The 288,358-nt window shown below is 37.2% G+C and overlaps 3 protein-coding genes and 2 pseudogenes across 10 annotated transcripts; 2 read left to right on the top strand and 3 right to left on the bottom strand.

Moving 5' to 3' along the window:
• The first annotated feature begins 10,707 nt into the window (after positions 1-10,707).
• On the top strand, positions 10,708-70,055 carry DYNC1I2 (dynein cytoplasmic 1 intermediate chain 2). Of its 6 annotated transcripts, none has more exons than XM_047871284.1 (17): positions 10,708-10,867; positions 12,216-12,332; positions 14,436-14,553; positions 26,601-26,691; positions 32,882-32,941; positions 34,734-34,849; positions 46,324-46,419; positions 46,634-46,796; positions 46,921-47,020; positions 47,540-47,665; positions 48,552-48,698; positions 49,073-49,186; positions 49,465-49,598; positions 50,473-50,617; positions 65,320-65,460; positions 67,304-67,429; positions 69,402-70,055. In XM_047871284.1, exons 2-17 carry the CDS (start codon positions 12,225-12,227, stop codon positions 69,513-69,515), a joined length of 1,899 nt encoding a protein of 632 aa, XP_047727240.1. In that variant the 5' UTR covers positions 10,708-10,867; positions 12,216-12,224; the 3' UTR covers positions 69,516-70,055. The 6 variants fall into 6 exon arrangements, with proteins under 6 accessions (XP_047727240.1, XP_047727242.1, XP_047727239.1 ...); XM_047871286.1 differs by lacking the exon at positions 10,708-10,867 and adding an exon at positions 10,978-11,115 and having other exon boundaries at positions 69,405-70,055; XM_047871283.1 differs by lacking the exon at positions 10,708-10,867 and adding an exon at positions 10,978-11,115.
• Positions 70,056-98,050: 27,995 nt separating this feature from the next.
• Positions 98,051-226,120, bottom strand: SLC25A12 (solute carrier family 25 member 12). 2 transcript variants are annotated; one of them, XM_047869897.1, is made up of 19 exons: positions 226,026-226,120; positions 221,191-221,292; positions 200,576-200,629; positions 180,709-180,851; positions 170,295-170,410; positions 162,026-162,165; positions 147,878-148,024; positions 145,568-145,706; positions 144,821-144,914; positions 141,514-141,598; positions 135,370-135,451; positions 133,974-134,132; positions 130,330-130,382; positions 129,790-129,870; positions 105,621-105,761; positions 103,288-103,426; positions 100,558-100,716; positions 100,354-100,444; positions 98,051-98,693 (listed from the first exon to the last, which is right to left on the bottom strand). In XM_047869897.1, exons 4-19 carry the CDS (start codon positions 180,816-180,818, stop codon positions 98,492-98,494), a joined length of 1,938 nt encoding a protein of 645 aa, XP_047725853.1. In that variant the 5' UTR covers positions 180,819-180,851; positions 200,576-200,629; positions 221,191-221,292; positions 226,026-226,120; the 3' UTR covers positions 98,051-98,491. The 2 variants fall into 2 exon arrangements, with proteins under 2 accessions (XP_047725853.1, XP_047725852.1); XM_047869896.1 differs by lacking the exons at positions 221,191-221,292; positions 226,026-226,120 and adding an exon at positions 201,591-201,650.
• On the bottom strand, positions 178,057-180,434 carry LOC125172736 (ubiquitin-like; annotated as a pseudogene).
• Positions 226,121-226,222: 102 nt separating the features above from the next.
• HAT1 (histone acetyltransferase 1) lies at positions 226,223-286,596 on the top strand. Of its 2 annotated transcripts, none has more exons than XM_047869898.1 (11): positions 226,223-226,352; positions 228,559-228,663; positions 244,241-244,316; positions 248,614-248,734; positions 258,085-258,264; positions 258,539-258,660; positions 259,161-259,265; positions 259,588-259,694; positions 271,866-272,017; positions 274,543-274,659; positions 286,153-286,596. In XM_047869898.1, exons 1-11 carry the CDS (start codon positions 226,238-226,240, stop codon positions 286,318-286,320), a joined length of 1,368 nt encoding a protein of 455 aa, XP_047725854.1. In that variant the 5' UTR covers positions 226,223-226,237; the 3' UTR covers positions 286,321-286,596. The 2 variants fall into 2 exon arrangements, with proteins under 2 accessions (XP_047725854.1, XP_047725855.1); XM_047869899.1 differs by lacking the exon at positions 226,223-226,352 and adding an exon at positions 226,614-226,635.
• On the bottom strand, positions 265,884-267,386 carry LOC125172729 (28 kDa heat- and acid-stable phosphoprotein-like; annotated as a pseudogene).
• Positions 286,597-288,358: the final 1,762 nt, after the last annotated feature.

Genomic DNA, 288,358 nt, shown 5'->3' with positions numbered 1-288,358 from the left:
TGAGATCATCTAATTCCACCTATTGCTTCATTTCTATTCCAGTCTCTAAGATTAATTAGGTCCAGGGTCAGGGATATAAGGACTATGGGACTCATACCTCTTTGTCTGCCTAGAACCACCCTTAATGTTAATCAACTTCTCACCATGTCTTCTAGCTACTTATTTAAGGCCATGTGTGACCAAATCCCTGCCTGCCATCCCAATTCTAGGAACATATCCCTCCCTTGCTGGCTTCCTTCATCACTACCTAATTTTCTCCTTACTCTATTAGTTCTTTGGGCCCAGGGCTCTCTTGGTTGGACTTTATCACTGTGGCTGGATTCTTGTTTCCTGCTGCTGCATTTCTCTCATGAAGACCATCTGCCTGGATCTGATGCTCACTAGTCATGCTTGCTGCAGCCTGCTCACTTAGCATCACAGATGTCTTTCTGTTGCCTCCAGAAAGCATTTAGGAAATGGAATCAACAGTGGTAGATGAGGGAGTTATGAAACCCGAAGAGGATGATTTTGCAGGATTGTGCTTGGATGACTGAAGGAATGATAGTTTCATTCTGTGAGACTGGAAACGGAAGGAGCAGGTTTGCTGGGGAAAATGACAGGTCAGTTTTGGACATGTTGAATTTGAGGCTTGCCTGTAGGATCTCCAGAAGATATCCAGTGGAGAGTTGGATGTACGTTCCAAGAGCTCAGGGGATAGTGTTACATTGTATGAATATCTCTCAGTATATAAGTGTAAGTATATTTATATATCACATATATATTATAGTCATACATACACACAGACAACATTTTAAAAGCTAAGCGTCTGTCAGTGATCAAGATTTCTGGAAAGATCGCTGAGCAAAGTTCTTTTCCCATTATGCAAATCTGTACATTTTGTTAATCAACAGTTCTGTATAATTAGAAGCTCGTTTCCATGTTAACGTAGAAAGTCTTAACCACACTGAAATTTGCCTAAAGTCAGTAAGGTCAGATGTTGAATAAATAGTGATTCAAAGAGGAATATTACAGATCAAGGCTTCTAACCTGAAACTTAATCAATCCGGGTCTGATTTGGGCTTTAGGCAGGGTTTGTGTTCGTTTAACAATGTTTCGCCTGCCAATCAGTAATTGTTTTCCACCCCTCCATTCAAAAGACAACATACTGAATACCTAAGAGAAACTTTAAAACAACAATACAAGATCTGATTCTACCACAAGAAACTAAATCAATACAAGAAATTCTGGGGGCAAAAGAGTATCTGCCTACCACACTTGCGGGGGGAGGGTCATATACTCCTTTAATGGGGCACTCATAATTCCCATCACAGTTAATGGGAGTTGCAGGTGTGTACTAGGGGGTGCGCAAACCTTGCAGTCTCCATCAGAAAATGATTCCTTTTGTGTTGATCTTCTAGCTGTGTTTTCATTCTACCTTTTAAAACCATTACACCTAACAGAGTTTTGAGTGCATTATAGGTAACTTTAAGAAGCCATCATTATCTTCTCTCTCTTAACCACATAATAGGGGGTAGAAAAGTGAGAGCACAGTATATACACCACGCTGAGGAGAAGGAACTTGCCTTGAATTTTTGAACCCTCAGCCTATTTTCTGTAATGCTCAGTGGTGAATCACTCTTAAGTGCTCCATCATTCACTAGGATATGTGCTTCCTGCCAAAGGTTACCAGATTACAAAAGTATCCTCAGCTCAGAAGGGACTCATAATTCACCATCACCTTATTTTGACACTAAGAGAGAAAATATGTGCATCAAGACAAGTAGAGGAAATAATGAAAAAAAAAAAAAACTGTATTAAGTTAACAATGCAGCAAACACTCCAAAGGGAAAAATACAGACTAGAACAATAATAAGGATAATAGAAAAGTAATGCTATTAAATTATGAGGAGAGATTTGCTGGCCAGCTCATGAACACTCCCCTGAGTGAAGATAGTTTCTTAAAGAACTTCATTTAGGCATGAGAGGAAATGGGGAAGTTAAGATAGTTCCCAAAGTTGGAAGAAAATAGGTAGTTGTGCCAATATCTGAAAGACAAAGTCAAATACATTTCCTGAAGGTGAAGGAAGTATCTGGAAGACATTAACAACACAATGACTTGGAAGGAGATGTTAACATGCAAAAGATGAACAATGTAAGGTCACAGAGGCAGGGTGGTAGAAAACTCAGGAACTTAGACAATCAAAGTGAAATGTTAGAGGATTCACATGTAGAAAAAAAAATGAGAGACACAATATTTATGAAAAGGTCCTGAGAAATGCTGTATGCTCTTTGTCTGGTAAAAAGGTCATAGGAATGTATGTCTTAAATTTTAGTTCATCTCATTTTAGCAAAGTTATAACCAAACGAGTGACATTTACAGAAGAACACTAAAAGTGTAATTACCGGAAAGCTTCATGCATTGCTAATGCAGCTACAATTTTCTTTTTTGCAACATAATTTCATCATAAACTTTGATGAAAATGCATATCACAAAGGTTGTCAACAAACTTTTTTTTTTTTAATTTTTTTTCAACGTTTATTTATTTTTGGGACAGAGAGAGACAGAGCATGAACGGGGGAGGGGCAGAGAGAGAGGGAGACACAGAATCAGAAACAGGCTCCAGGCTCTGAGCCATCAGCCCAGAGCCCAACGCGGGGCTCGAACTCACGGACCGCGAGATCGCGACCTGGCTGAAGTCGGATGCTTAACCGACTGCGCCACCCAGGCGCCCCTCAACAAACATTTTTAAATGCTATGGCTGGCTACCTGGGAAAGACTTACTGAAGGCCCTACAATATATTGAAATGCCTGGATCACTAAGTAAATGTAACACATTTCTATTCCTTGCAAATTCCTTCCTCTTCTGATCTGGGTGTTGTATCTTTCTGATATTTTATATGTTTGTTGGTTTAAGGGGCACAGTTCAATATGCTCCTTTTTTCTTTACTTTTTTTAATTGAATATAACATATATATATATATATATATATATATATAGTAAAGAGGATCCTTTATAAGGGTAGAATTTTTTTTTACAAATTATATAAATCCATAAAATTATACACTTTTACAATGTTCAATTATACAATATTTTATAGGTCATATAAATTTGTGTAAACTACACCCAAATCAAGATGTGTAACATTACCAGCACCCCACAAACCTCCCTATGTCCCTTTCCAGTCAATACCCCCATACCTTAATAGCTACTAATCTGACTTATAGCATTAGTTTTGCCTACTTTAGAATTTCATATAAATTAAACCCTGCAGTATGTTCAATGTTACATTTATAAAACTTTCTATAAGTGGATATATTGAGTTCAAGTGTAACTCTGGATATGAATGTGTTCAATAAATGCACTTTCCCCTCTATTTCTTTATTTTATTTTATTTTTTTAATTTTTTTTTTCAACGTTTATTTATTTTTGGGATAGAGAGAGACAGAGCATGAACGGGGGAGGGGCAGAGAGAGAGGGAGACGCAGAATCGGAAACAGGCTCCAGGCTCTGAGCCATCAGCCCAGAGCCTGATGCGGGGCTCGAACTCCCGGACCGCGAGATCGTGACCTGGCTGAAGTCGGACGCTTAACCGACTGCGCCACCCAGGCGCTCCTTTATTTCTAACCTTTCTTACAAACTATTCTGAGAAATTTTAAAGTGCATCCTCTCCAACCATTCCCTTAAAACAAAAAATCCCTTCAGTACTAATGCTTACTATGCTCCTCCTCAGCCCTGCCAACTTAAGTAGCAATGACATAGTGGTTTGAGTTAAGTAATGTAGAGTAGTAACTTTTCTTAGCCATTACAGTCTTTCTAATCAATGTTGATAATAAGGTTTTTTTTGTTTTGTTTTTTTTTTTTAGTGTTAAAAATGATGGGGCGCCTGGGTGGCGCAGTCGGTTAAGCGTCCGACTTCAGCCAGGTCACTATCTCGCGGTCTGTGAGTTCGAGCCCCGCGTCGGGCTCTGGGCTGGTGGCTCAGAGCCTGGAGCCTGTTTCCGATTCTGTGTCTCCCTCTCTCTCTGCCCCTCCCCCGTTCATGCTCTGTCTCTCTCTGTCCCAAAAATAAATAAATGTTGAAAAAAAAATTTTTTTTTAAATTAAAAAAAATGAAATAAAACAAAAACATGTGTGGGTTTTGGTTTTGGTTGTTGTTGTTGTTGTTTACCCATTGACACATTTTTAAAAAATTCAAACGGGCCATTGAAGAAAGTCTTTGTTTTGCTCTAGATCCAGACATCTAGCCCTCTTCTCTAGAAGCAACCATTATAACTCATTTCTTGTGTATCTTTGTAAAAACAGTACATACATGGTTATGTTTCTTCCTTTTTGCACACATCAGATAATTCTAGGCAAACTATCCTTAACTTCACTATTTTCAACTATAAATTATAATTATACTGGAGGTCATTTGTCATCAGCACATAGAGAACCACCAAGCTAATTTTAATGGCTTCATGGTACCACATTCTATGGTTATACTTTTATTTACTTATCAAAATTCAGGATTTGAGAAACAGGTAAGCATCCTTGTTTGGCCAGTGATGATTTAATCACAAGGAGACAGAAATTTCAGGACACTAAGAGACAGAAATTAGCTAAAGAATTTTAGATATCCTTTACTTCCAACTAAGTGGATGGAAATTCCAAACAATATCTGGCTATTTCCCACACCACTTTCAGCTCCCTGCCGAAAAACAGGAGCCTTCAGCTGATGTAGTTCCCCAGGTTAGTAGGATCAAATAATAGCCCATGGTGTTAGAGAAACCAGACTCCACAGAATAATCTTGGCTTTTCTAAGAAGTGGTATTCTAGCCTTTTAAAAAAGTTGTAGTTTCAAGACTGAAAGTTTTCCTCCTGAGATCAGGAACAAGGCAAGGCTGTTCTTTTTCACCACTTTTATTCAACATAATACTGGAAGTTCTAGCCAGAGAATTAGGCAAGGAAAAGAAATAAAGTCATCCTAATTGGAAAGGAATAAGTAAAAATATTTCTGTTCATAGGTGACATAATCTTATATGTAGAAAATCCTAAAGAATCTATAAAGAATCTGTTTAGAGCAAATAAATCCAGCAAAGTTGCAGGATACAAGATTAACACACAAATCTCAGCTGTATTTTTATGCACCCACAGTGAACAATCCCAAAAGGAAATTAAGAAACCAATTACATTTACAATAGCATAAAAAAATTAAATGCTTAGGTAAAATTTAACCAAGGAGGGCAAGACTTGTATACTGAAGACAAAATAAAGCCATGTATTGCTGCAAGAAATTAAAGGGCTAAATAAATGGAAAGATATTCTGTGATTATAGATGGGAAGACTTGAGAGTAAGATGGCAATCCTCCCCCAACAGATCTATAGATAGTCACCAAAATCCTAATGGCCTTTTTAGCAGAAATAGAAATATTCATCCTAAAATTCATATGGAATTTTAAGGTACTCCAATAGCCAAAGCAATCCTGAAAAAGAACAAAGTTGGAGGTCACACACTTCCTGACTGCAAAACTTGCTACAAAGCCACAGTAATCAAAACACTTCCGTCACTCTACAAAGTTCCCTAATGCCTCCTTGGCAGTCAGTCATTCTCTATTCCATCCCTGGGCAACCACTGATTTGGTTTTTGCCATAGTTCTGCCTTGTCTAGGATTTGATAGAAATACAATCATACAGTATGTAGTCATTTCTGTGAGGCTTCTTTGACTTAGAATGGTGTTTTCAAGATTCACTCATGCTGTTACATGTACGAGTAGCTCATTCCTCTCTGAGTTGAGCAGTTTTCCATTGTATGGATATATTACAATTTTATCCATTCACCAGTTGATGGACATTTGGGTTATTTTCAGGGTTGGTTTTTTGTTTTGTTTTGTTTTGTTTTCCTTTCTTTTTTATGGTTTTTTTAAAGGAAGTTATTTATTTATTTAAGTTTATTTATTTATTTTGAGAGAGAGAGAGAGCAGGGGAAAGGCAGAGAGAGAGAATTCCAACCAGGCTCTGCACTGTCAGCACGGAGCACAACACGGGACTTGAACTCATGAACTGGGAGATCATGACCTGAGCCAAAACCAAGAGCTGGAAGCTTAACCAACTAGCCACCCAGGTGCCCCTCTTTTTTTTACAGTTTCATTCTGTGGTGTCAAGTTCTACATTTACCCCATTTGCAACTAATAGGAATTCTTGAATCTGTGGATTCGTGATTTTTGCCAGTTGTAAAAAAATGGTCTTTTCAGAGGTTGACTCTGTTCTCTTCTCTCTCCCCTTCTCTTCTAGAACTTCATTAGATGTTTGTTAGACCTTCTCCTACTATCCACCACGTTTCTACTCTTTCTTCCATATTATCTTTTTTGTCTCTTCCTGCTGCATTCTGGATCATTTCTTTAGTACTACCTTCTAATATAAACATTTTCTCTTCTTGATCTACCCTCAATATTTCTAGGACCCTGGAAAAGAGTACAAATGAAAGGCCACATACTATATAAACATATTTAAAAGTCAGAAATCAAACTAACAAAGAATTAAATAGAATATATTCCCTCCTCCTATCTTGACAAAAGCCAGGTTTGAATTTAAAATTCTTGGATACCTAGAGCTCTGCCCTATACTATGGTGGCACAGGGATTGTTGACTCCCAGCTGCCAACCCAAACCCCTTTTTATCCTCAGCTCCATTCCACACTACAATGGACATTGAATGTACACATTTAGGCAGCCAACCTACAAATCCACATTCCATTACAGCCCATCTCATTCCATGAGAGCAATTTCTTGGCCACCCCCTGGGAGTACAGGCTACTCTCAGGAGGAGAGACCCAGGGAAGTGGTGTATATAAGGAACCAGAAGCTGGTTTGGGACTATTTGGGATGGTAATTGCAGAGTCTCTGCTGCCAGGAGTATGATCTATAAGGGGGCATATAGATTTCATGACTGGCCATATCCTTAGCCGTGCAGATTCCTTGTAGCTGGATGAAGGCCAGAGCAGACTCCAAATTACAAGGCCCAAGACTGGTCTAAGGGTAGTACTGCTCTCTTTAGCTATGTTCAACTCATCTCTTGAGGGTTTTTTCTTTTTTAATTTCAGTTAGTATATTGTTACTTTTAAGAAGATCTAGTTGGTTCATTTTAAAAAAAATTTTTTTAACATTTATTTATTTTTGAGACAGAGAGAGACAGAGCATGAACGGGGGGAGGGCCAGAGAGAGAGGGAGACACAGAATCTGAAGCAGGCTCCAGGCTCTGAGCTGTCAGCACAGAGCCTGATGCGGGGCTCGAACTCACGGACCGTGAGATCGTGACCTGAGCGAAGTCGGACGCTCAACCGACTGAGCCACCCAGGCGCCCCATTGGTTCATTTTTAAAATCTACTGTTTTAGTCATATTTTTAGCTACTTCTTTTATGTTTTACAATAGTGAACTATATTTACTTTATATTCTGTGTCTGATATTCTTATATCTGAAGTCTTTCTGGGTCTTATTCTGCTACCTGTTATTTTGGTTGGTTGGCTCTTGCTTTTGGTGCCTTCTTCGTGTGTTTTGTATGATTTTTGAGCTCCTATTTCTTGAAATTTATGTGGAATTCTTCAAAGCATAGAATTCTCAAGGATGGAATTCTTCAAAGCTTGGAATAAAAGGAGTTCCTACAAAAAGATTCACATTTGCTTCTCCCAGGCATCTGAGTACATGACAAGTCTGGAAAACTTGAAACCATGTTTTTCGGTCCATGTTTTTATGAGCCATCCAGATACTGACATTTCAGGCTGAAAAGCCATGTGAAGGCCCACCTGTGATTGCACATTCTCAGAAATTTGCCTCCTCATTCCCATCCCAGTGAGTACCAGAGTTGCTGGACAATTTTCCAAGAGTTGGGGTGGATTTTTTTTAATTAAAGAAATGTTTTTATGTTTATTTAGTTTTGAGAGAGAGACAGAGTGGGGGAGGGGCAGAGAGAGAGAATGTCAAGCAGGCTCCGCACTGTTTGCTCAGAGCCCAGTGTGGGGCTCAAACTCACAAACCATGAGAACCTGACCAGAGCTGAAACCAATAGTTGGACGCTTAACCAACTGAGCCACCCAGGCACCCCTGGGGTAGATTTCCTATATCAAGGATGTATTGAGAAGTTTCCTTTTGAAATCGCAGTCTAGAATAGGCTTTGGGCTTTGTCTCTTGTGATCTCTTGCCTACAAGCTATGAAAATTCATCAAGTTAGGCAAATGCCATCTAAGTTCCCCCCTTCTTTTGTCTGATGTATTCTTTACTTTCTTGGCAAGAAAGAAAAGGTGTTTTATCCTGCATTTTCAGTTATTTTCAGGGGGGAGTTCAGGTGGTTACCTAGCCTGCTTTATTGCTATAAATGTCTTATACACTCTTAACATTTCTCCAGTCTATTTTTCTTAATTCTCCTGAATTAAGAATTAATTCTTAATTCCCACTTAATTCCATTCCCAATGCATTGGCTCATACACATATAGTTTCTGGCTCCACCCAAAAGCCTTCAAACTATATTCTCTGCCTCTTCTCTCCATCTCCCGTCTCTCCAACCAAGCTGTATCAGTTAAGGTCTCAGCAGGAAACAGAGTTCACCCAAAGAGTTCAAATGAAGATACTCTGATGAAATAAGTTACAGAAAGACTCACAGAGGTAAGGGAGCAAATAAGAGTTGATGAGGCACTTGGAAACTAGCTACAGAGGAGATGCTAAAGAGACAAAAGGAGAAAATAAAGTTTCCAGAGCCCAGTGAAAGAGCCATGGAGGAGGGGCCACCTGGAAAGAGCTGTAGCCATGAAGGAATTAAGCTACTATTGGAGATATAACATAAAAGGAGGGAAGTGGGGAAGAGATGCCAAATTTCACCTTCCATCTGCCTTCTGATAACCTTGCTTAAGCCTCTCATTAGTCAAACTCAACCATAATGAAGTTTTCAAAGAGGCTGGGGTCACTCCCCAGAGGCACAGACATGGGCAAAGAAGGGAAAGAAATGAGTCTGAGGGCCAAAAATACCACCACATCAGGCTTTCTTCACACCACTTTGAAAGGTCAAATGTCTAATATGCTAACTTTACACCATCCTCCTTCTTAAAATCTGTCAGTGGATTCACATCATCTTCAGGACTAAATCTAAACTGGGATATGTGACTGTGCCCCTGCTTGTAGCTTCATTCCCTAGCTCTTATCCTAGCCTACAGCTATTCTGAATTATTTCCAGATTCTTCAGTAGTCCATGCTCTCATACCTCTGTACGTTGGCCACATTCCTTCCTCTTCCTAAGGCAACTTTCTGCATCTTCTTTGCTTGGTTAGCTTCTATTCAACCTTCCAGAATCAAAGATTTAACTCTGGAATCATTTTCTCCTGAAAATTTTCTTTCCCAGAGTGTTTCCATCACTTCCCTACAGAATCCCATCATAATATTTAGTTGACCTGGTGTCCTGACGGAGATATGCATTTTAGCTATTACATACAGCACCCAGCGCCATTCCAGGCACATGGTAGGCAATCAATAGCAAATTTCCAAATTAAACAAAAACTAAATACTAGGAAAGAAGGAAGAAAATGAAAAGATACAGTTTGAAATTTTAAGTTTGGGGAGATATCTTGAAATTCAAAGAATTTTCTTTCTCAAATTTATTTCTGAGATATTTATCTTGCATATAGGCAAAGTAAGATAAGGAAAAGACTAGGCACAGTCCCAAGGACTTAGAATTTGAATCCTAAAAATGAATCCTAGATTTGAGCAATGTCCCTCTAGAATTGAAGAAAGACATTTCTTTGGTGTTAGCTTTGTTTCTAGATAGTCTTTTAAATTATTTAAACATAAAAAATTTTAATGTGTATAGGCCCATACATTTCCGGAAAATTCATATTCCAATAACTTTCCCTTTTTTGTATATTAAAAAATCAAAAACTGTGGAAACCATTCTTGTCCGGTTTTAATAGATAACATGATTGATTTCAATAGTGTTATGTTTTCAAAAATTCTTTAAGAGAAAATAAAAATGCTACCTACCACACTACAACAAAGAACTGAAGAATTATTTGCAATGCTGATAAATATTTATTTATTTATTTATTTAGCTAGCTAGCTAGCTATTTATTCCAACAGTAATCATTTTATTTCTGGGCTCAAATAAATATTCCATGTGTACATGATGAAATTTAGGAGAAAATACAGGAATTAGAAGTTCTTATTGCTAATTTTCATAACTGTAACACTCCAGCTAAGCAAGTTTACAACCGTCCAAGGATGCTGAGTAAAAACTGAATAAAGACTTACACATTTTTTAAAGACAAATTGTCACATTTCTGACAGAATGTAAAACTTTAGTTTTATATTTTAGATATTGCCTAAGATGCCACATGAAACCTCAATAAGGCGTTTTCTCCCTAAAACTGGTGTATATAGCCTAAAAAATGTTGTTCATGTGCAGTGTAATACATAGATTCACAGCCGGAAAATAGCCCTTCTTAAAATCCGGCCAGTGTTGAGTCAAAGGTCTTAATATATAACTTATACAACACTGTGAGCGCTGACCAATGGACCAGCATACTGGTTTAAGGCCAGTGCTGGCAGCTTCTCTTTGGGATACTGAAGATAGAAGGTCTCGACTTGGGAAACCGTAAGCCTCGGAAAACACTACACGTCCCAGCATACTTTGCGACTATCATTGACCATAACTCCCAGAATGCCTTGCTCGGCGCCCGCAGGTTTCCCTTACAGCTGGGGCTTGTAGTTCTCCCTCTCTGGTCGTGTCAATCTGTAAGGCAAGGGCGGCGGTTGCTTATCCGGTCCGAGGATATCAGGCGTATTCTTCCAGATTTTAGCAAAGTGGAAACACTTCGGGTCCCTGGGCTGACTGAGGTCTTTGTCTTACCTCTTGGTTTCTACTTTACACAGGTAAGTCACGGAGGGGCTGCAATTCCACGCAGCGGGGCCCCACCCCTTCTTTCTGGAAGCGACTTCGTTCTGGTGAAGCCATTTGTCCCTAAGCTCTCGCCGTAGTGGCCGCCGCCCATCTCTCTTTGTGTGTGCCTCGGCAAGTCGCGGAGCTAGTGGCGGCGATTCTTGGAGTCGGGGGTGGAGGAGAGGGACGTTACCGGGTCGTTGCAGGCGGGCGGACTCTTTTCTTTCCCGCCAGCTTACAGGTGGGTTGACTGTGCTTCCCTCAAGGCCTTTCTGTCTGCTGTGTCTCACGTCGGGGCTCAAAGGGCGGTTTGGCAGTTCCTGCTGACTGCGCTGCCCGGCCCGACTCCTGAAGGAGAGGCGGGGAGAGCCAGGTGCGGTGAGTTGGGAAGGCGGGTGGAGACCAGACCACTTTCTTTCCTCCTTGACCCACCGGAGGTGGCCGGCGGAGCCTCGAGTCTTGCTCGGTCCCCAGCGCCCCCCTTTCCCAGACCCCCAGTCCTGGACTGCGCCCTCTTGGTGGTGACCTCAGGGGAAAAGCAACTCTTCGCCTTGCTCCATTTTATAAATAAATTACTACCCGGCGATGACAGCGTCTTCCCTCCCCGCGCGTGTTGGAAAGTACCCGAACATGGAGGTTGTAGCACAAAATTACCGAGACACTGTCTACCTTGTAGTTTTGAGAAAGTGAACTTGTCACTCGTGGAGCTCCCGGCCTCGGAGGAAGAGCCGGTCAGCTGTAGGTAGTGAAGCCAGTCAGACTTTGTTGTTGGGCTCTGTCTAAAAATATTCGTACTTTAAATATATGTGATAGTTAATGATGGCAGTTTTTGTGTTTTGCTTGCCCTGAATGTTAGTATTACACGTCGGTTTTAGAATTTACAGGAATTTTTGTCTGCATATTGTTTTCATCAAATTTCTAGGGATGAATACAAAACTCTGGTGATAGATTTGGTTTATGTCCTATAGTCGAAGAGCTCCTTAAAGCCAATCCATGCCTTCTGTTTTAAGAGTCAGAGATATTGTGTTAAATTTGGACATTTGAACGTTAAAGAGCTTACTGTGTGCTAGCTACTTTGCTCAACTCCAAATATTTACTTACATACATTTCTTCATAATGTTTCCCAAGCCTTAGTGATATATATATGCTTCCATATTTGAAAAGTAGAGTTTATATGTTGTCTTTTGATCGCAGTGCACTACAGGGCCTCTTGACATAATTCTCTTTTTGAAGACTGATTTTTTAAAAGAGCCCTGCTTTTACCAACGTAATGATGATTGTAAATGATTATATATTTTTTCCAACGTAATGATGATTATAAATGATCATATGTTTTTTAAGCTCGCAAACATGTCGGACAAAAGTGAATTAAAGGCAGAATTGGAACGTAAGAAGCAGCGGTTGGCCCAAATCAGAGAGGAAAAGAAGAGAAAAGAAGAAGAAAGGAAAAAAAAGGAAGTATGTTTTCTTTTTTTTAATAAACACTGTAAAATAATTGGATTTAATATCAAATACACTTTTATGTAATACCTGCAGAATAGTTAAAAATCTAGCAGTTGTGACTGCAAATAGAGCACTGTATGTGAATTTTAAGGAAATCAGATTTTAAAAATGTGAAAATGACAAAGTTGATAAGTTAAAATGATTTTTTTTACCGAATAAAAATATTTCATATGGATTGATGCATAAAAGTTCAATTTACAAAAAAATAAAAAAATAAATAAAAGTTCAATTCACATATTTCTAAGAATATGCTTATTATATAAAGTAAGGGACATCTGCCTTGTAATAGCTCTTAAAAAACATGGCATATATATCATAACTTAGTCTGGATTTTGAACTTACTTTTCTGAATGTTTTGCCAGTCTGTTCTGCTAATAATTTGCAAGACTGAATAACGGCAAAGGGAAATACATAATAGATTATTTAATTGGTAGGGAATGTGTTCTTTTTTCCTTCATCATGAAATACTGAAATATTTTTGGCAAGCAGTGAGTTTGATACTGCCTTAAAGATAGACCAGGTAGCTGTGTCTTCTGATTTTTCACATCACCATTTCATCATGTATGGCAATTACACGTTAATCCTGAGCTGGAGATATTTTACTCGCTCCTGTGTTGAAATGTACATTTTTTCCCAGTGGAAACTATTTGGACAGATTTGTATAATTTTACCACAGATATGTTTTAAATGGTCAGTGTACAATAATTTGTCCTAAGTGTGACATTAGTTCCAAGGTTTTCTATTTGATAGCTAATAGCCAAGACTTCTAGAAATCTCTTAAGGGAAAAGAAAATCAGAAAAATTAAAAGTATGATTTATGTGCAGCATTGCTATGATGCTATAAAGGCCTGTAATTGAAGAATTTTCTAATTTATTCTGAACCTTGGAAAGTTGGAGATTTAAGTGGGCTGTTTGATTAAAAGTTAACTGATAGAATGGTAGAGCCATTCCAAAGTAGTATCTATAGCCTTAAACCCTTCAGTGCTGAAAGCATATTTGATTTTTGTTTTCCAGAAATGGCCTTAAGTGGCATAAATTGCCTCTTAGGGATATCTACTACATGATTTATAGCTAATTTAAAATTTATAAAACATTATGAGGGATAAGTTAATAGCATTAAATAGTGAGTCTACTAATATATTGCTATGTACAGGTAAATTATCAACTTGGTAATTTAACCTCTTTGACTATTTTGATGAAGTTCATGGATGACTTCTTTAAGTTAAAATGGTATCATAGAATGTTATGATTGACAAAATTCACTGCAGATAATTGTATGAATAATAGTGGTTAGCCAAAATAGGCATCTGAGGTGTGAGTCTATAACACTTTTCCTTCAAAAAACTTAAATTTCACTTGAAATGTTTTGGATGATTTCAGATTATTGAGGCTTATCTAGTTTAACTGAAGGATTTTGCTAAAACTATAAAAGGCTAAAATCCGGCAATGATTTTGCTATGCAAAAGTGAATTTTAGCTTTACCAAATCCATCCGTGTTTTTATTATTATAAAAATACTACCTATAGTTTCAAAAACTAAAATGTTTCCTCCAGATGAATTTTTGACAAACATCCTCTACATAAAATTGCATAAATACAATGAAAAGTACATTGTACAAAAGTTTGAGATACTCATACTTGATTTTCAACAGAATACGTTGTCCATTTACTTAAAATGTGTTAACCTGTTAAATAATCTTTTTTTCTTTTTTCAATACTGTTGTGATATTTATATCTACGCTTTTGTGTCTCTAGGGAAGGTTTCCACAATTCCTAACCATGAATAGCAGTTTCATACTGTGGATAAATAGAAATAACTGTACTTTTTAAATTTACTAGGTAAAAACTTTTGTGGGAACTCCTTCATTACATATCATTTGGAGATTACTTACTAGAACTCTATTGAGAATGGTTTTAATTTAATGACTATAACGTGTATTCAAAATTAAGTCCACTCTCCCAGAGTATACAGTATTAGTACATTATTTAAAATACATTTTTTTGCAAACAAATATTTCATGTCCTATGTAAACTTAAGTTTTTAACTTTAAAAATTTAGACTGATCAGAAGAAGGAAACAGTTGCGCCTGTGCAAGAAGAATCCGATCTTGAAAAAAAAAGAAGAGAAGCTGAAGCATTGCTTCAAAGCATGGGGCTAACTCCAGAATCCCCCATTGGTAAGGATAAGAATATATCCATTTATAAGAGATAGATTTTATTTAGCTTAGACATATCTGAGATGAATGAATTGACTTTAATATGTTTTGCATATTTTTCTTATTTGTGTCTCTTAAAAATGACTAATCTTACAATTTATTCAGAATTATCTTTTTTCACATGTGCCAATACATGGTTATTTTGTTTGTTTAAAAGAGCTGCAAGATTAGGTATACTTATTAACATACAGTGAACAACCAATTGACTTTTATTATTCAATCAGTAATTTATTTCAACATGTGTTGAATAAGTTTTCTGTGGTATACTGTATTTAACTCAAAGATAACTGTGATTCCTGGTCTTAACTCTATATTTCTTTCTGTAGGTTAAAGAGAGGTATAATGAGTCAAAGTTCTAAAAGCTTATTAGTATTCAGAGGGAGAGGAAGGAAAGGATACACCTCTGCTGTCATTGCCAATAAGAGAAGTCATATTGGTAGCTTATTTTGGCAGTGATTTGACTTGTTCTGCTTTTGTGCTATTCATTTTGATAACAGTACTAAACCAAAAAGCTGAAGTAGTAGAGGTACTGAAGACAATCTAGTTACATATCAGAAAGCATTAAATATTTAAACGAGCTGGGTGCTGTTACGTAGTATTTTAGTTTGATACGGCCTTTATCATTTCTGGTTCGTTTGTGGGTTAATTCCATCTAGTTCAGGGTACATATATTTTAGAAATAGTAACTGCTGTTTGCCTCTTGTGAAACTACAATATAACTATTTCTAGAGCTGATATTTCTAGAAGGTTTCAAGATGAAAAACTAGTTACTCTCTTAGTCTGCTTCATTGTTACTTCTTTCAGCTCATTTGCCTTTCTTTATGGTGGAATTTGAAGATTGAAATATATTAACTTGAATTGTATTTATTTATTTATTTATTTATTTTGAATTGTCTTTATTTAATAAGCTAATGTTGCATAATGGCAGTTTTAAAAGTAAATGAATCGTAACACTATTGTTAAAAAAAATACTCTAGTAACTAAACCAAGTTGCTTGTTAGTTGCATAGACTATAATCAGTTTTTCTGAGTCTTTGGCTTCATTTTTCTCCTATAGGAATTTTTTCCCTTCTCTGTTTTTAGGATTTCATTTTCATGGAATTCACTTGCTCATAATTCTCAGTTCATATTCGTTATCAATTCTTGAAAGGACAGTCTTTTTTAAAATTTTTAAATTTTTTTTAATGTTTATTATTTTTGAGAGAGAGAGCGTGAGTCGGCGGCGGGGGGCAGGGGGGCAGAGAGAGAGAGAGAGACAGACAGACATAGTATCTGAAGCAGGCTCCAAGCTCTGAACTGTTAGCACAGAGCCCGCCTTGGGACTCGAACCCATAAGCCGAGATATGACCTGAATCGAAGTCTGACGCTTAACTGACTGAACCATCCTTGTGCCTTGAAAGAATGGTCTTTGTGTGTGTGGGTGTGGGTTTGTGGGTGTGCATTTCTCCCTCATTCCCCATCTCCAATTCCATTCTCCTTCCTAGTCTTGCATTAAGTTCCCATTCTTGCATTTTTAACATATATCCTCTTGATCTGTCCTACATGTGCTTACGTATTTCAAGGTTTCATATTTATGTATATTTTACACACATAAACGGCATTGTGCTGTGTGTGTCATCCTGTTTATACCTTTTTGTCAAGCAGCATTTGAGAGCTACCTATGTTGCCAAATACAGATCTAGGTATTTATTTTTGACTGACACCTAATATTCTATTCTGTACCGTATTTTACCTGTTTCCCAGCAATAGGCACTTGGCTTGCTTCTCTCTCTTTGCTTCGCTCTCACAAGCAACACTGCAAAGAATATATACTTTCTCTTTGAGAACTGTGGAAGAGTTTCTCTGGGATGTAAGCCCAAGAGTTGATTTGCTATGTTATTTGTATGGGCTTACTTACATTTATTAGATTCTACATACCACTTTCAAAAATGACCCTCCCAGTACCACTGAATAAGAAAGTAACAATATTACCGTATCCACATCATCACTTGACCTTCTCCAACTTTCCAATTTTTGCCACCTTGATGGGTATAAAATGGTATACCAAAAAAAATTTTTAAGTTTATTTATTTACTTAGAGGGGGAGAGAGAGAATGAATGGGGGAGAGTCAGAGAGAGAGAAGGGGACAGAGGATCTGAAGCGGGCTCTGTGCTGACAGCCAAGAGCCCAATGTGGGGCTTGAACTCACGAACCATGAGATCATGATCTGAGCCAAAGCCGGATGCTTAACCCACTGAGCCACCTAGACGCCCTTACCAAAATGTTTTAATATAAATTTATCTCTTTATAGTGAGGTTGACCATCTCTCAAATATCTGTTATTTTCTCTTCTGTGAATTGCATATTCATATCTTTTGCCCATTTACCATTGGAGTTGTAGGAGGTCCTTGTATATTTTAGGGGAGGACTTCTTTATTTTAGTTTTTTAACAAAAATACCTCTCCCAGTCTATTACCTGTTAACTCTGTTGATAGTATCTTTCATTGAACCAAATCCTTCATTTTGATAATAGATCTGCCAATTATAACCCTTTTTTTGTACCTTTTTAAAAAAATTTTTTTAATGTTTATTTCTTTCTGAGACAGAGAGAGACAAAGCATGAGTGGGTGTGGGGCAGAGAGAGAGGGAGACACAGAATCTGAAGCAGGCTCCAGGCTCTGAGCAGTCAGCACGGAGCCCGATGTGGGGCTCGAACTCACAAATGGTGAGATCATGACCTGAGCCAAAGTCAGTCGCTCAACCAACTGAGCCACCCAGGCGCCCCTGGTCTTTTTTTTTTTTTTTTTTTTTTTTTAAAGAAATACTATCTTTGAGGACACAATATATATTCTCCTACATTTTTTTTTCTGTTAGGCTTTATAGTTTTAGCTTTCACCTTTAGATAGTTGGGTTATATTTTTGAATATAGTATGAGGTAGGGATCCAATCTAGTTTTTCTCCATATAGTTAGCTAATTTTCTCAATACTATTTATTAAATAGTCCATCTTTTCCCTCACTGATATCTGATGCCAACTTTGTCGTACAATTAGTTCCTATGTATTCATGGCATTTCTATTTTCACTGTTGATCTAATTTGTTTGATTCTATACTATTAACCCCCAGTTTTAATTACTGTGGCTTTGTATTATATCCTAATTTCTAATAGAGAAAATCACCCCTCTTTTTTCCTCTTTTTCAAAATAGCTCTAGCTTAACAAATTTTTCTTCCCTATAAAAAACTAGTTTAAGTTTCCCCCCCAAAATCTTGCTGCGCCATATGTTGCATTTAGTGATATGTTTGTAGTCTTTCTAGATCTAGAAGATTCTTCACACACTACTTTTTGCCCTATGTCATCAAGTTGTTGAAGAGAGTGGGCCAGTTGGTCTCTAGAATGTCCCACCTCCTGCGTTTGTATGATGGTTTTTTCTCACATTTAGCTTTTGTTCCTGTATCTTTTGTATTTCCTCTACCCTGGAAATTTGGTTTAAAAAAACTTGTTTGGAACATCTTTGGTAAGAATATCTCATAGAGATTCTGTGTACCTCATATTACATCATATCAGTAGTACATATGCCTGGTTGTTGAGCTATTAGTGATGCCAAGATTGATTACTGGGTTACAATTATGACAGGCAAGTTTCTCCATCATAGTTTTTTGTTGTTATTGTTGTTCTCCTTATGACTATTCAGTAATATCTGGAGATGGTACTTTGGTAACCATGTGAATGTTCATTTCTCCATCAACTTTTCACCAAATAGTTTTAATACTTCTTGGTGATCCTTATCTAAATCAGTTGTTTAATTAGGAGTTGCAGAACTGTTTTAATAATTCCATCTTTTCTAGTGCACTTAGTGGCTGAAATTCTTCTGTAAAGGGGAGCTTTCTCTCATAATAGATTTATTTGGTTACCCTATATGAATTTCCTGTTAGAAAAGCAGAAGACATGCTTAGTTTTTTTTTCACTTTAATTACTAAGAGTCACCTCCGGGGATTACCAGAGATTTTGTGTGTATTTTTTTTTTTAATTTTTTTTTTCCAACGTTTATTTATTTTTGGGACAGAGAGAGACAGAGCATGAACGGGGGAGAGGCAGAGAGTGTGTGTATTTTTTAAAAAGATTAGCCAGTACTGTATTTAGAATCTTTGTATATATATTCATAAGTAAATTTGCGTGTAATTTTCTTACACTGTTCAAGTTCATTGGCCATCATGGTTATGATTTTATCCTTTTTTTTTTTTTAATTAATTAATTTATTTTGAGAGAGAGCAGGGGAGGCAGGAGGAGAGATTGAGAGAGAGAAAGAGAATGAATCCCAAGCAGGCTCTGCACTGTCAGCACAAAGCCCAGTGCGGGGCTGGAACTTGAAAACTACGAGATCTTGACCTGAGCCAAAATCAACAGTCAGATGCTTAACTGACTGAGCCACCCAGGCGCCCCTGGTTATGATTTTAAAATAAATTAGACAGCTTTCCCTTTTGATATTTTGTACAACAGCTTGTAAAAGGTAGATGTTACTTTTCCCTTTAAAACTTTGTAGAATTCAACTGTAAAACTGCCAGGGATTGCAACTTTTTTTTCCCAGGGAGTAGTTGAGAGCAGAGATTATTCACCATTTCTAGTCTTCTTTTAAAGTTACAGTCTATTTAGGTTTTCTATTCCTTTTTGTATCGGTTGATTTTTTTAAAATAATAATAAACATTTATTATCTCTCATAGTTTCTGACTGTCAGGAATTCGGTAGTGACTTAGCTGACTGGCATTGGTTCCTGGTCTCTCATGGCATTGAAGTCAAGATGTCAGTCAGAGCTGCAGTCATCTGAAGGCATGCTTGTTACTAGGATTTGCTTTCAAGGTGCCTCACCTACATGGCTGGCAGTTGATATTGGCTATTGGTAGTGGGAGTCCTGAGTTCCTCTCCACACAGAACTGCTTGAGTATCCTTGCAGAATGTCAGTTTCTCCCAGAATGAGCAATCCAAAGATAGAACCAGGAAAAAGCTATTCTTTTTGACTTATTCTTGGAAATCATAGAGCATCAATTCCACCACATTCTGTCAACTGGAATTCACAAAGAATTTGGACATTTTTTAAAACTGCCAAAACTGCAACAAATTCATCGTTCTCTTTATATTTTGAAATGATATGGTTTTTTTTTTTTTCCTTTTACTGTATTAATACGATGATTTATAATGATAGTTTTGCTAATGTAAATGCATGTTTACATTCTGGAACAAATCCCACTTAGTTATGAGATAATTTTTTTTCTTATACATTGCTGAATTCATTTGCTAATATTTTATTTAGGAGTTCTTTATGCTCATAAGAGAATCATGCCTCTAATTTTTTTCCTTTTATTATATCTTGTCTGGCTCTATTATAATAGTTATCATAGCCACCTTAAATGGGTTGTGTGGTTTTCCATCTTCTTCTGTTCTCTGACAGATGCCTAAAGATCTTTCTTGTATTTATTTAAAATTAGACTTGAAGAATACAGGATACAGATGAAGTCAGTGTCCGTAGAACTTTCTTTACAGTAACCCATAATAAAAAATATATTTTATATCATGACCCAGGATGGATACTTGTTTTCCTTTTCACTACGGAATGTACTTAGTAAACATTTTTGAATTGTAGAAGTATAAAATACTGCTAGAATATTCAAGAGGATTTATTAAAAACACCACTCTCTGATTTTCCTAAAACAGACTTTTTTCTTTTTTTTTTTTAATTCTGAAAGGAATTTGTTTTATAATTTTATTTATTTTTTTGAAAAGATTTGATTTTTTAAAAAGTTACAGCTAGGGACACCTCAGTGGCTCATTCGGTTAAGTGCCTGACTTTCAGCTCAGGTCATGATCTCATGGCTCATGAGTTCGAGCCCTGCATCAGGCTCTGTGCTGACAGCTCAGAGCCTGGAACCTGTTTCTGATTCAGTGTCTCCCTCTCTTTCTGCCCCTCTCCTGCTCACACTCTGTCTCTCTCTCAAAAATAAACTTTAAAGAAATTATTTAAAAATATATATATAGCTAATAAAATCTCTTTTAGCTTCTCTTTGTTGGTAGATTCTTACTTGGTGAGTTGACTACTTTTTGTCAGGAATCCTCGAGAGCAGGGACAGTAGCATTTTTATCCCTGGTGTCCAGCACTGGCTAGACATTTAAATGTTTGTTCAATTATTACTAGGTCATATGTCTTTCTCTACCTTGTAAGGCCAAATAAAAGCCATCTGCTTTAAAAGTAATAACAAAATGTAATTGTTTAAATTTCAGAAAAAAGCATAGTGGAAATTGAAATTTTAATATTTCATAAAAGAAGCATGGCTTGTTTTGTGTGTGTGTTTTGTTTTGTTTTTAACATTTATTTATTTTTGAGACAGAGAGAGACAGAGCATGAATGGGGGAGGGTCAGAGAGAGAGAGAGGGAGACACAGAATCTGAAACAGGCTCCAGGCTCTGAGCTGTCAGCACAGAGCCCGACACGGGGCTCGAACTCACAAACCGTGAGATCATGACCTGAGCCGAAGTCGGAGGCTTAACCGACTGAGCCACCCAGGCGCCCCTGTTTTGTTTTGTTTTTAACTAAATTTAAGTGGCCAGTCAAAGAAAGTTAATTTTATTTTATTTTTTTATTTTTTTTAATTTTTTTAACGTTTATTTATTTTTGAGACAGAGAGAGACAGAGCTTGAATGGGGGAGGGTCAGAGAGAGAGGGAGACACAGAATCTGAAACAGGCTCTGGGCTCCGAGCTGTCAGCACAGAGCCCAACGCAGGGCTTGAACCCACGGACTGCGAGATCATGACCCGAGCCGAAGTCGGACACTTAACCAACTGAGCCACCCAGGCGCCCCAAAGAAAGTTAATTTTAGATACAGCTTTCAAACATGTTGTATCCAGTGTGGAGCTCTTAAACATTGATGATTGAAAAAAAGTGAAGTGAATCTCTTTTGTATGTGTAATTACTGTTTTGACCATCTTATAGAGAGATGAAAACAGATACTGTCAATTAGTCTGTAGCCTGAGTCTGTATCAGTAGGACACAGTACATTGATTAGTATGGTAGTTTATTATCTGTATTCTCTTTTATTAGGAAGAAACAAAAGGACTTTGCTAGTCAAAAATAAGTACTACTTCATTTATTTCCCTCATACTTTGTAACTTTTCAATACCTTAAATCTCATTTTTTTGCCAGTTTTATTGAGAAGTAATTGACATATGTCACTATATAAGTTTACTTATTTGTAGTGGTATGATTTATATATATTGTAAAATGATTACCACAATAGGTTTAGTTAACATCCATCATCTCATACAGATATACTAAGAAGAAAAGAAAAAAAAATTTCTTCTTATGGTGAGAACTCTTAGAATCTACTCTTTTAACAACTTTCCTATGTACCATATAATAGTATTAACTGTAGGTCATGTTGTAGGTTATATCAATAATATTTATTTATCTTAAAAGTGGTAAATCTGATTTTTAGATAGAATGAATGCTTCCCATGTTCCAAGTCATTTCTTCAAGGTTAGACTGATTTTAACAAATGGTTCCTTAAAGTATATTAAGGCTACAGAATTTTATTTTTATATATTAATTTCTTTTAAAAAACTTATCTGATGCTCTGAACTACATTGAAAAGAATAAAGGAAATGAAACATTTAGAGGAAATTAGTGGCAGGTATTTAAACTTCATTATCAGGAGAAGGGGCCATAGAAAGAGAGAAAACATTTTTAGATGTTTGTTTATTTTTAGAGAGATGGGAGGGGCAGAGAGAGAGGAGAGAGAGAATCCCATGCTTACAGTGGGAAGCCCGACCTCAGGCTTGATCTCACGAACCATGAGATGATGCCCTGAGCTGAAATCAGGTGTGGGATGCTGAGCCATAGACACCCCATAGAAAGGGAGAAATTGATATTTAAGAGAATTCATGTTTAAAGCAACACCTTTCAGGACAAAAAGAGGAAGTTATGAAAAAGTTATTTAAATGTTATTTTTCCAGGCTAAGAGTATCCACAAGGGGGCATTATTGTAGTGTGTGCTGTGTTTGAATGTTAAGTATCATTGATTACCTAGACAAGGTCTTACAACTTTGGGTTATCTCAGAAGCTCACTTCTTCCATTTTACTGTCTATACTAGCTCTTACTCCATACATTCGCTTTCCTTGGTTGTTCACTTTTTCTAGGTTCTACTTCCTGGCAAAAGCCCCTTCTTGCCAGAGGCTTTCTTCTACATGAGAAATAATTGGGCTATGCATCATCCTTCATCTCTTGAGACTTGTGTGGTTCTGAGTTGTCAACTCAAACTTAAGTCTAATTGTAAATCTAGGTGCATTCCTAGTTCCCTTCTCATTTAAAAATAGTCTGGTTGTTTCTTTGTGTGCCAAAAGGCAGCAGGGTTAATTTTACATCCTTGGAAGGCCAAGATCTAAACTGGCAGGAAAGGCCTTCTTGATTGGGTTTTTGTTCTAGAGAATTAAAAAGTCACAGTCTTTCAATACTACTTAAGTGATCAGTGAAGGCCATGTTGCAGATTTGTTTACCAGTTTACTCCATGTATCTCCCCTGGTTTTCAAAAAAGGAAATAGGATCTTTGCTCTAGACTTCTAAGAAGCTTGAACTTGTTAAACATTGACATATGGTAATGTTAAATCTAGTAATGTGATTCAATCACTGTTCTTTCTAAACATTATATCTCTGATACTTGGCAAAAGCTAATTAGTAATGGCTTTTGTTATTTTCAAAGCTGATTGGACTGTTAAACCATCTTTGCAAATGAATCCTAGAGTTGAGTCTTGAGATTTGAGGGACTGAGTTCAGAGGCGTTTTTTGTTTTTTTGTTTTTTTAACCTCCTTGAATATGTGCTGTTTGTTCTTGGGAGTTTGTTGAATCTGGGAGTATGGAGGCGTTGCCTTGTTGTGCAATTGCTGTAGTCTTTGATTTTTTAGACTAATTAGGTTGAAATATGGTAGTGACCAAATAACATTATCATTCCCCTTTTTCTGTTAATATTACTCCTTTTTCTTTTTCTTTTTTTTTTTTTTTTCCCCAACGTTTATTTATTTTTGGGACAGAGAGAGACAGAGCATGAACGGGGGAGGGGCAGAGAGAGAGGGAGACACAGAATCGGAAACAGGCTCCAGGCTCTGAGCCATCAGCCCAGAGCCTGACGCGGGGCTCGAACTCACGGACCGCGAGATCGTGACCTGGCTGAAGTCGGACGCTTAACCGACTGCGCCACCCAGGCGCCCCTCCTTTTTCTTTCTTTTTTTTTTTTTTTTTAAATTTTTTTTTTCAACGTTTATTCATTTTTGGGACAGAGAGAGACAGAGCATGAACGGGGGAGGGGCAGAGAGAGAGGGAGACACAGAATCGGAAACAGGCCCCAGGCTCTGAGCCATCAGCCCAGAGCCCGACGCGGGGCTCGAACTCACGGACCGTGAGATCGTGACCTGGCTGAAGTCGGACGCTTAACCGACTGCGCTACCCAGGCGCCCCACGCCCCTCCTTTTTCAATAATGGTAATTTTCTTTTTCTAGGCTTGTCCCTTCTGTAGTATACATTATTTATTATTGCAAGATGAAGTTGGTGAGCCAGATAATAATTTTGAGTCTTTAATGAGTCCTCTCCATAGGTTGCTTAAAAAATACCTTTTGTGAGAAATAATATAGTTCTAGGATGGAGATTTTCATTGAATTACAAATTTGATGTCGTGGCAATTAATTTTGCTTCTGTCTAATAAACTATGGTAATTTGGTAGCATCACCCCTGTAATTTATTTTTTATTTGGGAAACTTACTTCTGACACTTTAAATGGCTAGGTTAGTGTATTTATTTTGTGTATAATTACTTTTTAACTTGTTTCCATAAAGAACTTGAGGTAACATTTTTTTATAGTGTAGTCTTAACCAGTATGATACTGTTGAATTTATTGAGTGGAGTCACTGATACTTAACAGTCATCAGAAAGGGTAACAAATATGGTAACCATATTAAACTGCAAAAGAATTTTATAGTTCACCACAAATAGATTGATAGAAATATTACTGTTTTCCTCCAGTCTTTGCAATATGTATACCTAGACAAATTATTTTCCTAAGCATGAAGTTAACTATGTAACTTAAAGAATACAAAATTTCTTCTTTAAAAATCTTTAATATGAAAAAATCATGGTGTCTCACTATAATAAACATATTTGTGCTTTACAGCATAGTTGGCAAGCCCCTGTTAGATACTATTTATTCCTGTATTTATTCCTGTTGGGATTTAGACTAGGGGAAGCCTCACATTGAGAGATATACAAAAAGATGAGGAAATGTGATCTAAGTGAAGTTAGGGGACATTAATATTCCTTTATTTCAGATACAGATCATGTTTAGCTACTTTGAGTTGTACACGCAGCACCTAGCACAGTGCCATCCACCTGTAAACTATATGAAGGTGACCTGGTTTTTCGTTGTTTCTGAGAGATTTAATCACAAAGTTAGAAACATTTGATTTTAAGCGAGAATTAACCACTATGTCTTGGGAAAACTTCTAGCTATGATTTTTTCCCCTTCTAATCTTACTATTGGTTACCAATAGAATTTACCATTGAAAACATAGGAATGGTTAGTTTTGTACCTGTGTTTAAGATGTAATTCATCGTAGGGGCAGCCGGCTAGCTCAGTTGGTAGAGCATGCAACTCTTGGTCTTGGGGTCATGAGTTCAAGCCCCACATTGGGTGTAGAGCTTACGTTACAAAAACAATGTAATTCATCATACTATACTTGTACATTTTGTTAGATTAGCAAACCCCCTTTTTTATTGCATCATGTATAAACAATTAAACATAATTTCAAGGATTCAGTGAATGCAACTATCCCCAAAACAGATTTTTAATTAAATATATACTTCTTTAGATTAGTTCCTTTATAACTAGGAACTCACCTTCTTTTCAATACACTATTAAAACAGCAGCTTGCAGCTCAACATAAAATGTGTTAGTCACTTAATATTGTATACTGAAAAATTATTTTAAAAAGATACTTGGGATGGGGGACATTTATGGTAAAATTTAACCAGAAGATGGCAGTGATGATCCTCCTATACTTCCTGCAATGGTAATCAAAATGTTTTACAAACGTAATAGCATGAAATGTGCACGTTTAATTGTTGGTATATAATGTTAAGAGTGATGATTTAAGGGAAAGCATTTGCTGTTTGTTTTATATACTATGAAAAATGTGTATTTTTCTATAAGAAGGGATTAAGAATATTTTGGGTGTCTGTATCTTTGTTTGTACACTTCAGTTTTTTCTGAATACTGGGGTAAGGAAGTTATCATAAGTCTTGCCTTGTTTAAGTTGCATGCATCACTTTATGTTATGCATCATGTCTAGAAGGCATGCTATTTTATGGCCTGTTTGCATTTTTCACCCAAATTGCTGGAAACTAATGGACATTTTAAAGGAGCCATTCCTTTAGCTGTAGTCATTTCTCTAAATTGGCCCCTTTTCTTGTTGGGGCGGGGGAGGGGGAAATGAAATCATTTAAGGCATTAATTCCTAAAATAAAAAGTTGTTAGACAAAAAATAACATTTTGAAATATCAGAAAATCAGAAAGCAAATGACTTCTGAAGAATATTTCAGAGTTTTGATTTTGACAGCAATTATAAATAATATTTATAATCTGGTGATCTTAAAAGTGAGAAGTTGGGGGAGAAGGAATGCTCTCCTTTGAAAATTAGTGCCCACATTTGGTGTTGGCTGGGATGAAGATGCATCCTTTCATAATCTTGCTTTTTTTTTTTTTTAATATAAAGCCCAAATGCATTTTGCCAGAGAAATTGCATGAATCGTCAGCATGCATTGTTAACTTTGTCTTTTTCCTCTTCTTTCTACTGTTCATTTTCATTCATGTATTTTTGTTTTTTGGTTTGCCATTTTTTCTTTTTTGTTAATTACTTCATGTTAAATTACTTTTGAAACGTCATAAGCTGAGCAACCTCTCCGTGTAGTAACAGCGGATACCTGTCTATTTCACTATTTAGTCCCTCCTCCTATGTCTCCATCCTCCAAATCTGTGAGCACACCAAGTGAAGCTGGAAGCCAAGACTCTGGAGATGGCGCAGTGGGATCTAGGTACGGTAAATTTTTAAAAATATTTTAATGATAGAATGCATTTAGTGCCCAGATACCATTGATGCTTTAGAGGGATTCTAAATAGTTGTGTTGAACCTAACATTTTGAAATCTAAATTGTCATAGAAGTTATTTGTTATAAATTGGGGGAAATTTTTTTAATAGTATTTTAATTGTCCCCATTGATTAAATCAGACCGATTTTATGGTGTTTTATATTGAAAATAGAGTTTTAATTCATATAATTTTTTTATGTCTAAGCCTACTGCATGAGTTATTGTGTAAAGGTTTTGTATATATAATATATATGAAAAATGTAAATAGTGTATAAATAGTGTAAATAGTGTATGATAATATAAAATAGTATAAATATAATCATATAAATATAGTGTGAAATAGTTTATAAATGGTGTAAAACCTCTTTGTTGTGCTTAATTCTCCATTCAGTAATTGAAAATCTAAAGAATTCACTTAAACATTTCAGTTGTGTTCTATTGAGTCACTAGTTCTAATTGGGATAGAAAATAATAGTGCATAAAATATCAAATAGAGATAACTGCTAAGGAAACATTAAGAGTGTTTACTGTCCTGGGGCACCTGGGTGGCTCAGTCAGTTAAGCATCAGACTTCAGCTCAGGTCATGATCTTGTAGTCCATGAGTTTGAGCCCCGCGTCGGGCTCTGTGCTGACAGCTCAGAGCCTGGAGCCTGCTTTGGATTCTGTATCTCCCTCTCTCTCTGCCCCTTCCCCCTCCCTCCCTCCCTCCCTGCCTCCCTCCCTCCCCCTCCCCCTCTCTCTCTCTCTCAAAAATAGACATTAAAAACAAATTTTAAAAAAGAGCGTTTACTGTCCCAAGGGCAAAATGAAATACAAAATGAAATTTCATGCAAAATGAAATAAGTGAGAGAAAGACAAATATTGAATTATGTCACTTATGTATGCAATCTAAGACCTCCCCGCCCCCCCCCCCCCCAAAAAAAAATCCAAGCCGTAGTTAAAGAGAACAGATTGGTGGTTGCCAGAGGTAGTGGATAGGGGACAGTCGAAATGGGTGAAGAGGCTCAAAGGGTACAAACTTGCAGTTATCAAATAAGTCATGGGAATGTAATGTACAGCATAATCACTACAGTTAATAATACTGTATTGCATATTTGAAGATTGCTGAGAGAGTAGATCTTAAAAGTTCTCATCACAAGAAAAATACTATGTATGATGATAGATGTTAACTAGAATTATGGCGATCATTTCACAATATATACAAATATCAAATCATTATTTTACATACCTGAAATTAATATAGTGTTATATGTCAGTTATACCTCACTTAATAAACGTTTACCCCCAAGTTTTTCTGTACTCACGTCTTCCTTGTAAACTGTATTTCATGTTTGTTTTAGGATCCTGCACACATGTTGAGATTTGCTTTTCCAAAGTTCAGTAAGATTTCACTTCTTTCCAAAGATTGTATCAAGGAAAGTATTATTATTCCTTTCTGTCACGCTAACAACATGTCTTTTAAAAACAGGATTGAGGCGCCTGGGTGGCTCAGTCAGTTAAGCGCCCGACTCTTGATTTTAGCTCAGGTCATGATCTCAGTTGTGAGACCAAGCCCTGTGTCAGGCTCTGTGCTGAGCATGGAGCCTGCTTGGGATTCTCTCTGTCTGTCTGTCTGTCTGTCTGTCTGTCTCTCTCTCTCTCTCTCTGCCCCTCAATAAATAAACATTAGAAAAAAAATAAGAGGAAAAACAGCATCGTGCTTTTTGACTCCTTGTGAGAGCTGGAATGAGATTAAACATAGTTAAAATCTTTATTCAGAATCCTTATTTTGGGCAGGAAGTTAAATGTCCTCCTCCGAGCAATTTCTTAACACACCGTTTAATAAGAAATAAACATGAGAAGTTCTATCTTCTTTGTGCCTGAGTTCCTCTGATTAAGGTTACAAATAAATAATGAGTATCAAAAAAGCAGGCAAGAAAAAAGAAGCAAGGAACTAGATAATAAACTCAGTATTTTAATTAATTCCTGAATAATCGAGTTATCCTTAACAATTAGAGAACACAAAAGTCTCACCAGTTTGTATTTGAGCTGTGTTTTCCAAAACTGTTTTATAAATAGAACTGAAATTACAAATCTAAGCTATACTGTCATTTGAGGTAAATGATATAATTATCATTTAAGAAAAGTCAGAACTTTTCTTTAGAAATAATCGTACCTTATAAGATAGTATATATTATAAAGACTAAATTTATTTAGTCTACATTCATTTTTAAGGCTAAATTTGTTTCATACTTCATACTTCTGTACTTTTATACAAATGTATTAATATTCTTTTTGTAATAAGCAAGTGGTATTTTCTTTCTTTCTCTCTTTCTCTCTTTCTCTCTTTCTCTCTTTCTCTTTCTTTCTTTCTTTCTTTCTTTCTTTCTTTCTTTCTTTCTTTCTTTCGGGAGCCTCTGCACGAGCAGGGGAGGGCTAGAGCAAGAGGGAGAGAGAGAATCCTAAGCAGGTTCCATGCCCAGCACAGAGCCCAATTTGGGGCTTGATCTCACAACTGTGAGATCATGACCTGAGCAAAATCAAGAGTCGGATGCTTAGCTGATTGAGCCATCCAGTCGCCCCAGCAAGTGGTATTTTCAAGAGAAGGCTTTTTTTTCCCCTTCTACAACATTCTTGTAATACAAATATTTACCCAAAGAATTATTATATTTATTAAATGTGTTTATTTCATTATACATTATTTTTATGTAGATATTATACTTTGTTCATTTTGCACTCCCTGTTCTTGATTTTGAATAGGAGTAGAAAGATAATTTTAAATGGAGTATTAGCAAGTTTGCTTTCAAAACTACTGTATGACATCTACTTGGTTTTTTAAATTTGAATTAGAGCATGTCCTCCTGATGGGACACCTGGGTAGCTCAGTTGGTTAAGCATCTGATACTGGATTTCGGCTCAGGTCATGATCTTACAGTTCGTGAGTTCAAGCCCCACATCGGGCTCTGTGCTGACATTGCAGAGTCTGCTTGAGATTCTCTCCTCCCGCCCCCTCTCTGCCCCTCCCCTTGTTTCTCTCTTTCTCAAAATAAATAAACAAACGTCAAAAAATATATTAAAAAAAAGAAGGGGGCGCCTGGGTGGCGCAGTCGGTTAAGCGTCCGACTTCAGCCAGGTCACGATCTCGCGGTCCGTGAGTTCGAGCCCCGCATCGGGCTCTGGGCTGATGGCTCGGAGCCTGGAGCCTGTTTCCGATTCTGTGTCTCCCTCTCTCTCTGCCCCTCCCCCGTTCATGCTCTGTCTCTCTCTGTCCCAAAAATAAATAAACGTTGAAAAAAAAAAAATTAAAAAAAAAAAAAAAAAAGAAGAACATATCCTTCTGAGTTTCACTGGGAAACTTAGAGTTTATTAGAGACCATTGAAATACTGTGAATTGGTATAGGAAGTAAACGCTGTTAAGAAAAATATTTATTTGTATATGGAACGCATTTATCAAATTGCCAATTTAATGTTAAATACTATATAGGTTACCACAGAAAATAAAATATTCATGGCCCTTGCCTTCATGGAACTTACATTCTAGTGATTACATCATTAATTTTAAGATATTCACTGTACTGAAAAGTTCTAAGCATAGTGTGCTAACTTGTGTTTAAGTTTAAAGTATAGGTTTTTAATGGTAAGTAATAAAACAAGAAAATAGGTACTTAAATATCTTCAGAGGCATTTGTTCTTATGAGATAATGAATATAAAATTTAGTTTCTTAGAAGTTTAACAGGAGGAAAAAAATTCCTCTTTTTGAGTGAGATGACCTTGTTATCTTTTTAATCTTACTACATACATTGTCCACTTTGAGAGCACAGACTCAGTTTTAATCATTAATTTTCAAGAGAGCTGTGTATGTTCTTTTTTATATATATGTATACATACAAGAGTAAAAACTATGAATTCTGCATCATCTCCAGATTCCATAGTAGAGAGATAGTTAATCTTGTTGATTAATTGGTGCTATTGGCAGTGAAATAATAGCATTTCTAAATACATGGCTTTTAAAAAGAATGCTAAGGGGCGCCTGGGTGGCTCAGCTGGTTGAGCATCTGACTTTGGCTCAGGTCATGATCCAAGCTTGTGAGTTTGAGCCCTGACAGGCTCTGTGTTGACAGCTCAGAGCCTGGAGCCTGCTTCAGATTCTGTGTCCCTCTTTCGCTCTGCCCCTCCCTCACTCATCCTCTGTCTGTCTGCCTCTCTCTCTCTCTTTCTCAAGAATAAATAAAACATTAAAAAAAAATCTGTTTGAAAAGAATGCTAAGATCTGAGAATGAAACAGAATGAACTTGAACAGAGCAGGCATGTTGGTAATGAAAAAATGAAGAGAATAAAAAGTATCAATGGAAAAATACATGAAGATGTGTGAAATGTATGAACGTCTGCACTTACTTGGCAAGACGTCCAAGATTAGTACACTCAAGAAGTAGGAAAAGATATATTAGACATTACCAAGTATGGTATTAAGACATATCTGAATCACTATTTCTAAATGCCAAAAATTTCTGTTGGGCCTGGTTATAATTTACGAATAAATATAAATATAAAAGGCCATGAAAAGTGTTCTCTCTCTAACTTTGTAGATTTGGAGTTGCATTTCATTAAGTTTCTAGTTCTCTTAGCACTTCTCTTATCTCTAAAATTTCGCTGACAGTTACTCTGTTGGGTAATCCATACTTTGTGTTCCTTTTTCCATTCTTGATGAGTTTTTCTTTCAGGCTTTTAGATTATGTTGGAATTTCACTTTATATGTCTATTGATGCCTTTAATATAATTCTGTATGTTATACAATATATTTTCAGTAATGGCTGTATTTTGAGGCAAAGTTTTTCTTACTTTTAGACTTAAATGGCATCTTCAATAAGGAGCTGTATGTCACTGATAACAGTTATCCCTCTCATATAATATAAAGGCTGTGGACAGAACATTGCTTGGAGAGCAGCTCATAGAACCCCCTCTGATTCAACAAAGCCTAAGTTTGTTGCTGTTCATTGCTTTTAGTACAAAGTAGATCTTCAGAGTGACCTTTACATACATTATACACAATCCTGTTTAAATCCCAGAATCTTTCTTTATATTTTTAATATGAAGAATTTCTCTAGCTCAATTCATCTGAAAGTTTTTATTGATAAATTATATAGGAAGTAAAGTATAGAAATGATTTGCTGTATTTAAATATTATAGCTATCTTAGTTATATGTTAGAACTTTATATAAATGAGAAACATTTGACAAAAATGGTAGTACTGAATATATTGTGCTTAACTTTTTTATAAAGGACTATGAGCATCATATAGTACTATACCTAATTACCTTATATACTGTTAACTTATAAGAATGCCAGTGTGATAAAGTACCTTTTGTTTTAGTCATATAAGATTTGGCTTAAGTGGAGAAGGTCCCATGTAAGTTATTTATCCAGTAGGCAAGGCTAAAACACAACCAAATATTTATTTAGAATTAATATTCTTTAGAAGTTTATTTAGGTAAGTCCTTTGAACATAAAACACTTTTCCTGGAAAAATTTATCTTTTCCTAGAGACAGAAATCTTTAGTTGCTTTCTAAAGCAGATGACATGTAAGCCCAAGGCAGTGCTTAACCCATAAATTACATAGGGGTCACATTTTGGAAACTTTAGCTTTTTTGTATCCCAGTGGAATAGTCTTTGGTTTTCTTACCAAAAGGCTTATGTGTTGATTCATTTCCTTTACCAATATGACAATTTCCTGCACACATTTAATGCTTTGGGCAAGATTATAATATGTTAACTAAGATGTTTTTACTAATGTTTTTTCAATTAAGAAAATTAAAAGTTTGGCTATTTTTATAGCCTAACTTGATATCCAAAAATAATATATTATTTGTGTTGTATGCTTTGGCTGTTCTTGTCCATTATTATGCAATACTAGTTTCCTATAGTCTCAAAATACTGCCTTTAACTATTCTGGGTTGTATGTTTGCATCTTTAACCACATTATGCTTATGGCATGCACTAAGCATTGAGTGATACCTGGTGTTTTTTTCATACTAACCAGAACATGTGGTTTTTAATTGTGAACAGTATTTTAGCTTACCTATTCATAGAATGTATTTGCTTGACTAACGTATGGCCTTTTTTGCTAACGCTTCATGGTTGTCCTACAACCATTTAGGACGCTGCATTGGGATACAGATCCATCAGTTCTTCAGCTTCACTCAGATTCCGATTTGGGGTATTGAATAGATTTTTTACCTTCCCTCTTTTATAGTTAATTTGATTCTTTGTGAAACTGTCCTAATTTTACTTAAATTTCTAATGTACATTATACAGTTAGGGAAAGAGTTACTATTTTACTGTGACACTTCATTTATCCTCTATCATTAGTGAAAGAAATATTTTATGTATATGATTTTTTAGGTACCCTAAGTTTACCTGTTTAAGTTCCAAAGTCCTTTTTTTTATTTCTGTGTTTTTGATATAAAATTTTCTAAGCTGTGTTACAAACTTCCCAGATTTTTTCTGATATATGTTCTACATACAGTTGAAACTTTTCTGGGTTACTAGATATGAATATTAATTTATTTTCCTATATTAATATTTCCTGATGATTCCTTCCTTAGAAGGTTTCAAGAGGAACAGAGCTGTTGGTCATCTACACCATGGCCCCAGATTGTATTGATTTATTCATTAATTAATTCATTCACTCATTTATTTATTCTAGTCAAATTATAAATGTTTATAGATGCCATTGTTCCTTACTCAGATAGTTGTTTTACACTGATAATTTGTACCTTCTAAAACACATGACCAACACCTTTTGGAATTATGTCTAAAGTCAGAGTAAGTTTTCCCACTTAATTCTTTGATTATGCACTTTTTTCCCTTTGAAGCTAAGATATTCCTAAAGTGGAAAACACATTAAAAATTTATTATGGCCCACATTTGGAACCTTAGAGAAAATTAATCCATTTAATGTACTAATTTTATTTTTTTGTACAAGATTTTGAAAATGATGTTTTATAAGAAAAGTTACTATATTACATATATATGTATATATATGTAGTCATGGGTGTGTATGTATGTATGTGTGTATACGTACCCTGTGTGTGTATGTATGTATGTGTGCATACATACCCTGCTTGATATTCTGGAAGTTACAGCAGTGCTTTTATTAGATGTTCTTTTAAGACTGTCTTCTAATTGAGAATTTCTTTGGGAGTTTTTAAGCATACCACATTATTTGATTTAGAATTTAGATATTCTAATAAACCAAAAAAAAAAGATATTTTTTATTTGATCCATTTTCCTCAGTTACAGTTCTCTTCTTTTGTTTATCAAAAAAGAATGTATTCCCTCTGTTTAAAACAGAAGGTGACTTTAGTAGTTTTATGGTGTTCAAAATACCTGTTACTTTAGTTCAAGTATAGACAGTCTGTACTATAGTTTGTCCATGTGCGAATCAAGGACAGTACTGACCATGCAGAGATTAGAGATTTAAAATTTTTAATTTAAATTGACTTTATGATTCTCAATTTCTGCAAAGTAGAAAAAAGGCTTTCAAGAGGAACTTATTTTCCATTCTTAAAGCTGAAGTCTCCTAATGGTGAAGGAAATGAAATGTGGACTGAGTGAGGTCTGTATACCTGACTCTTCAGAAAAGTCAAGATTCCTATCCTCCTGCTAAGAGCATTTCTTATAACCAACAATATTTAGCAGTCCACTCTGAAATTCCTATCCTCTTACTCTATTATGTACACATTTGCTCTAAGAAACTAAATTATTTTCCATTTTAAGGTGAAAAATAAATGAATGATTCAGAAATATCTTTGTTTTTGCTACCTTCTAAATTTCTTTTCTTAAAATGAAGCCAATTCATTGTTCATCTAAAATTTCTTGAATAAAACAGGGTTTTAAATTACAATGTTGGATACATAATGTTTAATTCTTAATTTTCCAAAATAACATGATTTGATGTAGTCAAAATGTTTCATTTGTTGTATTTAAAAACATTTGTCTTTATTTAGACGAGGACCTATTAAACTTGGAATGGCTAAAATTACACAAGTTGACTTTCCTCCTCGAGAAATCGTCACATATACAAAGGAAACTCAGACTCCAGTTATGGCTCAGCCCAAAGAAGGTGAATATCTATCCTTAATATGATGGGCATTAAGCTTCCATATTGAATAAATGGATTCTTTCTTTTTTTTCTCTTCCTTTTTTTTTTTTTTTTTGGGTATATTTTCTTAGGGAAATACGAAACTAATACATTAAGGTTTCTGTATTGATGTATTTGTTTCTTAGAGTTTTAAAACTTCTAGAAGTTCATAAAACTGTAAGCTGTGATTATGGTTTTTAATTTTATTGGCATAAACTTGAGTTTTTTAATCCTCATTTTGTCATTGATATGTGCTGTTTTAGAAGCAGAAAAGGTTAGCAATCTATTTCTCTGTCACTGAGCATAATCCTCTAAAATAGTATATCGCATAGTAAATGAAACCATGTAAATTATTTTCTGTAGAGCATGTATATTCAGATACGCTATCATTGTTACTCGTGTTAATGAACAAATCTAGACCTAATTCTTAAACTTTTTCTTTTGTGATCTAAGGGCTCAATTATATTGAGTTTATAAGCAATCTTTAATCTGTGCATAATGGAGAGAAGTATATACAGACATTGAATGTGGAGTCCTTTGATTCTTAAACCAGAAGGAGTTACCTTTTTTACATTAGGGACTAATTTTTAAAATCTCATCAGATAGTTAATGATTCAAGCATGAAGTTAATATGCTAGTTCTTATGTTTTCCAGTAAGGCTAATAAATTTATGTCACAAATAAAAGAGGTTTACATAAGATCCACAGTTTCTTATCTGAAACCTTTGAAGCCATATATGTATTCAAATTCAGAATTTGTCAGATTTTGGAAAAGTTACTAGTAAAGTAGATGTACCATAAGTAAATACTCCAGCAGCATCTTGGACATTAATATTTTGGCAGCAGAAGATATGACTGTTCAAACTAAGTAAGATAAATAATAATTGTAAATAGCTTTATCTGTGGTCAGGGTTTACCACCAAATGAGTTATGGATTTGAGAGTTGTTGATATTTTGGATTGTGGTCCCGTAATAAATTTTTTTCCTCTTTGGCCAGGAAGATTCCTATTTAACAATGGAATATCAAACATTAAAATGTTATTTATCAAATTTTTAAAATTTTAGTTGCATTGCTGTATTTCTCCCTGAAGGAGAAACAAAAGTAATATTCACTTCAGAAAGTCTAGAAAATACAAGTAAACAAAAAGGAGAAAAAAATCCTTGAAACCTCTGGCTATTACCAAAGAAAATCTTTAAATTTTCATGTTTATATATACCTCAAAAGGTATTAGGATATACCTGTTTAAGTCTTTTTTTTTATTTAATAGTAGATTATCACATGCACTTTTTAACAACTCTCCTTTCCCTGCCCACTAAGGATGGAAATGAAATAAATACCTTAAACTTCTTTGTTGACTTTCCTCTTGTTCCCCAAAAAACCATACTATTACGCTTGGAAAAATTTGAGGAAATCAGGGTAACATTTTTATCGTAAGTAGTTTTTTTTTTTACTTGATCATGCAAATGTTCATTTCTGTGGATACGTTTTTTCAGTTCTATTGCTCCATTGATTGGTAAGATTGCTTTCACAGGTGGAAAAATCCTCATCTTACTAGAAAAAAAAGCCACTGATGGTAAACTAAAGACATAAGCAACTTAAAAAAGGAAAGATAAAGTGTTGAACTATCAGTATGGAGAATACTAATACTGCAGGATTCCATAATTTCTGGAAAATAATGTTTAATTAATTAGTATACTCAAGTATTTTAATGTCTCTCTGAAGCTACATTATTAGATATGTTAACTCAAAATGTGAGCAAAATAACCAAAATTAGGGCACAATGACTCATTTAAAAAGTATATTAGGCTGTCTTTCTTCATCTAATAATTTGGAGATTTATTTTTAGTTATTCCATCATAATTATGAAATGCATCTTGGAATGTTTGAAATGTAAAGCATTCTGAAGCAATTTTGGTCAGTGCCATCATAGTAGACTTAAACTGAGTTTAAGTGAAGAGTTCCTTGTTTTTTTAAAATAATTTTTTTTCTCATTATTACAGTAGTATATCATAGAGAATTTAGAAAATACAGAGAATGAAACTAGGATACTATCTTTCATCATACACAAAAATAAATTCAAAATGGATTAAAGATTTCAGTATAAGACCTGAAACCATAAAACTCCTGGACTGGAAGAAAACATAGACAGTAAGTTCTTTGACATCAGTCTTAGCCATATTTTTTTAGACCAGTTTCCTCAGGCAAGGGCAGCAAAAAGTAAAATAAGCAAATGGGATTACGTTAAACTAAAAAGTTTTTGTGAAACCATCAACCAAAGAGGTGACCTATCGAATGGGAAAAGAAATTAACAAATCATACATCTGAATAGGGGTTAATATCCAAAATATGTAAAGAACTTAGACATTATAAAAATAAACTCAAAAAATGGGCAGAGGACTTGAATAGACCTCTTTCCAAAGAAGACATACAGATGGCCAATAGACACATGAAAAGATGTTCAACGTCACTAGTCATCAGGGAAGTGCAAATCAAAACTACAGTGAGATATCACCTCACACCTGTCATATTGGGTAGAATCAAAAAGACAAAAAATAACAGATGTTGGGTGAGCATGTGGAGAAAAGGGAACCTTTGTACACCATTGGTGGGAATGTAACTTGGTGCAGCCACTCTAGAAAACAGTGTGGAGGTTTGTCAAAAACTTAAAAATGGAGTCACCATTTGATCCAGCAGTTCCACTCTGGGTATTTATCAGAAGAAAATGAAAACACCAATTTGAACATTATATGCACCCTTATGTTCATTGCAGCATTGTTTACAATAGTCCAAAATATGGAAGCAACCTAAGTGTACATCTATAGATGAGTGGGTAAAGAAGATGTAGTGTGTATATATACAATGGAATATTACTCAGCCATAAAAATAATGAGCTCTTGTCTTTTGTGACAACGTGGATGGACCTAGAAGGTATTATGCTAAGTGAAATAAGAGAAAGTTACTGTATGTTTGTGCTTGTATGTGGAGTCTAAAACACAATAAAAAACCCGAAACAGAACCCAAAGAGACTCATAGATACAGGAAGCAAACTGTTGGTTACCAGAGGGGGCAGATGTTGGGGGTGGGTGAAATAAGTGAAGGGGATTAAGAGGTACAAACTACCAGTTATAAATGAGTCATGGGAATATAATATACTGCATAGAGAATATACTCAATATTGTAACTTCATATAGTGACAGATGGTAACTAGACTTATTGTTGGGGTCATTTTGTAGTGTATAAAAATATTAGATCACTATGATGTGTACCTGAAACTAATAGGATATTTGTGACAATTACACTTCAGTTAAAAATACATATATAGGGTGCCTGGTTGGCTCAGTCGGTCAAGTGTCCGACTTTGGCTCAGGTCATGACCTTATGGTTTGTGAGTTCAAGCCCTGTGTCCGCTCTTTGCTGACATTTCAGAGCCTGGAGTCTGCTTTGGATTCTGTGTCTCCCTCTCTTTCTGCCCCTCCTCTGCTCATGCTTGTCTCTCAAAAATGAATAAACGTTAAAAAAAATTTTTTAAAGTATGTGTAGGATGAGCACTGGGTGTTGTATGGAAACCAATTTTACAAATTATATATTAAAAAATATTATGTGTATAAAGGATATAAAGAGAAAATGTCACGATTCCATTGTGTAATAGCCGCTGTTAATATTTCCAGTTTTCTGTGATCTATTTTTTCAAAAATTCTGTGTATATGTATATACACATACAAATATATATACACATATGGTTTTATATCCTGTTTGAAATTTGCATTTTAATTGCTAATTTTTGAGATGTGTATAAATTTTTATTTTTTATTTATTTTTAAATTTTTCGTGGGGCTTGAACCCATGAACCATGAGATCATGACCTGAGCCGAAGTCAGATGCTTAACTGACTAAGCCACCCTGGTGCCCCTGTGTGTAAATTTTTAAGTGTGAACATGTAACTTACTGCCTTTGAACTAATTTGAATGTATAGCTGTATAAGACTGGCATTTTTACAAAATTCTTTTTCCTATTTTTATTTTGCAAGTAATTAAAAATTTGAAAGATCATGATTTGTTAGATAGGCTGATGATCCAGAAGCACAAAATAAACTGTTTTCTTTTCAGTTTTAAATTATTTGGAGCAAGGCTTTTAGCATCATCAAACTTTGTCAGATTTTCCATGAGCATAATAAGGACTGTTTCTTCTTAGCTGCTGTAATACCTGGTCTGGAATAGTGCCTGGCATGTAGTAAGAACATAATATTTAGTGAAGGAATTAATTGTTTATATCTACTGTGGAGAATAATTTTGCTTACTTGGGTTATTAATTTTCATGCATTTACTCTGGGAGTAACTACTGGAAAATGGGTTATTTTCAAGTGTTAATGCTACAGTATAATTATTGATGAAATTGGTGAAAAAGTATGATTACTCTCAGTTCTTGGTTTAATGTGACTATATAATTTTCTAATCTTTATTTGCTCTTAGATCTATAAATGAAACCATTATAGATTCTTCTTATAGCCTTTGTGGATTCCATTGTGACAAACTACGTAGATACTAATGTGGTGTTATTTTATGTTCCTGTGTATCCCTCAGAATGTTTTGAACAAAATTGAACATGTTAGCATCTTTCAAATATATTATTTTAGCTATTTATTTGTAAACAGTTCTTCAAACTTTATGTTTAATAGCTGAAAATTTTAACAGCAAAGAGTGCTACGTGTCAGGTATAGTGTAAGCACTTCACGTTATCGCTAATCCTCTCACCAAATATTGGTTCTTTTTACACATGAAGAAGGTAAAACTGAAGGAGATAGTTTATCAAGGGTCACGTAGCTGGTAGCTAAGATTCTAAACCAAGTCTGATTCTAAGATGTGCTTTCTCTCGCATGCTGCCACTAAAGCAGCATTTTCTACTTTTCATAATAGTAACCTATGATAAAAATTCAATTTATAGTATAATACAGTACAGACGTGGGTACAGATGTATCACTGAAACAAAAGTTTTATTAAATAGCACCTCCCCTTTTGTTACATTTCTTTTTTTTTTAATGAAAAATGACCATAATGTGCTAAATTTATATCTGCATCCGGATAATATTTTATAGTAATTGTCTAAGAGTAATGAATAAACAGCTTTGATCTTTCATAGTGCTGCGTGTAATTTTTCTTATCTTATTGAAGGTGAAGTGACAAGATACTTGAACTCAGCCTAGTTTCTATTGATTATGTCTGCATCAGCAGTACTACCTTTTAAATGTTCTTATGCAGACTAGACCTAGATACTACAATTAATAAAGGTCCTATTTGCAACCTAACAAGTATTCACTATTCTACAATTTTATGGAGTATGCACTGTATATGAAGGCACTAAGTCATTTTTGTTGTTGTTTCAAGTTGAGTTATGTAAGTGAAGGAGAATGAGAAACTTACCCTGCTACCATAGGGCCATCCTTACCCTTTGGAGCTGTTGATAAAAATGAAATCATTTCTGTATTATTACAATTATTTTCATGTCTAGGGCTCTTATATTAAGTTTCTTTTCCCAATTTGGGAAAGTTTTAGAAAGAAAGAAAAAAAGCTGAAATTAAGGTTTTTTAATGAAAACACTTTGTGCTGAACTGCACTTGTACTCATCCATTTTTTTAATGCAGTGGTTCTCAAACTTAGCCTGGTTGGTTTCCATTTAAGAATTATGTAACAAATTCCCAAACTCACCATGAGACAGAATTGCTGAAATTACAATTTGAGTGTAGCAGACAGTAAATTAAACTTGGGTAGGCAGTGTAATCAGTGCAGAAGTAATATGAGTTACTAAATTGAAGATAAAAATTGGTGTTAGGCTTAACTCTACCATTTTTTTTTTAAGGCTGAATCTATTATTTTAAAAAGCAGTGGGTGTTTTGTTTTGTTTTGTTTTTTTGCTTTGTTTTTCTTTTTCCCCATTCTAGCCATCTTCTTGGTTTCAAGTTTACTCTGTAAGTTGGTAGCACTGTTTCTGAACTGAGGTGCTTTGCTGTCTTAAAGCACCTACTGTGAATGAAATTGACTAGGAACATGTGACCTCAGTCAATTTCTCTCTCGGCAGGTAAAAAGCTTCTTATGGTGCCCACAGATAAACTGGAAAAGTTACTTTCTTCCCTTACCTTTTAGAAGTCTAACTCTTTTGAAAATAGAATTATTTTTTCTTACCTACCTTTTCAGGATGAATTTTTTTGTTGCTATTTTTAGACAGATTTTCAAAGAGGAAGAAATCTGTCACCTAATGTAATCCGTTTGTTTACATCAGAGGAAACTGAGGCCTGAGGAAGTTAATTGACAAGCCTGTCCTTACAGTGTGGGTGAATACTAGGGCCACAACCAGAACGTGGCTTTTGATTTCCCCTGAAGTGCAGTTCTTATGCTATTCCAATGTCTTATCTGTGTGGAGTTTTACAATTACTTTTGGTGTTGGTTTAGTAACCAGATATTTTTCCTCAGAAACGTCAATTAGTATTTATAATGTATAGAGAAGTATTATAAGTAAACAGCTCTAAGGTTTTTTTTTTTGCATCATCTCAATATCTATCAGTAATCCACGCTTACCAGGTAGACTAAATTTGTGGGCCTTCTTGTTGATACTACCCTTGTCCAAAATTGATTTTTCTTTTTTAAATTCTGGAATAAATAAGGTATTTAATAAATTCATTTAACCCTTAGAGAATCTGTGAGAATGTAAATATAATTGAAAATTAAAGCGTTTGTTCTAAATCTTAAAGACTTTTAATCAGCATATCTGAAATTATGGCTTGAGAAAAAATGTAATATATATGACATCATAGATCTCAGGATCTATGTAAATGATGCCACTACTGCCTAGATAAAATCTGAATTTTGTATAAGAAAGACCATGTAGAGAGACAAATTGTGTTAAATGGTATAATTGAAATTTTACTTCTTATTTATTTTCCCCCCAAGTTAGCATTAGATCTGTATTCAAAATATTTACTGATTAAAAAGTCTGCTGTAGGGGCGCCTGGGTGGCGCAGTCGGTTAAGCATCCGACTTCAGCCAGGTCACGATCTCGCGGTCCGTGAGTTCGAGCCCCGCGTTGGGCTCTGGGCTGATGGCTCGGAGCCTGGAGCCTGTTTCCGATTCTGTGTCTCCCTCTCTCTCTGCCCCTCCCCCGTTCATGCTCTGTCTCTCTCTGTCCCAAAAATAAATAAACGTTGGGAAAAAAAAAAAAAGTCTGCTATATATCTTCCTTTGTTGAAGCTCTAAATTATTAAGGAAATCCAAGTGACCTTGCATATCACTCTATGTTATTTAAAAAAATAATAAAAGGAGTGGATTCTGTTGATCCATTCATGAAGCTTTGTCCCAACATAAGGTTCTCTTAATATTGATTTTAAAGAATAAGGTGTAAGTAGATGAGATTAAGGACAAATGGGTTGAAATGAAGTGGGTCAAATGATTTTGATCTAGAAATTTTTAAAGGAAAGCTATTTATATCTAATTTATATTTTAAAACTAATGATGAAAGCATTTCCCTCTAATAGTTTATGAAAGATTTTGTGAAGTTATTAATAAGTTGAATTTTTGAAAATTATGTTTTTATATGTAACAAATTTTCTAATTTTTAGAACTTGGTAGCAACTTCCTTTGTACCATGAATAATCAACCTACTGTGTAACTTAGGAATACTCCATAGGACATTAAATTATCTTAAAATAGGGCACACCGATATAATGAAACTACAAAATAAATTTATAGACAACAAATGTATTTCCTAAATAACATTAATGCACTAATGATGGGATTTGTTTTTCACTTCATTATGAGAATTCGTCGTGATAAATGAAGATTAAAAGTATCAGTGTTTAGTGAGGATTCTCTAGAATGTTACACATTACCTGTTAAATGTGTTATAATATTTTAAAATAATTCAAAGTGTACTTTGTCGCTTATTCTTAACTCAGATGTCTCTTAAATGTAATGTGAGATATAGATGAGAAAACTTGCTCTGTAGACTCCTTCCCTCAGCTTAACAAAAGCCACCCATTTTACAGATGATTTAACTTTGATTAACCTACTCCATTGTAACAGATTATTCCGACAACTGGAATTTCATTCTTTGGTGTTATTTCTAGGTGCAGCTTAATTTACAGAACAGCTTTTCTTTCCATCTCACCAAAATACATCACAATTTTGATGTTAACTCAAAGTAAAAATTCAATGGTTCATTAAACCTAGTCTTAGCATTCATTGACAAGAGATTTGTCATTTTAAAAGTAACTGCTACTTTATGCATTCTTTACTGCTCAGTTTATAACCCTAGATTCCCTGTCAGAGAAAGCATGGAGTTAACCACTTAGCATATTGCAATGAATATTCATCAATAAATTGATGTGACATGGCAGTCCCATTTTTCAGTCTTCTTGCTCTGTTGCATTCTTTTTCTGTTTTAAATATAGTTTATCATGTAATAAGGACTAGCTTAGAAAATTTCCAGAATTATGATACTATATTTTTGATCATGTTAATAGTCATTTAGTAGCTATTGTATTAGTTTTTAATAAGAGAAGTGTATTTGTTCAGAGGAACATTCTCTAATCTGATGTTACTGATGGGCGTTTTCGTCAAATATTTGGTATATATAGATAATTGCCTAAGACCAACTTTATAATAGAAATATTTTTTGTAGTTTTTAAGAACAGATCATTTGTTTTATGTTCCTTGAAATTTTATTTAGCTTAGTCTTTTGACCTATCACAGTTTTTAAATCAGTTTTTAATCCACGTAGTAAGGGAGCTGTGTACATTCACTTTAAAACAAAATCCTGAAAACATGTATCTAAATGGTAAGTCATCATTCAGCTACAAGTAAACTATATGGGCAAATAGCATAGCAAATGCCATATAATAGGCAGATATAGATCACTGTCTAACATACTTCATCTACATTTTAAATTTTAAGAGGAAAAGAGTGTCTATAAACAAGATCTTTTCTGTTAAATATGTAGATTATGAGGTCACTTAGCACTAAAGTACTGACCATATGCATTATGACAGGAATTTGACACCTGTCATTGGAAATGGTACTTAGAAGCCGTATAATGCAACAAAGTTGAGGGAGGAAAATACAATGTGGGTAGGAGGCTGTAATTTATAATTCACAGTGCTCAAGAATGACCTGTCCAGGGTATCTCAAAATCCTTCTCTTTGATTTTAGGATTTACATACAGTAAACCCTGCTAGTAAACAAAATTGATTAGGATAGCTAACAGCAGAAAATAGAATATATATATATGTACATACATATATATATATATTCTCAGACTTCATTTTTAATTGAAGTAAATATATCATTCTAAAAGTCAGCTTCTGAGTTAAATGTAATTCACCTATTTTATTACATTACACCTGCAGGTGATTTTATGGTAGAATTTCATCCTAATGTTTGAGCAGTGCAGTATAGAATTGTTACCAGTTATACTGTTTTCAGATTAATAATCTGTTGTATATGAGAATTCATCTAAAAAGAAGTACTGTCTTTCTGTTTCTCTGTGTGATTATTTTGCCCAAAAAAAGCTTTCATTTTTTTAAGTAGCACAAAAGCTGTAATTGGCATGCTTTGTAAGGAAGTGTCAATGTGCAAGAGAGTGGCGATCACTAAGAATTCTTTTACGTGTTCTTTCCCCTTTGCACCACCGCCTCCTCAGCAGGGTCACTGAGATCACTAGCTTTTCTTGAAATGGCCATTTTCACTGGCAGGTGCATTATACCCTGTATTTTCAGATTGTTTTTCCATTCTGAATGTTTGGCAGGTTGATTGCTCTGGCTGCATTGACGGAGAAAGGGCTGACAAATGCGGTTGGGCTGGCTGAAAAGACAGTGATTACTGTTTTCCTTTGTGGCTGATTGAGGCCCTTGAAAGGAAAAATTTTAACCTTCACCATTTGGTTCAAAAGTATGAGCATATATTGAAATCATTCGTGCCATTTATCCTAGTTCTGTAAACTTGTCAGAACGTAAAAATCGCTCAATTTCAAGTAATGTCGGATTGGCATACGTCATTATCATTTTGATTAAGTTGGAGGTTGTATCATTGTGTGCATTATACAGTGTCATTTAAAGCTTTCTCTCCTACAGGTACAGTTATATTTTTATTGCTTATACTATAGACTTAGAAAGATTTTCATAGCTCTCCAAACCTAACACTATGTGTGTGGTTTGGCAGCTGGTGTGGCCTACAAGCTGCATTTTGTTTGCAGGGTAAAGGCTTATCTGTAGGCCTCCTGGAGTGTGGGTAATTGCACAGGCTCACCATTGGGGAGAGACAGGATTGGAAGCAGCCGAGCGGAAGAATGTTGTGCCATCCCTTTGCCACCTTGCAGCAGAAAGACACAATCCCGGCAGTGCCATCTGGTTGTTGCTATCTTGTCAGCTGGCCTGGCTGCTGGGACCATGACTTGGCAGCTGGTTCCCATCCTTGACCAGTTCTTTTGTGTATGTAGCATGTATGTGTGCTTTAGATAATTTTGATCATAGGTTGGGGAAATGACTATAACTAACAAGTCCCCTTATTGAATAGGCCCTCATTACTTCAGATGCACTGTGCTGTAGACGCCTGCTGCCATTCCCTTATAGACAAATGACACATCTGTTTAGGCAGTGAAAATAACCTTTTTCTCCATAGAAAATCTATCCCAGTATGTAGTGCAGAGTTGTATGTTCTAAAACATTCTAAAGTAAGTGATTTTAAGGTATCTCTTGGTTTGGAGAGGAGATTTAGTAATAAAGTCTTCTTATAAACATTGTATATTATCTCAATATATATTTTTGTTCAAGTTAATAAAACATTATTTTAAGTGCTTATTGCCACATCATGCAACGGTACATAATGAGACTTGCATTTAAAATGACAGAATAGAAAATGTGGTCTCATAGCTATTATCTTTAAAATCTGCCTCTCAAATAGCAACCTGAGAGTTAATGTAAGCTGTCTTTATGCCATATGAAGACCCATTAGACACTGATGGTTTCAGATCACAAGTAAGCAGCCAGCTCTGTAGGCTATTTTAGACATTTGATTTTCTTCATTCTGCAGCATTAATGTGTCAGCATGCTACATAAAACTATGCAGGAGTTACATGTTATTCTGTCTGGAATGATAAATGCTTGCAAGCTTTTAGAGATTTCCATGAGGAATTTATCCTAGTTGCATATATATCTTATTTCAGTTTATGTAGCTACAAAATTTGGAATGACTGTTGGAGGTGCCACGTAGGTATGTATAAACACCAAGAAGTTCCACTTATTTCTTTCTTTAAAATTGTGTTGATGAAGTTTGTATCATTTTTACTCATTCTGTCTTATCAGCGGTTTATCTTTAGCTTTTATCTGCAGTTAGTTAGATACCTTCTGAACTATTGCTCAGAAGTTCAGTTATTTTCATAGAAATAATTTTTGTGTTACTGCTCTGTGTTTTTAGATGAAGAGGAAGAAGATGACGTAGTGACTCCTAAACCACCTATTGAACCTGAAGAAGAGAAAACTTTAAAGAAAGATGAAGAAAATGATAGTAAAGGTATCTTAAAGAATTTAACTTTAAAAAATTTTGTTGATTCCAATTAAGATTTTTTAAATTATTTATGTGTTAAGGTAGAATAAAATGCTCTAAATCGATGAGGTGAACCTAGTTGGAAAAAAAATGTGTGGCATTCACTGATCCAAACTGTGATAGTGAGTTGACATGATTTGATGGACATAAATCAGACTTCAGGAAAACATTTGTTTTCCAGCTCCCCCTCATGAGCTGACTGAAGAAGAAAAGCAACAAATCTTACACTCGGAGGAGTTTTTAAGTTTCTTTGACCATTCTACACGAATTGTAGAAAGAGCTCTTTCTGAGCAGATTAACATCTTCTTTGACTACAGCGGAAGAGATTTAGAAGACAAAGAAGGGTAATATTTAATTGCTAAAATTACCGCTTCAGCAACATTACTTTAAGATTACTTAAATTACTTTAAGATCAAGAGTGAGAAGTTATAACACCATCTTTTTTTGGGTTTTATTCTTTTTCTGTAGAGAGATTCAAGCAGGTGCTAAACTGTCATTAAATCGACAATTTTTTGATGAACGTTGGTCAAAACATCGTGTTGTTAGTTGTTTGGATTGGTCATCTCAGGTAAATTGTAACAATTGGTTACTGTTAACTCATTTCTGAATTAAAATTAATAGACACTTTTAATTATTGAAATGTAATTAAATCAATATATATCATTTAAGGTAATAATGGATGATGGTTCTAATGTTATATTTATTTTATTTTATATACTTTGGAAGAAAGGATTGGAAACATTATTTAAAACTCAAGATTGAATTTATGCCACAACCCAGGTTTACTGATTTCAGTTGCTCACTGAATCCTTTGGATAAAATTGCAGCATGTTTTAATAAAATGTTTTAACATTAGCATTTAACATTTTATTAAATGTTTTAATGTTAAAACATTTTAAATAACTAATTGTAGTAACTTAAAGTTGTGTTAACATCCCATTGAGCATTAACTCTAGAGATATCTCTCTTGGGGAAATGTTAGGTATTTGTATTTGCAAAACAATTGATAAAAACAGTTGAGTAACTAAGAATGTGAGGCAATTCTTACGCATAGCATTTTTTTCCCCCACTTGATTCTTGTGAGCAGTATCCAGAGCTACTCGTGGCTTCCTATAATAACAATGAAGATGCTCCTCACGAGCCGGATGGTGTGGCCCTTGTCTGGAATATGAAATACAAAAAAACTACCCCCGAATATGTGTTTCATTGCCAGGTAAGATGGTCTCTTAACAGTCTTCCCTAAGTTTAAGAATTCATTAATGAATTTAGACAAGTGCCTTTTTTCTTTTCTTGTCAACATGATGATTTCATTGGATTGGCATTTACTAAACCACCCCATATTTGCAAACAGATGTTAACAGAAAACTGAGGACTTCTCAGTTCAACATGATATGCCTTTTGTAGCTTTTCTGACATCTCTTATGTTTAATCACACCTAAAGTCCTTTGCAGTTGTGATTTTCTGTTATTGTGATTGATTGTTTAAAAGGAATCTTTTATAAAATGTCTTTTCTGCAGGGAGTTTCTCAGGAACTTATTTGCTGAATATACAATTAGATGGTTGGCCCACTGAATTACTTATACATGGCCTGAGGAATTGGAACTAGATAGTTTTAACTAGAAACATATGTTTGAAGCAGGAAACAGATGCAGATTTTTAAAGTGGGTTTAGTGGAAGGTTAGAATTTGTAAGCCTTTTCTGGTTGCATAAGTTATAATCTTTTAATAATAATCATAATTCTGAAAAAAATGCTTAACTGAATCACAACTAACTTATACTCTGTTGTCAGATTACTGTTAGAGGCTAATGGAGAGCCAGTTGTCTTTTGATTTAATACTGTAAGCACATGAAATAATTTTTTTGCTTTTTTTATAAATTGAACACATTTATGCAAATAATCATTACTTTTGACTTTTAAGCAAAAGCTATTCTAAAGGTATATTTTTATATCCCAAAATAAAATGAAAATTTTAAATAAATTTCTTTTTATAATCTCTAATACCTTATAATAAAAGGGAAAATGTTTTGGATATAGAATTATTTTTATAACAAGCTTCTTCCATTTGAACCTTAAGTATAAAAATCTTACTTATTTATAGTCAGCTGTGATGTCTGCTACGTTTGCAAAATTTCATCCAAATCTGGTTGTTGGTGGTACATATTCAGGCCAAATTGTGCTGTGGGATAACCGTAGCAATAAAAGAACTCCAGTGCAGAGAACTCCGCTGTCAGCTGCTGCACACACAGTAAGTAAAGAGCTTATTTCCACTAGACTCCTGTGCTGTTTCGCCATTAAATACTTAGTAGTGTCCATCAGAGTAGTCTCGGAATGTGTTTCCTTTGATGTATGAGTTCCTTATCTAGCCACCAAGAATGAAGGCAGGTTTTTTTGTTGTTTTTTTTTTTGTATTTTTGGAAATCTGTTTTATTAGAAACTCTTCTATCTTCTGAGACAACATTTTGTTTATCAACAGAATAGCATCAAACTTCACATTAAAAATATCATCAAGATAGGAGACTGTTTTGATGTGAAACAGAATACTTGTGATTATAGTGTAAAAACGGTTTCATTTCTTTGGTAAAATAATCCCAGAAAACTTCTTTTAACATCTTTCTTTAGCATCCTGTATATTGTGTAAATGTTGTTGGAACACAAAATGCTCACAATCTGATTAGCATATCTACTGATGGAAAAATTTGTTCATGGAGTCTGGACATGCTTTCCCATCCACAGGTAGGTTAAACTTGGAAAACTGAAATTTTGAGACAAGTGTTATTTTTTAAGTCTGTACTGATCCCAGCTTATGTTTTTCATAAATGTTTTATAATAGTATTATAAGTTTATAAACTAAACATGTATTAAGTATAGTTGTATGTATACTTTATTTTCAAACGCGCGTCGTTTAAAGTACATTTCTGTAAGTATTATAGTAAAAGAATTGCTTTTAAGCCGATTAAACTAGAAAATTAAAAATTGCAGGTTTATCATTTCCTCAATTTTCTTCTACGTAGGATAGCATGGAATTGGTTCATAAACAGTCAAAAGCAGTAGCTGTGACATCTATGTCCTTCCCTGTTGGAGATGTCAACAACTTTGTTGTTGGGAGTGAAGAAGGTTCCGTGTACACAGCATGCCGCCATGGCAGGTAAATCTAAACTGGAATTTGTAGTTATTTAAATGTCTCCCTTTAATAATCTCATTAAAACAAGCTGCCCCCTGTTTAAGTAGAAATTTGTCAGAGAGCCACTCATTATTTTTGACAAATTATATTTGAGTTCAGATATATAATATTAAAACTTATATACTTTTTTAAATAAAAGGTTATTTGGGATTATGATGTGTTCTGGATCTTAAGGATTGTAATGTTTTTTGTATGTGTGCATGTGCTCACAGAAGTTAGCGGCAGGAAGTAGCTTTCAGCAATTGGAAATACAATATGCCCGTGCCACATACTGACCCTTAGAGTTGTAAATAAAATTTTCAGCCATTTTCCCATTTGATTTATTTGTACTTTGAGCTTTGGTTCATCTTCCTGATAATTGTATTATAATTGTATTATAATGTCATGTACATATTTTAAATTGACTGGTATGTCTTCTGCTGTGCAATTTGTTTTGAAAGTGTCTAGCTGTACCTTATCAGTTGCTTCCTTAAAAAAAATGGTGTCTAGGTTTCATCTCAAATACAGATGACCTTCACTTCAAAGCTTTTGATACAAAAGTACCCCGGATTTTCTCTTACGTATAGCATCCCTTTGTCTCTATTCCACCACCTTAGATATTGAAGTCATGAGTTCTGCTGTCAACAGCATATATTTATGGTTCAACATGTACCAACTGCTTTAGTAGTGTTTTCACATCTGAATAGTTACACTCAACATAAGTTACTCTGATGTGTTATGAACAGAATTAGGTTTGTTGAAATTATGTTAGAGTCTGATGTATAATCCTTAATAAGATGTATTTATAAGTGGTCTACTTACAAGAGATTTCCCTAACATTTTCACTCTTATGAAATAGCAAAGCTGGAATCAGTGAGATGTTTGAGGGACATCAAGGACCAATCACTGGTATCCATTGTCATGCAGCTGTTGGAGCAGTGGACTTCTCACATCTTTTTGTCACTTCATCATTTGACTGGACAGTAAAACTTTGGACAACTAAGGTATCTAAAAACTAAGGTATCAAGGCTCATTTGCTCAGGTTTCTGACACAAGGTGGTGCTCTAATTCTACATGGGAAAGATGAAAAGCTTTCTAGTAGCTTAGAATGATTCACTGATAGATGAAACCGGATAAGTTATACTGAACATGAGTGAGCTACTAGATGTTCTAGTTGTCATAAGTGTACTGGCAAATGCATTAACCCACACACAATCAAAGACCAATTTTCCCACTTAAGGCTTTTTAGGCACAGAACTGTTTATCCTGAACTGAGTTGGGGAAGAAGCACCTGAGTATCTCTCATAGCACCTTACATAGCTGTGTATAGCCTGGCACAAAAGCCATCTATTTACTCTTGGGAGAGCTTTCTGGAGGCTGCAGTAGCTCACAGAGCTGTTAGAAAAACGGAGAAAACACAGCTAACTGACATACAATAAATCCTATAAAATAAGACTATACAGGGGCGCCTGGGTGGCTCAGTCAGTTAAGCGTCCGACTTTGGCTCAGGTCATGATCTCACGTCCCATGAGTTCAAGCCCCGCGTCGGGCTCTGTGCTGACAGCTCAGAGCCTGGAGCCTGCTTCAGATTCTGTGTCTCCCTCTCTCTCTCTGACCCTCCACCGTTCGTGCTCTGTCTCTGTCTCAAAAATAAATAAACATTAAAAAAAATTAAAAAAAGACTATACGTAACAAACTTGAATCATTAAAGAAGTATTGTGTGAAGAAGGCATGGATGAATATATATTTTTGTTTTCCACAATAAACACTTTAAATTGTTTTGGTTTTAATAAGCTTCAGTTTTTTTAAAAAAAAAACCCACTGTGTTATTAAGTGCTTCCTAATCCTCTAGCAATTCCAGATAAATGTGACATCGCCCTGCTTCAGTGAAAGTCTCAAGGCAAATGCAAGTAAGGAATGTTACTTTTTGTGATAAGCCTTCTAGTTTCCTTTAACCCCATATTTTAAAAAATTTTTTTTTATTATTTAATGTTTATTTTTGAGAAAGAGATAGAGCGTGATTGGGGGAGGGGCAGAGAGAGGGAGACACAGAATCCAAAGCAGGCTCCAGGCTCTGAGCTGTCAGCACAGAGCCCGACATGGGGCTTGAACCCACAAACCGTGAGATCATGATCTGAGCTGAAGTTGGACACTCAACCTACTGAGCCACCCAGGCGTCCCTCATTTGCCCCATGTTAAAACTAAGAAGTCTTGACTTTGCTATCTTTCTTTTCTGCAGTATTACATTGTAGTTGGCAAAGCTGCACAATCAGAATATCAGATTCTATTTAAATCAAGTTAAATTTTAAGCTGTATTTTTCTCATGTTTCTATTTGCCTTATTCTAAATGTTGACACTTTGAATAGTTTATTATGAGACAGAGTTTAGAGATCTTACTTTGTTCTTCAGTTTCTTTGAGGAAACCTAGTGGTCTTAAGAAATGTTCTTTATTGTTAACAGTGAACTCATGTTTATATGTCAGATGCTGGCCTCAGAAAGCTGGGAAGGATTCACTGTTCACTCTTGTTCTTTCATGATGCTTTCTTTCAGTGTAAAATATGAAGTGAGTTAGAAAATTTTGCCTCTAAAAGCTTGCCTTTTAAATTTGAGCATTTTCTTGTTTGGCATTAACGAGTATAAAAATAGCACTTAAGGCTAATGAAGGAAACTTCTAGAAAGGTACATAACAGTGTCTAGCATGTAATAGGCACCTAGCACTGTTTAGTTTCTCTCCCCTTCATGAGGATCAGACAGAGCCTGAATGCTTTTAGTCAATCATTTGTTTGCTTTCTTGGGTTGTTCTTAAAAAAAAAAAAAAAAATTTTAATGAGATTTTTCAGTGGAAAAAGGTAGAGGAAGAAGAAGGTTCTTACAACCACAAGCAAAGAAATACATAGTTTAGCTAGTAAAACCAAAGCAAGATGCAGAATTGGAGAGATGAGGCCAATTATTTCAGTATAGGCTGCAGGCAGCTGTATAAGAAGCTAGATTTCTTAATGTGTTTTCACCTGAGTAGTCCTTTGTATAGACACAGGAGACATCACATCTTTGTTAGGTTGTTGCCCAGCTTCCTTTTTCAGTAATTGAAAAGAATCTTTTATAGATCTGTAGATTTAAATATTTCACAGGGCTTCAGTTGCCAGGTTTTTAGCTTTAAACTTAACAGCAGGACTGGGGGCGCCTGGGTGGATTAGTCAGTTAAGTGTCCGACTCAATTTCAGTTCATGAGTTCAAGCCCCACATCGGGTTCTGGGCTGGCAGCACAGAGCCTGCTTGGGATTTTCTGTCTCTCTTCCTCTCCCCCTCTCATGCTGTCTTTGTCTCTCAGAAAATAAATAAACTTAAAACAAATTTTTTAAACTTAACAGGACTGGAAAGTGAAGAATTCCTCTTCATTGCCTAAACAAGAACAGAATGTATGTCTGTGATAGCAGACTGATTGATGCTTGCTTTTGTGGTGTTACACAGCTGGTTGATTGGTGGTTGGTATTTTTTGTTCTAGTATTTTGCTGTATTTCAACATAGAACTGCCTTCTGAATAAGAATGACAGGCAGGCATATCGGTTTCTTTGCTAATTGAGCTAGGCATTGCTTCCTTCTGTGAGCTTCATTTATTCATTCATCTGTGATACATATGTCTCCCCCCACCCACATACATATATGTACATACCTCTCCAGTATTAGTGACCAAAAGACTAGCCCACATTGAACAGGGTGTTTTTATACATGCTCAGGGCCCTCTAAAACTTTACAGAAAAGTTATCTTTTATTCTAACTTTTCTACACACAACTAATTCTAGTCTATGAAGAATAGAACAGCAACAATCTGAATAAATATTTTTTTATTTGATCATATCATGGCTTCCAGTATTCTTGTTTTGATCTTGGATTTATACTTCATGATTAATTATATTATTGGTATTTACTGTCTGCCCTGTCAAAAAACCTGATAGAGCCTCTGTGCTCTCCAACACAATAGTTATAAATAGTAGACAAGGTTTCTAAATAATCTCCTTAAAAACATTGTTCCAGTTCCATTTTAAGCTTTTAAACCAGTATCTTCACATTCATGAATTTAACAAACTTTAAATGTTTTTCTTCTCTGCCTTGTAAGTCTGTTAAAAAAATCCCAGAAATCTCAGTTTGACACTGCCTGAAATTTAGCTTAAAGTAAGCTACTTCTGGGGCACCTGGGTGGCTTAGTCTGTTAAGCATCCAACTCTCAGGTCATGATCTCATGGTTCGTGGGTTCAAGCCCCGTGTTGGGCTACATGTGTTCAGCGCGAAGCCTGCTTGGGATTCTCTCTCTCTCTCTCTCTCTCTCTCTCTCTCTCTCTCTCTCTCTCCTCTCCCTGTCTGCCCTGCCCCTGTGCACGCACACTCTCTCTCTCTCTCAAAATAAATAATAAATTTTTTTAAAAGTTCAAAAAAAAAAAAAAAACTATTTCTGTAGTCAGCTTCTGATTTTTGCCTGGTCAGGAATTTATAAGGCAGCAATAGTTCTGGGTCATCAAATTGTTTTCATGACTTTTTTTTAAATTCAGTTATTTTTAGTAAAGAAGATAAACAGAGGGAGATGATTTTCCACGTTTTGGTGAGGTTTATACCAACCAAGACATTGCTTCTAATATATTTGGAAGACACTATTACCTTTTCAAAATGCCAAATTTGAAAGTTTACAACAGAAGTATTTGGCAGCCCTGAAAAATTGTGGGAAGAATGTGTGAGGAATGAAACTTCTTGAAGGTAACCAGAGGATTCTGTAAGAGCTCAATTTAGGGGTAGACCTGGTAAATTAGCTTAATATTCTACCATATCTAACCATACTTGTTACATAATCACTCTTAAAATATAAGAATTACTTATTTGGGGGCCAAAATGTTTTCATGTATGCACAGTATATTCTAACCTCAGAACAAATGCCTGTCAGAATTGTATTTACCAGTCATGGTTAAAATTATTAATGTGGGTAATTTCTTAGAACAGGTAGTTTTCAGACTTCGATAGTCCATCTACATCTTGAATTTTCATAATCTCTGATGTCTTAAATCCTCTTTTCTATCTTAACAGCTTAATTTTTTAACTCTCAGAGAATACCAGCCTTAAAATGGGGTTAAAGAGATTTTCCTAATGCTTGGAATAGCAACTGTGCACATGTTGAACAAGTTCAAATGAAAAAATGCTTTGAATTTGGATTGTTTCTTGGGGAAGGCTGTCCAACCATTAGGACCAGTCCTCCATGTTAGCATTACTATAGTAACTTGCTACTAGCCAGTGTCCAGCCTGCCCTTTGCATATTCAGAAACTTAGTCTTGTCAGTCTGCTAGAGTTGATTAGCCAGGGAGTGCTGACTGGAACTAACAAGCTTCTAAGACGCTGACATGGAGAGGATCAATTTATTAATTTGCCAATGAGAAACGATTGCCAGAAGGCCCAGAGATGCTCATGCTGGCCTGACCAGCTCATTGTTTCCCTGTAGACAACCCACGTGGGAAGCCAAATTATAATCAGAAGATTGCTTAGTGAGCAAGGAATTGGAACAAAAGAAGTTTTCTAATTTGAATGTTTAATGGCATCAAGCAAAGATAGTGTGATTCATTCATTTTCATAAAGAGATAGCCTTGCCATGGGTGGTAATTTTTAGAATCCATTGGCTGAGATGCTCTCCTGGACAATTGGGTACTGTCTTCATTTTTCTTTTAAGACTCTACTTTGTATTTCCATTGCTTTTAAATAGACATTCCTTCTCAAAAATTTGTATCTTCCATAAGGCTATATAGGAAGATGTTTCTGATCTTGGAATTACTTGTTTTTAAAGAGATTTTGTTCATTTCTCTTCTCATCCAAGTGAGAGCATACTTAGTTCTCTGGAGAGCACTTACCTGTTATGTTCATAGATTTATTATAGGGACACTTTTGGTTATTAAGCTAGAACTCTCTCTATAGAAAAATATAGAATTACTATATTAGTTTCCTAAGGCTGCTGAAACAAATCGCCACAAACTGGGTGGCTTAAAACAACAGAAATTTACTATTTCACAGTTCTGGAGACTAGAAGTCCAAGATCAAGATGTTGGCAAGGTTGGTGACTTTTGGAGGCTTCTGAGGGAGAATCTGTTCCTGTGCTCCTTGCCTCTTTCCTAGCTTCTGGTGGTTGCCAGCAATCCTGGTGCTTCTTGGCTTGCAGCTGCATCACTCCAGTCTCTGCCTCTGTCATTACATGGTATTCTCCCTGTTTGTCTTGGTGTCTCTGTCCAAATGTTTCTCTTTTAAGACAGCAGTTACGCTAGATTTGGGGCCCACTGTAATGCAGTATAGCCTCAGCTCAACCTGATTACATCTGCAAAGAACCTGTTTCCAAATATCATCACACTTACAGGTCCCAGGTGGATGTGAATTTGTAGGGGGAGAGAGAGAGAGAAACTATTCAACCCAATACATAATCGTAAAGAACTCAGAAAAAAAAAATATGGCTTCTCACTTGACCATACAGTGTTTATTCACACCACTGTACTATAATGAGCTACTTTTGCTTATTCGGATGCTACCTATCATTCAAAGAAGCTTGTTTTGATTCATTCTTTTGGCAGATGTGTTTGCAGACCTTTTATTTGTAATAATTTTACAGCTTCAGTGATCCTTTAGACGTTATTTAGTTAAGTGGGTCTCAGTTTGGGTCACATTAGAATAACCTGGGCAACTTTTAAAACTTTTAGTGCTAACCTTGGGATGCTTGGGTGGCTCAGTCAGTTGAGCATCTGACTCTTGATTTCGGCTCAGGTCATGATCCCACAGGGTCAAGGAACTGAGTCCCACATTGGGTTCTGCACTGATGGAGCCTGCTTAAGATTCTCTATCTCCCTCTACCCTGCTCACACTCCCTGTCTCTCTCTTAAAAAAAACAAAAAGAACACTTTTAGTGCTCACTTGGCATGCTGAACTAATTAAATCAAAATATCTAAGGGGAGGAGCACCTGGGTGGCTCAGTTGGTTAAGCATCTGACTACAGCTCAGGTTGTGATCTCTCGGTTAGTGAGTTCAAGCCCCACATCAGGCTCCGTGCTGACAGCTCAGAGCCTGGAACCTGCTTTGGATTCTGTGTCTCCCTCTCTTTCTCTCTGCCCCTCCCCTACTAGTGCTTTGTCTCTCTCTCAAAAATAATAAACATTTATTTTTTTTTTTTTTTAATTTTTTTCAACGTTTATTTATTTTTGGGACAGAGAGAGACAGAGCATGAACGGGGGAGGGGCAGAGAGAGAGGGAGACACTGAATCGGAAACAGGCTCCAGGCTCTGAGCCATCAGCCCAGAGCCTGACGCGGGGCTCGAACTCACGGACCGCGAGATCATGACCTGGCTGAAGTCGGACGCTTAACCGACTGCGCCACCCAGGCGCCCCAAAAATAATAAACATTTAAAAAATTAATAAAAAAATATCTAAGGGGGAGATCTGAACAACAGTGTAATTTTTAAAAATTCTCCAGGGTTAGGGGGATTACCATGTATAGTCAAGGGTCAGAACCACTGATACAAAACCTTTGTCTTGTAAATAAGGAATTAGGGGCCTAGAATGATGAAGTGACTTTTCTAAAGTCTTAAAACTAGTTATTAGTAGCCCTGAGACAGTGATCTAGGTCTTGTACCCCTCTTCAATTCCTCCCTGCTGCCTCTCTGCCATTTAGGCAGAAGTCTTAAAGTTAAGAAAAAATGTTACCGTTAAAATGTACTTTAAGTGATCCATTTGGGGTTTTAATTGACAGTTATATAAAATTATTATATTACAAAACAGTATTTGGTGTTAAGTACATGTTTTCTTTTTGAAAGGAAAAAATTGCTAGTCCTTGGATGACTGTTTTTAAAATTAAACTTGAAACAATTGTAAGAGGTCTATAATCACATTTGAAAAATTTGGGAACATGTTGCCATTTATTGTGTTTTTATTTTTAATACAATCTTTTACCCAGTTGTACTGCTTCCTGCTTTTTTTTCTGGCTGCAGCATAGTGCACTGAGTAGATGAAACATTTAATCTAAATCATTTCCTGAGATATTTACCAGTCTTTTTTTTCATTATAAACATGAATAGCTTTTAATCTAGTTTGCATACAACTTTTTTCATATTTTATAAAAATGGAATCATATAATATTTACTTATTTGTGTCTGGCTGCTTTTGCTTAACAGTATGTTTGTGAGATTAATTCATATTGTTTTTCTTCTCTTGGTTGTATACTATTCCATTGTGTAGATATACCACAATTGGTCCATTCTACTGCTGATGGTTTTTGGGTTGATTCCAGTTTGGGGCTGTTATGAATAGTGTTGCTGTGAGCATAGTTGTAGATGTCTTTTGATGGACATAAGCAACCATTTCTCTTGGGCATATATGTAGGAGTGAAATACTTGGCCATAGGATATGCCTGCATTCTGCCTTAGTAGATACTGCCAAGCAATTTTCCAAAATAGTTTTACCAGTTTGTAATCCACTAGTAGCACATGAAAGTTCCCCCAGTTCTGCATCCTTGTCAACACTTAATGTTTTCTGCCTTTTTCCATTTTAATCATTCTGATGGGTGTAGTTGCATTGCATTGTGGTTTTAATATACATTATCTTGAGACTAATGAGATTAAGCACCTTTCATGTGGTTTTTGACCATTACGTGAAGTGCCTGTTCAAGTCTTTTGCCCATTTTTCTATTGATATTCCCTTCTTTAGAACATTATGTAGACCAATATGTATTCTTACAGAGCTGAGCAAGTGAACATGTTTTGAACAATTTCTGTTTTAAATCTTTGGGACCACAAAATTGCTTGAAAATGGGATGTCCTTAGGGAAGTATACTATCACCTCAGGAGTAATATACCTTAGCATGGTGGTTCTTAATCGTGGTATGCATCAGAATCACTAGTGCAGCAACACCAGAAACACTGATGAAGTGTATGGAGCCGGGGGGGGGGGGGGGGAGCGGGGGAGGATGGGTTGCTGCATCTGGATTTTTAAAAAGCTCTGCAGATGATGGTGATGCCTATGGTGAAAACCACTACCTGAGAGAGAGACTTCATTTATCATTGTTGCCTAAGAGATGTATAGGAAAATAGTGATCTTAAGAGGATAAAAAACTTATTAGTTTCTGTTTATAGCTTATAAAACTTTTAAGTTTTGTGAAAAATTTCTTAATTACAAGCAAACATTTTTAGATACTAAGATAGTCATGCTGTTGACATTTACTATGATATCTGAAATTTTTTAATATTTTTAAACTATTATGGAAAATTCCAAATAGATACAAAAGCAGAGAGAAGAGTATAATGAAGCCATGCATTACCTAGCTTCCACAATTATCAACACATGACCAGTCTTGTTTGATTCATTCCCATGAACACTCCCTCCGTACACCTGGATTTTAAAGCAAGCCCAGACATATTATTTCATCTATAATTACTCAGTATGTATCTCTAAAAAAGAAAGTCTTTAAAAAAGAAAGCCATGATGCTCTATATCACACCCCCAAAAATAAACAGTGATTTCTTAGTTTCATTAAATAGCCAATCAATGTTCAGTTAAAAAAAATTTTTTTTACCATTTGTTTGCAGCAGGACCCAAATAAAGTCCATATATTTGCAGTTGATATGTCTTTTGAGCCCCTCTCTTAAGATAGGGCTTCCTTTCCCTCTCTTCTTGCTTTATTGCTGTTGTTGAAGAAGAAACCAAGTTGGTTGTCCTGTTAAGAGTTTCTCACAGTCTGGATTTTGCATTCTTAGTGTATTATAGTTGTAGATTTGTTCATGCTTCCTTAAAGTGAAGTTTACCCTCATGAATCACTTGGTATCTCCCTGTCCTTACTCTGATGTCTCCTCAGGGGTTTTTTTGTCATCTGAAGCTCATTCTGCAGTAGAGTGCTTGTGGATGTGCTTGTGGTTGCATTATTCCCAATTCATAATAGCTTGTCTTGTTAGAAAGGTCAGTTTGGCTATATATAAAATCCATGATTTAGTTTTTTGTTTGATTACCTTAAATGTTATTCAGTTGTCTTCTGGCAAAAAGCATTGTTGTCAAAAAGTCTGATGACAGTCTGATTTCCTTTTCCTTAATTGTGACCTGGTCTTACAAAACCTTTTTTTTTTTTTTTCTTCTTTTTCTTTAAAGGATTGATTTTCCTACATACAAAGGAGTACTCTTAAATATGTAGTTTCAAGCCGTCTTTTATTTTAGGAGAGTTCTCTTGAATTATTTTTCATACTTGTACTATATTATTGCTTTGGTTTTCTTCTTCAGTGGCTGCCTTTATAGGTATATTTTTGTTAATTTTTGTCTGTCACTTTTTAAAAAATTCACTTTATCTCTTTTTTTTCTTTTTTTAATTAACAGCATTATTGAGATACAATTCAAATACCATAAAATTCACCCTTTTAAAGTGTACAATTCTTAGTGTATTCAGAGATGTGCACTGTCATCACTGTCTAATTTTAGAACATTTTCAAATTTCAGAAAGAAACCTTATATAAATCCATTAGCATTCATTCCTCATTTCCCTTCTCCAGCTCCTGGAAGTGACCTAATCTACTTTCTATTTCTGTGGAACTTCCTGTTACAGACATTTCATGGAAACGCAGTATGTGACTGGCTTCTTTCACTTCACATAGTATTTTCAAGATTCATCCATGTGTGGCATGTATCAATACTTGATTCCTTTTGCAGCCAAAAAGTATCCCATTTTATGGATATACCACTTTTTGTTTTACCCATTCATTAGTTAATGGGCATTTAGGTTGTTTACACTTTTGGGCTGTTGTGAATAATGTTGCTGTGGACACTTGTGTACAAGTTTTTGTTGTGTACTATGTTTTCATTTCTCTTGGGTATATACTAGGAGTGAAATTGTTGGGTCATATGTTAACTCTAATTAGCATTTTGAGTAACAAGCTGTTTTTCAAAACAGCAGCACTAATTTATATTTCCACCAGCAATGTATGAGGGTTCTGATTTCTCACATCTTCACTAACACTTACTATTGTCTGTCCTTTTTATTAGAAGACATCCTAGTGTATGAAATGATATCTTATTGTGGTTTTGATTTGCATTTCCCTGATGGATAATGATGTTGTGCATCTTTTCAAGTGATTATTTGTTGTTTGTAGATCTTCCTTAGAGAAATGTTTGTTCAGATCCTTTACCCAGTTTTTGATTGGCTTATTTTCCTTTTTTATTAATGAGTTTAAAGAGTTCTAGATACAAGTCACCTATCAGATGTATGATATCCAGATATTTTCTCCATTGTATATGTTGTCTTTTCACTTTCTTGAGGGTATTGTTTGAAGCACAAGAGCATTTAATTTTGATATAGCCCAATTTATTGACTTTTTCTTTTGTTTTTTGTACTTTTGGTTTGGCGACTCCAAGGTCACAACAACTTAACTCCTATGCTTTTTCCTAAGAGTTATAGGCTTACCTCTTTATTTGGATATGTGATAATATTTTGAGTTACTTTCTTTTCTTCTTTTAAGTTTTAATTTTAATTCTAGTTAGATAACATGTAGTGTTAGATTAGTTAACATACAGCGTTATACTAGTTTCAGATGTATGATATAGTGATTCAGCAATTCTATACATCCCCTGGTGCTCATCACAACAAGTGTACTCCTTAATCCCCGTCACCTGTTTAACACATCTTCCTCCCCCCATACACCTCTCCTCTGGTGACCATCAGTTTGTCTTCTGTAGCTAAGAGTCTGTTTTTGGTATATCTCTTTCTCTCTCTCTCTCTTTTTATCTTCCCTTTGTTCCTTACATTCCACATTAGTGAAATCATATGATATTTGTCTTTCTCTGACTGATTTCGCTTAGCATTATACTCTCTAGCTCCATCCAAGTCATCGCAAATGGCAAGATTTCATTCTTTTTTATGACTGAATAATATTCCTGTGTGTGTGTGTGTGTGTGTGTGTGTGTGTGTGTGTGTATGTGTATACCTTCTTTATCCATTTATCAGTCAATGGACACTTGGGCTGTTTCCATATCTTGGCTATTATAAATAATGCTGCTATAAACATAGGGGTGCATGTATCCCTTTGAATTAGTGGGTTTTTTTTTTTCATTTTTTTTTTTTAATGTTTATTTTTGAGAGGGAGAGAGACAGAGTGCAAGCAGGGGAGGGGCAGACACACACACACACACACACACACACACACACACACACACACAGAATCCCAAGCAGGCTCCAGGCTCTGAGCTATCAGCACAAAGCCCGACGCGGGGCTCGAACTCACAAACTGCGAGACCGTGACCTAGGCTGAAGTTGGGCGCTTAACTGAGCCACCCGGGGGCCCCTGAATTAGTGTTTTTGTCTTTTCTGGATAAATAACCAGTAGAGTGATTGCTGGATCATAAGGTTGCCTCTATTTTTAACTTTTTTTAAGCTTTTTTTTTTTTTTTTTTTTTTTTTAACATTTATTTATTTTTGGGACAGAGAGAGACGGAGCATGAACGGGGGAAGGGCAGAGAGAGAGGGAGACACAGAATCGGAAACAGGCTCCAGGCTCCGAGCCATCAGCCCAGAGCCCGACGCGGGGCTCGAACTCACAGACCGCGAGATCGTGACCTGGCTGAAGTCGGACGCTTAACCGACTGCGCCACCCAGGCGCCCCTCTATTTTTAACTTTTTGAGAAATCTTCATACCATTTTCCATAGTGGCTGCACCAGTTGCTTTCCTACCAACAGTGCAAGAGGGTTCCTTTTTCTCCATATCCCCACCAACACCAGTTGTTTCTTACATTGTTGATTTTAGCCATTCTGATAGGTGTGAGGTGATATCTCACTGTAGTTTTGATTGCATTTCCCTGATGATAAGTGATGATGAGCATCTTTTCACGTGTCTGTTGGCCATTTGGACATCTTCTTCAGAGACTTGTCTGTTCATGTCGAAGACTCATCTATTTTTAAATTGGATTATTTGGGTTTTGGGTGTTGAGTTGTATCAGTTCTTTATATATTTTGGATACTAACCCTTTATTGGATATGTCATCCCATTCCGTAGGCTGCCTTTTAGTTTTGTTGGTTGTTTCCTCTGCTGTGCAGAAGCTTTTTATTTTGAGGTAGCCCCAATAGTTTATTTTAGTTTCCTTGGTTTCCCTTGCCTCAAGGGACCTATCTAGAAAAAAGTTGCTATAGCTGAGAAGTCAGAGAAGTTACTGCCTATACTCTTCTAGGATTTTTATGGTTTCAGGTCTCACATTTAGGTCTTTAATCCACTGTGACTTTATTTCTATGTATGGTGTAAGAAAGTGGTCCAGTTTCATTCTTTTGCCTGTAGCTGACCAGTTTTCCCAGCACCATTTGTTTAAGAGACTTTTTCTCATTGGGTGTTCTTTCCTGCTTTCTTGAAGATTAATTGACCATATAATTGTGGGTTTATTTCTGGGGTTTTTTTTTCTCTTCTGTTCCCTTGATCTTGTGTCTGTTGTGGTGCAGTACCATACTGTTTTGATGACTACAGCTATGTAATATAACTTGAAGTCTGGAATTGTGATTACCTCCAGGTTTGCTTTTCTTTTTCAAAGTATCTTTAGCTATTTGGTGTCTTTTGTGGTTCCATATAAATTCTAGAATTTTTTGTTCTAGTTCTGTGAAAAATGCTGTTGTATTTTGATAGGGATTGCATTGAGTGTATAGGTTGCTTTGGGTAGTAGAGACATTTTAACAATATTCTTCCAATTCTTGAGCATGGAATGTCTTTCCATTTCTTTGTGTCATCTTAAGTTTCTTTCATCAGTGTTCTGTAGTTTTCAGGGTCTTTCATGTCTTTGGTTAAGTTTATTCCTAGATATGTCAATTATTTTTGGTGTAATTGTAAATGGGCTGTGTTCTTAATTTCTCTTTGTGCTGCTTCATTATTGGTGTATAGAAATACAACAGATTTCTGTACACTGATTTTGTATCCTCTGACTACTGAATTCATTTATCAGTTCTAGCAATTTTTGGGTGGCATTTTCCCCATTTTCTATATATAGTATCATGCCTTCTGCAAATAAAGTTTTACTTCTTCCTTACTGATTTGGATGCCTTTTATTTCTCTTTGTTGTCTGATTGCTGTGGCTACTAGTATATTTTGAGTTACTTTTTGTGTAGGGTATGAGAAAGGAGGGGTCCAACTTCATTCTTGTGCATGTGCATATTCATCTTGTACCCCCCAAAAAACATTCTTTTCCCATTTAATTGTCATGACACCATTATTGATGATCTGCTGCAATAATTTTGGGATTTGGCTAAGAACCTACTATTGTATTTATTTATTTATTTGTTTAATATAGAGAGTGAGCGGGCATGAGAGAGAGACAGAGACGGGGGTGGTGGGGGAGGGGGCGTGGTGTGGAGAGAATCCTAAGCAGGCTCTGCACTGTCAGCGCGGAGCCTGATGCAGGGCTTGAACCAGGAACTGTGTGAGGTCATGACCTAGGCCAAAATCAAAAGAGTTGGGTGCTTCACTGACCAAGGCACCCAGCCACCCCAACTAAGATTCTTTTTTGTTGCTTATTGTCTACTAGTGAACTGATTTTTTCTCTACTCTTAGGAGGGAGGTAATGGGCAAGGATAGCTTTTCTAGTTTCATAGTCTAGGTTAAAACTCTGTTGGGATGAGCACTGGGTGTTGTATGGAAACCAATTTGACAATAAATTTCATATTAAAAAATAATAAAATAAATTTTAAAAATTAAAAAAAAAACCTCTCCTGTGTTTAAGTTTCATTTATTTAAGAAATCTTTACACCCACTGTGGGGTTTGATCTCACGACCCCGAGATCAAGAGTCTGTGCTCCTCCGATGCCCCTTTCTGCAAAGTGGATATTTACCTCTATGTGTCTGTCTATCTTGTACTTTCTGAGATGTGTGTTTTATGTTTTTCTCTACCACTTTTATCTGAGCCTTGTCTTTCCTTTGTCCTACTGTGCTATATATGCCACAACTTTGATTCTTCTCCCAGCAGTTTCTCTTTGGTGAGATTTTGTCTTGAAAGAGAACTTTGGTTTGTTAATTTTGAGAGTTTATAGAACTCAGACTGCACCATTAGACCTTACTTACATCACATTGGAGTCTGCTTGCATTATTTATAAATAGAATTGCATTAAACTCCCTCCTAGTTTCTGCTGAGGTTCTCAGACTCCACGTGCTCCCCAGCACTATGCAGTGAGCATCCGCTGTCAACTGTGAGTCTCCTCTCTTCTGCTCTCTGGTCGTCAAAAGCCCCATGCCTTTCCACACTTCTTCTTGCAAGGATGCTGGTACCCTGTAGGTCTTGCAGTTGGCAGAGGTTTGTTTCTACTCACATTTGGAGCTTTGTCTCCTGATTTTGGTGTACATATTGTCTGTGAATCTTTGGTTTTGCTATCCTCTTTGCTGTGCCATATGCTATGGGGAGATTTAGGGAGGTTCAAAAAGTATACAGCCATTACTATCCTCTTCCCAGAATCCTCTCATGGTCAAGTGTTTTTGAAGTACATTCTGTTCCTTTTTTTTTTTTAAAAACAGTATGGTGTCTACAAGTTAAAAAGAAACTGCAATCCCATAGTTGATTCTTAGTTTATAACTCCAGATAATTTTGTAGCGAAACAAATAAGAGGAACTTCTAGGCTGAGTTAAAGATCATAAAATGTTATTCATACCTATTAATGTATGTTGTATTTTGACTATGCTAAGAATCAACTTTTCCCTTTCAGAATAACAAGCCTTTGTATTCATTTGAAGATAATTCAGACTATGTTTATGATGTTATGTGGTCACCCACCCACCCAGCCCTGTTTGCTTGTGTGGATGGCATGGGGAGGCTGGATTTGTGGAATCTCAATAATGACACTGAGGTGAGCAGGATAATAACAAAAATTGCACTGAAAAATAGAAAATTGGAGATTTATTGAATAATTTGTGAAATTCTTTTTATCCCAAGGAATGTAAAAGGGCTCTGTGATTGTAGCTTCATCACAAAGCAACCAAATAAGCTTTGTACCCTAAATAATAAACAGCATGCTGTGCAGAATTGAAGGGAGAAATAATGTTGCCAAGAGCACTGGGGCATTTCCTTTTACTTCTGAAAAGCACTATCATGTCTGTAATGTCCTGGCAAAGTCTCATTCATAAGGCAACTGGGATATTTTTCATTCATAGACTACAAAGCAGATAGTTTCAGACTGTTGAAATATGTTAACCTTAATTCTGAATTTCTAAATTATCTCTTAGCCTTGACAGAATTGTATATCATCCGTAAACATTGGTCTTAGCCTGACTTACTTGAATGAAAGAATGTATTTTGATGACTTGTTCCATAAAGGACTGAAAACAGGTTGTTACGGTTACTATAAAACGAATACAGAAATCACCAAATTGCCTAATAACTATGCTAAAATCATTTACTGTCAATGAAATTTAACTGTAGCTATTATTTATATTAGCTATGTGTATTTTTACCAACTTAGAGATGTTCCTTGAGTTCTCTATTGCTACGTGGTGGTAAGAAGTAATATTTTACAGTTCTGTCAGAAGCACCTGACTTTGTCAGGGGAAAGTCTCCTGGTGCCTTCCCCCCGCATTCCACATTTCTTCATATGTCTAGTGGCAGCTGTCCAAATTCCTTGAAATAAAATAGTTGGTTATACAGGGCAATGAAGTTATGTATTGGAAATGTAGGAATACTTAACTATCCTAACTACTGGTCTAGTAGTTTGAGGAGGAACATTCAGATACTCCTAGGAAAAGTTGTTAAGCCCTGACTAGATGGTTGGGCTTACTATTACATTTGTAGTTACCTAGAATGGTATACTGAGTAATTGTATTTTTTTACTTTGGGTTTGGTGTTTGAGATTTGTGGTAATGCTTAAATTTGGATCTTTCCTATAATCATTACCTCAAAAAATGTATCTAAATTATAATTTTTCTCTGTAACAGTTTTGGCATTCTAGGAGTTAAATTAATCACGTGGGGATGACTAGTGTCAATTAAAAGGATTATTTTTAATCAGATTTCAGAAATTTTATTGTGTCTCCAGTCTGAGCCAAACATTAAATGTTTGTTCCGTGTGTGGCAAATAAATCTCTCTTTCCTCAGCATAGGAGAGGTACAGTCAGAGTCCAAGGGGCTGGTACCACTGTGTTGGTGCTATCTTCCTACTTGCTCCAGAGAGTTCATGGGAACAAGAGCTTTGGAAAGACCCATACTGCACCTTCAGTATAAGCTGTTTCTAGGAACTGTGGATCAAATCACGGGTTTCAGCTGACAGAGTTGCAACCTACAAAAGTAATTTCTGTCCTCTAAAATTGAACCGTAATCTGTTTATGAGGGCTTTTGAAATTTCTTTAAAATGGGGTTTTGGCCGTCTGTTTTCAAACAGCTTGATTTCTTAAAAAAGTTAAAATAACAACAAAGAACCCTTTAATAAACAAAAGATCTTTCAAAATAATGTATCCAGTCGCGTGAGAATTTCTTATATAAGAACTTCAGTTATTTTCCCAAACCATTTTCAAGGATTGACTATAATGTCATTCATAAAGTATTACCGCATAGGAAGAAAGTTGGGAAAATTCTTTATCTATTTTCATCTTTGTTTTAAAAAATGTAGCCAGATTGAAAGAAAGAAGAGTTACTGCTTTACATGTTTATAGAAATCTTGATGAAACTTTTAACACTGCACTATATTTTAAATGACTTTAGGTGCCAACTGCCAGCATTTCTGTGGAGGGTAATCCTGCTCTTAATCGTGTAAGATGGACTCATTCTGGAAGAGAGATTGCTGTGGGTGATTCTGAAGGACAGATTGTCATATATGACGTGGGAGAGGTATGGGGCTCACTGCCTGTAATTTTGATACATCTGTTTAGCTTTCAGGGCATTGTAGTTATGGTATCTTTGTGGCTAAAACTAGTGTTCAAGGTTCATGAATTGTATAAACTATATGGTTGTAAAGATGAAACTTTTTCCACCACAGAAGCAACTCTTGGAATTAATTTTCCTAAACTAGATGTTCTGTGTCCCCCATGCAACAGATTTTGAGGATAATATCATACATTGGAAGTACCTTGTTTCTTGAGGCATAAATCACTAGAAATTAGAAATTCTTCAGGAAGAAGCAGAAATTTGGAGTCAAAGTTGAGTTTATAGACGTTGGGGCTTTCCAGAATTAAGTTCTTATTTTTCTGTATTTGTAGATTTGTTTGGGCCAGGTAGTAAAATACCTTTTGAGGGGTCCCTGGGTGGCTCTGTCAGTTAAGCATCCAGCTCTTGAATTTGGCTCATGTCATGATCTCACAGTTGTAACACAGAGCCCCTGCACTGGGCTCTGCACTAACAGCACAGAGCCTGCGTGGGATTCTCTCTCTCCCCCTCTCTCTGACCTGCCCCTGCTTGTGCATGTGTACACTCTCTCTCAAGATAAATATTTTTGGGGCGCCTGGGTGGCGCAGTCGGTTAAGCGTCTGACTTCAGCCAGGTCACGATCTCGCGGTCCGTGAGTTCGAGCCCCGCGTCGGGCTCTGGGCTGGTGGCTCAGAGCCTGGAGCCTGTTTCCGATTCTGTGTCTCCCTCTCTCTCTGCCCCTCCCCCGTTCATGCTCTGTCTCTCTCTGTCCCAAAAATAAATAAACGTTGAAAAAAAAAAAAATTAAAAAAAAAAAAAAGATAAATATTTTTAAAAAGTAGTATTACTCTTTTGAGAGTTATTTGATGACTGTGTGTAACGTGAACCTTGTTGCAAAGCCATTATCATTGAATCCAGTAGGATGAGTTGCATCTCTCTCATCTTTAGTACTTGGGTTGGCCATCCGCAATGTCCAGGGTGATTTCCTTCTTGTTAGTCCTGACTAGTGCCTTAGTCACTCTTGCTTTTGCTCTGCCTTTATGATTCGCCACCCCTCTGGACACCCTATAGTTTCTAGCAATTGGATCTGGGGGGAGGTAGATTGAAGCATTTAGAATAACCAATTGAACTGTCCACACAGATGGAATTCCTGTCTTTCAGCACCAATGTAGTAGTTACTAGCCACATATGGCTATTGAACACTTAAAATGTGACTGGTACAACTAAAGAACTGAATTTTAAATGTTATTTCATTTTAAGTAATTTAACTTAATTGCCACATGTGTCTGGTAGCACCATATTGGATATCACTATCCAATCTAATATGGTAGGTTAAGAAACAGGCACATTCATTTGCCACCCTGAGTGGTTTGTGTATCTGAATTCCTCCAATATTATGATGGCAGTTATCAAAAAGTTTTGGTCCTTGGATGCTTCAGGGAAGCATTTTTTCCCCTTTTGCTGTTTGTACATCACTAAAGTGTTAAGAGATAACGTACCTTCTGATGAAGGGATTAAGATATCTAAAAAGGTTATCTTATGCTCCAAGCAAAAATAAATACTTATAAGAAACCCCTTTGAAGCATGCTTCAAAAACTATTTCCTATTAGGAATAGTGCAAGAAGTAAAAACTGTTAAGGAATTCCTCCCCACCAGCAAAATCCATGAGATAGTGCATGGGAGTTATATTTACAGAGCGTCATTGTTATTTTATCTTGCACTGATGGTGGTAACAGCAAAATCATTTCTGAGGCTGTCACAACACACTTCACAAACATCATCGTTTGTTTTGAAATGTATTGTAAAGCGTTGTTATAGTCCCTGTAATTATGGAAAGACCATTTAGGTCAATTATTACTTTTTAATGGAGAAATTATTTGAAAACAAACTGAAATACTGGGTAAGATGATCTTTTATTTCAGCGTACATTGAAAAAACATTGTTTTTCTTTTAACAGCAGATTGCTGTCCCCCGAAATGATGAATGGGCACGGTTTGGCCGAACGCTTGCAGAAATTAATGCAAACCGAGCTGATGCAGAGGAGGAAGCAGCTACCCGAATACCTGCTTAGCTCCTGACAGGGTGATATTGTAGCCTTAGTGGATTTGGGGAAGACTCTAAGTAGAACCTAAGCTATTTGCATGTTTCTATCTAAATGTTAATTAAAAGGAGATTTCGTGGATTAAACCATGGATTTAATGCAGTAAGCAAATCTTACAGTCTTAGAAAAATGTCCCTTTTATATAACATGCATCTTGTTTTGGATTTGTGTCATTTTTAATACAGCCGATTGACTTTACAGATTGTAGCCTTTTCTGAATTCTTATACACAGGTGTATATTTGGTATTAGTTATTCTTTTGAATTCTTTTCAACTTATAACACTATATGCAGGTTATTTCTAAAGTACAGATTAAATAAGTTCTGCATATTTTTAAATAATCACAATTCCCTGTTCTACTGATAATGTTCTCACTAACCATAATATGTAAGAACGTTGTTTATTCTTAGCCAAAGCATGCATACATCTGCCCAAGTTCCATTCTGATGTTCTTTTTCTTCTTTATAATTCATGTGATAGCTATCTATAAATAAAAACAAATATGCTTTAACTTTTCAGATTTTTATTTTCACTTAGCCTTGCAGTTTTAACTTTTCCATCTCTTTTATAAAGTGTCTTTTTTTCCCATATCTTTCTTTAAGCTCTTGTAAGCAGTCACCTCCAAATCTCGTAGTTTTATGTCTTAATTTTTTTTTTTTTTTTGAGAGAGAGACAGAGCATGGGCAGGGGGAGAGGCAGAGTGAGAAGGAGACCGAATCTGAAGCAGGCTCTAAGCTGTCAGCACAGAGCCCAACGTGGGGCTCGAACTCACAGACTGCGAGATCATGACCTGAGCTGAAGTCGGACACTTAACTGACTGAGCCACCCAGGCGCCCCACAGTTTGGTGTCTTAAATATTCCATACATTATACTGTAGATCTCTTAATGAATTGGACTGATGTTTAAATAACCTGTCAGTTAAAACATTTCTCCTAGGTTAACTTTTGCATTACTCCCCTACTTTCCATCTGAGATCTATTTAGTCTAAAGAATAAACAGAAAGCTGCCTCTTATTTTCACTGATTGAGATTGCTATGTATGTGAGCTTTCTGAGACTAAAACCTCCTTTGAGAGAAACTGATTTCATGGTTGCAGTAGTAGCCGTAAAGGAAAAGTGTTCAAATGACGTTGTCATTGTATCAACTCCACATCTTGAAATCTGTTACCACACAACCTTGTGTAATAAGTCTGAAAGATAAGTGACAAATATCTAAGAATTAGTGTTGAAATCAAACAATTTCAAGATTAGAGGAAAGCATTATGATCAGATCTTTATTTTATCCACTTTAAATTGTCCATTTCCTTAATCCTGACCTCTTGTCTTTCTAAAGTTTACCTGTTGTTTATTCATCAGGACATGAACTAGGAAGGGAGTGGAGATAGCAGAATTTGAACATTTTTGTTTTGGTTTTATAATTCTAACTAAAATCTGTTGGAAGATAGATTTCCAAATACAGTAATAAAATTTCTGAACTATGAGTATCATATAGTGTAAGAAATAATCAACTAGGAATACTAGACTTAACTCTAGTTCTAGCTCTGGCACTCATGAGAAGTGTGATTTTAGGCAAGTCTTTCCATCTGTTTGTATCTCATTCTTTTTATCTAGGAATAAAGCTTAGATTAGATGATTTTTAAATTTCCTTCCAGCTCTAAAATTATTAATTGTAATTACTTCAGGCAGTTCTCCATTTTAATATATCCAGTTTTCACAAATTAACACCCTAAAATTGCCTATAGCATACCAAAGATAAGTTGTTGTTTTTTTTTATATTAGTAGGCAAACATCTCATGTTAGCTCATGGTAGCAGTGTCTTTGAGTCAGAAGTTCAATTTCAACAGGATAACACTGTCTTTGTATAGAGAAATTCATGTAGTCACTGTAATAGTTATTATGTTTTTTGCCATCAGTCTGTAAAAAAGACTAGAAAAAGGGAAAACATCATTATGACTAGGGTTGGAAGTCACAAGGTGTGGCAAATCAGATGCTCTTTGGGCTCCAGTTGATGTGTTCAGTTGCGAAAGAATAAAGTTGGTAAGTAAAATACTTAGCACGAGAGATTGTGCTTTTGAGGAATACCTTCTCTCCCTCTCCCCGCAAAAATGCAATGGAGACCTTTGCTGATTTAACTTTAGTCTACGTTTTTAGGAATACAGCAATTTAATGGGAGGAACTGCCTTTTGAGGTTGATTGTATGACAGGAAAAAAGTACTAAGACTGTCAATATTGATGTAGAATCTTCTGACAGATCAAGCTGACTAGAAGAGTAGAGCACAGCTCTTTACTCTTTTACAAATTAAAACCTTAAAATTTTCAAAAATATCCAGTTATGGAAATTAGACCTTATTCGTGATCAGTTATACTTTTTTCTGAGTGGGAAACAAGCCATAGCTTTCTCACTAGTTTCTTATTTTGTTTATTGTATGGTTATTATCTTTTGAATGAGATGTTAAAGATCATGTTAAAGGGTTATCCCTGTTTGTGTTGGAAGAATAATCAGTTTTGCAGACAATAATTAACTTAGAATAAGTCTCAGAAGTAATTTTTGGTATAATTTAAGCAAAAAAAGAAACACAAAAATTCATTGGTAGAATCTATCTTCGTGTTTATAGATCCCATTCCCTACAAAGTTTAGAAAATCTCTAGATATAAAATATTGCTGCAGTAATGCTGACATACTGCATCTTGAAGGAGTGGATGACTTGAAATTTAAGGGGAAGAAACTGAAGGAAAGTAGTATTAGGAGTGATCCTACTCTTTCAGTATTGTAAGAATGTTGATTCATTCTGTTTTGTACTAGTACTGAATAGACTAATCTCTACCTCTTAAACCATATGGAAAAGAAGGGCTTGAATGAATGAAAGAAAATCTGGTGTAAAGCATGTGATTTTTCATCTTTCCATTCTCTTGGGCAGTGCAATTTTAGAAATTCTTTTTTGTTTTATGTTTGTTTATTTTTTAGAGAGAGTGAGAATGGGCAGAGGAAGGGCAGAGAGAGAGGGACAGAGGATCTGAAGCAGGCATTGTGCCGACAGCGGCAGGGAGCCTGATGTGGGGCTCAGACTCACGAACCGTGAAATCTTGACCTGAGCCAAAGTTGGACACTCAACCAACTGAGCCATCCAGGCGCCCTTGAGCAATGCATTTTTAAATCTTTTCCACAATCCTGGTATTTCAACATTGGTATTGTGTTATTTTCTAAATAGGAAAAGCTTGGGGCGCCTGGGTGGCGCAGTCGGTTAAGCGTCCGACTTCAGCCAGGTCACGATCTTGCGGTCCGTGAGTTCGAGCCCCGCGTCGGGCTCTGGGCTGATGGCTCAGAGCCGGGAGCCTGTTTCCGATTCTGTGTCTCCCTCTCTCTCTGCCCCTCCCCCGTTCATGCTCTGTCTCTCTCTGTCCCAAAAATAAATACACGTTGAAAAAAAAAATTAAAAAAAAAAAAAAGGAAAAGCTCTGCAATTAGGTGTATATCGGAGAGGATGGATCACTGGTTACAGCTCCAGCTGCTCAATGGTTGTGGGAACTGAGTTGTTCCAAACATGACGTAGCATCCAAGGTGGTAGTGTCAAGCCTGAATCTTGGGCATAAGTCTAGGATAAAAAGCTAGTGGCTTTGCCTCATTTGATGATTTAGTGATGAGATTTCCATTCAGATTTTTTCCCCCAAGCTACAAAGAAGCAAAAAAGGAATTCTTGCTTTCCTGCTATCATCTTGCCAATTGCTAAGCAACTAAAGAAAGATCTTACAGGTTTGGGAAAAATACCTGGGACTCTTCTAGTGCTGGTCAGTTATTTACTTAAAGATCTGGTTTACAGATTCTGGGGGCTTCTAGTGCTACCAAGGAATTTGAAAGTTGCCCCAGAGACAACCCATGTTTAATAAAAAAAACACCCATGTTCAATATTTTTTTTGAATTCAAAGATTACAGTAAAGAACATTAACCAGTCTCTTTAATCTTACTGCCCCCAAAAGGTAACTTAGTATGTTAAATTTTTTAAATCCTTTTCACATATAACAAACCTGTTTTAGAAAAAGATGCTACAATCCTAACTCAGAATGCCAACCAGAAGACTTTGAATAGTCATCACATTGCAGTACTTTTCTCAATAGGCTGACGCTCTTGGAGCTTTAGGTGGATTTTAGGTGTACAGATTCTTTCTGCCTGCCATGTTTACAACTTCTTAAAGTTCAAATGGATTTCAGGTATTTAAGTTTTCAGTATATAGTTCCTAACCACTGATAGTTTCAACATAGCCAATCAGCTATCTTTTACAGACTTTTCTAAAATTACAGTATTTTGTGTTGTTAGTTTCATAGCAGGAATCTCGGTTTTGGCTTCTTAATATTCCATTACCAGTTCCCATTCAGAGGATGGAACAGCTTGCACTCAGGTAAGCTTTCAGAAAGGTCTGTTTCACTTTGTGAGGACATTTATTCAGGTGTCTGGTAATGTATTATCATGCCTGTTTTTTAATGTGCTTGATTTGGCCAGAAAGCTGTGAGGCAGTGATTGTGTGGCCTGGTGCCGAACATGCAGAGACCTGCCTCTGGTGACTTCAGAAATCAGGTATAGCACCGGTAAGGCTTTGATGGCGAGGAATGTTATCTTTCGTGAATTTTTATGCTAGATTAAAAAACATTTTTTTCTGAACAAAGTAACGGAAATGGTTTGGAACAAAATCTCTTCTGCTTAAGTGTGGCTGGTGTATGAGGAAAAGAACACTGGGCTCAGAAGACCCAAGTTCTATTCCTGATACCACCAGTAATGTAACCCGGGACAAGGGTCAGTATTCGTCTGGGTTAAATGAGGAAAACGTTCACTTTCTGTGAAGATTACAGGAGATACTGTGATTGTGAAAACTTGTAAATTATAAAGCCCCACACAAATAAGGAACTTTTCTCTTTTTCTTAAGGATACAAAAATGTAAAGAGACCATTTGTGTAGCCATCTGTGCCGCGTAATAAGAATGCATCTTCTGAGGGTTAAGTGGTTTGGTGTCCAAGAAAAAATTTTTTTATTCTAAGACATCATAATTTAACTCTCAGATGTTTAGGAATGGCAGTGAACTGAGGGATATTAATTACCCTTAATCAGTGATACTTTTCCCAGGAATGTTTTATTAAATTCTGTGGTTTATAAATTATGAAAATAGGAAAACAATGACCCACTCTGAATTTCCAGCCTGTACTCAGCTGTTGCTCTTATGTTACTTACGTATAACATGGGTTGTGGTATCTGGAGACCGAAAAAGAGGAGGTGGAACCTCTTTTACAAATCATTGAGAAAAAAATTCATGACTACCCAACTACATGGTAGCAGAACTGGAATCAGTCACTTACACAAAATTCTGGGGAGAAGTTCTTCAACTTTTAAAACTTACAGTTCCGGGCGCCTGGTGGCTCAGTCGGTTAAGCGTCCGACTTCAGCTCAGGTCATGATCTCATGGTTCGTGGGTTCGAGCCCCGCATCAGGCTCTGTGCTGACAGCTCAGAGCCTGGAGCCTGCTTCAGATTCTGTGTCTCCCTCTCTCTCTGCCCTTCCCCTGCTCATGCTCTCTGTCTCAAAAATAAACATTAAAAGAATTTTTTTTTTAACTTACACAGTTCCATTCCTTCTTCCCTACAGTCAGTCCCTTTGAAAATAACTTGTGTTTGCTGTAGGAAGATAATTACTAGAAGGAGGAGCTTCAGTCCTTGATGACCTGTGTATGGCTGTCAGGCTTAGAGGAAGCCCTAAGATGAGTCCTGCACTAATAGCTTTTATCTAACTCACATCTGGATTGGCAGATCTCTGCTATCTCATTGTATCCAAAATGTGATTTTGAAATAAGTCAAAACTTGACATGTTAATGAGTACCAATTGAGCAAGAAACTTGGCAAAATGACTAGGTCCTTCCTAATGGGCTTCATTCCCAATAATGTTTGATACAGTCATGATCTGTCAGTACATGGAGGGTTGTTAGATGGCTGTGAAGGACTTGTCCTCTTCCATCAGCTCTCCTGAAACTTAGGAGTTACTTGAATAGAGGTGGTATCAATTGGGAAAAAGGACTTTTGTATTTTGTGTTGAAAATCAGACAAGGAAGGGTGCCTGGGTGGCTCAGTTGGTTAAAGGTCTGACTCTTGACTTCAGCATAGGTTGTGATCTCAGTTCATGAGATTGAGCCCCACATCAGGCTCTGTGCTGATAGCGTGGAGGCTGCTTGGGATTCTCTTTCTCCCTCTCTCTCTTTCTGCCCCTCACACTCTTGTGTACTCTCTCACACAAAATACACATTAAAAAAAATTAGATAAGAAGAACAGTGTGATTCATAGAAGACTGCCCCTGGGGTTTGTTGTTCCTCATCTCTCTAGACCATCCTAAATATTGTAAAATGAATGCCATAGTAATAATAGTGTAACAAGAGAATAACTGGAATAATCCACAGAGATTAAAAGCCCCCCAAAAGGCTATAACATTATCAGGATGTTGTACCTTAGTTGGAACTATATCCACTGAGAGGAAACAGTTGACCACAAAATTCTAATGTTTGGTTGGTAAACTCGTTCAAAACATGGTGGTTCTGAGATTTGTATTTCTAGTATAAAGAGTCTTGGACTTATAGTCAGCTTGTGTTGAAACTCGGTTAACCATAACTTTGAGCACATGGTTTCACCTCTCTAAGCTTATTTCTACATTTGCTTCACAGGGCTGTTATAGAATTAAACCAGAATCTGTGTGAAAATGAAGAATTATACAAAAAAAAAAAAGATACAAATATGAGGCATTGCTATTATGGTACATGATGAGTAAATAACCTTTAACAGGTTCAATAACTGCTCTTCAGTAGCACTTACAAGTTTATACGCTTTATCTCTTGGCTGTTAGAGCTTAAAAACAAGCTTGTACAAGTTCAGAGGTCTCTGCTTTACCACGCAAGGCTTTCTGGATTGACCCGTTAGGATTCCCTTCTAATCCTTCACCCCTCCCTTTGCTTCCTCTACTGAAAGAGACCGAAAAACCAGAATGCAGGAAGTTTCAAAGAAAAAGAATGGGGAAGAAACACTCAAAAGATCTTCCACTAACTCTTCATACTTAATGGAACTGTACATTTGTTTCCAAAGTTTCCTCTGCTTTACAAAGAACTGGCCTTTGTGCATTCTGACCATGTATTTATTAATAACTGGTAGCATTTATTGAGCATTTGCTAAATGATTATATATGACACATACTCTTATTTATCCTAGCTTCCTATAATGTGGGAACTATTATGATTACTAATATACAAAAACAAACTAATTTGAACCAATTTCTTTGGGCCTGATTTATAGCCAGTTTCCAATGGTACAAATGCCCCCACCACGGCCAATAAATAGCAAACTACCAATGTGATATCACTGAATATGGAATTGGGAACATGCGCATATAATGGGGTTCTCCTTCAGCTGGGACAAGCCAGGTCCAGAATATCACTGGGCTTCGGGACATTAAGTGATTCACAATCTACGAACTAAACCTAAACAGTCTGAGAGCTGTGTTCTTAAGCACCACACTACACTACACTGCCTTTATGATCTTAGCCAATCAACAAGTCAGTTTTTTATCCAGATAAGCATATGTACTAGCTACATGTTTAGAAGACTATATTAAAAAAACAACAACAACAACAACAACAAAAAAAAACCTTGTAAGAGAGAGGAATTAAGATTAGTTTTCTGGCTTCTAGGAACCTACAAAGTAAGTTTCCACTGGCTGAGGATGATGGTAGTAGCTGTGACTTTACAGCTGAGCCATCGTATGACATCCCTTATGGCACCTCTGTTAGCAAGGACTGTACCTAAAACCCATTTAGCAGTCACTACTTTTCTCCTCTGTAGGCCCTCCCCCTAACATTTACAGGCCTTGAAGCAGTAGGTCAGAAGATTTCACTGTTATAAAAACAAGCTATTAAATTATGTTCATAGCATGTACATATAGCTTGGATTTTAGAATTTTCAGAATTCCACCTCAAAATGCAGCAGCCAGAGGAGAACCAGCCCACAGCTCATTCCTCTCCTTCTCTTCCACCTGTTCTGTGAATGATGAGCCTCCAAGGAACTCTTGTGAATTCTTCAGCCCACATGCCTAAATTTTGAACCACTGGAAAACCACAGGCACTTCTTGATTACCCTTTAGATTTATAGGTGCATTTTATGGAAGATGGACCTGGTTGAAGAAGCTCATGCAGGCTCTGGAAGCTGAGCTGTTCAGGGAGAAAATTTGAGTCCCAGCTACCTTGAACATGATCTTACAAAGGAATAAGATGGGCTCGAGGTGGGGATATCCTATTGGCCCTGCAGGGGCACAGCTATAGGAGGGTGTAGGCATAGATTTTGAACATACCCTCTAAAATGAGGCACCTAAGGGCAGTGCTGGGCCTTTTCTCTTAAAGCCAATTGAGTAGTTTGTTTTTTTTTAATTTTTAGGCATAGTTAAGATATAAGATTGTGTAAGGTGCCCAACGTGTTTATTTTATATACTTATATAAACAGCTATTTAGCATGAAAAAGTGTTAGCTAATACCTCTTTCATGTCACGTAATTACATTTTTTTTTTTGTGGTGGAAACAATTAAGATCTAATCACTTAGCAACTTTGAAACTTATAATATGGTACTGCCTATAATCACTGTGCTGTGCATTACATCTCCCAAGTTTGTACCCTTAAGTAGTATATCCCCAAGTATCTCACCCCCCCACCTCTGATAACCACCAATCTACTCTCTGCTTTTGAGTTTGGCTTTTTAAAAAGATTCTGCCTATAAGGAATATCATACAGTATTCGTCTTTGTGTCTGACTCACCTCACTTAGTATTAATGCCTTTAAGTGTCCATCCATGTTGTTACAAATGGCAGGATTTTCTTCTTTCTCATGGCTGAATAATATTGCTGTGTGTGTGTGTACCATAACTTCTGCATCCATTCATCTGTTGAAGGACAATTAAGGTTGTTTCCATATCTTGGCTATTGGAACAGTGCTGCAGTAAACATAGAAGTGCATATATCTCTTCAAAATCCTTTTTTTCATTTCCTTTGGATATATATCCAGAAGTCGAATTGTTGGATCATAAACGGTAGTTCTATTTTTAATTTTTTTGAGGAGCCTCCCTTTTTTCCCATTGTAGCTACACCAGTTTACATTCCTACCAACAGTTATACAAGGGTTTCTTTATCCTCACGTCCTCACCAACACTTGTCTTCTCAATGATAGCCATTCTAATAGGTATGAAGTGGTATCTCATTGTGGTTTGATTTGATTTTCCCTAATGATTAGTGATGTTGAACACGTTTTCATGACCTGTTGGCCATATATATGTCTTCTTTGGAAAAATGTATTTCCTATGCCTATTTTTTAATTGGATCATTTGGGGTTTTGTCATTGAGTTGTAGGAGTTCTTTATATATTTTGGATATTAACTTCTTATTGGATAAATGATTTGCAAATGTTGTCTCCCATTCCATAGATTGCCTTTTCATTTTTTAAACTTTTGTTTACTGTGCAGAAGCCTTTTTGTTTGATGCAGTCCTACTTGTTGATTTTTGCTTCTGTTGCTTGTGCTTTTGGCGTCATATCCAAAATATCATTGCACAGACCAATATGAAGGAGCTTCTTCCCTTTGTTTTTTTCTAGGAGTTTTACAGTATCAGACCTTATGTTTAAGTCTTTAATCCATTTTGAGTTAATTTTTGTAAGTGCTATAAGGGTTCAATTTCATTTTTCTACATGTGATTACCCACCTTTCCCAACACCATTTGTTGAAGTTCTTTTCTGATTGAGTGTTCTTGGCTCCCTTGTCAAATAATAGTTAACTCTGCATGTAGGGATTTATGTCTGGGCTCTTCATTCTGTTCCATTGGCCTGTGTGTCCTTTCTTTTTTTTTAATGTCAGTATCCTACTATTTTAACTATAGCTTTGTAGTATAATTTGAAGTAAAGAAATGAGATTCCTCTGGTTTCTTTCTTTTCTGGATTGCTGTGGCTAGTCGGGATTTCAAATTTTAGGATTGGTTTTTCTAGGCCTTGAAAAAGGCCATTGGAGTTTTGATAGAGATTGTGTTGAAGCTGTAGATGGCTTTGGGGAGTATGGACATTTAAACAATGTTAATTCTTTTGATCTATGAGCATGGGATTTCTGTTTGTTTGAATCTTTCACTTTCTTTCATCAAGGTCTTGTAGTTTTCATTGTACAGATCTTTCACTTCCTTGGTTAAATTTATTTCTTAAGTATTTTATTGTTTTTGATGCTATTGTAAGTGGGTTTGTTTATTTATATGTTTCACCGTTAGTGTATAGAAATGCAGCTGATTCTGTATGCTGACTTTTATCCTGAAACTTTGAGCTTGTGTGTCCTTCAAACTGAAGTGAGTCTCTAGTAGGCAGCATATAGTTGGGTTTTTTTTTTTAATCCCTCCAGCTACTCTGTGCCTTTTGTTAGTGAATTCAACCCATTTATATTTACAGTTATTACTGATACGTAAGGACTTACTAATGCCATCTTATTAATTGGTTTCCAGTTTTGTATTTCCATTTTTTTTCCGTTTCTGCCTACCTTTGTTGGTGACTTTTCACAGTGATATGTTCTTTTTCCCCTTTCTGAATCTTTTGTGAATCTGTTCTAGGATTTTATTTGTGGTTACCATGAGGCTTACATAAAATGTCTCATAGATAGGAGCATCTGGTTGGCTCAGTCACTTAAGTGTTGGACTTCAGCTCAGATAGTTCCTGAGTTCAAGCCCTACATCCAGCTCAATGCTGCCAGTGCAAAGGCTGCTTCAGATCCTCTGCCCCCCTCTCTGTGCCCCTCCCCTGCTTGTGCTCTCTCTCAAAAATAAAATAAACATACTTAAAAAACAAAATCTCATAGATAAAACAGTCCATTTTAGGGATGCCTAGTGGCTCATTTGAAGTGCCTGACTCTTGATTTCAGCTCAAGTCATGATCTCACAGTTTGTGGGTTCAAGGCCCACATTGGGCTCCACACTAACAGCACAGAGCCTACTTGGGATTCTCTCTCTCCTCTCTTTCTGCCCCTCCCCTGCTCGCACTCTTGCTCTTTCAAAATAAAGTTAAAATAGTCCATTTTGAAGACCTACTTCAGTTGCACAAAAAGCTTCATCCTTTTGCATTTTCCTTTCATATTTTTGATGTCATTATTCTTTGTATTGTTTATTCATTAACAAAGTAGCTATAATTATTTTTAATACTCTTCCCCTTTAACCTTTCTACTACAGTTAAGTGGTTAACAAACTTATTACAGAATTAGAGTTTTCTGATTGTATATACATAAACTGCATATATAACACTTTTACCAGTGTGTCGTATATTTTCCTGTGTCATCATGTTGCTGATTAGCCTTTTTTGAGATTGAAAACTCCTTTCAGCATTTATTGCAAATCTAGTGGTAATGAACTCCCTCAGTTTTTGTCTGTGAAAATGGTTCTTCTTCATATCTTAGGTATAACTTTGCCAGACAGAGTATTCTTGGCTGGCAATTTTTTTCTTTCAACACTTTGATTCTACTCTCTCCTGACCTATAGTTTCTGCTGAGTATCTTCTCATTGCCTAACAGGGATTCCTCTGTAGGTTACAGGCTTTTCCCCCCCACTGGCTGCTTTTAGGATTCTGCCTTTATCTTTGATTTAAAACAGTTTTATTATAATGTGTCTTAGAGAAAGTCTTCTTGCATGGAGATAATAGGGTGACCTCTTAGCTTCATGAACTTGGATGTCCCTATCTCTCCCCAGGTTTGGTAGATTCTCAACCATTATTTATTTAAATAAATTTTCTGCCCCCTTTTCCTGTTCTCCGTCTTGAACCCCAGCTATTCTAATATTTGTTTTGATGGAATGCTATTGATTACATAGGCTTTCTTCTTTTTTATTCATTTTTCTTTTTCCTGATCTGTGTTATTTCAACATTTCTGTCCTCTAAATCACTTATTCTGTCTTCCATTTGCTTTTACTCTGCTTCAGATGCTCTCTGTTGGATTTTTCATTTCAGTCATTCAGTTTTTCAGCTTCAGAATTATTTTGGTTCTTTATGATCTCTGTCCCTTGGATAAATATTTCATTTTGTTGGGTTTTTTTCCCCCTCTGATTACATTGACTTGAGTTTTCTTGTAGTTCATTTCTTATTTTATCAGGTAGATCACAAAACTCCATACCTTTGAGAGCATGGTTATTGGATAATTATTTTATTTTGGTGATGTGTTTCCTTGATTTTTCATGTTCCTTGTAGTTTGGCTTGCTCCTTTTGCATGTGAAGTAGCTGACATCTCTTTAGATCTTTACTAGATGCTTTCAGATGGAGTATACTGTTTGTTAGTGCTGTTGTATTCGGAGTTTTCTCTGGCTTTGTATAAATACACCCAACTACATAGATTCTTCTTGCTCTCTGTTATGGCAGAATTCTTAAGCTTTTATAGCTTCCCTGGTCCTTACCACTCACCAGTGCCCACTGGAATCCTCTCATTTTTCAGAAGGTGGCACTATAGCTCAGGTTTCTGGTTTCTCTCTGATGGTGTTTACTTGACTTACTGTTGCGTTTGCACTCCAGTGTGCACAAGCAGCTGGCTGCAGGGTCAGGGGAGATGTTGGCTTAGCCCTTGGGGTGATTGGGTGCCTATATGGACCCAGTGGGATGATCCTTGGGTGAATCACTCCCAGAGGCTTGTGGGCTGAGTTCCTGAGCACTGCCAACAGGAAATGCATTCTTTGATGCCCTTTGATAGTCTTATCTGGCTCTTTCCCAGACCACCCTCGTCCCAGTCATAAAGGTCCCTCACCACTGGCCCCCTCACAGTGAGCCAGACACTCACTGCTTTCCTTGACCCCAGGGAAGGGATTGCCACTGCTGGATAGTTCAGCCCTATCCATCATGGCTATGTGAAAGTTCCTCTTACAGTCCACACTAAACCAAACTTTTTGTTTTGTTTTTTTGTTTTGGGGGTTTTTTTGTTCCTATGGTGTGCTGGAATCTCCTCTTGGGAAGTCTGGATTTGTGCAAATTCTTTCTCATCCATGCATATCCACCTTGGACCGTACTTTCCAAGTTCTTCTCTGACTGCAGCAAGAGGGTTTGAGGCAGTTTTGCTGGTTCTTCAGCCCATAACAAGGTCTGGTTGCAGGGGTGGGCAAAACTCCTCCTAGGTCCCTTGGCAGATGGTGCTCATTCCCACAGTGCTTTTGTTCAAGGATGGATGTCTAATTCATTGTTTAAAAGGGGGGACAAAAGTCACTACGATCCTGAATTTTTAAGATAGTTCTATTGTCTCTAATGCTTCAATGCAAATAAAATCGATTATCACTAAGTACTATTTCATGACCCCTAAGAGTATTCACTGCTGCGAATTGCTTTTTAGTATTGATAGGTGCATCACAAAATTGTGGGTGTTAGGAAGCAAAGAGCTAAAATTTCAATAGCTCCTTGTAAACAGTACTTTCTGTGAACAGATAGTAGTACATCACATTTTGTAACTAGAGGACCATCCTAGGAGACACTGCAACACTAGTTCTTTTCAAGGAAGTTAACTGGAATAAAAGGCTACAAGAATTTTTTTTTTTCCTGTTTTCTTAAAGTGGTAGTAGTAAGATTGGATCAAGATGGTAGACAGGACAGGATCTACTATCTCTCTCAACCCTAAATTCTATATAAGGTGATAAAGCAGAAGAGAAATAAAATCTGCTACAGCGCTGAAAAACTAAGGGCTAGCAAAAGAGTAGAAGTTTTGAAAAATGCCAGAAAGATAAAAAGCAGCTGGGATCAAAGCTATGGCAAATAAAATGAGGAAACTGCAACACAAAAGAGATAAAAACTACTACACACAAAAGAATGGGTTGAAATCCAGAATCAACCGACACAAAGAGCAGGAAGGTGCTCATGGCTGCTGGTAAGGGTGATTCATTAGGGAGTTGACGCACAATAGCTAAGCAAGTCCCATTCCCCAACCATGGGCCAAGTGGTGGGCAGAAGGGGTGTCCATACCCAACTATAACATAACAGGGAAACCACTGGAGCAGGAGAAATAGGGCAATGCCACCCCCCACCACCAGGTACTTCCTTATCAAGAGAAGAGAAGTCTATACCCAGAATCAAAATATTGGCATATATGCACCTGGCAGCATAGCCCACCCCTCCCATTATGGGCTTTGATAAACAGAACAACATCCACAAAAAGAAATCTCAAACACAAAAGTGAACAACTAAATAAATTACAACTATGAATCACCAAAATATTTCAAGAAAGCCAAGAATATGAAAGGCCCAAATTTTTTTAAAAGTCCACAGAATAAACTGTATTTAATATATCCCAAAGGCATAGAAGAGGATATCAGAGTCACTAAATAAAAAACAAGAAACAGGCCAGTCAAGGGATACAGCTGAAGAGCAAAGCTGTCAGCAGAATGATCACAAGGTAGCTCCCATTACTCAACCTAGAAGTATTGATGAAGAAACTCTCAAAGAAAGCTAAAAGATGCTGGGGTAGTTCCAAAAATTCCAAAATCTACCTAAACAGGAGATAAATAAGAAAATGTAGAGAGACCAAAAGAGTGGAACAGATTCCTTTGGTCTGAAAAGTTTTAGGAATAAAAGGGTTCATGCCCATTCAGCATAGAACCAGATGAAATTTTAAAAGGAAAATTTTAAAGTACCAACACTACAGGACCAATCCTAAAAACTGTCAGAAGCCAAAAAAAACCAAGTTATATACAAGTTAACACTACTGGCATCAAGCGTCTCTTTGACAAGAATATATGAAGACAAAATTACTTTGAACTAAGAATTCTAGACTTCCAGTTTCTAGTCCTGCACAAAAGAAGTTTAGAAGTTGCCACTCTGTACTAAAAGCAAGTAAAAAGCTGAACAAACAACTCTTCCTAGATCCATAAGGGAAGTAAGGTCAAAGTGCAAACCACTGTCCCCCCCCCAAATTAGACCAACAAGCAAATATAGAAAACCACAACATACTAGAGCAATTACATCCATGGGAACCAGTGCCAGGGTAGGGAAAACTGAACAGCAATTGACAAATTGCTGGAGGTTCAATGTGTGGAAAAATCAGTTAAAACTCCAGGGGAACCCAGTCATGTGAAGTGTAGACTAGGGGAAGGAACAGCTTTTGTTTTACCATGGGAGTCCCTACCAGTATCTCAGTGAATACCTAAAAATAATCCCCTTGTGTTTTCAGGAGGAGGAGAAAAGGAACTACTTTTGAAGTATGCTAGAGCATTCTGTTTTAAGGTCTGTCCTCAGAAGAAAGTAATTAACCAGAGCCTAACTACCTGAGGGAAGAGAAGCACCCAACTCTGGTGTACTCTAGCCATCCTGTCCCACCTATCAAGAAAAAAATTACAAGATTCACTAAGAGTCAGAAAACTTACTTTTTAAGAGGGTAAACATCAAAATTATGTGACATGGCAGGAATGTTGGAATTACGAGACCAGGAATTTAAAACTAGGATTTAATATGTTAAGGGCTCTAATGGAGACAACATGCAAGAACAATGGGCAACATAAAAAAAGAGATGGAAATTCTAAAAACGAACCCAAAAGGAATGCTAGAGATCAAAACACAATGAGGAATGCCTTTGATGAGTTTATGAGTGAACTGGATGTGGCTAAGAATCTCTGAGCTTAAAAATGTCTCATTAGACACTTCTAAAACAAAAAAGAAAGTATCTAAAAACTGGGATGACTACAGAAGTTGTAATGTGTATAATGGGAATACCAGAAGGAAAAAATAGGAACAAAACAAGTATTTGAAACAATGACTGAGACTTTTTCCCAAATTAAGGTCAGATACCAAACCACAGAACCAGTAAGCTTAGGGAACATCAAGCAGAAGAAATGCCAAAAACAAACAAAAAACAAAAACCCCAAAAACAACCTACACCTAGGATTTAGTTTTAAAAGTACAGAAAATCAAAGATAAAGAAAAAATCTTAAAAGCAGCCAGAGAGGGGCACCTGGATGGCGCAGTCGGTTAAGCGTCCGACTTCAGCCAGGTCACGATCTCGCGGTCCGTGAGTTCGAGCCCCGCGTCGGGCTCTGGGCTGATGGCTCAGAGCCTGGAGCCTGCTTCCGATTCTGTGTCTCCCTCTCTCTCTGCCCCTCCCCCATTCATGCTCTGTCTCTCTCTGTCCCAAAAATAAATAAACGTTGAAAAAAAAAAAAAATTTAAAAAGCAGCCAGAGAAACACCTACCTATAGATGAACAAAGATTTAAGAATGATACCCAACTTTTCAGAAACCATGAAAGGAAGAAGACAAATATTTAAAAGTGTTGAAAGGGGAAAAAACCACCAACCGAGAATTCTGTAGCATGTGAAATTATCCTTCAAAAGTGAAGACAAAGACTTTCTCAACAAAAACTGAGGGAATTTGTTGCCAGGAGACTTACCTTGCAAAAAATGTTAAAAGAAGTTCTTTAGAGAGAAAAAGAATGATACAGGTCAGAAACACTCTGTTCCACATAGAAAAAGGAAGAGCATCAGAGAAGGAATAGTGAAGGTAAAATTAAAACCATTTTTCTTATCCTTAATTGATGTAACAGGTAAATTTGTTTAAAATAATAGCAACAGGGGTGCCTGGGTGGCTCAGTCGTGAGCATCTGACTTTGGCTCAGGTCATGATCTCACAGTTCGTGAGTTCGAGCCCCGCATCATGCTCTGTGCTGACAGTTCAGAGCCTGGAGCCTGCTTCAGATTCTGTGTCTCCCTCTCTCTGCCTCTTCCCCTCTCATGCTTTATCTCTGTCTCTCAAAAATGATAAACATTAAAAAAAAATTTTTTTAAATAATAGCAACACCATATTCAACTATATATACTTGTGTGTGCGTGCACTAATGTACAAGTGAAGTGAATGACAACAATGAAGGGACAGAAGGGAGGAATGAGGATTATTTTATTATAAGGTATTCCCACTATGTATAAAGTAGAATATTACTTGAAAGTGGACTTGGATTGGTTATAAGTTTATATTGAAAACTCTAGGGGAACAACTAAAGTTTTTAAAAACTATGCTATGGGCACCTGGGTGGTTCAGGTGGTTAAGCATCTGACTTCAGCTCGGATCATTATCTGGTATGTGAGTTCAAGCCCCGCATCAGGCTCTGTGCAGACAGCTCAGAGTCTGGAGCCTGCTTCAGATTCTGTGTCACCCTCTGTCTTTGCCACTCCCCCGCTTGCTCTCTCAAAAAATAGATTAAAAAAAATTAAATTAAAAAAAATTTTTAAGTATGCTATAAAAAGATAAAATGGGATATGAAATGCCCAGTTAAAGCCAAAAAAGGCAGAAGAATGGAAGATAAAAATAAGAAAAAGGGCAAGGAATAGAAAACAGTAACAAATATGGTAGGTATTAATGTAAGTATATAAATAATCACTTTGAGCATCAGTGGTCCAAAATTCATCAATTAAAAGGTAGACTATCATAGCTGGTCAAAAAATAAGACCCAAATATGTGTTGTCTATAATAAACACACTTTAGCAAGGTGCCTTGGTGGCTCAGTCAATTAAGCATCCAACTGTTGATTTCAGCTTGGGTTATGATCTCATGGTTTGTGAGTTTGAGCTCTGTGATTCTCTCAAATCTTGGGATTCTCTCTCCCTGTCTTCCTCTGCTTATTGCTCGCTCTCTCAAAAATAATTAAACTTTATAATAAACACATTTTAAATATAAAGACACATACAGATTAAAAGCAAATGGGTGGAGAAAAATACACCATGCCAACACTAATCAAAAGAAAGCAGGAGTAACTATATTAATTTGAGACAAGAGCAGACTTAAAAACAAGACAAGTTATTGGGAATCAAGAAGGATTTTATGTAATGATAAAAGGGTCAATTCTCCAAAACAACCCCCAACAATCCTTGATGTGTATGCACCTAACACCCAACTGAGATTAAAACTAATAAAACTGAAAAAAGAAATACATAAAACCACTATAATAGTTGGAGACTTCAACACCCCTCTCTCAGAAATGGACAGATCCAACAGGGAGAAAATCAGTAAAGATGCTGTTGAACTCAACCACCATCAATCAACTGGATATAATCCATATCTGTAGACTACTTTATCCAAGCTCACATGGAACATTCACCAAGACAGACCACATTCTGGGTCATAAAACACACACAAAAATTTTTTAAAGAACAGAAATCACACAATCCCCTCAGACCACAATGTAACTAAACTAGAAGTCAATAACAGAAAAACTGGAAATCCCAAAATATGTGGAGATTAAGCAACATACTTCAAATAACATTGGTCCGAAAGAAATCTCAAATTTTACAATATTTTGAATTAAATGAAAACATATCAAAACTCATGGGAGTTAATAGAAGCAGGGCTTAGAAGAAAATATAAGCATTGAATACATATATTAGAAAGGAAAAAAGATCTAAAAGTAATCTAAGTTTCCACCTTAGGAAACTAGAAAAGGAGCATTAGAAGAGAAATAAACATTAGAGCAGAAAACAATGAACTGAAAATAGGTAATCAATAGAGAAAAATCAGTGAAACCAAAAAGCTGGTTCTTTAAAAAGCTCAATAATATTGATAAGGCTCAGCCAAACTAAAAAGAGAAATTATTGCTAATAACAAATGAAAGTGGGGACATCACTTCAGATCCCAAGAATATTAAAAGTATAATAAAGGAATACCACAAAAAACTTTATGCCCACATATTTGATAACCTAGATGAAATAGACTAATTCCTTGAAAGACACAATTTGCGAAAACTCCCAAAAGAAGAAATAATATGAATAGGTTTATATCAAAGAAATTTAATCAATAATTAACTCTCCAAAACAGAAAGCACCAGACCCAGAAGGGTTCACTGGTGAATCCTACCAAACATTTAAGGCAGAAATTCTACTACTTCTCTACAATCTCAGAAGATAGAAGAGGGAGTATTTTCTAACTCATTCTATGAGGCCAGCATTGTCCTAATACCAAAGCCAAAGACTTTATAAGAAAACAGAACTATAAACTATCTCTCATAGATGCAAAAATCCTCAATAAAATATTAGAAAATTGAATCCAACAATGTGTAATAATAATTACACACCACAACCAATTGGGATTTATCCCAGGCATGCAAGACTGGTCAACATTTGAAAATCATTGTAATCCATCACAATAGGCTAAAGAAAAAACACATGATCATATCAATACATGCAGAAAGAGCATTGACAAAATCTTGAACACTCATTCTTGATAAAACTCTGTAAACTGGGACTAGAAAGGAACTTATTCAACTTGATAAAAAATATAGATCTACAAAAACCCTACAGCTTAATGGTGAGAAAGATGAAGCTTTCCCACTAATATGGAAGAAGAGCTTTCACATTATGAGAAAGCAGACAAGGATGCCCCCTCTCACCATTCCTTTTCAACATATTGGAAGTATTAGCTAACACACTAAGACAAGGAAAGGAAATAAGAGATACACAAATTGGGAAGGAAGGAATAAAACTATTGGCTTGAAAATGAACATGATTGCCTATGTAGAAAATCTGAAGGAAGTGACAAAACAAACCAAAAAACAAAAAACCAAAAACCTTCCTGGATCTAGTAAGTGATTATAGCAAAGTTAAAGGATACAGGATTAATGTACAAAAAGTCCATTTCTTTCCCATATTCCAGCAATGTACAAGTAGAATTTGAAGTTAAAAACACAATACCATTTACTTAGCATGCCCAAAATTAAATATTTATATATAACAACATAAGAAAAAGATCTACATGAAGAAAACTATAAAAGTGATGAACAAAATCAAGGAACTAAACAGATATTCCACGTTTGATAGCAAAACTCAACATTGTCAAAATGCCAGCTTTTCCCACCTTGACTGATCAATTTCAATTAAATCCCAATTGAAATCCCAGTAAGTTATTTTGTAGGTAACAACAGATCCCAGAGTTAATAGAGGCAAAAGACAAATAGCCAACACAATATTGAAGAAAAACAAAGAGGACTGACACCACCTGACTTCAGACATAGAATACAGCCATGATAGTCAAGATGGTATGATATTGCCCCCCCCCCAAAAAAAAATCAATGGAACACAAGAGAGAGGCCAGATTTAAACCCACATAGTCAAGCAATCTTTGACAAAGGAGGAAAGGCAATACAATGGAGCAAAGATAGTCTTTTCAACAAATGGTGCTAAAACAACTGAACATTCACAAATTAAAAAAAAAAAAATCTTGGGGCACCTGGGTGGCTCAGTCAGTTAAGCGTCTAAATTCTACTCTTGAAATCATTATTACACTTATACATTAGCCAAGTTGGATATAATTTTTTTTTTAATAAATAAATATACTCTTGCCATTTGATCTAGTAGTTAAATAAATAAACACTTACCATATGATCCAGTAGTCATGCTCCCTGGTATTTACTCAAAAGAGCTGAAAACTTGTGTCCTGCACCTGGATGGTTACAGGAGCTTTATTATTCATTATTGCCCAAACTTGGAAGCAACCAAGATGTCCCTCCGTAGGTAAATGGATAAACACTTAGTATATCCAGACAGTGAAATATTTAGCACTAAGATGAGTACTCAAGCCATGAACAGAGATGGAGGAATCTTAATTATATAAGTTAATGAAGCAATCTGAAAAAGGCTATATACTCCATGATTCCAAATACATGACATTCGGGAAAAGGCAAAACTACGGAAATTAGAACATCAGTGATTGCCAGGTGTTGAGGGCAAGGGATGGAGGAGTAAGTGGGATACAGAGGATCTTCAGGGCAGTGAAAATACTCTGTATGCCACCATAATGATGGATAAATGTTGTTATGCATTTGTTCAAAGTCATAAAATATACAACACCAAGCGTGAACCCTAATGTAAACTATAGACTTTGCATGATTCTAATGTGTCAATGTAGGTTCACTGAGTGTAACAAATGTTCCACTCTGATGGGGGAAATGTTGATAATGAGGGAGGCTCTGCATGTGTGGAGATATAGGGGGTATATATGGAAAATCTCTATAATACCACTTAATTTTGCTGTGAATCTAAAACTCAAGAAAGAAAATATTTTTTAAGATAGTAAAAACAAATTAAATGATATACTACAGATATAAATATAAATATCTATTTAATAATCTAGTAAATATATCTTTTACACAAAAGAAAGCAGCAAAAGAAGACAGGAACAAAAAGAAAGAAATGAGATATATAGAAAAAATCCAGTTACCAAAACTAAGTGAATTCAGCAAGATCATAGGATACAAGATCAATATAGAAAAATCAGTTGTATTTCTATATAGTAACAGTGAGCAATCTGAAAATAAAACAATTCCATTCATACAAGCACCATAAACAATACTTAAGAATAAATTAATCAAGGAAGTACCAGACTTGTGCAATGAAAGCAAAACAACATAGCTGAAATTTTTAAGTATCTAAATAGGTAGAGATTCCAAGTTCATGGATTGGAAGAGTAAAGACTGTTAAGGTACAATTCACCCCAAATTTCTTTACAGATCCAACAAAATTCATATCAAAATACCAACTGTAGGCACCTGGGTGGCTCAGTGTGTTGAGTGTCCGACTTTAGCTCAGGTCATGATCTCACAGTTCATGAGTTCAAGCCCAACATGGGCTTATTGTGGTCAGCACACAGTCTGCTTTGAATCCTCTGTCTGCCTCTCTCTCTGACCCTCCCTTTGGCTCATGCTTTTTCTCTCAATAATAAAACACTAAAAAAAACCAAAAACAAAACCAGCTGGCTTTTTTGAAGAAACTCTCAAGCTAATCTTAAATTTATATGGAAGTACAAAAGATCCAGCCAAAATAATTTTGAAAAAGAACAAAGCTGGAGGGGTGCCTGGGTGGCTCAGTTGGTTAAGCATCTGACTCTTGGTATCGGCTGAGGTCATGATTTCCCACTTGGGATCAAGCATGTTGGGCTCTGAGCTGATCATGAAGCCTGCTTGGGATTCTCTCCCTCCCTTTCTGTCCCTCCCTCACTCTCACTCTCTCTCTCTCAAAAAAAAAAAAGCTAAGCTGGAGAATTTACACTTTCCTATTTCAAAACTTAACATTAAGGGGCACCTGGATGGCTCAATTAAGCATCTGACTTTGGCTCAGGTCATGATCTCCTGGTTCATGGGTTCAAGCCCTGCATCAGGCTCTGTGTTGACAGCTCAGAGCCTGGAGCCTGCCTCAGATTCTGTGTCTCCCTTTCTCCCTGCCCTTCCCCTGCTTGTGCGCATGCTTGCTCATTCTCTCCTTCAAAAAGAAACATTTAAAGAAATTTAAAAAAAAAAGCATAAAGCTATAGCATGTGGTACTGGAGTGCCTGGGTGGCTTAATCGGTTAAGCATCCAACTCTTGATTTCAGCTCAGGTCAGAATCTCACAGTTCTTGGGTTAAAGCCCTGCATCAGACTGCATGCTGACAATGTGGAACCTATTTAGAATTCTCTCTCTCCCTCTCTCTCTGCCCCTCCCCCCCACCTCTCTCTCAAAAATAAACTTAAAAAAAAAAAAAGTGCAGTACTGGTGTAAATTAACTCCAAATAGTTCAAAGATCTAAATGTGAAAGTTAAAATATATAATTTTTCAAAGAAAACACAGTAGAAAATCTTGACGACCTTGGTTTAGGCAGAAGTCTTAGATCATACCAAAGCATGATCCATAAAATTCAAAAATTGATAAACTGGACTTAGACTTTAAAACTCTTGCATTTCAGGGGTGCCTGGTGGCTCAATTGGTTAAGCATCTCACTTCAGCTCAGGTCATGATCACGGTTCATGGGCTTGAGGCCCACATCAGGCTCTGTGCTGACAACTCAGAGCTTGGAGCCTGCTTTGGATTCTGTGTCTCCTTCTCTCTTTGACCCTCCCCTGCTCACACTCTCTCAAAAATAAACATTAAAAAAAGAAACTCTTGCATTTCAAAGACACCATTAAGAAAATAAACTGGGAGGAAACAATTGCAAATCTGATATAGGACTCATATCCAGAATGTATAAAGAACTCTTACAACTCAATGATAAAAGGACAAACCCCAACTTACAAATAGGTAAAAGGCTTAAACACCAATATCTATAAGCACATGGGGATGCCCAACATCATTAGTCAATGAACAAATGGATGTTAAAATCACAATGTGTATCATTTCATGCCCACTGGGTAACTATAATAAAAGACAGTAAAGTGTTGGTGAGAATGTGAAAAAACTAACATTCATATGCTATTGATGGGAATATAAAATGATACATTTTACATTTGGGGAGGTAAAGAAAATGTATTAAAATTGGATTGTGGTGAAGGTTACATAACTTCGTAAGTACCTCAGCAGCAAAGCTGTTACAAAGAAAAATTAATCACTATACCACTAGACTTCTAGTTTATAGTATTGGGACAAGTTAGACAATACCACAAGGACACAATCAGATAATCAATGCAGGACGTTCTGTAAGACAAATGACTTACATACAATGTTAATGACCAACAGACAAATGAAAAAGCATGGGACTATTCCAGAATTAAAAACTAAAGATGCACAACCAACCATAATGCATCAATACTGATTAGATTCTGCCTCAGAAAAACAAAGACATTTCTGAAGTAGTTGGGAAAGTTTGAATTTAGACTGAATATCAGTTTATGAAGTTATTGTGAATTTTTAAAGAGCGTCCAACTTTAGCTCAGGTCATGATCTCGTGGTTCGTGAGTTTGAGCCCCACAATCAGGCTCTGCGCTGACAGCTCAGATTCTGTGGATCTGAGGGATTCGGTGTCTCCCTATCTCTCTGCCCCTCCCCCACTCACACTCTCTCAAAAAAAAAAAAAAATTAAAAATTTTTTTAAAATAAAATGTGTGATAATGGTGTTGTTTGGTTGCAGAATGTCCTCATTTTTAGGAAATGTTTGCTAAAATATTTAGGGATGAAGCACCATGTTGTCTGCAACATACTTTCAAATGGTTCAGCAAAAATAACTGTATTTGCAAAGATAAAGCATGGAAAAATGTAAATAAGTGAATCCAGTTAGAACATTCAAAGAGTTTTATATTACCTCTTCACAAACTTTTCAGGTTTGTAATTTTTGAAAATAAAAAGTGAGGAGAAAATTATATTCCTATATACCAGGCATCTAAATTATATGACATACCTAGGAATGAATATATATACACACAATGTATAAGACCTCTTTGGTGATAATAAAATTTTATTAAGACATTAAAAAGACTTAAATAAGAGATATCATATAAATGGGATTAGAAGGTCTGGTATAATGATGTAAATTCTCCCCATATGGCCTATAGAATCATTGGAACTCCAATTAAAATCTCAGTGTGTTTGGTTTGTTTAGTCTTTGGGAGGAAGTTCACAAGCTGTTTCTGAAATGGATATGAAAGAGCAAAGAAACAAGAAAAGCCACAAGCTCTTGAAGAACAACAAGGTGAAAGGACTTGCAGTACTACATATAAAAACTTTTTTTTAAAGATAAGGTAACGAAGAGAGTGTATATAAGCACAGGGAAAGACCAATAAAACAAACAGTCCAGAAGTAGATGTCTGCACATACCAATGCTCAATAGATAACAGAGAAGGCACTTCAAAGCAGTAGGGAAAGGAAGGTCTTTTCAATAAACAGGGCTGGGACAACAGACTAACCCGTATAAAGAAGCAAAAAAATCACCTCCTACCACACACCAAAGACATTTCCAAGTAGGATAAAACCTCAATGTGGGGGGCAAAACTATAAAGCCTTTATGAAAAAAATAGCAACCATATTTATGACCTAGAGAAAGAATAATTTTAAAGTGAAATATAAAACATGCTAACTGTAAGGTAAAAATATATTTGAACGTATTAAAATGTTAATATATCAAAAACACTGAAAAGACAAGCCACAAATTAGAGAAAGGTTTTGCAAGCACAACTCATGAAAGACTAGTATCCAGGATATAAATATAAGAATCCCCTGCAAATTATTGGGAAAAAAATTAACAAAATACTTTAGCACATACTGCACTCACCAAGCCAGTAAACATGTTGACATTCTCATATGCTGTCAGCAGGAAAGTACGTCTTTTTGAAGAACAATGTGGCAATATATATGAACACATCAAAGGCTCGTTCAGCCTCACTTGAAATAAGGAAAATGCTAATTAAAACCAAAATGAGATAACATCAAGCAGCTTAGTAAAAATTAAAAAGCCAACACACCCTTGGGATCTCTGGGAAATAGTCTGGCATGACTTGGCAAGAATCTAACGAACCTGTGCCTCTCTGGTTCTACTCTTAGGTATATATCCTTTTAAAAGTGCATACTCTAGGGGTGCCTGGCTGGCTTCATTAGGGGACCATGTGACTTGATCTCAGGGTATTGAGTTTGAGCCCCATGATAGGTGTAGAAATTAATAAACTTAAAAAAAAAAAAAGTGCATACTCTAGGGGTGCCTGGGTGGCTCAGTCAATTAAGTGTCCCACTTCAGCTCAGGTCATGATCTCACAGTTCTTGAGTTCAAGCCCCATGTGGGGGTCTGTGCTGATAGCTCTGAGCCTGGAGCCTGCTTTGGATTCTATATCTGCCTTTCTCTCTCTGCCCCTCCCCCGCTCACACACACTCTCTCCTTCTCTCTCATGAATAAACATTAAATTTTTTTAAAGTGCATACTCTAGGGGCGCCTGGGTGGCTCAGTCGGTTGAGCAGCCGACTTCGGCTCAGGTCATGATTTCGCGGTCCGTGAGTTCGAGCCCCGCATTGGGCTCTGTGCTGACAGCTCGGAGCCTGGAGCCTGTTTCAGATTCTGTGTCTCCCTCTCTCTGACCCTCCCCCGTTCATGCTCTGTCTCTCTCTGTCTCAAAAATAAATAAACGTTAAAAAAAAATTTTTTTTAAATAAAGTGCATACTCTAGAATACACATACAAAATATCCACTATTTGTAATATCCCCAAGTTAGAAACCACCCAGATGTCCAAACTAAAATGGAAAAATTATAATATATTCATATAATGGAATAAGCAAAGCATAGCTACATACAATTACATGGATGAATCTTATAAACATTTTTAGCAAAAGAAGTCTCAAAGTCTATAATATAATTTGACTCATAAATTTCAAAAATGAACTAAATATTGTATTTAGGGATGTATATATGGGTGTAAAACTATAAAGAAATGAAGAGTAGGACTGGTGTTAAAGAAGAGAGAAGGAGTGTGATGGGGAGAATCATGTGGGAACTTCAGAGGTGTTAGAAATACTGTATTTCTTGACAGGGTAGTTACACTAATGTTCACTTTATGATTTTAAAAGATGTGTGTATATATATACATACACGTATGTCTCATGTACTTTCTGTATATTCCACAATAAGAAAATATACAAATGGCCAGTAAATATGAAAAGACATTCAACCTCATTAGTAATTAGGAAAACAAAAATTAAAACCACAGTGATCACCCATCATGATTTACCTAAAAGGTAAGACTGATAATACCCATTTTTTCTGAGGTTACAAAGAAATAGGCATTCTTATATGCTGTCAGTAGGAAAGTAAATCAATAAAGCCTTTTTGAAGAACAATGTGGCAATACAGACATCAATGTAAAACCCATATTATCTTGTGAATTATCAGTCCGAATTTCAAATACGCTAATGAAATATTAGCACATGTACTCAAAATATATGTACAAAGATGTGTACCATTCACTGCAGCAGTACTTGCAGTAATTAAAAAAAAAATGAATGTCAATAAGGGAGTATTTACTAAAAGTGTCTATAACCATACTATGGAATACTACGCAGCTATTAAAAATTAAGATAAATCTCTATGAATTGGCATGGAAAGATCTCAAAGATATTAAGTGAACGACAGTCACAGAACAATACATACATAGCATAATCCTGTTTTTAAAATATAAATATGTACACATATCTTTATATAGATGTATGAAAAACAGACTACAAATTTAGACTCTAAGCTATTAGCAGTGATTACCTCTCAGGAAGCAAGTGGTAAAGGGAGAAGCGGGGTAAAGAGGGCACTTTCACATCTTTCTCTATATAGTTGACCTACAAACAACTTGGGTTTGAACTGTGTGGTCTACTTATATTTCGTCAATGCAGGACCGTGTTATGATTTTCTTAACATTTTCTTTGCTCTAGCTTATTTTATTACAAGAATACAGTATTTAATACATATAAAATATGTGCTAATTGATCCTGTTATCAGTAAGGCTTCTTTCTGGTCAATAGTAAGCTATTAGTAGTTAAGTTTTCAGGAGTCAAAAGTTATACGCCCATTTCCCACTGCACAGGGGGTTGGTACCACTAGCCCCCAAGTTGTTCAAAGGTCAATTATATGCACAGATATTCTATGAATCTTTTGTAAGAACATATCCATGGGCTACTCGCGTATTTTTAACAGGTGGCAATAGTGAACAACTGTATTGTTATTTATTCCATTCCAATGAGAACTGAATACATTTGGAAATAACTTGCTTTCAAAGCTAAGTCTTTTGTTGCTGGAGGGCCTGAGAGTGCCTATAGTTGTGTTACAGACCTGTCAGCCATCAAGTAATGAGTGTTGTGTAGGATACTAAGTGACTTGGTCTATCTCCAAGTTTGTCCCTTGAAAATATTTGCATACATTCTCCTATCCCGGCTTATCGGCAACAGCAATAATGTTTTCCCAAAGCACTTTGCTAAAGTAAATTCTGACGTACACATCAAATCACAAGCACAGCAAAGTGTAGATGTGGATGTCAAGATGCATGTTTAGATCTAAATTAGTAATCACATCCTGGGTGAGTGACTTTTGGAATAAGTAGTTTGTATTTGGATTCATAAGGAAGAACCTAGACCCCACTAAAAATCCCAAGATACAGCTTCTCTTTATCGTCCTCCCTCCCCTCACTCCCAGAGCCCTTTCCAAATCAAATGCTTTCTTATAGAAGTGGGAGAGAGGGATTCCTGATCATGAGTTCTTTGGAACTGGTAGTGAATCAAAATAAAAAGCACTATCAGAGTATTTATGAAGGAAAATCCAACTACATGCATACATTTTGGTGTGCATTTTATTTTTGATTGGAAACATGTCCATATGAAGGAAAATTGCCAAAGTATCTTTTAATCTTAAAAGCTAGGCCCTTGCCTTGCTGTGTCAGAGGAAAGCAAAACTAAGCCAGTAATGCTGGAGACATCCCTATTTCCGTATCCCCACTGACAGGAGAGGAGCTGTCTAGGAAATGCCTTTTGATTGATGAACAGAGGAGAATCTATACACATATTAAATACAAATGGAAACACATCAGCACACACAAGTCATTAGCCTGGTCCTCTGGCATCTACTAGCATGCATCTTCCAAGGATCTCTTATTCAATGGTGTAAGCACTTGGCCTCATTATGCCTCCTTATCAGCAAATACCTTTTTATTCCAGAATGGAAAACGAGCTGGGAATTAAATACATCCAATATTGATGCTTTATTTCTATAAGTCACCAATAAGAGAATGAATTTAATTTTAATACATTTATTTTTGTGTGACTCTTAATAAAACACTTTCAAAACATTCTGTACATTTCAAGCCACTTAGAACCGCATTACATTCTATAAACGTGATTTGTTGGGATGAGGTGCCAAGATGTCTCTGTACAAAGATGTACAATATGTACAGTCACTATAAGTGCAAGCTGTGCAAAGCAGTCTAGAACACTAATTCATGCCAAGGCTTAGAAAACATTTCAACACTTAAGACTAAAGCTTGAAACTGCGTTGTCGCTTTTTCCTGGGCAAATGATTACTTTATAAACAAATATATGTATATGTCATATAGAAAGAATAGTTTGACTCCTCAGCTCAGTCAGCACCATGCAGCTGACTGGATACATTACAGGGCTGCTCTTCGAGGCCCCTCTCTCCAGGGCAACCATTTTGCCACACTCAGTGGTTGTCTCATCACTGAGCAGCCACCGCCACTGCCTTTGACTGAACCACAGCAACACTAGGAGCTTTAAATTTGGGGAGATAAAGGCCAAACTTGTTTTCAATGCCAGCAAAAGTGGCTGTGGCCAGTCTGTATCCACCGATGTGATCAGGATTGGCAGGAGGAAGGTCTGCGATGCGTGACTTAGGTGTTGGTTCTGAGCCAGAGGGCTTGCTGTTGATAGGAAAAAGCTAATGGTTAGTGCGCTCAAGACTGATGAGGACGGCACATGAGGATGGGAGAACACTTTCAGCCTCACCCATGTGCCACAAAGAGGAGTGTTCGTCCGAATAGTTCCTGGTCATCTATGCTACGTCTGTTATGATTTATAGCTGCTTGGAAAGCAACACATTCACATTTTTTTTGGTGGTCTCAATTTATAAATAGGTCCACAGAAAAAAGATCAGAAACAAATACACTTAAATATTAAAACTCTCTGGGAAACAGGACCATGAGTGACTTTCTCTTTTACACTTTTCCATTTTCCAAATTTTCTGTACTAAGCATAAATTAGTCATAAAAAGTTTATATATTTTTTTTATTCTGACATAGTTTAAAAAGCTAACTTTTGGGGCGCCTGGGTGGCTCAACTGGTTGAGCATTCGACTTCGGCTCAGGTCATGATCTCACAGTCTGTGAGTTCGAGCCCCACGTCAGGCTCCATGCTGACAGCTAGGAGCCTGAAGCCTGCTTCAGATTCTGTGTCTCCCTCTCTCTCTATGCCCCTCCCCTGCCCTCACTCCGTCTGTGTCTCTCAAAATAATAATAATAAAAAAAAAAATTTTTAAGCTAACTTTTTAAATAGTAAACTCATGAAGTATTACTAAATTTAAAGAGAAATAGAGAGAAATCTTACTTTTACACAATCTGAAAGCATAGAAAAGCCTGGAATTGTGAGACTACTATTCTTACTTCCTTTGTTTAAGTCCCTCTACTTCTTGGTTCAACAGCTAATTTCCTATTTGGCCTGTGAGCAAGAAAGGGGGTCAAAGGTTTATGAGGTGAAGACCCAGATACAGGATTTGATCATCTGCTGAAAAGCTGATAAGTACTTGCTCGGGTACAACCTTCCCCCCTCAGCAGATTCAACAAGTAGTTCCTTTTCTTCTCAGAACAGACTTCAAGTGGCCCAATTTCTGACCTAGATCTCACCAGTGATTATGTCCATGGGCATAACCTCTCTTTTTTTCCTGTTTGTTAGCTCTAAGAACACCTATACCTATCTAGTCATAAATTATGGTGAATAATGAAGTCTTGGAGGTATGAAAGGGCTTGATGGAGCCTTTGAAACAAAGTTCATTAAAATGTTACTAACACAAATTTACATTACTTCTGGTTAAAAGACCATATAATAAATTCAAATAATAAGGACCTAGATCCATGAAGCTCAGTATTTGCTTATACTAAAAAATAATTTATTCACATAACATTTTAATTTGCTGCTTGCCTTCACTTTCCCCAAGTAACTGCTTAATACTGTGTATGATGTCCCCCTACCAAGGTCTCACTCCCCTGATACTGAAGCTTCTCAAGCCCACTGTTTGTTTTATTTATTTTTTTTTTTTTTTACATAGGCTTCGTGCCCAGTGTGCAGTCCCATGCAGGGGTTGGACTCACAACCCCAAGATCAAGACCTGAGCTGAGATCAAGAGTTGGATGCTTAGCCAACTGGGCCACCCAGGCACCCCAAGCCCACTGTTTGTTTTAAATGCACTGGTCCTGTAGGATTCTCTGTCCTCCTAGTTTCTAATAGTTTCAAAAATGCCTTTGTAGGCCAAAGGCCTACTTTGATTTTGGTGCTTTCTTTTACAAGGAGTTGAATAGCTGCACTTACAGGCCTCCAAAATCAATGTAAAACCACCGCTGGAGAAGTTCATAGGTGACCAAGGTAACACCAAACTGGGGAGAAGATCGAAACACTCGAGCTGAAAAAGATGGGAGTGGGGATACTTAACATGGCTGTGGCAAAGCCGACCAGTGAGTAATGGGAGCAGGTCCCTAACACCAGACAGCCATTCTGTACGGCCCTAGTCCCTACCTGCAGTCCCCTTCCAAAATGCTGAGGGCCCCTCTTCCCGGAGTATCTTCCTGAAACAGTCAATGACACCACTGTATGTCGTCTGGCCAGCACGGGCGGCCACTTGCAATCTTGTCTTGATGACATCAGCGGGGGTCACCAGAGAAGCAGCAGGCACACCTTTCAGGAGAAAGGCACATGTAAGTCATCCAAAGTACCTTATAAAGAACAGACATACTGCTAACATCTAACAATACAATTAGCAACTTTAACTGCTCTAACTCAAAGTTTCTTAAATAGATGCCTGGGCACTCATGGAAAAAAGGACACATAAGCCTACTAGCTGCTTCAGTGTGGAACAGAATTCTTTTTTCTTTATGAATTAGGAAAATCACTCTACACTGCATGATCCCAAAGAACTGTGACAGGAAAAAATGCAGCAATATTACCAGGATGATTCCCAAGTATTCCTCTTTAGGTTTCAATTATTTTACCTCCTTTTTTTGGTAAATAAGACACAAGTATTTATGTATATAGTAAGAAATGAGGACACTGTCCATTTAATGAGATGTTAAATGTACCTGACAACAAACCAGTGGTTTTTGCTGATTCTTGTCATCTTACTGTGCAAGGTGACTGTCAGTACCCATATCCACTCACCTGTTTGAGGGCTAACTCAAGAGTTGACTGGGACTCCTTTCAGACATGCTTACATGACAGAAGTCATTACAATTGGAGCAGAGGCAGCCAGGCAACAAGTTAAGGAACAATATGAGAACCGATCATCAAAAGGCCTTATTATCTATCCCCCGTGCGTGAGCTCCCTGGGGTCATGCTGAGATTGATCAGCAGCGGGACACCCAAAATGGATTTCACAACCACGTCTTTCACATAAAACAAAGCAGGGAATAAAGGAGCAAGATAACCTTCCTCAGGGGGAAGATATTCAAATGGCTTGAATATCACTGAATCATCACCAGGCAGGTGGAGCTAGTGGACTTTGTGGGAGCCTGTTACAGGATGATGCGAATACCCCCCCCCTTCCACATGGCCCTGCACCGTATTCAGATGAAACAAGGAAAATTGCCTGTCTTTGGAATGTTCTGAATTCTAAATGTTCTCAGGCCCTGCCAGCAAGGCTTTACTGGAAAAAAAATGAGAAAAAATCATCTTCCATTATGAAAACTTGACATCGAGTATCTGTGGGCAAAAAGTTGGTGCTGACAGTTCCATGGAAATGTTTCCTTGGTTCCATCAACTGTTGGCAAAATGCCTGTCCACGATTAGACTGTTCTTTGGCTGGTTTTTTGCTGCTGACTGGAAAGCACAGGCCAAAGTCTGGAGGGAAAATTTCCTGGCCCCATTTAAAACTGGGAGCCTTTGGTGAGTACCCAAAAGAGGCTGGATGAGCACTCAGTGCCAAGACAGAGCAGATAGTTTTTCTGGCTTTCAAATGTGCAGTTGACTGAAATAGCAAAGGCCAGAGGACACGGGATTTGGTAGACCCCAAATAAGGACTCAGAGCTCCCTGGAGAGTTTTTTAACCATCACAAGTCATTCCCTGTCATCGTGGGCGAGGACAAGAACACGGTCCATCCCAACACCCTTAGAACCCCACCATATGCACCCCACACTTCAGGAAGTGCTCAGGCTGTTCTGCTGTATAGCCAGGGCACCAGAGGAGAACGAACCCAGTGAGAGCTATACGGCACCATGAGTCCAGGCAGTTAGACCTACACCAGCATCTGGGGACTCCGTTTGGGTCTGTGTACACCCTTCATGTTTCTATCTCTGACCAGCAGTAATGGAGAGCAAACAAATGCCTTTTCCTTACTCTGTCATTTCTGAGTGCCGGTGCAGCCAAGGACACGTGGTCCTCCCCTACTATCCCCAGTCAGCTCCTTCAAGAGGAAGGCTAGGCCTGTGCGATCAAAAGAAAACATCTTAGTACCTTCCTGCATGTGTTAGGCTCCTCTTTCAGATGGAATTTCTTTTGTGTCTAATTTGGGATCTTAGACCAGATGAAGATTTTCATTTATCCCACTGACATTTTTTGAGCTCCTATCATTACCATGCTGGCCACGAAGGGATAGTAAGGATAAAGAGAATAAAACTCCTCCCTGCAAAAAGCTCCCGGCCTAGTACAGAAGATAAAACTTACGCAAACAAGTATTATTAAAGAAAGTGTTAAAGGACAGAGAAGAGATGCCCATTTGAGTATGGGGTAGTTTGCTGGGAAAGTACTGCTTACTTTGATCTAATTAGAATGACGGTAGAAGGAACATCGACAGTATCATGAGGAAAGCTCAAGTTCTAAGGCAAATCATGGGGACTCCAACATGCAGAAATAGCAAGTGAGGCAGGCTAGACCTGGGCATCACATAAAATACAATGAAGCAACTGATTTGATGAAGAATTTTTCCACCTTAATGCTTAGCTTGGCTACACCCAAGGTTTCAGGGGCATGGGAGGCGCACATTAATGATGAAAGCCCAATTTAGATGGGCAGATCTAATTTGGCTCTGAGTTGCTAAGCTGCATTATGCTGTTTATCCACAGTATGCAAATGTAATTAACTCTCATCAGAATTAGAGCACATCCCACAAAGGAAAAAAAGTGATCATATTTAAACTAAGTCAGATACAAACAATAACCTTCCAGAAATAAAGGCAGACGGTACACAGAGATTCTGTACTTCTTAAAGAGAATGGGGGAAGGGTTCTTTGGCTTAAAAAAGAAAATTCTAGTTACCTGCCATGGCTCCAGCTGCAAGGAGATTTATACCTCCCACGTGTCCATTTTCATCAGCCAGAAGTAGTTTACAATGAGCATAAACAGGAAAATAAATTGCAGAGAAGGGAATGTCTCGGAGGAAACATGCTTTGGCACCCTGTCACAAGTGAGGAAATAGTGCAAAACAGTTATGTAAACAGGGCCATGAATGCCCATAAGGGATCCAGGGTGACAAGTATTAGGTATTCCCTCAAACAGCATGGGGACTGATGTGGAATAGAAATGGGGGGCGGGGGGGGTGGGGGTGGCGAGAGGAGCATAGACAAATATACATGGCTCAAAGTTTGAGAAAGGCTTGTGGACTCGAGTCCTAGAGTTCATTAAGTGGGTAATGATGTTATCCTGATAACTAAGAATTTTCTGGCATTTCCAATACAGATTGAGATTTTTTAATGTTTATTTATTTTTGAGAGAGAGAGAGAGAGAGAGAGAGAGAGGGAGGGAGGGAGGGAGGGAGGGAGAGAGAGAGAGAGAGGGAGAGAGAGGGAGAGGGAGGGAGGGAGGGAGGGAGGGAGGGAGGGGGAGAGAGAGAGAGAGAGAGAGAGAGAGAGAGAGAGAGAGAAAGCGAGCACAAGCAGGGGAGGGGCAGAGACAGAGGGAGGCACAGAATCTGAAGCAGGCTCCAGGCTCCGAGCCATCAGCACAGAGCCCAACGCAGGGCTCAAACCCATGAGCCGTGAGATCATGACCTAAGCCAAAGTTGGACGCTCAACCAAGCCACCCAGGCACCCCCAGATTCAGATTATAAGGTTAAAAAAATTTAATTCTCAAACTTCCAGGCTGCTTGTTCTGTGTGGCTTTGGTGGATGCAATGGGGAAGGACATGAGTGGTAACAGACTTGGAAACCCAGGGTTAATAGCTTGATTCCAAAGTAAGCAGCAAAGGCAGCCCACAGTTCTAACAATTCACCAATTCGATCTACACAGCTTAGAACCCATGAAGTACCAGTTAAGAAGCTACAGACAATGGCAGTGGAAAAGAAAGGTGACTATTCTACAAAAGGGGAAAAAAGAAACCACCAATCTTCCCTCCTGGGCCCCCATGTCCTGAACAGCAGAGGAGGGGCAGGGGTGGGGAACTAGGACAAATTATTTTAGCGGAAGTTTCCACGGGAGTAGAAAGCTCACAATAAATGCCTCCCTCAGCTTGGTTAGTAGCCCATGCTATTCTACTGTCCAGGGCTTTATCTAGCCAGGCAAATACACTGTCTTTGGCACTTGTTTCCCTAATAGTTCTGTTTTCAAAAGACAAACTCCAACATTAAAAAAAAAAATTCCAAGAACTCTCCGAAGAATGATACAGACAGAAACAGTATCAATAAATTTAGCTCTCAAAGGTAATTCCAAAAAAAGGATGGAAATTGCGGGTGAAGGGGAGGGAATGTATACAGAACTCTCCCAAGATTCAAGCATCATTGGTTTACTGGTCTCCCAAGAGCCCTGTACCTGTGTGAATCTAATCTAGAGAAATTCTAATTTCTAATTTGCAGCTCCAGAAGCCAATTTACACATTTCTACAGCAACAGATCTATAAATAAATCAGATGCTGTGGAAACACAGTTGTCTAATAGCAGCTAAATTTACGTATTCCCCTCTTATACCAGGCAAAAGAATGGAAAGAAATACTCTTCCTTGTTTAAGAAAAATAATAGCTTCTGCTCCATTACATCTGATCTGTAATGATGGGAGTAAGTATACCTGCAGGGAAGGAATCTGTTGACTGGCATTCTGCTAAAGTACAGTACACTCTGGTTTTTTTTTTTTTTTTTTTTTTAATGGAATTCATTATTGACAAATCCTACCACTTAACTTCTTAAGACCTGAATTCTACCAAACTCTACTACTGTTTCACTGTGGTCAAATTATTAAGACAAACAGAAGCTCCTACTGGGAAGATAACAATAGAGATAACTCAGACTCAAAATAAACACAAGACTATTTTGAAGTCCTAAAACAGCCCAAAGAGAACACCAAAGAAAGTTTTCCCAAACCTGTGGTCAAATAAAAGGCTGTGAGCCTAAAGCCAGCAGGTCTGCAGTGCTGGCCTCCCTGCTGGCAGCCTCATAAAAGCCTGAAGATGACAACAGGAGAGTGTGTTTGTATATCCCACTGCCTCTAATAGAAGTGTCCTGATTTTTTCTTTTTGTCTGATTTTGTACTCAAGGGACTACCCTGCTGGACAAAATTACTTTTCCAGTTTGGAGGGAGAAGCCTGGTTTCCACATTCTTTCACGGTTCTATTGAGTACATTATAAGCTGTCTACTGAGATAACCCAAGGGAATCTACCCACCTTATACAGACCAAAAAGTCCCAGGTCCCGGAGTACATTCAGGGCACTGACCCTGGGTCCTGTGGTGATTTCTCCAGCTACCTGCAGGCGAATCTTTACTATCTCCAATGGATTAGTAAAGATGACTTGAGAGCCGCCAGCCTGTAGGCAAGGGAGGAGAGACAGAAGCAGATTTCCAAATCAGAGACCGACTGACAGTGTAACCAAGAAAAATCCAGAAAAGCCTCTACATGGTACCACTTTACTCTTCCCTCTTCACAGGAGACTGAGAGTCCCACGCTTCAGCCAATAATGGAGGGGCCCACAGGGATGGTCCCAAATTCAAGTCAATCTATGTCTGGGTTTGTTTCTATCTGAAATGTCAGGAGTATTTCTCAGACCAGTTTTTCCAGAGTCAACTCAGCACCCAAAATGGCAAAACTAATAAACTCATTTGGAAAACAAAAGTGAAGCCAGATGAGGCAGTGGGGAGTTCCCCAATGAAAGGGAAAGTGATGGCAGAAGACCGGTTGGTATCTTTTGTAAGCTGGAGGTAAAATTTGGATCTACAGTTGTTTTTTTTCTTTTCTTAGCAATCATTCTTTTTAGCTCAGCCACCCATTTCCACTGCCGTGGATTGTAAAGCAATTAACACAACTTCGCCCCCACAGACGTGCCTTAAGTCAGAGGGGAAAAGTCTCCCATGGTTCAAATTCTAAAATATATTATCCTGAGCAAAACTCTGGAGACAGATACAGAGCTAAAAGGAGAGAATGTAGAAAGACACTTTCAGTATTAAGACAAAACCAGAAAAACTCTGCTAGGAAGTGGAACCTCTAGTTACCACGAGTACAAAACTGGCAAATCAAAGCCACACTCCACAATGGTGGTGAGTGACAGGGATTTGAATTTGGATAATGAGGGTATATTTGCATCTGAAATCTGTTAACTAGTCGAGGAGAAAAAAAAGAAGAATGTTTAACAAAACTGCTACCAACTTTTTTTTTTTTTTTTTTTTTTGGTTTTTGTAAGAAAGTAAAAAACGTATATGGGTGTGTGTATGTGTATGGATACATAAAAATACATTTGTTAAAACATAAATAAATATATGCATCTCCATGAAGTGAAAAAATCTCATTTGCACATCTTCATCTGAACTGCAGTTGTTTATATTACACGATCATAACCATATTCATATAGTCATAATTATATTCTATAATCGTAACTTCACTGCAACAGCAAGTCACATGTGAATCAGGAAACAGGAAAGGCCTCACTGGGGCACTATAGTTCCACAGGTATAGAAATATTGCAAACAATACCCATAAAACCCAACACTCTACCTTCACCCCCATCCCTGTTCATTTATCTAAAACCCACAGTCCTTCCAGTCCTACTTTCACGGGGCAGCAAGTCTCAGCCATTCTGCTAACTGGCCGGAGCTGGAAACCCCTCAACTACGCCTGCTCCAATCCTGACCCCTCACTCCCATCCATGACATCCACGACTGCCAACACTGACGCGAGATTCCTTTCCACTTCGTGGGCAGCTTACTGTCCTGGATCCCCCAGGGCCCTAATCCCCTTTTTGTCCACCAAGCTCAGGGGGCGAGCAATTTGCTGTCTCTCTCTGGGTCTCCTGCAGCTCCCAAGTCAACAATCCAGACCACTGGCACACAAGTCCCCGAATGATACGTGACCCAATTTTACATGTTGATTTGCCTGTGTTTCCCTCTCTTTTAATCTGTTGCACTGCAGGCAGAAGGAAGCATTTCAATGTTTCAATCTAAGCAAACAATACTTTCAAAAGGATTGCTGGGTAAAAAATTATGTTAAAATGATAATCCAAGTAATTGCTCCTGCAGCTAGTATTAAAGACCAAACGAATTGAAAAAGTTTACTACTTCCCTGAAATCTCTTGTTTAAATAATGGTTGCAAAGACCATCTTTGGGAAAATGCACCTTACGTTCTCAACTAAAGCAGAATTAAACAAATAATAATAGAAACACAAATTTTGATTATAACCCCCAACTTTGTCACCACCAGATGATGTCAAACCTTGGGTGATCCTCACATTAAATATGGACATCATGTTTAAATAAATACAAAGTTCTTCCATGTTTTTAATCATTAGTAAATTAAAACATCCCACAGAGCAAGAGTATTCCAACCAGCAGTCTCCCAGCCCACACTTCCTCCTCCCCGGCTCGCCACACCCTTCTGGAAATAACTGCCAGTTTACTGAGATTTGCACTCCTTTAACAACTCTTACATTTCTTTCTCAGTGTACATGTAACGTGTAACACATTAACTGTTGTGTGCTTTGAAGATCTGTTACTCAGAATGCATACAAAGTCCTGACAATGCACTGGACATAATGACTAAACTGATTTGGATTTATACATACATCTGACAAGCGAGCATATAAACAACAAAGCAATGACACTATAGCAAGGCACATATCTATGAGTTTCATTCACACCTACATACTCTACTATATTTGAAGGAGGAAAACATCTAGCAATTGCACAAATCTGTGTATGCGGTAAAACTTATACTTTTGTATTTTATTATATTTATTTACATTCTATATTTATTAAAATCTACTTATATTTTATGATAGACCCAGGAATATGTAGGCAAATACTATCCAGAAACATTGAATAATTTAAAAAATAATAAAAATGACTATTTAAGTTGTCTAAAACTTTGGATATTTCGTAACAATTAAAGGGAAACACACATGGCAAATATGTGCTGTCCTTTTCCGAACTCTGAGATTGACCTAAACTGGGGACACGAGATGGAGGGATAAAATCTGCAGTTAATGCAATTGCTCTAGTAAGAAATCTAGTGACCCAGAACAAAGATTATGTTTTACCACATTTTTAAAAACATTTTTGAAGTTTATTTATTTATTTTGAGAGAGACAGAGACAGTGTGAGTCGGGGAGTGGCAGAGAGGGAGAAAGAATCCAAACCAGGCTCCATCCTGCCAGAGCAGAGCCCGATGTAGGGCTTGAACCTATGAAACTGTGAAATCATGATCTGAGCCAAAACCAAGAGCTGGACACTCATCGACTGAGCCACCCAGGTGCCCCAGGTTTTATCACATTCTTAATTGTTTCCACTCTGAAACACAAATATAGGAAAATATCATTTCTATTTTAAGGCTCTACTGATTTTAAGTAATATTATTACATTAAAAACAGCTTTTCACAGGGAAAAAAACGTGGTTATAATAAATATAATCATTGAATATGCTGAATTTCAGAAGTGTTAAATTGTGAAATAAAAATATAACTTTACAATAGAATAAAACGTATATTTTTACAAATATGTCCATGTTTTGCTTTTTACAAATATGCAAATATGTTTACTACTTTAAAGAGCAATAAATTAAACAAAAGAATGTAAATGCCCAAGTAAGGAAAGAGTTAAGTGGAAACAATTATATGCTCTTGATCAGGTAATAGGATCATAATAAAATCATGCCAACATAAACAAAACATAAAATATAGGTATCCACTGATGACCAATATGTCAAAATTAACCTAAGTTCATCAAAATTAGAATGGCTTAGAGATGAAAATATTGGTTGCCTCCTGGAAAGAGAAATGTGTACCTGAAAGCATATCCTATTGTACCTTTTAAATTCTGAATCATGAAATGTATTAACTGCTCAAAAACAAAAAATAGAAAAAATAATGAGAAACAGAACTGGTCTTAGAAACAATGACTTCTTTTATAGACTATGTCCTCTTTCACACATTCTTCCCCATAATAAATTTGGTGATTTATATACGTTGAATGCATTTTAAAAACTAGTTAGCACTAGTTATCTGTGGATCCCAAACTTTAAACAGGCTTATCCATCTATTTAGGTATGAACATCAAACAATCTAACCAAATATAGATAGTGATCTGAAATAACAGACACCAAGATATATAAAATTTCTAATTAAATTATGATGATACACAGCTATACAGTCTTAAATGGACACGGTCTCATCTGCCATCCTGCTGCTCCTTGTACTGATGCTTACATTAGATAACGCCACTCCATACAATACCTTTGAGGAACTTGTTTCACTCATCAAATCACCAAAATTAACTTCTAAACTTCTACTTGCTAAATTTCCCTCTTCAAATTTGCTGCCTATTTTTATAGAGAGAAGCAAGCATTGATATTAAAACTGTTTTAGAAGCTTTCACTTTTCAGTACTAAGTTGTCGTTTCTTTGTTCTAGAATTGAATTACAAATGACACAATAAAAGAGAACAACTCCCATTTTGAATGAAGGTTACCTATATATAACAGAAAGAGAAAGAATGTAAACACTTCCATTCAATCTTGTGTCACATAAATTTTTTCTTAATGAGAAAATAAACCAACTAAAGTGGACAGCAAAAGTCAGGAAAAAAGGATGGAAAACTGAGATGTCACCAAGCCTCTGATGTGCCCGAGGCCAAGGGGCTGCACACAGGATCAGGCCTGCTCAACCTCCTGCCCTCACAATCCTGCCCCAGGGGCAGAGTCCACAAAGAGGCAGGAGGACCTGGCCCTGCTCGTGCCAAGTCTCCTGTTTACTTTCTTCTTTGATCTGTTTCTCCTGTAGTTTGGAAATATTTCCCTCTAACCACAATCTGAACAATTCATTATAAAGTCTTCCTTACAGATATTGATGAAAATCTAAATTTCAGTTTAAGGCCACACCAGGAACTTGAGCAGATGTACAAACTATGTGCATTTAAAATAGCCAAACAAATAAAAGTCACAGAATTAACTGTCACCAGGACTGACTCCAGAAGTATAGGAACAGACAGTGACTCTGTCTCAGATACCATCAACCAAACATTCTTACATATTTTATAAAGCAATGGGAAATATTAATGGTTCTTTCTAAAACAGCCTAGGACCATGATAACTTAAAAGGACTAAAGTACAATTTGCTCACTGTTGAGTCACTAATATATGTGAGGGTGTTAAAATATGAATAGATAAAACTACACGTACCTCTAACGAGAGTAAAGGAAGAGTCAGAATCTGTGTATCTATCATGAGCCCCTCTGACATAAATACATATGGACTTTGAACTTGTACACATATGTATGTGTTCACATAAATATGCAAGTATCAAGTTGGGAACACACTGACTGGTGGGATGGGAGGTGAAGAGACTGCTCCCAAACAACTCTTTAGAGATGTGCAAACTCAGCTTGTTGAGGAAGACACAGTATAATGAGCTGGCTAGCTACAAATCTTGGCCCTAGGGTCACTAGATGCTCCAACTAACAAATGGACCTCTTGCTGCACCTACAGTTGTGTGCATGCATAGACTGAAGGGAGGAAGCATGGAAGAGTGGAAAGATTCCAGGTTGTTGACCTATAGTGTCATTGACTTTGTAACCCTGGATAGGTCATAACCTTCCCATTCCTTGGTTTCCTATATGACAATAGGGATCCCAACAACAGCCCAATATACCTCACAGAGCTCTTGTGCACTAATGTGAGAGCATCGCAGACTGAAAGCAAGATATCAAGGGAAGGGACATGTTGTTCAGGAGGTATGTTCACACAGGGCTAAGAATATCTGCAACACATTAAGATTACACTAGCCTTCTGCTGAACAATAAATACACCCTGAGTTGTATGACTTCTACCCATTCAGAAGTATACACTCCCTGAAAGAGTTAATGTGATCAGGCAGGTAAGTGCTCTGGTTAGAGTTTAAACATAAAAACAGGTACTTACCAGAGAGATGTTTAAAAACTACATATAGGTTAGTCTATTTAGACTGTTAAACCTTCTGCGTTTTTGACTTGGAAAGACATTAATTTTTTTCCCATTTAAGTTTACAGATATGTCTAAGAAACTCTACGTAAACTTTTCTTTGAAAAAACAACCACAGAGTGGGCAGGTCAACATGGTAGTATGAGAAAACCCAGAACACACCAAATCTACAACTACATATGGAACAACTCTCTCCAAAAAAGACCTAAAAACTAGCTCAACAGCTCCTCCACAACAGATAAAAAGGCCACATGGAGATAGGTATAATAGGCAGAAATGCAGTATTGCCAAAAACCCCACCCATTCTAGAGTGAAATCACAAATATAGAGTATATCCCTGACAAGCAACAAGTTCGAGCCCCATATCAGGTACCCCAACCCTTGGGACCTGTACTAGACAGATAAGTTCCCAAAATACCTGACTTTATTTTTTTTTTAATTTTTTTTCAATGTTTATTCATTTTTGAGAGAGAGAGAGAGAGAGAGAGCATGAGGAGGGGAGGAAGAGAGAGGGGGAGAGAGAGAGAAGACAGACAGACAGACAGACAGACAGACAGACAGACACAGAATCTGAAGCAGGCTCCAGGCTCTGAGCTGTCAGCACAGAGCCCGACATGGGGCTCGAACCCACGAACCGCGAGATCATGACCTGAGCCGAAGTCGGATGCCCAACTAACTGAGCCACCCAAGTGCCCCCCAAAATGTCTGACTTTAAAAACCAGTGAGGCTCACTTCCAGGAGACCCAAGGGCTGAAGGAAACGGAGACTCCCCTTTTGAAGGGCTTGTGCACATACTCACTCACCCTGGGACCCAGTGTAAAAGCAGCAGCTTAAAGGGCACCTAGACCATACATGAAAGAGATCCATAGGCTAGACATAAAGTATCTGCTGGAAGGACAAGGGTCTGTTGGAATCCTCTCTGGGGACAGGTTGTGCACTCTCCTGCCTTGCTAGTGCTGGCACTGGTAGGCATCAGTCTTGCATTCTTCCTCTCCTTGCTAGCATCACTTGCCCTGACCCTGCACTATTCTGCAGCTTTGCCCTGCCTAAACCCAGTGGGCAGCCTTACCCCAGGCCTGCCCTCTTCTGTAGCCCTGGTCCTGCTAAACCTGGCAAGTGAGCTTGCCCTGGCCCTGCCCTCTCCTGTGGCCCTGCCAAAGCAAGTGGGTATAAGCAGTCTGCACAGGGGATGCCCCTTGACAAGCATCTGGCTGTAGTGGTCAGGAGGCCTGCATTTCTGGGGTCCACAGGACTAAAACAATTGGAGAGACAGTTCCTGACAGACTACCACCCCCAGGGTACACAGACAGCAGATAGAAACACATCCCCAGTCTTCCTATGAGTACTTCTTCAAGACTGGGAGAGATGGCTGTTTTGCTTACGATAGAGAAACAAACAGAGTCAAACAAATAGAGGAAATACAGGAATATGTCCTAAATGAAATAATAAGATAAAATTCCAGGAAAAAAAAATCTAATGAAAGAAACAATGAAATGGAGAGAAGTCACTTACCTGATAAAATGTTCAAAGTAATGATCATAAATATGCTCACCAATCTTTTTTTTTTTTTTTTTTTTTAATTTTTTTTTTTCAACGTTTATTTATTTTTGGAACAGAGAGAGACAGAGCATGAACGGGGGAGGGGCAGAGAGAGAGGGAGACACAGAATCGGAAACAGGCTCCAGGCTCTGAGCCATCGGCCCAGAGCCTGACGCGGGGCTCGAACTCACGGACTGCGAGATCGTGACCTGGCTGAAGTCGGACGCTTAACTGACTGCGCCACCCAGGCGCCCCAGCACCAATCTTGATAGAATAGATGAAGAAACTTCAATAAAGAGACTGATAATGTAAAAAAGTACAAAAAAGAAGTTACAGAGCTGAAAAACACAACTGAACTGAAAAATAAACTAGATGGATTCAAGAGCAGACCAGATGAAGCAGAAAAAAAGGATAAGTGACCAGGAAGACAGGGCAGAACTCAACCAAACAGGGCAGCAAAAGGAAAAAAGTGAAGATAGCTTAAGGGACTCATAGCACAACATCAAGCAGAACAAAATTCTCCTAGAAGGAGAAAAGAGAGAGAAAGAGACATAACTTATTTGAAGAAATAATGGCTGACTACTTTCCTAACGAGGGGAAGGAAACAGACACCCAGATCTAGGAAGCCCAGAGAGTTCCAAATAAGATGAAGCCAAAGAGATTCAAAGCAAGAGACATTATAATTAAAATCTCAGAAGTTAAAGAGATAATCTTAAAAGCAGCAACAGAAAAAGAACCTGTTATATAGAAGGGAACTCCATGAGACTATTAGCAGATTTTTCAACAGAAACTTTGCAGGCCATAAGGGAATGGCAATGATATATTGAGTGCTGAAAGCAAAATCTCCCAACCAAGAATACTCTAGCTAGCAAGATTATCATTCAGAATTGAAGGAGAGGTAAAGTTTTCCAGACAAGCAAAAACTAAAGGAGCTCATCACTGCTAAACTGGCCTAAAAATAAATGTTAATGGGACTTCTTTAAGCTGAAAAGAAAGGGTACTGGTTGGGTAACAAAGTAACATATGAAAGTAAATACTGTACCAGTAAAGGTAAATGTACAGCAAAGGTAGTAGACTAATGACTTATAAAGCTAGCACGAAGGTTAAAAGATAAAAGCAGTAAAAATAACTACAATTCACAGAATAAGAAGATATAAAATGTGACATCAAAAACATAAAATTGGAGGTGAGCGTAGTAAAAAAGTAGAATTTTAGGGGCGCCTGGGTGGCGCAGTCGGTTAAGCGTCCGACTTCAGCCAGGTCACGATCTCGCGGTCTGTGAGTTCGAGCCCCACGTCAGGCTCTGGGCTGATGGCTCAGAGCCTGGAGCCTGTTTCCGATTCTGTGTCTCCCTCTCTCTCTCTGCCCCACCCCCGTTCATGCTCTGTCTCTCTCTGTCCCAAAAATAAATAAACGTTGAAAAAAAAAATTTTTTTTTTAAAAAAGTAGAATTTTAGAATGCATTCAAACATAACTTGTTATCAACATAAAATAGACTAGTATAGGGTGGTTCAGTCAGTTAAGTCCAACTTCGGCTCAGGTCATGATCTCATGGTTCACGAGTTCGAGCCCCACATTGGGCTCTGTGCTGACAGCTCAGAGCCTGGAGCCTGCTTCAGATTCTGTGTCTCCCTCTCTCTCTGCCCTTCACCCACTCACACTGTCTGTCTGTCTCTCTCTGTCTCTCTCTGTCTCTCTCTCTCTCTCTCTCTCTCTCTCTTAAAAATAAATAAACATTAAAAAATTATAGACTAGTATACATACAGGCTGATATAGGTGAGCCTCATGGTAATCACAAAGCAATAACCTATAGTAGATACACAAAAGATAATGAAAATGAAATCTAAACATAACACTAAAGGCACCAAACCACAAAAGAGAGAACAAGAAGAACAGAAGGTCACTACAAAACTGCCAGAAAACAATTAACAAAATGTCAATAAGCACACACCTACTTGTAATTACTTTAAACATAAATGGACTAAATTTTTCAACTGAAAGACATAAAGAAGCTGAATGGATAAAAAAACAAGACCCATCTATATGCTGCTTACCAGAGATTCATCTCAAATGTAAGGACATACACAGACTGAAAATGAAAGGACAGAAAAAGATGTTTCATGCAAATGGAAACCAAAAGAAAGCCAGAGTGGCTATACTTATCAGACAAAACAAACTTTAAAACACTGTTAATCAAGCAAAGATAGGCATTATATTATGATAAAAGAGTCAATACAGTAAGAATATATAACATTTGTAAATATTTATGCACTCAACATAGAAGCACCTAAATATATAAAGGAAATATTAACAGGCCCAAAGGGAAAAATCAACAGCAATACAATAATATTTGGAGACTCTAATACCCCACTTACATTAATGGATAGATCACCTCAATAGAAAATAAAAATGGAAAAATCAGCCTTGAAGGATACATTATACCAGATACATACATACATATATATATATATATATATATATATATATACACACATATATAAACATATATAGAACACTCCACAAAGAAGCAGCAGAACATACATTCTTCTCAAGTGCACACAGAACATTCCCTAGGTGAGATCACAAGTTAGGCCACAAAACAAGTCTCAGTAAATTTAAGAAGACTTATACCCTATCAAGCATTTTTTCAGACCACAACAAAACTGGAAATCAATCACAAAAAAATAAAAAAGGAAAAATCACAAAGATGTGAAGATGTAATAACTTGCTACTGAATAACCAAGGGTCAACAAAGAAATCTAAGTAAAAATTTTAAAAATCCCTTGATACAAATGAAAATGAAAATACAACACACCAAAATCTGTGGAATGTAGCAAAAGCAGATATAAAAAGTTCAGAGTGATACAGACCTGCCTCAAAAAACAAGAATAATCTCAAATAAACAATCTAACATTACACCTAAAGGAACTAGGAACAAATGAAGCCCAAAGTTAGAAGAAGAAAGGAAATAATAAATATTAAGGCAGAAATAAATAAGATTAAAAAGAAACTAGAAAAGATCAATGAAACTATGAGCTGGTTCTTTGAAAAGATAAACAAAACTGATAAACCTTTAGCTACATTAATTAAAAAAAAAAAAAGGCTTCCCAAATAAATAAAAATAGAAATAAAAGACAGGAAGTTACATGAAGGGGTACATGCACCCAATCTTTATAGCAGTACTATCAATAATAGCCAAGGTATGGAAAGAGCCCAAATGCCCATCGACCGATGAATGGATAAAAAAGATGTGGCATATATATGCAATGGAATATTACTTGGTGATCAAAAACAATGAAATCTTGCCATTTACGACAACGTGGATGGAACTAAAGTGCATTATACTAAACGAAATTAGTCAGACAAAGATAAATATCATATGATTTCACTCATTTGTGGAATTTAAGAATCAAAACAGATGAACATAAGGGAAGAGGAGCAAACATAAGATAAAACCAGAGAGGGAGAGGGGTGCCTGGGTGGCTCAGTCGGTTAAGCATCTGACTTTGGCTTAGGTCATGATCTTGCAGTCCCTGAGTCGAGCCCCACGTCGGGCTCTGTGCTGACAGCTCAGAGCCTGGAGCCTGCTTTGGATTCTGTGTCTCCCTCTCTCTGGCCTTCCCCTCTTGAGCTCTGTCTCTCTCTCTCAAAAATAAATAAACATTAAAAACAAATTTAATGGGGACTCTTAAATACAGAGAACTGAGGGTTGCTGGCAAGGTGTTGGGGGGAGTGGATGGGCTGAATGAGTGTTGGGCATTAAGAAGGGCACTTGTTGTGATGAGCACTAGATGTTATATGTAAGCAATGAATCACTAAATTCTATTCCTGAAATCATTACTACACTACACGTTAACTAACTTGGATTTAAATAAAAAAAAATTTTTTTTAAAGACAGGAAGTAACAAGTGATAACAAAGAAATACAAAGGATCATAAAAGACTACTATGAACAATTATATGCCAACATTGGACAACCGTGAAAAAAAATGGGTAAATTCCTAAAAACATACAACATTCAGTCTTCCAAGACTGAATAACAGAAAAACAGAACATGTGAATAGACTGATTACTAAGAAGAAAACTGACTTGGTAATCAAAAACCTACCAACAAACGGAAGTCCAGAAACAGATGGTTCCACTGGTGAATCTACAAAACATTTAAAGAAGAACTAATACCTATCCTTTCTCTAAGTTCCAAAAAACTGAAGAGGAGGGAATGCTTCAAAATTTCATTTTATGAGACCAGCATTATCCGGATACCAAACACCAAACAAGAACACCACAAAAAAAGAAAATGACAGGCCCAAATCCCTGATGAACATAGATGTAAAAATCCCCAACAAAATATTAGCAAACCAAATTCAAAAATACATTAAGAAAATCATATACCATGATCACACGGGATTTACTCCAGGATGTAAGGATGGTTTAACATCTGCAAATCAGTCATTGTGATACACCACATTAACAAAATGAAAGCTAAAGATCACACGATCATCTCAATAGATGCAGAAAAAGCATCTGGCAAAATTCAGCATCCATTTATGACAAACCCACAACTAACATCACACTCAATGGTGAAAAAAATGAAAGCATTTCCCATTTCCTCTAAGATCAGGAACAAGAGAAGGATGCTTGCTCTCACCACTTTTATTTAACATAGAATTGACAATCTTAGCCAGAGAAATCAGGCAAGGAAAAGGAACAAAAGGCATCCAGTTTAGAAAGGAAAAAGTAAAGATCATCATTTGCAAATGAGATGATTTCATATATTAAAAAACCCCATAGACCACCAACACACTGTTAAACAAATACAACAAAGTTGCAGAATACAAAATCAATATACAAAAACCTGTTGTGTTTTTACATACTAACAATGAACTATCAGAAAGAGGAATCAAGAAAACAATTCCATTTACAATTGCATCAAGATGAATAAAATACCTAGGAATTAATTTTTTTTTTTTTAATTTTTTTTCCAACGTTTATTTATTTTTGGGACAGAGAGAGACAGAGCATGAACAGGGGAGGGGCAGAGAGAGAGGGAGACACAGAATCAGAAACAGGCTCCAGGCTCTGAGCCATCAGCCCAGAGCCTGACGCAGGGCTCGAACTCACGGACCGCGAGATCGTGACCTGGCTGAAGTCGGACGCTTAACCAACTGCGCCACCCAGGCGCCCCCCTAGGAATAAATTTAACCAAGGAAGTGAAAGACCTGTATGAGAAAAACTACATTGATAAAAGAAATGGAAGAAGACACAAATAAATAGGAAGATATCCTGTGCTCATGGACTGGAAGAATTAATACAGCTAAAATGTCCAAAGTACCCAAAGCAATCAATTCAATCCCTATGAAAATCCCATGGCATTTTCACAGAAATGGAGCAAACAATCCTAAAATTTATATGGAACCACAAAAGATCTTGAGTAGCCAAAGCAATCTTGAGAACGAAGGGCAAAGCTGGAGATCTCAAGCTCCCTGATTTCAAACTATATTTAAAAATGACAGTAATCAAGGGGTGCCTGGGTGGCTCAGTCGGTTGAGCATCCGACTTTAGCTCAGGTCATGATCTTGCAGTTCGTGAGTTCAAGCCCTATGTCAGGCTCTGTACTGACAGCTCAGAACCTGGAGCCTGCTTCGGATTCTGTGTCTCCCTCTCTCTCTGCCCCTTCCCCACTCATGCTCTGTCTCTCTCTGTCTCTCAAAAATGAATAAACATTTAAAAAAATTTTTTTTCAATGACAGTAAGCAAAGCAGTATAGTATTGGCATAAAACATATAGATCGATGGAACAAAAAGAGAATCCAGAAATAAACCCATGCATATATGGTTAGTTACTTTACAGTAAAGGCAGCAAGAATATGCAATAGGGAAAGGACAGTCTCCTCAATAAATGGTGTTAGGAAAACTGCACAGCCGCATGCAAGAGAATGAAGCTGCCATCACTCTCTTACTCCAAATACCAAAACTAACTCAAAATGTAGTAACTTAAATATAAGAGCAGAAAGTATTTAAAAAAAAAAAAAAACTCCTAGAAGAAGACATAGGTGGTATACTCCTTGATACTGCTCTTGGCAATATTGTTTTGGATCTGACTCCAAAGGCAAAGGCAAGAAAAGTGAAAATAAACAAGTAGGACTACATCAAACTAAAAAGCTTTTGCACAGCAAAGGAAACCACCAGCAAAAGGAAAAGGCAGCCTACTTCAATGGGAGAAGATATCTGCAAACCATATATCCAATAAGGGGTTAACATCCAAAATATGTAAAGAACTCATATAAATTCAACAAAAAAATCCAATTAAAAAAAATGGATAGAGCATCTGAATAGCATTTTTCCAAAAAAAGACATACAGGTGGTAAAATAGGCATATTAAAAGATGCTCAACATTATTAATCATCAGAGAAATGCAAATCAAAACCACAATAAGATATTATCTTACACCTGTCAGATTGACTATTATCAAAAAGATAAGAAATAGTCAGTGTTGGTGAAGACAGAAAAGGGAACGCTTGTGCACTATTGGTAGGAATGTAAATGGCACAGCCTCTATGGCAAACAGTATGGAATTTCCTCATAAACTTAAAAATAGAACTACCATATATATAGCAATATTACTTTGGGGTATTTATCCAAAGGAAAACAAAACACTACTTTGAAAAGATATTTGCACCCCTATGTTAATCGCAGCATTATTCACAATAGCCAAGATATAGAAACAACCAAGGTGTCCATCAATGGATGAATGGATAACAAAGATGTGGTGTATGTTTACAACGGGATACTACTCAGGCATAAAAAAAGATGAAATTTTGCCGTGTAGAAACATGGATGGACCTTAAGGATATTATGTTGAGTGAAATAAAGCATAGAGAGAAAGGCAATTAGTGGATGATTTCACCTATGTGTGGAATCTAAAACATAAAATAAATGAATAAAACAAAATTCATAGGTGCCGAGAACAGACTGGTGGTTGTCAGAAGGTAGGGAGATTAGGAGGGTGGGTGAAATAGGTGATGGGGGTCAAGACACACAAACCTCCAGGCATAAAATAATTAAGTCATTGGGATGTAATGTACAGCATGGTGACTATACACAATAATACTATACTGCACATTATGTAACTTTATGGTGACAGGGAAACTATACTTTTGTGGTAATCATTTCACAGTATGTACAAACATCGAATCATGTTGTACACCTTAAACTAATATGTTATATGGCAATTATACCTCAATACAAAAACCCCACAGACACATTAAGATAATAGATGAGTCACAGACTGGGAAAAATATTCACAATACATACATCTGACAAAGGACTACATCCATGATGGATAAAAAACTCCTACAAGTCAATGATAAAAAATATAAAAACCTAATAAAAAATAAGCAGAAAATTTTGAACAGATACTACCAAAAAAGATATACAAATAGCTAAAAAACACATGAAAGGAAGATCAATGTCTTTATACACCAGGGAGATGAAAATTAAAACCACAAAAAGACATCCTTTCACTCCAACTTGAATGACTAAAATAAAAAAATTAGGGGTGCCCGACTGCCTGTCAGTAGAGCATACAACTCTTGATCTCAGGGACGTAAGTTGGAGCCCCACACTGGGTATAGAGATTACTTAAAAAATAAAATCTTTGGGGTGCCTGGGTGGCTCAGGAGGTTAAGCGGCCAACTCTTGATTTCAGCTCAGGTCATCATCTCATGGTTTGTGAGTTCAAACCCTGTGTCAGGCTCTCTGTCTATAGGCTCAGAGCCTATTTCAGATCCTCTGTCCCCCTCTCTCTCTGCCCCTCCCCTGCTCACATACTCTCTCACACTCTGTCTCTCAAAAATAAATATATATTAAAAAAATATTAAAGAAATTAAAATAAAACTAACAATATCAAATGTTGGTGAGGATGTGGAATTACAAATATCTGACACTGCTGCTGAGACTGTAAAATGGTCCATCCATTTCAAAGAAGCAATTAGCGGTTTCTCTTTTTTTTTTTTTAACTTTTTAAACATTTATTTATTTTTGAGACAGAGAAAAAGAGAGCAGAGGAGGGGCAGAGAGAGGGGGGAAAGAGAATCTCAAATATGCTCCATGCTGTCAGCACAGACCCCAAAGCAGGGCTCAAACTCACAAACCATGAGATCATGACCTGAGCCAAAATCAAGAGTCAGCCACTAAACTGACTGGGCGACCCAGTTTCTTTTAAATTGAATACAACCTGTACCCTATTCTACTCTTAAATACTCACCTGTGAAAAATGTTGACAAAAAGATTTATACAAGAATGTTTACAGCATCCTTATTTATAACAGATACAAACTGGAAAAAACTCAAATGTCCATCAACAGGGGGTGCCTGGATGGCTCCGTCAGTTAAGCAACTGACCAGCTCAGGTCCTGAAATCGCAGTTTGTGAGTTCGAGCCCCGCATTGGGTTCTGTGCTGACAGATCAGAGCCTGGAGCCTGCTTCAGATTCTGTGTCTCCCTGTCTCTCTGCCCCTCCACTGCTCTCACTCTGTCTCTCTCTCTCTCTCTCTCTCTCTCTCAAAAATGAACAAACATTAACAAAATTGTTTTAATGTCCATCAACAGAAGAACAAATAAGCAAATTGTGGTCAATTCATACAGTGGAATAATACTCAGTAAAATTAAAAACAAAACCTAACTACTGATACCCACACAATAATAAGGATGACTCTTGAAAACAAGTTTAGCAAAAGAGGCCAGCTATGAAAGGATGCATTTTGTATGATTTCATTTATATGAAATCTAAGAAGAAACAATAGTGGTTGCCTAGGGGAACAGAGGAATGATTGATTAGAAAGAGGAATGAATCAGCTTTCTGAGGTGAAATGTTCTATATCTTGTTGTTTTTTTTTTTTAATTTTTTTTTCAACGTTTATTTATTTTTGGGACAGAAAGAGACAGAGCATGAACAGGGGAGGGGCAGAGAGAGAGGGAGACACAGAATCTGAAACAGGCTCCAGGCTCTGAGCCATTAGCCCAGAGCCTGACGCGGGGCTCGAACTCCCGGACCGCGAGATCGTGACCTGGCTGGAGTCGGACGCTTAACCGACTGCGCCACCCAGGCGCCCCTATATCTTGTCTTGAGTGGTGATTTCATGGGTATATACAATTGTTAAAACTCACTGAGCTGACATCTAAGATCTGTTCATTTTTTGGTATGTTAATTACACCTAAATAGTCACATATGTGTTTATATACTCATATACTACATCTTTATCATATAGATAGCAATGTAATTAAAAAAAAAAAGTCATCACAAAGTTGAATAGGCTCACCTAGATTTATTTTGACACATGAAGAGGGCCTGGATTTGATTCTCCAAGAGAGCATTATCAAACAAAAGGAATTGTTCTTAAAATATTTGGTGCTCACATGAAACCTGCAGCATGTATTAGCTGTGTGATTTGGGGTGAGACTTAACCTTTCTAAGCTTCTTTTCCTCATTTACCTATTTCACAAGAAGTGACCATGTGCATATTAAAGTACTTTGAAAATTCTAAGTTGACATTAAAATATTATTCTTGCTCACAACAGATATAATTAAGCACTCAATTATATTATGTCTGATATGGACATGTAATATGCGTGTATACATGTATGTATGGATTTCTACATATACAGAGACCTTCTAAAAAAAAAAAAAAAGAAAAAGAAAAAGAAAAACATATGGCCTAATAAGAATGGCTTGCCTATAAGAGCAATGAGAAAAAAATATTTGAAACCAAAAATATTTGTTACATATGCTACACATACAGCATCTGTAACACATATTTATGGGTAACCGTACACACAAATACTGCCCCAACCCCACCTAAAGAAGGGTCAAGCAATTGTTAAACCTAAAGGTCAACGTATAGGTTATACAACAGCTGGCTTCCTTAGTGTAGTGGTTATCATGTTCACCTCACACACGAAAGGTCCCCAGTTTGATCCCAGGCAGAAACACGCTTGTTTTCCCTCTCTGTAGAGCTGTAAAACTTACTCAAGAGTAACTGTATTATCATCAGGGAAATACACATCAAAACCACAATGAGATACCACCTCACACATGTCAGAATGGCTAAAATTAACAACTGCAGGCAACAACAGATATTGGCAAGAATGCAGAGAAAGAGGAACCCTTTTGCACTGCTGGTGGGAATGCTAACTAGTGCAACCACTCTGGAAAACAGTATGGAGGTTCCTCAAAAAATTGAGGTGCCTGGGTGGCTCAGTCGGTTGAGCGGCCAACTTCGGCTCAGGTTACGATCTCGCGGTCCGTGAGTTCGAGCCCCGCATCAGGCTCTGTGCTGACAGCTCGGAGCCCGGAGCCTGTTTCAGATTCTGTGTCTCCCTCTCTCTCTGACCCTCCCCTGTTCATGCTGTGTCTCTCTCTGTCTCAAAAATAAATAAATGTTAAAAAAAATTTTTTTTAATAAATAAATAAAAATTAAAAAAAAATTAAAAATGTAACTACCCTATGACCCAGCAATTGTACTACTAGGTATTTATCCAAAGGATACAGGTATGCTGTTTCGAACGGGCACATGCACCCCAATGTGTATAGCAGCACCACTGACAATAGCCAAAGTATGGAAAGAGCCCAAATGTCCATCGACTGATGAACGGATAAAGAAGATGTGGTATGTATGTATGTGTGTGTGTGTGTGTATACATATACGTATACATACGTATATATACGTATATGTATATACATACACAATGGAATGTTACTTGGCAATCAAAAAAATAAAATAAAATCTTGCCATTTGCAACAGCGTGGATGGAACTAGAGTATATTATATGTTAAGGGAAATTAGAGAAAGACAAATATACGATTTCACTCATATGTAGAACTTAAGATACAAAACAGTTACGGGAAGAGAAGCAAAAATAATATAAAATAATATAAAAACAGGAAGGGGGACAAAACATAAGAAACTCAAATACAGAGAGCTGAAGGCTGGTGGTGGGGTTTTGGATGAGAGGATGGGCTAAATGGGTGAGGGCATTAAGGAGGACACTTATTGGGATGAGCACTGGGTGTTATATGTAGGGGATGAATCACTGGATTCTCCTCCTGAAATCACTGCACTATATGCTAACTTGGATGTAAATTTAAAAAAACAAAAATATTAAAACAAAGAAAAAAAAGGTAACTATGATATAGATACTACAACAACAAAAAACTTACGAGGGCACATCTATATTATTATAAATTCTGAATTAGAAGTCTTTTTTCGAGGTTTTGGTACATTTTAAAAAGTTGGTTAGGGGCGCCTGGGTGGCTCAGTCGGTTGAGCGCCCGACTTCGGCTCAGGTCACGATCTCGTGGTCCATGGGTTCGAGCCCCGCGTCGGGCTCTGGGCTGATGGCTCGGAGCCAGGAGCCTGCTTCCAATTCTGTGTCTCCCTCTCTCTCTGCCCCTCCCCCATTCATGCTCTGTCTCTCTCTGTCTCAAAAATAAATAAAGGTTGAAAAAAAAATTTTTTTTAATAAAAAATAAAAAAAAAAATAAAAAGTTGGCTAAAGTTTGCAATGAAGATTTAAAATTTAAAAATGCATACCCTGTTTTATTTCTTTTCCCAAAGGTTATATTCTGCTTCCAAAGTGAAATGTTCTGCTGTTGATTCTCTGCTGCCTTTAGAAAGTAAGAGCAGCCTTGGGGCACCTGGGCGGCTCAGTCACTTAAGCGTCTGACTTCGGCTCAGGTCATGATCTCGTGGTTCCTGAGTTCGAGCCCCACATCAGACTTTCTGCTGTTAGCCCAGAGCTCACTTTGGATCCTCTGCCCCCTCTCCCTCTGTCCCTCCCCACCACGCACACTTGAAAATAAAAGAAAGTAAGAGCAGCCTGTATCTTCGATCAAGAACTCAGAGTCAACAAAACTTCCATTTGGTTTTAAAAAGCGTGTGTGTTGGGGCGCCTGGGTGGCTTGGTCGGTTAAGCGTCCGACTTCGGCTCAGGTCATGATCTCATGCTCCGTGAGTTTGAGCCCCGTGTCGGGCTCTGTGCTGACAGCTCAGAGCCTGGAGCCTGTTTCAGATTCTGTGTCTTCCTCTCTCTCTGCCCCTCCCCTGTTCATGCTCTGTCTCTCTCTGTTTCAAAAATAAATAAACGTTAAAAAAAAAAAAAAAAAGTGTGTGTGTGTGTGTGTGTGTGTGTGTGTGTACACATGCAGATGAGCATGTGTATGAGAACACTAGAAGGAAATATATACCAAAATGTTAACAATGAAAAATAAAACTGTCATTTAATAATCTCTATGCTCAGGGCAAAAGACCCTAAAAAATTAAGGTTAACAATTTGTGTGAAAGATCGAAGACCTAAATGTAAGAGCTAAAACTATAAAATTCTTAGCAGAAAATGGGTATTAATCTATGTGATCTTGGATTAGGCAATAATTTCTTAGACATTACACCAAAAGCACAAGCAACAAAATATAATTAAATTGGACTTCATTAGAATCAAAGTCCAATTCTCCAAAGGACACAGTCAAGAAAGTGAAAAATACTAGAAATCACATGTCTGGTAAGGGATTCTAAATATACGAAGAACTCTTATCACTTAATAATAAAGTGATTATTTTTAATCACTTTAATCACCCAGGGGGGCGCCTGGGTGGCTCAGTCGGTTAAGCGGCCAACTTCGGCTCAGGTCATGATCTCACGGTACGCGAGTTCGAGCCCTGTGTCGGGCTCTGTGCTGACAGCTCAGAGCCTGGAGCCCGTTTCAGATTCTGTGTCTCCCTCTCTCTCTGCCCCTCCCCTGTTCATGCTCTCTCTCTGTCTCAAAAATAAATAAACATTAAAAAATTTAAAAAAAAAACAAAAAAAACAAAAAACAGGCAAAGGTTCTGAAGAGACATTTCTCCAAAGAAGATATATAAATGCCAATACATTCTTAAAAAGATGCTCAACACTGTCAGTCATTAGATCACAACAAGGTAACATTCATACCCGCTAGGATGGCTATAAATCAATGACAAGGATGTCAAGAAATCTCAAAGCTCCTACACTGCTGGTAGGAACATAAAACTTGCAGCCACTTTGGAAAACAGTCTGGCCGTTCCTCAAAATACAAATTAGAGTTACTATATGACCCACCAATTCCACTTCCTGGGTATATACCCAAGAGAAGTGATGACGCATGTCTGCAGAAAACTTTTTACATTAATGTTCAGAGCAGCATTATTCATAATAGCCACAAAGTGGAAACAACCCAAATGATCAACAACTGATGAATCAATAAACAAAATGTGACATATCTACATAATAGAACACTATTCAGCAATAAGACCTGAGGCATTGATCCATGCTACAACATGGATGAACCTTGAAAGCATTATGCTGAATTTTAAAAAGCCAGACACGAAAAGCCACACGTTTTTCATTCCATTTACATGAAATATCCAGAACTGGTGAATCTGTAGAGATGGAAAGCTTATTAACGGCTGCCCAAGACTTGGCAGAGGCAAAGAGGAAAGACTGATGGGCGACAGCTAGAGGGGACCAAGTTCCTTTTTGGGGTGATAAAAATGTTCTAAAATTGACTTTGGTGATAGCTACACAACTCCGTGGATATACTAAAAACTGCTGAGTAGTACACGTTAAAGTGGGGGAATTGTAGGGTATGAGAATTATATCTTAATAAAGCTGTTGCTTTAAAATATTCCTGAAACACGGCAGGCATTCAATGAATGAGAGAATAAATAAAAAATGAATAAACAGAAACAAACAGCAAATATTGCTACATTTCACTGAGTTTTTAGTTTCTTCAATTCAAGCTGAGAATAATGAGAAGATGCCTATAAAGTACAAGTCCAGTACAAGATGCTTAAGAAATGGCAGCTATTATGATGAATTATAATCATAAGCATGTATTTTCTTTGGTGATATGTAGGAATGAAGCAAATCACAATAAGAAATTCTACTTTCAAATTGCCACAGAATATGATTAGACTTAAGATTAAGTTTTATCTGGTGAGAATGATCAGCAACTACCCTTTTTCTATGAGACGTAAACATATCCTAAGTCTGGTTTCCTTCACAGGAAAAAAGAAGCTAAATCCTTCTCAGCCTTGATGGCTGGTTTTGAATCAGAATGAATAAATGGAAGAATGAATAAATGGAAATATACCAAATATGAATAAATATGGATTTGAAACAAAAGTGGTTTGAATCCTAATTTTACCATTTACTAAGTACTGGATCTCACTTAGGTTTCTTTTCTTCACCTCTAGGTGGGAATGATAATGAGATAGTTAACGCCTATAAAATGTTCAGATAGGAAAAGTCCCTACTGCTTGCTCATTAGCAATCTTAGCACATTAGAGCTACATTAGAAGCAAAAACCAGTAATTATATTAATATTTTAGTTGGGTGACAGGCTTATAGATGCTCATTTTATTATTACTCTTTAGATTTATATAGTATGTACTCTTTGGCATGTATCAAATACCATATTTTTAAAAAATCGGTCATAAAACAAAACAAACAACAAAAAATAAGGTCTAAGGACCAGGTACTTTTATTTCTTGGTCAATTCATTATCTAGTCAATGAACACCATTTTTCCTAGAGGGCAACAGTCATTTTCACAGCAGAATTTCTCTCCATTATATATAGGCAACTCAAAGCCCAAGTCCTAGATGATCCTTCTGCTGGGGAAAAAACGAATAATGACTGCTCAGTTTGAGCCATTTCCTCTGAAATAATCTGCATTAGGCTAACATGTTTTGCATTAGGTTAACACAAGGTAGGTCTTTAAAACTGAGTGATTTTTGGAAAAACATGAGCACTGTTCTTAGCTGGTTGCACTGACAGCATTCAGCCAAATACCCACAGGGACACTGCACTTTAGATCACCACCACTAGCCAGGATGGTGAGAGTTCTCACGATCAGGCGCACGGGTAACCACTCTTCCCAGTGTTTATCTGGTGGCTGTCTATCAGGTTTTGTTCGGTGAAGAGAGAATTCCTGTATTCCACAGTGGCTGATATTCTTTACACAGAGACTCACTCATTTCATTTAAGGCCTTATTCTCTGTTGAAATACATAGACCTTTGGGAGAACTGGCAGATTACGCCTTAACAATCATTTACACTGTAGTGTAATTGAATTCATCAATACAAACTCAGTAATTACACATTTTCTTTCCTCCTCGAATGAAGAAGAAATTTAGAAAAAAGAGGGCAGCAAAAAATGTTTGAGATGAAGAACTGTGGACAACCTCATCGTTCTGCCTACAACCCAACCTGTCTATTTTTCATGCTGTCAATTTCCAACTAGACAATCCATCAAAGCTCTCAGAAAGAAGTCACGATGAAAGAAGAAATTTAGAGTGTCAGCACAACCCTCAAGGCACCCCAGACTTCAATAGAAATTCCCAAAGTTCAAACCTAGAAACAGGGTCCATGGTAGGAAAAACAAAGGAACCAAATATCTGATTACAGTTTAACCACCTAGGTCACATGTCAGACATGGGAACAGGTCAGTTTCATGGGCAAAAACCTCTGGGTATTACAAATGGAAACAAATAATTAGCTACATGGGACAGAAAGAGCATGACTCAGGATATTTCTGGCAAGTGTACACATGAGCAGTTGCAAAACTAAGGAAATTTCTTAACCAAACTAAAACTAAAACTGAGAAAAAGAATATTTACAATTTGCAAACATTCTCTCATGACAAAAGAAATAATTACAGCATCTAGTTAGGGTAAAGGAAGAAGAGAAACTATATTTTTTGTGATCTGCTTAAACAAAGGTCTTATTCTATGTTTGTTATTTGTCCTTCATGAAAAAAGAAAGTCAGCCAAAGAGGTGAGTTTTCTTCCTGAGAATGTACTTGGGTGGGCATGTGTACAAGCATACACACAAATGGACATACATACATATGTACATATGTACACACACACACACACACACACACACACACAAAGAGCCCAAGTCACCTCTTCAATAGGAACTTCAATTGCCCAAAGGTGAGGACCCAGGTATGTACCAGGCTGACAAATCTCATCAAGAAGAATCCAGAGCAGCCCCTCTCTCTGACCCTCAGGGCATCTTCTCTGAATTAAAAGTTGCAAAGGTCACTGACCTTATCACCTCAAGTTCCACTAACAACTGAGGAGGGTTTAGCCAGGATTGTCAGCCAATTCAACTGGAAATTATTAAGGGCTTCAGGGACAAAACGGACTAAATAAGTCTTAAATTGTGTATTAACAAATTTGAAATGAACACCACAAATAAAATTAGTTGAGCTACAAACTTAGATTAGAGAATTGGTCTAAATCCAATGTTATACTCACATTTTAAAGATAGAAACCTTTGTGCTCTAATTAAATATAATCTGAAACTCTGCATTCAGAAATGTAATAGCCTTAACATAATTACAGTTGTTTGCTATAACCTCTGGTCCCTAAAGAAGGAAAATTATAATTATACCACAATGGTTTACTCAGTCCTACACCTGAAATATAAGAGCTCAATTAATCAGTCATCTCACACTTAAACTTCCAGACAATATAAATGTATGGAAACCCTATCCACTACTCTATTTTCTATAATATTTAAGAATCAGAATCAGAACTTTACAAAGTGTGGAACATAATGTCAGGAGCTTCTCAGAGTTAGAGCTGACAAAAATACTACCTCTTTTCTGCACTTAAAATCAGTTAGATCATGCAATGAAATTAAAAAGCATTCCTTATTATCACTGAGAAAATCTTAGAAACCCTTGAGTTCAGAAGGAATGTCACTCAGATATTATACCTAATGTGCAAAAAAGGTTAAAGGAACATACTTGTCATGAGAGATGCCCAGTATTAATACTTACACAACCTCCAGCAAGAATTTCTGCTAAAAGTGGAATGGAGCCATCTCTTCTGGTAAATTTGTCCCGGACAAAATCATTAACCTAATCAGAAAGACAACATCAGTTAACTAGAATTCTCAACCATTTCCTCTAATGGCATGTTATTCATTTTCCAAGTCATCAAAATATTTGTCTCATGATAAAATTAAAAATTATCACATCGGGCGCCTGGGTGGCTCAGCTGGTTAAGTGTTTGGCTTCAGCTCTGGTCATGATCTCGGTTTGAAAGTTCAAGCCCTGCATCAGGCTCTCTGCTGTCTACACATAGCCCACTTCGGATCCTCTGTCCCCCTCTCTCTCTGCCCCTCCCCTGCTGGTTCTCTCTCTCTCTCTCTCTCTCTCAATGTAAATAAACTTTTAAAAAATTATTAAATGTCTACATAAAAGTTTAAAGTTTTACAAATGTCTTGATAGTGTGCCAGTCTCAGCAGCAGCACCATTAATTTTTGGCTTAATGATAATCTAAACAAAAGACGTAAATTCAAAGAGAAAGATACTTACAGTCAGTTTAATGGCCTTTTCTGGAGCAACCCCTATAAGCTGTGGTATCAGACCTAGGTAAACAGAAAGAAGCATTAACAATATGAATGTACTAAACATGAACATACAAGCCCAACAAGCAACGGTTTCCCTCATATTATTAATGCATCAAACATTTTAGGGTTTTCATTAAAATATGGAAAAATGGACTATCCTAAAAACTCTGTACATGTATACAATACTGATGTGAAATATAATGTTATGCTTTCTTGAGGCTATAAATCCTTTTCTTTTTTTTTTTTTTTTAATATATATATTTTTTCAACGTTTATTTATTTTTGGGACTGGGAGAGACAGAGCATGAACGGGGGAGGGGCAGAGAGAGAGGGAGACACAGAATCGGAAGCAGGCTCCAGGCTCCAAGCCATCAGCCCAGAGCCTGACGCGGGGCTCGAACTCCCGGACCGCGAGATCGTGACCTGGCTGAAGTCGGACGCTTAACCGACTGCGCCACCCAGGGGCCCCTATAAATCCTTTTCTTAAGCATGCTTCCTTTAAAGCCTAATTATCTAACACCTCTCAAAAAGTATGTGAGCGAGGAATGGAGACCATGGATCTTCTCTACTCCTGAACATTGCCAATAACAATGTAACCAAATCCCCTCCCTTTACAACCAACAATATACAAACATAGACAGGCACTTTAAAGAAGCCAATGTTGTATGCTTGGAAAACCTCTGCAAAGCCTGCTGTTGAAAAGACCCAGATTTTGCCACAAATGCTGCTACCTATATAATAGCATATAGTGGTTTGGTTATTACAGAACACCAACTTGCATAATTTTCTCTTTATAGAGAAAACCAGAATTCAGTACCATTTATTTTAAAGGAAGCCAAAACTGCAAAGAAAAATGCAGTTTTAAGTATCATTTAATGGATATCTTTTACAAACAAAAACATATGCCTGCTACATTCTTATTTACTAATGTATGTCAAACTTAAGACATTTCTAAAGAATCTTCTTAAAACAAAGGAAATCATTATTCTTAGAAAGCTAAATTTCCCAGGCTGGCTGCAAACTGCAAAAGAAAAAAATATATAAACAATTCAACATCTGTAGATATTCATAAGGCTCAGCTTTGTAAAGCACACAGATTACTCAAATTGTTGGCATACATTTTTTGCATACATTTTTTAAAGATGCTAACAATAAACATTCTATATCCTTTAAATCACCCAGCCAAGGGGGAGTTATGTATGTGTTTGCACACTCACTGCTGATCTTAAGCCTACTTTGAGGATACTGCTGAGTGATTTTCTAAGAGTTGAGAGCCAGCAAGTAATCATACATACAGGCTACTGTCAGTCAAACTGAATTATCAATGACAAACACAAATCTGCACACACCTTTAATGGGTAGCAGACTGATTTAAAAGAATAAATCAGCAGATGGCAGTCTTAACTTTCTAACCTTCATGATTATGAGGCCCTATTACTTTTAATCTAACTTCCATACAACCATGTCAGCATGTGTATTTGTTTTACAACTTGCCTCAATAAGGCTCATGGAATTTTAATAAAGTACTGATTTATGTCATTTTATCACTGTTGCCTGCAAAGAAATTTAGGCTAATCTGTCAACAATTTTGTCAATCATCTGACAGAATAATGGACCAGTTCTAAGCCATATATGACAATCTCAATAATCATAGTGTTCACATACAGGACTCCTACAATCTTCTCCCTAACACAAGAGTCTCTCATTTAGGGGCGCCTGGGTGGCGCAGTCGGTTAGGCGTCCGACTTCAGCCAGGTCACGATCTCGCGGTCCGGGAGTTCGAGCCCCGCGTCGGGCTCTGGGCTGATGGCTCAGAGCCTGGAGCCTGTTTCCGATTCTGTGTTTCCCTCTCTCTCTGCCCCTCCCCCGTTCATGCTCTGTCTCTCTCTGTCCCAAAAATAAATAAATGTTGAAAAAAAAAATTAAAAAAAAAAAAAAAAAAAAAAAAGAGTCTCTCATTTAAAGAACTGATTTTATCAGCTCACATCCTGGATAACGCTAACAATCCCTCCACCTCTCCCCCACCCCTAAACTTGCTATATTGGACTCATTTCATTAACATGACATCTCTCCCAAATGAAATTTTGTATAAGCATCCATCCATTGAGAAGGTTAAATTGTGCAGTATATATCTAGGTTACTTCTGATAGAGAAAAAGTAAACCAAGGAGGAAGAAAGGTCATTTTTCAACAAAGAAAGATTGGAGATGACAAAGAAAAAAAAAACCCTTAGCACCACTCAGCCCTCATTAAATTCCTCATTAAATATAATCTAGATATGCAGGGTTTAGTACAGCTTAAAATAAGCATTCCCAGGCAGAGATCTGCATTCTGGACAACACACACCTTCCTCCCGTGGAGTACATGTGATACAGCTGGAATTCAGGGAGGTTAGAGTTCTGAATATTTGAGTAAAATTAACTACATTCATTCTTAGGAGCAGGGTATTTAAGCCTACTTTGATTTCAAAACCACTCTCTTTTCTTATTCTATATAAAATGCCAATAATGAACATCCTCATGACCCTCTCCTTTAACTGTATCAGAGATACATTTTTCACTTGAATATCTGCAAATAATGCTAACCAGAGGTGTTTTTTCCTCCTGTACATGAGCATAAGCTTTGTTCAGGTCCAGTCCTTCTTTCCAAGGAAGAAGTTCTAGACCAAACAGTTCAACAGAGCTCAGAGTGAGCTAGGGATTAATGAGACTGTGTGTGCAAACAAATAAGTAGAGTAAATTACAAAAATGCTCTGGACTTGAGCATGTAGAGAATATTTTCAAAGAATTCCAAGTGGCGCCCAAAGGGATTAAAAAATTAATCTCCCTCCCAAAGGAAACCCTAAATTCTAATGTGAAAACATGTACATGAAAGTCATTCCCTCTCCAAAGAGAACAAGTTCCTACAAAGCCGACGGGGGTGGGGAGAATTCTACAAGGGGGTTGTTGCCTCTGATGCTGACAGCACTGTGCTCAGCCTAGACTTGGTGGTAACATTCTCTGCAAAAGAAAATCTCTCTGCTTTTACTCACAGTGCCTCTGAGCTAAGGGGAGGAAAGGAGACAGAATGAGACATGAAGCCAAGCGTTTTCTTTTATTCATTTTTTTTTTTTTTTCTAACTTCAGATGACTCACTGGAAAAAAAGACTTGTGAATGGTCTCCTTGGAAGAGACAAACACATTTGATATCTCTTTCAATTGAAACAAGTGCAGAGAGGGTAAACTCACTTTCAGCTAACTGCCTGGCTTCTATTTCACAGAGCAGAGGCATATCTCTTTTCTCCAACTCTTTGAGAAAAGCAGCTCTCTGTTTCTTAGCTGTCATCCTTTACTCCACTTGCAGACATGTGCCTGAGTTTGTCAGAGCACAGTGGCAACAGAATTTGGATTCCATGAAATACACACATCAGGAAGAAATAAAGGCCTTGTCTACACACATATTGCTAGTTACCAGCAAGAATGTAAAAAGGGAAACAAGCAACAAGAAAATTAAAAGAGAGAAACATCTCTACTCTGACTGGACAACACACTTTTTTCATAATCAAGGTGTTAAAATCTGCTGCTGCTGAGATAAAACCACTAACTTCAGCAGCTAAGATACAGTTACTCACCCCGGTAGAGTCCAAAGAAGCCCTCATAACGCAAGACTTTCTTAAAACAGTCAAAGCTGTTTTTGTACATCAGCTCCCCAACAACAGAGCCAGTGCCACGCTGGTTTTGCATGCGGGTCTTCACCAGATCTATAGGATATACTGCAGTGGCTCCCACAGCTACAAAGAAAACAAGTTTTACCCTTAGAAGAGAGCGCAATTAAACGGAGGCTCTTTAAGGACAACAAATCTCATCTCAAAGGACTAGAAAACAAAACACGGTATCTATTCTCACAAAAGAGACTGTATGTTATTCTTCCTTCTTCCATACACTGCTGAAGGATGACAGGCTAGCATTTGGGACCCATAAATACAGCTGCTTCAGAGAACAACTGCGTGCATTTTCAAGTCATTACCAGCGTTAAGTCATCAAGACTTGATTTCCACAACATGAAACTATTATATATTTCTTTATACTTTCCATTCAATGCCTAAATATTATACCATTTACCCTTTAAAATAACCATATGTGTAGAAATAGGTAGCTATAATTTTAAAACTTAGTTTACTAAAGCATTTTGGTAAATTACTCTTAGTTATGACCATAATATTGGAACCACATCTCAACATGACCCTATCCCTTTGTACAGAATTTGTGTTTTTTGGCTTTTTTTAATGCCAGGATTTAGGATTTCTGACACTGGAAAAATTATAAAATGAAGTGGAGTGTTATTTTTCAACTGTTGAAAACCAAAACATGTTCTGCAACTTCTAAAACTGAAAAGGAAAAAACAATAGTTTCATCAGTTCAGGCTTGTTTTGAAAAATCATAAGCATTTTAATCACACCTCCTAGGATCTTCTCAACAAAGCTACTTCAGATTCTACACATTTTCTATGGAAAGATGTAAGAAAAAAAAAAGTCTCTCAAATGTTGCCTAGGAGCAGGGACTAGGGGTTCATTTTAGCAAATATTAACTACAAGTCTAGATAATTCTTTAGCCAGTAAAGAGGGAGAGGGAAAAAAAAAAATACAAGTAGCAAAGCTACAGTGAATCAATCACTTTAGGAGGCTGTTTTGTTTTGTAAGGTTCTGAGATTTGTATACCTGCCTCACCCCCAACACCATTATTCCATTTCTTGACACTGTCTTCACAGGATAATTAAGGCGAGTGCAGCACGCATGCAGACTTTCACTTTACTACAGGGGTTTGTCCTGAAGACACACTGGAGCCAGAGGGGCCACAGCTGTGCTGCGACAATCCTCTCATCACAGGTAGAAATAAAGGACACTGCAGAAAGCTCTGTAGTTATGACCCGCAGGAACTAGAAACTGCACCTTTGCTGACCTGTCTCGGTCTAGTGAGATAGTACTGAATTAACACAAGCTTGAGACAGCACACAGACATGTCACTCACCTCCAGCAACTGAGCCCAGAGTGAATCTGTAAGCAGACTCGGCAATCTGGAGCCAGATCGGCCTGCCTAAACCGTGCGATTGCTGCAGGGAGGAAAAAATAGGTAAAGACACTTGGAAAAGTATATGGCAAATAAAAAAGACTACAATTCAGCTACTTATGATTTTAAAATAGATACCTCGATTAACCTAAGAGACACAGTTGCCTTCTTCTCGCCCCGTTTTTTAATAAGCCTATTAATACCTGATTTCTCTAATATTGGAGAATACACTATCATTCCAGAGAAGTGAATCTTTCGGGTAAATAAATGTCTCGAGTAAAAATTCTTTCCCCCTTCTTCAGCTAACTTAAAATTTTAAAATATTTCAAAAATGGGGGCACCTGGGTGGCTCAGTCAGTTAAGCACCCAACTTCATCTAAGGTCATGATCTCACAGTTCGTGAGTTTGAGCACTGCATCGGGCTTGCTGCTGTCAGCATGGAGCCTGCTTTGTATCCTCTGTCTCCCTCTCTCTGCCGCTTCCCCGCTCTCACTCGCTCTCTCTCAAAAGTAAACATTAAAAAAATATATTTCTAAAAGGTACACAAACTATCTTGATTCCTAAATCAGAGAATACTGATGATAAAAAACACCTTCTCTAATGACTGAAAGTCATCAGATTCCTAGGTCCATCAATTACTGCATCAAGATCTAATGCACCTGTTGGTGCTATCTTCCCATGCCTCAAGGCCATTACTTCTTTCACCAACAGCCTCCTGGTTGGATTTGATTTGGCCACCTATCGCCTCTTTTCTTAAGGCTGGAGCAGTCACACAACTAGGATTGTTATGTATATGTAGGTGAAGCAAAGTCAAATGCTTCTCTTTGGGACTAAAGTGAAAAACTTTAATAACTACAGTTTTAAGAGTTCAGAGCCTTGGCCCCCTTACTTCTGGCTTTACAAGGTCACCACTGAGGTTATCACTAGTTAACCACATATTTCTGAACCATGTTACTGAGCATTTTCTTTCCTAGACCTATGTATTTTCCAGCTATACCTATCCAACGAAAGGCTTTAAAAAATAAGTCTCTGGGGCCTGGAGCTTACTATTTTTTAAAGGCTTTAAATCATTCTGCTATGTAGTTAGGCTGAAAACTATCCTAGCTACTCACATTTATAGTTACAACATAGGATTTATGATGATAACAATGCAAAGGAAAAAACCCTATTGTGACTCAGAATGTTATTTCATAGGTAACCCACAACATAAAGGATCTAAAATAATTTGTCTATACAGTCTGCCAGTCTTGTTCTTTAATATATTCTTTATGAAAACAGCAGTTATGCTGCATAAACAGTTTGAAATGAAAGAATAAAATATTTGGTTTATTATAAAGAAAACTTGAAAAATATTAACTTGGAATGAGCTTTTTTAAAAAACCTGCATAATAAAAAGCTTAGATACGCTCATTAGAATAATTTAATGGAGAGGGAATCCATGCCTAAAATCTAAAAGAAAGAAAAAAAGCTAGTCTACTCTGACTTGCTTTCATCTGTACAACCTCTTCAAAGCTCAATTAATCAAGATAAATATGACAAACCTGGATATTTACAAATAATTTGAGAAGCAGCCTATAGAAAGGTTTTATTTGGTTGTTTTGTAAATCTTGAATCACAATACACATCTTTTCAGTTTTTAACCAAAGCATGTGATACCTAAATGTTTAATGTTTGATTGTGATCTCTGTAGGCAGAGATCTTTTAAAAGCTCTTTATGCTTAAAAAAGAAAAAAAAAAAAAGCTCATTATGCTTGCCAGTGCTGTGGTTCAACAAATTCTATAGTAAAAAGGAAAATAAGTAATATATGATGAAAAGTCAAAATGAAACCCAGAGAAAACCCTTGGCAAAAAAAAAATTATTTCAAATATCAGTGCATATTTTATAAAGCTCAACTATCACAATATACTAACTTTATTATAATCCATTGCGTGAAAGTATATACCTATTATGTACAAAACTGAATTTAGCATGTGGAAGAAACCATCATGAAAACGGTGGAAAATTACAGAGTAGTACATTATCATGATCTTGTAGGAAATACATTTTTTCCTACCAAGTTAGCCCAGACAATTGCATTGCCATCCATTGTGTTTAATTTATGTACTGTAACAAAAGTGAGCAATAAATTGAAACTGATATTTATATTTGAAATCAAATAAGGGAAAGAGTAGGATATTTTAACAAAACCTTAATATAAGCATAATTTTGATTCATTCATAGAAGAGCAAATGGGCCATCCAAAAAGACAATTACTTTTTGTTCTCTTTATCACTACAATAACAACACTAATTTTAGACTGTTTAGAGATTTACTATCTCCCAAAGGGTGAAAGTACTTTACCAAGCAGCACTCAAGACTTGTGCTCTAATGCAGCCATTGGGGGGCCCAATGTTTCTCAATCTTCTGTAAATAAACTCCCTTTGAGACCATCAGGATGGTCTAACCCACAGTGAGACCACAAAGTACTAATTTCTCAGTCAGTCCACTGTGCATTTAAAGGTAAGATGGCCATACTAAGGACAGGACAAGTGACAATAAAGGTCTCATAGTGAGATGGGGAATAAGCAGACATGTGGCCCTAGTCACCCCACTGCATTCTCCACCATTATTTAAAGTAAATAGTTTCAACAACCATTTATGAATGAATACTCCTGCCAACCAAAGATTATGATTTCATTTATAAATTATATACATGATCCATCGTACTAATATCTATATAAATCTAAGTAATAGGTTTTATTAAATTACACATAATATGCATTGTACACTTGATCTTAGCCAAAAGGGCAAAAAGCGATTGCATTGTAAACATCTACAAAAGTAAAAGTTATAAAAGAATGAGATCAGAGGTGCCTGGGTAGCTCAGTCAGTTAAGTGTCCAACTCCAGCTCAGGTCATGATCTTGCAGTTTGTGAGTTCAAGCCCTGCGTGGGACTCTGTGCTGACAGCTTGGAGCCTGGAACCTGCTTCAGGTTCTGTGTCTCCCTCTCTCTCTGCCCCTCCCCCACTCATGCTCTGTCTCAAAAATAAATAAACATTAAAAAACAAAAAGAATGAGATGGTATAAAATAATTTTCAAAAAATTTTATTTTCATTTACTAAACCAAAAATCTTTTTGATATCACGTCAATGTATTATATTAACTATGTTCAGTTAGTTTTTTAAATGTTGATTGAACAAAGCAAGGCTAACCAGTTACTTCTAATACTGTTTCAAAGATAGCACAGTGGAAAACACAGTGTGTGTCTTCAAGGTAAAGATAAGTTAAGAGTCTGTTTCTTGGACAGCAAAAATATTTTTAACTTCTAAAAACATGCACATAAAACTTTATCCCAAAATGGAATTTCTCAATTACAAAACTGGGTGAAAACAGGCCTCATTCTCATAGATTTATTATTTTCAATCATGTCTCCTTTCAAAAAAATATGTTGAACTAAAACTCAAATAAGGGCTATGATCCCAAAAAAGAATGAAATTACCACTATTTTTTATTAATATAAAAAGCCTCTCCTGTGTTCATCACATATATTTTCTTTACCCTCTCTCTTCCTTTACAAAATGTTTATGGATCAGTCAGTGAAGCATCCAATTTCAGCTCAGGTCATGATCTCAGTTTGTGAGTTCGAGTCCCATGTCAGGCTCTGTGCTGACAGCTCAGAGCCTGGAGCCTACTTTGGATTCTGTCTCCCTCTCTCTTTGCCCCTCCCTCACTTCTGTTCTGTTGCTCTCTCTCTCAAAATTAAATAAGCACTTAAAAACTAATTTTTTAGGGGCGCCTGGGTGGCGCAGTCGGTTAAGCGTCCGACTTCAGCCAGGTCACGATCTCGCGGTCCGGGAGTTCGAGCCCCGCGTCGGGCTCTGGGCTGATGGCTCAGAGCCTGAAGCCTGTTTCCGATTCTGTGTCTCCCTCTCTCTCTCTGCCCCTCCCCCGTTCATGCTCTGTCTCTCTCTGTCCCAAAAATAAATAAACGTTGAAAAAAAAAATTAAAAAAAAAAAACAAAAAACTAATTTTTTAATGTTTATAAGCCCTACAAAATCCTATGAAAACTGAAGGATTACAGTGTGTTTTAATTCTTAGCTAAAAACATCTCTAACTATAAACACCCAAATACGCAAATGCCTTTTGGCCTCTGCCCTTATTAAATAGCATTTGTTTATTTTTTTAAATACAATATGGTCAGTAAGTTTTTCTCAAGCTTAGCTATCACTGTAACTTATGGTTCACTTGTATTCAGGTATGTAAATTAATGTAATTAATGCTATGGATTTCACTTCATGAATATTCATAAGTAGAACGCTACTGTAGCTGTCATGCCTGTTAATGACTGTGTACTGAATTTTTAGCATTTAGACTGAAAGAAAATACTCAACACTAAGAAGATCGCCTACCGTGAGCAAATGGGCCAAAGGAAAAGGCACTTTCCCTTAAGTTATGATTATGATCATGAAGGTGATATTTAACAAGATTAATTAAGTGTTTTTCAAAGCAAAATAAGAGTTGAGAATCTTAACTGATTTTTAACCTGTTCCCTAAGCACATGTGTATGATAGGAAATGACTTGAGACCTCATTTGGGTAGCAGAAAGTTCTTCTGCTTTTGTTGTTGAACATACCTCAATCTATAAATGAGAATGACCTAGAGCAAGATCATGCCACAAGTCAAGCTATGTGCCCAAACCACACTACTTCAGGTAGTATGTCAATCCAATGAAGAGAGCTACCTCTTCAAAACAGCATACTATTAATGGAGAGAAGAAATGGAAAAGCTGAAGATTTTTAAACTGACTATACGAGGTGGGGGAGAAAAGAGCTAGATTTTAATACCTACTGAGAAGTACGATTGGAAAAATAAGGCTAGGGAAAATAGATTAACAAAATTATTTTGCCAGTAAATCACACCTGAATTTTAATTCACTATTCTTGGCCTTACAAAACAAGATTTAAGAGTGGGTGGGTTTTGTGTTCGTTTTGGTTTTTTGATACCACATGTAAGTAAAATCAGATGATACTTGTCTTTCTTGGACCTATTTCACTTAGCATTAATACCCTCTAGGTCCATCCAAGGTGTCACAATTGGCAAGATCTCATTCCTTTTTATGGCTGAGTAATATTCGTGTGTGTGTGTGTGTACCACATCTTTCTCATCCATTCATCTACTGGTGGACACTTGGGTTACTTCCATATCTTGGCTGTTGTAAATAATGGTTGCCAAAGGGAATGTGTAGGGCGGGGGTGGGGGGGTGGGGGGTGGGAAATGCAAAATAAAGGGGATTAAGAGGTACAAACTTCCAGTTATAAACTAAATCCATCACAGAGATGAAAAGTACAGCATAGGAAATATAGTAATGTTATAAGCTATTTATAGACACATAATACTGAAAAATATCTTTTGAAATGCAACTTTTTCAAATTTCTAGAGAAAATTTTCATAAATGTATACCACAAAATGTAAAATTAAATTCACTAAGCTCTTTAAATATTTCAATATCTCAACCATTTAACAATTTTATTAAATTTTATTATAAATCAATGAATTGGAATAAATCCATCTATTTTTTAAGGACCTGAGAACATACAGTGGAAATAAACTTTGATGGCAGCAGGTAAGAATTCTTTGCTACTAAAGAAGCTAAATTGTAAGGAGTTACAGATATATCTGGCTCATTACTTATATAGTTTTCCTGTGTTATTATTGTAATCTATAAAGCATGATCTCAGTGAAAGATGTACTTCATTAGAAGAATGTTTTGTATTTTTAAAGCCCTATAAATATCAGTCTAATTTTTCAAAGTGAACTTAACACTAATCTTTAAGTGTCACCACACAAGTGAAAGGAAGACTGCTAGTTCTAGGGAGGAGTCAAGCCCGTGTATGTCTGCACTCTTATTTCCCTTATCTTAATAAAGAAAAAAACACAAACATAAATTTAGGTCCCCATAAAAATAGTCCATGAGGGTGGGAATAACAGTTGTAATCTTTGAGCTAAGTAGAGATTTTTTTCTGGACAGTTTTTAATTTTCATAGCATTCAGGAACTTTAGGCTGTCATGTACATACTTTTTCAGCATTTTTGAAGGTGATTCTATTTATGAGACTCCTCCTACCTGTCTCTGAAGTTCTGCCAGGTTGTAAGGTAAGGCTCCCTCAGCCAACGGAGCTATTCTCTCAATATCTGCCAAAGTCAAGCGCCTTCAGGCAAAAATATGGGAAAGAAAAAACTGTTAGACACCAACAAACTCCTCATACCAAGATCATATTTCTTCAGAAAAAAAGAAGACGGGAAAAGAACTAGGTTTTTTTGTTTTTTTAACCTTTTTATTCATTTTTGAGAGACAGAGAGAGAGAGCATGAGCAGGGGAGGGGCAGAGGGAGAGAGGGAGACACAGAATCCAAGGCAGGCTCCAGGCTCCGAGCTGACAGCACAGTGCCCAGTGCAGAGCTTGAACCCACGAACCAAAAGATCATGACCTGAGCCAAAATCAGAGGCTTAAATGACTGAGCCACCCAGGTGCCCCAAGAAGCATACTTTAAAAAAAATTTTTTTAATGTTTATTCATTTTTTGAGAGAAAGACAGAGTGTGAGTGGGGGGGTGGGGGGCAGAAAGAAAGGGAGACACAGAATCCAAAGCAGGCTCCAGGCTCTGAGCTGTCAGCACAGAGCCTGACTCACGGCTCAAACCCACGGACCTCAAGATCATGACCCGAACTTAAGTCGGATCCTTAGCTGACTGAGCCACCAGGCACCCCAAGAACGATGCTTTAAAAGTAGTATTTCTTGGGGCGCCTGGGTGGCGCAGTCGGTTAAGCATCCGACTTCAGCCAGGTCACGATCTCGCGGTCCGTGAGTTCGAGCCCCGCGTCGGGCTCTGGGCTGATGGCTCAGAGCCTGGAGCCTGTTTCTGATTCTGTGTCTCCCTCTCTCTGCCCCTCCCCCGTTCATGCTCTGTCTCTCTCTGTCCCAAAAATAAACGTTGAAAAAAAAAAATTTAAAGAAAAAAAAGTAGTATTTCTTGGGGTGCCTGGGTGGCTCGGTCAGTTGAGCATCTGACTCTTGATTTCAGCTCAGGTCATGATCCCAGGGTTGTGGGATGGAGCCCCTGTGTCGGGCTTGGTGCTGAGCATGGAACCTGCTTAAGATTCTCTTTCTCTCTCTTTCTCTCTCTTTCTCTCTCTCTCTCTCTCTCTCTCTCTCTCTCTCTCTCTCTCCCTCTCCCTCTCTCCCTCTCCCTCTCTCTCTCTCTTCCTCTGCCCCTCTCCCCTGCTCATGCTCTAAAATAAACATAATAGTAAAATAAAGTAGTATTTCTCTATTCACTCAGATCATCTTAGTGAGGAAAAAAATCTCCAAACCCAGGATCCCACAACAAAAAGCAAAAGATCTCAGAAAAATAATATGTACTACACAAATTTAATAATACTCCAATGGTAGATACTAAAAGTAAAGAACTAATCCTTGTTAGAAGTAAAGTATAGACATTGACAGTTCATACATACTAAGTGTATTCCTTTAGGGTACATATTTAATGCATAGGTACAAAGTATCTTGAGAAGGACAAATACAAAACTGATGAATACTGGTTGCCTTTAAGGAAAGGCACAAGGATAGAAGAGATACTTTTTACAGCATGCTCTTTTAAGCTCTGAGTTTTGAACCCTGCACTACTGTTTCCAAAAAATTTACTTAAAAATAAGTACATTCCATGAACCAGGTAGATCACTTCAGATCTAGTTTTGAAAAGCATTTTTTGAAACCATTTATTATCTTATAAAGGTGGCACAGAACCTCTGCTAAAAATGTGAATTCTAGATGAATGAGACATGGCCTGATATTTCATGTCAATCACCAAAGACTGGATGCCATTTTTAGTATCATCTCCAGACCAATAATTCATTAGGTAGCATAAAGGCAATAAATCACCCATATATACCCAGATTCTAATAGTCCTCAGCTCTAGGGTTAAAACCCATTTTTCGTTTATATACACAATGGAATACTACGTGGCAATGAGAAAGAATAAATATGGCCTTTTGTAGCAACGTGGATGGAACTGGAGAGTGTTATGCTAAGTGAAATTAAGTCGTACAGAGAAAGACAGATACCATATGTTTTCCCTCTTATGTGGATCCTGAGAAACTTAACAGAAGACCATGGGGGAGGGGAAGGAGGAAAAAAAAAAAGAGGTTAGAGAGGGAGGGAGCCAAAACATAAAAGACTCTTAAAAACTGAGAATAAACTGAGGGTTGATGGGGGGTGGGAGGGAGGGCCGGGTGGGTGATGGGTATTGAGGAGGGCACCTGTTGGGATGAGCACTGGGTGTTGTATGGAAACCAATGTGACAATAAATTTCATATTAAAAACAAAAACAAAGACAAAAACCATTTTTCGGATATTCCTACACTTAAAAAAATCTTGCAACTTAATATAAGAGCATAAGTCCCACATCCCACAAATCCTGCCCAGAGATGAAGGTTTTTCTTTTGGATTTACAGAAGAACTTCACAAATCAAAAACTCTCAATGTGCTTTGGTTATTTTAGTCTATAAAGTGGAGGCATTAGGGGTCCCTGGGTGGCTCAGTCACATAAGCATCCGACTACTGATTTCATCTCAGGTTATGATCTCACGGTTCATGAGATCGAGTCCTGAGTTGGGCTCTGCACTCATAGTGCACTACCAGTGCAGAGCCTGCTTAGGATTCTCTCTCTCTCCCTCTTTCTCTGCCCTTCCCCCACTCACATGCACGTGCTCTCTCTCTCTCTCTCTCTCAAAATAAACATTAAAAAATTAAAAAATAGAATGGAGGCATAAAATATCTGAGCTTGACTATGATGATAACCATAATGATAACGTCACGAACATATTTCAAGAAATGATACCTTCCAACACAAAATGATACATACTATTCTGTAAAAATGACCATTTGTGAATGAACCAAAAAGATTATAAGACACCTGGACATGTACTGCAGTTTACTTTATAAATGTAGGCAAATTTTCACAAATCTCTTACATTTAATCGAGTCCAGATGAAATCAACTTTTCCCCATTCCTCTTACTTCTCACTCCCCCTCACTCTCGTGTGTCTTCTGTCCCCTATCTCCCTCTCACAAGTCCCATGAGCTCTTACTCTCTTCTTTTACCTCCCTCTCTCCCTCTCTTCCCTCCTTTTCTCTTCTCCTCCTTGCTCTTTTCCCCTCTTGCTCTCTCTCCCTTTCCCTTCATTCATTCCCCCCAACCTTAAACATCTGTCTTCGTCTGTCTCTCCCTCCTCCCGTTTCTCATTTGGCCTCTCTCTCTTGGAATTTGTAGACTGAATTAACAACCGTAAAATGAACTGAAAGCATACCCCTGCTTCACATGTTACAGGAACTGTCCTATAATAAATATCATAAAGAATTATTGGAATAGTTACCCTGTAGCATTATATAAGTCTGCAAGTTGGTAGAGGATATCAATTTCTAGTGGAGTGACTTGTCCATAGCGTATGGCACTCTGGGCAAACTCCTCTAGAAGAAAAAGAAAGAATTGAAAATCTTAAAACATTCTTAACATGCTTCTAGTTTAACCAACTATCCTCTGAAAGCTAAAGGCATTTTAGAATTATTTTAAAAATCTAAAACTGAATTTAAATACCTAAGTTCCACTATGAAAGTTTGAAAGCCGGCAAAAGATAAAATGTTAACACAAGGAACCAGCAAAAACAAATTTATTTCAAAGATAAAACAATCTCTTTAGAACCCTCTCTCTTATCTTGTTTATTTGCTTTCATCTCCAGAGTCACAAGATAAAAGACGTGCTATTCTCCAATCAACGAAAACACCCTACTACAACACAGCAAAAAGAGGAGGCTTGCCCATCTTTCTGCCACAACTCCCTCCTAGTACAAACAAGTTTCGGCCACACTGCCACTAGCCGGTGTGACAGACTGGACCAAGGTTCTTTTCAAAACTGTCAGAGCTGCTTTTTTATTCCTGACCCCAGCACCCCATTAAATGCACCTGGATTTTTGAAGACCACTACCGCCCAAGTGACGCATACGCACACCGTAACACACTCTCTAGATCTGGCTTCAGAGTGGTAAACTTAGGTCAGCTTCATGCCCTAGATAAAGAAAAGTGAAAATGCACATTCCGATCAACACACAGTTTTGAAATCTTACCCTTTGTGACTTCGACATCTTTCCTTGTGCCAGCTAAAGTGCTATATATCTTACGAACAAGCTCCATGTTATTCAGTAAGGAGTTAAATGCATTGAAGTAGGAGAAGCTAACCTGGTGTGAGATGCTGCCTCCAGCTGCCTAGGAAATGACAACAGGAAAAGTTTAAACAGTAAGCAAAAACAAATAAAACACGTTTAAGGACACTACACTTTTCTCAAAGAAGATCCCAAGTAGTCTTCATTATTAAAGTGATTAACAACCAGTCCATAAATACAAAGAAAGTATCCTACTGAAACACTCAGTGCATTTCACGCCCTCAGGGAGGTCTATGTAATTTAGGTTTTAAGGAAGAAAGCAACATCTGGAAGTTGGACTTCACGGTTCATCTACCTATAAGGTCAGAAACAACAAATACAATTATCACAGATCAAAAATAATGGTTATTTAAACAGGATTTTCAAGATCCTCAACTATGAACTCTTGCTAGTCTAGGATAATTCAAACATCAATGTACAATACAGAGTATTTTTTAAACTTGCTTTTTTTCCATACACAAAAACCAGTGGTAACTTTATATTTTAAAACTATTTCACTATATCAACTTTCCTAATTGTTTTCTTTTTTTAAAGACCACTACTATAATTAAGATATTTAACAGTCTGAATCTGCATCACGAAAGGTACAACTACCAAAAACTCCAAAAAATGTAGAGAAAATCTAGGGAGGATTTATTCACTATAAATTACATCTTTAGTGGAACAGTGCAAAAGAGGCTCTCTTGTGCCTGGGGAGTGATGGGGCTGGGGGGCAATCTGGCCTTCATTACCTCTGCAGGGTGAAGAGGTAAGTTCTCCCTCTGCCCACCACTTGGATATAAACTCAAAAGAGAACATTTTTCATAGTTTGCAAAAGCCTAATTTCTACGCCAGGAGTCAGAGGAACCCATATGATTAAAAACATTCTCTAATAAAAACTCAAAGAAATACTTATGGAAATACCAGTGTGACCTTAATCACAAAGGTCTACTAAGAATAGTGTAGGTAATGATGGGCAAATGTACCCATCCCTCACATACATGCCTTAACCCAAATATAGATGATATTTGTATTAGCTTGAATTTGGATGCCAGTGACCCAAAAGGAGAACTCAAATTATTTAATACATTCCTTCAGGGACTGAAATGGCATTTGGTAAGTTGAAGCCATAATAGGTCTATGTAACCCAATTGGAAAAGATTAAATGGGTCCCCTCATTCCAAGGCAATGAGAGTCCCCCTCTGTAGGATTTTCTTTCCTTTCTCCCCCCTCCCCCACCCCCCGCCCTTTCCTCCTTCTCTCCCTTTCTTTCTGTCCTTCTCTCATTTTTTGGCTAGGGTATGAGGTAAGGGTTCAGGGAGTGGGAGATGGGTGTCAAGGAGGTGAAATGTGTAGGACAAAGTGACATGCTCCATGTTCAAATTCACTGAAGAAAAAGAACAGAAGTTGATCTTTCTACCCCGGTCTAAATCAGGGATAATGATCTTCAGCTGAAACAACAAAAGCACTCACTGGCTTCCCTCCATATAAAACAAGCAGCAATCAAAAACTTATACATAAGTACAATGCACGAACAAGAGAACTGGTAAGTGAGGAAAGTTTCAGCACTCTTTGTGAGGAAGTGAATGACATCAGTTTGCTATTGGTCCAGATGATTACTTTATAGAGATTAGCAGTTTGACAGAACAAAAAAACCGTCTGGTCCATGCAGACTGAATGCACAGGTGAAGGGGCAGAGAGAGGAGGGAGCCACATTGGCTGATGCCCACATATTTCCTCCATACCTTCTGCCACGGCCATGGTTATTAAAACAGTGTAGAGGCCAGTGATGATTCCTCTAGCAAACAGCACCCTGCAGGCAACAAAGGAAGGAGCCATCTTTATAGCAAGGCTTTGGGAGCCTGGTGGGATGGAAAAAGGCCAAGGTGAAGGCAGCAGTGTCTGGGCGAAGTACTGCCCTGCCCACTGGGAAAAGTAATTGCACACCCCTGTCTACAAACTCCCTTGTTTTCTTTCACTGGACTCTGTAAATGGAAATAAACAATTTAGAAATATAGGAGAGCACGATGGTGGCTCTGAAAAAAACTTGATCCGGGAAAGACTATTCACCATCACAGCACTCCCACCTCCCTTACACATACCTGTTTACCTTCTACCAACCAAACATTAAGTTAGAATAGCTGACAGTCAGGTGTGTCCAAGGAGGCGAGCCAGGACCCAATGGTTCAAAAACGTTAACGAAAGAGAAAATTGAAGTACTTGCTTTCTACTTACTGAAACTAAATTCTCCTCCACAAAGGGAGTGAGCATGTGAGACCGAATGGTAACCATGATGTCACTGAAATCCAGACCAGAAATCATGCCACTTTTGCTTTTGTCTTTCAGTGCAAAGGCTTGTCTTGCATGTTCCAGCTGCAGCTCCTAGAGGGAAGTTAGAAATAGAACAGTAGATTGGTTAAAGCACATCCCAACTGCATGTTTTGAAAAAGGAGGACATTCTTCCCTTGCATGCACTTACTACAGAAATGAACACTGCACAGCTCTGAATTTACAACAAAACTTTTAATTTCTTTTAAAAAGCACGTTTTCCTGAAAATGTACTACACAGTACTCCTCGGGAAGAATGAATCATAGCATGACAATAAAGAAAGAGGAGGAGGAAAAAAACCTTAATGCACTTGAAAAGTTTTCAACACTGAACCGTTCTTAGTGTTTTAATTCAGCTTTTAAAATGTATTCTTTCTTGCTTGAAGGCATTCTTATCCAAGGGTACCTTTTTTTTTTTAAGTTTATTTATTTGAGAGGGGGGGGGTGGGGGAATGGCAAGCAGGAGGCACAGAGAGAGAGAAAGGAAAAGAGAGAATCTCAGGCAGGCTCTGTGCTGCCAGTGTCTCCCAAGGGTACGTTTTGAAATAAAAGTTTAGATTTGGGGTACCTGGGTGGTTCAGTCAGTTAAACGTCAGACTCTTGCTTTCGGCTCAGGTCATGATCTCACGGTTTGTGGGACTGAGCCGTGTGTCAGTCTCCGCACTAACAGCGCAGAGCCTGCTTGGGATTCTCTCTCTCTCTCTCTCTCTCTCTCTCTCTCTGCCCCTTGCCCACTTGCACTCTCTCTCTCAAATGAGCAAACTTAAAAAAGTTTAGATTCATTTTCAGTATTTCAATGTAATACTGTAATTAAAGGGTCTCTTTTTCTCTCTCAATGAATTAGACACCGTTTTTCAAACAATTTTTAAAACATGAACTTAGAAAGTCTACTGACTGGTAAGAGCAATAATTAGTAATTCTAACATGAAAGTTATAAATAACAAACTGATAACTAGTGTTCAACTATCACTGTCTGGCTTAGGCAGCAGTTACTCATAAACTGTAAAATAATCCAGAAGATCACTGAACTTTTCAATTATTCAGCAGTCACATTTTGTCATAAATGATATCAATAAAAACAATAAAACGTGCCAGTAACATGCTGAATACTATACAAAAGTGAAAAGTGGAGCATTTCTGCACTGAGGACCTATGACATAATCCAAATAAATCTGTTACCACAACATAACAATGGTGCTATTGGGTACCATTTTCACACTATTTGCAACTCTAAAAATAATATTCATATCTAAATATATATTATTCACAGATACAATACTGCAATTTTCATTACCATATTTATACAAGCCTACAAGTCAATGTTGCTTTTTCTGATATTTAAAAGTTTTGGTAGCGGGGTGCCTATGTGGCTCAGTTGGTGGAGCATCTGACTTTGGTTCAGATCATGATCTCATGGTTCGTGAGTTTGAGTCCCATGTCGAGCTCTGGGCTGACGGCTGGCATACTGGAGCCTGCTTCAGACTCTATGTCTCCCTCTCTCTCTGCGCCTCCCCTGCTCATGCTCTAAGTAAATAAACATTTAAAAAAAATTTTTTGAACAGTTTTGGAAAAAGTCTCATTACTTTACTAATTTATTTTCCTATGGGCTTGTGATAGTTCATTGGTAATTCAAAGACATTTAAATTATCTTAGGTTTGTCTTATAATTCATTAAACTATGTATTTGTTTTATGTGGCTTTCTAGATTTTATTTGTATGCTATTTAATAAGTTTTAAAAATATTTTTTCTTAGCAGGTTGGCAGGCTAGAGACAAGTATATCAAACCTATTAAATGTTCCAATAGTCTTAAAAAAATTAAATGAGAATACTGAGGGAAACATCTAAGGTATTTTAACATCTATCACCCAACATCTAAATGTTTGGATTTTTTTGAAAAGACAACAGAAGTGGAGAAACTAAAACTCAATTGGTAAATATGAAAGAGTACAAAATAAACAACCAGCATGATATGACAAAGTTGTCTCTTCCCTACTCCTACTTTTTTATTTTTTATTTATTTTTTTTACCCTACTCCTACTTCTTTAAAATTTCAACTCTATTGAGATAAAAGTGACAAAATTGTGATATATAAAAAGTGTGCAACATGATTTGGTACATGTATACATTGGGAAAGGAGTCCCACCAAGTTAAGTAACATATCCATCACCTCAGTTACCTTTTTTTATAGGAACACTCAAGTTCTACTTCCTTAGCAAATTTTAATTATACAACACAGTATTATTACCCATAGTAAGCATGATATACATTACATTCCCAGACCTTATCCATGTTATAATGGAAGGTTTGTATCCTTTTTCCAGCCTCCGCCCCCCTACCCACCCACCCCCACCCTGCCCCTGTCAACCACTATTCTTTCTGTTTCTGTGTTCAACTTTTTTTTAAGGTTCTACAAAGAAGCAATCCCTTGTAGTAGGTCTTTCTTTGGCTTCTTTCACTTAGTATAATGCCCTCCAAGTTCATCTGAGTTATTGCAAATGGCAGGATTTCCTTTTTTTGAGTGAACAATATTCTATTGTGTGTGAATACACACACATTTTTCTTTACTCATTCACCTCTCAATGGACACTTAGGTTGTTTCTATGTACAACAAACATGGGAGTACAGCTATTTCTTTGAAATAGTGATTTTTGTTTCCTTTGCATACATACCCAGAAGTGGGGTTGCTGGATCACCTGGTGGTTCTATTTTTAATTTCTTGAGGAACCTCCAGACTGTTTTCCATAGTGGCTGCACCAATTTACTTTCCAACAATGTACAGAGTTCCCTTTTCTCCATATCCTTGCCAGCATTTGTTGTCTTTGGTCTTTTTGATAATAGAGATCCTAACAAATATGAAGTAACATCTCACTATGGTTTGGATTTGCATATCCCTGATTAGTGAGACTGAGCAACTTCTCATATACTTCCTGGCCATTTATATGTCTTCTTTGGGAAAATGTCTATTCAGGTCTCTTATCCATTTTTAGTTTTTATAATTAATTAACTTATGGAGTTGAAAGTGTTGTTCACATATATATGTGTGTGTGTGTGTGTGTGTGTGTGTGTGCGTGTGTATATATATGTATATATGTATGTATCTGGGATACATACATATGTATATATGTACATATGTGTCTGTGTATATATATACATGTACATATACGTGTGTATATGTCTCTGTATATATATATACACACGTGTATATATATATGTACGTGTGTATGTTACTGTGTTGTAAAGTTCCCTACATATTTTGGATATTAGTCCCTTATTAGATATGTGGTTTGCAAATATTTTCTGCCATTCCATTGGCTGCCTTTTCATTTTGTTGATGGAGTCCTTTACTGTGCAGCTTTTTGGTTTGATGTGGTCCCACTCGTTTGTTTGCTTATGCTGCCTTTGTTTTCAGTGTCTAATTCAAAAAATCATTGCCAAGACTGAAGTCAAGGAACTTACCCCACTATGTTTTCTTCTAGGAGTTTAAAGTTTCAGGTCTTATGTTCAAGTTTTTAATCTATTTTCAGTTGTTTTTTCTGTCTGGTATAAGATAGGAGTCAAGTTTCATTCGTTTGCATATGGATATCCAGTTTTCCCAACACCATTTATTGAAAAGACTACCCTTTCTGCATTGTGTATTCTTAACTCCTTTGTCAAAAATGAATGATCATATATGCATGGGTTTATTTCTGGATTCTCTTTCTGTTCCACTGATCTATGTGTCTGTTTTTGACAATACCATACTGTTTTGAATACTATAGCTTCATAATTTGAATTTTAAAAATGTGATGTCTCCAGCTTTGTTCTTCTCAAAATTGCCTTGGCTATTTGGGTTCTTTTGTGGTTCCATACAAATTTTAGGACTGTTTTTTCTCAGTGAAAAGGCCCACTGGAATTTTGATAGTGACTGTATTGAATCTATAGATCACTTTGGGTATTACATTTTAACATTAATTCTTCAAATCCATGAACATGGAATATCTTCCCATTTATTTGTGTCTTAACTTCTTTCATCAACATCTTACAGTTTTTAGTGACCAGATTTTTCACTTCCTTGGTAAAATATATTCTCAAGTATTTTATCCTTTTTGATATTCTATAAATGGGGTTTTCTTAATTTCTCTTTTCAGTAGTTCATTGCTAATGTATAGAAGTGCAACTGGGGGCGCCTGGGTGGCTCAGTCGGTTAAGCGGCCGACTTCGGCTCAGGTCATGATCTCGCGGTCCGTGAGTTTGAACCCCGCGTCGGGCCCTGTGCTGACAGCTCAGAGCCTGGAGCCTGTTTCACATTCTGTGTCTCCCTCTTTCTGACCCTCCCTCGTTCATGCTGTCTCTCTCTGTCTCAAAAATAAATGAACGTTAAAAAAAAAAAAAAAAACCTAATTAGAAGTGCAACTGTTTTTGATTGTGTACCCTGAAACTTTAAGTCATTTATTAGTTCTAACAGTTTTTGATGAGTTTGTGTGCATGTGCGTAGTCTTTAAGGGTTTTCTATATCTAATATCATGTCATCTGCAAAAAGGGACAATTGTATTTTTTCCCTTCTAATTTGGATGTCTTTTACTTCTTTTTCTTGACTAATTTCTCTGGCTAAAGCTTCTAGTACTTTTTTGAATAAAAGTGGTAAGAATATGCATCCTTGTTTTGCTCCTGGTCTTTGAGTAAAAGCTTTCAGCTGTTCACTGTTGAGCATGATGTGAGCTATGGGCTTGTCATACAGGGCCTTTATTTTGTTGAGGTATGTTCCATCTGTACCTAATTTGCTAGGCACTTTTTAAATATTTTTTTAATGCTTATTTATTTTGAGAGGGGGGAGTGTAGGGGCAGAGACAGAGAATCCCAAGCAGGTTCTGTGCTGCCAGTGCACAGTCCAACATGGGGCTCAGTCTCACAAACTGTATCATGACCTGAGCCGAGATCAAGAGTTGGATCCTTAACTGACTGAGCAACCCAGGCACACCTCGCTAAGCATTATTTTTAAATTTTTTTTTTAATGTTTACTTATCTTAGAGAAAGAGAGCAAGAGAGAGTGAGAGAGAGAGAGCACATTCAAGTGGGGAGAGGCAGAGAGACAGGGAGGGAGAATCCGAAGCAGGCTCCAGGCTCTGAGCTGTCAGAACAGAGCCCCACATGGGACTCAAACTCACAAACTGTGAGATCATGACCTGAGCTGAAGTTGGGACACTTAACCAACAGAGCCACCCAGGCACCCCACCCCTTGCTAAACATTTAAAAATTTGTTTAATGTTTATTTATTTTTGAGACAGCAAGACAGACAGAGAGACAGAATACGAGCAGGGGAGAGGCAGAGAGAGAGGGAGACACAGAATCCGAAGCAGGCTCCAGGCTCTGAGCTGTCAGCCCAGAGCTCGACACGGGGCTTGAACCCACAGACTGCGAGATCATGACCTAAGCCAAAGTCAGATGCTTAACCAACTGAGCCTCCCAGGTGCCCCGCTAAGCACTTTTTATCATGAAAGGATAATGAATTTTTCCAAATGCTTTTTCTGTATCTGTATCTACTGAGATGATATGATTTTTATTCTTCATTTTGTTAATGTGTCACATTTAATGATTTGCATATGCTAAACCATCCTTGCATTCCAGGAATAAATCCCATTTGATCATGGTACATGATCCTTTTAATGTACTATTAAATTCAGTTTACTAATATTTCGTTGAGGCTATTTGCATCTACCTTCATCAGGAATACTGACCTGTAATTTCCTTTTCTTGCAGTGTCCTTGTCTGGCTTTGGTATTAGGATTAATACTGGTCTTGTAAAATGAATCTGGAAGAAATGTACCCTCCTCTTGTACTTTTTGGATAAATTTGAGAAAGATTGGTATTAACTCTTCTTTAGTTGTTTGGTAGTATTCACCAGGGAAGCCATCTGGTCCTATACTTATCTCTGCTGGGAGATTTTTAATTACTGATTCAATCTCCTTACTAGTAATTGGTCTGTTTAGATTTTTTTATTTCTTCATGATTCAGAATTGGTAGACTGGATATGTTTCTAGGAATTTATCCATTTCTTCTAGGTTACCTCATTTGTTGGTATATAAATGGTCACAGAAGTTTCTTATGATCCTTAGTATTTCTCTTATTAATTGTAATGTGTCTTTCATTTCTATGTGTTTTTTGTCAATCTAGGTAAAGATCTGTCAATTTTGTATATCTTAAAAAAAACCAGCTCTTAGTTTTATTAATATTTTCTGTTGTCTCCCTAGACATTATATTTCATTTATTTCTGCTATAACTTTTGTTATTTTCTTCCTTCTGCTGACTTTATCCTTAGTTTATTCTTCTTCTAGTTCCTTGAGGTGTAAAGATAGTTTGAGATCTTTTTTTTTTTTTTTAATGTAGGTGTTTATCATCAGAAACTTCTCTCTCAGAACTGCTTTTGCTGTATCCCATACATTTTGGTATATTGTGTTTTCATTTTAATTTGTCTCAAGATATTTTTTTTTAACGTTCCTTTTATTCTATGATCCATGAATTATTCGGGAGCGTGTTATATAATCTCCACATATTTGCGAATTCTGTCTTCTTCTACTTTCATCATTCTCCCTACTCACTCCATCTTCCTATCACCTCAGCTCCAACCCTATCATCCTTCAAATGAAGCAGGAATTTTAGGTCTTTATTTCAACCTTAAAATATGATTGAAAGTATTCCCCCACAGAAAGGATGTTCCTAAGCAGCATCAGAAATAGACATAGGTCCTCTCCTTATATGTTTTCCCTTACTCACTACTTTTTCCCTCCTTCTCTATGTCTTTGTTACACCTTTGTCTTCTCCCACGTATGTCTTCATTTTTCAGAAATATCCAGTGGCAGCCATGGACATGATGAAGCCTCATTAATGACACTCAATACTGAAGAAAATGTGAACTTTTATATTAATAAGACAGAGCAGAATCCTCATTGCAAGAGTAATACTGGAAGAACAGATTTTCTATTTTCTATTAGGTCAGCAATCGGAGGGCTCCTATGTATCTTTTAAAGATACATAGTTAGGGGCGCCTGGGTGGCTTGGTCGGTTAAGCGTCTGACTTCGGCTCAGGTCATGATCTCACGGTCCGTGAGTTCGAGCCCCGCGTCGGGCTCTGTGCTGACAGCTCAGAGCCTGGAGCCTGTTTCAGATTCTGTGTCTCCCTCTCTCTCTGCCCCTCCCCTGTTCATGCTCTGTCTCTCTGTGTCTCAAAAATAAATAAACGTTTAAAAAAAAAAAGATACATAGTTAAAGTTACAGATAAAACTATATACAGTGTTTGGGATTGGCTTCCAAATGATCCAGGAGGGAGCACAGTGAAGAGTACAGACAAAACAAGATGGGCCAACAGTTAATAACTGTTGAAGCTGGTTGATGGGTACGTGGAAGTTCATTACACTATTCTATTTTTAAATACATTTGAAATCCTTAAAAATAAAAAGTTTACAAAATTAAAATTAATGACTTCAAAATGAGAAGCAAACAAAGGGGGAAAAAAACCCATATCTAAAGCTCTCAGTTTATGTAGTACAGTTAGTATATCAGGGTAGAATTAGATATTGTAAAATACATTCAGACAATGCAAGACAACCAATGAGAAGAACAAACCATCTTTGGAGAAATCTTAAAAAATACTAGTTGAAAGAACATTTCTTTTTTAAATAATCATCTCTCAAATATATAATACTTTCAACTTTTCAAGTGTGAGCATTTTCCAATGACAGTCAGGTGGGCACTAACAGTGCAAGTGTTAGAACAAGCACTGGGTTCTACAAATAACCACACGTAGCACTCGCTTCGGCAACATGTATACTAAAATAACCACACCTAAAGGATACAGTTTTCAAACTGTGATCACGCTCATGAAGTAAAACAATACCCCAGGGTTATAAAAGATAAAATACATAAAAATACTCTAAAAAGATGCTTTATCTAAAAAGATAAAGATATTCTAATAAATAAAAAATAAAGTAAGTCTGCTTCCAGATTTCAAGTGTGGATAGGGGAACTGAGGGAAAGGATGAAAAAAGGAAGCTACGCTAAAGCTAAAGATCTCAGACACCTGGAAATGCATTTCATCTAACTATGAGATGAAAACTGCTGTGCTTCAGAAACTGTGGCTTTGAATGAGAATGAACTAGTACATGTAATTCTGCAGTCTTCCAAAACTTCACTCTTCACTAAAAATCACAGTAAAGGAACTAAAAGCAAAACAGAAACTCAAGGACAAAGAGAACAGAAAAGAAGACAGCAACTACATTTTTTAAGATTGTAGAGCAGAAAGGCAAGCGACAACTGACTTAGCAGAGTCAAGAAAACTAAACACGGAGGGACATCTGGGTGGCTCAGTGAGTTGAGCATCTGACTCTGGATTTCAGCTCAGGTCATGATCTCACAGTTTGCGGGTTTGAGCCCCATATCCGGCTCTGCACTGACAGTGTGGAGGCCTGTGTGGGATTCTCTCTCTCCTGTCTCTCTGCCCCTCCCCTGCTTGTACATACTCTCTCTCAAAATCAAAAATAAAAACTAAAACATTAAAAAAAAAAAGAAAAGAAAACTAGACATTGGAAAAGCCAAAAAGCTATGCAATGTACATTACAGGACCCCTTAAAAACTCCGGAACTGGCTACACGAGTACTCTCACAAGTGACAGTGAAGGTGGAGCTACAAACAGGAAGCTCAGATGGAAGTCTGTTTAAAACTCACTTAGTCACCTGCACTACTTCACTGTAGCCAGGATTGTGGCCTTTCCCAACCCTGGTAGAGGACTAGAGACTCACTGCCTAGAGAATTTAATAGAGGATCTGGACTAGGGGAGACCAGGTACAGTGGAAAAGAGGTAATAAAATCAAAGTCCATCTCCACACTGAAAGTTGAGACCTCTAACCCTCTTGAATTATTCAGCAACCATAATGTCAATAGCCAGATCTAATATTCTAGATGATTATTCTCTGGGTCCCCAATGCAAAAGAAAGACCTGAACATACAGACATTAAAGGGTCCCCAATATGACAGCCGAGACAGCAAACTTTATAATAAGGTTTAGAGTTAATAAGTAATACCATGAACCCAAAGTTCCCAATAAGCCTCAATCTTAAATATGAGCAGAGGACCAATGACTGTAAGAAAAGCCACTAACATGAAAAACAAAAACCCAAACAGAGAAAAAGAAAGAAAATTGAAGAAAACAGACAATTCACAGGAAGAAAAAAATCACCTATCTTTAATATATTTGGAGAAGTGAGAGAAAATAGTACACCTATAGAAAAAGAACAATATGTTATTTTTTAAAAATGAATATTCAGAAAACGAAAAAGAACTGAAAATTTTAAATGTAACAAAAATTAAAAACTTACTAAAAGTTCAGGCGGAAAGTGGGAGAGAAAACTAAATTATACATTTAATATATTTACTAGTTCCATAAAGAAAGAAAATAGAAGTAAATTAAAAAAAAGCAATGAGAATATTTTCAAGAATTGAGGGACAAAAGTTTTCAAATTCAGAAAGCCCACTAAATGCCCAGCACCAAGGAATATCATCATGGAATTTCAAAACACTGAAGAAAAGGAAAAAAAATCTGACTCTCCAGAATGGGAAAAAAAAAAAAAAATGTCAAAACAGAATCAAGAATGAGAATGGGGGCGCCTGCATGGCTCATTCAGTTAAGTGTCTGACTCTTGATTTAGGCTCAGGTCATGATCTCACAATTTCCACGAATTCGAGCCTCGCATCAGGCCCTGCTTTGGCCCACTTCCAACTCCATGCTGACGACACCAAGCCTGCTTCAGATTCTCTCTCTGTCCCTCCCTAGCTCGCGTGGAGATGCAGGTGAGTTCTCTCCCTCTCGCCCTTTCTCTCAACTTAAAAAAAAAAAAAAAAAACAAGAATGAGAATGGCATTGGACTTCTCAGTGGCAATACTAGAAGAAAGAAAACAAAAAAGAAATGTTTTCAAAATTAGGAGGGAACTAATTTCTACTAGAATTCTAAACCTAGCCATACTAAGTATAAATAGAACAGAGGTTTTCAGGTATGAAAAGTCTCACAAAAAATTACTATACTTTCCTCAAGAAGCCACTACAGGAAATATTCCACCAAAAAGAGGAACTACACTATAATAAAGAGATGGAATCCAGTAAGCAGAAGATTCAACACAAAAGATAGACAAATGCATTCCCCAGTATGAAGCTGAGGGGGATTACAGTCCGACAGCTATGCAAAAAGTACAAAGTCCAGCCTTCAACCATGAAGCAGGTCAGAAAGTTCCAGGAAAATGGTGCAGGGGCTATGAGAAACAGTCTGGCAATTCCTCAAAAAATTAAACATAAAATTATATGACTCAGCAATTTTATATCTAGAGATGTACTCAAAAGATTTGAAAACAGCTATTCAAACAAATACTTGTACACCAACGTTCGTGATAACCAAAAGGTAAGAACACCCAATTGATAGGCTCCATTAACTAATGAATGGATAGACAAAAAACAGTACATCCGTACAATGGAATATTACCCAGCCATAAAAAGGAATAAGGTACTAATACATGCTACAACTTGGATAATCCTTGAAAACATTATGCTAAGTAAAAAAAAAAAAAAAAAAAGAAGAAAAAAAAAAGCCAGACACAAAAAGTCATGCTGTATAATTCCATTAATAGTAGTCCTCCCTTACCTGTGGGGTGTATGTTCTCGGAACCCCAAGTGAATGCCTGATACTGCACATAGAACCAAACCCTATATATGATGTTTTTTTCCTATACATGCATAAGATAAAGTTTAATTCCTAAATTGGGACACAGTAAGAGATTATCACTAAAATAATAGAAAAATTATAATAATATATTGCAATAAAAGTTATGTGAATGTGGTCTCTTTCTCTCTTGTCCTCTTAAAATATCCTACTGTGCTGTACTCACCTTCCTTCCTGTGATGATGTGAGATGATAAAATGTCTAAGTGATAAGATGAAGTGAGGTAAATGATGTAGGCATTGTGACATAGCAGTAGGCTACCATTGACCTTCTAATGGTACATCAGAAGGAGGATTATCTACTACTGGACCACGGTTGACCATGGATCCACTGAAACTGTAAAAAGCAAAACTGTAAATAATGGGGGGACTACTGTACATGAACTATCCAGAATAGGTAAATCCATAGAGTCAGAGCTGTTTGGTGGTCACCAGGGGCTGAGGAGACACAGGAATGGGGAGTGACTGCTTAATGAGTAAACAATTTTTTTTTTTTTGGAATAATAAAAATGTTTTGGAATTAGACAAAGATAGTGGTTGCCCAGCACTGAACTGTACTAAATGCCACTTAAATTATGCACTTTTATATGGTTAAGTTTATGTTAAGTGAATTTTATCTCCATTTCTTAAGAAAGAAAGCTCTTAGCTCCAAGAAGATGAAATTGATAGAATACATAATATTTTGTAAACACATTAAAATGAAATGTTAATAAGTGAGGCAAAATTTAAGAATGAATTAGCATTAATACATAGAAAACTAAACAAATAAGAAAAACTAGAAACGCTAAGAAAAGTAATCATTTTAGTCAAGCACAGTATTTTTTTTAAGTTTATTTATTTATTTATTTATTTATTTATTTATTTATTTATTTAGAGAGAGAGAGAGAGAGAGAGAGAGTGCTCAAGCAGGGGAGGGGCAGAGAGACGGGGAGACAGAGAAGCCCAAGCAGGCTCCCCACTGCCAGTGCAGAACCCAATGCAGGGCTTAATCTCATGAACCATGAGATCCTGAACTGAGCTGAAACCAAAAGTTGGACGTGTAACCAACTGAGCCACTCAGGTGCCTCTATTTTTATTTTTTATTTTTTGAAAGAGAGAGCAAATTAGCGAGTGGAGGAAAGAGGCAGAGGGGGAGAGACAATCTTAAGCAGGCTCCATGCTCAGTGCAGAGCCTGATCCCACAACCCTGGAATTGTGACCTGAGATGACATCAAAAGTCACACACTTAACCGACTGAGCCACACAGGCACCCCAGTCATCCATAGTATTTATAAAATTATAGTAATTCAGATATGAATTATATGGTGATGGAGACAGAAAATGTCTGTGGGAGAGAGGGAGAGATGAAAGAACCAGCTCCTGATCTTCCACAGTTCAAATTCAATGAAAAATACCAAAAAGTGAAAAATTTTAAAGTAGAGTACAGAACTACAAAAGACCCCATACTGTCAAGGCAATCTTGAGAAAGAAGAATAAAGCTGGAGGTCCAGATTTCAAGATAAATTACAAAGCTGTAGTAATCAAAACAGTATGGTACTGGAACAAAAACACACATAGATCAATGGACCGGAATAGACAGCCCAGAAATAAACCCACAATCATATGGTCAATTAATCTGTAACAAAGCAGGAAAGAGTACACAATGAGAAAAAGACAGTCTCTTCTACAAATGGTGCTGGGAAAACTGGACAAAACTATGCAAAAGAATAACACTGGACCACTGTCTTAACCATACACAAAAATAAACTCCAAATGGATTAAAGACTTAAATGTAAGATCTGAAACCATAAAACTCCTAGAAGAAAACACAGGCAATAATCTCTCTGATATTGGCCTTAGCAACATTTTTCTCAATAGGTCTCCTGAAGCAAAGGAAACAAAAACAAAAGTAAACTATAGGGACTACACCAAAATAAAAAGCTTTTGCACAGTAAAGGAGACCATCAACAAAATGAAAAAGACAATGTACTGAATGGGAGAAGATATTTGCAAATCACACATCCAATAAAGAGTTAATATCCAAAATACATGAAAAACTTCTACAACACCAAAAAACAATGATTACAAAACAGAGGAGCTGAACAGACATTTCTCCAAAGAACACATACAGATAGCCAACAGACACATGACAAGATGTTCACCATCACTAATCATCAAGGAAAGGCAAATCAAAACCACAATATCACCTCACATCTGTCAGAATGATTAGTATTAAAAACGTAAGAAATAACAAGTGTTGTTGAGGATGTGGAGAAAACGGAACCCTCATGCACTGTTGGTGGGAATGTAAACTGGTGCAACCTCTCAGGAAACAGTATGGAGTTTCCTCCAAATAATTAAACATAGAAACGCCATCCAATCCAATAATTCCACTACTGGGTATTTACCCAAAGAAAATGAACAATAATTTGAAAAGATATAAGCATCCTTATGTTTATTGCAGCATTTTTAAAAAAGTTTTTATTTATTTGAGAGACAGAACGCTCACACAAGCGGGGGAGGGGCAGAGAGACGGGGAGAGAGAATCCCAAGCAGGCTCCACGCAGTCAGCATGGAGCCCAGCTTGGGACTCTAACCCATGAACCGTGAGATCACGACCTGAGCAGAAATAAAGAGTCACACACTTAACCAACTGAGCTACTCAGGTGCCCCTATTGCAGCATTATTAACAATAGCCAAGACATCTGGAAGCAACCCAGGTATTCATCGATAGATGAACAGATAAAGAAGATGTGGTATATACATACAATGGAATATTACTCAGCCATAAAAAAAAAATTAAAAAAAAAGGGGAATGAGATCTTACCATTTGCAGCAACAGTGATAGACCTAGAGGGTATTATGCTAAATGAAGTAAATCAAAGACAAAGAAGACAAATACCATATGATTTCACTTACATGTGGAATCTAAAAAGTAAAACAAAGCTGAAACAGACCCATAAATACAGAGAACTGGTGGTTGCCAGAGGGGAAGTGTGTGGGGGGATGGGCAAAATGAATGGAGGAGAGTGGGGTGTACGGGCTTCCAGTTACAGCGTAAGTCAGAGATGAGACGTACAGTGTGGGTAATATAATGAATGGTACTGTAATAGCACTGGACGGTAACAGATAGCAGCTATACTTGTGGTGAGCTATGAAAGTGATTGCTGAAAAGAAACAAGTTTAAGAGTGCTTAAAAGTTGCCTCTGGAAGTGGGAAATAAGAAATGGGGGTGTAATGCCACAGGGAATTGCTATTTTTGGTAACAAACTTAAAACTCAAAGGGAAGTGGAGAAGAAATGGTATATATTTACATCAGTTATGAAAACTAGGCTCACCTGGAGAAACTGTGTGAATTCTGTGTAGTTAAGATGCTTCTTCCGATTATGCCCAAAATGCAGTCGGATAAATTCACAGTCCCAGTTAAAAGGGATATGGTGATGAATAATAGTCTGTCCAAAAATTTCTTTGACATTTTCTTAAAAGGGAAGACAAAAATAAACAAATTATATCTGGAATAAGTAGTTTAGTCCACTGCAATGTTCCTACAGAAAGAAATTAAGAGAAATTTCAAGTCAATATTATCTGCTTCTATTAAGATTAGCTGCAAAATTTTTCGTGCCCAGAAACCCATGCACAGGAACACAATTGATACAAAATATAATTTTACACTTAAGATTGTGTACCATTACATATAAGGCCATGAGATTCTTAATTTCTCTTGATTTAATTTTAATTAGGAAGTGATTTATATCTTGCACTATAAATGGCTGCTACTTTGCATTCCTGTATAAAATCAATAGTGTTTTCCCGGTTCCTCAAGGAGTCGAATTAAGCCCTTTATCAGAAGCATGAATACCTAAATTACAGTATAATGCAATATTTGTCATACTAAGTATGGTTTGATTGAGGCTTGATTATTACATTCACACTAGCCTGAATCTGTCTATTGAAGATAGGTATAAGAAATACTACCAAAAGCGTATCATTAGCTCAGCAGCAAGCACCTTATTAAAAGCTTCTGATATTGTCAAAAATATGGTCTTGACACAAAGCTACAAAATCCCCATAAAAAGCATGATTATTAGTCTCAACTATTAAAATATTTTAAGATAAGTGAAATTAGTGATTCACTTTTAAATAAAGAAGGACTAAACACAGTACACTAACTTTAAGATAGGAACCAGTCACACTGTGTAAATATACAACCAAAACCCTCTGACAGCTGGTCTTCATGCATTAACAATGTCAGTCACTTTCTTACACAGTTCTACACTTATTATAAAAGTCAATTCACAAATGACTGGTACATTAACAAGCATAGACTGGATAGCCTAATTTAGAAGCTCATGCCAAAAAAAAAAAAAAAAAAGTCATTAACAAAGTTAAGAAAGCAGGAAGCCTGTTTTATTGATGTCTTAAGAACAAAATTATTTTCAAATGTAAGCCAATTAGTGGAAGCGTTTTACCATCCATAGCTACAATTTTACTAATTAGCAAATACAAGTTTAATGTTTTATAATCTCCAACTATGCTACTTTCTCTAATTTCTGTAAATTCTTTGAATAAGATACTGATCTCATATTGTAAATGGTTTAATGGATTCCCTTTAGTTTTATATACCATTTTTTTCTTGATAAAAGCATTACTGGGGTGGGGAGGGGGAGGTGGAAGAGAGTGTAAGAATTCTGAACTGGAAATCCTACCAGTCTGGACTCAATATAACAGCTCTGAATAGGTCACTGCTATCAGTAAGTTGGAAGAAGGCATTGGATGTCACTGGGGAGATGGGATTCTCGTCTTTTCTTTCAAATGGAATATAGCATTTATTTCTTGCCTAGTTAGCAATACTATATCATAATTTTCAAACCACATTAAAATATTTTCACCTTCCATAAACACAAATTAAATATATGGGGTTTTGTTTCTAAAAGCAAAAAACAAACAAACAAACAAAAACAAAAAAACAAAAACTCAGTAGCAATTCATGGGATAGATCTTGGCTTTTAACCAATATAAAAGTTTACCCTCAAATCTATGTGGAATATCAACAGTTGTAAAATATGTCAAAGTTTATAAGATAATTAAAATAATAAGGGTTACCAAAAATAGAACTAAATATATTAAGAGAGATCAGCAAAGATTTTTTTAGGATTTTTTTTTAAATAATTAGCTGCTTTATTCCCAAATTAATTACTTTGATTTCTTATTTTTAAGATCCAACAAATAGTGTTAAACTAATAAGACACAAAGAAATTAAGGGAAAGCAGAATAGAATAACTTAAACTACTACATATATTTAATTTAAATATTAAGATTATGAAAGGGAATACATTTTTTATAACCTTTAAAGGTCACAAATCCTAAAACTCAACTATTTGACAAGAAATGTACATACTGCTACCTAGATTAAGTTTTAAACAATGGTGGAATAAAACTGAATTCCCTTTACATGATCAGAAAATATTAGAATATTACTGTGAAATTAATCAAATACAATCAAAGATTCAAAAGCTTTCAAACTATGAAAATTTACTTAATTATGAAAATTGTTTTCTACTATCACAAAAAGGATAAACCGAAGTTATAATGTCGAATTTACATTCAGAAAAAGTTCCATAATAAAAACTTTAACTAAAATCCTATTTTGTAAACTTCCTAGCAACCTCTAGCTAAGATCTTGGAATATCTTTGAAACAATTAAAATGATAGCTTAAATTACTCATAGTAATCTTCCCAAATATTGAAGTGTCATTTTCCATGACTATTTGTTTCAACATTTCCTACTTCTCCCAAAGTGGTCATTGATAGCTTTGGACATGATTTTATTATGAGCATTAATATATGCTGTTTTATTTACCACCCCCCAGACACTTAATTATTTTGACTATGTCACAGGCTACAACTATAGTTACTAGGACTAACAAAATTTCAAACCTACTTTGGCACCTCTTGATGTGTCCCACTTCCCTTCTGTTATTATTTTACTACCAACTGCCTAAGGCTAATTCAGGAAGCTTATAAAAATAATTAGTACAACTATTATTTTAAAATCCAATTCATAATTACCACTTTACCAGGATGTGCTTATCCAAAAAAAAAAAGTTATACAAAAGCTCCAGAACTGGAGAGCTTCTACTTGTGTGAGGCAACAGCTCAAACATGTGATGCTCTCCTTATCCAGTTTTATCCGGTTCTGCATGACATAAAAGGGAACCCCAATAATCTCAAATATTCCCAATACATCTAACTGAAAATGCATAGCAAGTCCCCACCCACCCCCACCGCCCCCACAGAGAATCCCGTCTTTCCAGTGGCAAACAAGGGTCTTTAGCTCTAAATAGCACTCCTTGGAGTATTATTTCAGTCGCCATAGTTCTGGCCTGGATGAACGGGCTATGACAGTCACATCTTATTGGCAGCAAGATCATGATCTACTGTTTTATACTAGGTTGGTATTGCTATGGGATATAGGAATCCATTCGTTTTCTGACATATAGAAAACAATAGACCACTTTTTCACTTCCTGCAGAGCATGGGCTTATGAAAGAGATGGTTTATAATTCCTCTTGAAAAGGGAGTTGGGGCCAGATACAAAAGTAGCCTGTCATTATGTTCTCTTTGCTCAAAGGAAAGGAGTAGGATTTGTCAGGAGGGCAGGTAATGGTGACAACTGTGATTAAGTAAAAATGTTCACAGACGTATAACATTAGTCAGTTCAGTTGTATCAGTCACTTATGATGATTGGACTAGATGAATTACACATTGAAGCATATATATTATGTAAATATGTCTTAACAGAGGTTTTAATTTCCCCAACAGCCCACAATGTGTCTCCCCATCTCATCCACCCTCATCCCTCCCCTGGTCCTTATGGGAGCTTCCTACTGGTCTTGTTCACCTTTCTTCAGTACAAAATTACCTCTGACCGGGGCTGGCACTCTTCTCCAAGACTGCCGCCATGCCTGTTCCATGAATGAGCCTGGAAGGAGCTGCTGTACCAACGGTGTGGCCAGAGAACTCCTCCTGTAGGTATACAAGCCATCAGCCCTGTGACACAGCCCACCTACCATCAGCCCAACGACATCCTGATTCCAAGGATTCCAGCCCAGCAGGAGCCACTGCTTCCAACTTAAGAGGCTTGAGACCAAACATTTTTATTGTCAGTGGGGGTGGGGGCGGGGGAGTCCTCAATAGCTCAGTTTCATCTGCATAGTTCTTAAAGTGAAGTCAGAGAGGCTTTTAGAAGGACTCCCACCAAAACAGTGAATTCCTTGTGTATAACTGAACAAAAACAATGGCGAGACTTGTGGAAGTAAAGAGTTTTTCAGTGAAGGAAAACTTGGGGAGAAAGAAGAGGAACAACTAAGAGACCAAAAAAGAAAACAAAGGAAAACAAACAACAACAACAGAATGTTCAACAACAGGAACTTGGTAGAGGAAGTCCCAACCAAAACAGCATGTAGACTCAGTCCCAGACTACTAGGTTCTACTTCCAGTTGGGTCATTAATTTCCTAGGTGACTTCCTCTGTTTCTCTAAGCAAAAGTATTTCTATTAATCCTTTACCTACCTCCAGAAGGGACTACCATACAATTAGTCAACAGAGTAGTCCTGCTGCCAAATATATGTGAAGGTCCGTTTCTCAGGAAGGATGAGTTTACATTTAAAGAGCATCTATTACTATAGAAACTAGATGCTTCACCAGTCTATCACCAAATGCATAAAAACTAATAACACTATGACCTTTTTTTTTTAACCTTAAACTCTAAGCTACTCTAGTAGCCTTCAGTATTAACAGGATTTTTTTCTGCAATATCTGAAAGGGGTCTCAAAATTCTTACTGATTTATTTTGAACACCCAGGTGAAGCTCTAATTCTTACTAGACCAAATTAGGTATTGGTTACCATTAGATTTTCATAGTATTCCATGTCTACAGCTTTGTTCCCACTGAGAGAGGGTAATTTTTCACATCTAGACTTCCATCTCCCGAACCTTTTAAAAACAGCGGTGGTTATGCCTAAGCCACCCCAATCTATTCTTCCCTTCAGGGAAAAAGAGTCTATTTTAAAGGCACAAATGGAACCCATTTCTATTTGCTGTATTTAATGACAATCAAAAACAGTACCAAATCAAAAGGAATCCCTGCTTTTTCAGGGTTCTACAGTGAGGGGATAAAGATGTGCCCTTGAAAAAAATCACTTTGGAGAGGTCCCATTCCTAGGCAAGCGCTTTGGAACACAATGCTGATGAGATTTTAATAAAAAACTTAGACTGTACAACATATCTTATATTCATTTATTAGTTAATAGACAGGAGTTGGGGTTTCATTTTTTTAGAAGGATTACATCTTTGTTAACGCAATGGGCTTTTATTTTTTAAATGTGGGACAAATGCAAGGCAGCTACTGACAACACAATGTAGTATAACTGGTTATCTAGGTTACCTCAACCTAATTCTATCAAGCAGAATACCCAGTACACTAGAGGCTAGTAGTGAGACCAAGGCAAGTTTAGACTGTATCTAGCACACACCAATCATGCAACGGCCTCCACAAGGCTCAACAGTGGCAGTAACAGATATATAAGCCATTAAGTAATTATCCACAGCATGCATTAGAAATTTTATTAAAAGAACATCAAAGAGGAAACAACTATGGTTTTATTCACTCTTTTAAAAACTCCAGAACCCTCTCCTGCGCTTGCTTGCACATTCTGAAATGGATTACCGAGGTCTCAATGTAAGTCTTCTCCCCCAAAGTAGAGGCATCTCTAACAATTAAAAAACAGAAACAAAAAACTTGTCCAGCACTCAAGTAAATGTTGTTCGATATTCCTATTTACATAAATACTTGCAAAAATGTACACAACTTAAGTATCTAATCTGATGTGTATTAAAAAGCGTATCTAAAAAAACAAAAGCATAGATGAGAACAATATATACAAATACACAGATAATAACATCATCATCATAGTCCACGAGATACCAATGGCATAACAGTTCCCCCCCCCCCCCCACTCCATTACACCTGGCATCCAATATTCTCTCCCACCTTTCTCTCCTGGTGTGCACAAGAGAAAATTGTACTTTAAATAAATTCTAAACTAGAAAATATAAGGCCATTCGGTGAAAAGGATTTACAGTTAGAATGGATCTATAATTTCCTTTTACCTAAACATATATCTATAAATACATAAGCACAATTCATTTTATTAAGTGGATACAAACATGAAAACTGACCTTTAACACAGATCCAAAATCCTATAAAAATAAACTCCAAGTTAATTAGTTCCTTATGCTGAAATTCTGTAGTCTTGAAAACAGCCTGTAATGAGTAGGCCTTAGAAATCTTGTTAAATGGCATTTGTAACAGTTTCAATGCTTTTCCTCTTTCCTTAATAATATAAAATTAAACTTTCTCTCCTTCATTATGATTTTTATTTAAGAAAATTTGTCTGAAATGAATCCTCAAAACCAGGGAGGCAAGACAGGAAGGGAAAATGGTCAAGGTCCCCAAGAAACAGATGACCATCATCAAGACAACCACCCAACTGGCCAGGGGCTCCAAGAACAATGTTGAAAGGGCATTCACCAGTACCTCATTCCATAGGAATCTTCCTATCTCTACATTATGAAGCAGAAAAATGAAAGCAGGATTTTGGAGGCTTCATATGTTTATTTTTCAGGTCATATCAGGAGCTATAACAACTAAAACTGGTTTGTTTTGTTTCTAATCCTAATTATATTTTCTTAAAATTCTAACTCATGAATCATAGTCTGGGAGAAAAACAAAAGATCTTTAAAATGCTAAAGTTGGGATCTAATAACTACAAGCTCTCATTTGCATGAAATAAATGTGTTCATAAACCACTCAACTGCTTCTTATACCCATTTTAATCTACTAATCAACACTGGCATGGGTCTCTATTGTTAGTCAAGTGGATGAACTGACTTGAGTGACTTGTTTTTTAAAATAGAAATTGCGAAAAGCATCAAATGGAGATGACACAAAGAACCATGATACCGAGGTAGGAAGGACAAAAGTCCCCACAATTTGGTTTTGGGAAATCTAATTCTTAAAACAATGGATACATGATAGAAGCACAGGTCTACCATCACTAATACAGATATTTGTATGGAAGTATTTCCCAAGTATTGCTGCACATTTGGAAGTGAGACATGTGAGAATGTGTGATACCTATTGAAAACAGAAAATGCAGCATTATTAGTGGTCTGGGGTTAATGCTGAGTGATGAGATAATAAGGTTTTATATTTTAAACTACAGAATTTGGGTGCTTCTGGGAAAAATCAACCTTCTTTACGAGGCAGAGTGGCCAGAGCTTGCTCCAAAGCAGGAGTATGCCAACATGGATACAGAAACCTAAGGAGTTCTGCATAGGTAATTATTTGGGGAAATCTTACACAGACAACAACTGGGTCAATAGACAAAAGGAAACAGTCAATGCCAAGCTAGAAAATGTGCCCACTAAAAGCATTAAAGAGCACCACTGGTCCTTCTAATACCTGTATTGTCTCACCATTCTTTTCATGGCAGTGATACTTCCTCCTTTGGGTGTAACTGAAGGATTTTTTTTTATAAGACAAATTCTGTGGTGAATAAATATTTAGCTCAGGGAAAGCCTGATTTTCAAGAGTCTCTCTACAACATATTGATGCAAATTCACCCTATAAAAGGGGCTCAAGTTCAGCTTTACAAGATAAAAAAGTTCTGGAAATCTGTTTCACGACTATGTGAATATACTCAATGCTACTGAACTGTACACTGAAAAATGGTTAAGATTTTATGTGTTCTTTTATCACAATAAAAGTATATAAATATTTTTTTAAAAAGAAGAGGATTCAAGGTCTTTGAAAACACTGCATTGTTTTTATTGAAAAACCTGTTGCAGGAAAAATTAGCAGATATGGTAAACATAAACTAATTTCTGCAAATAAGCGTCTTTAAAAACTAAAACATACATGGCTACAAACAGAAATTCTAGTTTATATGCTTGTCAAACACTGATCTCGTGCTAGATTATATGCCTAGCAAAGGATTTATATCAATTTCTATATTTAACACAAATGTTAGTTTCAATGTTCTAGGCTTGTTTCCTAAAATCAAAAATCTACAATGGTGATTCAGAGAATGCTAACTATTGTTAACTCCCTCCTTCAGTTCCATTCTTGGTGTTACATCGTAGCACTTTTCCAAACTGCTACTGAGGAGCTTTGCACTCTCTACCCAAAAATCCCTTCAAGAATGATATGATTATTCCATGTTGTTCCTCGTCTGTTTCATAAAGAATTTTGCTCAGGCTAGCCCAGAGCAAGAAAAGTTTACACCACATATTTTTGGAATGTAAAAGTGTCAATAAATGACTCAATGAGCAAAGATTCCTTAATTTTTTGCAATTGTCTAATGCTTTAAAGAAATACACCATTTTAATTTTATCTGTGTAAATTCTTTGAGGAAATCAATACTTCACTTATTAACTAGCTCCTAGATAATCAGCAATTTATATGCATTTACTAGATTTAGCAATTAAAGACTGGACCAGCTTCACTAACTTCACTTATCCCTTATAATCTTTTTTTTTCCTTACCAAATGTCACCTCTCCATTTCCACTCTTGTCAAACAACTGGAAAGCCACTATGAACATAGAATCTGGAGCACACAAAACAGATTCAAATGCCAAGAATTCTTGATAGGAGATCAATCTGCAACAAAATATAACATGTTATTGGCTGGTAAAGAAAGGGAAAATATCAGGCATTTAACCTGTCTTTACTGTATGAACTATAGCTCAGGGTAACCACACAATTGGTAAAGGGAAGTCATCTGGAATTTGCTTCAAAATAATCCAGGAGATGAAAAATATAAATAAAACAAATTTAATAATTATTTTAATAATTACCCAAACTTGGTGATGAGGATATTGAATTTGCTACACTAGTCTGTGTTTTATAGGCTTGAAATGTCAACAATACATTTATTTTTTATTTTTTTTTATTTAAAAAAAAGGTTTTTTTCAACGTTTTTTATTTATTTTTGGGACAGAGAGAGACAGAGCATGAATGGGGGAGGGGCAGAGAGAGAGGGAGACACAGAATCGGAAACAGGCTCCAGGCTCTGAGCCATCAGCCCAGAGCCCAACGCGGGGCTCGAACTCACAGACCGCGAGATCGTGACCTGGCTGAAGTCGGACGCTTAACGGACTGCGCCACCCAGGCGCCCCAATAATACATTTTTTAAAAGAAGATTCAAAACAAGAGGAGGGAAACTAAAGCACATGGAGTCCTAGAATACTCAGGGTTGTGAAATTAGCCAGTGGCCAAAATTACACTAAAATTGCCTTCAATGATCTTATACAGTTGGCATATGCTAGTATATAGTTTAGAGTCATCTTCCATAGCAAGCTTGCTGCAAACATCCCACACCATGTTGCTGCTATTGGTAAGTGACTAATATCCAAGTAACAGCATTATAAAAATCTGGTTTTTTATAAATATATAAATACATGTAGTTATTTATTTACTTATTCATATTAGTAATGGTGCTGCCTTTTATTCTCAAATGGCCTGGTTTGGACAATACATTTATAGTCACCCTATCAAAAGGAATAGACCTAATCTTAACGTGGCTTCTTGCCCCTCAGGATCTGATCTCTATATGCCTCCCCTTTGTTCTCTGCACTCCAACCCACTCTTTTTCAATCCCTGCTCCTTCCACCCAGGACCATCACACAACATTTCACTTTCCTTGGAATGATCCCACCATCTCCAAACTTCTGCCCATTTAATTTGTACCCATCCTTACATAGCCCAGATCAAATATCATTTCCTCAAGACAACCAACCATCTCACAGTCTCGAGATGATTTCACTTACCCTTTACAGCCTTACGGCAGCACACTGTACCTTTTTAGTGCCCCTTGCAAAATTTTTATTAAAATAGTTATGTGGGGCGCCTGGGTGGCTCAGTCGGTTGGGCGACCGACTTCAGCTCAGGTCATGATCTCACACTCCGTGAGTTCGAGCCCCGCATCGGGCTCTGTGCTGACAGCTCAGAGCCTGGAGCCTGTTTCAGATTCTGTGTCTCCCTCTCTCTCTGACCCTCCCCCGTTCGTGCTCTATGTCTCAAAAATAAATAAACGTCAAATAAAAAAAATTAAAAAATAATAATAATAAATAAATAAATAAATAAATAAATAAAATAGTTATGTAATTCATTGTTTAAAGTCTGATTTCCTGCGAGAAGATAGGCTTGTCACAGAGCACAAGTTTGATTCAGGTAAGAACTTGTAAATATTCTTGAATGAACTCAATTTATAATATACAGCTTTTATTTATTTATTTAAGTGTTTATTTTTGAGAGAGACTGAGTAAACGGGGAGGGACAGAGAGAGAGGATTCAAAGTAGGCTCTGCACTGTCAGCGAAGAGCCCAAAGTGGGGCTCAAACCCATGAACTGTGAGATCATGACCTGAGCCGAAGTTAGACGCTTAACTGACTGAACCACCCAGGTGCCCCAAGAATATATGGCTTTACAGAGAGCTATATTTCTTAACACAGATTTAGGAAAATGACTACATTTTACATTTCATTTTATGTCTCCATTCATCTAAGACATATTTTACATTTGTAGTTTCCTTTTCCATTACTTGTAACACTCTGAATTATGTTTAAGTTACACAAATTACATTATATCCAAAGCAATGGTGCATACTATGCCTTTTCCCTTTATTGAGGGAAAGGCTTTGTGGTGGTATTATTCAGGGCACTAAAGACTATGCCCTCACTGTGCCCCTGCTGAAGAATCTTTGGTGGAATTAGGAGCTTAAGTGCCTAATGAATCCTGGAAAGAACAACCCAATAAACTGTTTATCAGGTCACCTTTCATAATACATTTTATGCATTGGTATACTACTAAAAACACAAAAGCGTGGTTATCATTACACAAATTTTCAGGTAGTAAAAACAAATGAAGTTATAACATATCAGGTATCATCATCTACACACTCCTAAAAAGCACTGAGTCCTATGAGGTTTTAATAACAATGTATAACACAAGGGTTGCCTGGCTCTGGCTCAGTCAGTACAGCATGTGTCTCCTGATCTCAGGGTTGTGAGTTCAAGCTCCATGTTGGGTGTAGAGATTATAAATAAACTTAAAAAAAAAAAAAAGTATAACACAAATACAGTAATGATATAGGGATGACTTAGAGAAGGCCTTCATTTTCTACATTATGTAATTCTATGTTTGAAATTTTTATCATGAAGAATTAGTATTATTCTTTTGATTATAAGAGTAATTTAAAAACTACAAAGTAATTAGGCTGATTATGAATTAAAAATTAAAAAAAACCCTGTAACATCATGGTTTTTCCAAAATAGTCTCAGGAATCTGACATCAAAAATACATTTACCCTAAAATACAGAATATGTAGCTTTACTTAAAATTTTTTTTTCAACGTTTTTTATTTATTTTTGGGACAGAGAGAGACAGAGCATGAACGGAGGAGGGGCAGAGAGAGAGGGAGACACAGAATCGGAAACAGGCTCCAGGCTCCGAGCCATCAGCCCAGAGCCTGACGCGGGGCTCGAACTCACGGACCGCGAGATCGTGACCTGGCTGAAGTCGGACGCTTAACCGACTGCGCCACCCAGGCGCCCCCAGAATATGTAGCTTTAAAATACATTTCATACTCAGTAGTAAAACTTTTCTCTATGAGAAAAGGTAAGATTTTTTCCTTAACTAGCAAAGGTCATAAATGGTCGGCTGGCAGAGTAAATTTGGCCCACACATGTTTTCTTTGGCCATGCAAAGAATAATATTTTTAGTTACATTAGTTGCCAACATTAGGAAATTATAAATATTTCACACAAATATCCAGCTTTCTGGTTTCCCTTGTTAAATTGTGAGCAAGGGCAACCAGTTTCTGGTCCCAATACTTTTCATTCCACCAGTCTCCTGGAGCCAAAGTGGAAGCTACCTCTTCAGGGACAGCAGGGCCCATCAGTTATCTACACCTGCCCCTGGGGACCATCCCCGTGAGCTCAAGCCCCATGTCAGGCTCTCTACTGTCAGCACAGACCCTGCTTTGGATCCTCTGTCCCTCCCTCTCTCTCTGCCCTGCCCCTGCTCTTTCTCTCAAAAATAAATAAAACATTAAAAAAACAATTAAAAAAGAAGATATTGGGGGAATCCTCAACCAATCCTCAATACTCACTTACCTTTGTTACACAGAGTGATTTATTTGAAGAAAGATCAATTAAGAAACACAAAGGCATCAGCAACTTAAAAATAAAGTCACTTCATATTAATCGGCCTTAAAAAGGAACGAAATTCTGACACAAGCTGTAGCATGGGTGAATCTTGAAAACAACAGGCTAAGTGAAATCAAACACGAAAGGACAAATAATACATTATTCCACTTACATGAAGTATGTAACATAGTCAAACACATTAGAAACAGAAAGTACAATAGTGATTACTAGAGGCTGAGTATTGGGACAAAACAGGAACTCACTGTTTCATGGGTACAGAGTTTCAGTATGAGAAGATGAAAAAAAAAAAAGGTAGAATGGATAGTAGTGATGGTGGTACAACAATATGAATATACTTAATGCCACTGAAATATATACTTAAAAATGGTTAAAATGATAAATTGTATTACATATATTTTAATACGGTAAAAAGTCACCTGAGATTACCCAAGTATAGGCATTTATTAGAACTCAGCAAATGCACCTTTAAGTTTTGTATTTTTCACTGTGGGTAAATTTTACATATAAAGAAAACACTCAAAACAAATACTGAAATCCAGTTAATAATATGCATGCTGAAATGTGTAAGAAAAGTATCAGTGTTCGCAATTTACTTTGAAATGTGTGAAAAAACAAGATGGATTGATGGAAAGATAGATATATGAAAAACGAAGCATAGAAAAATGTTAATGGTAGAATATGATGGGTATGTTAAGTATACACTGTAAAATACCTTCAACCTTCCTGAATGTTTGAATTTTCATAATAAAATATTGGGAAGAAGTAGGAGGTGAGGGTAATGGACCATTTTGTCTCTCTGATATGCTCCCTATCTATCTTTAGCCCATAGGCCTTTTATACCACATGACAGTGGAACAATACTTTGCATAAAGCAAGAAATGGCCTGTTTATCTGCTAACATAAAGCAAACATGTTCTGGAATAATTTTTAAGGCTCTTTTTCCTTTATCCTGCTATGAATTCCTCTATTGTTAGAAGGCCTTGATCAAGACTTAAGCAGCGCCAATGCAAACCACAAGACACTAACTGGAGTGAAGAAACCACTGCTAAGTTCATAGTTTAATAAATTGTTTGTTTTCTTTCAATAAGGATGGGGTGGCACCTTCACTTTTTACCATACCTGCTGCTTGACTTTTTACAAAGAACATGTATTCATTTTATACTCTGAAATAATGGATTTTACGGGAGCCTGGGTGGCTCAGTCGGTTGGGCGTCCAACTTCGGCTCAGGTCAGGATCTCGCCATTTGTGGGGTCGAGCCCCGCGTCGGGCTCTGTGCTGATAGCTCGGAGCCCGGAGCCTGCTTCGGATTCTGTGTCTCCCTCTCTCTCTGCCCCTCCCCTGCTCACATTCTGTCTCTATCTCTCTCTCTCAAAAATAAATAAACATTAAAAAAATTTTTTTTGAAATAATGGATTTTATGAATTGGATGTTTTAAAATTTTTCTACAAAGTTCCTTTTAAATTTACTGAATGGAAACTAATAAAATTTCAAAATATTAATATGTTAATTTTGCAATTTTTAAAACCATCAAGATTTTTGCATAAAAGGTTTTTCTACATGCATCATAATGTTTTTTTATATACATGTAGAAGAGTAAAGGAAAGCAGTTATGAAAAACGAAAAGAGAAAAGTAATAGTTTCACACATTATAGACTAGAGCTTCCAGATGAAATTCTGGCCAGACCTAAATATAGAAACTATAATTCTAGAAGTTACAGCTTCAAACAAGCAACTGTCTAAACACTTTAGATTATATCACACAAGAATAGTTCCTGAAATCTTCATTTAATGCATAAAATCATTTTGCCTTTCATTATAAAAGCACAATTTCAAAGTTTAAGCCACAATTTCACAAATAACATTTGACTAATGACTTTTACTTTAGACAACCCATCATGCTATTTATACCATACGATGTTGCTTCTACATGGTTCTGCACAACAAACACCTATATCAAAACACTCCTGCTTATTTTACTATCTATTGGAGGAAAAGGAATGCGGAAGAGGAGAAAGGGGGTGGTTTACATGCTAAGAAAACATGCAGCAGAGGGTGAGGCGGTCCAGGGTACGAAAAGGTATGGTATTGACCTCTCTCAAACCTGCTTTTCCCACATACTTAATTAAATCACTTAGACCTCTGTATACTAGTGCTATTAAGATTTGGTTTTGATAATTATAAACAACCTATGTGATGCTACTTCAAATTATAAGACTCTCATCAAAAAAAAAACAAAAAAAAACAAAAAACAAAACAAAAACTACAACAGAACCAAGGAATACCTCTTGGGGCTATAAAAAAAATGTACCAACTACATACACTATTCTAATCTTTGATCACTGTCCTTGGTAAAGGAGTGGGAAACAGAAAGTGGGGAAGAAAGAGAACATCATTTTTTAAAAAAATGATTAAAGAAGGAAAATGGACTAAAAATTAAGAGAATTTTGTGTTATTGGGCAAATCAATCAATCTCTCTAGGCCTCATTTTCCTTAAATGTTAAATGAACAAGAGTGACTACTTGGTATAAGTTAAACATCATCAAAACCTTTCATTTTCTTGGGGCGCCTGGGTGGCTCAGTCGGTTGGGCATCCGACTTCGGCTCAGTTCATGATCTCACGGTCCATGGGTTCGAGCCCCGCGTCGGGCTCTGTGCTGACGGCTAGGAGTCTGGAGCCTGCTTCGGATTCTGTGTCTCCCTCTCTCTCTGACCCTACCCCATTCATGCTCTGTCTCTCTCTGTCTCAAAAATAAATAAACATTAAAAAAAAATAAAAATAAATTTAAAAAACCTTTCATTTTCTTGAATTACAAGTATTTTTTTAAAGGTTTTTTTTATTTTTTTTTTGAGAGAGAGAGAGAGACAGAGAGCAGGGGAGGGGCAGAGAGAGAATCCTAAGCAGGTTCCACGCTCAGCACAGAGCCCAGTGCAGGGCTCGATCTCACAATGGTGAGATCATGACCCGAGCCAATATCAAGAGTCAGACACTTAACCAAGCGAGCCACCCAGGCACTCCATCTTCAATTGCAAGTATTAAAGAAACTTCAGCAATGATACTTAACCTTTTTTGAAGTCACAGGTCCTTCTGAAAACCTGGGATTTATCCTGAGAAAAACGCAGATACAAATTCACTCATTTTGCATGATATTTCAGCAACTTCAGGAACCCCTGAAGACTATCCATGAATAAGAGGTTAAGAATTGCTGTGTTTCTAGAAAATTCCAGCTTTCTCTGCTTTTAGAAATTACCTATATGTTTCATAAACTCACTGATAATTTTTATGATCTGTTTTTTTTAATGTTTATTTTCAGAGACAGTGAGCGTGCAAGTGTGGGGAGGGGCAGAGAAAGAGGAGAGAGAGAAATCCAAGCAGGCCCCACGCTGTCAGCACAGAGCCCAATTCGGGGCTCCATCTCAGGAATCAAACTGTGAGGTCATGACCTGAAATGAAATAAAGAGTCCGATGGGTGGACAGATGTTTAACCAACTGAACCATGCAGGTACCCTATGTGATCTAGCTCTTTGAATCAGATTTCCTACAGAACCCAATCTAATTCCAAAGAGAGGAAAAAGGAAGCTTAAGAAGTTTTTAAAATCTGAAATAGGAAAGATTTACCTTTTACAAAGAGAAATAGATTTGTCTTTAAGTGAACACTATTAACATTATCAGATACTTTCCTAGCCAAAACCCATCTTTGATCTATTCTACTCTGGCAACTTAAACCCTTGATTCCATTCAACCACATCAACAATGCAACGGAGTCTGGGAAAACCACATGAAGCTTCAAAACAAACACACTTACTGAGATAGATGAGCAAAAATGATCACAAAAGCAGCATCTGAGAAGATATGGGTACTCTGAAAGCAGGTCTCAGGCCAAATTAATGACAACAAATACCATCCTAGTTTTTAAAAGAGCTAAATATATATGTTACCTTTAATAATTTTGAAGAACGAATTCTGATTAAAAATAATTTTCATATGCATTACTGTCTAATGACTGTTAAGAAATCCAATGACTAAGCGGTTTATCATAGCTTATCAGCTGATTTCACTTTTTTTTTTTCAATGAAAGGGACACTTTATTGAAGTCCCAGGGCCCTGGGTCTTGGGCAGAAGGCATCCCTGCGAGTAAAGGAAGAGCCGGTAGACAGGCCTTATTTGACCTTCTTAGGGCGTGGGTTGTTGGTGTGGCCACACTTCTTGCGGCAGTTAACTGCACAGGGGTGCAACACTTGTGGCAGATCATCCTGTCGCAGTTGTATTTCTGGGCCAGCTGGCAGAGGGAAGGCTCAATGACGCCACCCGCAGGCAAAGCACCAAGTATAGGGTGGACTCTTTCTGGGTATTGTAGTCTAATGAAGTGCAGCCATCTTCCAGTTGTTTGCCAGCAAAAATCAGACACTGCTGGTCAGGTGAGATGCCCTCCTTGGCTTGGACTTTGGCTTTGACATTCTCACTAGTGTCACTGGGCTCAACCTCGAGGGAGATGGTCTTGCCCATCAGGGTCTCCACAAAGATCTGCGTCTGCAACGCTGCCACCAAACCATTGGGAACCTAGTTGTGACTTTTTTTTTTTTAAGTTTATTTATTTTGAGAGAGTGTGCACGCGCACAATCGGGGAAGGGGCAGAAAGGGAAGGGGACAGGGGATCCAAAGCAGGCTCTGCGCTGACAGCAGAGAGCCTGACATGGGGCTCCAACTCACAAACCATGAGATGGTGACCTGAGCCAAAGTCAGATGCTTAACGGACTGAGCCATCTGGGCACCCCTGATTTGACTTTTTAAAAGACTAATCACGAAATGTATGCAAGTTCCCCAACATCTATCACTGACAAATTACATAAAATCTTTATCTAAGATATAAAATATTCAAATTTCATGCACTATACTAGATTTTGTGGGAAAATATGAATACTAACCCTAGGTTCAAAGAACTCAGATATCAACATTTCTAGTTTAACTATAGTCTCCTAGTTTACAATATAGTCTCTAGTTTATAATAGTCTCCTAAACGAATTTCATTGCATGCAAATCTTGCCCTATTTCAACCTACCATTTTTAAAAAATCTCATCATATCTGCAGTAGTATCTTTTTTTTTTTTTTTTAAATTTTAGAGAGAGGGAGCATGAGTCGGGGAGAGGCGCAGAGGGAGAGAGAATCCCAAGCAGGCTCCACACCCAGCATGGAGCCTGTTGCAGGGCTCGATCCCACAACCCTGGGATCACCAACTGAGCCACCCAGGCACCCTATGGAAAATAACTTTTAACAACTCCTCATTGCCTAGTTTTTCACACAACTACCTCTACAGGTAGGAGAAAGAACCTGGGCCTTTGAAGGCCTGAGGATGTAGCTTGGAACTCACAAAGCAAGAAAAAATTTTCTTTATAATTCATAAGAATACTCCATTTGTTCTATAATACAGTCATATTTGATCTTAACTTAAAAACGGTGTGCTTTTTCCCCTTGAGTAAAGTGACACTCTAGTAAGATGCACCTTGCTATTTCTGTGACTGCACACACCCATACACTGCCAGGCTAAAAATACCTCCAAGACTAAGTCACGAGCCTACAGGATACAGTCAAAGCTTAGCACAGACGGTCCCCAGTTCCACTTCAACCACAATTCCAAGAGTAACAAAGCAAAACCACAGCCACACCAAGGTACATGTAACACAACCTCTTCAATGTCACTCCCCAAGACACACACACACACCACTGCTATTCCCTTTCCTGGAATTCTCCCAGCTTATCCAGCCACCAGCAACTTCCCGTTCATCTTGCCAGATTTCACTCAAGTATCTCTTCTATGATGCTGTCCTGACCACCCAAAACAGAGTTAACTATGCCTTCTTGGGTGTCCTTTGTATCTTTCATATACTTCTATTACAGCATCTTATACCCAAAGTATTCTTTTCTTTGTTCACTCATCCTTCTTCTCACTAGGCCATGAGTTTCTTCTTAAGGCCAAGAACCCCATTTTTTTAATTTATTTTTTTAATTTGTATCCAAGTTAGTTAGCATATAGTATAACAATGATTTCAGGGATAGATTCCTTAATGCCCCTTACCCATTTAGCCCATACCCCCTCTCACAACCCCTCTAGTAACCCTCTGTTTGTTCTCCATATTTAAGAGTCTCTTATGTTTTGTCCCCCTCCCTGTTTTTATATTATTTTTGCTTCCCTTCCCTTATAGAACCCCATTTTATTTATGTTTGTATTACTAAGGCCCAACAGTGCCTGGCTAATGGTGGTTGTTCAATAAATGTTTGTCAAATAAATGAGTAGACAGATAAATTAATAAATACTACTAAGTTCTTCCCTGATTCATTCTTCTTCATAGCACTTCTAACCTAACATGCTATAATTTACTTTTAAATTTTTGTATTGCTTTTGCATTTATCACTTTACTCGCTGATGTAATTCCAGTCCTTAGAACATTAGAAAACATAGTAGGTACTCAATGTTTGTTGAATGAATGAAAAAAAACCATTCTGTTCAGATTATTCAATACAAAATATGGTTCTCCATATCAAGAAACAAATGCTAGTTTTGCCCAATCCTTGATAATGGCAGCAAGTAATACTTCTTATAAACTTCTAAGAAAAGATAATGGTTTATTAATATTAAAATTCCAGGTGGTCATAGGTAAACTTAGGGTGTTCCTATTTTTTAGTAAGATATTGCAGAAGATTCATTTTCAAAAAATGTATAAAGGTTCTTACCCATCCTTGGTTTGATCGGCTACTCCTGCCAAGAGCTGCACGACCTTCGGATTACTATTTGGATCATTATACAGTCCAAGATAGCGCTGGACAAAGTCTTCTGGGGTCATGTAATGCTCTCCATCAACCTCAGTACTGGCATACTAAAAAATAATGTATACTTAAAATTAAAATTATTCAACATCATATTGTAGCCAAAAACATTTTGTGAAAAGGTATATAAAGGACAGTATCAAAATCAAAATAAAGATAATAAATGCAGGATAGTGCATTTTCCTCTAGACAGTGAAAAACAAACACTCAGAGCCAGATTTAAGAACACTGGCAAAGTGCTGACACATGCCACAACATGGATAAACCTTGAAAACATTACAAGTTAAAGAAGCCAAAGGCAAGAGGCCACAGATCGTATGACCGCATTTACATGAAATGTCCACAAGAGGCAAACCCACAGTGACAAACAGCAGAGGCACAGGTGCCAGGAACTGGGAGGAGGGCAAATGAGAGTAACTGCTTTAACATATATGGGGTTTTTCTTGGGGGCAGCGACCATGTCCTGGAATTAGATGGTGGCAATGGCGGCACACTGCAAATATACTAAAAAAAAAAAAACACTGCAGTATACTCTTAAATGGTTAAAATGGAGTATTTTGTCTCATGTGACTTTTATTTCAACTAAACATATAATATGTAAGAGACGAAATACGAGAAAGATGAAGAAAGGTGAAAGGGCAGCTAAGGTGACTAAGACCTGAGAGTGAGAAGGTGACACGTGTAGACTCCCAGAGGCTTCCCACCTACAAGAGTGGGGAGCAGCAGGAGAACACAGGCTGCCAAACCTTAAAAATAAAACGAATGAGAAAAGCATGACAAACACACAAGATCTTCCATCACAGGTATTTGTTCTACGTTCCAGTAGCTGGAGAAAAGAAACAAAAATATTCTGCTTTTAGGTCATTAATTTTTAAAAATAAAATAGTAGAATCTGCCTGCCAAATAAAGACCTCACTATTTTAAGGGTTTTACGCACTATGGCATGATCAAACACAACCAAAGCTCTCCTCTTCGGGTTGCAGCTGATCAATTTAGCTACTTCAGTCAACTATCAAAGTAGTAACATCAGAAAATTTCCCAGAATTGAAGAATACAAGGGCTAAGTGCCAAGCACAACACAGTAAAACAAACAAAAACCTACACCAGGCCATGGCCCATCATCATAAAATTACAGAACACCAGTATAAAGAGAAAATCCTACAAGTTTTCAGAGAGAAAAAAGGTCACTTATAGAGAATTATGAATCACAGGCACCAATGCTTCCTCAACAGAAACACTGAAGCTTGAAGACAATGCAGTAAGGCCTTGAAAATTCTAAGATAAATGATTTGCAGCCTAGAATTCTAAACTGAGCCAAACTTTGAATCAATTATAAGGGTAGGTTAAAAGTACTTTGAGATATCCATGTTCTCAATACTTTTTTCTCTTGCCATGTGCCTCCTCAGGAAGCTATAGGAGAATCTGCTCCAACAAAATGAAGGCATGAACCAAGTGGGATACAAAAATCAGATGACCCAATCCAGAAAAGTGGCCAAGAGAAATCCCAAGACAACAATTGTGCTGCAGGCCTCTAGAGTACATAGTCCTGGCAGGGGAGCAAACGAAGGGCTCCAGGAAGGAAAGCCACTGGGAAAAACGGAATGCTTATCCAAGGCATTTGGCTAAGTGAAAAATAACATGGGGAGGAGTATGAACCTTTGTTCAAATGTCACCTTCTCAATGAGATCTATTCTTATCACCCTATTTAGTATTATAACCCATGCCTGCACCTATATTCCCAATCCCCCTTACATTGCCTTTTCCCCCCCTCGGCAGCTATCACTTTCTAACACACTGTGTATTTTACTTCTTTATTATGTTTACTGTCTATCTCCCAACAAAGGAAGGAATCTTTGTCTAGTTTGGTCACTGATGTATCCCAAACACCAAGAATAATGCTTGGCACACAGTAGGCACTTGGCAAACCTTTTTTTTTTCTTTTGAGAGAGAGAGAGAGAAAAAGAGAGACACAGAGAGAGGCAGAGAGAGGAAAGAGAGAATCCCAAGCAGGCTCCCCGCACAGCACGGAGCCCAAGCCATGGCTTGACCTCATGACCTGAGCCGAAATCAAGAGTAAGATGCTTAACGGACTGAGCCACCCAGGTGCCCCAGCACTCAGTAAATATTTGTTAAATTAATGAATTTGTATGAGGTACACAAGTTGCTAAGTAAATGAAAAGTTAGATAATTTTTAACTCTATCAGAAAGTAAATTACAAAAAAGCATTTTTGTCGTATAAAAACAGGAAATACATGACTTGGCTCAAAAAAAACAGTATTCACGGTCATAATAATATAGATACCAGATATTAATTTAACAACAATGATAAACATACTGAGAGGAATGGAGGAAGAAGAATGGAGGAGGAAGTAGTGTAAGGAAGTCCTCAACTACTCTCATAGAAAGTCAATAATATCTAAAAATAGCAGTATAGAAATATGAAGGGAAATACCAAATAAATAGTTAAGAGTTAGAAGTGGTTGCTTCTGTATCAGATAAAGGTCTAGTATCCAAAATCTATAAAGAACTTATCAAACTCAATACCCAAAAGACAAATAATCCAGTGAAGAAATGGGCAGAAGAGATGAACAGACACTTTTCCAAAGACGACATCCAGATGGCCAACAAACACATGAGAAGATGCTCAACGTCACTCATCATCAGAGAAATACAAATCAAAACCACACTGAGATACCACCTCACACCAGTCAGAGTGGCTAAAATGAAAAACTCAGGAAACTACTGATGCTGGCAAGGATGTGGAGAAATGGGAATCCTCTTGCACTGGTGGTGGGAATGCAAACTGGTACAGCCGCTCTGGAAAACAGTGTCGAGGTTCCTCAAAAAATTAAAAATAGAACTACCCTATGACCCAGCAATAGCACTACTAGGAATTTACCCAAGGGATACAGGAGTGCTAATGCATAGGGGCATGTGTACCCCAATGTTTATAGCAGCCCTTTCAACAATAGCCAAATTATGGAAAGAGCCTAATTATCCATCAACTGATGAATGGATAAAGAAGATGTGGTTTATATATACAATGGACGACTACTTGGCAATGAGAAAGAATGAAATCGTACTATTTGCAGCAATGTGGGTAGAACTGAAAGGTATTATGCTGAGTGAAATAAGTCAGTCAGAGAAAGACAGATATATGTTTTCACTCATATGTGGATCTTGAGAAACTTAATAGAAGACCATGGGGGAAGGGAATGGGAAAAAAATAGTTACAGAGAGGGAGGGAGGAGAACCACAAGAGACACAAATACAGAGAACAAACTGAGGGTGGATGGGAGGGTGGGGAGAGGTGAAAGTAGATGATGGGCATTGAGGAGGGCATTTGTTGGGATGAGCACTGGGTGTTGTATGTAAGCCAATTTGACAATAAATTATATTCATAAAAAAAAAAAAGAAGTGGTTGCTTCTAGGAAATAAGACAAGGATGGGAAGGATCACAGAAAAGGACTGTTGGTTTGCTTTTTGGTTAAGCATTTCAAATGTTCTCATTTGTGAATCTGACTAAACCAAGCAACCAGCTCTTTCAACAAGAGGAGAGTTAAATAAAAAATGTTTCCTCTGTCATATTCTAGAAAACCCCACAGAGGCTACCATAGCAAATGCTTGATCAGCCTGCACACAGGTAGACATATTTTTACTAACTTGTACTACCCAAAAGCACCTAACAAATATCACCCCAAGATAAAGTCATGTTCACTTTACATTCTATAAAAGTCATTGCTGAAATGGTCCTAAGTTTAAGTCCTGGCTCAACAACTCCATTCTCTTCCCAGGCTTCTACATATATCACACATCTATAAAATTAAGACTAAATGATCTTTGACATTTCAAAACAATAAGTATGCAAATATAGGATAAAGAAAAAATAAACTGTATGGTATTAATACTAATAGTGAATGGATTCTACCAATTATTGTCGACTACTTCTTCTATTCTGTGTTCCTCAATATCCTTCATAATCTTACATGTTTTACCAAGATCAGAAAACCACAGAGTTAAGAACAGGCAGGAGTGGGGAAAGGCACAATGTCAGGAAGACTACTGCAACTGGAAAGAGGAATCAACACAAGGAAGTCTAAAAATAGAATTTAAAGCCACTGACAAGTCAAAAACTCACTAGATTATGAGTGCCAAACAATGGTATGAGAAATGTACTATAGGATCCAAAAAGGAGTGGCTCGTTCTAAGGACAGGTGGAATGGGGCTGCAGTAGGAAAGAGAGAGTATGTTCAGAATAGGCCTTGAAAGTAAAATTTGATTTTAACTGCAACAGACAGAAAGGGTCTACAAGGTTTTTAAAAAATGTGAATACAGAGATGTTAAAATAAATTATTCTCTCTTTTTTGGAGGGAGAGAACTAGTTGGAGACACAAATGTTAATAAAGAGAGGGCATACAAAGATATGAAGCAGGGCACCTGGGTGGCTCAGTCAGTTACGCATCCCAATCTTGATTTCCGCTCTGGTCATAATCCCATGGTTCATGAGACTGAGCCCAGCATCGGGCTCCTTGCTGACAACACAGAGCCTGCTTGAGATTCTCTCTCTCCCTCTCTCTCTGACCCTCCTCTGCTCATGCTCTCTCTAAAAATAAATAAACTAAAAAACAAAAACAACAACAACAAAGCAAAGATGTAGAAGTTGAAATGGAAAAGACAAAGGTAGTTTGAGATCAAATGATGGAAGACTTTGAATGCTAAGTTGAACGGTCTGAACACCATTCTGTGGGTAATGGGATGCCACTAAAAGTTTTAGAGAATGAGAGAGACATGATCTGACCTGTGCTCTCTCTTGTGGCAATGTAAAAGATGATTTGGAGAAGACAGAAAATGACTGGGGGCAGGGAGACCAAGTGTCAGCTACTGGAGATCCAGGTGAAAGAGGATGAGACCTGAACCAAGGTGGTGGGAGTGCAAATGAAAAAACAATGGGTACTTTCACCCCTTGCTAATGACTTTTTAAAGATGATTTTAATAGTGTTACAGTCATACCATTCAAAATTCAAAAAGTACATTGGGGCACCTCGGTAGGTAGCTCAGTCAGTTAAGCATCTGACTCTTCGTTTCGGCTCAGGTCATCATCTTATGGTTTGTGAGTTCAGCCCCTGTGCTGGGCTCTGCACTGACAGTGTGGAGCCTGCTTAGGATTCTCTACCTCTCCCTCTCTGCCCCTTCCCCGCTGTCTCTCTCTTTCAAAATAGATAAACATTTTTTTAAAAATTCAGGGGCACTTGGGTGGTTCAGTCCGTGGAGTGCCTGACTCTTGGTTTTGGCCCAGGTCATGATCCCAGAGTCGTGGAAATTGAGCCCTAGTCAGGGTCCTGACTTAAGATTCTCTCTCTGTCTCCCTCCAAAGGCAATCAATTTCTGGATTTTTTTTTTTTTATGTTTATTTTTGAGAGAGAGCATAAGCGCACCCAAGTTGGGGAGGGGCAGAGTAAGGGGGACAGAGGATCTGAAGCGGGCTCTGTGCTGATAGCAGGGAGCTCGATGCAGGGCTTGAACCTACAAACCAAGAGATTATGACATGAGCCAAAGTCAGACTCTCAACCAACTGAGCCACCCAAGCGCCCAGAAGCAATCAATTTCTTGTCTGTCCTTCCCGAGATGTTTTATGCATAAATGATTATACATATATGAAATATATGCATATACATGCTAATGTATACACATGCAAATGTGCATAAATACTCTTACCCATTTCTCTTTTTTACACAAATGATAACATAATTATTAATTAACATTGTTCTGTAGATCTTACTTTTTTCAATTTCAGTCTTGTTGAAAAGCAATTCAGCTATACACACACACACACACACACACACACACACACACACACGCATATCATATATAAAGAACTATAAGAATGCTCACATCTTTTGTCAAAAAATCCTGGCCTGACTCTTATGAGAAATTTAAAAGAAGGAAGAGCAAAACACAAAATGCACAATTAAAAAAAAACACTAGAGATGGGTTATGGAGATCTTCTCTTCACAACTGTTTGCTGCTTGCTTTCTGTAATCAGATGTCAATTCTCAAAAGAGAGAATATGAAAACATTTCAGTTAGTATTAACAAAATGCAGCAACTAATTCTCCATTTATTTTTGCCACATAGGTGCCTAATATCTAATACTAATACCTGAATTTGACTGCCAGGACTACCACCACTATACACACAGAACACACATACACACACACACATACACACAGAGTAAACTGTACCTACAGAATCACCAGGATTTCACAACAATCTTGACTTTAAAACTATCAGGAAATAAAACTATCAGGAAATAGCCTTAGCACAAACCACTAGCACAGCAGCCAACAAGGAAAACAAATGCTTTTGTTGACAAGTACTGGAACAGGCTTTGCCAGTATCTGGGGTTATAAATGATGCCAAAGAATCAATTACCCTGAGGTATTTTGCTAATGTTTTCCCCAACTCTCCTACTCTATTTTAACTTGATTTTAACTGAAAGATAAAGCATATAGCTCAGAGGGGAAAAAAAGTCTTCTCATCCATAAGGAGTCAGTACTTGACTTCTCCAGGAGACAGTTAACTAATTAACTCATTAAATTACAGACAATTACTTGGCAATGTCAGTGAGTCTGTTGCCTGAAAAGACAGAAGAGGGAGTGTAGAACAGAAACTAGAATCTACCCACAGTCAGTCAAGATGCTAAAACATTGTAGGTATTATGTTAACAAAGCAAAGCAGATACCTCAAAAACAGGTGATTTATTTAAACAAAAAGTATATTTTAAAATAAGAATGACTCGTTTAAATAGTTTCATTACTTTCAATGCTTATTTTAATTGCTGGACAATAATGTTTTAAACGAAGTAAACATGGCCTACAGTAACACAGAAGGCTAGAAATCACAAAAGTTTAGGTGGCCATATTGAGACCTTCTCCTTCTGCTAACCAAAATGACTTGCATGTTTATACTGAAGAGAATAAAAAGAAAATTAAAACAAAGTTTTGGGTCTCCCATGCTAAATTATTCTAAAAACCTAATACGTCAACTTAATAGTTTCATAATATTTCCATTTTGTTCCTGTCATTTCAAAGGAGGAACAAAAATGACTTTAAATGAAATTAACCAAATATTATATCCATACTCCAAATAACTTTAGAGTTAATCATTTGCCATTTCAAAGATGTCTCTTAAGCAGTTGTAAATCTCTCTTGGGCAGGAAGTCAAGGACACATGAAAGACATTGACAAGAAGTAGCTGACAGTATCCAAACAAAAATAGGTGATTTATTTTCTTGATGAAACTTTCCAAATCCAACTCAAGTATTTGAATGTAAAAGTACACATAGCTTTGACATTTCCAGAAATATTTAAGTTTACATTGAGTATAGTTCACATGTGCTTGAAAAAGTCTTGACATTATGAAGCTTGAGAAATGAAATGGATCTCAACGAAAGATCAGAATCTTTATACATTGATTGCTGATAAAAGATGGCAGGGTTTCACATACAGATATATATAATTACACTATTGCACTTACACAGAACTACCTCTAGCTCCAAATGAGATCATGTTATCTCCAAATGTTCTGTCTATCCAGCCAACAGATCAACATATTAAGGTCTCACTTGACTGGAGTAAGTTGGAGAGTAGTAATTCCTTTACAATTTGCCAAACTTTAACCCATATAGCAGGTTACCTGTAAAGCAGACTTTACAAAGAGTTTTCACACAACCCTAGATTTCTATCGAGTACAAGGGGAAAAAAGAAGGTTAACTTAAAATTTAATGACACGAATGAGTAAAAAAACCAAATAGTCTAAATGATACAAATTACCTGTTTAAATGATTTAAGTTCAAAAACAGATCTTTTGATATTTTATATGTCCAGAAGATTTTCCAGAGGTTATAAAGAAAAATTCTGATCTCCTGTAACTAGAAGGCTGGTTACTTTTTAAAAAGTACACAGTGTATCAAGATCAAGGATTTTCTTTTTAAGTATGCACACCAAAACCAAGTAATATATTTAGAAGCATTACTTTTTAAGCCAAAAATCTGCTATTATCAAATCTTCCAGGTAATTTCGCTTTCACTTAAAAACATTTATTAAGTACCAATCGTGTGCTGGACATTATACCTGATACCAGGGATGCAAAGATCACAAAAACAGAGTTCCTACCCCAAATAACTCAGAGACGGTGGCATGCTGGACACTGAAACCAGGGTCTAAAAACAAATTCTAATCCCTGTGCCATTAACTAGTTGTGATTTCTTGAGTCTTCTCTGAGTCTCTTCTCTAATAAGAAGATATGGAAACATTAACGGTCTTGACATAAGGAAAAAATGAAATCCTGAACACCAAAGTTCTTGGAAATTGTAAAACTAATAACACGTAATGAAATACTGTAGTTACTCTAAAATGCTTAGAAACACAGAAAAGCAAAGGATCCAAATTTCCCTCCTTGCTTATTTAATTATTCTGCTTTTGCCCAAACATGAAGGAGTTAATGTTCTACCTCCTCATCTTTCTCCAAACCAAGGTTTCCTTGGGGTTGGCTCCCACTGTTGTTGGGTTTACCAAATCAGTCCTAACTGGTCTAGCCAGCTTCATCTCTGCTCATCCAACATGTGGCTGTAATAGGAGTCAAAACACACTGCTGCTCCAAGACTTTGTTCCAACTGAGATGATCTGACATTTTCAGATCTTAACATCCTTCCAATTTCAGTAACTCTCACATGACAATGCCACAAAGTTCAGTAACTACAGAGATCATGTAAAGCATTTCCCATACAGAAAAGTGAATTATAGGAACAATGGAAGAGCTGAGCTTCTGAAGCTAATCCTCTTGCTGTCCTTCACTTACATGGCTCTTACTCCTAACAGAAACCAAATTTAGTCAGGAACCAGGAACGTATGCCCTTTCACTACACTAGCACTCTGCATAATGAGCAGACCACAACAAACCCTGTTACAATAGTACAATGTGGAACTTATCTGTTATAAATTAATATTCTAATAAGAAAAAATAATTCTAACACATATGGCCACTTTTTTAAAGACTTTAATTAGTGATGCAAATTTTTTCCGATATTTACTAAAATCAACTACACACGCATTAGGAAAAGGCAATTTTATGCATCTAATTTTAACTAGCACTCTTAGCCACGTATTCAGATACACTAGAAACAACCTTCTATTGCAAACCTTCTATTGGATTTTGCAAAAAACGTTCTCAGAAATCTGCCTTTCTAACTCAGTTTGCCTCCATGAAATATTATGTGCTTATTTTTCTTTTTGCTTTAATATATGTATTTTTACCTTCCATTATATCAAATCCTATTGTCAGCAACTAAACAATGTAATTCCTAACAGAGCAGAGAGGTATAAGCTCTTTATTAACCACTGAAATCAACTGAAGCTACTATAATAAACTACGTATACCAAAACAATTTTCCCCTCAAAGTTTCCAAAAACCTTGGAAATAAAATAATGACCCCAGAGAACTCAATAACTGAAACTAGGATGATTCTCAGGGCAGATTAAGTTGAATAATTAATTCACATTGTTCTTAAAATAAATACTTCAATCTCTTGGTCTAAGTAACCATGGGAACATACAAGGAGCATATATATTTATAAGCCTGGGCAAATCATGTCTTTGACAATCAAGGTGCAGCTCCTAGGGGGACAGAATGCTTTAAGGTTGGTAAGCCTTAATTAAATACCAAGATTTTTGTCACAGAGAAAGAAGGACCTTTTTCCTGGTAAGGAGTGGAAAATATTAGAAGATTTAAGAGAAAGGGCAACCAAATGTAATGTATGAACACGTCTTGGATCATGATTTTAATAAAGCAACTCAAAAAAATGAAACCATCAGGGAAACTTCAACACTGAATGGAAATCCACATTATTAAGGAATATTTTTACATGAAATAATCAAATTATGATTTGATGGTTTTCAGAGTCATCAAGTATCAAGTCATCATTCAGTAGCTTTTCGAGATACTAAAGTATTCATATATGCAGTGATACAATGTCTGGGAATTGCTTCAAAATAATCCAGTGCAGCTGTTAATATCGAGGAAGCAAGATTAGCCAAAAGAGCTGATGAAGCTGAGTGACGGATATATGGTAATTCATTATACTATCTTCTCTAACTTTATATAGGCTTAAATTTTTCAATAATTAAAAAGGTTTTTTGGATACAGAAAAATAATGAGGTGATTCTATATATACTAACATACCTGTATCTCCCAAACAAAATTAACTTAGAAAGGCAAGTTGCATTGAAACATATAAAGCAAGTCTCTTCTATTTACTGTATAACCTTGAGCAAGTTACCTAAGCTTTCTAGGGCTCAGTTTCTTCACCTATAAAATGAGAATGTTAATCGCTTCTCGGCCTTTTTGGCTAAGATCAAGTGTAAAATGAGAATGTTAATGGTTCCTACCTTTTAGAGTTGTTTTGAGGACTGACTATAATGATTTATATAAAATACTTAAAATAGTGCCTGAGACATAATAGTGACTCAGTAAGTAAGCAAGAGCACAGTTCTAAAAGCCCAATAGTGGCCATAGAACTGATTTCAGTGAATGATGCTTTAGAAACTTCAGTATTATTAAGTAAAAGAGAGCTGGACATAAGGGGGAAATGATTTTTTTTTTTGAGTTATACACATAAAGAATGAATTATAAGTCTTTCTTTCAGATCTGTGTCTTGGTATTTCAGAGCTTACAGTTGGACTATTAGTCCTTCTCCGATCCAGATTGAGCAGTTGAAGGTTCCAAAGAAAACTGTTATCATCCACATATCATCCACAGTCTATCTTAGACCATGGCTATACCCCTTCTCAGAACCTACAAACTTGAGAGAAATTACTTCTTATTCTTATTTCTGAATGTGGAGATTTGTAAATATCTTCAGGTATATGTCTCAACAATATGAGTAATTAGCTGATTATATGTACATAATCATAAATACATATTAATATTTTAGTCACTTTATAGGTCCAGCACAGTTAGCTGGGAAAGATAAGGGACTCAGATCTTATTCAAGAAAGAAAAGTCCTCATCCCATCTTAGAAGGAAAAAAAGGGACCAAGGAACTAAGCTCCATTTGTCAGGCATCATTTACAAATTACCTCATTTAATTGTTATAACATCCCTATGTGCTAGGTGTAATAATCCCTTCTTAGGTAAGGAAACTTACTGGTATAAATACCTAAGGTCCTAGAGGAAAAAGGCATCCAGTAAGGACTCAAATCCAGATCAGACTACAAAGCTCTTGCAGGCTCAAGCTACACTCTGCTGCCTCCTGGATGAAAAAGAGTCAGCTGAGGCCCCACTCAAGATGTTCTAAGAACCCTACGGACAGAAAGAAATTAAATTGGAAGAATCACAGTCTAATTAAAGCAGTCATCCATAAGAAAGCATAGAAACATGTAAGGAAGTTTACATTTCTTTTTTTTTTTTTTTAAGTTTATTTATTTATTTTGAGAGAGAGAGTGCATGCGTGAGCAGGGGAGAAGGAGAGAGACAGAGAAAGGAGACCATCTCAAGCAGGTTCGGCACAGCACAGAGCCTGAGAATGGGGCTTGAACTCACGACTGTGAGATCATGACCTGAGCTGAAATCAAGAATCAGACGTTTAACCAGCTGAGCTACTCAGGTGCCCCGAAAGTTTACATTTCAATATGATCTATTTCAATATGATCTATTTAAAATGTAAATTGAGGGGCGCCTAGATGGCTCAGTCGGTTGGGTGTCCGACTTTGGCTCAGGTCATAATCTCACGGTTCATGGGTTCGAACCCTACATCGGGCTCTGTGCTGACAGCTCGAAGCCTGGAGCCTGCTTTGAATTCGGTGTCTCCCTCTCTCTCCTCCTCCTCCCCCGCTCACACGCTCTCTCTCAAAAATGAATAAACATTAAAAAAAATTTTTTTTAATGTAAATTGAGGGGCGGCTGGGTGGCTCAGGTCATGATCTCACGGTTGGGTTTGTGAGTTCAGGTCCCACATCAGGCTCTCTGCTTTTGGCATAGAGTCTGCTTGGGATCCTCTGTCTCTCACTCTCTCTGCCTCTTCCCAGCTCATTTTCTTTCTTTCTTCCTCCCTCTCCCTTTCTCTCTCCCCAAAATAAACAAACATTAAAAATTTTTTTAATGTCAATTATTCCACTTCCAAGGTGAAAGACCTTTGGTGGTCTCCACAACAATCTTTGAAAAAAATCCAAACTCTTCCCTGCAGCCTACAAACAAGGCCCTGCTTGATATGGCTCTCCTTCAGTCTCATCTCTCACTGGCCATTCACTCCCTCACTTACTGATGCTTCGGACACACTGGCCTCCTTTCTGTTTGTCAAACATACCAAGCCCTTATCCACATCTAGGCCTTTACACATGTGAGCCCTCTGGAATTCTCTACCCACTTTATAGTCTCATCTCTAGTCCCACCTTCTCAGGGGTTTTTACTGACCACTTTCTTGAAAAGTGATGGCCTTTTCCATCATTCTGTTTGTTTTCTTATTAGACTTGTCACCTTCTGAAGTTTGTTTTGTTTTTTTTAAATGTGTGGGCTTTGCTACTGTCTCAGCCCCACCCAGAATGAGTTACTTTCACTGAACTCCTCTATCTCAACTCTATAAAGGTAGAACCTAGCACAATGCCTGGCACATGGTAGGCAATTAAAAATATGATTGGTAGTAGAACATAACATGACATTTAATAACACTAATTTTCTCATCTTTTCAATTACTTTTCAATCCCTGTATCAGACTCAGGGATAAAGTCTCATTATGGTGCTAGTATGCCCTTAATGCCTAACACTTTTTTTTTTTATGTTTATTTATTTTTGAGACAGAGAGACAGAGTGTCTCTGTCTCAGAGACAGAGCAGGGGAGGGGCAGAGAGAGAGGGAGACATAGAATCTGAAGCAGGCTCCAGGCTCTGAGCTGTCAGCACACAGCCTGACGTGGGGCTTGAAGTCACCAACCATGAGATCATCACCTGAGCCAAAGTAAATGCTTAACCAACTGAGCCAGCCAGGTGCCCTGTCACTTTTTTTTTTTTAATGAAAACTTTATACAGTTTATTGCAAATACTAATATACCAAAGATAAAGGCTATCATCTTCAATTCCTAAATTCTAAAAAACTGGTGAAAACACTTAACAGTTTAGATAAGAAAACTTTAGATCCCCTTCTGTGTGTCTCATAGACTCTCATTGGCTTTATTCAACCCAATTTATTCTGGGAAGTCCTCTTTTAACTTCAGATTCTGAAATTTCTAAATTCTTACTTTAAAATTTTTTTAATGTTTATTTTTGAGAGAGAGAGAGAGAGAGAGAGCCCGCGCAAGAGAGAGCACACCAGTGGGGGAGGGGCAGAAAGAGAGAGAGAGAGAGAGAGAGAGAGACACAGAATCTGAAGCAGGCTCCAGGCTCTGAGCTGTCAGCACAGAGTCCTATGCAGGCCTCAAACCCATGAGCTGTGAGATCATGACCTGAGCCGAAGTCAGATGCTCAACCAACTGAGCCACCCAGGCGCCCCTATTCTTACTTTTTAAATTATTCACTTGATCAAAATCTAATACATACACATTAAGGCTTTATTTTTACTTTCCTCTAATTCTTCTATAAATGTATATGTGTAAATATACATACAACATATATGAAGCGGCTTATAGAAAACTCGAGTCATGCTATAGACACTTCTTTACATCTTATCCCACTTAATAGTACACTGGAAATCTCTAAATCAGCTGAAATAGGCCTCATTCTTTTTAGTTTTGCATAATTTTCCATGGAATGGTTTTTCCATAGTTTTTCTATCACTCCTCTCTGATAACATTTGTTTCTCTTTTTCCTACTTTTTCTTCCCTCAAGGAACAATTGAGTGTTACAACTAACAACCTTGTACATATATATTTTTATGAGTATTTTTATTTTTCTGGATTAAATATCCCCAAAGTAGGATTGTTTATTCAAACGGTATCTTTGTTTTAAACTATTGCCAGATTGCTTTCCAAAGAGTCTTTGTTTCCACAAATACCCCATGAAAGCACCTTTTTTCTCCACACCGGGCCTCAGTCGATGTTATCATTTGTGATACACATTCCATCCTTTTGAAAACATAGCCCTGGGGCACATGGGTAACTCAGTCAGTTAAGTGTATGACCCTTGATTTTGGCTCAGGTCATGATCTCCTAGTTCCTGAGTTCAAGCCCCGCATTGGGCTCCTCAGTGACAGTGTGAAGTCTGGTGGGGATTCTCTCTCCTCTCTCTGCCCCTCCCCTCTTTCTCTCTCAAAATAAATAAATAAACTTAGAAAGAAAGAAAGAAAGAAAGAAAGAAAGAAAGAAAGAAAGAAAGAGAGAAAGGCAGGCAGGCATCTGGGTGGCTCAGTTAAGTGTCCAACTTCAGCTCAGGTCATGATCTCAGTTCATGAATTCAAGCCCCACTCATGAGTTCAAATCCCACTTGGGATTCTCTCTCTCTCTCTGCCCCTTCCCTATGAACACACACACTCTCTCTCCCTCCGCAAAATAAACTTAAAAAGAAAAAAAAGGAAAAGATAGCCCTAATGCATATTCCAACAAGGTAGAAGGGTCTCCCACTTAATTAATTCCCTTCTGAGCCCCAGGTTATTGCCAAAAATACATACATATGTAATATGTAAACAAATATTTATTGAGTAAAAGAATATTTCTTTTGGGGTGCCTGGGTGGCTCAGTCGGTTAAGCATTTGACTTTCGGCTCAGGTCATGATCTCGGGTTCCTGGGTTCGAGTCCCGTGTCAGGCTCTGTGCTGACAGCTCAGAGCCTGGAGACTGCTTCGTATTTTGTGTCTCCCTCTCTCTCTCTTCCCTCCCCTACTCATGCTCTGTCTCTGTCTCTCAAAAATAAATAAACATTAAAAATTATTTTAATAAAAAAGGATATTTCTTTCAATTAAAAATGAATACATTATCATAAAAACACTAAGGAAGAATCACTCTTTGCTTTACGTTAGCAGCACCTTCTTCCATTTATTCTATAAAATAAACAACACAGGGGTGCCTGGGTGGCTCAGTCAGTTAAGCATCCAACTTAGGCTCAGGTCATGATCTCACGGTTTGTGGGTTCAAGCCCTACCTCTGCTGTTAGCACAGAACCCTCATCAGATCCTCTGTTCCCCTCCTCTCTGTCCTTCCCCCACTGTTTCTCTCTCAAAATAAATAAACTTTAAAAAATAAAATAACACAGAAAACGCATTTTCATAATTTTTACATGGGATATGATAATCATTGTTACATTGGGTGATAATGAGAAAAAGAACAGGTTCAAAATAATACTTGAGTTCTACACTGCAGTATATTTTTGGTCTAACATATATAATGATACAGTCTTAACATGTGTTGCTTTTACCATACAATACATTGATAAGCAAACAACAAAAAGTCTACCAACCAAAAAAAAAAAAAAGAGATCTTGACAAATCATTCACTTATAACAGTTTTTGATAAACCTACTTTGCCACATAGCATAGACTAACTTCTCGTTTTGAAGTTCCTCACGTTTATAACAATCAGCCTGTGATAGTCCTGTTATCCTCACCTTACCTCCCTCTTCATTGCTTCTCTTGTCTCCTTTTGCTACTGTATATTTCTGATGTAGCAAAATCGGGTCAATGATAGTGTGTGGGTGAGAGGTAAAAGAAGAGAGAAATCAAGAAATGACAGTTGTAAGGGTAGTAATAGTAAAAATCTTAGCTTGACAACTGGTTGTAAGTTACAGCACAGTCTAACACATAAGAATTCATTTGTTGTGCTCCAACTTTATGAACTGGTAGGAAGCTGGAAACAGCAGAATCCTAGTGAATATTATTGCTCCTTTTTTTAACTAATAGAAAATATAGGTCATCAAAATTTGAGAAGCAATGAACACAGAAAAAATAAACCTATGTCCCTATACTCAAAATAATAATGCTTCACTTTTCTAAAGCCCTTTTCACATACTTTTAAATATATATATATCAGCATTTTCAAAGAGAAGTATTTTCCTGTTTACAAAAACAAATGAGTATTTGTGAATTTAGACAGTTAATGCCACAGATCTAAATTTACAAAAAACAGCTTTCAGTTGTATTCCAAAATTCAAAATTAAATCTCTCTGTAGTCTTTAAATATCTCACTGATCCAGAACTCAAGTAACCCCCAAATCCTACCAAAATCAAATTATACTAATAACAGAATAATTTTAATCTTTGACCATATCCTTTTTTTTGAAACTACTTTAAACTCCCATAGGACAATTCTCCCTCGTTCTCCTCCTCCTCCTTTCCACTTTAATTATGGATATCACTTATAAATCAGTCCCTTATTCCTGGTCCTGTTTCTTTTATATTTAAACTCCTAACCACAAGGATTTATCTACCACCTGTACAAATTTGTATCTCTCCACTCCTGTCAGATTTAACATATTAGGACATACTTATTTAACAATGAAACTTAAACTTCTCTCCCCCACCAATAATTCCCAAAATAGATGCCTTATCAATTAACATCCATCCAGATTCACTACTTCTTCCTTTACTTCTACATTTAATACCAAATTCAATAGATTCATCCCTTACAAAGTCCCTGGTATTCTTATTCCTTCCCATTTCCCCAGCCATCAGACACTCCAGGTCATTATCTCCCACATGTATTATTTCAATGGCCTCTTAGCTGATCGCCCTACCTACTTCCAACCTCTCCACACTTTATCCAACATACACAAAGAGATGTCAGAATTTACCACTTCAATTTGCCCACTCAGAAACCCATAGTGCATCCCTACTGTTTCAAATCCAAACTCATTGGCCAAATGTTCTAGGTAGTTATGGTGCAAAGGCACTTTTTTTTTTCATCACCTAAGTAACCAGATTGTTTTTTCCTTTAACTTAACAAACACAGCTGCCATTAGCACCTCATGTACTTCTAGCTTTCAAAAAATTACCCACCCCCCATTTAGAGACCCCCCCACAAGTGATTTAGTGTAAGGGTTAAGAATACAGGTTCTGCAGTTTGATTGGACTCCAGCCTCCACCACTTAAGAACTAAATGACATTAACCAAGTGATTTAACTTCATCTATTTAACGGGGACTCTAACCCTACCTCCTAAGGTTGTTATGAAAATTAATGTAATACCCTTAAAGCACTAGGCCAATGCCCAGGACACCGGTGAATGATCAATAAATGTTAGCCACTGTCATTATTATTACAGCCACTTTTATTCAGGCAAGCCAATTGCTCTACCAGAGGCTATGTATTTGACTTCATTATTCTTGACTCCCTCAACTGCAATCTGTTAGAGGTGGAATGGGTTGAGAAAGGAGCTAGTCACATGTCAATTACCATCCAAATCTTGGCTTAGTCCTCTCCTTCGATTATTCAACTGATGCCTACTGCTAAACTAAATACAAGTGCACACATGGCACACAGCAAATAGTCCTTAGTAAATATTTCTTGGGCTGCTATGTTAAATGCTAACGAAATACTGTAGTTAGTATATATTTTTTGCCTATTTTCTCTAAAATATTAATAAACCGTATGCTTCTAAAATAAAACTGCTCCTAAACAGTGTCCTATAGCTTCAAGTAGCTACAGTTTGAAGCACTCAAAACAGGAATAAAAAAATCTAATATGTTACTTAATAACTGTCCTCAAATAGATTCAACTAACTATATTCTACCTTTCTAGCTGGTAAAGGTAAGTATCTGTGATGTCTTATCTATCAATTAATTCTTGGGTCAGTGCTTTATAACTAGTACTAAATGCACTGTTATTAATTCCACAATTTTTCAATATAAAAATAAAACAAGGGCATCATCAAAATAATGTGCAAAAAGATAATGATAGGGGGCACCTGGCTGGCCCGGTTGGTAGACCATGAAACTCCTGATTTTGGGGTGGTAGGTCGAGTGTAAACATTACTTAAAAATAAAATTTTTTTAATTTTTTTTTTCAACATTTATTTAGTTTTGGGACAGAGAGAGACAGAGCATGAACGGGGGAGGGGCAGAGAGAGAGGGAGACACAGAATCGGAAACAGGCTCCAGGCTCTGAGCCATCAGCCCAGAGCCCGACGTGGGGCTCGAACTCACGGACCTCGAGATCGTGACCTGGCTGAAGTCGGACGCTTAACCGACTGCGCCACCCAGGCGCCCCAAAAATAAAATATTTTTAAAAAATGATAAGATTTTTAAATTGTCAAAAAGCTAAGCATAGATACTCCCAGTTCTTTCCTTGTATTCTTATCCTCCCTCTCCCAAAAAACCAAACCCATGCAGAAGCACAGATTTTTTTTCCACAGGATTTTTAAAGCTGAAAGGACCTCAATTCCCATTTCCCAACATCCCACTGAGTTCCACATGAGAAGGTGAAGCCCAGAAAGGCCAGGCAGATAGCTACAGATCCAACAATCAAAATGAGGCAGGAGCAGGAACTGAACCCAGTGTTCCTGACACCTAGGTCAGTGCTCTTTGCACTACATCATGAACCATTTCAACTGATTTCTTCCATGCCTACTTAATATAGAAAATAAAATTAACTGTATCACATGAACATCTCACAAAACAACTAAGTATAATCATGGTGTGGTTAATACTGACATATTTTACACTATTTTTATGAACACTTGTGAGGAATAAAGGTTTCAAGCCAGAAACAGACTATTTCTATTATAATTACTTATGTTCTGGAAATGATCCTTCCCTTTATCAGATTTTATAAAATCTAAGATTCCAATTTTAGCTAATTTTTTTTCATGAGTTACACATGGTATGGTCATCTATGCAGCCTCCTCCCCAACAATAGCTTAAGCAATCCATGTCTCAGATAAAAATGTCATCTAGTCCAGGCTGATCAGCATATGTTAGAATCTGTTCCTAATATAGAATCATACACTTTTGGAGTTGGAAGGAACCTTGGAGATCACCTCTCATTTTACAGAGGAAACAAATACCCAGCAGGGACCTGCCCAAGGTCAAAGTTTCTATATAAGAACCCAGGTCCAGAACAGAAAGTTTTCAAAAGAAGATTTCACAGAAAAACACAATACTTAATCGAACACCTTAGCTTGTCTCCCTTTTCATCTATTTAAGTACAACTTCCTGCATGAGGAACTTCTGAAATTTAAGAAAAGAAAGCAAAACAAAAAACTAAGCCAACTTGTTTTAAGTCTACAGCCAAGTCACTGATCTTAAAAACTTAGAAGGTAGATCTTTGCAAGAATTGCAGACAGTAATATTTTATAATAAAACCCCAAAAGGCTATCTATGAATATAAATAAGCAGAGGGAGAAAAGACACACACATTATCAATATTCTTATCTCGCTAACAAATTACATAAATGCTTATAAACAGGAAAACTATAAACTTGCAACTTTCAAGAAAGAATATTAATCACCATACATAGTAATTACACAAGAGTGTCAATATGTTTTGAAGTTATATTTTGATCATAGTGCTTAAGGGAAGCTGGAAATTGTTTTTAGTCTCCTTTCACATACTTTAAGTCATGTTAAAAAACAAAATTTTGAGGAAAATATTTTATCAAACCTTAATAAAAAGGAAAATGTGTATTCACACCTTAACAAAATAAGAGAATTACAAACTACATTGTCTACCCATGTTTTTAAGAATAAACGGGGGAAAAAACAGAATAAATGAAAACAGAACATTCCTGAAAGTTAAGGCCTGAGAACCATTAAGCTTACACTTTTTTTTCCTCAATAAAAAAAGGTGCCACACAAGCCAATTTACCTGGAGGAATATGTTTCTTAACTCATGAGGATCACCTCGCTTGGTTGTTTGCACCTGTAAGGAAAAAAAGAAAAAAGAAAAAGCCAGTTAATGCTTTACTAGAGACCATATCATCTCTTCAGATTAGAGTTCACAAATGCTAACAAATCAATGCTCTTATCTTTTATAGGGGCATTTCGTTTAAAACAAACCAAAAGTATTAACACTGATAACACCTGTCAAATTGGAGATCTATGGCTACAGAGTGGAAGTACAGGTGTGAAGAGCTTAATATACAGCAAATCTACCAGATTTCCTCTGGACTGGAAATGGAAGGCAGTGAGGATCAATCTCTTATTTTATTCCACATCCACTAGCAACACAATAGCAACCACCCACCTCCAAATCAAAAGGCCAGGAAGAACAGGGCAACAGAAAAGTTAAAACACCCAAATCAATCGCCTGGCCTAGCAGCTTTTCTCCCCCATGGAAAGCAATCCAGAATATAATTATCTCTGCGCCCGTCTTTCGCCACCCAACCTAAAATACGAAAGCTGCTACATTTCCAAATACTTTCGACATCTTGCCACCAGCAGCACAAATGCCAACCACTGCCCCCAGCCCCACCGAAGCCCCAAATAACTCCAATTCCTCACCCCCTCCCCCACTGCAATACACAGATGCCTTAGGTTATCCCCGGCTTTACATGCCACTTCCTCCCACTCCCTTTCTGATGGCCTCCAACTCCGGGCTCACAATTTCACGCACCTAAGGCAGGGCACTACTCTTCCTTCACCGACCTGGTCCTCACAAGCCCCTCCAACTCATAATCCCTCCTACTTCCCCTCCCCCAGCCGGGCATCCTCTCCCTCCGGTCCAAGCCCCCACACAGCTTTCCCACCCGCAAGCTGGAGCCCCAGGATACGCTATCTAAGAACCAGGCAACGAAGGAAATGGTAAGAGGTGAGGGGCTGGGGGCAAGGTCCTCGGGATGTCTCTTATGCAATAAAGGCAGCAGCAGAGAGTCGGGAGTCACCTTGACCGCCATGCTGTGCTCGGAAGCCGGGGACGAGCGAGTGAGCGAGCAGGGCCGAGCTGTCAGGGCGCGCGCGCGCCGCCTCCCCGGCCGCGCCCGCCCACCCGCTCGCCGGCGCCGCGCGCGTCCCTATGCAAATGAGCCCGGGGCGGGGCGGGAAAAGGGCCCCGAATCCCCGCCAGAAAGGGAGCTGTTCCCGGCCGGCGACCTGTCTCGCTGGGGAGGGGAATAATCCTCCCATAGGCTAGACTGGAGTGCCAGCCCTGGGATTCCGATGCGCCGCGTGGTTGTCTACTGCTCAGTCGCCGCCCAGGTTTCTTAAGGCCTCTTAATGGGTGTGGCTTTGGGCACCGACTTCTGCCAAAGACGTTTAATCCTGAGACTTAAGGGAACGCTTGGGGCCCAGACTGAGTAAGATTTCGAAAGATCAGATGACATGTCCCATTAATGATACTAATAAATGAATTAATGACAACTAATGGCAAATATTGACAATGAAAAGGATTGGGGACCATGCACTCTGGGCAAAACCTAAGGAAATATAACTTGAGAAATCTGCCCCTAAATTGGCATCGGATGAATATGTTTAATATATTTGTAATTCTTGCACTACTATAAAGCTTTATTAGTAGACTCACTCCACATTCCTAATCATCCAAATCCTTTGTGCAATGAGGTGGGGCACAAATGCATACAGAAAAAAAATCCATCTGTCCATGGACAGGACTGGTACTGAATTCTGGCCCAAGTCGCCAGTACATAAAGATTGCCGGCCCTGCCTAAGTAGTAGCTCTACCTGGAACCAAAATAATGTCTCTAAAACTGAGTTCTGCCACTATGACTATATTGAGGTATTGAGCCACATAATGATTCACTCAACATTTACTGGGCATCTATTACATGCTAGACATAGTCCTGCTTGTAAAAAATACAAAAACAAATAGCATTGTGTCCCTAACTTCTAGGATCTTACAGATGGTTAATGCTTACCCAAACCCCAACCTTAAGTATATTTTATTTGTGACTACAAGCATACTTGCTGTTTTTTTTTTAAAGCTAACAACATAAGATTTATTTTAATATCACTTAGCTCTATGATCCCATCCCTCTCCACCCTCTTTCACATTTCCAATGTTGAATCTAACAGGAGGCTTCCCTTTTCTCCAGTCTCACTAATCATGCTTGTATTAAGTATCCAAGTTAATAGAAATGAGGAAAGAGGAATGGAGAATGTAAATTGTTGATAAGGAATGCTACATTACTAGTACTCCTATAATGAGCTTTTCTGCTGCAGTTGACTTAACTGTTTACCACCATTCTTTCTTCAACTTGTTCAAAGTTCTTTTAACAATGTTATCGGACATAAGGATTTATAAATTCATATTTTGTTCTTCTACACCCTTATGCCCCTGATACTTTGCTCTCTCTTATTTCATGACATTTCTCTAAGTAGGATTCTTAAGATTTTTTTTTTATATTACTTTACAAGGGAAGAATGTTTAGTAGGCCAAAGTTCCTTAGTTTGAATAAAAGTACTTAAGGAAAGGAAGACATTTATTTAAAATAAAAGTATTGGGGCACCTGGGTGGCTCAGTCAGCTAAGCAACCAACTCTTGATTTTGGCTCAGGTCATGATCTCATGGTTTGTGAGTTCAAGACCCTAGAGGACTCTGCACTGAGAGTGTGGAGCCTGCTTGGGATTCTCTCTCTCTCTCTCTCTCTCTCTCTCTCTCTCTCTCTCTTTATCCCTCCCCAGCTTGCAGTGACATGTGCACTCTCTCAAAATACATAAATACACATTTAAAATAAATAAACAAAAGAATTATTTCTTATTGGAATACATTGTTGGCCAAATCTATATAGTTGGAGTGAAAATTTAGGGTCAGACTGGCCACTCCTACAGAGGAAGACATCACATTTAAACAGAGCCCACCACAACAATTCATAGGTATAAGCACCAAGCCACAACGAAAATTTTCTCAAATAAAAATAGCCAACTTTTTAAAAAAATTATACATATCTATATAAACACATATATAGATATGTATATATACACACACATATATATATATGCCTTAAAAAATAGCTGATTTTTGAGTAAGTCCAAGAGCTTCACTGGTGCCAATCTAGTTGCAATGGAAATGATGTAATAATTTAAAACTAAATTAGGGTGCTATACAGAGAAAATAGAAAAGCTCAGCTACCCTAAATAAATATGGATTTTGCTAAATTTTTTATCCATCATATAATAAACAATAAAATGGACAAAGGTATTAAAACTATCTACTTTAAGGAAATTAAGTATTTAAAGGAATACAAAAGCCCATGAGTTAGAGTTCCTACGCTGAAGAACTTTCCAACCTATCATTGTGTTATAATGATTGGCTCAGTCAGTTAAGCATCCGACTTCAGCTCAGGTCATGATTTCATAGTCTGTGAGTTCGAGCCCCGCGTTGGGCTCTGTGCTGACAGCTCAGAGCCTGGAGCTTGCTTCAAATTCTGTGTCTCCCTCTCTCTCTGCCCCACCCTGTTCACGCTCTGTCTCTCTCTGTCTCAATAATAAATAAACACTAAAAAAAATTTTTTTAATTAAAACTTACTTGTGCTTCAATTGCAAATGAGCAGGATTTAGGGAAAACTTAGTCAATGGGGTATCAAAAGACAAACCTGTCAAATAAGATTCACAATATATTTGGGAAAAGATAGTAGAAATAGTTCAAAACTTTTCACAGTTTTTTAAAATTACTTGCCAATATAGTAACTTATAACTCTTTCCTTAAATTGCAAATGACATTTGTAAACATGAAATAATTTTAAAACTATGAAACAACTACAGGTTGAAAACTTGATCATTAAAAGTCTATAGAGAATGACATTTAGAAAGCACATTTGGCAGTTAAAGGCTAAGAAACTGTTGCAAATATATTTATGTTTATATATTGTCATTAATAGTCACTTTTTAGAATTGGTTTCATAAGAAATTCAGTATGTAGCTTGACTGAGCTGGGAATTTAAATATACTTGTGAAGTTGTGGCCCATGAAAATAATATATTACCCCAGATGTAAAACCAAAATATGGGTTTACTAGACAAACCTGCAGAAACATGTTTCTAACTCCCAAACAGCTTACATTATATTAATTTGAAACCAGCCAATCACTTTGTGGGTGAAAGTTAGAATTATACTAATGTCTAGTGCCCTAATAAGCTAAAATATAATAATTAAAACAAGAGACAATTTCCAGTGAGCCTGTTCTGCCACAACTCTTGGCCCTCCTTCCATCTTTAATAACATACTATTTCTGCTTATCTTTTAGCCTCCTCTGATTATTTTACTGACATGAATACATTTTTGTTCTTGTTTCCATATCCCACATAGCTACTAGGAGTGTCATCTTGCAAGAAGTAAATCCAGGTGGTATATGAACACTTAGTAGAGCATTAGGATATCACTGACTAATTAAACCAGGAGTGAAGCTCCTGGCATACGGCATCATTATGATGAAGAATAAGCGGCATTTTACGCCTGCCATCAAGATGAAACTCACTTAAAATATCTGAAATAGGGGCATCTGGGTGGCTCAGTTAGTTAAGTGTCCGACTCTTGGTTTCCACTCAGGTCATGAGCTCATGGATCTTGAGTTCCAGCCCTGCATGGGGCTCTGTGCTGACAGTGTGAAGCCTGCTTGGGACTCTCTCTCTTTCTCCCTCTCTCTCTGCCCATCCCCTGCTTGTGCTCTCTGTCTCTCTGAAAATAAATAAGTAAACTTAAAAAAATAAAATAAAATATTTGAAATAAATAGCATGATCTGACTTTGGCACACATACACAAAGGATGTTTGAACATCTGGAACTAGAATATAAAATGGTTCCTTTTATTTTACTGAAATATTACAAAACTTTCAATTTTATTTCATTTATTTCCTTTTAAATATTTTATTTTTTATTTATTTTTTTTTTAATTTTTTTTTTCAACGTTTATTTATTTTTGGGACAGAGAGAGACAGAACATGAACGGGGGAGGGGCAGAGAGAGAGGGAGACACAGAATCGGAAACAGGCTCCAGGCTCTGAGCCATCAGCCCAGAGCCTGACGCGGGGCTCGAACTCCCGGACCGCGAGATCGTGACCTGGCTGAAGTCGGACGCTTAACCGACTGCGCCACCCAGGCGCCCCTAAATATTTTATTTTTAAGTAATCTCTACACCCAACATGGGGATCGAACTCACAACCCCAAGATCAAGAGTCACATGCTCCACTGACTGAGCCAGCCAGGTACCCTCAAAACTTACAGTTTTATAAGATGTGCTTTTAACTCCTTCTTTGCTAAGAGTCTATATGGGGAAATGGCAAGGGGTAGACTAGAGAGAAATATGAAGGGCTGAGTGTCCAAGTTTGAGAAAATTATGTTCTAGATGGTAGGCTGACCTCAAAATCAATCAATCAGAAATTATTAGTTCAAACCAAACCACTCATAGACACTAGATAAATGAGATACTTTAGGATTCCTCCATACTATACAAATATACTCTCTGTATGCACATTTTCTCTAGTTTAAATAAAATTTTTTTTTGGTGGAGAGGGCAGAGTGGGATACCAAAAATCAGATGAAATAGTTGTACTTCTGGAGTTACATCTTCCTAAACTGTTCTTCCTCACAATCTGACTCTGAGTCCTATAAATTATGCAATGAGGATGAGTAGTCTTATTTTTGGACCACAGTCTTCTTTATTCCCTTGTGGAGACAATAACAGACAGTTTTCTTTTCAATGGATTTTGGAAGGAATTCACGGAATGACCTTCTGTAGAGGTTTAAGTCTGTGAGGGCCCTATCACTATATTAGTCATGTGAAAGCTAATATTTAGTGGAAACCCTTATGATCAGATGGAGGATTGAACTAGATGAACTTTAATGGTTTGTTTTTTTTAACACTCTAATGTCATGATTAAGAGTGAGCCAAATTTTAGCTAATAAAAACTTATTGAGTGCCTTGTGTTTACACTAAATTCACTGTTGCAACTATAGGGAATAAGAAAAATAAATAGCATGATCCCCATTTGACCATGGCAACTGCTATTATTCATTTTTTTGATGAAGAAAGCTGATGATACCAAAACCTTCTGCATGTGGCAAAGGCCAAGGCAGCTATAGGTAACAATGGGGTATTGCCACATATTCCCACTCCAATCAGAAGTATGTAATTGGGACAACGAACATCTTGCCCGGTTCGTGAGCCACTTACCTCTCTCTACCCTATCCCTGGAGATTTACCTGGATCTCGTTTTTGCCTCCCTTCTATTTAGAGGTCAATAAGGAAGGATGCTAGGGATCTGGTCCAAAGTAAAGAAAAAAATTTCACTTTAAAAATTGTGCCAGGTGGGGCACCTGGGTGGCTCAGGTCATGATCTCACGGCTGGCCACATCAGGCTCAGTGCTGATAGCTCAGAGCCTAGAGCCTCCTTTGGATTCTGTGTCCCCCTCTCTTTCTGCCCTTCCTCTGTTCATGCTCTGTCTCTCTGTCTCTTAGAAATAAGTAAACGTTAAAAAAAATTATAAAAATTGTGCCAGGAGAAAAGCAAAAGCTTCATAATATCCAAAGTAACTTAAAAAATAACAAAGTCAGACACACCTGGGTGGCTCAGTTAGTTAAGCATTCCACTCTTGATTTCAGCTCAGGTCATGATCACAGGGTCGTGAGTTTGAGCACTGCACCAGGCTCCATGATGAGCATGGAGCCTGCATGGGATTCTCTCTCTTCCTCTCCCTCTGCCACTTCCCTGCTCATGCTCTCTCTCTCTCTTAAAATAAATAAAAATTTAAAGAAAAAAAAAAACAACAAAGTTAGGGGACTCACACTACCTGACTTCAATTTACTGTAAAGCTAAGGAAATCAGTACAGTGTGGTACTGGCTGACATAAGGATTGATAAATAGATCAATAGAACAAATTAGAGAGCCCAGAAATGGATCCAAAATTATAAAGTCATCTGATTTATTTTTCTTTCAATGTTCATTTATTTTTGAGAGAAAGAGAGAGAGAGCCTGCAATCAGGGGAGGGGCAGGGGCTGGGAGAGAGGGAGACACAGAATCCAAAGCAGGGTCCAGGCTCTGAGCTGTTAGCACAGAGCCCGACACAGGGCTTAAACTCATGAACCAGGAGATCATGACCTGAGCCGAAGTTAGACACTTAACCAACTGAGCCACCAAGGCGCCCCTAAACTCATCTGATTTCAAAGGTACTAAAACAATTCAATGGGGCAAAGAGTCTTTTCAACAAGTAACTCTAGAATAACCAGAAATTTATATGGGAAAATAAACTTCAACCTCTACTTCAAACATGCACCAAGACTGATTTGAGATAAATAATAGACCTAAATACAAAAGCTAAAATCATAAAGCTTTAAGCAGAAAACATAAAAGAATATCTTAGTGACTCAAAGGTAGGTAAAGGATGTTTATTCAGGACATTAAAAAGCAATAACCATAAATTAAGAAATTATGTTGCACTAAAATTAAAATTTGTACTCATCAGGGGCACCTGGGTGGCTCAGCTGGTTAAGTGTCTGACTTCTGCTCAGGTCATGATCTTGCAGTTCATGGGTTCGAGCTCTGCATCGGGCTGCTGTCAGTGCAGAGCCTGTTTCAGATCCTCTGTCCCCCTCTCTCTGCCCCTCCTTCCCTCTCTCTCTCTTTCTCTCAAAAATAAATAAACATTTTTTAAAAAATTTGTACTTATCAGGGGTACCGGGGTGGCTCAGTAGGTTAAGCATCTGACTTTGGCTCAGGTCATGATCTCGCAGTTTGTGGGTTCTAGCCCCGTGTCGGGCTCTGTGCTGAGAGCTCAGAGTCTGGAGCCTGTTTTGGAGTGTGTGTGTGTGTGTGTGTGTGTGTGTGTGTGTGTGTGTTTGTCTGCCTCTCCCCTACTCACACTCTGTCTCTGTCTCTCTCTCTCTCTCTCTCAAAAATAAACATTAAAAAACAATTTTTTTAAATTTGTACTCATCAAACAACAGCATTAAGAAAATGAATAGGCAAGCCACAGTCTCTGGGAGAAAAGTCAGCAAAATATATACACAACAAAGGACTGATATTCTAGTATATAAAGAATTCCTGAGGTGCCTGGGTGGCTCAGGTGGTTAAACATCCAGGTTATGATTTCATGGTTCGTGAATTTGAGCACTGAGTCAGGCGCTGCTCTGGGCAGGGCCTGCTTGGGATTCTCTCTTTGTCTTTCTCTCTGCCCTTCCCCTACTCGTGTTCTCTCCCTCTCTCTCCTCTGTCTCTCTCTCAAAATAAATAAATAAACTTAAAAAAAAAAAAGAGCTCCTAAAACTCAATGATGAAGAAACAACTTAGTTTAAAAATGGGCAAAAGACAAAAGACTTGAACAAATACTTCGCAAAAGATAATGTACAAATGGCCAATAAGCACATGAAAAACTGCACATGATTAGCCATCAGGGAAATGCAAATTAAATCACAGTGAAAAGATAGCACTACACACCCACTAGAATGGCTAAAATTAAAAAGACTGAAAACAGATGCTGGCAAGGATGTGGAGCAACCAGAGCTCTCATGCACTGTAGTGGGAGTATAAAATGGTATAATCACTTTGGGAAAAGATCTAGCAGATTCTATAAAACTAAACACACACCTACACTATGACCCAGCAATTCTACCTTTTGGTATTTACCCAAGAGAAGTGAAAATATATGTGGATAAAAAGACTTGTACAAGACTGTTCATGGCTACTTTATTCATAAAATCCAAAATCTGGAAATAGTCCAGGTATCTATCAATAGGAGAATGGATAAACTATGGTATAACTACAGAATGTAATACTATTCAGGAATAAAAGAGCAAATTATTGATACACACAACATGGATGAGTCTTAAAAGTATCATGCTAAGTGAAAGAATTAGTGCAAAAAAGCATATGATGGGGATGACTGGGTGGCTCAATTGGTTAAGCATCTGACTCTTGATTTTGGCTCAGGTCATGATCTCACAGTTCGTGAGTTTGAGCCCTATGCCAGGCTCTGTGCTAACAGCATGGATCCTGCTTAGGATTCTCCCTTTCCCACTCTCTCTCTCTGCCCCTTGCCCACTTATGTTCTCTCTCTCTCTCTTTCTCAAAATAAATAAACTTTTCAAAAAAAGATTTTTAAAAGGTGTACACTGTATGATTACATTTATGTGAAGTTCTAGAACAAATAAAACTAATCTATGGTGGAAAAGAAAACAGAACCATGTTTTCTGGAGGAGAGGAATTGAAGGCACTATCTGGATGATGGTAATAGTCTATGTCTTGCTAAGAGTTTAGATTACAGGTATATGTATTTTCCAAAACTTAGGGAATGTACACTTAAGGTTTCATTGTGTGTAAATTTCCTCAAAAGGAAAACTGTGAATACTGAATTGTAGCTAATGAAGTATTTAGGGGGAAAAGTACTAGTATCTTAAATTTACTTTGAAATGCATAAAAGAAATAAGATTGAAGACTGGATAGAGAGAGACAGATGAACAGATGGACAGATGGATGGATGAATGGATGGGGAAGGAAGGGGAGAGAGAGAGAGAGAGAGAGAGAGAGAGAGAGAGAGAGATGTGACACCTCACTGAGGTGCATATGGGAATTCATTGTAAAACTTTCAATTTTCCCATATTTTTGAAATTTCTCATAATAAAACTTTCTGGGAAACTTTACTGGGTCTTTGTGTTACTAAAGATGGCTACTCAGGTACACAATTCTATCATTTGGCTAGAAATTGTAATGGGACTTGTTTTTTAAACATCGTTAGGCCTCTGTGCCTTGTTGGACAGTAGGGAATAGAAACTTCTTGACAAACTTCTTGTCAAGAAACTTCTTGACAAATAATGTATCTCTATTATGGACAGGGGAATCTGAAAACTACGTTGAATTGAGAGAAAAAAAAATGTTCTCCTTAATGTGGATTCAGACAGTAATTACATGGAAGTTGTATTTGTGTGTATGTGTTTCTTTGGTCTAATGCTTACCCACGGGAAAACTGGAGGAAGTATATGGAAGTTTATTTGTATAACATACTGACAGAAATCTTGGAAATTACCAGCCTATACTGAAACTGTCCTGCTTAAGTGTACCTACAGTGTAAATCTAGACTGAGAAACCCAAGACTTTGGTAGGTAATACTCAGTAAAGGGTCATTGTGCCCTTGGATTGCCCTGTTGGGAGAAGGATGAAATCCTAGAGAGTTTCCAAAAAGGGGAAAGAAGATTTGTAGCAGCAGACCTACAGAAAGGACTCACTGAGGAAGAAAGGGCCACAACCCTCAAGACAAGGAATCCAGGAACTGGGGTATGCACAGGAAAAACTTCTGAAGAATTACTATAAAGAAGTGGTGTAATATTGACCAGTATCAAATTGTACTGATCAGACAAATAATCAGGAAGTTTAAGTTAGAAAGTCTGGAGAAACAGTATGAAACAGCTAGACTTTGGAGAGGAAGCCTTTCTGGAAAGAGACAGATCAAGGAGGAAAATTGGGCAGAATTGTGGAATGGTTGGCATTCTTTTAATCAGAAGAGGATGAAGCTGAGAACACAGAAGGAACTTGACCAAGAATTGTTGAAGGTCTCAAAGTTGTACTCTGCATATTCCTTTCCCAGTAGCCCTGACAATAGAATACCACTTTAAGGTACTGACAATATTATAAGGAAAAACTACATGAAAATGAAATAAACAGGAATTAAGAGTTGAGTCCATAAGAGGACCATAACCTCTCTGTACTGCGAAAGATGTCAGAAAGAGTAAAGAATATACTTACACATAAAAATAGTTAATGACAGCTTGTACTTCTGAAGAAGTTTGTGGGTAATACTGATAATAGGTAATACTGACCTGCTGCTTCTTCCCTGATTCTGGTCAAGTCGGCATTGGAAGAAATCAGAGTAACACATCTCTATATGGTCTTTCCTATATTATCCTATATTATCAACTATCACTACTTGGAAAGAAGCACAGAAACAGTCATTGTTTGCTCACCCTGTTCTTCTATCATCCCGGATGGATAGCTTACCTGGAAGGTTCAGGATAGAGATAGGTAATAAAATAGGTAGTCAGCAATTATATAATTTTAGCATCCCCAACCCTTCAACAAAGCCTTACATAAAACAAGTTTTGTGTTGATGGTAGGGAATAATATTAAGGCGCAGTAGTGGGAAGAGTACCTTCCTCATATCACCCCTTCACAGAGATCCATGTGGCAAAAGCAACAATATCATTTCATCAAATACAGTAGACTCGGAGTTCTAGGTGCAAAACAGAAGCCAAGTGAGTGCAATTCAAGTTATGACAAATGGTAACAGGGGGCATGGATCACAGAGAAGCAAAGGCTTAGTAGCAGATGAGACAAATCTCCCTTTCCTTAAACATACTCGGGAACCTTAAAGGGGTGGTAGAGCATCTTGTCATACAGAATTCGATATGGCTATGAAGTTCTAATCCATCTCTTATTTTTTTAATTTTTTAAATATTTACTTATTTTTGAAAGAGAGAGAGAGAGGGAGACAGAATGTGAGTGGGGGAGGGGCAGAGAGAGAGGGAGACACAGAATCTGAAGCAGGCTCCAGGTTCTGAGCTGTCTGCAGAGCCCGATGTGGGGTTTGAACTCATGAACCACGAGATCATGACCTGAGCTGAAGTCAGATGCTTAACTGACTGAGCCACACAGGTCCCCTCTAATCCATCTCTTAGATGCAGCATGTCTGCTACTATTGATACCTATGAGTAGGAAATATGAAGGGAATATAATTATCCCTCTCCATAAAGATCTTACAATGTATTGGGAAAACAAAACATAGGTAAAACCATTAAGTTATAATGCATATGCTTAGCTATGTAGTAAATTTCTGCAATATAGGTTTAGAAAATGAAAAAATTGGTTCAAGCTGGATAATATACAGAAGGTTTCATAGAAACTGTAATTTACTACTTGTTCCTGACTTTACCATTTCTCTGTGTTCCTTGTGGAATATGTCTTATTCCCCTTATCCTCCCTTCTTCATCCACACCCTCAGTCCTAACACTTATCTCAATGCCTGACATTAGCTATCCAGGTACTAATTAAATGTTTGTTGATTATTCCTAGCTGATCTCTCCACCACAAGCCATTAGTCCTTTCATATTTCCTATATTGCTTTAGTTACTCAGGCCAGAAAACTGGGTATCAGACTCTTCCTTACCCCTCACATCTGAATAGGTACCCAGTCCCTTGTTTTCCACCCCCTTCAGTGCTTTTTAAAATCTCTTATCATCATTATAATAGGCTTCATTAGGCCTCTTGATTGTTCTTCCAAGCCTCTAGTTCTCCACTTTCTGACTCCTATCACTATCCTCAAATCCATTCTCCACAGTGCTGTCAAGTATTCAATCTAAAACAGAAATTAAATTTTGTCACTTCCCCATCCTTCAGTGGCTTTCTACTGACTTCAGCACAAAATCCAAACTCCTCAGTATGGTGAAGAATGGAAGCTTCCCAAACTGTTCCCTTTTAGTTAAATCTTCTGTCTTACTGCTACCATACTTGTTCCTTTAGTCACAAGGATTTTAGGGCTATTTCCTTTGTGCTAATCCTTTGAGAATATTTTACTCCACATTTACTCCACACTGCATATTCTTTAAGGTACAGCTCAAGAATCTTCTTCAGAAAACAATCTTTCATCCTCTTTCCCTGACTAGGGTAGGCTTCCCTCTGTGTACAGTATTTATCACTGTGTTATAATCACTTCTTTGCTTATTGTCTTTTCCACTGGTGGCTTTCAGACTTCATTGACCCAGACATATATAGTAAAAAATACATATTTTTAATCCTAACCCCACCCAGTACACACTGAAATAAAAATTTCATGAAACAATATCTAACTTTACTATATGCAACATACTCTGGTATTTATTATTCTGTGTTAGTCTCCTTCCTTTTTTTCCTAATTCTGGTTTCAACATACTGAATTGGTTTCATGGCCCAATTTAAAAATACTGCAACAGACTGTCAACTCACATAGATTCGTGAGCATGATAGATGCTCATTATAAGTAATTAAGAAAAAGAGAAAACAAAAATCTCTGTATCTCTAGCAATTAGCACAGAGGTCGGCATATAGCATTAGTCTATAAAAATGTTTAATAAAAGAATGAATACACATTTCTGGGGCAGACCATCTTCATAAATCATCTTTTGCCCCCATCATTTCCCTTTTTTTTTTAATTAAAAAAAAATTAATGTTTATTTATTATTCAGAGACAGAGAGAGACAGAGCATGACCAGGGGAGGAGCTGAGAGACAGGGAGACACAGAATGTGAAGCAGGCTCCAGGTTCCGAGCTGTCAGCAGAGAGCCCGACATGGGGCTCAAACTCACAAACTGTGAGATCATGACCTGAGATGAAGTCGGACGCTCAACCAACTGAGCCATCCAGGTGCCCCAATCACTTCCCTTGTTTAAGAATAAGAGTTTCTTACAAGACATTAAATTAAAATATAGACCTGTAAGCACAGATACAGAGACAGGAAAAATGGGAAAAGGGATTTAAAAACTGTTGAGTTTGGAGGCACCTGGGTGGCTCAGTTGGTTAAGTGTCCAACTTTTCATTTTGACTCAGGTTATGATCTCACGGTTCATGAGACTGAGCTCCATATCCGGCTCTGTGCTGACAGCATGGAGCCTGCTTGGCATTCTCTCCCTCCATTTCTCTCTGCCCCTGTCCCGCTTTAAAAAAAAAAAAAGAAAGAAAAAAAGTTTATTTATTTTTGAGAGAGAGAGAGAGAGAGAGAGAGAGAGAGAGCAAGCATAAGTAGGGGAGGACAGAGACAGAGGGAGACACAGAATCCAAACAAGGCTCTAGGCTCTGAACTGTCAGCACAGAGCCCGATGTAGGGCTTGAACCCACAAACCCATGAACTGTGGGATCAAGACCTGAGTGGAAGTTGGACACTCAACCGACTGAGCCACCCAGGTGCCCCGCCCCTGTCCCACTTACTCTCTCCCTCGCTCTCAAAATAAATAAATAAACAAAAAAAAAAGTTTTCAATTGTTGAGTTTAAAGGGTATAATGAGAGAGGCATGATTGCTGAAGGCCAACTGTTAGATATTTCAAAAAAAGGCCCAATATGGTGAAGTTACTGAGGTCCAGGATATCTGGTCATCAGTTCCAGAGGTCAGAAATCATCTTGTAAATGACCCAAAGATCACTTAATCTAACCAAATTCACAAGATACTGATGCATAGAGGTGCCTGGGTGGCTCAGTCAATTAAGTGTCTGACTTAGGCTCAGGTCATGATCTCACGATCCGTGAGTTCGAGCCCCACATCTGGGTGTCAGGCTCTCTGCTGGCATCTCAGAGCCTGGAACCTGCTTCATATTTTGTGTCTCCTTCTCTCCCTCTGCCCCTTTCCTGGTCATGCTCTGTCTCTGTCTTTGTCAAAAATACATGAACATAAAAAAAGATAGTGATGCATAGCTCATTTTAACTAATATTTATTACTGAGTACTTACTTTGTATCAGACAATATCCTAAGCTCAAAATACGAATCTATCCTCAAAACAACCCTGTGAAGTAGGCTTATCTCATATTATTATCTCTGTTTCAAAGATGAGGAAACTGAGACTGAGACGTGTAGTTACTTCTCCAAAGTTAAACAGGTAATAAGTGTAATAAAAAGGTTAGTAAAAAGATTGTGATAAAAATCTTGCAAAAAATCTCTCAAAAAGCAGAGCAATACACAAAGAAAAGGAGGAAAGATATTTAAATATGGAGAACTAATCCAAGGAGCCCAATAATTGATTATCAAGTGTTCCACAAAAAAATGAGTTTTAAAAGGATAGGGGAAAAATCAGATAAACAAATAAGAGAATTTTCCATATCCAAAAGATGGAGTTTTGAGTCTCAAACTGTCCTCTGTGTATCCAGGATGAATGAAAAAGTTTCAATACCAAGGCACATTTTGAAATATCAGAACATTAGAGGTAAAAAGGGTAGCCAGAAATACAGCTCCATGAGCCAAGAGGAAGAGGTGAAAATGGCCCCTGTCACTATCACACCAAATAATCCACAGGAGAAATTTCTGCCTCCCTTCCCCACAGCTTTGGGCTCATGGATTTTGAGGTCCTGTATCCAAGGGAGGAATGCTTCCATCAGGAAATACCACCAAGGTTCAGATGAATTAGAAATTAATACTGCCCCCTGGCCATTTGGGGCTTCTCAAACTGCAGAATTAAAGGCAGGAAGGGGTCACCATAGCCATGTGGTGATTAATTCCAATCATCAAAGGGAAACTAAATGATGAGACAAGGATGATTTTGTCCAAAACCCAGCTGAGGCAACTCTATAGCCAACCCAACAAAGATAAGTCTATACTGGACTCAGATCATTTGGGAATTAAGGGTTAGGCACTGCACTAGATATAGAATTAGATCCAGTTAAGGTGCTCATAGGGATAAGGGAGCATGTAATGAAGGACTGAAAAAGAAGTTATTAGTAGTTTAGGCCTCATGGGCACCTACAGAAGGAGGGTTCAATAGCAGCTACACTATATTATTCTTACTCCCCGTTCTACCCCACATTATATGAAGAGCATTGGCATTGGCTAGCATTTTAAACCCCATCATCCTGTGATTATATGATGACTGATAGGTCTATGTGTGCCCATTGTGTTGGGGACAATGATTGTCATACAAGGGATGATACATGAATTTCTTACAGTACAAATTACACAGGAAGATATTGGGGCTTGATTGCTTTTGCAGTATTCCATCTAAAGGAGAGACCTACTAACAAAGGAGACAAAAGCAGTGAGGAGCCAGAGTTTTCTTTTCAGGGAATTGGTATAAAACAGAGGCCCCTTGGGGCGCCTGGGTGGCTCAGTGGGCTAAGCGTCCGACTTTGGCTCAGGTCATGATCTCGCGGTCCGTGGGTTTGAGCCCCGCGTCGGGCTCTGTGCTGACAGCTCAGAGCCTGGAGCCTGTTTCAGATTCTGTGTCTCCCTCTTTCTCTGACCCTCCCCTGTTCATGCTCTCTCTCTGTCTCAAAAATAAATAAATGTTAAAAAAAATAAAAATAAAAATAAAAATAAAAAATAAATAAATAAATAAAACAGAAACCACTTTCAGAAGCCCACTGAATAAATTAAGAATGCATGCTATATGAGAGACAGGGCACTGATGGCAGTCATTGTCAACTAAAGAAGCAGGGATGACCGAAACAGAGTAGTTAAGTAGCAAGATTCATTTCTCCTCTTTTCCTACTTCTAGCCAACACCAGAAGAGTTCGCGTTGAGAAGGAAAGAGGAAAAAATATACTAGAACCAACCAGGCATCCCCCAACCTAATTTTTAGGGGTTTAAAGAAGGAGAATGACTGAAAAATTGACTATACTCCTTTCCTCATTTCAAGTCCCCATGGCTATAAGTCTAGATAGCAATGGAGGAGGTTTCAAAACATCGAAGTTTTGGGGCACCTGAGTGGCTCAGTTGAGTGTCCAACTTCGGCTCAGGTCATGATCTCACAGTTCACAAGTTTGAGTCCCATGTTGGGTTCTGTGCTGACAGCTCAGAGTCTGGAGCCTGTTTCAGATTCTGTGTCTCCATTTCTCTCTGCCCGACCCCCCCCCCCCCGCACTCTGTCTCTTTCTCAAAAATAAATAAACATTTAAAAAATAATTAAAAAAATAAAACACCAAAGTTTTAACTAGGATAGGCTAGACTTTGAATAACTCAAACATTTTGTAAATGTTTATTTATTATTTATTTTGAGAGAGAGAGGGAGAGAACGAGCAGGGGAGGGGCTGAGAAAGGGAGAGAAAGAATCTCTGGCAGGTTCCACACTGCCAGCAGAGCCCAACACCAGTGGAGCCTGACTCACGAACTGAATCGTTGAGTTCATGACCTAAGCCAAACGACAGTCAGATGCTTAACCAACTGAGCCACCCAGGTGCCCCTAGACTTTGAGTAACTTAAAAGAGCAGAAAATGTACTCTAGGAAAACATAATACAGTAGAGCGATGACTAGAGAAAAATAAAGTATTTTAGTACATACCCCAAACAACTTCAGATTCCTTAGTAACTCGGTCACATAAAAGAAATAGTAGTATGTAGTTTATGATATAATGTTAAGTGGATGAATCAGAACTTAAAATTGTATGTATGTGGCAACTACAATTGTGTAAGTAATCTGAATATATTAAACAATGCCTGGAGCAGATAATTGAGTTTTCCCTAAATCACAATTTTTCATAGGGTCAGCAATGATCATATATCTAACCAAACCTACTATTACATTTTTTTTTGCCACCTATTTGTTTTAAGAAGTAAAATAAGTTTATTTTGTAAGATTGCTTTTCATAAATCCATGTTGGATGATAGATACTTGGCCACCCTCTGTGGACTTGTAAATTATGATTTTCTGGTTTTTGTTTTTTGGTTTTTTGGTTGTTATTGTTTTTCAAAGATTAACACCATAGTATTTCAAAGAAGAAGACTAAACAAAGTGTGGTCTCTCAGTTCTTCCCTTTTCCATTAAAATTTGAGTATTATGCTTGAGTTTTTCCATTATCTGCAATCATTCTAGTTTGCAGGGAGTCCATACATATAATTGTTAATAGCACAGATATTTCAGAGAACATGTCTTTGAGTCCTCTAGTGAAGATTCCTTTAGGCCCACCTGATGTGAAATCATCCACCCTAACCTATTCTATCTCTGACTCCAATTTCTACAGCATCATTGGTAATATTTGTATGAGGACTCTAATTTATGAAGTCTTCCTCTCACATTGGAATATTTTAGGACACTGGAGCAGGGTGAGAATATCCTGGAATTATTTACAGCATATTGATCTATACTAGGAATGCCCTTACCCCTTTTTAACCCAATCCTGGTAAGAGATAAAAAGTTTATGGCTATCTTTTTAAAATATCAACCCCATATGATCCCAATGGAAAATATATATGAACTAGATAGCATAAAAGTAAAGTAAGGCTCACCAAAGAATCACCTTTCAAATTACAACTTACGTTCTTATCTGTTATAATTATGATTTAGATAAGTACTCAGCTACCTTTAATAAATGGATAAGGTGTTATAATATACTAAATACATAACTATGCAAGTTTCATTTGTGCTTAGATATGGGCTCATATACCAAAAAATCTCCTAATAGTATATAAGATGTCATTTGGCATTTAAACACATTGTCTAATTTCTTTTGCTTAACACAAAGCAAAGCAAAACCTTAGATAATTAAATTATATTGATGCTTCGAAAGAATTGGACATTTGTCATCTCCCTGCTGCAGTCCTTCTGTGCATTTTGATGAAAAGAACAATATAAAGTTCAAAATCTGAGAATAAAAGAACTTGAAAGTCTACTTGAAAAGGAAAAATAGCAAAAATCTTTACTAAATGAAAGAAACATACAATTTAGCTCAGCAAGGCTTCTACATATCCAAGGACAACGTAGATGTGCAGCCACAATTTTTTGAAAAGAAAATGTCTCCCGGCCTGTCTTGTGATTCTTGCATAATAAAACTTACATAAAACAAAATGTTGTAATTACTTGTTAATATTTTAAAATATTTTAGGACCCCCTTGCAATTGTTGTTACAACTTTTTTTTAAATAGAATTTTTCATTTCTCCAAGTATTTGTCCTTAAATAAGGATATTACATATAATTTTTTAAAGTCAATATTTGGATTTTTAGGTAAGAATTCATAAAATGAAAATGCAATAAATTATAATAAATAGATAATTCCAGTATTACAATAAATAGATAATTCTATTTACATAGGAATTGTCCTTAAAGGCCAGGCAGAGAGGGGAGGGAGATAAACCTGAGCATGGGCCTAAAGAAGAGGGGATATGGGCAAGCTTAAATATTAATGTATTCAATACAAGACTTTCTCTGAATAAAAATCTTTCATAAATGGTAAAAGAATTTGTTCTCACTTCAAGTAAGAACTCAGAGATGAAGATAATACTCTTCCAGCCCTGCAGAAGTTATCAATAAGAGGTAAATAAGCTTAAGAGAGGAGAAGGTGATGATTCATAATTATCCCCTAGGAGGACAGATCAGAAAGTGAGGCAATCTTTCTGTGATAAGTAGGCCTACCTTGGTGAGTGAACACAGCAGGCCCCAGATATAGCAGGCCTCAATGGAGCCAACTGGAGAGAAGTGAGAGAAGAGTATAAAAGCCTCACTTGGGGTGAAATGTGGGGCTGCTGCGGGGAACAGCATGCGCTCACTCCTGTTTGTTGTGGGAAACCCAGGGAGGAAAAGGAGGAAGGATGTTATATCCACTGGTCCACTTACCCAATACCTCTCTTTGACTCTGTAAGTGTATTCCTAATAGGACCTGGGTTTGGGGAGATGGCAGCCTACATCTAGTGTCTGAATGTCTGGGTGCTCAACTGATTGAAGGATAGAGATGGAAGTATAGAGGAGCAGGGTAAGCTGCTCATGAGGAATAGCTAGGCCTTCTTAGAGCTCTGTGAGAAAGCTCAAATCTGGGTTAAAATTCTCTGGGGAAAACCAGGGCTACTGATGATCTGGGCTTGTCTACAAGAATACATGTGCCCCAGAGAATCTTGTCTTTGGAGCCACTGTACCAGGGATAAACGTACTCTGGCAAAAGATCATCTCCTGGCAATTGTGTCGATTACCCGCCTTAGGCCAGAGCTACTCCCTGGTGACATCCAAAGAACAATTTAATAAGGAAAGGCCTGTAGTATACACATGTTGGCAGGATGAGTTGAACATGAATAAGGTGGTTTGTAGTCTTTGATTCTAATCACATGCTGAAGGATGTTTTAAAGCAAAGAAACTTAGCAGTTTCCAATCTCAAGAACCATGAATTGCTGGAACAAAAGCGGAAGCATAGTTGTTTTGTGGAGAAATGATGTTCTTGATAGTATTACACAAAATCATTTAAAATAAACACTTAACGGGTATCAATCATGAGCCAGACACAGTGACTTTCTTTCCAAAGTAAAGTATTTCATGAAAGAAATTAACCCTTTCAACAGCAAGAATGGGAAGAAGAAAACCCGAAAAACATAGGATCAAACTGAGAGCTGGGCCACAGTATCACCTCTATCAGTAACTCACTGAGAAACCTTAAAGAAGAGTGTGGGATGAAGTCAGGGATTTTCAGGGGTGCACAGGTGGCTTACCTAGGTGGAATATATTAAAAATTAGTATTCATATTTTTTTGTCTAAAAAACAATAAGTTAACAATAGTAATATTTAATATAGGAATGAAGAGTGACAAAAATATATTAGATATACATTTCTATGGAGATACATACACAAATTTTTATGCATATATATACCAAATTAAAAAGATGGCAATGACTAGAGTATCTGATTTCTAAAATCACTTTGCTCTAAAGTTCTGATTCTACATTATTCAAAGTACTTTAGTTTCTCTTAAACCATATCTAAAAATCACACCATATCTATAATAACATAAACTTCCCCATATACAATATACAAAATTAAATCTTACAAAGATATGAAAAAGTAAACATTTTATTATTTAAATGCATCCTAGCCCTACCAACACACCCTTCTTACCTGATGAAGCAGGTTCTCTCTGTATTATATGATGCCAGTTGGCATGACCCTTTCGTCCTCTTAGCTCATTCAAGAGACTGGCAAAGGGATTCTCTGAGAGCCCTGTGTTGATGAGATTAATGACAAACTTAAAGTCTGGATTCTCTCTAGGAAAATTTTCAGAATTCTTTTAATTTTACTAATTTGCACAGCCACTAGTTTGTTTTGTTTGTTGATAACTGTATATATATATATATATATATATTTTTTTTTTAGTTTATATTTATATTTTATTTTATAATTCTTTTAATTAACAAGTTAAAAATATTAAGAATCAATAATATATATTGTTGGTAACAATATATATATTTTAGTTTATAATTATGTTTTATTTTATAATTCTTTTAATGGATAGATTTATGAACTAAACATTTAATTCACAGAATTATATAACTGGTATAAAGGCTACTCACTTTGTGTGCCCAGATGATAGCAAGTTAAAAGTCTTACTGTGCATAGTAATATGGATAAATATATCAAAAGGTGAAAACCAGTCCATTAAAATGTCAGCTTTGGGGCTCCTGAGTGGCTCAGTGGGTTAAGCATACAACTCATGATTTCGGCTTGGGTCATGATCTCGGGTTTATGGGATTGAGCCCCGTGTAGGGCTCTGTGCTGGCAGCGTGGACCCTGCTTGGGATTCTCTTTCTCCCTCTTTCACTGCCCCCTCTACCCTGTGCACGTGCTCTATCTCTCCCTCTTGCTCTCTCAAACCAAATAAACATTAAAAAAAAATGACAGCTTTCACAATTAAGTAAACATACTTAACACTACTAAAATGCATGTTTAAAAATCATTAAAATGTTCAATTTTATGTGTTTTATACCAGTCAAAAAAAAAAAAAAAAAGACAAGGACTGAAATAATATATCATTTTAAAATGAATATTCTAGTCATAAGTTTTCATTTTATTTGTTTAATATCTAAGTAGCTTTGATAGTGTTTCCTTCACCGTCCCCCTACCCTGAAGCTTTCCACATTAAGAAACAACCCAAAACAAGATCAAAAAAATTTAAGACAGGGGAATAATGGTCATTTTTTTGTTAGCTAAAATTGAAAAAAAATGTATGAAACAGCATTTTAACTATGGAATGTGAAATATCTTAGGCCTTATTGTATTACCCTAAGTAGACATACATAATTAATGCCATTTTTAGAAATTATAGTTTCAAAAAATGAAGCATGCGTTGCTGGTTGGTCATTTCATAAATAAGTATAATAAATTATAGTGCTCTTTCCTCATTCTGATCAATATTTGCTTGTAAATAATGACAGAATGCAAAAGTAGAAATAGTGACTTCCAACTGTTCCTTGTTTCAGTTAAGCTGCTTCTCTTTGATTCTGTGTATCACAATTCATAGAATGTAAACAAGAGGGTAAGAAAGAGTTAGCACATATGTCTAAAAACCTCCAAAAAGGTTAGTAAGTTTCTAATTATGAAAGAAACTAATATAACCTCATTAAAAGAAGCAAACACCGGGCGCCTGGGTGGCGCAGCCGGTTAAGCGTCCGACTTCAGCCAGGTCACGATCCCGCGGTCCGTGAGTTCGAGCCCCGCATCGGGCTCTGGGCTGATGGCTCAGAGCCTGGAACCTGTTTCCGGTTCTGTGTCTCCCTCTCTCTCTGCCCCTCCCCCGTTCATGCTCTGTCTCTCTCTGTCCCAAAAATAAATAAAAAACGTTGAAAAAAAAAAAAAAGAAGCAAACAGTATTTTTTAAAAATTCCTCAATTCTCTTCAAACTTTCCCTTCTACAGGCAGTCACAGTTAACCTTGTTAGGTATGTTTATATCAAAATACACTTCTTTATATAAATAACATAACATTATAATGTTATGTAACTTAGTTTTTAGCCTATTATATACTAGATATTCTCCCATGTCAGTACCTATTAACCAGCCCCTTTTGATGAATGTTTAGGCTATTTCCAATTTCTCAATAAAATTACTGCTGTATTGAACATCTTTGTTCATACATCTTTGCATTCTTATGCAAACAATTTTGTAGACAAATGTTTGTAAGTGGAACTTCTACCTCAAAATATATACAAATTAAAAAAAATGTACAAATTAAAATTTTTGTTAAATTTGTTAAAATTGCAAAATTGCTTCTTAAAAAGTACTAGTTCATACATCTATGGCTAGTGTATGAGAGTTACAAAATGGAGTGTGCAAATTGTTGGTAATGTACGCCTTTAAGTTAACTATTCTAATAGTAGTTTTCGATATGAGCTTATCTATTTTTATTTTAACTCATAAGAAAGTCAAGTAGGCGGGTAGGGCATTCTAAATAATTGTTCTGGGAATTGAAACTCATTGCCCCCCTCACCTCCCAATAAGCACTATGAACCAAACAAATGAGTTGACTAGCTGTTGTTACTACCTGTAGAGAAGTATACATTTTGAAATAAAGACATATTAAATATCTGCATTTTCTCTTAGATTTCATATTTCTTATACCCACTTTCTGATGTCCATCACTTTAATACCATGTTTTTTAAAAAAAAAATCTCTTCTGGAGGTTTCTTTCTTTCTTTCTTTCTTTCTTTTTTTTTTTTAATTATTTTTTTAATGTTTATTTATCCTTCACACAGAGACAGAACGTGAACAGGGGAGGGACAGAGAGAGGGAGACACAGAATCTGAAACAGGCTCCAGGCTCTCAGCTGTCAGCACAGAGCCCGACGGGGCTCCAACCCACAAACTGTGAGATCATGACCTGAGATGAAGTTGGACACTTAACCGACTGAGCCACCCAGGCACCCCTCTTCTGGAGGTTTCAAGACAGGATGCCAAAATTTACTAGTCCATATGCACTTGAATCTATATCAAACATACAGTTGCTAGTTCATTCCTAATAGTGCAATATGGCCTTTTTCTTTGGAGAAAAATGCCTTTTCCGAACCTCCTATTCTAGAATAAATATTAACATACCAATATCATCTCATGTTAACATATAATTTTAGAGTTTACAAACCTCTTTCATAAATATTGTTCCATTTCATTTTCACAACCAAGGTGTGGTAACTGGGAAGGTATTATTTCCACTTAATAAATGAAACAGGTCTCACAATCATGAAGCAGTAGAACTGAGACTAGTAGAACACTGAACTGTCCACACCCCTCTGTTGACTCTTATATATGTATAAGGACGGCATATTCCTTTTGCAGAGATTTTACTCCATGGTGGTAACATTCATCCAATAAATTCCCTTTATAACAAGGTAAAAGATAAATTTAAAAAAGAGGGGGAAAAACCCTGCAAAAGAAGAAAATAACTTTCTCCTTTTTGGTAATGTTACTACTACCTTTCTGAAGGAAGTCATTCTTTTTACTTTTAGGCAAACTGTACCTAAACATGTGTTCTGTGGCAGTGTAATAAATATGTCTGAACAATTCTAAGACAAGGACAATTTAAAAATGTAACCTCAATTTTGCAAGTAGATCATACTAAATGCTAGTCAAACAATATATGTTTCATTGTATTTCTAATTCACATTCATCTTATTTCTTATTCATATTTATCATATATAGGTTTCACTGTATTTTTTCTCTACAACCATAAAGTCACAGGACTAATCCATTTCAGATTTTATTTTCTTATTATAAGGATAATTGCTGGTCAGCTATTGGCTGATCTACAAATAAGGTGGTTTTGTAAAGGAATGAGCCTTGTCATTGTGAAAAAATGATTATTAAAAAAAGATTGTTTTCTTTTTTTGATCCATAATGTCATTAATGGCAGATTTCAGTTTCCTTCTTTTTTTTTTTTTTATGAAATTTATTGACAAATTGGTTTCCATCAGTTTCCTTCTTAACATCATGATCATAATTTCTTGTGTTTCATTTAGATGTAAAAAAGGATCCAAGCATTCTTGGTACCTTTTCTGATCTTTATCTTCAAGAAGGCCATCTCCATGCAGTTGAACAAATACTGGGCTGAGTATCTGGAGAACCTGACTCTAAGGTAGGCTGTATACTGAGTGTGAACTTGGGGCAATTTCTCTTTTCTGGGCTTTAATGTCTTTATCACTAAAATGAGAGGACGTATTAGTTCTAGACTATCATCCCAAGGGTCCATTTTAGCTTTCGCAGTATCATTGTAAAACCTATTAAACAACATTTGTTCAGACAAGACATTCTAGTGTTTTAGACAACATTGTGGGACTATTTGTGGATACCTAAATAATGATTTATCTTCTGGGACGAAAGGTTTCAGCAATTATGAAATACTAGCAAGTACTATGGCCCAAATCAGGAAGCATCCTGTGCGGTGGTTCCGGCCACTAGAGTTTGAGGTATTATTAGGTAACAATTTCAGCGGCAGAGTACCTCAACGTTACAATATATACTGTTTAAACCCATGAGAAAAGAAAAACGAAGTTAAACAAGAATTTAGGGCAAAAATAGAAACAAATAGGGTCACCTGGGTGGCTCAGTCAGTTAGGCCTCCAACTTTGGCTAGGGTCATGATTTCACAGCTTGTGGGTTCTGACCCCAATGGGATCTGTGCTGACACCTCAGAGCCTGGAGCCTGCTTCAGATTCTCTCTCTCTCTGTCCCTCCCCAACTCGCGCTCTGTCTCTCAAACATAAACATTAGAAAAAAATTTTTTTTCAAATAGAAGCAAATAACTGTAAATTTCTCCCGCGAATGCAACTCAAACCCTACATTTTACCTACATAAATCTAGGCCTTAGGTGTTGGCGCAGGCCAAAGGGGAAGTTTCTCTACCCATCTCTGAAACATCGCTGGGGGGAACTGAAAACAGCTCTATGGTATTCATATCATTCAAATCCAACCTAAAAGAAACTGTCCTCGCGCCAGCCAGCGAGCATCTTAACGCGTTAGGTCCCTTATGCGGCCTCCACCTCCGGCTCAGGCCTGCAAAGCTGCTGACCGCGCTTGCGGTGGCTAGGCAACGGTCCGAGCATTCCCCGCGGTGTCAGCCCCTCCTCTTGGGGTGCATCCACCTCCCTGCGCCTCGAATCTCCTTCTCTCATTGGCTAGCGACATGCCAGAGGTGGGTGGGGGAAATGCGTCACACAACGAGCTCACTTCCGGCCAGGGAGCGCGCGGGTTGATTCGTCCTTCCTCAGCCGCGGGTGCTCGCAGCTCGGAAATGGCGGGTAAGTTCCCGGGAAAAGTTTACCAAGGGGAGGGGGCGGGCAGGTTTGGGAAAGAACGCCGAGACCGTGGTGACAGTGCCCGCCTGGAACTTTCGGGCACCAGCCTGGGTTCCAGAAGGATTCCTTCAGCCTGGAAGCACGGAACTCTCACCCCAGCTCCTTGTCGGCCGAGGTTCGTGCCCCCACCCCCAACTACTCGGGGTTCTGCGGCTTCTGCGAAGAACTCGGCTCCGGCGGAGGGCTGAGGAAGCCGGGGGAAGGCGTCGCGATTTGGGCTTGTAAGGTGCTAGATGTCTCCTGTTAGGTGTGCCTGTTAATCTCCTCGTTGCTTCTTCCCCACTGCTGCCTCAGCGACAGTAGTCTGGTTCTGTTCCCGCCAGCTGATTTTAATGCTCAGATCTTCCTCTTCCAGGTCTCCCTCCACCTTCCTTCCACTACAGTCAACTTCTGAGCTAGCGCAGTTCTGCCTTGCCCTGCGTTAGGGCTTTCACTTGAATCTTGACTTCGTAATCGTTTTTCTTAATCTCTCGCGTTTAATATTCCTAGGCTCGATTTAGATTTCCTTTGAGAAAGAGTTTCTCGCATTCTTCCTTCATCTAAACTTCTCTTAGTATTCTTTCTACACTATAATTCTCGTGTTCGTTCTATTCTGCTTTCTTTATTGAGTCTCTTTAGTTTACAACATTTAATGACTAATTGCTATTTTTTACATGTATTAAGCCTATTTTGGTGTGGTTTTCCAATTACATATTTTTTGAGGTGAAGGGACAGTTTCTACTTTTATCTTTTCCCGCTGTCTTCATAGTTGTCTTACTACACTTTTATGGATGTGCTGGATAGACAGGCTATCACGTGAACGCTACAGATATTTAAGGAAGGACTGTTCTACCAGATAGTGAGTGTGGGATTTTGGGGGTACACTGGTGCTATAAAAGAGGGGGGCCATATGTATTATGTATGGTGTGCATATAGTAAGAATTACACCTAAATTTGAATCTCTGTTTCACCACTTAATAGTTGGGCGCCTTTAAGCAATTAAACCTCTTTCTTTCTTATCCTGAGCTTTTGAATATGAAATGGGACTGATAGAGTATTTACTTGTCTAAGAGATTGTGGGGATTAAGCCAAAGTATGATTTCACAAGTTAGATTTTGTTGCTTGCGTTGTATATAATTCCCTTGAAGTGGGTTCTGTTGTCTCAGTTTCATAGGTTAGGGTCTGAGGAGTCAAGTGCTCTAGTTCTAGTTCACAGATCCAGTAAGTGGTGAAGACTGGATTTGATTCTAGGACTTCTGACTCCAGACCATTAATCTGTAGTGCCTCAAATGTTCCCCCCATTTTCTGTGTATGATGTCTCAACCACTTGTTAAAGTTTATGGCGTGTCATTGTACCTTTCTTTTGTTTCTGCTAATGACTTCTTTTTTCCTGAATTTTTCCTAATTTTTATGTTCATTATGTCAGGAGATTTATTGTCATCTTTGCTTGACAGTTTACTTTGATAGTGATTGCTTCCATTTTTATTTATTACATGTATTGATGGGTGCCCACGTTGTAGTAAAAACCATTTAGCTGTCAGTAGCCCATAGTTTATGACTTTATACATATATGGTTAAAAAAAACTTCAATGCAGTTAAAATTTTCTTTCCCAACCTAATCCACATTCCTTCTCTCTTATCCTAGAAATAATCATGGTTACCAGTTTCTTGTGTATCCTTCCTGAGATAATGTATGCATTATCAGTTGATGGTTTTTTAATAGTTGATACGAAGTACTTTGGGTAGAATTTTTCCAGTATTAGAGGTGAAATGGTATTGTAATTATCAAAGGATATTCTCATTTTGTTTCTTGGTGGAGCAGTGGCATCCTTTTTATATTTTAAAAAGCCGCTTAGGTGTAAATCCTAGCAGGTAGTATATATTAGTATTAAATATAAAGAAAGGTCACTAGTCATTAATTTTCAGATTTACTTATTCATGTAAAGCAAGCCTAGTTCATAAGCTACTATCTCACAAGTGATATTTCTCTTGTTTTCTAATGAGGAAGTCATATGCAGTACATTTATTTAGGAGTCTATAGGCCTTTACTTTTATGATCTGTTAGCATGTTTTAAATCTTACCTTTTATTCTACTTCTAATAAGAACGCTATTTGTAGGTTTGACTATTTAAACCAGTTCCAACAAGGCCTTTTAAAAACTTTCCCTTAGGATTTGGTGCTATGGAGAAATTTTTGGTTGAGTACAAGAGTGCAGTGGAGAAGAAGCTGGCAGAGTACAAATGTAACACCAACACAGCAATTGAACTAAAATTAGGTACGTATGCTATTTTGAAGTGGTATTATATATGCACTGTGTGTTCATATATAATCTTTTTTTTTTAATTCGAAGTAGAAGTTTACATAAGAGGAGTTGTTCATGTACATGGTTAGTTTTCTGCATGTATTGAACACATTCCGATTTTATTCAGTCTCGATTTATGTCATAGAGTGGGTAGATGTTTAAGAAGTGTCAGAGTGTACATATAGGAAGTACAGCGTGGCAAAAAATGATAGGTGTCAATGTTCTCAGACTCTTAAAAACATTTACCTTTACATTTTTCTTATAAAAATAGTAGACAGTAAGTGTTGGTGAGGATGTGGAAAAACACCTGTATTGCTGATGAGAATGTAAAATGATGCATCTACTTTGGAAAACAGTTTGGCAAGTTCTTAAAAAGTTAGATGTACTATATGACCCAGCAATTCTACTCCGAGGTATCTATCTACTCAAGAGAAATGAAAACATATGTCCAGGGGCACCTGGACGGTTCAGTCGGTTAAGTGTCTGACTTCGGCTCAGCTCATGATCTCATGGTTTGTGAGTTCGAGCCCTGCGTCGGTCTCTGTGCTGACAACTGGGAGCCTGGAGCCTGCTTCAGATTCTCTCTCTCTCTCTCTCTCTCTCTCTCTCTCTCTCTCTCTCTCTGCCTCTCTCTGCCTCTCTCTGCCCCTCCCCTGCTCACGCTCTGTCTCTCAAAAATAAACATTAAAAAAAATTTAAAGGGGTGCCTGGGTGGCTCAGTCGGTTGAGCGTCCGACTTCGGCTCAGGTCACGATCTCGCGGTCTGTGAGTTCGAGCCCCGCGTCGGGCTCTGGGCTGATGGCTCAGAGCCTGGATCCTGCTTCCGATTCTGTGTCTCCCTCTCTCTCTGCCCCTCCCCCATTCATGCTCTGTCTCTCTCTGTCTCAAAAATAAATAAATGTTAAAAAAAAAAAAAATTTATAAAAAAAATTTAAGAACATATGTCCATACAAAAACTAGTATGTAAATATTTATAGCAGCATTATTCACAGTAGCCCAAAAATGGAAACAACTGAGATCTCTGTCAACTGATAAGTGAATAAATAAAGTGTAGTATAGCCATATGATGGAATAACTACTTGACAATAAAAAGGAGTAAAAGATACTACAAACATGAGAGAACTCAAAAACATTCCAAGTAAAAAAAAAATCAGACAGAAAAAAACCTCACATACAATATGATTGTATTTATATGTATGTTTGGAAAAGGCAAATCTGTAGACAGAAGGTAGAATGGTAGTTGTCAGACTGAGTGTGAGAGAGAATGACTGCAAATAGGCATGAGATTTCTTTTGGGGACAGTGGCAATGTTTTAAAATTAGATTGTGACAATGGTCACACAATTCTAAATTTACTAAAAATTATAGAATTATATGCTTAAAACAAGTGTTATTGTTATGTAAATTATACCTCAATAAAGCTATTTAAAAAAATAGTTTTATGTTCATGAATTCTGGTTCCATCACATTCCATCCCTGAATATTCTTATAGTGAAGTTAATAGTACTTACTTTTACAGTGGTTGTAAAGATTAAATGAGGAGGTTAAGTACAAGTAAAGTGCATTAACAACTTGACTTTTAAAAATTCTCAGTAAATATTAGCTTCCATCATTTAAAACAATACAAACATAACAAAAATATAAAGAAAGTGACAAAGAAGGTACTCTTCACTACAGAGATAATACTTACCTAGGTTTTTTTTTTCTTCTGCATACATAGATTTATTTTTCTAAAATCAGGATCCTGTTGTAAGGATATAAGTATTCATTTTCCATATTGGTTACTCCATTTTGCATTCCTACCAACAGTGCACATAGGTCCCAATTTCCCTACATCCTTGCCAACACTTGTTATTTTCTGTGGATTTTTTACTGTATTTTTTAAACTATTTTTTTAATTTGATAATTAACACATTTTTGATTCTAAGAAAAGTATATCCTTTGTATCTAAGTGAATCAGCCCTTATTATATATTGTAAGTATGTGTTTTTGTCATATCTTACAAGAAGGCCCTCCCTACTCTAAGATTTTAAAGTTTATCCATTGTTTCTTTTAATATTTTTGGGATTTTTTTCAAGTGCAAACTTTTGACTCTTTCCTGCTATAAGGCATGAGATAGGAATCCAGCTTTGCTTTCTCAGATGACTTAGCCATTTTTCCACCTGCCAGTTTAAGTTGTCTTTTCATTAATGATTTAAAATTGCTTTTAGCATATTAAAGTATCATAAAAATCATGTATCTTTTGTCCTTGCTCCATTAGTGTAATGCTGTTAAAAATTTTATGATTAATATATGATGTGACTAGGCCCCCCACTTGTTATTCTTTAAGAGTTTTCCTAAGTTTTCTCTAATTCTGTTTGTTCTTCTGGATGAACATTTTATCAAGTTCCAAAAAGATTTTTTGTTGATTGTTTTTTTTTTTTTTTACTTGAGATCCTGTCAAATTAAGTTTAACTTAGGGAGAGTCAACATCCTTACATTGTTGAGTCTTTTCTTTTTAATAGTAAGCAAGAATATTTTTCGGGATGCCTGGGTTACTCAGTTGGTTAAGCATCTGACTTCAGCTCAGGTGATGATCTCACAGTTTGTGAGTTCAAGCCTCATTGCTGTCAGAGCCTGCTTGGGATCCTTAGTCCCCCTTTCTTTGCCCCTCCCCCATGTGCACCCTCTCTCTTTATCTTTGTTTCTCCCCCAGAAATAAACACTAGGGGTGCCTGGGTGGCTCAGTCAATTAAGTGTCCAACTTCGGCTCAGGTTATGATCTTGAGTTTGGAGAGTTTGAGCCCCATGTTGGGTTCTGTGCAGACAGCTCAGAGCCTGGAGCCTACTTCAGATCCTATGTCTCCCTCTCTCTCTGTCCCTCCCCTGTTTGTGTTCTGTCTCTCTCTGTCTCTCAAAAATAAACTTAAAAAAAAAAAAAAAAACATTAAAAAATGTAAAAAAAAAAAAAAAGGAATATTTTTCTATTTATTTGGGTCTTTTTTAAATGTCCATCTTTTTAAAGAGTTTTAAACTTTATAGATGGTAAACATCTCTTATTAGGTTTATTCCTAGGTATTTCATTCATGTTATTGCTATTACAAATGAGATTTTCTCTTCCACTATATGTTCTGTCGTTACTAGTAGTGTGTGAGAAAACTGTGGAAAACAATTTTTAATATATATTTATTTCCCCACTTCAAAATCCAAGTTACATAACTCGAGTTCTACACATACATGACAGAATTAAAACTGGGTTATTTGGTCATTCTAATTCCGTACAGTTATAGTAATAACTTGTAACCTCAAGCCAACCTTCCTTTCTCCCTCTTTTTTTTCAGCTCTCCTGTCCCAGTTCCCTCCCCTTCCACCTTGTCTGGACAAATGGTTATTGAAATCTATGTGACAGGCATTGTGCTAGACACATGGGATAACTTTAACTCTGGACTGCATACCCAGAATTCCACTAAGGTTTATCCTGAGATTCTTCCTCTCATAGAAGCTCTTGTTCACTTGGTGTGTGAGGGATTGACAGACACACTTTTTTTTCCACAGAGGTTTGGAGCTTTGGGGTAGGTTATTGTAGAAAGAGTGAATCTTTTTTTTCTGTTTCTTTTTAACCATTTTTATGTGTACAATTAGGTAGCATTAATTGTATTAATAATATTATGTGACCATTAGTGCTGTCTTTTTCCAAAATTTTTTCATCACCCTAAACAGAAACTTTGTGCCTGTTAGACAGTAAATCTCCAGGGTGTCTGGGTGGCTCAGTCGGTTAAGCATCTGACTTCGGCTCAGGTCATGATCTCGCGGTTCGTGAGTTCGAGCCCCACATCGGGCTCTGTGCTGACAGCCCAGAGCCTGGAGCCTGTTTCAGATTCTGTGTCTCCCTCTCTCTCTGGCCCTTCCTCCCTCTCTCTCTCTCTCTCTCTCTCTCTCTCTCAAAAGTAAATAAACATTAAAAAAAAAATTAAAAAAACAAAACAAAACAGTAAATCCCCATTCACTTTTCCCCTCCAGCCCTTGGTAACCTCTAATCTATTTTATGTTTCTATGAATTTATCTGTTCTAGATATTTTGTTTAAGTGGTATCACAGCAGTATTTGTCCCTTTGTGTGTGGCTTATTTCACTTAGCATAATGTTTTCAATTTATTTCACTTAGCAGATATTTCATGTTGTAGCATATATCAGGACTCCAGTCCTGTTCATGGCTGAATAATATTCTATTGTGTATAGATACCACATTTTGTTTATTCATTTGTTCATGGACATTTGGGTCTTTTTTTTTCTTTCAAAGTTTATTTATTTATTTTGAGAGCAAGAGATAGGAGAATTCTGAGTAGGCTGCGCAGCGTTCATTGGTGCGGAGCCCGATGTGAGGGTTGAACTCATAAAGCATGAGATCGTGACCTGAGTCAAAATCAAGAGTCGGATATGTACCTGACTGAGCCATGAAGGCTGCCCCCATCTTGATCTTTTCTACCTTTTGGCTATTGTGAATAATGGTACTATGGACGTCAGCCTACGGGTATCTGTTTGAGTCCCTATTTTCAATTCTTTTGAGTTTATAGCTATGAATAGAATTACTGAGATATGTTAATTCTATGTTTAACTTTTTGAGGAACTGCTTAGTTATTTTACATAGTAGCTGAACCATTTTACAGTCCTACCAGCAACGTACAAGGGTTCCAATTTCACGACATCGTCAGTGCTTGTTATTTTTTTTTCTCCTTATATTATTATAGCCATCCTAATAGATGTAAAATGATATCTTACTGTGATTTTGATTTGCACTGTTCTAATGACTAAGGATGTTGAGTGTCTTTTCATGTGCTTATTTGCCATTTGTATATCTTCTTTGCAGAAGTGTATTCAAATCCTTTGCCTATTTTTTAATTGGGTTGTCTTTTTGGATATATTTTCTTTTTATTCTATTTTATTCTATTTTGTTCTATTCTATTCTATTCTAATTTATTTTGAGAGGGAAAGCACGAATGAGGGAGGGGCAGAGAGAGGGGAAGAGAGAGATTCCCAAGCAGGCTCCATACTGTTACTGCAGAGCCAGGCGCAGGGCTTGAACTCACAAACCATGTGATCGTGACCTGAGCTGAAATCAGGAGTTGGACACTTAACTGACTGAGCCACCCAGGTGCCCCTGTTACGGTTTTTTTCCCAATATATTTAAAACATTTTTTTTTTATGTTTTATTTTTGAGAGAGACAGAGTGTGAGTGGGGGAAGGGGCAGAGAGACAGGGAGACACAGAATCCAAAGCAGGCTCCAGGTTCTGAGCTTTTGGCACCGAGCCTGAGGCGGGACTTAAACCCACGGACTGTGCGATCATAACCTGAACCGAAGTCAGACAGTTAACCTACTGAGCCACCCAGGTGCCCCTTTCAGTATATTTTAAAACCTGATAATTTTACTGGCTTCTCTTACTTTCTGGGGAGTGGCTTCAGCTGATTGTTTTTCAGGCTTATAACCATATCTGGTCATTTTCATAAATTCACTTTGTTTTTGATATACATGCCTCTTTGTTCTCTTTTCAGATTGCATTGGCAAGCACTTTCAGAACAGTGTTTAAAAATGATTACAGTCATCTGTTCCTTAATTTAATGAGAATGGTTCTAGTGTGTCTTCACTAAATATCCTTGCTTATTACTTTGAAGAGTAATTTGTTTTGCAAAGAGTTTTTATTTAAACATCCATATTAGAATTTATCAAGTGCCATTTTGGTTTCCATGGAAATATTTGATTATATTATGTTACATGCAAATGTTACTACAACATAATATTTAATATAATAGATTTTATTATCATATCTTTGTATTTTGAACCACCCTTGCATTTCTGAAATGAATATCTTGAGGTTTTTTTAATGAATTGATGAAGACTATTTTATATTTAAATATTTTTATCTTACCACCACTTATAGATGAGATTGGTCTGTGTTTTTGTCCATTGTGCTTTCTTTTTAGAGGAGGTGAAGATCAGCTTTTGTATTTTTTGTGACTACTTTTCTTGGCCTTCCTATTTTACCACTCCCACCCTCACCAGTTTTAAAAACATTAGATTTACCTAAAGGTAAAGGCTTGAAAGAATCCACCTTAATCATGAAGAGATCTTATGCCATTTAATGCAATTTTTTTTTTTACAAGTTAGATTACATTTTCAGGTTTTGTAGTTTGCATGATACATTTTTGACCCTTCCATTTATTTTTAACTTGTCATTCCTTTTAGGTATGTCTTTTATAGAGTATATACTTGAATTTGATTGCATAGTTTTTTTTTACCTAATAATTTTATCTCCTTTATATTTATTGTTTGGTGCTTTTGTTATCTTATTTTTCTCTTATTTCCTTGCACTTCTCATGTAATATATATATTGTTTTCCCTGACCTCGTCATTCTCCAGTATGCTCTGTTTTAAATTCTACAAAAAAGCCATATAACCTATTATTAAAATACAGTATATCGTTAGTTCTACTGCGATTGTTTATATTTTAAGTTCATTTACCATTTGTCAAATACTGCGTTGGTCGTATAGTGGTGAGCATAGCTGCCTTCCATTTGCCAAATACTCATTTAGCTATACTTATGTGGCAGAAATTTATCTGGGGATAAAAAACTGCACTGGAGATAGAGCGGTATACAAATAGTTTCTCTTTTCATGGAGCTTACATTCTGGTTATGAGAAACAGACATAAATACATGGAAAACTGTGATTTGTGTTATGGAGAAAATACAGGGTGATCAGGTCCAACTACTAAGGTGACATTTGAGTATGTAACAAAAGGAATGAATTTGTGAGCAATGTAGATATCTCAAGGAAGATTGTTAACATACAGCAGAATCGCAAGTGCAGAATGTGCTGTATGTGTTCAAGGAATATTAAGGAAGCCATTGTGACTGAGAAGGCTAGCTTGGGAGAATGAAGTATCTGGAAGCCAAAAGATTGAAGTATTTGAAGGAGGAAGAGGTAATCAACTATGTCAAATGTTGCTGGTAGTCTCATAACATAAGAACTATTGGGATTTAGTGATTTGATAACTTTTTTTTTAATGAGAGAAGTCATAGGATCTACTACTTTATAGTAATTTAGAGAAATTAAGAGGAGAGAAATTAGCAGTGGAGTATAGACTCCATATTTGAAGAGATTTTCTCAGGAGCAGAGTTGAGAAATGGGTAGCTAGAGAAAGACCTAGGATAAAGTTAGAGAACTTTATTTTTGCTTTTTATTTATTAAAAAAATTTTTTTAATGTTTATTTTTAAGAGAGAGAGAGACAGAGTGCATGCAGGGGAGGGACAGAGAGAGAGGGAGACACACAATCCAAAGCGGGCTCCAGGCTTCAAGCTGTCAGCCCAGAGCCCAACATGGGGCTTGAATTCATGAATGGTGAGATCGTGATCTGAGCCAAAGTCAGACACTTGACCGACTGAGCCACCCAGGCACCCCTATTTTTGCTTTTTAAAAAGTGTTGTACAATTTATACACGATGAAATGCACAATAAGTGTATGATTCAGTGAGGTTTGAGGTTTCCCCCCAAAATAGCTGCTTTTTGGGGGTTTTAATTTAAAACCCAGTTTTGGGGGTTGATAACATGCAGCAGGTCTGGTGGGCTACATTCCTTTGTTTTGTTTTGTTTAAAGTTTATTGTAAAAGAGACGGAGAGAGAGCATAACCTGGGGAGGGACAGAGAGAGAGAATCCCAAACAGGCTCAGTGCAGAGCCAGATGGGGGACTGCTCTCATGAACCTCGAGATCATGACCTAAGCCAAAATCTAGTTGGATGTTCAACCAACTGAGCCATTGAACCAATTTTGTTTTGAACCAATTGCAGACTTACAGAAAAGTTGGGTATAAATACAGACTTTTTCTCCCTGAACTGTTTGAGAATTGCTGACTTGATGCATCATCACCACATATTCTTTAATGTATATTTACTGTAAACAAGAACATTATTATACATGGCCAGAATATAGTCATCAAAATTAGAAAATTAATATCAGTACATTATCACCATCTAATTCTCAGACTCTGTTTAAATTTCCCACTTATCTTAAAATGCCCTTTATAGCAAAGGGATCCAGTTTAATTAGGGCCAGGGCTTACATTTGGTTGCCTTGTTTTCTTTTGTCCCCTTCAGACTGAAACAGTTTTAAGTCTTTTCTTGACTTTCATGACCTTGACCAGTTGAGGATTATAGATAAGTTATGTTGTAGAATGTTCTCAATTTGGGTTTATCTGATATTTGCTCATGGTTTATTTAAGGTTATATATTTCTGGTAGGAATGTCACAGAAGTGGTATGCAGATTTCATTGCACATGTTAGTTTTTCATTAAACTTCCAGTTCTTTCATTTATTTAGTTCCTCTTTTATTTAGTGGATTATAATCTGTTACTATCATTTATTTTGGTGCCTATATTGTCCCTGATTTGGCCAGTGGGAGCCCAGTTCATGCTGGCTTCTATGTCATTTTTACATGTCCTCTTCATTTGATTACTTCATTCTGATTATTTTTTAGAACAAGATATTCCAGGCTCATCTGTTATGTCTGTCATAGCTCTGGAATCAGCCATTTCTCCAGAGAGCCCTGGTTTTTTGTTTTGTTTTGTTGTTTTGTTTTGTTTTTAAGAGGAAAATGGTATTTCGAAGCCAAGATCTAGTAGGTGAGCTGGTAAACTCACTGCTGTTAGTGTTGTTCTAACATTAATGAGAATGACCTTCTCAGTGGACAGAACTTTGTTCCTTCCCTTTTGGTCCCTGCTTCCTGCAAAGTATTACTGTTCTGATTACTTTCATTAAAAAAAAAAAAAAAAAAAAAGAGTTTTGCCTGTTTTAGAACTTTATATAAATGTAGTTATGCATGTATACTCTGTGACTGGCTTAGTTCAATCAGCATGGGTTTGAGGTACATCTTATTGTTGCCTGTATCAAAGGTTCATTCCTATTTATGGCTGAATACTATTCTGTTGTTGGATATATCGCTATTCATCAGTTAATGGACATTTCGGTTTTTCTAGTTTTTGGTTGTTATAAATAACTCTGCCAAGAATGCTCTTGTAATAAGTCTTTTTGTGGACCCATGATTTTATTTAGGGTAAACTCCTAGCAGTAGATTTACTCGGTCATAGGATGGTTGTATGTTTAGCTTTATGAGATACTTGCCAGACTGACTTCCCAAGTACTTTCACATTCTCTGATAATGTACTATAATTCTGGTTATTCCATATCCTCATGAATGTTTGGTGGTGTAAGTTTTTAAAATTCATAGATTGAAGGGCTCAGTATTATTATTTTTAAAGTTTATTTATTTTGAGAAAAAGAGAGCATGCACACATGAGCAGGGAAAGAGCAGGAGAGAGAGAGAGAGAGAGAGAGAGAGAGAGAGAGAGAGAATCCCAAGAAGGCTCCATGCTGTCCTCTCAGAGTCCAATGCAGGGTGAGAGAGAGAGAGAGAGAGAGAGAGAGAGAGAGAGAGAGAGAATCCCAAGAAGGCTCCATGCTGTCCTCTCAGAGTCCAATGCGGGGTTCGAGCTCACAAACTGTGAGATCATGACCTGAGCCAAAACCGAGTCAGATGCTTCACCAACTGAGCCACCCAGGCACCCTGAAGTTTTCAGTATTATTAAGACAGCAGTTCTCCCCACATTCGTTTATAGATGAATCTTTTTTTCTAGGTCTTAGTTTGATTTTGGTATGAGGGTTTTGCCAGCCTTATAAAATGCGTTGGCAAGTGTTCTCCATCTTCTCAAAAGAGTTTGCAAAAGACTGATATTTCTTCTTTAAATGTTCAATAAAATTTGCCGGTGAAGCTTTGTGGGCCTTGAGTTTTCTTTGTCAGAAGGTTTGTCACTACAAATCTAATTAGTAGATTTAGTACTATTCTGATTTGGTGTTTCTTCTTGTGTCAGTTTTGGTAATTTTTGTCTTTTAAGGAAATTGTCCATTTTACCTAAATTTCCTGTCAGATTGTTGTTCATAATATCCCCGTTACCCTTTTAAGGACTGTAGAATCTGTAATCCCTTTTCTGGGATAGTGGTAATACGTGTTTTCTCTCTTTTTTCTTAATGAGTCTGCCTATCAGTTTATCAGTCTTACTGATCTTTTCAAAAATTGCTTTTCTGTTTATTTCTTATTTCTCTTAATCTTTATAATCTTTATTATTCTTTCATTTGCTCCTAAGAAATCTCTCTTCTTGGGGTGCCTGGGTGGCTCAGTCTGTTAAGCATCTGACTCTTTTTTTTTTTTTTTTTTAATTTCTTTTCAAAGTTTATTTATTTTTGGGACAGAGAGAGACAGAGCATGAACGGGGGAGGGGCAGAGAGAGAGGGAGACACAGAATCGGAAACAGGCTCCAGGCTCCGAGCCATCAGCCCAGAGCCCGACGCAGGGCTCGAAGTCATGGACCGCGAGATCGTGACCTGGCTGAAGTCGGACGCTTAACCGACTGCGCCACCCAGGCGCCCCAAGCATCTGACTCTTGATTTCAGCTCAGATCATGATCTCACCATTTTTTATTTTGAGCCCCACAACAGGCTTTGGTCAAAGCCAAAGTAGGCGGAGCCTACTTGGGATTCTATCTCTCTCTGCCCCTCCCTCGCTCATGTTCTTTCTCTCTCAAAATAAATAAACAAACAAACAAACAAACTCCCTTCTCAAGGTAAATGCTTAAATAACTGGTTTTAAACTTTCCTTCTATAATACTAGCATTAAAATTATAAATTTACCTCTGAATACTGATTTACTTGCATCCCACCAATTCTGTTATGTTGTGTTTTTTATTATTGTTCTGTTATTATTTCTTCTTTGATCTGTGGGCTACACAGAAAAAATGTTGCTTAATTTGCAAATACTTGGGGCTTTTCTAGCTACCTTATTATACTGATTTCTGTTAATTCCAGGAAGGTCAGATTATTTCAGTCCTTTTAAATTTGAGATTTGTTTTATAGTCTAGCACATATTGTCTGTTTTGGTGAATGTCCCAGGTGTTTGGGGAGGGTCCCAGAGAATGTAAATAATTTATATTCTGCAGTTTTTTTTAAATTTTTTTTTTTTCAACGTTTATTTATTTTTGGGACAGAGAGAGACAGAGCATGAACGGGGGAGGGGCAGAGAGAGAGGGAGACACAGAATCGGAAACAGGCTCCAGGCTCTGAGCCATCAGCCCAGAGCCTGACGCGGGGCTCGAACTCACGGACCACGAGATCGTGACCTGGCTGAAGTCGGACGCTCAACCGACTGCGCCACCCAGGCGCCCCTATATTCTGCAGTTTTATACAAGGTTCTATAAATGTCAGTTGGTGTAATGGTGTTATTCAAGTCTTGTATATTTTTGCTGATTTTTATCTACTTATTCTGTCAGAACAGTTGAGAGAGGACTATTGAAAATTCCAGCTATAATTGTGGATTTGTCTGTTTCTTCAGTTGTCTAGTTTTGCTTCATGTATTTTTCTTCTTTTTTTTTTTTTTTTAATTGAAGCATAGTTAATGCTTCATATATTTTGAAGATTTGGTATTAGGTGCATACAGATGAGTCTGAGTCTTCTTGATGTATTAACCCTTTAAGCATTTATAAAATGTTCCTTCCTGGCGTGTTTGGGTGGCTCCATCATTTAGGCATCCAGCTCTTGATTTTGGCTCAGGTCATGATCTTATGGTGGTGGGATTGAGTCCTGCTTCTGGCTCCGTGCTGGGCATGGAGCCTGCTTGGGATTCTCTCTCCCTCTCCCACTGCCCCTCCCCTGCTCACACACATTCTCTATCTCAAAAAAAAAAAAAAAAAAGTTCCTTCTTTATCTCTGGTAATAAAGGGGTCTCTATCTCTGTCCCCACTTTAACTCTTCATCTTGCCTTATATTGAAGACGGCTTTTTCAGATATGAGTATTGCAACAAGAGTTACGTAAGCATGGGAGAAATAACAGCATGTTTATATGCTGATGCCTATGATCTGTCAGAGAAGGGGAGAATGGTACAGGAAAAGAATGAGGAGTATTTGTGGAGTGATCTTGAAAATATGAGAGAATATTCTTGAGAATATCATTGTAGGGCTTAGTCTTAGATGGGAGCATGGAGAATTTCTCTGCCAGTTTAACAAAAGGAAGACGTGGGAATGGCTACAATAAATTAGGTGTAGAAGTGGCAGTTGTGCAGGTTCTTTTGTGAATGCTTCTGTTTCATAAGTGAAACAAGAAGCAAGGTTATCAGATGAGAATGTGTTTCTAGAAGATGTTGGAGGTTTGAGGAAATAGTCATCTTGTCAAACAAGAGTGAGTAGCCTTGACAACTATAGTATGATTGTCAGGTAGCACTAAGGGTCCACTTCCAAGTTTTGTACTCATGAATGTAAAGTCAAGGTCAACTACATGAAGATGCAAGGGTGTAGCAAAAAGTGGGCATACCGTCAGACTTAACTAGAGTGGGGATTTAGCAGACTGGCATGACAAAGATTGGAGCAAAGGAGTTAAGGATGTTTATGAGGGAGTGATAATATTGATTGGCCATGGAATCCTACACTGGAAAGTGAGGGTACAAAGGAGGGGAGGAACAGTGAAAATTGTGTTCTAATCAATACATTGTAAGTCCTGGTGGAGGTTGGAGGTTAAAAAATTGTTAGAGTTGAGGTATCACAAGGAGTGAGCTAGGAAGAGGTAGTGGTAAAATTGCTTGGGATTCCCCCACCCCCCAACTCGTGCTTTCTCTCTCTCTCAAATAAACTTAAAGATTAAAAAAATTATTTAAAAAACTTCATTTATTAGATATTAAAAGAATCCTTTATATATAGCATTGGTTTTAAATTTTTTTTTTTTTCAACGTTTATTTATTTTTGGGACAGAGAGAGACAGAGCATGAACGGGGGAGGGGCAGAGAGAGAGGGAGACACAGAATCAGAAACAGGCTCCAGGCTCTGAGCCATCAGCCCAGAGCCTGACGCGGGGCTCGAACTCACGGACCGCGAGATTGTGACCTGGCTGAAGTCGGACGCTTAACCGACTGCGCCACCCAGGCGCCCCAGCATTGGTTTTAAAGAATCTCTCTTGGATTATTTCACCCAAATCTAATCAGATCCAAGCAATAAATATTTAATTATATATTTGCCTTAAAGTATTTGAGTTTTACTTCAGTTAAAAGACTCATCACTTTGCTTTCTCTTTCTTTTAGTTTCTATTACTTGTGGATTACATTTCATGCTGAAATAGTAAAACCTTAGTAGTTTAGATGACAGGAACGTTGAAGAAGGCCAATCCAAACTATAGAAATAGCTATCACAGCTAGGTTTTTGACACTTATAATGTTTCTTTTTGTCTGTGTCTCTTCATCACTACCAAAGTGCTCTATATTAGAAGCAGTAGTTTGCAGTTAATTTTTAATAATTTCTAGAGGCTTCTAAATATTTTTAAATATTAGAGATGCAGTCGTGGGAAATTTGGGGGGTTAATGAGTCTAAACATACTGGATTTATTTATTTTTTATTGTGAAATATTACAGACATGCAAAAAATACATAGCAAACTAATGAATATCATGATCCCATCACTCAGCTTTTCCACATCTTAACATTTTGCTGTATTTGCCCAGGCTTTTTTTAATTTCAATTTTCATCATGAAAATTTGTAAACACATAGAAAACTTGAGAGAATAGAACATTACTTACTTATATATCTAATACCTAAATTCAGCAATTAAAATTTTGTCATATTTGCTTTAGAATATTTTTTTACATTTTATTTTATTTGGGGGGGGTGGGCAGAGAGAGAATTTTAAGCAGGCTCCACACAGCACAGAGCCCAGCATAGGGCTTGATCCCACATCCCTGGGATCATGACCTTAGCTGAAATCAAGAGTCAGACACTCAACCTACTGAGCAATCCAGGCACCCCGTTGTATTTGCTTTAGTATGTACATTTGCTGAATTCTTTGCAAATAGATTTCTAAATATGACAGTTCCCTCATAGCACATGTTCTAATATATGAATATTTACATATATAACCATAATTCCATTATTACACCTATAAAAAGTAATGGTAATTTTTTGATATCATGTAATTTTCTGGTTTCCTTGGTTGTCCTTGAAAGTCTTCAATAGCCTTTTTTTTTTTTTAATTATTTAAACCAGAATTCAGTCAAGGATTGTGCATTATGGTTGGCTGTAAAGTTTCTTTAATTTCTTTAATCCAGAACAATCCCTCCCCTCAACATGGGACTTTTTGCCCCCCTGCCATTGATTTATTTGGTAGAGTAAAGTCATTGTATAGAATTACTAGACAAATCTACATTCTTGATTTGTCTGTTTTCTTTTAGTAGTAGTTCACCTGTTACTCTGTCCTCCATATTTCTTGTAAATTGGAAGGTTTAAAGCTGGATTAGATCTGGCATAAACATTTTTGGTAGGAAAATGTATATTTTATATTGCATTGAATCAGCAGACATACAATGTTGGTCTTGAAAAGGTGGTGACTGCCAGATGTCTATGTGAAAAGCTATCTTTTCTTTTGTAAATCGTTAATCTGCTGGATGATACTTTGGCATCCTGTGAATGATCTGTTGTAGGAGGACAATGGTAGAAATTTTTCATGTACAACTTTTCATTCTTCAATTTAAAGATGGTGGGGTAAGATAAACTATACATAAGATAAATTATCCTGGGAAAATGTCCAGTAATATCAGAAGTCACAATAAATGCAAATAAAATAACAGAGTACCCTTTTCCATCTTAAATTGGTAGAAATTAAAGTTGAGGGTCCAGAATATTGTCAAGAATGTGGGAAGCAAAGGAATCTAAGTAACTGCTGGTAGGTGGGTGTGTGTGCATGCGTGTATATATGTATATATACATATACATACACGTATACATATATACATATGTATGTACATATACATACATACATATACATACTGTTAAAGTATTTTTAGAGAACAGTTAAGCAATATTTACAAAAATAATTCAGTACTTTTACTCAGCACTTCTACTGCCAGGAATTTATCCTGTGTGTACTTGTACAGCAAGGTGTGTGTATGAGGATGTCATTGCAGTATTACTTTTAATAACAAAAAAAAAACCCTCTAAAACCTAGTAACAACATAAATATCATCTTGCACTGATAAAGAATGATGTGACGATAAAGGCCTTTTCAAAACTCAGATTATTCTTGTCCTCAAAATGTTTTCCATAGGTTTTGTTGTTGTTGTTTTTGTTTTTCTTTCATTGATGCTGTAGCTTTTCTTACCTGCGAGTATCTTTTTCGTTTTATTTTCTTTTACTCTTTTCATTGTATATAAACATATAGAAAAATAAAAACTAAATCAGATGCCTCTCATACCTAGTTTTCTAATTCTTAGAATCAGTAGGGTTTTGATGCTAAAGCACTCAAAGCAATATTATTCATTGTTCATTTGTCTCATGAGAATCCAATGTAAATCATATAATGGAGAAGTGACATTTTACATAAGAAAAATGTTGGCTGTACCCTAGTTATAGTGAAATTCTTGAAATGGAAATACCTGTCACCTTTAATATCTTTAATTTAGTATCTTTAATATCTCTATATTTTTTATTCTTTTAAACAGTTCGTTTTCCTGAAGATCTTGAGAATGACATTAGAACTTTCTTTCCTGAATATACCCATCAACTCTTTGGGGATGAGTAAGTAACATAGTAAGATGTTTGCCAAATTAGTATGGCCAAAAAAAAAACCAACACTTTTTTTTTTTTTAAGATCTAGAAATCAGACTTTATTTTCTTTGTTGTTTTTTATGTAATTTATTTAAAATATACATTAGAATGGCATTTTTGACATTGAGACACCAGTTTACTATATAATACTTATCACAGAGTACTTTAGAGGCATTCTCTCATTTAATTCTCACAGCTGTTTTAGCGATGGTATTACTAGTCATTACACTGTACATTGGTGGAATTGGGTAGTTGCTTAAGGACATCTGACTGGCCAAAGTTCAGATTCAGGCAGTCTGACTGTGAAGCCCATATTCATAACTACTACTTTTTTCTTCCTCTTGCTGTGCTATATTGCTTTTAGTACAAAATATACTCTCCTAAAGCTGGAAAGCTCAAGTTGTTCTTCGATGATGAGTAAGCAGTTTATTTATTTACAGAGAAATTTATTTATTTATTTATTTTAATTTTTTTTTTTTCAACGTTTATTTATTTTTTTTGGAGACAGAGAGAGACAGAGCATGAACAGGGGAGAGGCAGAGAAAGAGGGAGACACAGAATCGGAAACAGGCTCCAGGCTCTGAGCCATCAGCCCAGAGCCTGACGCGGGGCTCGAACTCCCGGACCGTGAGATCGTGACCTGGCTGAAGTCAGACGCTTAACTGACTGCGCCACCCAGGCGCCCCGAGAAATTTATTTTTGAAAGCAATGTTAAAGATATAACCTAGGATATTCAGCACAATTCCTTAATTTCTTATAGCTTCATTACATTATATAGCCAGTTACCATTTTTTTTAACTTTTGATTTTGAAAAAAACTTCAGATTTGCAGAAAATTATAAGAATAGTACTCTTATATTCTTTAAAATCTAGATTCCCCAGTTACCATTTAGTTATATTTGCTTTAATCGTTCACTGCTATATAGATCTATTGGTATGTTGTTGAACCATTTGAGGGTTGGTTGCAGATGTATCTTGATCCCTTACTCCTAAATTCTTTATAATGTATTTCCTAAAAGCAAGGACAGTAACCATAGAATTATCAAAACTCAGGAAATTTCACATTGCTGTAATACTATTTTCTAATATATCATCCACAGTCCAAATTTTGCCAATTGGTTTCCAGTAATTCTTTTTAACAATTTTCTTCATTCTGGATCCAATCCAGAGTCATATATTGCATTTAGTTTAGGCTCCTTTAATCTGAAACAGTTCCTCAGCCTTTTTGTTTTTCATGATAATCACGTTTTTGTGGGTTATAGGCTAGTTTTATAAACTTTAATTTTGGATTAGTTTGATTTTTCTTCATGATTAAATTCAGATATTGTGCATTTTTGTAGTACCTTAACAGAAGTTGTGCGTGTCCTTAGTCTGTCACAATCAGAAAGCCCATGATGTCAGTTTGTTCCATAACTTGTTAACTTAGTTTAGAGGTGCTTGTCAGCTTTCTCCACTGTAAGGTTTTTTCCTTTATTATGTAATCTATGGGGAGATACTCTGAGACTGAAAATATACTGTTCCCTATCAGTCTTTTTCACCCAGTAGTTTTAAATCCATTGATGATTCTTGCCTGAATTGGTATTTTACTGTGATTATAAAATAGTGATTCTCTAACTTTGTCATACCTTCTACATTTATTAGTTGGCATTCTGTAAGGAAGAGCTCTTTTTTTTCCCCTTAAGTATTTCTTTGTGTATATCAGAAGAGACTCAAGGATTCTTCTTTTTTAATCCAATGAGTTATAATCCATTACTGTTATTGTGACACTCAAATTACCCCATTTCAAATGGGCTTTTGAATCCTTTTGATATATCATCATCATTTTGGGGACACTTTACCTTCTGATATGGAGATTCATCGTATACTTTTTCCAGTGTTTCTGGAGTCAGCCATTTTCCTAAGGAACTCTGGTTTGTTGTAGGAAGAAAGCGTGTTTTGATATAGTTGACATTTAAAATATTTCCCTTCATGGCTGTTTTACCTATGTGTTATTTCAGCATTGTCCACATATTTATTTAATGTGGTTTTTGTTTTTAAAGTATACTGATCTTAAGAGAAAGAGAGCACACTAGTAAAGGAGGAGCAGAGAGAGAGGGAGAGAGAATCCCAAACAGGTCTGCACTGCCAGTGCAGAGCCTGATGCAGGGCTCAAACTCACGAATGGTGAGATCATCACCTGTGCTGAAATTGAGTCAGATGCTTAACCAACTGAGCCACCCAGGTGCCCCTCATGTGTTTTGAAATTGACAGATGTCTCTTCATTGACAAATTTCCTCAGAAGTGTTCATTATTAATGTATCAGATTAGGCATTTTATGTGCTATTAAATAGTAATAATTGTATTTTATTATGTATTGATTCATGCCAAAATTTGAGTCTTTTGTATTTCAAATAGGTTTTATTTTATTATAAAAAGAGGAATGTTTTCTTTTTGGATTTCTATTTTTAAGGAGCTATTTTTTTTATTCTCTTCCTATTACTGCTATTTAAAATCTCTTCCTTTGGTGCATAGGATCTAGTCTACAGATGATGCTTCTTAATGGTATTCTGTACATTCATTCTGTTTTGCATGTCATTAAAAATGCTTGCATACTCCTAAGTTAGACAGATGACAGATAATTATGATGACCATGTCTTATGACTCAGGTATGACCTTGATACTACTATCATTGCCATTCCATTTTATAAACATAACTTTCAGAGTCCTGGAATGGACACTGCTAATACTTTATTTTGGTAGCCTAGACAGAAATCTGGAAATGGCACTGCTTCTTCCAGGCACTCTTCTTCAGAATTCACTTAAAAAAAGAAAAGCTTTATTGAGATATAATTTACTATATAGTTCATCTACTTTTTAAAACATTTTTTAATGCTTATTCATTTTGGGAAAGAGAGCACAACCAGGGAGGGACAGAAAGAGAGGGAGACACAGAATCCGAAGCAGGCTCCAGGCTCCAGGCTCCAGGCTCTGAACAGTCAGCCTAGAGCCTGACGTGGGGCCCGAACTCACAAACTGTGAGATCGTGACCTGAGCTGAAGTCGGACGCTTAACTGAACTTGAGCCACCCAGGCGCCCCTGTATTTAAAGTATACAGCTCAATGATTTTTAGCATAATGAGTGTTGTGTAGTCATCTTCACAGTTTTAGAATATTTTTGTCATTCCTACCCAAATTCCCATAACCAGTTAGCAGTCATGCTCTTTTTCCCCATTACTCTCCCCAGCCCTAGGCAATCATTAATCTACTTTCTGTCTCTGTAGCTTTACCTATTCTGAATATTTTTTATTTTTTATTTATTTTTATTTATTTTTTAATGTTTATTTATTTTTGAGACAGAGAGAGACAGAGCATGAATGGGGGAGGGGCAGAGAGAGGGAGACACAGAATCGGAAGCAGGCTCCAGGCTCTGAGCCATCAGCCCAGAGCCCAACGCAGGGCTCGAACTCACAAACCGTGAGATCGTGACCTGAGCTGAAGTCGGACGCTCAACCGACTGAGCCACCCAGGCGCCCCTACCTATTCTGAATATTTTAGATTCACATTTTGGAAGACTCTTTTTAGAGAATATCAAGGCGTAGATGGATTTCAGGGAGCAGGATTGGAAAAATAGCAGCCCCAGATCTGCTTTCTGAGTTCATACAGGGGTGTAATTAGGTGCTTTCACCACTCTCAGCAGCTCTGGTATCTTGATGATAGAAGCAGGTGGTAAATTGGAGGCAAGACTGGGCTAAAGCTACATGTTATCTGCTTGCCTAGCCAGGTACCAGTTTAATACCACTTGTGTCTGATTTGAAATGCTCTCTGGTACTAGTAATAATAGCAGCAGCTGCAACAGTAGCAGTAACACATGACACTTATTACTACTTGTATAATGTGTTAGTCAACATTATGAGCAGTTTACAGGTATTAACTTCCTCATTCAACCCAAACAACATCCCGAAGGTAGGTGCTGTTATTTTCTCTTATTTTTTTTAAAGATTTGATTTTTATGTAATCTCTGCACCCAGTGTGGGCTCAAACTTATAACCCCGAGATCAAGAGTTGTATGCTTCACCTACTAATCCACCCAGGCGCCCCTCTCATTTTATAAATGAGGAAAGCTGAGACAGTTTCATTACAAATACTTGTTTCTTTTTAAAACAGGTGTACTTTAAAATCTTGAAACTACCCGTAAAGTTAAACTTGTTTATATGGATGGTTAATACTTGGTAATGACTTTGCAAGATTCTTTCTGGGGTCTCAGATTATTGATATTTTTTTCCTTTTCAGTGAAACTGCTTTTGGTTACAAGGGTCTGAAGATCCTGTTATACTATATTGCTGGTAGCCTGTCAACAATGTTCCGTGTTGAATATGCGTCTAAAGTTGATGAGAACTTTGACTGTGTAGAGGTAAGAACAAAAATGAATTTATCTTTAACTCTGCTTTCCATTTGAGTATAAAGCAGGTTTTAAAATTTAAAGGTTTGAGGGAGGAGAGAATCTGTTATATAGTAGCTTTGAAACCACATATTCAGTCTTTAGTTATGGATGTGATTGCCTGCCTATCATGGCAGTTAATGTTTGATCATGATCCTTAGCCTGATCTTTTTCCTGAGTGGTCCTTCTCTATAAAAATGTTCACTCTTATGATCATAGTTGTATTTTGTTTACCAAATACAATTCTGGCCACTAGAATTAGAAGAAGCAAGGAACAGATTCTCCACTGGAGCCTCTGGAGGGAGTGTGGCCCTGTTGACACCTGAGTTTAGCTCAGTGATATGGTTTTTAGACTTTGCCTCAAGGCTGTGAAAGAATAAGTTTCTGTTGTTTTAAGCCTCCAAGTTTGTGGTAGTTTGTTATAGCAGCCACAGGAAACTAATATAGATTTTCATACCAGGAAGTGGGGTGCTACTGCAACAAATAACTAAAACTCTAGAAATGTCTTTGGAAATAGGTAATGGGTAGAAACTGGAAGAATTTTGAGGTACGTGATAGAAAAAGCATTGACTCCCTTGAAAAGACTGTTGGTAGAAATACGGACATTAAAGGCATTGCTGGTGAGGGCTCAGAACAAAGTTAGAGGCATGAGAGAGAAAGCCAATATCATCACAGAGAATAATGTACCATCACAAACAGTATATTGGTAGAAATAGGAATGTTGAAGGTGCCTCTGTTGAGTCAGAAGGAAAGGAGGAACATGTTATTAGAAAATGAAGGAAAGGAGATAGATATTTGTTGTATAGTGCCAGAAAGCCTAGCTGAATTGTGTCCTACACTTATATAGAAAGAATTTATAAGCAGTGAACTTGGATATTTAGCTGAGGAGATTTCCAAGCAAAGGGTTGAAGTTGTGGCCTGGTTTCTTGTGGCTTATTATAAATGTGGGAGGAAAGGGAGAGATTGTGAGAAGAACCGTAAAGCATAAAAGATCCACGAATTGATGATTTGGGAGACTCTTAGCCTATCCAGGTTGCAGAAGACACGGAAATTAGGAGATTCATTGTTAGGAAAGCGTGCTGTGGAGAGAAAGCTGAAAGCATGGCTAGATAACTTTTTACTCTTGCTGAAGAGATTAGGCATGTGACTCTTGTATCTCAGTAATCTCAGCAAAAGCCAGGAATAGAGATTGAGTAGAGATCAAGTCCTTTGTAGGACCATCTTGTCTAATGACATGAACCCTCATGGCATACACAGGTGACCTAGAAGGGTTTTGAGAGTGTTATATCAGCAGAAACACTGCCAGTGTGGACTAACAGGATGAGGAAAGGCAAATGAATTTTCTAAATTCTATAGGTAGGAAACAAGCTGATAACACTACTCAGCTGCAAACATGTACTTCCCTTCGAGAAAAAGGAGTAAGACCCAGAGGGTAGAGCTGCAGGCCACAGTATCCCCAAGTCTTGAAACCTAATGGAATTTGACCTTCTGGATTTTGAAATTGCCTGGTACCAGTGACACCTTTCTTTCTACCATTTCCTTCCTTTTGGAATGGGAAACTCCTTAACTTATCCTGTGCCTGTCCCACTACTGTATTTTAGAAGCAATAACTTGCTTTCTAGTTTCACAGTATCACAGGTGGAAAGGAATTTTGCCTCATGAAGTATCCTACCCAGAGTCTCACTCATACCTGATTAGATAATGACATTTTGGACTTGAGTTGATGATGGAATGGTTGAAACTTTTGGCAGTGTTGGGATGGGATGAGTGTATTTTGTATGTTTAGGATGGACATGAATCCCTGAGGGACCTTAAGAAAGCTGTATGTTTTCAGACATCTTGGTGGCTCAGTCAGTTAAGTGTCAAATTCCTGATCTCTGCTCAGGTGAGGTGTAGCCTACTTAGGATTCTGTCTCTCTTCTCTGCCCCTTCCTGGCTTGTGTGCATGCTCTCTCTCTTTAAATAAAGTTTAAAAAGAAAAGAAAATTATGTGTTTTAGAGTTCTGTTTCTGCGCATTCCTATTTAAACACACTGAAATTTTTTTTTTTTTTCTTTAAGGTTTTGTTTAAATTCCAGTTACCATACAGTGTAATACTAGTTTTAGGTACACAGTATAGTGACTCAGCACTTCCATACATTGTCACCCAGGGCTCATTACATGTGTACTCCTTGATCCCCATCACCTGTTTAACCCATCCCCCCCAACTATCTTCCTTCAAGGCATTGAAACTTTTCATTAAGAATTACTTCACAGGGGCGCCTGGGTGGCGCAGTCGGTTAAGCGTCCGACTTCAGCCAGGTCACGATCTCGCGGTCCGTGAGTTCGAGCCCCGCGTCAGGCTCTGGGCTGATGGCTCAGAGCCTGGAGCCTGTTTCTGATTCTGTGTCTCCCTCTCTCTCTGCCCCTCCCCCGTTCATGCTCTGTCTCTCTCTGTCCCAAAAATAAATAAACGTTGAAAAAAAAAAAAAAAACTTTTAAAAAAGAATTACTTCACAGAAGGGTGCCTGTGCCTGGGTGGCTCAGTTGGTTAAGCGTCCAACTTCTTCCACTCAGGTCATGATCTTGCGGTTCGTGAGTTTGAGCCCCTCATTGGGCTCTGTGCTGACAGCTCGGAGCCTGGAGCCTGCTTCGAATTCTGTCTCTCCCTCTCTCTCTGCCCCTCCCCTGCTCTCTCTCTCTCTCTCTCTCTCTCTCTCTTTGTCTCTCAAAAATAAACATTAAAAAAAATTAAAACAAAGAATTATTTCACAGAGTTGAGTTTTTTAAATGAAATGCCATTTTTGTCGCTGAATCACATTTACAAAATTGCAAGTTGCATTCTTATTTTTTAAAAAAAGGTTTTTTTAATGTTTATTTTTGAGAGAGACAGAGTGCCACTGGGGGAGGGGTAGATTAGCAATTAAACCAACTTTTTCAAGGTTTTAAATGGACTTTAAACTTCTGACTTAATTCTTTTGCCAATCTCATGCCCCATCTTTTGTTGGCTAAAACCTCTCCATGACTTGGGACTGGTTGATTTGGTTCTTTTTATTGTTTAATTTTTAAAATTTTGTTTCATTGTAAAGGACTTGCCCAAATTCACGCAATGCTGTATAAACTAGCATGTAATATAGACTTATTAAAGTGAAGTTTTTCCCTGATCATATGTTTCTTATTAGATTGTTAAATTCTCAGGCCCAGCTAGATACTCTTATTAAAAATGCAGGTAGTAGTTTCCTTGTGTAGTACAAAATATAACATCATTTGAAGATTTTGGTGGTGGTGTTTTTTTTTTTTTAAAGTTCCAGCTGATAATACTGGATTGATTTCTTCCAAAGGAACTATTGACTTAGTTATTGGTAAATCTTTCAAATACTATTTGCAGTGAAATAGCTATGTATTTGCATTGACTTCTAATTGTTCCATTCTTGAAAACCAGGTTTTTCCATTTAGAAGTGCTGTGTTAGGAGTAAGGAATCAATCTTTTGTGGTGTCTTTTTGTAGGATTATTTGCTTCATGATTGAAGATGATTTGTATAAATTACATGTTCAAGCAAAGACTTTTTTCCCCTTATAAAAAAAGAATGGGTAGTGGATGTTGGGGGGATGGGCTTACCTCTTCTATCTTAGTTTGTATTGAGATATCACTATGCCTCTATATTCTTGATGCTATAGTGGCAACAAAACAAAATCATTCCTCTCATGGAGCTTGTATTGTAGCTAGGAGGAACAGTCAGTAAACAAAGAGTTTTGTTTGTATGCTTTGTTTTTTAGATTTCCCTTAACATAATACTGTGTAGGTCCATCCATGTTGTTGCAAATGGCAAGATTTCATTTCTTTATGACTGAGTAATATTCCATTGTATGTGTATTTATATATATCCCATCTTTATCTACTCATCTATCAATGGATACTTACAGTGCTTCACATTTTGGCTGTTGTAAATAATGCTGCAGTGAATACAGGGGTGCATGTGTCTCTTCGAATTTGTGTTTTCATCTTCTTCCGATAAATATCCAGAAGTAGAATTCTGGATTGTATAGTAGTTCTGTTTTTAATTTTTTGAGGAACCTTCATACTGTTTTCCATCGTGGCTGCACCAATTACATTTCCACCAACAGTTATGAGGGTTCCCTTTTCTCCAGTTTTTAGTATGATGTGATCCCACTTGTTTACTTTAGCTTTTGTTGCCCTTGCCTGAGGAGACTAGTCTGAAATCTGTTGCTAAAAACAATGTTAAGGAGTTTATTGCCTATGTTTTCTTAAAGGAGTTTTATGGCTTCGAGTCTTAACATTCAAGTCTTTAATCCATTTTGAATTTATTTTTGTATATGGTGTAAGATAGAGGGTCCAGTTTCATTTTTCTGCATGCAGCTGTCCAGTTTTCCCAATGCCATTTATTGGAGAGACTGTCTTTTCCCATTGTTTATTCTTCTTTGTCATTGATTAATTGACCATATATGCGTGGGTTTATTGTTAGGCTTTCTATTCTATTCCATTGATCTGTTTTTGTGCCAATACCATACTGTTTTAATTACTATAGCTTTGTAGTCTAGTGTGAAATCAGGGAGCATGATACCTCCAGCTTTGTTGTTCTTTCTCAGGATTGCTTTGGCTGTGCAGGGTCTTTTGTGGGTCCATACAAATTTTAGGATTCTTTGTTCTAGTTCTATGAAAAATGTGGTTGGTATTTTGATGGAGGGTGCATTAATTATAGATTGCTTTGAGTAGTACAAACATGAACACAATATATCTTTCCATTTATTTGTGTTGTCTTCAGTTTCTTTCATCAAGGTCTTACACTTTTCAGAGTCTCCTGCTTTTTCTGAGGTAATTTCATTGCTTTTTAGTGCAAGGGAGTGTAACTAAGATTGCTCAGTCTTGCTAATTGTTAGCATTTCTGGGAAAAGGTTTAGTAGAGAAAGTTGAAATATTTGGGTACAGTTTGTATTATCTGTGAATTTCAATCATCTATTTTATCCTTGTCTTCCACTAATATGGATTGAATTTGAGAGTAGATGAGAGCAAATATTTAAAATTTGCTGGATTCTTTAGCATCTTAAAGAAAATCCTTGTGCACTTATAAAAATTTAATCTTGAGGAAATGAAAAAATAATCTTTGGTAGACTAATACTTCACTATACTCTTTTTGATAATTTGGACAGTGTTCTTAGTGTGTAATGCTTTTTATAAAATATAAAAAGCTTTCAAAAATATATTGAGATTTCTATCTTAGAATTTTATATATGAGCTTAGGTAACAAAATACTAATGCAGTACAAATCAACAGGATACCACTTTTGTTTTTCCAGTAGTGAAAAAGTTCACACTGTTAACTTCTCTAACAACACTCAGATTTCCAGACATGTTGTCGGGTAATGTAAGATTGAGCAAATTAAGCAGATACGGAAATTTTTTGGCTTGTAGTTTGTAGTAGATCTTAGGTAATCTTAGAATTCTAGTCAATGTTATTAAGTCTGCCACTTTAGCCAAGTAAAGGAGCACCTACTTAACAGGCCTTTTTAAATTTTTTTTTCTTTTTTTTTTTTTCAACGTTTATTTATTTTTGGGACAGAGAGAGACAGAGCATGAACGGGGGAGGGGCAGAGAGAGAGGGAGACACAGAATCGGAAACAGGCTCCAGGCTCTGAGCCATCAGCCCAGAGCCCGACGCGGGGCTCGAACTCACGGACCGCGAGATCGTGACCTGGCTGAAGTCAGACGCTTAACCGACTGCGCCACCCAGGCGCCCCTTAACAGGCCTTTTTAAAATCATTATTTCAAAAATAACTCACCATAGACAAATTTATACAAATGATGCTGTTTAGGATAAGATACTAATGATGTCATTTGGTTTTCAAATGTGTATAACTACAAATAAGGTGTAAATATATTTACATCATAGCAGACTACCAGTTATTCTCAGGCACATTGCTTTATGCAGTGATGAGGAAAAGCAAAAATTGCTTTCTGGGAAAATCGCATATATATCTGGGAAAATCGCAAGGTATAGAACATTGGAAGTTGAAATGATCATAATGTGAGATAATGCAATCTAAAACATTTCATCATGACTTACCTAAGAGCTAAATAGTATAATAGTTACCTTTATACTTTCCTTTATATTTATTTATTCAAAAAAATTGTTTTAAATATTTATTTATTTTTGAGAGACAGAGCATGAGCAGGGGAGGGGCAGAGAGAGAAGGAGACACAGAATCCAAAGCAGGCTCCAGGCTCTGAGGTGTCAGCACAGAGCCTGACATGGGGCTCAAACCCACGAACTGTGAGATCATGACCTGAGCCACAGTCAGACGCTCAACTGACTGAGCCACCTAGGCACCCCCCTATACTTTTCTTTTTAAAAAGATATTGCTAAATATTTGGAAAACATTTGTAAGGCATGTCTTTATTAATATATCAGGTTGTATTCTGGATTCTTGATCTATTCATGAATGCTTAATTTCTTATCTATAAGTACATTTTTTCTTTAATTTTAATTGCGGTTTAAAATAATATTCTTGAGGGGCGCCTGGGTGGTGCAGTCGGTTAAGCGTCCGACTTCAGCCAGGTCACGATCTCGCAGTCCGTGAGTTCGAGCCCTGCATCGGGCTCTGGGCTGATGGCTCAGAGCCTGGAGCCTGTTTCTGATTCTGTGTCTCCCTCTCTCTCTGCCCCTCGCCCGTTCATGCTCTGTTTCTCTCTGTCCCAAAAATAAAATTAAAAAAAAAAATTAAAAAAAAATAATATTCTTGAAAGTAGGGAATTTTTTAGTGATCTTCAGAAATAGAATCGAAGCTTTTAGCAGCAAGCATTGGAACTAAAAGTTTTCAGTTAAGCTTTGATTCTACATGGAATTTAAAAAAGATGAGATGGGGTGCCTGGTTAGCTCAGTCACTGTAGCGTGCAACTCTTGATCCAGGGATTGTGATTTCAAGCCTCATGTTGGGTGTAGAGCCTACTAAAATAAACAAAAAAACAAATAAAAATATTTAAAAATTTTTTAAATGATGAGATGGGTTTTTCTTTAATGACGATTTTTATTATCTGGCCAGTAATCCAATATGAAAAATGAATATTTAACTGAACTAAATTAGTAAAGAGTACAGATTTCTAAGACAGGGTGGTTATGGGATATTTTCCTTAAAAGAGTATATTTAGTAGATAAGAGCCATTTGGTTTTATGCGATGTATTTTTTGTAATATATCCGATACATGTTTTTTCTAACCTATTATATGTAATAGATTCCTTGTTTTTAAACTTACTCTTTTATTCTTCTGTAAAAGTTCTTAAATGTTATGAACTTGCCCAGAGCCAAGTATTTATTTGAAGATATTTATTACGGTAAATAGGTATCCCTTGAAGGCTGAACGTTAAACATTAACTCTCTTTCAGCTTTATTGAGCTCAGACCTTTGGGTTTTTCTGTCTTCCACCAGAACTGCTACTTGAAACTTAGTTTCTACGTTTGATGCAAGATACGTGAAGTTATTCGATCATACTTTGCAATGCCTTGTTAAGAAGACAGGATATAGGGAATGTTTTTAAAATTTACAATTATACTATAAATGCTTTGAAGTGTTTTCTTTTAAACTGATAGGTTATAAGCCCTTTTATTTAAAAGTAATATTTCTTGACTTTTTTTAACTTGGACTAAAATTATACTACTTCACCTGTCACTACTTTGGATTTTAATTGCCATACATCAGACTGCTTAAAACTATTCCTTATTGTTACAGTTTCCTCTTGTACTTATTGAGGTTGTACATATTCTATAAAATATGTTTAAGTTGGTTTCTTCACATTAGATGGCACTTTAAACAAAAAATATCAAATGCAGTTTATTTGATCTTGAAGGTGAATGAACTGCAAGGACCGATGTACGCATTACAAATAAGCTGTTGGGCATAATATTGAAGAGCTATGTTTTAAATAATAGCTCTTCTTTTTTTATAGCTATAAACAAGTTATGTATAAATGTTGGTGGTAGCAGAGCATTAAAATAATAAAACTTGTTTGTGATAAACTCCATCCTTGGTTCTCTATCCTAAATTGTAACTGAATGATAATAAAGTGCTATTCATCTGCAGGTGCATTGCTTCTACTTAGTTAAAAGATGGTTGAAAGGACAGGAATTAGTAGCATGTTGTATTAGCCTTTTGTAGTGTATTTTGTCCTAAGCATCTTAATTTCCCTGTTTTGAATGCTAAGTAGCAAGGGTCTTGGTTTAGAACTAATACCCATCATGCATGTAAACGGTATGAAAGAGCTGCTTAGTAAGTTAACACAAAGTGTTCTTGTGTCAGTCCTTGTGGAAATAGATACAATACAAACATTACAGCTGAACTCACGGCAAACTCCATTAAGTAAAAACCTGGCCTCATTGTTCAAGAAAAAGTTTGAATAGAATGCAAGCTCATTTTGTTGAATGTAATGTCAGGCTTTTAGGGACTGTATTGAGGGATAAGGTTTTGTTAAGTTGAGACCAATTCATTAAGTTTTATTGCCTGGTGAGAAGCAGTAATACTTTATTGTAAGACTTCATCAAATATTCATGGTTAAAGAGAAGTAGTAAATGTATTCAATCAAGTGGTCTTTTGGGGTTTTGAAAGGGATTATGAAGTCTGCTCAGCTGATAGTTTTAACATTCATTGAGGTTGTTTAACAAGGGTAATTTTAGTCTCTGAGTTTAATTTTGTTGTCCAGGCTTGTCTCTTTTTACTGTCACAAATCCAAGTCTGTAAAATTTGTGTCACATTATAGGGATGAGTGGATAATCTGTCCATTCATATAAATTATGTATGTCCTAAGTGGGCATATTTTTTAAATTGTCATCTTAATATTGAGTTTAGTGTATGAAGGAGTTACGACCTACTTGTTAATGTAAGTTTGCTGTTCGTTTGGTCAGACTGTAGCCTCCCCTTACTACTGCTTGTGATCTTGGATAATATGGTCTCCTTGACACTCATAAAATAATAAGCGGTTTTTTGTTTGGGCCAGTTCCAATTGTCCTGAAGGGATATGGTCAGCATTTTCTATATGATGTTAGAAATTTCAGTAGCATTGCCCTCATTCTTGCACCTGATTTCAGGCTACCTGCCTCTTCTTTTTTACTTCTTTATTATGCTTATGTTCATCTCCGATTTGTGTGGTAGTAGTCTCTTGTGCACGTGAAACTCATCCTTTCTCATTTCTCCGTGTGTCTTCTTCTTTAGTTTAACTGGGAACTTCATTTTTGTGATTTTTGTGGGTTTTGTCCATTTCAAAGAAATTAAGTATAATCAACTAAAAGTCAAATTTGTTATTAATGTTTTCTTATGTCCTTTAACCTCTGTTCCTTAGGCAGACGATGTTGAGGGCAAAATTAGACAAATCATCCCACCTGGATTTAGTACAAACACGAATGACTTTCTCTCTTTGCTGGAAAAAGAAGTCGATTTCAAGCCATTTGGAACCTTACTTCATACATACTCTGTTCTCAGTCCAACAGGAGGGGAAAACTTTACCTTTCAGATATACAAGGTAAAGATAAACCTAAATATTTCTTGGGTGAAAGTACTTCATTTGCCTGAAACCGGTGTGCTGTTTTGTTGTGTTATTTTCAGTGACTCATTCTAAGTTCAGGAAACAAGTTTCAGTCAGCATTAAAAACAAAGATCTATTTTGTGTGTGTGTCTGTGTACACATCTTAATCTGAGACTTCTAAACATTTTCCCACAGGATAGTTTTGTGTTCTGCAGACTTTCACTTACCTCTGTGATGAGTTTCACCTGACTTTTCCTGGCTTTTTCCCTAGGCTGACATGACATGTAGAGGCTTTCGAGAATATCATGAAAGGCTTCAGACCTTTTTGATGTGGTTTATTGAAACTGCTAGCTTTATTGACGTGGATGATGAAAGATGGCACTACTTTCTAGTGTAAGTACAGTTCTAAAGCAACAGTAGACCTTATTACCTCCACAAAGCCAGCATTTTAATTGTGGCGGCCCAATTATTGGGACAGTATAATGATATTTTTCCCAGGAAAGAAAAACTATTGTTTATGAGGCTTGAGTTTTCCTTCATTATGCTTTCGGAGACCTTGAGAATAGAGCTGAATTAAATGCTGTTGTCCGTTAGGGCCCTGAATGTAGGCTTAAACAGTAAAATGAGCTTTGCCTGTGTTTTCTTTTACTTGCCACCTATTCATCTTTATAATAGGCAAGTGCACTGAAGTGATGTAAAGAGGTCTGATTTATCCAAGTTGCTGCACACCAATTAAGTGAATTGTACATTCAGAACATAGCAGGTGTACCCATTGGGCCCTCACAGAGTAGCTTGCTGACACTGAAAATTCAGTCGGAGAATGGAAAAGAAAATGGACACTGCATGGGAGCGCGACTGTAATTGACCTGCTTGGCTTTCTGTTTTATCTGCAGATTTGAGAAGTATAATAAGGATGGAGCTACGCTCTTTGCGACCGTAGGCTACATGACAGTCTATAATTACTATGTGTACCCAGACAAAACCCGGCCACGTGTAAGGTAATTGGCGGTATAACACGTGCCTTGTCTTTTATTTCAGAAGAAGGAACTGCTGAAGTTTCCAATACTTGTTATAATAGTGTTGATTTGTTTAAAAAAAATCGCCATTATTCATTGGCTATGTACTGATTTATTTCATTGTTCCCTTTGAAACAGTGTGGAAGATTAAACCAATTTTGCGTATCTTGATAATTTTTGGATTTCTGGAAGGTTGATTGAAAAAAACCACACTAACTTTAAAATGTTCTTAATGCTATAGTGATTTGCAATTCTTAAACGGATCATGTTATATTTTAATTTTAAAATCATTTCTTTACTGTAGTCAGATGCTGATACTGACTCCATTTCAAGGTCAAGGCCATGGTGCTCAACTTCTTGAAACAGTTCATAGATACTACATTGCATCTCCTTCTGTTCTTGATATTACAGGTATGTGAAATTTGATTTGTTACTGAAAGAGCCTTTCTTAAAGAATCGGTTCTTTACTGATTAATTTTATTTTTGTCAAAAAATAACTATTCTGGTTTTTTAAAATTGTTTTTAATGCTTATTTATTTTTGAGGGTGGGGGAGGGAGACAGAGAATCCAAAGCAGGATCCATTCTGTCAGTGCAAAGCCCGACATAGGGCTCGAGCCCACAAACCATAAGATCATGACCTGAGTTGAAGTCGGATGCTCAACTGGCTGAGCCACCCAGGCATCACAAAAATAACTATTCTGTTTTGTTTTGTTTTGTTTTGTTTGTTTATTTATTTATTTATTTATTTATTTTAACGTTTATTCATTTTTGAGACAGAGACAGAGCATGAATGGGGGAAGGTCAGAGAGAAAGGGAGACACAGAATCCGAAATAGGCTCCAGGCTCTGAGCTGTCAGCACAGAGCCCGACACGGCGCTCAAACTCACGGACCGCGAGATCGTGACCTGAGCTGAAGTCGGACGCCCAACCGACTGAGCCACCCAGGCGCCCCAACTATTCTGTTTTAAATAGCAGCATTCTCTTGGGGTCTTTTTGGAACTGTGTGAAGATGGCTTATGGTTACATTTTAAATTATACACCTTTGGTGGGATTGGATTATATATCTAAGTAAAGTGCTTTATGAATTGAACAACTTGAAGATAATGAACTGAATATATATTGGGAAATTGTGGTCAGGCATAGGTACTTTGTAAGTGTGGTATGATTTTAGTTGTTCAGTTCATTTGCCCAACCATTGCATTGCTCACAGGCCCTGCTCTAATTTTCATGTAGAGAAAGAATATTCTGAGCCTCACGAAGAAAGAAAAACCTAGGCAAATCGTTCCTGAATAGAATACACTTTTTTTTTTTAATGTTTATTTATTTTTGAGAGAGAGCATGAGAGTGAAGGGGCTGGGGGAGGACAGAAGATCTGAAGCTGGCTCTGCATTAACAGAAGCGAGCCCTATGCAGGGCTCAAACTCATGAACCATGAGATCATGGCCTGAGCCGAATGAAGTCAGACAGGTAACCAACTGAGCCATCCAGGCACCCCTAGAATACACATTTAAAAAAATTTTTTTTTAATGTTTTATTTGTTTTAGAGAGAGACCGAGTAAGAGTGGGGGAGGGGCAGAGAGAGAGGGAGACACAGAATCCATGAAGCAGGCTCCAGGCTCCGAGCTGTTAGCACAGAGCCCAACACAGGGCTCGAACCCATGAACCACAAGATCATGACCTGAGCTGAAGTTGGATGCCCAACTGACTGAGCCACCCAGGAGCCCAGAGAATACACATTTCTTAAAACATGTGTTTTATATCCCTAAAATGCACACCTTCACAACAGTAGTTTATAAGGCAAAATGCAGGCCTATTTGTTTTGGATACATCTTTCATTGTGAATTAGCCAGAGTCATCATTAGATGGGGTTACAGATGATAGTGTGTAACATGTGAACTACCAAAGAACTGAGTGGCTGGAACATTGATGTTATTGTTATTTTCTTCTCCCTGAGTAACACCGTTTCAGATTTGTTACTCATACAGTTGCTGATTAAACTGAAAGTCACCCCCCTCCTTTTTTTTCATGAAAAATACTATATCGGATATTCACATCCAAATTAGGTCTTACATTTTATTAATTCTATAATAGTTGGAGTACATTTTGGTTTTTGAAGCTGTAGTACCTAACACATACTAAAATGTTAGTTTTTTGTTTTTTTTTTTTTTTCCAATGTTTATTTATTTTTGGGACAGAGAGAGACAGAGCATGAACAGGGGAGGGGCAGAGAGAGAGGGAGACACAGAATCGGAAACTGGCTCCAGGCTCTGAGCCATCAGCCCAGAGCCTGACGTGGGGCTCGAACTCCCGGACCGCGAGATCGTGACCTGGCTGAAGTCGGACGCTTAACCGACTGCGCCACCCAGGCGCCCCTAAAATGTTAGTTTTTTAAAAAAACCCTGTTTTGGAATTTTATCAATTTGTTTAAAGATACCAAAAAAAAAAAAAGTACTGGATGTGGGACTAACAAAAATATAAGTAGGCTTTTGAAAAAAAAAAAAAATACACACACACACACACACACACACACACACACACACACACAGAGGCTAATAGGCAGATTAGTAGTCTTTCATGTAATGTAGGGGTTTCACTTGTCCAGAGTAAACAAAATTAAAGTTACTGCAAAACAGATTCTGAATTGATCCTGTAGATTAATAAAAAACTAGAGGGAAAGCATTTGCTTTTAAAAGGGAGTTCCATATTTAAATTATCTTTTCATCTGACTTTTGTGCTACTGTGAAATGGGTTAGAAATTTGGAAGATAAAGAAGTAACTGCTTAAGTTAGTTTGTATCAAAAGTTATAAATTGTTTAAGTGATACCTTCACTGGCTAAGTGAAAAATTATAGGGACAATAAAAATGATGACACTTGTTAAATAAGCTGAAAATTATTTGGCTTCTGTTTACTCTATAGAGCTTAGACTTGGTGCTAAACGAAGGGACTTTTTTGGTGATTTTAATCTGGAGACTTAGAGTTCACATAAGTAGTCTTTGTCTTCTCTAGTGGGTAATGTGCCAGCAGGGGTTGTTTCTATGAAGCCTCTTAACCATTTTCTTCTGTCTACTCCAACCAATAAAGTCCTTGATACTTAGCACCAATTAGCAGATAAAGAATTTTATTTCTTAAATCTCAGTGAAGAGTCATCAATAGTGTAGCCTTTATTCATTGCAAACTGAAGTCTCCAGAGAGAAAAGGCTAAACGTGCTAAAGGACTTCTGAATTTGAAAACTAGGTATCAGCTTTTATTTTCAGCGTTAACAGTTCTCAGCATTATAAATTACTAAAAATGCCTTATCAGCTGTTCTCGTTAAGACATTTCTTTTAGATTTCCATACCCAGTCTTTTTTAAAAAAGAAAACATAATTTTCCACTTTTTAGTCATTTTAGTTGCCTGTTTCTCCATTATTTTGTATATATATTTTTACCTTTGTTGATCTTTAGTAGGTTCTTGATCTTCCTTTGCAACCCTGAATATTCTTTATATTGAGATGGCCTTTTGCTTACTTGATTTACAGTCTGATATGGCAATAATTAAGTTAACATTGATGGGCCTATGTTACAGGATAGACAGGTGGTTGTGGTGTAATTGCCACTCATTTTCTTTTTTTTTAGCACTTAATTTTAAAGCAAAATATTGGAAGATAGTTCTTTATATCATCTGCACCTTCCTATTCAGGATGTCACTATCTTAAGATATAAAGCATTTGAATACACCTCAGTTGTATGACCTTATAAATATAATCAGTGATTTATTTCTTCTAAAGTTCTGAAGAGAATTGAATTTAGCAATAGAAATTGATCTTGCAGGGGCACCTGGGTGGCTCAGTCGGTGAAGCGTCTGACTTCAGCTCAGGTCACTATCTCGCGGTCCGTGAGTTCGAGCCCCGCATCGGGCTCTGGGCTGATGGCTCGGAGCCTGGAGCCTGCTTCCGATTCTGTGCCTCCCTCTCTCTCTGCCCCTCCCCCGTTCATGCTCTGTCTCTCTCTGTGTCAAAAATAAATAAACATTAAAAAAAATTTAAAAAAAAAAAAAGAAATTGATCTTGGGCTGGAATATATATCAGTATTACTAATCTATCAGTAGTGTATTAAGAGCTAATTATAACTGTCCTTTAAATGTCCCTTTAGGGGCGCCTGGGTGGCGCAGTCGGTTAAGCGTCCGACTTCAGCCAGGTCACAATCTTGCGGTCCGCGAGTTCGAGCCCCGCGTCGGGCTCTGGGCTGATGGCTCAGAGCCTGGAGCCTGTTTCCGATTCTGTGTCTCCCTCTCTCTCTGCCCCTCCCCCGTTCATGCTCTGTCTCTCTCTGTCCCAAAAATAAATAAACGTTGAAAAAAAAAATAATAATTAAAAAAAAAAAATAAATGTCCCTTTATAGTACTGGAATAGAATATTTTAGAATATTATCTGTAAAATTTTTATACTTAGGTGATTTGTGTTATCTGATTTCATATGGTTTTTTATCTCTAATATAACATTAATATGGAGAGGTTTTTATTTTATTATTATTTTTTTAATGTTTATTTTTGAGAGAGAGTACACACACATGGGGCAGAAAGAGGGAGACAGAGAATCCGAAGCAGGCTTAGAGCTCTGAGCTGTCAGCACAGACCCCAACACAGGGCCCAAACCCACAAACTGTGAGATCATGACCTGAGACAAAGTTGGATGCTCAACTGACTGAGCCATCCAGGCGCCCCTGGAAAATTTTTCTTTTTAAATTTTTTTTTTTAACGTTTATTTTTGAAGGAGAGACAGAGCGTGAGCGGAGGAGGGGCAGAGAGAGAGAGGGAGACACAGAATCCAAAGCAGGCTCCAGGCTCTGAGCTGTCAGGGCGCAGGGCTCAAACTCACGAACAGTGAAATCATGACCTGAGCCCAAGTCAGAAGCTTAACCAACTGAGCCACCCGGGGCACCCCTGGAGAGATTTTTAAAAAATGATAGAAGAGCACTTATGTTGTTAGATAATGTATTTAATTTGGAAAAAAACTCAATTTTTTATTTTGAATGTGACTGTAGATTTAAACTCAAGCAAATTTCATCTTTTAAATGTGTTGCTTTTCTTTGTAGCAGAGAAACAAAGGAATTGAAAGATGTCACAGATTACTGAGTGTCACCATTTTAAGTTCATTTTCAGTCTGACATTTTTGGTTAAAGTTCTTACAGATTGAAATGGTGACTTGCCTCCTTATATTGTCAGTCTATCACAGCTTATGTAAAACTAAATGGAAATTTTTTGTATGTTTTTCTGAATTACAAGAAAATTTCTGATAGGAATGTAGTATGAGTTTTTAGATTTTTCTCAACTGTAATTCTATTTTCTATGTTTTTTCCTAATATTCTGAGGCTATAGAGGTTACTTAAGCTGTCACTCATACTAAATTTTATTTTGAATTAATATTAGCAAAAACAGTGTTTTTCTAAACAGATTAGAAGAGGTAGACTTGAAAAAATTGACATTAAATAAGTTTGAACCTCATCTTAGTACTGAAATTTTTTAAAGAGATGCTTGCTTGAGAGTATGTCATTTAGTAGAGGTTTAATTAAAGCAATTTTATTGAGGTATGATTTGCATACCATCAAATTCACCCATTTTAGGCATACAGTTCAGTGAGTTTTAGTGTATCTGCCTAGTTTTACAGCCATCACCACAGTCCTGTTTTAGAAAATTTCTATCACAGTTAAAAGACCCCACATGTCCATTTGCAGTCAGTCCCTGTTCCCAGTCTCTTAAATGAGGTCTGTGATCCATTTTGAGTTAATTTTTGTATATTATATAAGTTTCTAAATTCATCCTTTTACATATGGCTATCCAGTTGATGCAGTGCCATTTGTTTAAAAGACTGGTTTTTTTTCCTCCATTGAATTGCCTTGATACTTATGTTGAAAATCAGTTGATCATAAATGGGAAGAGTTATTTCTAGATTCTGAGAGTCAATGTATGTCTGTCCTTATGCCAGTATCATACTATCTTGATTAGTTTACTATAGCTTTATGTTGAGTTTTTGGTTTTTTTTTTATTATGTGAAATTTAATCCACCAAATATGTACATCGAGTTTGTGGAGTGTGGTTTTCCTGGGTGCTGCAGAAGTTTCTTGAAATGATCAATGAGTAGGGTTAAAAATGGATACTGGCCCTGCCCAGGTAGCTAGGAATGGGGTAGGGAAGGGCAGAGAGAGGAAGCCTCAATTAGAGGGGACTGGCTGGGGACAACCATGACCTTTAAGAACCTGGAGTATAGCCTCTGTGAGTGAGCCCCCAGTCAACACAGTCTGGGGCTGGTGTTGCAAGTTTATTAGTAGCTGACCCCAGCACAACCGCCCCATAAGGTGCAATCTACCTGACAAATGAAAACTTCTTAACCCGTTTCCTATACATTCATTCTACCCCCCCAAAAGAGGTTTAAATTCTTAAAACAGGACCACTCTAATGGTTACATAGGAAACACAGTCCTCATCTTTTTGTCTCAAGGGTAGCAGCTGTTCCCTCTCCAGCCAGCCCCCCAGCTCGCCTTTTCCCCCAATTATTTATGTGTTAAGATGATGAAGAGGAGGACCCAGGCCATAGGGAGACTCCTACTTCTGAGGGGCTGCTTCAGTGGTGCCAGGGCATAGAGTGGGCAAGACATAGCAGATGTCCTGGCAAAAGGGCCCAGTTGCCTGGTATTTCCGCCAACAGGCCTTGCTTACTTATTAGGGTAAGGGATTGCATTTGTTTTCCTGATAAAGTTGCATCCTCTTTTGCTTTTCTTGCCTCTTCTTCCTGGTGACCTGCTGCACTCCTTTCTGCTCTTTCTGATTGATCTCCGGCCAGGTGAGGTCAGCCTTGGCCTAGTCTGTCTTCCCAATAAATGCATTTTAATGCGATGCTTTTTTGCTTTCTCCCTGTCTTTTTCTTTCCTTGAAAGCTCCTTGGGCTTGTCCAGATACACTTGTGTGACCTTTCTAATTATCTGTGCCACCCAGTTGTGGTTCTTGATGTTGATGAGCCCTTCCACACCTTTGCTGGTGGTCATCTTCATCATCCTTACTCTCTTCTGAGGCTAGAGATTTCTTCTTCTTTTTGGAGTCACCTGCAGCCTCATCACCTTCTTATCTTGCTTCTCCTCTTCCCTGGCCTTTTGCTTTCCAGCCTAAAGATGTGCATCATTCTCCTTGGGGCTCATGTACTGCTGGCTAGGCCTTTGTGGCCTCCCTTTCTCTCTTAAGTATCATGGCTCCAGCAACAGCAGTACCTCAGCCTTTCTTTATATTGAGTTTTGAAATCAGAAAGTGAAATTTCTCTAGTCATGTTTGTTCTTTTTCAAAATTGTTTCGGTTATATAGGATCCCTTGTGTTTTCATAGAAATTTCTGTTTCTGTTTTCTACTTACTTGATTTCCACATTAACTTTTATTATTTTCTTCTTATTTGGGTTCAATTTGCTCTTATTCTAATGAAGACTGAAACTTAGGTTTTTTATTTGATTTGATGTCTTTTCTAATGCAGAATTTTAAATATATAAGTACTTTCATATTTATATACAACATGTATTTTCATAAGTTATGCTTTTATTCAGTTCAAAATACCTGTTTTTTTAATTTTTTTTTTTTTTAATTTTTTGAGAGAGAGAGGCAGCATGAGGACAGGAGGGGCAGAGAGAGAGGGAGACACAAAATCTGAAGCAGGCTCCAGGCTCTGAGCTGTCAGCACAGAACCCAACGTGGGGCTCAAACTTGTGAACCACAAGATCATGACCTCAGCCAAACTGAACTCATAACCCTGAGATCAAGAGTCGCATGGTTTACCTACTGAGCTAGCCAGGCACCCAGTTCAAAATCTCTTCCAATAGCATTTTGGTTCATGGTTTATTCAGAAGTATGTTTTATTTCTAAATATCGTAGATTCCCAAATTTCCTTCTGTTGTTGATATCTAATTCTATTGTTGTTAGAGAACATACTTTGTAACTTCAGTTCTTTTTCATTTATTGAATTTTAATTTATACTTTACCTTAGGGTCCCTAAACTCTTTCTTTAAAATGTGAAGCAATAAATACCTTATGTTTTGCAAGCCATGTATGTTCTCTGTAACCATGGTGAGATTTGGTCCATGGGCCATTGTTTACTAATTTTTTGCCCAACATGTGGTCTTGCTGGAGAATGTTCCATGTGTGCTTGAAAGGAATGTGTATTCTGCTGTTGTTGGGTGAAATGATACCTAACTACCAGATAGGTCAAGTTAGTTGATAGAGTTCTTCATGCCTTCTCTATATTTGCTGATTTTCTGTCTAGTTCTTCTGTCCGTTATTGGGTAGTATTGAAATTTCCAACTGTTTTTATTGAATTATCTATTTCTTCCTTAATTCTGTCAGCTTTTATTTTATGTATTTTGGGCCTCTGTTGTTGTCTATGTGTTTATAATTGTTAACATCTTCATGAATTAATTTGTCATTATAAAATGTGCCCTTTTTTCTCGTTTTTTTTTGTCTTAAACTGTTTTTTCCCAATTGTTTTTTATTTGAGTAATGCTTAAACTCATCCTTTGACTTTCAGCTTTCGAATCCAAAATGTTTCTGTTGTAGATAGCATATCGTTGGATCTTTTTTTATCCAGTCTGACAATCTCTGCTTCGTTATTGGAATGTTTAATGTATCTACATTTAATGTAATTATTGCTGTGGTTAGAATTATGCCTTCCATTTGCTACTTGTTTTCTAAATGTTGCTTTTTGTTGTTCTTCTTTTGTTTCTTTTTTGCTACCTTTTTGTTTAAGTTTATTTTGAGAGAGAGGTGAGAGTGCCCGCCCACAAGCGGGGGAGGGGCAGAGAGAAGGAGAGAGAATCCCAAGCAGGTTCCTCACCATCAGCGCAGAGCCCAGTGTGGGGCTCAAACTCAAGAACTGTGAGATCACGACCTGAGCCAAGATTTTAAGAGTCAGATGCTTAACCGACTGAGCCACCCAGGCACCCCATTGACATATATATTACATCCTTGTACATTAGAAACCAAACGTTGGTTTTATAATTATTTTTTCATGTAATTTTTTTTAAACCAGTTGAGAGGAGAAAAGAGAAAAAAATTATACCAACTTTTATATTTCATAATTAACAGGGTTCTTTTCTTCATATAGATTTGATGTATCATGTTCTTTTAATCTAAAGAACTTTTTTTTACTATTTCTTGTACGGTCTGTTAGCAACACTTTCTCTTTCCTTTTCTGAGAATATCTTTATTTCAACTTCATTTTGAAGGATATTGCTGGATATAGAATTCTTTAACAGTTATTTTTCTTTCAGTACTTTGCATGTATCACCCCACTGACTTCTGGCCGTCTATGGTTTCTGATGAGTTGTTTTCCTCTTATTGCTTTCAAGATTTTCTTTTTGCCTCTGGCTTTTGACAGTCTGTACTTCATTTGTTTTGTTCACTGTTGATTTCATCATCTGTGTACATTCCTAATAGACCATAATTTCATACCAAACTGATACAGTGACAGAATTTCACTTACCATTTTTAAGCCATTGTCGTATAATATTTAATTAATGATTACATGGATACCATGTTAATGTCACATGGAAACATTAAGAAGGTGTTTAGTTCATATGGATTGAATGAATGGAGGATTGGATAATGACTCAGAATCATAAAACATTACCCCTTGCTCAGACTTTTTTTTTATAAACAGCTTTATTGAGATATAGTTAACATATTCTGCAATTCACTTAAAGTGTACAATTTTTAAGTGATATTTATAGTGCAGCCATTACCATAATCTAATTTTGGAATGTTCCATTCTCCCAAAATAGAAGCCCACTACTCATTAGCAGTCACTCCTTTCCTCATTCACCCCCTACCACCTATACCCCTCCAGCTCTAGGCAACCACTAATCTATTTTAGTCTATAGATTTGCCTATTCTTGACATTGAAGTCATATAATAATACGATGCTTCTTTCACTTGATGTGTTTTCAAGGTTCATCCTTATTATAGCATAGGTTAGTACTTCAGTTCTTTTTATTGCCAAAGAATATTCCATTGTGTGGATATACCAAATTTTATTTATCCATTTATCAATTGATGTACATTTGGGTTGTTTCAACTTTTTGCCTCTTACGAATAGTGCTACTGTGAATATTTGTTTAGAAGTTTTTCGGTGGACCTATGTTTCATATCTCTTGGGTACATACCTAGGTGTAGAAATGGTCAAAAACCTGGTAACTGTGTTTTACCTCTTGAGGAACCACCAGATTATTTTCCAAAGTGGCTGTACCATTTTACATTTCCACCAGTAGAATGAAGGTTTCAATTTCTCCACACCTTCATCAGTATTTCTTATTGTCTTTTTTATTCTAGTCATTCTAGTGGACGTGGAATGGTATTTCATTGTGGTTTTGGTGTGCATTTTCTTGTGGCTAATGATTTTGATTGAGCATCTTTTCATGTGGTTATTGTCCCTTTGTAGATCTTCTTGAGAAAATGTGTGTTTAGATCCTCTGCCTGATTTTTAAAGAAATTTTTTAATGTTTGTTTATTTTTGAGACAGAGCTTGAGCCGGAGGAGGGGTAGAGAGAGAGGGAGACACAGAATCTGAAGCACCTTTGCCTGATTTTTAATTGAGTTCTCTTTTTCTTATTGAATTGTAAAAACATTTTTATATATAAAATCTGGGTGCAAGTCTCTTACCATATATATAACTTGGAAATATTTGCTCCCATTCTGTAGGTTATCTTTTCATTTTCTTAATGGTATCATTTGAGCACAAAAGTTTTAAATTTTGATATAGCCCAATTTATCTTTTTTGTTGTTATTTGTGCTTTTGGTTCTGAGAAACCATTGCCTAAGCAAAAGTCATGAAGATTTATTCCTATGTTTTATTCTAAGAATTTTATAGTTTTAACCCTTCTTTTTATTTTTTAAGTTTATTTATTTTGAGTGAGAGAGAGAGAGAGGAGAAGAGAGAATCCCAAGCAGGCTCCATGCTTAGTGCAGAGCCCGACATGGGGCTTGGGGCTCCATCTCATGACTATGAGATCAAGACCTGAGCCAGTATCAAGAGTCGGATGCTTAACCAACTGAACCACCCAGGCAACCCTAGTTTTGCCTCTTACATTTAGGTATATGGTTGATTTTGATTCATTTTTGTGTATGGTGTGAGGAAAGGGGTCCATCTTCATTCTTTGGCTTGTGGAGATCCTGTTGTCCAAGTACCATTTGTTAAAAGATCATTCTTTCCCTCACTGATTGGTTTGGGAACACTTCTCAAAAGTCAGTTGACAAAAAAAAAAAAAAAAAAAAATTAATTGATCATAAATGTAGAGGTTTATTTTTAACTCTCAATCCAGTTCCATTGATCTGTTCTTATGCCAGTACCGTACTGTCTTGATCACTGTAGCTTTGTAGTAATTATTGAAATCAGGAAGTGTGAGTCTTCTAACATTTGTTCTTTTTCATGATCGTTTGGGCTAGTCTGGGTTCCTTCCATAACTGTATGAATTTTAGGATAAACTTAATTTCTGCAACTAAAAAGGCTAGCTGGGATTTTGATAGGGATTGCTTTGAATGATTTGTAGAGTATTGTTACTGTAACAATATTAAGTCTTATGATCCATGAACTAGCTCAGAATTTAGTATTCTTTGTTTCAAGCCATTTACTGATCAGAAAACAAGAGCTCAGAGAAGTGAGGTGACTTGCCCATGGTCCTGTATCTATGAATGACAGAACTGGGACTCAAACTGATTTTCTTTGTGTAGTCTTCTTTCTACCCATCATGTTTTGCTATTTTCCTTGTCAACTACTTAGTCTAATGTAGATAGACAAACAAAGGAAGATCTATGCTATTCAGATGCAGTGAAGAAAGGATCAAAATCATATTGTCATTTTATTCTTAAAATATATATATATTTGCTTTTGTGGAAGCAATAATTTTTTTTTAATTAGGGGAAAGAAGTATGGCAGAGTGTAAAGGTTATTGGTTTAGGGTAGGGGAGTTATAAATTGAGCTTTAGAAGCTTTAGATATCACTGAATACTTGCTTTTGGAATTGATTATCCAAACTTGAATCTCTTGTTTATACAGCTACTTTAATTGAAAATAAAATTGGGGTGACTGGGTGGCTCAGTCAGTTAAGTGTCTGACTTCGACTCAGATCATTATCTCAACGCTCGGTTGGTGGGTTCGAGCCCCACGTTGGGCTCTGTGCTGTCAGCACAGAGCCTGGAGCCTGCTTGGGATTCTGTGTCTCCCTCTCTTCTCTGCCCCTCACCCATTCACACTCTGTCTTTCTCTCTCTCTCTCTCTCAAAAATTAATAAACATTAAAAAAAAATTTTTTTAATAAAAAAACTAAGATGCATAGGATAGCACCCATGAAAAAGTCTACATCTGAAGGGAGTAGCTCTAATTTCACAAATACTATATAATTTTATTTAGCAAAGATAATAGTGCCATTGTTTGATTAAAAAGGAATAATCCTTTCTCATTATAACTTTTGTCTTGTAAAATTCTTTTAATAATATTTCTAGCCTAACATGTATATTGAGATCTCAAATGCTGAAGGAATTATGTTGGATAAGAGAAATATTATTCTGCCTTTTCTTTAGCGGAAGATCCATCCAAAAGTTACGTGAAATTAAGAGACTTTGTGCTTGTGAAGCTCTGTCAAGATTTGCCCTGTTTTTCCCGGGAAAAGTTGATGCAAGGATTCAATGAAGAGATGGCAATAGAGGCACAACAGAAGTTCAAAATAAATAAGGTATTTTTATTCTGTAGAAGGAAAACATTTCAGTTTGGAAGTTTTCTTTCTTTTTTAAGTACAACTTAAACGTTGCAAATGTATTAGAATACATGCGTGGGAAGTAGCAGTGGTTGAGAGTATAGGCTCTGAAGCCAGATTGCCTGGTTCAGATCTGGGTATAGCACTTGTTCTGTGACTTAGGGCAATTTAATTTCCTGATGAATAGAATGGGAAGATGGTTGATTTTATGGCTTATTAAGTGTAACAAGCAGAAAAGAATGGATAGTATGATCTTTTGCTTTTTAAGAAAATATTTCAAATGATAAAATAGTTAATACTTCTGGAGATGGTATTGGTGGGGGGAAGGGCTGGAGTAAAACACTTAACTTTTACTTTATATACATCTGTATATTTGAATTTTAAAGTAGTAAATATCCTAAAATAGGTACAGAAGAAATAATCTGGGAGTTCAGAGGAGGGAGTTTAGTTTCTTATATTTATGTATGCAGGGGAGTCAGAGTTTTTCATGGGAGGGAGATGCATCTGATCTAAGCTTTGAAGAATGGGTAGGATTTGGATGAAGAAGGTATGTGAGATGAAGAGTATTCCAATAAGGACTAGTACGTGATATTGTTGACTTGGGAGATCTCATCTAACTCTCCAATGTAGATTTTCCTTCTGAACTCCAACACTGTATATAAAAAGGTTCCTGATCACTGATCTTTAACAGCTTAATTTGAACTGAAACTTTCCATTTTCTCCTACCTTAAAACACTTTAGTGGCTTCCTAGTTTTAAGATAAATAAGTATTTTAGAAATATTTGGTATGTCCAGACTGTATTAAACCTTTAGAGAATTTATTCAATAGCTCAGCTTTTAAAAGAGAATACAAACACCTTTTTTCCTTTAAGAAAAAGAATTTAAAACTTAGTATGGCACATAGAGCCAGTCATAATGTGGACCCTGCCAACCTTGGTAGACTCATTTTCCTACCACTTCCCTGCAAGCTGTGGCATTATTAAACCTCTTGCTATTTCCCAACTGTGCTACATCTTTCTTCTTTTGAAGTCTGTTTAACTATTCCCTTTGCCCTTGATACCCCCTTTTCTTGTTCCTCCATCTTTGCCTTGCCAGATATTACTCATTTTTCAGGCTCAGCTCAGGTGTCCCTTCCGGAATGTTCAGACATCATCTTCCCAATCTACCTATACTTGACCCCTCCCCTGTCTTCAATAAATATATGTGAAACAACACAAACAGAAAAATTATGGGCTACCAAAAGTAGTTTTGGGCAAACTACTTTTGGTATCAAAAGCTTGATTTTCCTAATATTTCTTTGTTTTTGTCTTCTCCCTGCCCTTTAATTGTCACTGCAGTACAGGGTTCTGACATCTCCCTCTTCACTGTTTATGCTTTCCTAACCAATCACGGTTTTCACTCTTGCCTGTGTACTGATATTGCTTAAATCCTCACTCTTTTAAACTAGAATTTTCTTTAGGTTTATATGTTCTGCTGCCTCCTGACTCTCTCCTAGGCTGTGGAAACTCTATCATCCCACATGCTTCTCCACACCCAGTCTTTCCTCTTTTTCTAGAATCTTTGTTCCTGTAGTATTCTTACTTGTGCTTAGTTCATGCCTTCATCATTTTTGCCTGATTTAATAGCTCAGCTTCCTAATTGGTCTTCCTACCTTTTTTGCTACCATTTCTATGTAGCTGAGAGAATACTTTTCTTAAAACTCATATTTGTGCACTTTGTTCATGCCATTTAAAATCTGTCACCTGCTAGATAAAAGCCCAGTGATAAAAACACAGTGTGTAAGCTTCTATGTAAACACACTTCTGCTGTATCCTCACTTTACTTCTACTCACTGCTTTTCATTCTGTGCTCCAGCAACGTCAGGCTGCTTCAGTCCTGCATGTGTGTTGCATGTGTGCACTTGTATACACACAGTGCCCTCCCTTCTTTCTAGAATGGCATGGTCCCTTCCCTTGAAGATTTAGCTCAGGTTTTGGGGCTCCTGGGTGGCTCAGTCAGATAAGCACTCAACTTTGGCTGTGCTGACAGCTCAGAGCCTGGAGCCTGCTTCAGATTTTGTGTCTCCCCCCTTTCTGCCCCTCCCCCACTCATTCCCTCTCTCTCTCTCTCTCTCTCTCTCTCTCTCTCTCTCCCTCCCTCTCCCCCCCCCCTCCCCCTCTCTCTCTCTCAAAAATAAATAAACATTAAAAAAAAGAAAAAAAAGATTCAGCTCAGGTTTTGTTTCCCCAGGTTTTGTTTCTAGCGTTTATCCCATTCCCAGGCTACACTACCATAATACCCTATGCATATTTCCATCATTAAATTAACCACTCCTCAGTCATTTGTGTTATTCATTAGGCTGCTGCCTCCTTAAAGACAGAAACTATCTTTTATTGTTTTTCGTCTGGTACCTAGCACAATTTCTGGCCCATAGGAGATATTCAGTATATCCTGTGTTCTTTTGGAAAAGTGTCACTATTTTGTGATTTGAAAGTGTTCATGTTTTTTTCTTTTGTTTCATTAAGCAACATGCTAGACGAGTTTATGAAATTCTTCGACTACTGGTAACTGACATGAGTGATGCTGAACAGTACAGAAGCTATAGACTGGACATTAAAAGAAGACTAATTAGCCCATATAAGGTAGGACTTTGTAGAGTCTTAAAGATTGTATTCTTGTCATTGTTTAAAAGTGGAGAAGAGGGGCGCCTGGGTGGCTCAGTCGGTTAGGCGTCCGACTTCGGCTCAGGTCACGATCTCGCGGCATGTGAGTTCGAGCCCCGCGTCGGGCTCTGTGCTGACTGCTCAGAGCCTGGAGCCTGTTTCAGATTCTGTGTCTCCCTCTCTCTATGACCCTCCCCCGTTCATGCTCTGTCTCTCTCTGTCTCAAAAATAAATAAATGTTAAAAAAAAAATAAATTAAAAAATAAATAAATAAAAATAAAAGTGGAGAAGAGAGGCACGTGGCTGGCTCATTTGGTAGAGCATGCAACTTGATCTTGGGGTTGTGAGTTTGAGCCGCACGTTGCAGGTAGAGTTTACTTAAAAATAAATAAATAAGTAAGTAATAAAATAAAAGAAGAAAGTGTAGCAATTGCCATTGTATGGGAGAGTTCAAATCATTTTCCTAAATTATACTTTTACAAAAGTGAATACATTCTTCCAATTAGTTATAAGAAGTCTTGCTGTCATAATTTTCCAGTGTAAGCTATAAATAAATCTCTTTTCATTCACTTAAAAACTAATTCTAAGAATAGTTTATTCATGGTTACTTTTTATTTCATTTGTTTGCCCTCTTTTAAAAATGTGAATGCCCAAACTTTTCCTTAATAAATTATTTTGTTAGTTTTTTCTGAGTCTCTAGTTTCCTAGTTGTCATATATATTATGTTTGCCTTTGCTGCCTTCTTCCTAAATATGCCCTTGGTTGTCATTTTTAACATCTATACTTTACCATAGCTGAAACTGCAACATAATATTGTTTACTTTTTTTTTTTAATAGTCTTTCTTCTTGTTCCCTACCCCCACCCCATATTTTTCATATCCCATATTTTCCTCTAACTCAGAAATTTCCCCTCCTAGATCAGGTTTGTCCTGATCATCATGTAGCCATTATTATGGTAGATATTGTCCATGCCAGCCTCTGTGAATGGGGATTTGCTATGATAGCTGCAGCTGTGCAGTAAGCTGATGGGGAGAATATTTCTTAATTTGTTCTATAAATAATATCTGACATGTGGTTGTTACAGTTGTATACATCATACCTGTAGGCCTGTACAATACAGGAGCTGAGAACATAAATGATAAATCCAAAAGTTTTCTGTCTTATGGACTACTGTCTGCCTATAAATAGGTTGTAATACATTGCACTGTTCTCTCTTCCCCAAAATTATTCAAAGTTGCATTTTATTCTTTGATGTTTATCAATTCAGAAACATCAGACAATTGGTAAAGATGGTGCTTTCCAAAGGTTTTGAGTTTTAAAGTAACATTAGTTTGTCAACTAGAAAAAAAAAATTTAAGTGTTTATTTTTGAGAGAGAAAGAGAGTAGGCACGCAAGTGGGAGAGGGGTGGGGAGGTGGGCAGAGGATCTGAAGTAGGCTTCTCACTGACAGCAGAGAGCCCAATGTAGGGCTCAAACCTGAGAACTGTGAGATTATGACCTGAGCCAAAGTTGGACGCTTAACCAATTGAGGCGCCACTAGAAAATTTATGGGAAATTTGGGCATATAGAACAGTATAAGTAGATGTCATCATGGCAACATCAGAGTATAGGGACACCTCAGAGATACTGCAGGTTCAGTTCCAAACAGCTGCAATAAAGTGAATATTGCAATAAAGCAATCAAGTGAATTTTATGGTTTTCCAGTGCATAAAAAAGTTATGTTTACATTATACTGTATTTTGCCAAGTGTACAATAGCATTATGTTTTTTTTAAACTGTACATACCTTAATTGAAAAACATTTTATTGCTAAAAATGCTAACCATTATCTGAGCTTTCAGTGAGTCATTATCTTTTTGCTGGTAGAGTGTCTTACCTTGATGTTAATGGCTGCTGTCTATGATCAGGGTGCTGGTTGCTGAAGGCTGGGGTTGGTTGTAGCAGTTTCTTAAAGTAAGACAACTGAAGTTTGTCACATCAGTTGATTCTGTCTCTACAGCGTGTGATGCTATTTGATACCATTTTATTACCTACAGTAGAAATTTTTTCAAAATTGGGAGTCAGTACTCTCAAACTTTGCTACTGCTTTATCAACTAATATTCTAAATTCTTTGTTGTCATTTCAATAATCTTCACAGCATCTTTATCAGGAGTAGTTTCCATTTCAAGAAACTACTTGCTTTGCTCATCCATAAGAAGCAACTCCTCGTCTGTTCGAGTTTTATCATGAGAATTGCAGCAATTCAGTCACATTTTCAGACTCACTTCTAATTCTGGTTCTCTTGCTATTTCTTCACTGAAGTCTTAAATCCCTCAAAGTTAATCCATGTGGGGTGGAAGCAGCTTCTTCCACAGTCCTGTTAAGGTTGATATTTTGCCTTTTACCATGAATCACAAGTGTTCTTAACGGCACGTAGAATGGTGAGTCCTTTCCAAAGGTTTTCAGTTTACTTTGCCTAGATCTATCAGAGAAGTCATTATCTATGGCAGCGATAGCCTATGAAAGGTGTTTCTTAAATAATAAGACTTGAAGATCAAAATTACTCCTGAGTTCATGGGCTATAGAATGGATATTGTGTTAGCAGACATGAAAACAACATTAATCTCGCTGTACATCTCCACAGAGCTCTTGGGTAACCAGATGCATTGTCAGTGAGCAGTGATATTTTAAAAGGAATCCTTTTTTCTGAGCAGTAGGTCTCAACAGTGGGCTTAAAATACTCTGTAAAGTGTGTTGCAAACTGATGTGCTGTCATCTAGGCTTTGTTGTTCCCATAGATCTAGCATAGGCAGAGTAAAATTAGCATAATTGTTAAGGGCCCTAGGATATTTGGAATGATCCTTGAGCATTGATTTCAACTTAGTCACCAGCTGCATTAGCCCCTAACAGGGGACTTAACCTATCCTTTGGAGCTTTGAAGCCAAGCATCTCCTCCTCTTTCAATAGAAGCCTGTTTTGGGACTCCTGGCTGGCTAAGTCAGAAGGGAATGTGACGCTTGACCTCTAGGTTGTGGGTTCGAGCCCCATATTGGGTGTAGAGATTAAATAAGTAAACAAATAAATAAATAAATAAATAGACTTTAAAAAAAAGGCTATTTTGTCTGTATTGAAGATCTGTTGTTTAGTATAGCCACTTTCATTAATTATCTTGGCTAGATCTTCTGGGTGACTTGCATAGCCTCTACATCAGCACTTGCTGCTTCAACCTTGCACTTTTATATTATGGAGATGACTTCTTTCCTTAAACCTCATGAACCAACCTTGGCTAGCTTCTGGTTTTTTTGGTTTTTTGTTTTTAATGTTTATTTATTTTTGAGAGAGAGACAGAGCGTGAGCCAGGGAGGGGCAGAGAGAGAGGGAGACACAGAATCCGAAGCAGGCTCCAGACTCTGAGCTGTCAGCACAGAGCCCGACACTGGGCTCGAACTCACAAATCATGAGATCATGACCTAAGCCGAAGCCTGATGTTTAACCGACTGAGCCACGCAGGTGCCCCTCCAGTTTTTCTTCAGCAGCTTCCTCACCTCTCTGGCTTCAGAGAATTGAGGAAAGTTAGGGCCTTGTTTTGGATTAGGTTTTGGCTTAAGGGAATGTTGTGGCTGGTTTAATCTTCTATTGAGACCACTATATCTTTCTTCATATCCGCAATAATGCTGTTTTGGTTTCTTATCATATGTGTGTTCACTGGAGTGGCACTTGCAATTTCCTTCGAGAACTTTGTGTTCACAACTTTGTCTCTTTGGCACAAGAGACTTACTTTTTGGCTTATCTCAGCTTTCAATATGCCTTCTTACTAAGCTTAATCATTTCTAGCTTTGGTTTAAAGTGAGAGATGTGCAGTTCTTCCTTTCACTTGAACACTTGGAGACCACTGTAGGGTTCATTTCACTATTGGTCTAATTTCAGTATTGTTGTGTCTCAAGGAGTAGAAAGGCCCAAGGGGATATACCTGGTCAGTGGTACACTCAGAACATACACAACATGGGCCTCCTGGATGACTTGGTCAGTTGGGTATCTGACTTTGGCACAGGTCATGATCTCACGGTTCATGGGTTCAGACCCCGCATCGGGCTCTTTGCTGTCAGCACAGAGCCCGCTTTGGATCCTCTGTCTCCCTTTCTCCTCTGCCCTTCCCCCTTTCACACACTCTCTCTCAAAATAAATAAACATTAAAAAAAAAAAATACAACGTTAAGTTTACCATCTTATATGGCTCAGTTTGTGGAGCCCCAAAACAATACATCAAAGATCACTGAATATAGATGACCACCACAAATACAATAATAATGTAAAAGTTTGACATATTGTAAGAATTACCAAAATGAGACACAGAGACATGAAATGAACAAATACTGTTAAAGAAATGTTGCCAGTAGACTTGCTTGATGCAGGGTTGCCACAAACCTTCACTTTATAAAAAGAATATCTGCGAAGCACAAAATGAGGTATGTGTGTATTAAAACTATTTTAGTAAAGTAAAATAATTTATTGAATTATGTGTCTCATAATTATTTGATGTTTTACATAGGCAGATGTAGCACATGAGAGATGATGGATTCTAAGTGTAAATAGTCACCAACTCATGCCAAATAGGAATTTCTGTACTTTATAAAAGCAAGTGTTTTTCACCCTTAAAGAATGGTAATGATTTTTTATATTAAGTATCCTCATCTGTCAAACAAGTCATCTATCAGAAAGACAACCGAAAGCGTTATTAAAACTCTTTAGGTTCTCAACACCACTGAGATGAGAGTACCACCATCCTTGCACTAAAGCTCACACAGATTACAAATTCTTCAGATACTTGCTTAAACCATATTTATAGTAATGTACACTTTAATCAGTTCAGTTATCCAGTATTCTGTCCCACTGAGAAAACCAAGAAAGCTTGAGGGTCCCCCTCCCCTCCTTTAGGTTGATAGTCCCAATGTTTGGGATAAGAAACCTACCACAAACTTTAAGAAAGCCTAGAAATGAGTTAAATGTCCTATAGGCATAGAAGAAGTGCTGTTATTTTTTTGTTGATTATGTGTAGATGATTTTCTTCAGCTTGTGATTGCAGTGTGATATTATGTACTTTGCTGTTATTACAGCATTCTTAAATGTCAAATTATATTTAAGAATAAAGTAAAGTTGCTTAATAATATGGTTTAGAGTTTTTCTTTTTTTTTTTTTTTTATCTTTAAATGTATGCCCAATGGGGAAAGTTTGGAGTGTAAAATTTATATGTTTACTTTCAAGTTTTATGAAAAGATTATAATTTTGATTGTCACTAAATTATTACTGAGATATGAAGTAATTTATTGATTGTTAGCAAAGTACACCAATTCTGTGCTGCCTTTATTTGAGGAATCAAGTTTACCTATCAGTCTAATTTTTTTTTAATGTTTTATTTATTTTTTGAGACAGAGCATGAGTGGGGGAGGGGCAGAGAGAGGGAGACACAGAATCCTTGGCAGGCTCCAGGCTCTGAGCTGGTAGCATAGAGTCCGACCCAGGGCTCAAACCCACGAACTGTGAGATCATGACCTGAGCTGGTCAGATACTTAACCAACTGAGTCACCCAGGCACCCCTCAAGTTTACCTATCAGTCTAAACACACTCTCCCCCTAAAAAATTATTTGGATAGCTATTAGAAGTACTTGTGCCTTACTTTAAAAGTTTTAAACACTGATAATTCATTCACATCAGTGCCAAAAGAGGGGAAATAACCTATATTAACTAGAATCTTTTTTTTTTTTTTAAGCATAAAAAGAAACTCCCATCTCTAGTACAGAAATAATTTTCAGGTGTTGAAGAAAAGATACATTTGAACAATTTGGCTAACAAAAGAAAAATTGGTGTACCTGCTTGGTTTTAGCATTAAAGCTTTTTTATATGGTTTCATAGGAGTATTTTAATTCTTAGTTGGTTTGCAAATATAAAATTTCGAATCATTGTTATGTCATTGCATTTAGAATCTAGAAACTCAATTTTGAAGTTTTGTTCTATCTTTTAGAAATTGTGTGATTGTTGACAACTTATTAACACTTGGATGTTAGGCTTCCCTTGCAGAAAATGGAAATACCTCCATAGTTAGGAACTGAACAGAAAGAAATGCAGTACAGTGGTGCATGTTTTAAAAGATGTCTTTTGGCAAGTCTTTGGAATTAATGTGCCTCTACACCATTATTATTTTAAAATTCTTACAAAAGAGCCTTCTCTCTGTACTTCGCATAAGTGCCTGACTAGTTCAGCCAGTGGAAATTAAGGAGCCCTTAGATGTGGTGGCATTTTTGAGATTATACTTGTAACCCCTCTTGGAACCTGTGAAAACTAGACAAGAAGAAAGGATTATTTTCTAGAAATAAATTCATATTCAAGCCAAATGTTAACATAAATAAATTTAAAATAATGCCATCTTCAATTTGTCTTGATTAATTAAAAGTTATGAACTGCCAGGGCACCTGGGTGGCTCAGTTGGTTAAGTATCCAATTTCGTCTCAGGTCATGATCTCATTGTTCGTGAGTTTGCGCCCTACATCAGGTGAGCTTGAGCCCCACTTGCCCTCCACACTCTCTCTCCTTCTCTCTCTCCTGCTCCCTCTGCCCTTCGCTCACTCACGCACTCTCCCTCAAAAATAAATGGGGAACAGCTGGGTGGCTCAGTTGGTTAAGCATCTGACTTCAGCTCAGGTCATGATCTCGCCGTTTGTAAATTCAAGCCCCGTGTCAGACTCTGTGCTGATAGCTCAGAGTCTGGAGCCTGCTTTGGAATCTGTGACTCCCTCTCTCTCTGCCCCTCCCCTGCTCACTCTCTGTCTCTCAAAAAATAAATGTTTAAAAATTTTTTAAAAAGTAAATGACTAAATAAAATAATAAATTATGAACTGCCCTAATCTATGAAGGAATTAAGTTTTTGTTTTTAGAGGGAAAAAATTATTCTGAAGCTTATAGAACATCTATTCCAGTCTTAAGTTCTACCTTTCATTGTTTCATTTGTTCTCCCAATGTGTGTCACTTTGCTGGATAGACATGTTCTGTAAATCAATTTGGGATTTTTATTTCTTTACCCATTCTTTGAATGTTTATTTATTTTTGAGAGAGAGAGAGAGGGAATGCAAGTGGGGGAGGGGCAGAGAGGTGGGAGGACAGAGGATCCAAAGCGGGCTCCACACTACAGCAGAGAGCCCGATGCAGGGCTCAGAATTCACAAACCGTAAGATCATGACCTGAGCCAAAGTCGGACGCTTAACTGACTGAGCTACCCAGGCCCCCCCCCCTTTTTTTTACCCATTCTTTGAAAGATTAACTTATAATACACATAGAGTGGAATATATAGTGTAAGGAGTATTAAGGATAATAAATACCTCAATGTAGTTATTTTTTAAATTGAGCCATACCTTACATGTTCATGTTCATATATAGTTTTTTTTCCATGAAGCTATTTATAGGCATTTTTTTATTCCTATGTATTTTAGAGCTCTTAAATTCATAGATTTCCATCATGCCAATAAAAATTACAATAGAGCTTAATTCTGGCATCCATTTAAAAGAAATAGACAATGAAGAAGTTGAATGTGGTGAGGAGGGGGGAGATAAATTGGAGATACAAGCTCTCAGATTTTAAAACAGCATAATAATTTAAAACAGTATGTTAGGGCGCCTGGGTGGCTCAGTCCTTTGAGTGTCCAACTCTTGATTTTGGTGCAGGTCATGATCTCAGGGTCCTAGGATTGAGCCCCTGTCAGGCTCTACTGGGCATGGATAAATAAATTAATTAATTAAATTACTGGCACATGATTCATTTTATAGGTTATTTAGAACAAAATTTGATAGTCTAGAAATATTTAAGAATTTAATATGAAGGTTCTATTATATATAAGAATCTAATATGATTAGAGGTATCTTCAAGCAGTGGGCATCAATTATGAAATAAATAAACATTATAACTGGTTAGCAATTTCAAAAAATAGCTTCTATTCCTATCACACACCACACTAACTTGCTGGTGAATTACCCTTTAGTTCCTGAACTGCTTTCTTAAGTTAAATACTCTTATATAGTATAGTGAATAACTTTTACAGCAGAAACAAAGCATTTCTCATCCAACATGATTGAGGGAGTAAAAAATACACTGTCCTCCTGGGTCTTAGGAACAATAAATTTGAATTTTCATCAGTTCTCTAGAATATTCAGAGTGTGGTCGGTAGATCAGTAACATTGACATCACTTAGGAGCTTGTTAGAAATGCAGAATCTTGCCCCATCCCACATCTGCTGAGTCAGAATCTGCATTTTTATCAAGGTCCCCAGGTGGTTTGTGTGCACATTAAAGTTTGAGAAGCACTACTTTAGAGGGGGCATCTTACGCTAATGAAGTTAACTTTTTTTATTTCAGATTATAGTAGCAACAACCTTATTTACTAAAGCCCCACCAATTTAGACCCAGTATCAACCTGTTTTTGTAGTGTCAGAAAGGCTTATCTACAAACTTTATTGTTGTTACCTTGCTTTAAAAACATGTGTTTAGGGGCACCTGGGTGGCTCAGTCGGTTGAGCGGCCGACTTCAACTTGGGTCATGATCTTGCGGTCCGTGAGTTCAAAACACTGCATCAGGCTCTGTGCTGACAGCTTGGAGCCTAGAGCCTGCTTCGAATTCTGTGTCTCCCTCTCTCTCTGCCCTTTCCCCATTCACACTCTGTCTCTCTCTTTCAAAAATGAATAAATGTTAAAAATTAAAAAATAAATAAAAATAAAAACGTGTTTAGGGGCGCCTGGGTGGCTCAGTCGGTTGGGCAGCTGACTTAGGCTCAGGTAATGATCTTGTTGTATGTGAGTTGGAGCCCTACGTCGGGCTCTGTGCCGATAGCTCAGAGCCTGGAGCCTGCTTCTGATTCTGTATCCCCCCCCCCCCGCCCCTACCCCACTCATGCCCTGTCTCGCTCTCTCAAAAATAAATGTTAAAAAAATTTTTTTTAATTAAAAAGTGTTTATAGGGACACCTGGCTGGCTCAGTTGGTAGAGCATGTGACTTTTGATCTCAGGGTCATGAAAGTTGAAGCCCCATGCTGGGTGTAGAGCTTACTTTAAACAAACAAACAAACAAACGAATAAATAAATAAAATGTGTGGTTATAAATTTAGCTGTAGTTTGAGCTTTTTAAGTAGTAATCATGACACATTTGCCTAGTATTCCAAAAATATTAGGGTTCTCTTTAAAGGACAGTTATTAGTATTTAGGTTTTTTAAATTTTTTAATTTTATTTTTTTTAGAGAGTTCTCTTGAGCAGGGGAGAGGGGCAGAGGGAGGGTAGGAGAGACAGAGAGAGAGACAGAGAGAGAGAGACTCTTAAGCAGGCTCTACGCTCAGCACAGAGCCCTTTGCAGGGCTTGATCCCACAATCCTGGGATCATGATCTGAGCTGGCATCAAGACTCCAGTATTCTCTGGCTCTGCACTGGCAGCTGGGAGCCTGCTTGGGATTCTGTCTCTGTTCCTCCCGTGCTTGCACATGTGCGTGTGTGCACACTCTCTCTCTCTCAAAATAAATGTTTAAAAAAAAATAGAGGGGGCGCCTGGGTGGCGCAGTTGGTTAAGCGTCCGACTTCAGCCAGGTCACGATCTCGCGGTCCGTGAGTTCGAGCCCCGCGTCGGGCTCTGGGCTGATGGCTCGGAGCCTGGAGCCTGTTTCCGATTCTGTGTCTCCCTCTCTCTCTGCCCCTCCCCTGTTCATGCTCTGTCTCTCTCTGTCCCAAAAATAAATAAAACGTTGAAGAAAAAAAAAAACTTTAAAAAAAAATAGAGTCCAATGCTTAACCAGCTGAGCCACCCAGGCGCCCCAGGGCTGTCTGTATTTTTTTTTTTTTAAATTGTCCAACCAGATTGTTAGGGTTTGCATTCTGGTTTCTCCTACTACCTCTGTGTCAAGTTATTCAACTCCTATATCTTGTTTTTCTTCATCTGTGAATTGTAGAAAATTATCTTACAGAGTTGTTAGAATTACATGAGTTAATACATTTGATTTCTGATTTTTAAAAAAAGTTTATTTCAAGAGAGAGAAAGCACGAGTGAGGAAAGAACAGAGAAAGAGAGAGAGAGGGAGAGAGAATCCCAAGGGGACTCCACACTGTCAGCATGGAGCCCAACACAGGGCTCAAACCCACCAACTGTAGATCATGACCTGAGCCGAAATCAAGTTTGACTGAGCCACCCAGGCACCCCTGATCTTTATGTACATAAAGTTAGCTCTTTATTATGTACTCTAGTAAAAGGGGATTAATGTATTAATCTAGAATAGTTTACCCAAAATGTATGAAAGTTTCATGTATTGCAGTGTTGCCACCTATCCAGGAGTCTTGGAGTCATATTTTTTTTAGTTTTTATTTATTTATTTTGATAAAGCATGAGAGCAAGCAGCAGACAGGCAAGGCAGAGAGAGAGAGAGGGAGGGAGGGAGAGAATCCCAAGCAGGCTCTGTGCTGTCATCGCAGAGCCCAATGCGGCGCTTGATCTTGCGAGCCCTGAGATCATGACCTTAGCCAAGATCGAGAGTAGGACACTTAACCGACTGAGTGACCTAGGGGCCCCTTGGAGTCATTCTTAATTCCCCACATCACCCAATATTTTCTTCCCAAATATGCCCTTTCCCCTCCATCTCTGTTCCTATGACTTGGCCTCTCAAGTGAGAGGCTTTCATCATCTCACTTAAATTTTTGCAGTAGCTGTTAACTTAGTCCTCCAGTCCCATCCTCAGCACTATTAACACAGTACTGTTCAGACACAGCATCTGGCTTAAAGTTGTTACTGGCTCCCGACTGGCTCATCATGATGGGTTTCTTCTCAGTAAAATGGGGAGGGTTTAATAAGATAATGTATGTCTGGATAGTAGAGGTTCAATAAGTGCTAGTTAATAGTGTCTTCTTAAAATGTGACAGTTTTTGGTTTATCTTTCTGAAACTCAAACAGTTTTGGTTAAAATAATATTGGGCCATAAATACATTGTAAGGAAACTTAGAAATTAATTTAGTGGCAGGAAAAAGGCACTTTGGAATTTAAATTAATGTAATGAATTAATGATTGAATAGTGAAATGAAGAATAATAGCACTTAATCTCAATTGTCTTTTTTCAGTTAATGTATTTACTTATTAAAGAAATATTTGAGCATCTATACTGGCCAGTTCTTTATTATGCTTTGGAGAGGGGGCTGTTAGTGACATGTATATTTACCATCAGTTGACACAAATTCCAAGTCTTCTAGTTAACTCCATTTAGAAGGTTCATAATTCAGGGCTAACATTATATATATTTTTAAATATAGTAAAAGAGGATTAATATTTACTATAACATTATGATTTTCTTAACAAAAAAACTATATGGTACAAATTGGCCTATTCGTACTATTATTTCTAACAGTAGAGACTTAAAATTCTAAGAATATAAAGAACTATATCTTCTTTCTTAGTCTAACCAATAATTGTATTTGTTGCTTAGAAAAAGCAGAGAGATCTTGCTAAAATGAGAAAATGTCTCCGACCAGAAGAACTGACAAACCAGATGAACCAAATAGAAATAAGCATGCAACATGAACAGCTGGAAGAAAGCTTTCAGGAACTTGTGGAAGATTACCGACGTGTAATTGAACGCCTCGCTCAAGAGTAAAGGTTATTCTGCTGTGTACAGGAAGTTTGCAAATTTCTGTACATTGTGTTGTGGAAAATCTGATGATGACTTTAATCTTAAAATCTTGTAACATTTACTTACATTAAAAGTTATCTATCTTATCTTTAGTTGAATATTTTCTTTCGGAGAGATTGTATATTTTAAAATACTGTTTAGAGTCTATGAGCGAATATTACATTTTAAAAAATATATAGCTTCTGAAATACCACTGCAATTGCTTCCCTTCTTAACAGTATAATAAATGCATAGTTGTGATATGCTAATGTGTGATGATATGATTCTTAAATACTTAGGGTAAATTTTTTCAGTCTTGTTAAAAAACTTGAGGTTTTCACATCATATGATACCCTCTAGGTCTATTCATGTTGTCACAGATCGCTTTTTGGCTTTTATTATCATTCCTCCCATATTTTGCTTCTAAGATTTTACATCTGGCACCTTTAAAACACATTGAAGGCCTTCCTAGTAATCCTGTTTTTCCTGGGTGATTTCTCCAAATAGGAAACATTCCTAGTAAGATTTGTTTTGTTCCTCCTCTGTTAACTGCTTCCTGGGGGTAGGTTGGGTAAAAGAGAGAAAAGAAACTAGATACAGCCTAAAACCTTGGCATCACATACTAATTGAAGATAATTTAGAAGTTAGCATAAACATAAATAAAATTTTTTAAAAGCATAAATGCTTTATAAAAATGTAAAATAATAAGAAATCAGTTTATAGAAATCAGTTTACACACCATATATTGAAATATATCTTCTGTGAAAATGAGGTGTGTATCTGTTGTGATTTGTTATAAGGTTATGAAGATGTTGAAGTCCAACAGGGAAAAAAAACAAAGTAAATTACTATAGTCTTTATGTTTTTATTAGAGTACAAGTAAATTGCTTGATATAGAATCATTAAAAGTAAAAGCTTGGTGTTTATAACGTGTGCTAGTAAGTGAAATATTGTATAACATAACAAATGGGATGTAAATTGAACTTTACCTTTAAAATCTGATTTGTTCAGTGCTTAAGGCAAAATCCCAACTTGGACAAGTACTATCTTGTCCTTAGATCAGCTTTCCATTAGGAAAGCCTGTCAAACGTAAGAGAAGCGAAGTAACCACTATCCTCTGGGCACAAAATAGCTGTGGCCAGCAGCATACCAACAGCACTAAGCCCATCCCCTTAGAATCGGGGTGTTGCAAAAATTTTAGTCTCATCTCAGAAGCCTGTATATAGATAAAACTGATTGATTTCTGAGTATATACACAATTTGCTATAGATAGAATGAACTAGTTCAGTTAAAATCCTTCCTGAAAATATATGAAAGCAATTTGCTTTTCATCTAAATTTGCAAATTTAAAATTTTTTAATTAAAAATTCAGAATCGAGGGGCACCAGGGTGACTCAGTCAATTAAGCGCCTGACTTTGGCTCAGGTCATGATCTCGCAGTTCTTCAGTTTGAGCCCCACGTCGGGCTCTGTGCTGACAGCTCAGAGCCTGGAGCCTGCTTCAGATTTTGTCTCCCTTTCTCTCTGCCCCTCCCCCACTCGCATGTGCTCTCTCTTTCTCTCAAAAAAATGAATAAACATTAAAAAACATTTCTTTTAATTAAAAGAAATTCACAATCAAGGGGCACCTGGGTGGCTCAGTAGGTTAAATGTCCTACTCTTGATTTTGGCTCAGGTCATGATCTCACAGTTCCTGGGATGGAGCTGTGCTGGGCTCCACGCTGGCAGTACGGAGCCTGCTTGGGATTCTCTCCTTTTCTGTGTCCCTCCCTCACTTGTGCACATTTTCTCTCTCTCTCTCAAAAATAAATTTAAAAAATGAAAAAAATTCACAGTTGATACCTAAAGATGAGCTCTGAGGGGTGGTTGGCGGGGGGGACAGTAAAATCTAAACAAATTATCTTTCAACATACTTTTTTTTTTTTAAGTTTATTTTTGAGAGAAACGAGACAGTGTGAGCAGGGGAGGGGCAGAAAGAGAGAGAGAATCCCAAGCAGGCTCCATGATGTCAGTGCAGAGCCCAA

Source organism: Prionailurus viverrinus, chromosome C1 (assembly GCF_022837055.1).
Source record: "Prionailurus viverrinus isolate Anna chromosome C1, UM_Priviv_1.0, whole genome shotgun sequence".
In the NCBI taxonomy this organism is placed as follows: domain Eukaryota; kingdom Metazoa; phylum Chordata; class Mammalia; order Carnivora; family Felidae; genus Prionailurus; species Prionailurus viverrinus.
Note: the sequence above shows the minus strand (reverse complement) of the source record. Positions and strands in the feature narration are given on the sequence as shown.

Bases quoted from the DNA above. Each gene is read 5' to 3' on its own strand.
- DYNC1I2 (XM_047871284.1), top strand. From the start codon at position 12,225: ATGTCGGACAAAAGTGAATTAAAGGCAGAATTGGAACGTAAGAAGCAG. The intron at 14,554-26,600 runs GTAAGGATAAGA...TTCACTATTTAG, and splicing joins AACTCCAGAATCCCCCATTG to TCCCTCCTCCTATGTCTCCA. The intron at 47,021-47,539 runs GTAAATTGTAAC...TCTTGTGAGCAG, and splicing joins GTTTGGATTGGTCATCTCAG to TATCCAGAGCTACTCGTGGC.
- SLC25A12 (XM_047869896.1), bottom strand. The intron at 135,452-141,513 runs GTAGGAGGAGTC...TCCTCCCTGCAG, and splicing joins TGGCAGAACTTCAGAGACAG to CAATCGCACGGTTTAGGCAG. The intron at 100,445-100,557 runs GTAGGGACTAGG...CATCTTTTTCAG, and splicing joins ATTTTGGAAGGGGACTGCAG to CTCGAGTGTTTCGATCTTCT.
- HAT1 (XM_047869898.1), top strand. From the start codon at position 226,238: ATGCCAGAGGTGGGTGGGGGAAATGCGTCACACAACGAGCTCACTTCC. The intron at 228,664-244,240 runs GTACGTATGCTA...TCTTTTAAACAG, and splicing joins AGCAATTGAACTAAAATTAG to TTCGTTTTCCTGAAGATCTT. The intron at 248,735-258,084 runs GTAAGAACAAAA...TCTGTTCCTTAG, and splicing joins AGAACTTTGACTGTGTAGAG to GCAGACGATGTTGAGGGCAA.